General features: G+C 43.4%; 4 protein-coding genes across 8 annotated transcripts in view; 2 read left to right on the top strand and 2 right to left on the bottom strand.

The window, feature by feature from the left end:
• Positions 1 to 79339: 79339 nt before the first annotated feature.
• LOC311245104 (CUE domain-containing protein 1-like) lies at positions 79340 to 166304 on the bottom strand. The gene is given in 12 exon segments (XM_084334888.1): positions 79340 to 79449; positions 81072 to 81138; positions 81269 to 81327; positions 81958 to 82051; positions 84289 to 84369; positions 85236 to 85301; positions 90000 to 90270; positions 90818 to 90944; positions 102080 to 102207; positions 105308 to 105570; positions 105573 to 106044; positions 166165 to 166304. Coding segments are annotated over 11 exon segments (1233 nt in total). The 5' UTR covers positions 105649 to 106044; positions 166165 to 166304; the 3' UTR covers positions 79340 to 79448.
• Positions 166305 to 167933: 1629 nt separating this feature from the next.
• Positions 167934 to 204786, bottom strand: LOC311245493 (vascular endothelial zinc finger 1-like). Of its 4 annotated transcripts, XM_084335347.1 has the most exons (9): positions 204666 to 204786; positions 194387 to 195270; positions 193077 to 193166; positions 191517 to 191586; positions 180415 to 180583; positions 176286 to 176336; positions 174414 to 174455; positions 173862 to 173930; positions 167934 to 172049 (listed from the first exon to the last, which is right to left on the bottom strand). In XM_084335347.1, the coding sequence occupies exons 1-9, from the start codon at positions 204696 to 204698 to the stop codon at positions 171694 to 171696; spliced, it is 1764 nt and encodes a 587-aa protein (XP_084191473.1). In that variant the 5' UTR covers positions 204699 to 204786; the 3' UTR covers positions 167934 to 171693. The 4 variants fall into 4 exon arrangements, with proteins under 4 accessions (XP_084191473.1, XP_084191474.1, XP_084191475.1 ...); XM_084335348.1 differs by lacking the exon at positions 173862 to 173930; XM_084335349.1 differs by lacking the exon at positions 193077 to 193166.
• A 3332-nt stretch (positions 204787 to 208118) lies between these two features.
• LOC311229202 (gap junction delta-2 protein) lies at positions 208119 to 209228 on the top strand (the record flags this gene model as incomplete). The annotated part of the gene is made up of 1 exon (XM_084315272.1): positions 208119 to 209228. The coding sequence occupies one exon, from the start codon at positions 208119 to 208121 to the stop codon at positions 209226 to 209228; it is 1110 nt and encodes a 369-aa protein (XP_084171398.1).
• A 34299-nt stretch (positions 209229 to 243527) lies between these two features.
• nf1a (neurofibromin 1a) overlaps positions 243528 to 288358 on the top strand; it is a 255630-nt gene continuing 210799 nt past the window's right edge. For both annotated transcript variants that reach the window (XM_084328075.1, XM_084328074.1), the window contains exon 1: positions 243528 to 243677. In XM_084328075.1, coding sequence (XP_084184201.1) covers positions 243618 to 243677 — 60 coding nt within the window. In that variant the 5' untranslated portion in view covers positions 243528 to 243617. The remainder of the gene's footprint in view (positions 243678 to 288358) is intronic.

The raw sequence follows: 288358 nt of genomic DNA, 5'->3' as shown, positions 1-288358 counted from the left end.
GTATCTTACCAGTAACTGCATTCGCGATTTGTCAAAGCTGGACAACCCACAGGTAGTTTTTTACTGTACTGTACCCATTCTGCAATCTGTTAAATAAAGTTTAAATAAATGCATCGCGGATCTGCCCGCGGATCTGCAATGTACAGTGTACAGTAACAAGTACTGTAAGAGTAGGTATGGGACAACTATACAGATGTATATATAATATATACAGGTAAGTGAACAGGGATATATGCAGATATATCCAAACAGTTCATTATAGATAGATAGATAGATAGATAGATAGATAGATAGATAGATAGATAGATAGATAGATAGATAGATAGATAGATAGATAGATAGATATCGAGTATTGTAGTATTATTATATATACAGGTATGTAAACGGTAATGAGTAGACTATAGTTTGTAAGGCAGTTGTAGACAGTGAAGGCAGTAGATAGGTATACATTGAGTATAGACAACAGAGTTCATAGGTATGGGCAACAGAGCTTAGAGTATAGGCAGGGTTCAGACTTTATATGGTGTTGTGATTATGAGAGAGAGAGAGCAACACAGAGGGTGAGGGGGGGGACAGAGGTCAGAGGTCAGTCAGATGACAGCTGAGGGCAAGAACCTGTTCCTGAACCTGCTTGACTTGCGCCTCCAATTATGGCAAACAGTCCATAATTGGAAGGAGACGTGTCCTTCCTCAGACACAGTTTGTGATGAACAGTCTCAATTGCAGGGAGAGATGTGCCGGTGATGCGTTGGGCGGTTTTCACCGCCCTCTGCAGTGCTTTCCGGCCTGAGGCAGTGCAGTTGCCATACCAGACTGTGATGCAGCGGGTGAATATGCTTTCTATGGCGCACTGGTAAAAGACGCTGGTGGGCTTCCTTGACCAGTGTCGAGGTGTTGAGGGTCCAAGAGAGGTCCTCGGAGATGTGGACTCCCAGGACTTTGAAGCTTGCGCAATCATGCTCGGATTCGACCCCGGATGGCTAGTGAGAAAGCCCCCTAACACTCACTTTAGACACTTTAACACTACATTATATGTATCTATTTACTAAAGACATTTGCACTACATTCATACCTCATTTGCATCTTACCCTAACGTTTTGTACCTCATTGTCTGCATTTGTACCATCCTGCCAGGTGGAAAATTAATAAAAACCTTGTAGGCTACATATTAACAGAACGCATAGGCCATGGTTTTGGAAATGTTATCCGAATATAATAAATGTCCTCACATGCGGTCACAGATCCTATCACAGTGTGTCAGAGCTAGAGGACATCACAGTCTGTCAGAGAGGAGGACATCACAGTCTGTCAGAGCGGAGGACATCACAGTCTGTCAGAGAGGAGGACATCACAGTCTGTCAGCGGAGGACACCACAGTCTGTCAGAGAGGAGGACACCACAGTCTGTCAGAGAGGAGGACACCACAGTCTGTCAGAGAGGAGGACACCACAGTCTGTCAGAGAGGAGGACATCACAGTCTGTCAGAGAGGAGGACATCACAGTCTGTCAGCGGAGGACACCACAGTCTGTCAGAGAGGAGGACACCACAGTCTGTCAGAGAGGAGGACACCACAGTCTGTCAGAGAGGAGGACACCACAGTCTGTCAGAGAGGAGGACATCACAGTCTGTCAGAGAGGAGGACATCACAGTAGGTAAAGCTCCACTGCACCCATGTTCGCTGGGCAGGCTAGGCTATACGAATCTTTGTGACATTTAATTGAATACATCTTCATGCTACTGACCAGCAGAGCAGCCTACCAGAAGAGCAGCCTACCAGCAGAGCAGCCTACCAGCAGAGCAGGCCTACCAGCAGAGCAGCCTACCAGAAGAGCAGCCTACCAGAAGAGCAGCCTACCAGAAGAGCAGCCTACCAGCAGAGCAGCCTACCAGCAGAGCAGCCTACCAGAAGAGCAGTCTACCAGAAGAGCAGGCTACCAGAAGAGCAGGCTACCAGCAGAGCAGCCTACCAGAAGAGCAGTCTACCAGAAGAGCAGCCTACCAGAAGAGCAGTCTACCAGAAGAGCAGTCTACCAGCAGAGCAGCCTACCAGAAGAGCAGGCCACCAGAAGAGAGCTCACTCTTGCGTACGGTTAGTCATAAGCTCAATTTGATATATGAATGCATCTCGTTAGACAGCAGGAAACATCAAGCAAAAGTATGCAGGTCTCCTCATCAGTCCACAACACCAATTGTTATAATTGCATCTATTCTTACTATAGAAAAATTACCATCTAACGGACGCAAACCCGGATGGTGTGCGTTCGCTAGCTTTCACACTGACAAAAGCAGACGGCATTGTCCCAATGCGGATGCTTTCCACAGTGTGAATCGGGTATGAAATGCAACGACGAGTGGCGTATAAATTGAAACCCACCTAGAGAGGGCCACAAACTGGATATGCGATATGGATGAAATCCAAGTACCTTTCACTGAAAGAAGATGAAATCTTTAAACAAAGCTCAGCCTTGCCTCAAACCAAAGGGTAGACGTGGTGTGTGTACACCGAGGCCCGGCTCAGCTGGAACTAAAAGGCCATGATGTGTGTGGTCCAGGGAGGTGTTCGTACCTGACTGCACAGTCAATAGGCCCGCTCCCTCAGAGGCCTGCCAGTGCTTAACACTCAACACTGTCTCCTTGCACGCCGGTACCACTTAGTCCAGAGTTCAGCCCTGTGGAATGGACCGAGGTCGCCCGCAGATTCACGCGTGGCGGTCAGATTTGTAATTTCTCTCTATAATGTTTAAGGGTAATCTCCGGGGAGAAGGGAGTCAAGGCCGACTGCCAGAGCCGATGATCCGACTCGCCACTAGATGGAGCAACTGCAGCCACCTAGGGGATAACTGAGTGCAGTGTATGTTTACATGCATGACAGCAATCTCACTATTGACCTTGTTCCAAAACATATTCTGTTTAAGCTATTTACATGAGTTTCTTATGGAACTATCCAACTCTGTTCACATGCAAACTATACTATGTTTGTTTCTGACTCAAAGTGTGTGTGTGTGTGAGAGAGAGAGAGAGAGAGAGAGAGAGAGAGAGAGAGAGAGAGAGAGGGATGAGAGATGAGGAAGGGGCAAGAGAGAGAGAGAGCTGGTAGTGTGTGTGTGAGAGAGAGGGGGGGGCGGGGGTGTGAGTCCTCAGCCCTTGTGTGGGTGAATGTATACAACAAGTTCCTAACGTTTTCTTTCCCCTATTATTTCATGCACACTTTATTCATTGTTTTAAATTATTATTTTCTTTTAAGTTATTTTGTGCATCACTCTGTTTTGAATTTGATGCAAATTTGCAATGCATGAGGATCATCCTTTTGTGTTAAATGGCTGCATAAAGCAAGCATTTGTTGACTCATGTTGATAAGAGTATTAAAACGTGGAACTTGAAAAATATCTGTTTAAGGTAGATAAAAAAGAAAATGCGATTAATTGCGAGTTAACTATGGACAATCATGCGATTAATCAGATTAAATCTTTTTATCGATTGACAGCACTAGAAATGAGACATTACATCTTAAATTACAGCAAGTGATATGGTCATTTATGATTCAAGGCAGGTTTTCGGCTCAAAATGTGAATCAAACAAACGCTAATCTACCAGTAAACCAGCATCATGCATTATGGAGATGACATTTTTACAAATGTATGGCTGAACATTTACCAGGGCTGTGTACACATCTTGTGCTCGCCAATACTAAACACGTTTTCACATCAGCTATTTAAAGTGCTGTTGAGGAAACCAATTCGTATTTCCACAGAATAGCACACAACGTGAAAACACCCATAATTATGCAAATGATGCAGCTCGTCGTCATGCGACTCTCAAAACAGACCCTCCTTTCAGTTTATGAGTGATATAAAGAGGCCCGCCTTTTTGTTTAGAGTCAGTGAGCTCAAAAGAAGAAAGAGGAATCCGACGTTTGGGGCAACATCTACATCCAAGCTTAGAACATTCAGCACGTACCCAGGAACAGGTGAGCCTTCAAAAGTGTTTCTCAACTGGTGGGTCGCGACCCAAAAGTGGGTCGCGGGGCCATTTTGAGTGTGTCGCGGATGTGTGTGAAAAAAAAATGAGAATGACCTCAGAGTTGCTTTGTCTACCATCACCCCAGACTTTGAGACTCTTGTCAGGAGCAAACATCATCCCCAGTTATCCCATTAGTTCCCTGCATGTTAAGCTAAGAAGTCTGCTAAGAAGGATATATTATTTATTATTATTATTATTTTATTTCATTGTGTTTTTAGCCCTTAGTTGTACTTTTGTTGCAACCCCAGTTATCCCATTAGTTCCCCCAAACGTAGGTCTGTTATGTTAAGCTAAGAAATCTGCTAAGAAGCATATTATTTATTATTATTTTATTTCATTGGGTTTTTAGCCCTAGTTGCACTTTTATTGCAATCCCAGTTATCCCATTAGTTCCCCCAAACTTAGGTCTGTTATGTTAAGCTAAGAAGTCTGCTAAGAAGCATAATTATTTATTATTATTATTTAATTTCATTGGTGTTTTAGCCCTAGTTGCACTTTTGTTGCAACCCCAGTTATCCCATTAGTTCCCCCAAACTTAGGTCTGTTATGTTAAGCTAAGAAATCTGCTAAGAAGCATATTATTTATTATTATTTTATTTCATTGGGTTTTAGCCCTAGTTGCACTTTTGTTGCAAACTCAGTTATCCCATTAGTTCCCCCAAATTTAGGTCTGTTATGTTAAGCTAAGAAATCTGCTAAGAAGCATATATTATTTATTATTTTTTTAAACAAACACATAAACAAACATGACAACAATGACAACATGACAAAAATAATAAAAAAAAAAAATACAGAATATTATTTATTATTCTTTTATTTCATTGGGTTTTTAGCAATAGTTGCACTTTTGTTGCACTTTTTTGTGTTTATTTCATGTTTTGAAAGATTGCGTATTACTGCATTTTTTTTTACATAAATCATAGTGGTTCAAAATTTTGGGTCGCGACTTAATGACTAAGGAAAATGTTGGGTCCCGAGGCTAGACCAGTTGAGAACCACTTCTACACTACCTACTAAATATGTCTCTACTACTGTGCACTCAACACTGCAGGCGCACAAGTTTCAACACTGTTTGATGAACATTGTTACTCAGCTGAAAGAGTTGTACTGCTGACTTGTCGTACAGAACTTGTAAGTCGCTTTGGATAAAAGCATCAGCTAATTGACTAAATGTAAACATTTACATTCTATGCTTACTTCTATAATGATGTCTTGATTTATTAGCACTCATCCACTTCGCAAACGGACTCGAGGCAAGGACTTTAACAATCCCACGTGAGAGCTGCCGTTTCGCACAGGAAATGTAGGGCTGTCCTCGAGTGAACACGTTCGGAATCTAATAGTCGTGAAACGGCGTCAACTAATGGAGTTGATTTCAATCGACACACAAGTAGAATTGTGTTTCCCCCGTATGCAATCGTGCAGAGGGGCCTCTTTGAATCTTTCTAATTAAGATTTCTAATTAAGATATCGATGTGCTGCAAAAAGGTTTAGTGTTAGCGGGAGGCTACTCTCTTTGACTAACAGTGACAGTGTAAAGTTAAGGGGTAACAGTGAGTGTAAAGTTAAGGGGTGGCACTAAAGCCCCTGCTGCTGAAAACCCCAGAGAGAAACGTTTGTTCCTCTTGAACGAGATACACCTCCGTGTCCAGACAGAGAGAAACGCTTGTTCCTCTTGAACGAGGTAGACCTCTACGTCCAGACAGAGAGAAACGTTTGTTCCTCTTGAACGAGGTACACCTCCGCGTCCAGACGGAGATAAACGTTTGTTCCTCTTGAACGAGGTAGACCTCTGCGTCCAGACAGAGAGAAACGTTTGTTCCTCTTGAACGAGGTACACCGCTGCGTCCAGACAGAGAGAAAGCCCGAACACAACTCTTGGCTGTGAGATAATGAGCAGGTGACAAGGCAGTTTAGAGCTACAACAATCTACTACACTCAGACAACTTAAGGTTGATGGAAGCCTAATGAGCACGGCGTGTGTGTGTGTGTGTGTGTGTGTGTGTGTGTGTGTGTGTCTTTCTCCTCTCAGGTGGAAAAGCAAGTCACTATGTATCGTCAGTGCTGGACGGGACTCATGGCGGTGTTGCTGATCATGATGATAGCGCAGACGTCGGTCGTGGACGCCTGGACGCCTGGCTGCGGTTTCTCTTCGAGGAAAGACAATGGTGATTGGAGGAGCGGTGCTGCCTCTCCGGCGAGCTCCGGTGTCTGGCTGATGCAGCTGCTGATGGCGGCTTTAATCTGCGTGGCGGTTTAACACCTCACTCCTGTGACCATGGAGGGTCAAAGTTTAACACCAGTCCTGAACTGAACCTTTCCTGTGTGTCTGATGAGGGGTGTATATATATATATATATATATATATATATATATATATATATATATATATATATATATATATATATATATATATATATATATATATATATATATGCACACAACACACATTTCCTATTCAGGGTATCTGCAGGTTTAATTTAAATAGTAGGCTTTCCCTTTCAGAAAATAAAGGAAGTCAAATGCAGGGTATATCTGCAGGGTGTTAAAAAGTGTTCTTCAAAGTCTGTTCATCTTTTACTGTCACACTCTCCCTGTGTTTGAAATCAATAAAGCGTGTGAAAGCTACAAGGGAATCGCCTCACAAGTAATTTTTTTTTTTATCTACTTATTTTTCTCCCATCCCAATTTTGTATCGTCCAATTCTACCCTCCCCTGTCTCGAACGCTGTTAGGCCATGCCTCCCACAAGCCGGCTGCAATGTGGACGAAGCCTTACATCATGTGTCCCCTCCGGTACTCGAGGAAGCAGCCGTCGCATCTTTTCACCTGCACAGTGCGATCTCTCAGCGTCGGGGGTCTGCGTGGGAGGGCACGCCGCCCCCGTCGCTTCCTGATTCTGCTGCGCACAGACGTGATAATAATAATAATAATAGCTTCATTTTATATAGCGCCTTTCAAGAGACCCAAGGTCGCTTTACATAGATAGGGGGGGGGGGGGGGGGGTAACAAAGTAATAAACATAGTGGACAGAGACACAACATATAAATATGATGGGATTCAAGTTCGCGTTTTTATTGATCACATATGGCTACATGGCACGGTCCATCGTGATATTGTAGATGGATCGAGTAATAGACTGTTATTACTGTACCACCCATGTAGCTGTCAAAGCTCCATCACAAATGCAGTTATGTGAATAGAAAGGGATTCCAGTGTCGTTGCTGCCGGGAGGAAAGGCATGCTGCATGTTTTCAATTCATTAAATAAAACGGATACTTTTTGCAAGGGTTTATGACTCATACAAATAATCAACCAACTACATACTGTAACTTTTCAGTGCACGTTCTTATTTACATTGTGACAACAGCCTTGTGAGCTCCCGCACACAGACATGATGGAATTCAAGTTCATGTTTGTATTGATCACATATAGGCAGGCTACACATGGCGTATAGGCTACATCATACATGGCAGTGAGATTCATTGTTCTTGTATATGCTCTCGTATTATTGTTTATATAGGCTACCCAATACCGACATCAAAATAGATTGTATGCCTCTAGAAATCATATGCAGCAGGTAGAAAATTGACGGAAAATCCGTCACGATTTGGAATAAAATTGAGGAGAACTTTAATCCCTGGGTATTAATCGAACAAAACGGAAAAAGGCAGTCATATTCCAGCACGGTCTTTATTAGTTAATATGGTCTTTAAGTTAATAGATATCATATCCGACATCACCGTACGTGTACATTGTACACGTACGGTGATTTACTGTACATGTCTGTCAGCCTGTCACGTATTTCTCCATAACACGCTTCCCTCGGCTTAGTCCACTTTTCCACATTTCATGGGGGTGTTCCATTACCGTATAATATGGTTAATTACGGGGCGGTGCTATATGCAAATACGTAAAACCGTGCACGAGCTGCAGCGTAGGATCAAAGTGATATTTATCAAGACAGGTGTGTATACGACCTGTGTACGCATGTGTGATAAATCCAGTTTTTTTTTGTGCGTACACACATTCTAAATTATGTGCTTAAGAACAAAGATAGAACACTTTCTAAGAATTGTTGATAAATGAGGGCCCGGAGTGGATGCCAGGAGCAGGAAGGCAAGTAACGCTAACAGGCAACAGCATTTGAACAGCTTTAATTTTTTTTTAATATAGGCTTTTGTCCAGATTGACTAATCTAGGTTATTTGCCTGTTTTGTTTCTCTTGAAAATAATCGTGGTTCATGATGAGACATGACAAATGCGTGTTTACAGAGTCCATCAGACATCAAGACATAATCATGTTATTATTCAATGTGATTCACCGATTAATCTTGTACTGACAAAAATGCAGATATATGCTTCTGCTATCATAACAAGGCCAGCCAAAGAAAATTTTATTTGCCACGCGATCACATTGGAAGAATAATAATAAAATCAAAATACTAATTCAGTTTGTTTTTGTTTGTAATCTACTGTGTAGGCTATGCATGTGGTTGGAATATAGTGAATCAATGATTTAGAGTAGACCATTCATGCAAAACCATGAAAGCATGTGTAGTATATTCCTACAGAATCCTACAATAATCTAAGGTTATTGTAGTACAGTACAATGGGATTGCTTATCTGGAAGGAGGAGAAAGGGATCATACGTGATAGAATTGTTGGTCTCCTCATCTGACTTAAAGCAGATGAAGAATAAACGTGTAGCCAGACAAACCAGAACTATAGTTCAACTCAACATTTATTTGAGCCAGGGCCAAGAGTGAATAAGAGGATTATTATCAGAAAACATTAACATGGCTGCCGTGTACAGGAATCAACAAGGTTTGCATCTCAAACCCCAATATGTACAGAAAACAGTCACTAGTTAACATAATTTGAACATACATTGACAATACTGTAAGCCCTTTTTGTATATAAGTAAGCCTGGTTTCTAAGCTAAGTTTACATTCTATTCTAACCAAACATGGTGGTTCCATTCGGCTTACTTACTGTAACTGAGGGGTACAATTCCCTGACTGTATTGATAAGTATGGTATCATTAAACCACTACCGTCTTTATGTACATTCTACTGGCCATACAGTACATAGGTATCTTAATGATGAACACTTCCCCACAATGAAATCGGTTCCACACAAAGTTGTAATTAAGTATTTATTGCAGCAAAAGGTACATAATATACTTTCTTTACTTCACTTTGAATGCGCTTATAAGGCAAAGGAATGTGCGTAGGCAAATCAATAACGAATGTCCATTCTCTGGTTACGCAGGAGGTAATCATACAACCTGAATCTTAGGGAATTATATCTATGGTACACTAGTAATATAGCGGGAGATACTGGTAGGGTCCCCCCGGTTGTAAGCCAGCAAGGGTAGAGGATCTGTCGGTAATAGAGTCTGGGTCAACGATGATAAGGAGACTCCGAGTACGGGAGACGGTGCAATAAGATCTTGATCCACAGACGAATACAGCTGTTCTCCGTAGCCTGTAGCTCCACAGGGAAGAAAGCTAGCCTGCCTCAGGCTTCTGAGGGGCAGACTCGACGTGGCTCCTCACAGGGTAAATCCCACACACTTGTGGGCGTCGGCGATTCTCCGCTCCATTAATTACAGGACCAAAAGCAAATATAATCCAGCCGAAAAGGGCTATGCAGTCGTCGGGTAGATAATCCAGTGTACATGTCCACACGGTCCTCGTCTAGGGCTCCTCGGGTGAAAGCGCCATGAAAGCAGCCCTGCCTGGATAAGCACTCTAGCTGATACGAGGAAAACGTTGGTGATGCTGGTCACTGTAGAACTTTAGCCGCACGATACACTATACACAAATAGACTATTACTGACTTAATAGAATATGTCGCACTCGACGGTATAGCGCCAAACTCTGACACTTCAGTTATTAATTCGCACGCGGTCTCAATGCTCTATTTGGGGCCAAACAGGCCATACTTCACCGCACGTAGTATCGTGGGTGAGGCTTCAACTTTAGTTGCTAAGACTTCTGACTAAGTGCTTCTGTATTCACCTGCGCCGTATTTATACGCTTAGATGAATAAACTAGTACCAGCTTTATTCCTGTCTCATATCCTTGCGCAATACCGTTCATGTCCAGGCATGTCCCCGGCGGTGACTTTGAACCTGACTTTGGAGGCATGGCCTTGGCGCCTGTGGACCGCTGTCCAATAGGAGAATGAAATATTATGGTCTGTACTAGGCTAAAGGGATATTCCGTGTATATGTACAAGGAATATACAAGGGATATCAAACGATATACAAATATTATGCAATATATATCAATCAATAAATATATATATTCGGTTTAATCTGATCCTTTGTAACAGCCGCCTCCTAATTAGTCCCACCTAATTAGCTAAGCAGAGACAGATTAACCGCACTGTCCACTACTCAATGTCTGTTGTGAGGGGTAGGGCAGTTCACAAAGTCATGGGGTCATGGTCGTCATCAATAGTATCGGGGAGCCTTGGCAACTCTATTAGCCTCGCCACGGGTCGGGTGTAGATCCGCCCTTGGACGAGCACTTCGGCTGCTCGGACCTTTCCGTCGGCACCGGTGATCACTTTGCTTACGCGGCCAGCCGGCCACATAGCTCGGGGTAGTGACTGGTCGATAATCATGACGACTGTTCCTTCTGTCAAATTGTCTCTCTCTTTCACCCATTCCTGGCGGGTCTGTAGAGACGGTAGATAGTGGAGTAGGAAGCTGTTCCAAGACTTGTCAGCCAATACTTGACTGTACCTCCACATTCTTCGGCCGTTCGCTTCTTCAGGCCTGTACATTGTCTGTGGTAGCGCGGGGTCCAGCCGCCCCATCAAGAGTGTGTTGGGGGTGACTGGGTCGACATCTGCTACATCACTTGAGACGTAACCGAGGGGCTTTGAGTTCAATACTCCCTCGATCTCCGTGAGGACTGTCATTAGGACTTCTTCCGCCACGGTCTGGGCCCCAAGCACGGCGTACAGGGCTGTCTTTATTGAACGTACTTCTCGTTCCCAAGTTCCACCGAAGTGAGGTGCATTCGGGGGATTAAACTGGAAGTCAATCTGGGATGGAGCGAGGTGGGTCTTAAGTTCTGGGCCCATAGCTTGGAAGCTCTCTCTCAGCTCTCTTTCTCCGCCTTTGAAGTTTGTCCCGTGATCAGACAATAATATAGACGGTTTGCCTTTCCGCGATGTGAATCTTCGGAAGGCCATAAGGAATGAGTCTGTGCTCATGGTTGGAAGGAGTTCTATATGCATCGCTCGGGTGGTCATGCATTTGAATACAATACCCCACCGCTTCTCGGTTCCTCTTCCTTTCTTTACATACAGCGGGCCGAAACAGTCCATACCGGCAGTGGTGCGTTATTAAAATCATCGGAGGTTGCACGCACCACGTGCACGCGCGCTCCCGGCACGTGCGCGTGCGCTCCCGCGAATGCGCATTTAATGTCCCCTCGCTTGAGCGCAGACTGGAGACAGTGCCTGATTGCCTCTACGAATGGAATGTAACACATGTCTTCACAACAGGTTGGGTGTGACTGTATCTGAGAGCGTATTTAACACACCTGACGACCGGCGCTATTGATATGCAAATAGCGAGTACTTATCATGGGGTGGCACGGAGTGCAACCCCGTCCCATGAAGAACGCATGCCTGCATACCGGTGGAGTGAAAAGGCTTGTCGCCGAGTCGGAGGCGACAGGGAGGTAGGTCAGCCATCCGGGGTATACTGGGCGCTCGCCATTTACGACAGTCTAGACAGGTCCGCTGGAAACGCCACACTGCTTCTCTCCCTTGCAGTATCCAATAACGACGTCTGATCTCCGCGAAGACTCTCTCTGCCCCGGCGTGATGCACATCCTCGTCGTATTTCTTTATGATCAGCTCTGTGACCTTGTGTCGGCTGTTTAAGACTATCGGGTACTTGACGTCATCCGGTAAGTCTGGAGCTCTCCGCAGACGACCACCCACTCTGATGAGACCATGGGCGTCGCTCTCGGGGGCTAGGTGGAGCAATCTGCTGTCTGATGGGACGGGCTTTGCTCCCTGTAGACAGTCTAGCTCATCGGGAAACGAGTCTCTCTGGGCTCGTTGTAGGAGAAGAAGTTCTGCTTCTTCGTAGTCAGCTGCAGTAATGTCAGTAGTGAGCTGAACCTCTGGGTGGTGCCACAGGAATGTCTTTAGCTGCGCACTCTCTAGGGTGAGGCAATCGTCTATGTCGGGGTCTGTGGAGACGAGTGTGGTCAATCCACAGAACATAGATTTCTTGTTCTCGGCCTCCTCTTTACTCGCTTCCCGTGGGGTGGGTGTAGGCCACTCTTCTTCCGGGAGCTTGAGGAACTCTGGCCCGTCACTGTATAGATTGTGACGGGTGAGGTCATCCAGGGACATTCCCCGGGTGATGACGTCAGCTGGGTTGTGTTTTGTGTCCACATACCTCCAGCTTGCTACTTCTGTTAAATCTTGAATCTCTGTGACTCTGACTCCCACGAAGACCTTGTATCTGCACGAATCAGACCGGATCCATGTGAGTACTGTCGTGGAGTCTGACCACAAGATTGTTCTTTGCACCGGGATGGTGAGTTCACGTTGGATTAACGTGGCGAGTTGCGCTCCTGCTAGGGCTGCGCAGAGCTCTAGACGCGGGATAGATTGTTGCTTGTGTGGGGCTATTCTTGAGCGAGCCAGGATGAAAGCAGTATGTATTTCTCCTCCCTCCTCTCGGGCACGCAAGTAGGCCACCGAACCGTAGGCTACTTCGGAGGCGTCGCTGAAGACGTGCAGGTCCATCTGGCACGTCTCCGGCCTCACTGTGGGTGGGAAGTAGCTGTGGCGTATGTTGACACCTGGGAGTGAGCTGAGTTCTGTCTCCCACTCTCTCCATGTGGATGCAAGGTGTTCGGGTATGGGGTCATCCCAGCCCTGGTCCTTGTCCCATAACGCTCTTACTGTTGTAAATTCCCCATGATTTGTTATGCTGTGTATTGTCATTTCCAGTCAGGCACTTCTTTGATGGCCCAGGGGTCCTATTATTTATAGTCTGGCATCTCTCTGGACAGCCCAGGGGTCCTAATGGGTTTAAATACAGCGGCCATCTTGCCCCCATGTGTTCCATTGCTGTCTGCTTTCCCAGTAAGAGTGCGTTCATGAACTAAGTAAGTCACCAATAGCCTACAAATATAGTGCCTATGGTAATGATGGATACATGTCATATGTAGCCTGCCTTATGTGTTGAGATGCTGTGACATGCATGTGTGACTATGATTTGGTTTGCTACGTTGTGTTAATTCATGCTGCTAATTGAGCTATGCTAATGCCAATAATGCTATAGCATCTCTTCAGTTGTGTGTTCTGGATGCCATTGCATTCTGCCATTTATTTGTTATGTTGGTCCATGCGGCCGATGCTAATATGCTAGATAGCATCTTTTCAGTTGTGTGCATTATGTTTGGTCCATGCGGCCAATGCTAATATGCTAGATAGCATCTTTTTCAGTTGTGTGCATTATGTTTGGTCCATGCAGCCAATGCTAATATGCTAGATAGCATCCTTTCAGTTGTGTGCATTATGTTTGGTCCATGCAGCCAATGCTAATATGCTAGATAGCATCCTTTCAGTTGTGTGCATTATGTTTGGTCCATGCGGCCGATGCTAACATGCTAGATAGCATCCTTTCAGTTGTGCGCATTATGTTTGGTCCATGCAGCCAATGCTAATATGCTAGATAGCATATTTTGCTGTGTGTTCAGGTTATGATTAATAAGCATGTACCTCTGTTAATTATTGTGTGTTCTGCTTATCTGTTGCAGAACACCACTCACTCAATCTTTGATCGCTCCATCCAGCCCTACGACCTGGATGGAATCATATCGCTCAACAACAGAATCCTTAATAAATACGAAAGGACTGTTCTCTGTGTCTGCGTCCGCTCTCTGACCGGGGTGTGCCCTTCTGGATGAAGTGGCTCCAGCAAACTTTGCAAACAAGCATTATATCTTCAATACTTACAATCATCTTTGCCCTGGTGGTGTAAGGTAGAATACATCCCAACGGGTCATATTGTCTGGCGAGTGTTCTGTATACACTCCGTCTTGTGGTCGGTAGTGCAGTTGACCTTCCCTGCTCCTTGGTCAGGGGTGTGTGTTTATAATGGAGCGAGTCTGTTTTGAAGCGCCAGACTAGTCCTAATGTCATTTCTTGGGCTTCTCCTGGGATGGTCGCCATCCAGGTCTCGCTGCTTGCTGCCTTGTCCTCGGGGGAGAGGCTGCGCAATACTTGCGGGTCGCTGCTGGCCCACTGCCTGAGATCAAAGCCGCCTTTGATCAGGGAGGCGCGGAGCTTGAGTAGAAGGGCCTCGGCTTCTTCTGGCGTTGAGACGCTTTGCAGACAGTTGTCCACGTAGAAACTATTTCCTACACTTTGTCGGACCTCTTCATCGGCTGCTGGGTCCTCTGCGACGTGTTTTTGCAGTGCAAACGTAGCACAGCATGGGCTGCATGTGGTTCCGAAAGGGAGGACTTCTCATTGATAGATGGCTGGTTGCTCGTCCCCGATCCTCTCTCTCCATAGGAACCGCAGCAGGGGCTTGTCCTCCTCCACTAGTCTCACCTGCAGGAACATCCCTTTGATGTCGCCGCTGATGGCCACCTTGTCTTGGCGGAAACGTAGTAACACGCCTAGTAGAGAGGGGCCGAGTGTTGGGCCGGGCAAGAGCTCTTTATTCAGATTTTGTGATCCGATCTGGTAGCTGCAGTTGAACACAATACGATCCTTGCCGTTGTGGTGGACTTTGTGGTGCGGCACGTACCATGATTCGGTCGTCTGATCGGCCTCTTTAATGTCAATTTTCTTTATGTGTCCCGCTGTGATTAGCTTGTTAATCTCAGCGCGGTACACAGTCTCTTGAGCGGGGTCTCTGGCTAGGCGCCGCTCTGTGTTCAATAGATACCGCTCCGTCGCTTCTTTTGGGGCGTGGAAGGTAGGCATACCCTCTCGCCTCAGGAGTGGAGTTGCGTATCTCATCACTCCGTTGACTTTGACTCTCTTTGTCCCCTGCTCGAGGAGGGCTATAGCGTAAATGTCTTCCTTGGAACGAATGTCTTTCTTTTCGTTCTTAAAGGGCATTGTCTCTAGTGTCCATAGCCTCTCGACATGCTGTAGGAGGGTGGTGTCTTCTTCTGTCACTCTGGAGTGGAGGCAGCTAGTGGCTGCTGTTCGGTTAAGAGACCTAGCGAGGGGGCCTTGTAGTGTCCATCCTAGGCGGGTCTCGACTGCTGCAGGACAGCCTCTGGGCCCTGTGTGGACCCGGTCCATCGGGACGATGAGGTCTGCATGGTCGGAGCCTATCAGCAGGGTCGGGGTGGCACCGTCTATGAGCGGTATAGGTAGTTGACGCAGGTGCACATATTTATCCATCAGCTTGGCGATGGGGTAGGTGTACTGTACTACGACAGGCCTATTTCTTGGCTGGTGAAAGCGTTAGTAATCCTATACCGTCTCTCTGGCTGCCCGCTTGCTGCGATAGTGAAGGAGACATTCTCGCCCTTTATCGTCTTTAGATCTCTTCTTATTGTCCAAATCGTCATCTGGTTTTCGCTCCCCCGCAGCCCCAGCTGGGCCGCAGCGGACGCGAGGAGAAGGGTCTTCTCTGACCCGTCGTCAAGGACGGCGTAAGTGTCCATGACCTTGTCTTGGTAACTCAATGTTACGCGGACCACCTTTAAGAGCACCCGGGCGCCCCCGCTGCTGGCGGGGTCAATGTACATAACACTTGCCTTTGTGCTGCTTGAGGGTGCAGGCTTTCTTCTGTTACTGTCGTGTAGGACGTCTAAGTGGGCTCCGTCACACCGACTACACCTCTTCTTTAAGCGGCAATCGGCTGCCATGTGACTGCGCGCACATCGGTAACAGCGTCGGTTGGACTTTATCCATTGACTCACCTCGTCGGCGGTCATCTTCTTGAACGTGTCACATTGTGACAGCCAGTGTTCCTTTTCGCAGTACGGGCACACCATCTTCCACTTCTCTTTCATCGAGGGGGTACTGTGGTTCTTGCTGCTCGGTACTGATTCTGATTGGTGCATGACGGTCACCAATCTGCGGCCATCGTTTGCTCTCCTAGGTCCCTCTCTGGAGCTTGGTGTGCTCCGCATGAACGTATCCAACCGTAGGCTGTTGACTTCTCTCGCCAGGAAGTCGGCTAGGTCTAGGAGGGATGGCTCGGGACCGTTAGGATCACGGTGGTCTCTTTGCCGCCTGAAGCGCTCTTGTCGGGCGCGCGGAAGCTTCTCTAAAATCCTCTCGACATTAGAGTTTGCGTACAGTTCGTGCATACCCTTTTCTCTTTGCGCCCCCAGCATCCCTACCAGGGATTGTACCTTGATAGACAGGTCATCTAGTGAGCGATTGTCTGTGGCTGGGGGTAGGCGGTCAATATGCCTTATCTCTTGTATTACGTAGTCCCATATGCGTCCATATCTTTGGTCGAGTGCTGCTAGAGCCGCGGTGTATGGGGTAGTAGAGGTGGCATAGGCCAGCGCTATATTGTGCGCTCGGGGCACCTTCAGGTGCTTCAGTAGGATAGCATATTTGTACGGTTCATCAGCTACATCGGACATCATTGTCTCTAAGCACATTCGTAGCTCTGTGTACTGTGCTCTGTTCTCGTGTGTGAAGTCCGGGAACGTCGGTGTGCCAATGTATGATGCCATGGATGGCTGGCACATCGGTGAGCGTTGGAAGAGAGGCCTCCTAGGCGAGTCTCCTCTTACGCCTCTTGGTGGGCTGGTACCTGCTGGATACCATGGCCCGCGTATCCAGGTGCTGTTCCTCGGGGCTGGTCGTGCGTCAAGCTCACCCGTGAATTGAGTCGGGGGTCTGTAGCGCAGAGCCGCGGGGGTAAAGCCTGGGCTGTACTGGACCTCCTGGTCCTGTGGAGTACTGTGCTGCTGTTGGGCTTGACTCTCCTCCTCTCCCTCTTCTTCTTCCTCTGGCAGGTCATCTAGATCCTGTAGTCGTCTATTTAGCCTCTCCGCGGTGTAGACCGTTTCTTCCTTGTAGCTGGGTCTCACTTGGACCGGTCGGGGAAGGGGTTCGGAGGGGGGTATAGGCTCTCTCTGGTGGTCGGGCTTAGGGTCGCTTGATCGGGTAAGGGAGGGTGCCCTTGACCCTTGTCTTGACGAGGCCCTGGAGCCCCGTGCGGAGGGAGGGGGTGTTGCCCTGGTAATCAGCTGCTCCATTATCTGAGCTTGTAATCGGTCGCGCTCGGCTTCGCGCTTGGTGAGAGCGAGGTCGCGCTCTGCTTCTCTTTGGGCACCGGCAGCGGCGCGCTGGGCTTCGGCGGCGGCGCGCTGGGCTTCGGCCCGGTCTCTTCCCATATTCTCTTCCGTCTGAAGGCGTCTAATCTCTAGACGTATACGATCTTCGTCGCTCCGTTGCTGCGCTTGAAGGCGTTCTCTTTCCATGGAAGAATGTTCGCGCTCACTAAGCGTCTGTGCTTGGAGTCGATCGCGCTCTGTTGAGGCTGCCAGGCTGGCGAGGAAGGCCTGTGCCAGCATCTTGTCCGCCTCGCTGGGGGAAGACGCTGGTTGAGGTGATCCGCTCCTGGTAGTACTCGTTGGAGATCCGTTCTCCTGTGGCGAGTCGAGGAGATCCATCTCCGGGGTACTCGCCTCTTCTTGTATTGGGTCGAGTTCCATCCCTGGAGGGCTGTCTTTATCCTGGAGCTCTCCGGGGACTACTTCTTCGGTCTTGGCGGGGGGTAAAGTCATGTCGGGTCCCTCCTGGTCTCCACCGTGAGCTTGGTCAGTTACGTTAGAACCCACTAGGGCCTCTATTGGCGGGGTAGCCTGGTCGATAGGGTCGGACATAATTTTACTATCTACTTTTTCCGCGTTTACCGTCTGTAGAAAGCTAGGTAGTATATTGGCAACGTAATCCTCTAAGTACTGAGGTGTCTGCCGTCTACGCTGCGGGCGATCTATTTTAGGAGAACCGTTTTGTGGAGTGTTCATCATTGGCCATGTCAATATTAATACCACTATATTAATATTACACTAGTTACCCTCCGGCTTGAAGGACCAATTGTAACTGAGGGGTACAATTCCCTGACTGTATTGATAAGTATGGTATCATTAAACCACTACCGTCTTTATGTACATTCTACTGGCCATACAGTACATAGGTATCTTAATGATGAACACTTCCCCACAATGAAATCGGTTCCACACAAAGTTGTAATTAAGTATTTATTGCAGCAAAAGGTACATAATATACTTTCTTTACTTCACTTTGAATGCGCTTATAAGGCAAAGGAATGTGCGTAGGCAAATCAATAACGAATGTCCATTCTCTGGTTACGCAGGAGGTAATCATACAACCTGAATCTTAGGGAATTATATCTATGGTACACTAGTAATATAGCGGGAGATACTGGAAGGGTCCCCCCGGTTGTAAGCCAGCAAGGGTAGAGGATCTGTCGGTAATAGAGTCTGGGTCAACGATGATAAGGAGACTCCGAGTACGGGAGACGGTGCAATAAGATCTTGATCCACAGACGAATACAGCTGTTCTCCGTAGCCTGTAGCTCCACAGGGAAGAAAGCTAGCCTGCCTCAGGCTTCTGAGGGGCAGACTCGACGTGGCTCCTCACAGGGTAAATCCCACACACTTGTGGGCGTCGGCGATTCTCCACTCCATTAATTACAGGACCAAAAGCAAATATAATCCAGCCGAAAAGGGCTATGCAGTCGTCGGGTAGATAATCCAGTGTACATGTCCACACGGTCCTCGTCTAGGGCTCCTCGGGTGAAAGCGCCATGAAAGCAGCCCAGCCTGGATAAGCACTCTAGCTGATACGAGGAAAACGTTGGTGATGCTGGTCACTGTAGAACTTTAGCCGCACGATACACTATACACAAATAGACTATTACTGACTTAATAGAATATGTCGCACTCGACGGTATAGCGCCAAACTCTGACACTTCAGTTATTAATTTGCACGCGGTCTCAATGCTCTATTTGGGGCCAAACAGGCCATACTTCACAGCACGTAGTATCGTGGGTGAGGCTTCAACTTTAGTTGCTAAGACTTCTGACTAAGTGCTTCTGTATTCACCTGCGCCGTATTTATACGCTTAGATGAATAAACTAGTACCAGCTTTATTCCTGTCTCATATCCTTGCGCAATACCGTTCATGTCCAGGCATGTCCCCGGCGGTGACTTTGAACCTGACTTTGGAGGCATGGCCTTGGCGCCTGTGGACCGCTGTCCAATAGGAGAATGAAATATTATGGTCTGTACTAGGCTAAAGGGATATTCCGTGTATATGTACAAGGAATATACAAGGGATATCAAACGATATACAAATATTATGCAATATATATATCAATCAATAAATATATATATTCGGTTTAATCTGATCCTTTGTAACACTTACATTAAAACAGCTCAGCAGTAGTCTCTCGGTGGGGAGCGGTTGGAGCCGCAGACCTGGGGGGGGTCTGGGCTCCAGAATAACACTATGTCGGCCCTTATATCCTATAATTTCTAGCCAATAATAGCACATTTTACTAATATGGTTGGTCCAATCCCGCGTCTTCTTGTGGGGGGGGTTGGTTCTTGTCTCCAGGTGGGGTGGTGTGATGTCAATAGCCCCCTCCTTTGGGCTATGGCTTCTCATGTTTGGACAGAGAGGGGGCCTGCCTATGGCCCCCGTCGTTGTCGTCCTCCAGTGAACAGAAGGGGGGTCTTGGTGGCCCCCGTCGATGTGGTGGATCTTGACTTCCGTGAACAGAGGGGCCTATTACCGTACAGTACTACAGTCTCGTGTGGGGGTGGAGAATGGCTCTCTGTCACCCCTGTATCCATCCATATTTAGCACTGAAAACCCACTCTGCTTGTTGACAGAGTAGCTGTGATGACTTATACCAGAATTCTATAACAAGAGTGTAATCACCCTTCCTTTCATGTGACATTCTAAATGGTAGTATTCTTTGTAAGTTACCTACACCAACCTTTATTTACCAGATAATATAACTGTGATAAATATACCAGGATTTAGAGTGAGTCACCATTTCGTCTGTGGGGTGCAACTTATTTACATAGTCTTTGTTGTCCCCTGATTACATTAGCTTGAGGGGCTTTTTATGACCTGCAACGGTTCTCCTACATACCGTTTGGGTAAGCAGTCTTCTTATGAGAGGGGGTTGGTGTGGAATGTCTGTCTCTCCTACATTATGACTCTCTAATTATTCACACATATTAATTATGAAATTCAACGTCAATATTTACCACATTTCCCCACTTTGACAATTCTCATTGTCACATACTGTATATTGACTTGATTTTCTATACATACTAACCATACAATCTAATAATAAAAATCATTTTTTCAAATTTCTCAATTTTTCCTTTTTTCTCACATTTCTTTTTCCATTATTCTTTGGTACATATCATCAATTAGCTTTTTGCTCCTCAAGGCTCATAGCCAAAGGCCTACCTTTTAAACAACAACTTTTGGGTTTGTTGAAAACAATAAAACAATTCAATCTAATCATTATACCTTAAAATAAAACACAATTTTTAAAAACCCATTTTCTCAAGTTACAGAACGTTTTGGTTCCACATTCTTTTATAAGATCTGGGGGGGACACAACAATTAGTATTCATTTTTACATTCATTTGCTTTTTTCCCCTATTAATTCCTTTTCTAAGACAGCACAATCACATCTGCATAATCCTTCAGTTGGTCTTCTCATCTACCACCCCCCTTTATGACCATACCATGGTCATAAAATCTTACCACCTCGTCGTCACAGCAGTCGGGCAGGGAAGGCGGAGAATCACTCAAGGAGAAAAAAATAATTTCACCACCTCACTTTGGCCATAATCTACGCCTAATATTCTACCTATGTGAATGCGTCTAGTACCCCTGCGTTGTGTCATACTCCATATCAGTTGCTACCGTTCAGTTACCTCCCGTTCATCATACCAATCAAACACCAGATTCCACAGAGGCCCTCGCTCATCTTTCTTGCACAGTCTCCGACCGTTTTCGCCTCCCCCTTCACCCCATGCTGGCCAGCCTCAGCTGTAGCCACTGTTTGTAGGCCTGTGATCTCGTCACATTCTGACCCAGGACCGTTCTTCCTTGGATTTACAGACGACTCTCTCAGTCTGGACGTTTTTCCCAAACCTGCGTCTGTTTTGGCCACCGCCCTCGGGCTATGATGAAGGAGGGGCCAGCGCCCACAAGCGACCTCTTTCCACAATCCAATAATTTCCCACAGGAAATAACTGAACAGGTACACTCCACTGTGTCGTAATCTAATGAAATGTATACATACTCCTCTACACGTGACGGTCCGCCTCCCCCCTCGACTGAATCTGCGAGAGAACAAACACAAAACAAATCCTCTTTACATAACATGTCAAATATTTTCAAGAGAAGCCAAATGTTAATCATATGCAAATGTGACGGGGCCACTTAGCTTCTGTTGACATTCCGTCCTGACGCCACTTCCTTCAGCCTCCACCCAGACCATAAAAAATAGATGAGAAATAAGAAACAAAAGGCAAATAATTAAAAAAATATCCCAATAGACCCCACATCTTTTTTGTTCTGCATCGTCTACATGTGAAATTAAATCACCATTCATACCCAAAACAGCAAATCAATAAAAACAACAAGCTCCAAACCTAGACCACCGCAATGGTTATTCGAAAGAAAAGAAAAGAAATCTAAAAATTTACATTCAATATCTCATCACACCACTGTTCCATTCACACATGTCATTGTGACTTTGACACCTCTCAAGTCAGCACAGTCACCCCTACAGGCTCCCTTCAAACCCATTCAGGCCACACACTCAAAGATTCAAATAGACATATGTACTGAGTGACAACCCATCCTAAAAGAAACAATATCAAACGAAAGTAATAAAACAAAACTCCTACCCTCCAATATCTCTGGACATGGTAACTTAGGTGAATAAAATCACTTTAACTCTTATCGCTCTGCAAATGACTATGTGTATCTTTAATTCTAACCTGTCCTCCTATGTGTAAAAATATATCACTCGCTCACACCACAGTTTCAAGCATCCACTGAAATCAAAACATCCAGACATGCACTCACACGCCACTCAATTCATTCACAGATTCAAGCATCCTCACACACATCACTTATATCATAAACAAACACTTTCAACCCTGCTCCCACACTTGTCAATCAATCAACATCCCAACAAACAATGTTAGTTTTGTTCTCCCAACAAACAATGTTAGTTATGTTCCTCCCTCTTCTGCTCTCTCATCAGGCTACCACAGTCTATCCTCACATCTGCTCCTCTTCCCTCACTTCAAAGACGGACTGGAATCCATCTTTAATTCAGACCCATCCATGCCTTCCAGTGCACAGACAGACCCAAATATTCCCATACCAAAACAGTTTACATTCATAAGTCATAACCCCAAATGAATGCCTACTTTGATTTCCCACACTCACTCACCAACTGTTCCCTGACAAACCTTCCACAGTCTCACCTTTCTGCCACTTCCTGGCCCCCGGCCCCTTACAACCACTTCCTGTCCTCTGTTGTAAAAATAGCCGGTCATCTGTTATCACACTTCTCCAACTGTTCTCGCCTATCTTCACCTCTGACCTCTCTCCTGTTGCAAAGATAGACTAGGTCCCTTCTGTAAGTGTAACAGCGACCATAAACAACAGGTTTACCATCCCCCCTGGTCTAAAACCTATTCTACTCTCTGCTTCCCTGCAACGTCATAAACCGCATCTGTTTACCATCCCCCCTTGTGACCTATAATACAGTCTCCCCTGAGGCCCCGTCGGCCCTAGGGCATACAAAGCCCTATCATTTCCTGTAATCAACAAAGGGTTAATCATCGCACACAAATCACCTATAATAATTTCAAAAACACAATCTTACATCAAACAAGTCCCCTGTCACTAAATTATCCCATTGTGACCCCAGGACTTGCAATCAATCTTAATATAATACACCAGCCTATGTAATCCAATGGCATTAAAGAAAAACAATCTATCAAACATCTGTACTCACAATTATAACCATTACATCGCCATTGCATTAATAAAACTGTTTTCTAACACAGACAGCAAGCCTCTATCAATAAATTATAATCTCCTACAAATCGGAGGCTTGTGTCAACATATTAACAGTGTATTAAAGATTTACCTCATACAAGCATCTCAAATTAATTACCATTCTATACAGACTTTTTCTATACAGATCTTAAAATCACATTTGTACAACTCCAACCATGCCCAACACACACATAAGCATTTCTATCAACCACCACTCATTAGAAATTAAACATTATCATCAGTTAAGTTCCATTCATGCTAAGTCTCAAAACCGTAAACAGGATATTCTGGGAACGTCCAGCCCTGTATATAGGTGGCATGTGATTATAATGTAGATGTATTAATCAAAATATGACGCAAGCGATATGTCTTTTCCAGTGTAGAGTGCTTCCCCAACTCAGCCCTTAAACCCCACTTGGTCAAGACTCCCCTTGTGTAACATATTTATTGCCCATTGTTACAAGTACAATGTGTATCTGGTTTATGAATCCCAGTTTAGTTAAGGGCATGTATATTAAATCATCTACTCTTTGTTCAATAGGCTCATTGACTATACCCACGCCCAGAACATTGTTTACAACCCACAGAATGCACAATATACAAACACAACCATTTTACATAATGCAAAACATTCCCTTACCCGTCATCCATTCCCTGAGCGAATTAATATGAATGAATGCATTGCTCCACAATATACCGCGCCTGCGCAGTAGCGCAAACGGCGCACACAGAACGATGTATCGCGACAAAGCATAATTAATATCATAAAACACTCCGTTTCAACTCAACACACTGCCACGACATCCACCGCGTCCTTTAACCCTTCCCAAACATCATTTTCAAAACTCGAATCATACCATACGTCGCCCGCAAACTCACAAAACAACCGCACGCAAGCTAACTAGCCTAGCCAGCCCCGATGCGAGGTTCCATGCGTTCCCGGAAGCCCCAAGTTATGCGACGTTCGAGATCCGTACAATCATCCAATCCGCCCAGTACCAATCTAACAATAAACAACTCACACATGCTTAAATAACAAACTACTTTAAAAGAAAATAATTTTTAAAACATTCTCACCTACCAACGCCGCATACACAGTCCAACACGAATCATAAACCAATTCTCCTACCCTTTTCTTCGTCCGGCTCCACGCACAGTGGACGTTTCACACTCTCCATTCAACACCATGACGTCATCAAGCAGCGACTTCTTAATATCGTACACAATCGTTACCGCATCAATTATAACCCTCAAAACGGCCACAATCTCCCCAACTTACGCCTCGATTCGCTTCTTAACAACAATTACCGCCACAGTGTTTCAACAATTCTTCTCATATTGTCGCCGTAACGTCCCTAGTTTCACCGTAGCTCTTCCACAGAGCTAAGCTAGTTAGCCCCAATCTCCAATATGACTCGCCCCAGACCCATGGTTGTTGGTCATTAAAATATCATAATAATACAACAATAAGCTCTTACGTTTCGTCAATCATTCCTAACCATAGCCATCGTTCACACATACCTCGCGCGACTATTAAAAACGAGATTAAGTGCAACCGTTCGCTTTAATTTTACTGAATGTTCAAGTTTACCACCAGTTGTTTTGAACCGCATTGTTATTAAGTACTATCGTTCGCCCTTTATTACAGCGCACAAGTCTCATAATATGTCTGGTGTGTACGTATTAAAAAAGATCCTTCCGTGACTATGGGTTCTTGTAATCCATATCTCAATTTATAGACAACCCTTCGTCAACTCAATCTATTTGAAAAATATCCTAACGCGGGCATTAATTCTCCATTTAATTCGGTCGATAGTCACTGCAGATACCACGTCCCGTCGAATTGACGTTCTCCACGCTTATCCCAGAAAACCACGTTACAACCTCGTCTTTACCAGCTAGCCCTCGCTCATATTAATCGTGTCGTTTCCTTCCTGTAATCGCATAACGTCTCACCTCTTTAACACTGATCTATTTCGCTCTTAATCATTCTGATTTACACGATCCAAATGATGTTGAATTTGTGTGTTTAACGACCCCATACTTCGTCCGAGGGACCCGTCTCCACGCCGGCGCCCGTTTGAGTCACGGTTACCTAGCGCAGATCCTGTCCCACCCAACAGTATAGACACATAATCCCCACATCGCTCTGATATGTAAAAAAATAGCCAACCTTATCCGCGCCCGTTCTAGGTCATACTGAAATAGGTGTTTTCACTACCCAAAATGCGCCCAGTTAAATTGCCACTCTAGACCTACCGCAATCACGATTCAATAAATGTTTCAATCTACTGCAATTCAACGCTTTGATCATGCTGTTAAACAGTCGTTATGCTCCCCCCAACTCCCACATATTTAATACATATGAGGTTTCCAACTTCCTCATATATTCCTATATGAGGTTTTAACTTTCCACGAGGCTACCTCTGTTCTCACCGTGGAACCAGGATATCCTGTACTACAATCACGGTTCTCTCAATAAACTCTTTACCTTACCCTATAATCTTTTCTTTAAGATCTGACTACTCCGCATTACCCATTAATGTCCATAGCACTTCACAGTCCCGCTTCCTGCATATCTGTGACTATCCTCCGTTCTACCGCTCCACGCCTTTGCCTTCTAGTAAATTACCTATCCCTAACCTATCCCCCTAAGCTATTATAAACCTCAAACGAATAGGCTGGGAACGGCCTCCTGTGTCCGAATAAACGTCCAAACATCAAAAGCCCATGTTTGCATGTTTACTGCACAACAAGCGCGATCCCTATACCTTTGGATATTCTAACCTAAACTAACCTAACCACCGCTCCCCCATTCCTGTACGCAAAAGGCCATATTCACCGTGGGTCCCAACTAGTGGCGTACACAACCAGCCTTCATCCTGTCCTTCTGTCCTCCATCCAGACAACAAACCCCTGCCCTGCAACTATCCTTATTCAAACGCAACAACCCCCAGCTCTTTCCCTGCACGTCCCCAACATACACGCAAGGTCCCGGCACTGAGCAGCCAGCCACAGAGACCTCACCGCACATCTCCAGGGGGGGCACAACAGGGTGGGTAAGAACGGCACCATTTCTGTAGTATATTCCTACAGAATCCTACAATAATCTAAGGTTATTGTAGTACAGTACAATGGGATTGCTTATCTGGAAGGAGGAGAAAGGGATCATACGTGATAGAATTGTTGGTCTCCTCATCTGACTTAAAGCAGATGAAGAATAAACGTGTAGCCAGACAAACCAGAACTATAGTTCAACTCAACATTTATTTGAGCCAGGGCCAAGAGTGAATAAGAGGTTGCCTTTCACATACAAGGATTATCAGAAAACATTAACATGGCTGCCGTGTACAGGAATCAACAAGGTTTGCATCTCAAACCCCAATATGTACAGAAAACAGTCACTAGTTAACATAATTTGAACATACATTGACAATACTGTAAGCCCTTTTTGTATATAAGTAAGCCTGGTTTCTAAGCTAAGTTTACATTCTATTCTAACCAAACATGGTGGTTCCATTCGGCTTACTTACATTAAAACAGCTCAGCAGTAGTCTCTCGGTGGGGAGCGGTTGGAGCCGCAGACCTGGGGGGGGGTCTGGGCTCCAGAATAACACTATGTCGGCCCTTATATCCTATAATTTCTAGCCAATAATAGCACATTTTACTAATATGGTTGGTCCAATCCCGCGTCGTCTTCTGGGGGGGGTTGGTTCTTGTCTCCAGGTGGGGTGGTGTGATGTCAATAGCCCCCTCCTTTGGGCTATGGCTTCTCATGTTTGGACAGAGAGGGGGCCTGCCTATGGCCCCCGTCGTTGTCGTCCTCCAGTGAACAGAAGGGGGGTCTTGGTGGCCCCCGTCGATGTGGTGGATCTTGACTTCCGTGAACAGAGGGGCCTATTACCATACAGTACTACAGTCTCGTGTGGGGGTGGAGAATGGCTCTCTGTCACCCCTGTATCCATCCATATTTAGCACTGAAAACCCACTCTGCTTGTTGACAGAGTAGCTGTGATGACTTATACCAGAATTCTATAACAAGAGTGTAATCACCCTTCCTTTCATGTGACATTCTAAATGGTAGTATTCTTTGTAAGTTACCTACACCAACCTTTATTTACCAGATAATATAACTGTGATAAATATACCAGGATTTAGAGTGAGTCACCATTTCGTCTGTGGGGTGCAACTTATTTACATAGTCTTTGTTGTCCCCTGATTACATTAGCTTGAGGGGCTTTTTATGACCTGCAACGGTTCTCCTACATACCGTTTGGGTAAGCAGTCTTCTTATGAGAGGGGGTTGGTGTGGAATGTCTGTCTCTCCTACATTATGACTCTAATTATTCACACATATTAATTATGAAATTCAACGTCAATATTTACCACACATGCTTTGACATAGGCCTTGCTGTTCATAATAATCACATGCTGCACTGGAAATCCTGACACCAAAACTCAAACACATGGGGTCCCTTACTCCCAAAATGAAGAGAATGACACTGCTCTGTGTCTCCAAAAGCTAGCAACAGCCTCAAACCAGAGAGTTTACTTCCAGCATCCATCAAGCCTCATGTCTCATGTCTTCACATGTCTTTGCAGCCTTTGAAAACTATGCACCAAAGTTATGGAACACACTACCTATGGACATTAGGCAAGCTAGATCTCTTAATATTTTCAAAAATAAGCTAAAAACGTACCTCTTCACCATAGCCTTCTAATACACCCCGCTGTTGATTGTACTGTAGCACTATTTTACTCTGTCCATTCTATTGCATAATTTTACTATCTATTCTATTCTACTATTCTATTATTGCACTGTATTATTTTACTCTGTCTATTGCTTTTTATTACAGGTTCAAAACTGTCAGGTATTAAACCGTGTGCGTATCAAACAAGAGACTGTCAGGCTTTAAAACTGTGTAGGACCCAGGCCTAGAACTGCACCCTGAGAGAGGGAACTGCACCCTGAGAGGGCGGTTTGCCCTGGGTGGGAGGTTCAAAGGGTCAAAGTGGGTATAAAACAGGAGAGAAGACGGTCAAGTTTTAAACTGTGGATACCAAACAGAGAAGGTAAAGACGACTTTGAACTGTTGAACAGTAATCCAGAACTATTTTATTGCACTGTAAAATATATATATATTTTTAGGGCTGTCAGTTTATCGCGTTAATTAGATTAATTAATTACACAGCAAATTATCGTGTTATGAAAATTAATGCAAAATTAATGAAAAAAATATATATAAATCTTTTTTTAATTCTTAAAAAAATATATTGATTTCATTCATTCCATAAGAACGTAGAATAAACATTTACAGACTTTCTTTTTAAATGGCCATTTGCATGTTCTTGGTATCTGATTCTAGGGACATCTATGGATCTCAGGGAATGTATTCCCAGTGTCAGAAATACTGTGTCTGTTACTAGGCTTGAGTAAATTGTAATGAACCAAATGAGAATATCAATTCAATTTTCTTTAATTTTCTTTTTATCTTTGACTGTGAATAACACCATGCTAAAATTGACCAGACCTGAAAAATCTAAGCAAATGAATAAAGGGAAGATGATTAAACAGAAGGTTTTGTAGATACAGTACTGAATTCTGCCATCCGGACACATGCAATTTGAAATATGATTATAGAATATAGAATATCAGGCCTATAAATTACCTTATTATGGCCAAGTTGCACATCTATGGATCGGGCCAAATCCCCCCTTTCCAATGGCAGAGTTCAATCTGGATTTAGTATCACCAGGCGTGATTCACGAACCGTGAATGAAATCTACTGTAAGTACACTTTTTTATAATGTAAATTTCTCCACCATTTTTCATCAGATTTGCAACGCCGTTTTTAGCTAGACGTTCACAGAAAGGTAGAGAAACTAACTCCATTCTGTTTTATGGCAATAACGTTCAGGTTTGTGGGAGATAATCCCGAAAAATAAGAGAAATAAAAAAGTAAATCCAGAAGTCAGATGATTGACTGACAAGATTGTAGTAAACGAAATTGTTATGCAGGGCGGCTAAGTGGCGCAGTGGGCAAGGCGCTCGCCACTAACGCAGGAGATGCTGAGTTCGAGCCCAGCTCTCGGCGTTGCTGCCAGCTTGGCTGGTGGTTCATACTAACACAATTGGCAGTGTTAGGGGTGGGAAAGCTGGTGGGTGGGGATCGGACGTTGTGGACAGCGACTCCTACAAGTCGGTTGGTGCGCCTGTACAGCAGAATTAGGAAGCAACAGGGGCAGCGTGAGCCTCCCACGCATTACTTCTCGCCACTGAGAGATCGTGCTGTTCAGGTGAAAAGATGCGACAGCTGCCTCCTCGTGTACCGGAGGGGACACGTGATGCAAGGCTTGGTCCTCACTGCAGCCGACCAGTGGGAGGCATAGTCTAGCAACGTTCGAGACAGGGGAGGGGAGAATTGAAGGGAGAATTGGCGAGGCGAAATTGGGATGGGAGAAAAATTGAAAAATAAGGAGAAATAGTGGATAAAAAAAATGGTTATGCGATTAAAATGTGATTAATTCGATTAATTAATTTATTACAAATCCTGTAATTAATTAGATTACTTTTTTTAATCGCCTTGACAGCACTAATATTTTTTTATCTATTCTATTCTACAATTTTATTGCACTATTTTACTCTGTCTATTTTATCTTACTCTTTTTATTATTGTCTACTTAAAACTGAATCAAACCATAAACAAGGTGGCCTGTTGGGATGTTAGATCCTATTGTAAAAAACTGTGATTTTATATGTCTGCACTTTATGTGCTCATTTTATGCCTGTCTTTTTTCTGTTGTGAAGCACTTTGAGCTGCAGTTTCTGTATGAAAGGTGCTCTACAAATAAAGTGTATTATTATTATTATTATTATTCACCAATCTTGCATGGGACAATATGGATAGACTTGAGGAAAGGGCACATCACATAGAGTCAATGGCATAGTTGTACAGGCCAATGTCTATGGACCACAACTGCCAAGAGCTGAGCTTCCACACATTGAGAAACTGAAGCAGAGATCGGTCACCATGAGGACCAAGAACTGGGAGTATATGTACTGTAGCAGGTGCGAGTGTGGGCCCACAGCTTCTCCCAACCAGGGGAGGAAACCAAGGAAGCTGCTCTTCTTGCCTGCAAGAAGAACCTGGTGTGGGCACTTGCAAGGAAAACAGATACAGAGAATCAGACAATCCCAAGCTGGACTGGTTTTAATATCAGCACCAGGGACCAAGAACCAATCACACAAGATATAGTTGGGTATCTGTCAACCATCAATTCACCAGCCACACAGTTAACCACAGTGTTTGAAATCCTGAATCAATCAGAGATAATCAGGAAGGAACTTTACTGCATCTAGAAACAATTGTGGTAGTCATGGATAAAGCACTCTATGCGAAAGCCACTGAAATTGCCTGGAAGCACAAAGAGCGCTTCTCCAACATTCTTCTCAGAATGGGGACATTCCATACCATATGTAATGCCTTAGCCACCCTAGGAAAGCGATTTTGGGATGCTGGTCTAAAGGACATGCATAGAGGCTGGAATTGTCGCTGTCACTGGCGCACCGGCTGTTGTGGAGGGGGGGGGGGCAACCGCAGGGGGGCGGGGACGCTCTCTCATTGACGGAACACAGTGTGAGAAGAGCATTTATGCAGGTGAACACCAGAAAAGCTGCTGGCCCAGATGGTATAACAGGACGCATACTTAAGTCCTGTGCCAACCAGCTAGCCCCTGTGTTCACCGCCATATTTAATCAATCCCTGGCGGAGTCAGTGGTCCCTGCCTGCTTCAAGATGTCTACCATCATCCCTGTACCGAAGAAACCCTCCCCAACAAGTCTCAATGACTACAGCCTGCTCCTGAACATTGGTAAAACCAAGGAGCTGATCGTGGATTATAGGAGAGGACAGCAGGAGACACACACACCACTGAGGATAAACGGGGCTACCGTGGACAGGGTGAGCAGCTTTCAGTACCTGGGGGTCCACATCTCAGAGGATCTGACATGGACAACACACATAGACTCAGTCGTAAAAAAGGCGAAGCAGCGCCTCTACCACCTGAGACAGTTAAGGAAGTTCAGAGTATCTGGGAAGATACTCCAGTCCTTCTACTCCGGAGCTGTAGAGAGCATCTTCACTGGAAACATCACTGCCTGGTATGGAAACAGCACGGCACAGGACAAGAAGGCCCTACAGAGAGTGGTGCGCTCAGCCGAGCGTACCACGGGTATTGCACTACCACCCCTGCAGGTTCTATACAACAAGAGGTGCAAATCCAGAGCCTGCAGAATAATGAAAGACCCACACCACCCCAACAACAGCCTGTTCCAGCTGCTGAGGTCAGGCAGACGCCTGCGAACCCCAGCTACTAGGACAGAGAGACTTCGGCTCAGCTTCTTCCCCCAGGCCATCAGAGCCTTGAACACTGAACTCTCCACACACAAGCACACATGAGCACACACACGACACACACACTGTACACGCTCACACACTATAGCAGCCACTTTAACATGAGCAAGCACACACTCATGCTGCACACGCCCACACTTATGGCCACTAAGGAAAGGTCACTTTAAAAATAGAATAGTAACAGTAACAGTGTATTGCACTACCAAAGGACCTAGCATGTCCTCCATGCTCTGTAAATAACTTATGTACAAATACCGATATGCCCTACTATGTTACTTGTTTATTGCACAATGTTGTTTTATTTGGTTTATTGGATTCTATTATATGTTGTTACTACTGTATTACACATCGTTGCGGGCAAGACCACCCGCATTTCATTGTATACCTGTATGCCGTGACAAATAAAACTCTTGACTTGACTTGACTTGGGTTCTGTCAATGGAGTCCTTGATGGTAAACACTATAACCGTGCTGTCAGGGTCCACAAGTACTATCTATAATCTATGAAGCATTGATGAGACTTGCATGGGCAGAGTTCACATCGTGGGTTGAGGACAGTGTTCCAGAGAAGAGTGGGATGATCAAATCATTCTTGGACAATGTGAAAGATATGGCCAGTGACTTGAACCAACAGCCGGCAAACAATATGCTGCAAAGTCCACTCTTAGCTGAGCTGATAACCCTGTGGACAGACTTTCTGGAACACCTCCATCACAACAATGGAGAGCTCTCTGCATTCTGGATGTCATACATTGACATGGTAGAGGACGTAATACTTGGCCTTCTGCGTGCCTCTCGTGAGGGGGACTGGGAGTTGCAGCTCCATGCTATATTAAGAACCATGATCCCATGGTGCTTTGCCTATGATAAGATAAATTATGCCAGGTACCTGTCCCCTTACTTTGCTCAGATGACAAACCTCCTAGAGAAGCATCCTTCTGTGTATGAGGCCTTCAAGACAGGCCAATTCTCGGTGCAGCTGTCTTTGATTGATTGATTGATTGATTGATTGATTGATTGATTGATTGATTGATTGATTGAAAATTTTATTAACAGATTGCAGAATGGGTACAATACAGTACAGCTCCATACACACAATTGTTAAGGGGATGCAGACCAGAGAAAGACTTTCATCTTGTTTACATCAGGGTCCCCCATTTTCAATTCATCATATCATGTCCTTTGGACGGATCCCTGTGGACCAGACTACTGAAGTCACAGTTAACAAAGACACACAGACTCCTGGAAGACATGGAAGACATGGAAAATGATTGTGATTATTAGGTTATTAACATATGTAAAACAAAGTATGGTAGGTTTTGTATTATTATTATTATTATTATTATTATTATATTATTATTATTATTATTATTATTATTATGTTGCTGTTTTTTATGTCTGTACTAGTCTTGGCTCCCAGACAATTGGAAAGCGCCGCCAACAGCGCCACGGATAAAAACTGAGAACTGTCCGTACTGACGGAACTTATACAAAAAGTTATTAGTTATTTGAATTCCTGAATAAATTCTGTGATGTGATATGTGCCCTGGGTTTTGTATTGAGTTTTCCAAAATAAACAAATATGTTTCTGAAAACCAATAAGCAACATATCATTGTATAGGTCTAACTGAGCTGAAAATATTGATAGGTCACATGGCATGAAGCTCTGTGGCCCATATATGAATGTTGAATATGCATATTATTGATCAATATTCATTGTTTTTTATTCAATTCTATTTCAATGTTTTGGGGAGATTTATGTTTTTGTAACATGACTGTATGGAAAATAAATAAATAAATAAATAAATAGTGTTTTGGAGTCAAATTACCAGTAAACAGTCAACATGTAAAGGGTAACCATGGCCAAAACATTTACATCATCTGAGTATACCTTTTTAAACTGTATCATAAATGTTGTATTTTTAATGTATTGTCATCACATTTACAGTTACATTTGTAGTCAAGGAGTAGGGGAACACATTCAGTTGCATTATTATCCATGGGATATTGGTTATAATGGTCATATTGCCTTTTAAATTAAGATTATGTACCAGGCGAGGATAAAAAAAATTAAATCTTCATTGTGTCTCCATTTACTTTGGAATGGTAATAGATGTATGTTTACTTACACTGGATTCATTTGTCCTAGCTTGTTACCTATCAAAGGAGACCAGACACATGCATATAGGCCTTATGGTTCAGGAGCTATCATGATTCATTTATTTGGGGCATGTAATTTAGGACAGGAGGCCTGAGAAATATGCTTGGTAGTGATGAGACTTTGTCCCAGAGATTCCACTCAGAGATTTGTGTTGTGCTTTAGCTCAGAATTAGACTTCAGATAGACTTTAGGGCTACATTGATCCATTGTGTCTGTCCGTCAACGTTTGTTTCCATTTAGTCTTTTTGCTGTTGTCGCTGTTATTTCTACAATGACCTATTATAAAAACAAACCGACAGACAACCGTCAAATGTCTATCCCTTCAGTGGCGGATCAATGTTTGCCTAAATTAAATCAAAACCTGTTCACTAAGGAATCCCTCCACCACCATCTGACTTTGGAAACTACTGATCTATAACAGACTGGTGAAATATTGGCATAACAACAAAGTGAGAAACCACAGAGACAGACAAGTGGCCAACCCACTAAAAGTTCTAAAAACACAGGCCAAGTAGCTACAAAGTGCAAGGCAGACATGTCTGAAATTGTCTACTGTATGTTTATGTGTAGTAATAACGACAGTGTCTGCTTACATGTATCCTTGTAATACGTCTGTCTGGTTTTGTGTTCCTCCTCTGTTTCTATAAGCTCTGTTTCTAAGCTTTGTTCATTATAATCTCCAATTCAGTCTACTGAACATGGCAAATATAGTTAACTTGAAACTTGAAATGGCTTGCTTTGTGAAGCTCCCTGTCTCTGATTTCACTTAGAAATAGCTGGCTGAAAAAATATGTCTAATTCACATTTTGGGTTTGTGGTAGACATCGAATATGTGAATATCCAATATCAAACCAACTTTACCCCAGTGTTTGACCGGTGCGCGCGGTCAAAATATTATATAGATCTGTGTTGAGATATCATTTTACAGCTTGACTGTTTCAGTGTGACCAACTAGTGTAATGTGTGTGTGTCTCTTTAAGAGACTCCAAGGTACCAACATCTCCCCAGCCAGCCAAAGCAAGGTTATTATTATTACTTCCCGTAACTGGGAACCATTTTTATTTACTTTCATCATCATATCTGTTCTAATGTTACGTCTTGCAAGTGTGTATAAACTATGTTCTGCCCAGACCTCTTTGTCAGTTTATGGCCAGACGCTAGTGTGTGAACATGATGTATCTGTCTGTAAGCTGTCCTTTCATTGTGGCCACGGTGAAATAAACTTTTCTATTATTAATAATGACTCAGAATGATTTATAAAACGGCTCGTTCTCGTCGTTTTGACCTTTAATATTTCCCATTACAGTGTGTGTGTGTGTGTGTGTGTGTGTGTGTGTGTGTGTGTGTGTGTGTGTGTGTGTGTGTGTGTGTGTGTGTGTGTGTGTGTGTGTGTGTGTGTGTGTGTGTGTGTGTGTTTGTGGCATATTGTCTCATATAATTGTTATATAATAGATGGCTCAAATGACTGTAGGTCAGGTTTTGGAAAGTGAGGGCATGGCTGCCAACATTCCCCTTTCCTCACGAGTCTCCCTTACTTTTAGTTAATATTTGACTGGATTTTGATTGTTGTTCATTAGGTTTTAACTGGACAAAATTATGCAAATTAATTCTCCATTATTTTCACAGCTAACTGTGAATTCTCAAAGATAACATGCATGTAATTGAACATATTGAGATGAAGAACCATAAGTAATGATAAGATCAATTATTATTATTATTATTATTATTATTATTATTATTATTATTATTATTATTATTATTATTATTATTATTATTATTATTATTATAAAAAGTATACTCAACCTCTACTGTTTTGTACACAACACTCCTTTAGATAATTTGGTTTGAAAACATTGTGCATGTAAAAACTCTAAATGGACTTCATATGAAAGAGTTACTGCCTACGCTCAATCAAAATATGAAATATCCAAGAGCTGCGTATTTTGCTGACTTAATAATCCAAGGTTCCGGTTTAGTAGGCTACTATTAATCAGCTTGTGAATTCTGATCCTCCTGTTGTTTCCACCTCCTCCTCCTGTTGACTGTGAACATGTTTGGTCTTTCTTTGTTGACCAGATCAATGGTATCAGATAAAATTTCAACAGAGAGTAGCTCAGGAGGAAGAGTGGTTGTCTGGTAATCAGAAGGTTCCCAGTTCAATTCCAGCTCCTGCCGGATAGTGTGGCAAAGTGTCCTTGAGCAAAGACACAATCCCTAACTGCTCCTGATGAGCAGGTTGGCATCTCACATGGTTGCCTCCACCGCCGGTGAGTGAATGGGTGAATGTGAGGCATAAGTTGTAAAGCGATTTGGATAAAAGCGCTGTATACTGTAATTGCAGTCCATTTACCATTCAACCATGCATCCTTAGTTGTCGTATACGCACTGAGTTTCTCCCTATGTAACACAAAAAAACAAGGAATCTGGCGGCACAGTGGCACAGTGGTTCTATGTCGTTATGGCTTGCTCAGCACCTGTCTGCATATATCTCGCTTCAGCGTATATACACTGAATAAAAAATTCCACCATGTACCTTTACATGTCAGCATTCGTCTGACCACACCCCCATCCGCTTACCTACATAAGCAGGGGTGGGGCCACACACTCATCTCCTTCTCAAATTTCATCCACAGGAAGTGCCTGCTATATGCCCACTTGACGTGGAGAAAAATATTTAGTCTGAGGAAAGGAAAACAGAAGAACAAGGAGATACGTTGACATCATATCTTTATTTTCTCTCTCACTTTTTTCGAGAAAATACGGCGATATTGTCTTTGTTACTGGAGTGTCTGGATCATTCCGACCTTCAACGGCTTTTTCGTATTAGGAGCTCACGCCGCTGACATGCTTCCCAGCTACAGTTCTCCTTGCTGCGGCTGGATGGGGTTACCCTCCGGCAACACAGCTGGACTGTAGGACGCACCGACGTTGTGAGAGCGGTTGTTTCCAGGTTGGGTACGTACTGTTTTGCTTGCGAGCTCTGGTTGTTGTTGATGCTGTGGGGGTTAACTAACAATTTACGAAACGCCGACTCCAGGCTAGGGTCCTCTGCTCGGCTTAAACGGCGGTCGGAGGATCTTAGTCTGACGCCCATGATGGTTAATCTAGTGGGCCGTGACTAGATCCTGGTGATCCCAGGATTCTCGAGCGGATGCTTCTCTGTCCCGTGCAGGCCCCATTTTTCATATACAAATGAAAGTATACCCTAACGAGGAAATGTGGGCATAGGATCTTCTTTATCGGGAGTTCCATGCTCAAAGGGCCCCGCTGTATGTCTGGATCACCGTTGACAACTGTGTTCTGACTTTCTTTTTATTTTCCATGTTAGGGGAGGGATTGGGACAGAGGCCTGTCTGAAGTGTGGCTTGTTATGTCATTGTGTACAGTTCAGGTGATAGCTGCTTAGCTTGCATGCTAGTTTGTGGACTACTGTGTTAGCCAGTCAGCTGTTAGCTGCGGCGTTAGCTCGCTGTGTTTACCAGGCTAGTAAAACGTTAGCTTGTTGCTATCAGCCGAACGGCTGTTAGCTTAATGCTACACTGTTGAACGTTTTCTGTGACTATAACATGCCTTAAACACTCTGACTACGACGTCATCTTTGACAGAGGATGTTAGTCGAACCTCCCGGGAGCCCGGCCGGCGAGGACTGCGTCAACATGGAGAACCGTAGCGGCTGGGTGGCGCAGCGACGCTGCCCTCGTCGTCAACACAGGAATGCTGTGTTCAACGTCGGTGCCCCGTTAGCCAGATTGCAGTTCGCTTGGCCTGCGCTCAGGGTAGGAAGGTCCCGACCGGACCTTAAACACTTCTTCTTTCCTTCCCTTCTAAATGTTTTGTAATAACGATGTTTTCCAAAACGGGTGTTGCTGCAACACATTGAGGATACAACGCGTGTTGTGTGTGAATTGTCTTGTCACTGGTATAGCTTCTCTCTCCATAGAAATCGGGTTGTTGTTTTACATGTGTAAAAATCATCTGGTTAGTTGTGTTGAGAACATGTGTGTTCATGTACCGTGAACTCACAACTAAGGGGGTTAATTAACCTATAAAGCTATGCTTAGTGACATATGAGTGAAGAATGAATTCTTTTCTCAGCCTGTAATGACAATGAACAGTGTGTTCACATATTAACAGGGTTACCTGTTCAACTTGGCCGTATCAAGGGTAAGGTAGGAGGGGTGATCCCCCCGGTTCCCTGGGGCTTCCCCACCCTCCTCTCAGACATGTTGTTTACAATATATTGTGTCACTGTGTTTGTGGGGATACGATGTAACCCTTAGCTTAATTGCTGGGGTTGTGCTAATCGCTTGAGAAACTATATTTTCCTAAAGAAAAGATTGTTTGGTCGCTTATCGTGTGTGCTTAGCAAGGCCTGTGGCCAATACATAATCGAAGATTCTGTATTCTCTCGTTATGAAAAACGGCGTTCCTCTGTAGCAAGAGTGTACTTGCCATTTTTTGTTGTGATAAAGGGTTGTGTGTGTCTTGTGATCTACAACTGGGTTAGGTTTGGTACCGGGGCTCTTAAGGGGACCCTCTCTATTCTGTGTTTTTTCCTTAGTAAAAATCAGATAGCAGCTTAGCACATGAGCAGTGTGAAGCTGTTAGACACGTCATGTAGCTGACTATGACTGTGTCATGCTCTTTTTTTGTCATTACATCGTATCATGGGTGTGGGGTCGTAAAGGGGTGAACTGGTAATCCTTTCCTCCCCTTTTTGATTGGTCAGGGGTTAAAACCTCCTGTCCTTCAAGGTTCCTGTCACGTTGCTGTTCGGCACGTTACAGGGTAAGAGGGGGGGGGGGGGGGTTTCCTGGTCCCACGCCCTGGAAGATTGGGCGTGTGCACCGCAGAAATTCCCCCGCCATAGAGTACGTCTCTGTTGGTAAGACTTCCGTGAGTTGTTCAGGTCCATGTGATGGATCTGTTTCAGGGAGTTGTCAGAGCTCCTCCTCACGAAGCTCCTCCTCGGGCCTTCTGTGAGTTAGGACTCTCCTTCCCTGTGAGGGAGCCTCCTCAGAGTCAGAGCCTCCTCCTCAGATTGTCAAGGTGAGTAGAACTTCAAAAAGGAGTTCTGCTCTATTGTGTGTGTATTCGATTCAATTCGATTATTGAGTGTGTATTGGTTCAGTGCCTCCTCCTCGGAGAGCCCTACCCCAAATATTACATAGCTCAATGTTGCAATATATTCTTTTCAATCTATACAGCTCGCGTGGGAAGTCTCTCTGGGGATTTCTGTCTCCTCCCTATGGCGAGGATGGTGGGATCTAAAAATGTAAAAAATCTTTACCCTCAGCTGCGTCACGTGGGATTCATGTCAGTCTGTGTTTCTTTCTTTTTTGAATAAAAAGAGGAAGGTACATGAAGCACGACGGCTCTGTGTCGTTCTCCCAGGCGACTTGGAGGAACAATGTTTGGTGTTTTGCTAGACTATCCATTGATGTGTTTGGGTCTCGACGCATACATAGTGCTGGCTCGGTGTGTTTCTGTTAAAGAATCACACAGGAGCTAAGTGCGCCTTGGTTGCTTGTTAAAACAGCGTTTTTATAGGGCAACTGGGATGGAGTTTTGTCTCTTCCGAGCGCCAGTTTACTAGGTTGTCTCGATGAATTCTCGTTCATATCTGGGGGATGTTAACGGAATAGATCAGAACATAGGTAGCTATAGGTAACATAGGTAATCTCAAGCCATTACTTGTATGCTGCTGCTATAGACCACCCAATTCCGACGCTGCATATTTTGAAAAAATCTGTACAATGCTTCAAAATGTTTCGGACACTGACAGAGAAATTTATTTTGTAGGTGACCTAAACATAGACTGGCTATCTAATACCTGCTCTATGAGAAGAAAGCTTAATGACATAGCCACGGTATGCAACTTGTCCCAAATGGTAAACCTACCGACTAGAATAAACGTCAACAAATCAGGTGTATTATCCTCAACTTGTATAGATCATATTTTTACTAATTCAGCAGATAAATGTTCAAAAGTTGTTTCAGTGCCAATTGGATTCAGTGATCATAACATGATTGCTATGGCAAGAAAAGTCAAAGTCCCCAAAGCAGGTCCTAAAATCATACATAAAAGAATCTATAAACATTTCTGTGAGAATTTATTTATTCAAGACGTGCACAACATAAAGTGGGACAGTGTATTTGAGTGTATTCATACTGAAGAAGCCCTAGGAGAATTTATGAAGTTATTTTCCTCGGTCTGTGACAAGCATGTGCCCATAAAAAAACGTACTGTAAGATCTATCAAAGCACCTTGGCTAGACACTGACCTAAGGAGCAACATGAAAGAAAGAGATAGACTGAAAATAATCGCTCTAAATTCACGGAATTCAGAAGATTGGTTAGCATATCGCTCTTTAAGAAATAAAGCGACAAAATTAAATAAACTGAAAAAAAGGCTATACTACCAATCCAGAATTGAAGAAACAAAATATGATGGTAAAAAACTATGGAGTACTCTGAATCAAATCATGGGTAGAGACAAAATGGGTAAAATACCATCATTTATTGAATCAGGGGATGGTTTCATCACTAAGCCCTTGGATATTGCAAATTATTTCAATGACTATTTCACAAATAAAGTAAATACTATAAGAGACAACATGCCACCTGTAAAGGGTAACTTATCAGATTCAATTATAAAAAGTCAGATCATGAAGGACAAAGAATGTGAATTTGAATTTTTGGTCACAAATCTTTCAGAAATTGAAAAGTTATTGTCTGAATTGAAATGTGACAAACCCTCTGGTCACGACAATCTGGACAGTAGACTTGTGAAGCTATCAGCTGGAAGTATTGCTGGTCCGATATGTCATATATTCAATTTGAGTCTTAAGGAAGGAATTTATCCGCAAATATGGAAGGTAGCTAAGGTCACTCCTCTACCAAAAAATAGAAAAGAATCATTCACTGGACCAAATAGTAGGCCAATCAGTATTTTACCTGTTTTAGGTATACTTATGGAAAGAATTGCATTCAAACAAATTCAAAATTATTTCTCCCTTAATAACATAAATTCTGACTTTCAACATGCTTACAAACCAGGCTATTCAACATGCACAGCACTTACACAATTGGCTGATGATTGGCTAAGAAATATTGACTGTAAATTATTAGTTGGTACAGTACTGTTAGATTTTAGCGCAGCTTTTGATCTCATTGATCATGAACTGCTGCTTACAAAACTAGCTGATTATGGTTTCAAACACTCAGCTACTAACTGGATGAAAAGTTATTTATTCATGAGACAACAATGTGTCCTGTTTAATGGAACTTTATCAAGCTTTAAAACGCTACAATGTGGCATTCCTCAAGGAAGTTGCCTTGGACCATTATTATATTCAATATTTGTAAATGATATGCCACAAAGTTTAAGAAATGCAAGCAGTTCCATTTATGCAGATGACACTACAATATATGCTTCGGCAAGCAATGCCAAAGACCTCAGCAGTCTTCTTCAAAGCGAGTTAATGCAGATTTCTGAATGGGTCACGGTAAATAAGCTGAAACTAAATGCATCCAAAACAAAATGTCTAATTATTTGTTCAAAGCATGCTCAGAGAGAGAATCACAGATTAAATATTTCTTTGCAGGGTGCAGATATTGAGCAAGTTAAGGAGGCCAGATTGCTTGGAGTTATAATAGATGAAACACTCTCTTGGTCAACTCACATTAACAATATTGTAACAAAAATGAGCAGAAGTATTTCAATTATTAGACGGAATGCCTATTTTTTAACAGACACAGCTACCAAGCAAGTCATACAATCACTAGTTTTGTCACATCTGGACTACTGTCCAGCAATCTGGTCAAATGCATCCAAACAAGATTTAAATAAAATACAGCTTACTCAAAATAGAGCTGCAAGACTTGCATTGCATAGCTCAATTAGAAACAGTGTTGAGAAAATGCACAAGGAACTGTCATGGATGAGAGTCAATGAGAGACTAGTGTGTAGTCTTATTTTGTTTATGAGAAATATTTATACTTTGCATAAACCTGTGTGCCTCTTTTTGCAGCTGGTGCTTATTAGTGATGGTCATGGCTATGGCACTAGACAAGCCTTGAAGGGTCGGTTCGCCCTGCCGAGACCCAGAACTGAGGCCTTAAAGAAAACTGTAATGTACAGGGCAATGTCCTACTGGAATAGACTTCCACAATATTTGGTTTCAATTACCAGTAAGGTGGGATTCAAGAGGAGACTACGAGTGGCTGTAATGCAGAAAGAGGTTGATTTTGGTTAGGTCTAATCTGTGTCTAATGAATGGGTTCTTGTGTTGGGTTATGTGTTGTTTTGGAATGTGTTTGTCTAGTGGTTATGAGTATTAGAGTATGAGTGTATGGAATGTTGTGCTGTTTTTGAGCACATTTTAGTTTGCTCTGAGATGTCTTTGTTGTTTTATTGATATTTGTTGTTTTATTGATATTTGTTATTGTTGTCTTTGTTGTCTTTGTTGTTTTATTGATATTTGTTGTTTTATTGATATTTGTTTTTGTTCTATATTAGAAAATTTGGCATACATATTTGGTTGTATGTCTGATTTTAATTGGTTTAATGTTCTATAATTGTTTGTATATTTTATTGGTGTTTTATTGGTATTTGTTTTGTTTTTATGTTGTTTATTGATTATTCTTGTTTAATTTTATATGTTTGGATCCAGACCCCAGGAAGAATAGTCGCTGCTGAGGCAGTGACTAATGGGGATCTGAAATAAAGAAATAAAGAAATAAAGAAATAAATAGGTAGAGGGGTCTCACGCCCTTGGGGTGGGCCACTGAGCACGGTCCAAATGGGACCGTCTGGGTGGCGCCCTCTTTTCATGTTTTAGATCGACACGCATACCTACCCCCTCTTCTGGAGTGGGCATGTCGGCGTGGTTAGGACACGGGACTGGTCTGGTCGCGCTGGTCCAGGTCAGTTAACCCGTTGTCCGCCGGGGATGCAGATCTGCTGTTCTGGTACCCTGAGGGACTTGTGCTTTTTTCGGGGGGAAAAATGCCGGGTCGGTCCGGGTGTCACAGGGTTAGGCGCTATGGAGACCCTTTGTTGGGTACATGTTGTACTCTGCACTATCGTAATGGCTTACGGCCATACCAACCTGTACACGCCCGATCTCGTCCGAGATCGGGCGAGATCGGGTCCTGGTTAGTACTTGGTTGGGAGACCGCCTGGGAATACCAAGTGCGGTGTGCTTAGGGCTGGTTCTCCATTCTTTTCGCTCCTCTCTCACGCGTGGCAAAGAGGGGGCTGTTGGGGTGGTCTTGGACCTCCTCTGGTAACCCTGTGCTTCCCGTGCCGCCGGGCCCGGTCCGAAGTAAAGTTTCGTTGATACCGTAGGCCTGGGATAACCCTTTTTTGAAAACTGAAACACTTGTACTGCGGTATAGCCGGTGTATACCCGCAGGTGTGTTTTGGAGTTTTTTCTTGAGGGGTTATAGGAACAACCACCGTCTGTACAGAGAGGGTGGTTGATTCCCTGGTGTGTTGGAGCAGAGTCAACTCCCGGGTTACCCGGTTGAGTGTGCCCCTGCACGTTCATGACGTCTGCCAATCATGTCAGCCTTCTCTGCCTCGACCCCTCTGGGTGTTTTTTTTTTAATGGAGGCTTCGTCATGGTGATCAACAACGCCAGCATACGCCCCTTCCGCCGGGGGGGCTGTTTTCAGCTGACTACTTTGGCACCTGTCTCGTCCGCAGTGCTCCAGGCTCAGGTTACAGCCTGGTTTCCCCGGTGCGCTGCCTGCTTCCGTTGGTTAACCTTTTGAGTGCTTACGGCCATGCTGACTGCCTGTTCTGCAGGGTCAGTGTGCCAGGCGTGTGCTATTGGGGGGAAAGGGCCCGCTCTTGGAGGGGCCTTATCCGAATACGCTGGCGATGTGGGGGGCGGTGTCACTAAGTGACCACCTGGTGGGGTCTTGATGCCTGGCGTCATTGACCTCTCCGGGCCCCCTTTTTCCAGGGGATCCAGTCCCTTCAGTGGGTCTGGGTCTTCCTTCACGCTCCGCTGCTACGGCCTTGCCACGGGGTTGGGTTTGCTCTTGACCCCGTGATTTTGCGGGCAGTAACAAGGTTGTTCCTTCCGTTCGTTCCCGGGTGGCATGCGGGTTGTGCGTGTGTGTAATCATGGGGTCAAGCCACGGTCTGCTCACCCTGTGCGTTGAGTTGCTTGAGTGCCTCTTCGCATGGTCGGATCCGTCGCCCTCCCGTGAACCTCCAATAGGGGGGGTATCCTCCATTAGGGAGGGTCGGGGGGGGCTCGGTCCTCCCCGGTCTGATTGTGGTGGGGGGCCTCAGCGGGGTACATTTGTCGGGCTATGGCTCCCGCTCAGCCCCTGTCATGCAGACAGGTGCTGAGCAAGCCATAACGACATAGAACGAAGGGTTATGTATATAACCCAGTTCTATGAGTTATGGTGCGCTCAGCACCTGGACGCCGCTGCGGCCCTTGATTTTTCATTGTGGTGAAATTTGTTGGGAAGGAGATGAGTGTGTGGCCCCACCCCTGCTTATGTAGGTAAGCGGATGGGGGTGTGGTCAGACGAATGCTGGCATGTAAAGGTACATGGTGGAATTTTTTATTCAGTGTATATACGCTGAAGCGAGATATATGCAGACAGGTGCTGAGCGCACCATAACTCATAGAACTGGGTTATATACATAACCCTTCGTTATCACTGCTGCCTCACAGCAAGAAGGTTCTGGGTTTGAATCCCGGTGGGAGGCCTTTCTGTGTGGAGTTTGCATGTTCTCCCTGTGGGTTTCCTCCAGGTACTCCTGTTTCCTCCCAGACCAAAAGACATGCATGTTAAGGCCTCTGCATGCTACAGAAACTGCGAAGCAACTGCAACACAACATCGACAATGCAACAGTGTTGCAGACACTCTGCCTTTATGCTTCTGCAACATCGACGAGCAGCCTATGCAACATTGTACCCCGGATGTAGCTAGGTTCCCTAGATAGATGAAACTTCCCTTCTCAACCAATCCATTGATAACAAGCAGAAAAATAAGCATCATTTTTACTTCCGGGCGGGGGGTTTCAAAATAAAAGAGCGACGTCTAAAAGCACTGTAAATACGTTTATTTTGTACAATATCTAACGTTAACACGAACCTAAACTAATCTAAAGTTAGTTTAGGTTCGTGTTAACGTTAGATAATGTACAAAATAAACGTATTTCCGGTGCTTTTAGACGTCGCTCTTTTATTTTGAAATCCCCCGACAGGAAGTATTTGTGATGTATTCTGCTTGTGTAACCTCTGTGTTTGTTGATGTCTGTAGAATAGATCGTTGGTGAATGTTACATCCCAATGTATATATTCCCCAGTGTGTGTCTCCATGTGTGTGTGTTCTCCATTTTGTTTCCTCCCTCCAGCCATTGTTCCCTTCCCCATTGGTCCCTGCCAGGCCAATCCTTCCATTATTGCAACACAGCAGTGATTGGTGGTTGGCTTTCCAGACTCCAACACTCAATCCACACCCCCCAATCATGGATCACCCCACACCTGTTAAAACATGGCTTTCTCCCTTCAGTCTTTCTCTCTCTCTGGCATGAGGCTATGTTGTGATTTTGGTAAACCTGTACTTTGACAATATTGCATCTTGTTTATTGGCCTTTGGTGCTTGGCAGTAATTTCCTTGTGTGTGTGTGGCCACAGAGAGAGCATTGTTACCTATAGATTGTTTTGTTATGTTTCCATTTTGTTGTATGTATCATTAATGTGTTTTTCTCCTCCTTTCTCAGGAAGCACAGATGGGGTGAGCTGCCATTTCCTTTGGATATTGTTTTCTCCTGTTTTGGTTAGGTAAGAGTAGTTTAGGTAATGTAATTTCTTTTACCATAGATTAGATTGGGTTTATTTGGAGTATAGTGGTGTTTGTTTGTTGTTTTGGCCTGGGCTCACCCCTGAGCTACATGTGCTTCCTTTGCATTTACCAATAAATATCATTGTTGTTTACAAACGTGGTCCATCATTTCTATCAACCAACTGTTATGTTACAGCCCTTAGACTCACAGGGGTCGTAACATAAATGGGGGCTCGTCCGGGATTTTGTAACCCGTGTTCAATTGTTGGTTGATGGATTTGGTGAACTGTGTTTGTTTACACTTGTATAGTTATTAATTAATTTGTGTAAAAATGGCATTTGTGTAAAAAAAAAAATGGCAGTTAGTACTTTTGATCTGGGGAAATTCTTGAGCAATCCTACTTGGGAAGCGCTAGATAGCTGCCGCAAGGCAGACTTAGTGGAAATTACCACACATCTTGAACTCTCGGTTCAACAAAAGCATCTTAAGCAGGATATCAGGTGTCTTGTGGTAGATAAGCTGTTGGAGCAGGGGACGCTTGTTTTACCTGCGGTCTCTGATGAACATGCAAGTCCTCCTGGTGAACCTACAGAAGCACCGCCTTCTGAGGAGCAAGCCCAGGGTGCTGAAAAGGCAGGTGTGAACGTCACATTGCCACATTTTCACTTGACCTCTCCTGTGTCAACTGGGTCTCGAGAAGGGGCCCAGGTCAAGGTTAGAATAGCACGTCTCCAGATGGAGGCTCAGGAGAAGGCACAAGCACGTGAGGCGGAGTATCGGCTTCGTAGAATGGAGCTTGAGGCAGAAAATGAAAGGGCTGTTAACATTCGTAGGTTGGAGCTTGAGCATGAAGTGGAAAAAGAGCTCAGACTGCGGAGGTTGGAGCTGGAAGTCCTAAGGAGTGGATCCAACTCTGCTACACCGACTCCTCCACAAGGCCCGGGTATGTCCTCCTCCACAGCTTATTCATCACACACTTTTGATATAAGTAAACACATTGCTTTGGTGCCTCCGTTCCGAGAGACAGAAGTTGATACTTATTTTAATGTGTTTGAGCGTATTGCTGCTTCATTGCGCTGGCCAAGAGAGGTCTGGCCTTTGTTGCTTCAATGCAAATTGACTGGTAAAGCCCAAGAGGTTTGTTCAACACTTTCCCTAGAAGATAGTTTACTGTATGATACTGTGAAGGCTGCCATCCTTCGTGCATATGAGCTTGTGCCCGAAGCTTATAGGCAGAGGTTTCGCAGTCACAAGAGAGCTGTCAACCAGACCTTTGTAGAGTTTGCTAGAGAGAAGGGAACTCTCTTTGATAAATGGTGTGCAGCAAGCAAGGCCTCAGATCTTAACTCTCTCAGAGAACTCATTCTATTAGAAGAGTTTAAGAATCGTTTGCCAGAGCGTATTGTAATTTACCTGAGTGAGCAGAAAGTGTCCACTCTGCAGCAAGCTGCTGTATTAGCCGATGAGTTTGCGCTAACCCATAAAACTGTGTTTGTTGATAGGCGTGACTCGATTCCCCCCCATGATTTCTCTCAGAGACCTTCTGTCCCCAACCATTCAGAATTCACACACCCCCGACCAAGAATGTCACCTCCACGCTCAAAAGAGGAGCGGACATGTTACTACTGTCATAAATCTGGTCATGTTATTTCTGACTGTTGAAACGTAAGCAGCAACCGTCCTCTCAGAACTTTAGACAACCCAAAGGGGTTGGTCTGATTAAAATGGCACCTGATTCCGATCAACAGATGCACAATGATCAGGATGTTCTCGATCCTTGTTTCAGGCCATTTACTTCCAAGGGTTTAGTTTCCTTGACAGGGGATCCAAAAGATCAGTGTACAGTTCAGATCTTACGAGATACTGGAGCCTCACAATCCTTTATCCTCTCTGATGTACTACCTCTGTCTGAGAAATCTTCCTGTGGTTCTAGTGTCCTAGTTCAAGGTATTGAGATGGGTTTCGTGCCAGCCCCGTTACACTGTATTCATGTACAATCTGATTTGGTCACTGGTTTCTTTAAAATAGGGGTGAGACCTTCCTTGCCAGTTAAAGGCATTTCCTTTATCATGGGAAATGATTTAGCTGGAGGACAGGTGAACGCTGTGCTGGAAGTGTTGGATCACCCAGACACAGATTCTCTGCCTGATGACTTGTCACAGAACTTCCCTGAAGTTTTTTCTGCAAGTGTTGTCACTCGGGCTCAATTGAAAAAGAGAGGTGATGAAATTAATTTGTCTGACTCTGTTTTTGCTTCAGCCTTTGTCGGGGAGGAGTTGCTGGCTCCAACTTCTGATACCGCTGACAAACCACCGACTCATAGTAAGGTACCCCCACAGACAACTGTAACTAGTTCCGACGCATTGAAGTTACCCGTTACTCGTGAAATGCTAATTACTGCCCAGAAGGCTGACCCTTCTCTTGCAAAATGTTTCTCTTCTCTTGAAACAGAACAGAGGAGAGAGTTGCATTCTTATTTTGTGGATGAAGGAGTTTTGATGCGTACATGGAGGTCCCATGGTACTAGACTGGCAGAGCATGCACAATCGGAGATAGGGCTACCAGATCAGGTACCAGACTGGAGCACTGTTTATCAGATTGTTGTCCCTGCAGTTTATCGTCAGCATGTACTGTTCTTGGCCCATGACCACCCTTGGTCTGGACACTTGGGAGTCACTAAAACGTACAACAGAATACTTCAACATTTCTTTTGGCCCGGTTTGAAGTCCGATGTAGCACAGTACTGTCGTACCTGTAGCACTTGTCAGATCACCGGAAAGCCAAACCAGGTAATTCCACCTGCTCCCCTCTGTCCTATACCAGCGGTCGGTGAACCATTTGAACATGTCATAGTTGACTGTGTTGGTCCGTTGCCAAGGACCAAAGCCGGCAATCAGTTTTTGTTGACAATAATGTGTACCGCCACCCGTTTCCCTGAGGCTATCCCTCTTCGCAGAATTACAGCGCCTGTAATAATTAAGGCTTTGACGAAGTTCTTCTCCACGTTTGGACTGCCTAAGGTAGTACAAACGGACCAAGGCACCAACTTCCTGTCTAGGTTATTTGAGCAAGTGTTACAGTCCCTGGGTATCCGACATATAGTGTCCAGTGCCTACCACCCTGAAACTCAGGGGGCTCTAGAACGTTGGCATCAGACCTTAAAGTCCATGCTGCGTAAATATTGCTTAGACACAGAGAAAGATTGGGATGAGGGTGTCCCCCTTGTTCTATTTGCTGCGCGAGAGACCATACAGGAGTCTCTTGGTTTCAGTCCTGCTGAGCTCGTTTTTGGGCACACTGTTAGAGGGCCTCTGAAAGTTCTTAAAGAACGGTTCATGTCAAAGGGTGCCAGCACACCCACTAATGTGCTAGATTTTGTTAGCCAGTTTCGAGAGCGACTGCATCAGGCGTGCTCTCTCGCAAAAGAAGCGCTCTCTTCTTCCCAGAGAACTATGAAACGGCACTATGACGAGAAAGCTGTTTCTCGATCTTTCCAGCCAGGTGATAAGGTTCTAGTCCTGTTACCTATCCTTGGTTCTGCTCTTTCCGCTCGTTTTTCCGGACCGTATGCAATAGACAAGAAGATAAGTGATACAGACTATGTGGTTCGCACCCCTGATCGTAAACGTCACTCTCGTGTTTGCCACATCAATATGCTTAAACCATATTTTTCCAGAGATAGTGTGCAGGTGAAGACCTCAGACCAGACAGCCGGACTGGCCGTCTCTGCTGTTGCCTCAACTCCAATAGTTCCGGACTCTCCTGACGTTAGTGGTGAGGACGTAGATGGCTTGGAGTTGCGCAATGCAGCCCATCAGGGTGCTAGATTGTCCAACACTGAGATGTTATTGAACCTGCCCACTCACTTAGCACACTTACCTGAGGAGCAGCGAGAGGACATCACAAATTTGATTCAGGCCTACATGGCTCTGTTTGGTGATGTTCCCTCCTGTACTTCTGTATTGGCCCATGATATTAAAGTTAACAATGCTGTGCCTATCAAGCAGCATGCATACCGTGTTAACATCACCAAGAGGGCCATGATGCAACAGGAGGTTGACTATTTGTTAAAACATGGTTTAGCCAAGCCAAGTTGCAGTCCCTGGAGTTCACCTTGCTTGTTAGCTCCCAAATCGGATGGAACTCCTAGATTTTGTACTGATTTCCGAAAGGTAAATGCTGTCACCGTGCCTGATTCCTTCCCACTGCCCCGCATGGAAGATTGTATTGACAACCTTGGATCTGCCACCTATGTTAGCAAACTAGATTTGTTAAAGGGTTACTGGCAGGTCCCTTTGACCCCCCGTGCCTCGGAAATCTCTGCGTTTGTTACTCCTGACAATTTTTTGCAATATACTGTAATGCCTTTTGGAACTAACTTTAGGTTAGTTTTAACGTTAGCTAGCAGCAGGGATGGACGCCTTTGTGCAAATGCAGGCAGCTACAGGCACTCGAGGTCGAGGAAGAGCTGCTGAATTTAATCGGCAGGAGAGAGAGCTCGTCAAACCCGGATATATCCCTGTGGCTGTGGTTGTAGGCACGAAAATGCAGCCCGAACTACCTGTTATATTAAATTAATTGATTGCTGTTTAACTTGTCCATGTCCAGTCCTTTTGATTAGCCCTACCGTTCATTGTAAACAATGATGCATGTAATTATTAGGGATGCACGATAATTATCGGGCCGATAATTATCGGGCCGATATCAGCAATTATGACGTCATCCCGATAAACCCTATAACGTTATTAATAGCTCCGATAATATAATATATTTTTTGGTAAAAAAAAATGCGGTGTGGGTGAATTTGGATGAAGTGCGTTTGTTTTGACTGTCCGCTCCTCCCGTTTTGCCAGTACTGTGGTACCACTGATAGCGTGTGGTTTAGGATCAGGGCGTTTTACACAAATCCAGCGCTCCCTTTCTTGGCTGTGACATAGCCACGTACGTTTCTTGAAAGCAGCGCGGATGTAAACAAAGATGGCGACGCTAGTGGGGATTGTTTCAGAGGGGAAAAGTTCGCTTGCTATTTGTAATAAATGCAATGCAGAAGTTCCACGAGGAGGGAAAAGTGCAGCGGCTTGTGATACATCCAACCTAGCAGGTCACCTGCGGCATCACCACCGCTGCGATGGTGTGTTATTGTGTTAACTTAAAAGCCTGCGACGACGCGGGGAGCTAAGCAAAGCTAGCCCCTTTCATGGCTGTGATGCAACCCTTGGTTGAATACGCAGTCACTTATTGCTCCGTAGTAGCCAGGTTAATTTGCACCACCAAGGACTGCTTAAAAGCTAGCGGCTTGAGCCATTGGGTCATTTCTGTCAAACTTCTTTAATTTAGCAAATGACTCGTCAATAGGTACAAGCGTGCTTGCGCCGTCGTCGTAGGCTTCTAACACCATCGCAGCGGTGGTGATGCCGCAGGCGACCTGCTAGGCTATGTGTCCACTCAAAGCCTTTCTTTCAAGGCGGACAGCTTTGAAAAAAGAAGAAAAAAAAAAAGCTTCGAGCGTCTTAGGTTGGATGTATTATAAGTTGTTGACGGATTGTGAATTTTCATTTGGAAAAATAAATATGGTCACTTTATCAGTCAAAACTGTTGTCTTGGCTTTTGTTTCTGTTGTCTGGTTAGGTCAAAACTACAGGAATATACATTTAAGTTGGTGTTAAGTTATTGTCCTGGGAAGTCTTTTTATGTATTATTATTATTATTGTATTGTATTATTGTTTTGTTTCATGTTGGAAAAAAAAGAAAAAAATTATTGATAAAAAAATATATATACATTAACACTTTGATCGCCATGGTTAAATTCATAATTTACCATCCCTCGCCATCTCTATTTGTCTATGGAGAAGTTCCCCTTCTTTGCAGGGCTATAACTTTTTAAATTGTATTGCTAAATTGACATTATTATGGCCCATTCAATGTCCTATATCTATTGTTCAGGGTGTAGCAACGTTATACTTTTTCATTCACATATTCATACTAAAATACGGTCTAAAGTATAAGTATGTTTTTATCGTTTTCTGCAGCTTTCTCCAGAACGTGATTTATAGCTCCAAATGCATTATATTGATGATGAAATACAGTTTGATAGCAATCGGCGCGAGATAAAGAATTTCAACTGGACGTGGTTCTAGAAGTTACTACGTATCATCTGATGTTGACCGGATGGGCGGGGGGTCGTTTATAATTCCGTGGGCAACGTTATATCATTCATCTAGTGTGGGTGATATGATCATCAGAGCAGTAAAGTAAAGTAGTAGTAAAGTAGTAGTAAAGAACACGTTGGAAAATAACGCTGGATCTTACCGTATCTTCCTCGCGCCGTTGGGCGATGAGCGTAGAGCAGAGATATTCCTATTATGGGATGTATAAATACCCGATCCATTTCCAGGTTGTATAATAGTATATACGTCCAAATCATGTTGTTTGTCGAGTTATTTGCACCAATCGGTGTTCACTGTGTCAAGATGGAGTCCTGCTAATGATAGCGAGTGCCCGGACGAAATATGGGTGAGCACCATAGAGAGTTGAGTGGAGCTCAGCAGTATATCTCAGGTCCCCGGAGGAGAAATATGATTTCGATCACAGATTTTTCAAATATTGATATCAAAGACGTGTTACGGCGTCTTCGGCAGAATGAGCATGGCGGGCAATGACGAGTTTCGGCGTTTCCGGCGATTAAAGTTTTTTTTTTATACAATAAATATCGGTTATCGATATCGGTTATCGGCTTGAGGAGCATAAAGTTATCGGTATCGGTGTCAAAAAATCAATATCGTGCATCCCTAGTAATTATATTAACGTTACTGTGTGTTGTAGCTATGTTAATAAATTCTGAATGGCATTAACGTTAGTTGGGTATGATAGCATTGAATAGCATCAACGCTAGCTGGCTGGCTACAACAAATTATCACAAGCTGGCATCGTAAAATATCTACACCAGCCATGGGAACACTGTTTACTAAATTGTGGAGGCTTTTAATTGTCAAGGTAAGATGATTTGAAGGTGTATGCTATGGAAGTCCCCTGCGGCTCCACTTTGTTGAAATGTACATAACTAGGGCTATAGGATAACCACCGGTTAATTCGCGATTTTTTATTGGTTTGTCATGACAAACCAATTACATAATCCAACATATGTGTAAAGAAACAACATATTCCAGTTAACGGTATATATTTTTAATGATTAGTTACGGCGAAATCAATACTTCCATTTGTATAAATTCATTAACTCCAGGATGGTATTCCTCAAAGCTGTCAACCCTCCCGTTTTTCCCGGGATTGTACTGTATTTCAACCTTCTTCACACCCTGTTCACGTTTCACGGAATTGGCACGTTTTTTCAAACAAAAAAAGTAAAAGAAATAAAAATTTGGATTTTTTTTTCTTTTTATATATATAATTATTTTTTTTAAACTCATGAAATATATTGGGTCGCACCTAAATCGGCAGGGTCGGTCGGCAACCGGAAACAAACCATTATTTTTTTTAGGCCTAAGTGGTTGCCTAGTGGAGATTTAGGATTCACTGACTGTACACTGTAAGAAAGAAAACTGCAAGAAAACTAAATGTCTGGCCACCTGCATTTCACTATGTATGTGACAAATAAACCTCTTGATTATTCTTGAGTTGTAGTATTAATATGTAGCCTACAGTGATGAAGGTATAAAGACACTATGGTAATACATTGATTGATTGCTAACTTTAACAGATTGCAGAATGGGTACAATACAGTATGGCACAATACACAATTGTTAAGGGGATGCAGACTAGAGAAGGACTTCTTCCCCCATTTTCAATTCATCATAACATTTATGTATGAATTGTAAGATTTCAATAAATATGAACATGTTAATGCTACTACTACATAAACTGAATTTATACTGAATTTGTCTTACACTTAATGTTCACAGCATTTCACTTTCAACCAGGTATCTGATTAATTTAATGTAGCAACTAGTTCACCCAGTCCTTGTTGGACTGATAAGTGGTTGCCTAGTGGTGATTTAGGATTCACTGACTGTACACTGTAAGAAAAAAAGCTGCAAGAAAACTAAATGTCTGGCATCTATGGTTTCCAAATACTGTCAAATTACAGTAAAATCAAATACATTTACAGATTACAACCTTTATTTAATGGTTAATATTTTGATAAAGGTAATTTACTGTATTTTTATAGCATTTACACTTAGGAAAACAAAAGTAATCTGTAAAATAATAGTGAATTTCCTTAATACAGGTTTTGACCAGCAGATGGCAGCGACGAGGCAGCTCCATTGGGAGGGGGCGGGGCCGGGAGAAGGGGCGGGGCTAAAATGTGCACGTTTTTTCTCCTGCCAATGTTGACAGCTATGGTATTCCTCCCTGCGGGACCAATATTATTCTATGACAGCCCCGCCCCCATTCGCTAACCAACCAATCACTGCTACGCAACATCAACGCAAGGTTGTTCAGATTAGATTTTGGGGAGAGGTACGCAACATCCTCACAACACACTCTACAACACCCTCTGCAACATGTTGCGTTGAAGTCGTGCTGATGTTGTGTTGCAGTTGCGTTGCAGTTTCTGTAGCATGCAGAGGCCTTTAGACAGGGACCACAAAACTCATTAGCTAACTGTGATATATTTACATTGATATGGAAACTGAAAATGTTGTGTCCCTGGGTGAAAAATGTATAAATAAAAGGTAAAAAGCAACCAAAGCAATTTATAAATTGTGAACAACAAGTCACCAGGAGGGGTACATCTGGGTCAGTGGCATTGTTCGTCAAATAGTGTCAAACTTGAGTGTTACACTCTGAGTGCATAGTAGTATAGACATATTAGCAAAATAGGTAGTAGTAAAGAATAGTAGCAAAGAATAGTAGCATAGTAGTAACTAGTAAGGTACATAATAGTAAAAAGACAAGACAAGTTTTTAGTCGACGGCGGAGAATTGGCTGGGTTTCAGCTTTCCTGACTGCAGTGGGGAGTTCGTTCCACCATTGTGGAGTGAGGACTGAGAATAGCCTGTTTCACTTTGATGACCCCCCAGGAGCCCGGATAGGAGTGGGTCTGAGGTAGGCCTATGCCCTGCAATCTCCCTTCCACTCGTTCACACTGTAAGGAGCTCATACGCACCTTCAAGTGAAGGTGCGTCTTCAGCTCCGTACTCAACCATGGACAAGTGTCCAGCACACCAACAGTCCTTTTCAGGCCCACAATGGGCAAGATCTGCCGGTGCCCACCACTCCAGCAGAGAGGAGGACGTTCGCCGGTCAGGAGGAGAGCACAGATCCCGTCAAAAGATGCCCAGGTGCCATGACGTTGGATCTTCTCGCTCTCAGCTTGCTGCTGCCGTTCCTGAGACATCTTCAGAGAGAGGCATGAGAGTCAGTGGTCCCTGGGCGAATTTCAAGGGTGGCATTTCTGGCGGAAAACACATTGAGGGTCCACAGATTCCCACCATTCCATTCTGGGACACCTACAGATTGAGGATTTTCACGCCACTCTATTCCAGCACTATGTACCAGAGCTTGAAAATAGCATGGCAAGTGCTGAGGAAATGGATGAAGTTGAGTTTGAATACCACTCCTCTCCTGTCCCCTCTCTTCCATTCGTGACGATGGCTCGATTTGCCTTACCACCTCAGCCCTGGCATCGGATTCAGAGTTGGATGTGGATGAAGTCGTGCATTCCCTGGCTAGCTCCAGTAAACGAGATCCCTCCCGGGGGCCCCAGGATGTCTCTCAGGATGAGAGTCAAGTGTCCGCAAAAATGTCTCTTCTTTCCTAAGCTCATCACAGCTGCGGCCACGTCAGTCTCAAGCCTTTCTGTGTCCAAAGTTCTCCTCCATTGGTCCATACCTTGCTAGCACTAGAAGGACCTGGCTGGTACCTCACAAAGAATGACCTATCTTTCACACAGGTAGAGGGTTGTGTGAAGCAGCAGAAAGAAGGTCTGCCACGGGCTGGATAAACTGCTGGCTTCCCTACTCTGCCCGGATACCATTTGGCACCTTGAGAAGAAGCCAAGACCAAGAGACAGGCTTCTGTGTGAGATGGCCGACAAGGCATATTCCTCCGCTGAACAGAGCGTCACTGCAGGTAACAACATTGCTCTGCTGTCTACATTCCTCTCTGAGGCGTCAGTGGGAAAAAGTGGAGTTGAACCCAGAGGATACTGAAATCCTGGCTCAAGCCTCTGGCGCCACTCTTCACCTGGCCCAGGGGCAGGCTATCTCAGTAAGGAAGGTAATAGCTCTATCTACCCTTATGCAGAGGGATATTTGACTCTCCCGGTCAAACCTCAACGAGACCAGGAAGAAGCCGCTGATCTGCGCCCCCACTCTCTGTGAACGGCCTGTTTGGTTCTTCTGTAGAGGAGGTAATGGCGGCAGTCCATAGAGACAGAGAGGTCTCTCCTTTCCCACCACTTCTAAGGGCATCGTCCGCCAAAACCGACCGTTTGGCAGGCGGACACACCCACGGCAAACTCAGCCCAGCGTTCAAGTCCTGCCAAAAGAACTTAAGAGGCAAACGTAGTGTTATGGTTTTGTAAACAACCCCAACAGCACGACACAGACAGGTAGTTCAGAGTTAGCCAAAAACAACGGCCGTATTTATTTTCACAAAAAACAGAAATGTGCAACAAAACAGTAACTCCATTAGAGGGGAAAGTCTTCTAGTCAAGGTTGACTCTGCGGCTCTGCAGCCCTGTCCTTAGCAGAGTCTACTCTGCGGTTCTGCGGCTCTGCAGCGCTGTCCTTAGCAGAGTTTACTCTGCGGTTCTGCGGCTCTGCAGCGCTGCACTTAGCAGAGTCTACTCAGCGGTTCTGCGGCTCTGCAGCGCTGTCCTTAGCAGAGTTTACTCCCTGCGGTTCTGCGGCTCTGCAGTGCTGCAGCCTTAGGTTATCCCAACTTGCGGGGAAAAGGAAACGGGGAATCTCATTAGTCCTAGAACGCAGTAAATACAGGGCAGAGTCCAGTAACCAAACAAATCTACACTTCTTCAGTGTTGTAGGAAACACACAAAAAACGGAACCAAGGCGGAGAGTCCAGGACAGAACGAGGATTGCAGTTCATGGAAAAATAGTCCTCCAAATGAACTCACCAAAAGCAAAGTCGAAGTGGGTAACGAGGCAAGGTCCACGGGTCCACGGAGGCAGAGAGAGAAACACAGCAGCAACTTCCAAGGGGCGCACTGGAGAAACAACGAGAGGGAACAGCAGTAGAGCTGGTGGTGACAAAACGACCCGACACAGAATGATCAGAAAACGGAGTATAAGAGTGCCCCCACCGAGCTGATTGGAAACTCCTCTCAGGTGCGTGATGGTAATTGGCACTGAGAAGCGCGCAGTACTGTGAGATTGTGGTCTGGAACACAGCCCAATTGCTGAATACACAGGAGAGGAGATAGGAGCGGTTTCAAGGGTTTTAATGAAATGAGCAACACAGGAATTGGGGGGAATAGAACGGGGTTATGTTCTGTCTTGTGGCTGCCGTGGCGGCAGCGAGCGAGCAAGTGGTCCTTGTTCTTGTCTTGGGAGCTGCTGGGCTGCAGCGGGTGAGCAAGTGTTCCTCTTCGGGGACAGGAAACGTCCAGGCCGGGACGGCGGTCCTTTGGGGCACAGGAGAGAACAGGTTAGAGTAGGCAATACAAAGGATGGAATCCAGCAGAGCTTTAGGCAGAGACGTCGTACCTGGGTAGTGGTAATTAATACCACGACGGCTTCTGGTCAGCATCGAGGAGTAGAAGTAGGCATTCCATCAGGGGAGGATTGAGTGCAGCTGTGAAGAGTGAGGTGCCTGACCGCGTGTGAATTAGGGGGATGGAGTACAGCTGGGCTAGGTGGCGTGAAGTTAAGTGATGCTGGACGTATAAGGGTAAAGGGAGGGGTGGATGGAGAAGGAGAGGATGAGGAGGAGTGTGTAGTGGATGGAGAGGGGGATGAAGAGGAGCGTGTGGAGAACGTGAGGGGAAAAGGAGGGGGAGTGAAGTATGCCTGTGCTGTGATTATGACAAGTACTGGGCCAGCCCTCACACGTAGCGCTGCCGTAGCCCCAGCTACTCTGGGGGTGTCTGGCTGGCAGGGGTGTAAAGTACTTGAGTAATTGTACTTCGTTACAATACTTAAGTAGGCTACTGTTTTGGGGGATTTGTACTTTACTCAAGTATTATTAGGTTTGTATACTTGTACTTTTACTCAATTACATTTCAGAGAAAAAAAACATACTTTTTACTCCTTACATTTAAAATGCAGACCTACAAAGTAATAATCTCGCAGGTCCAATCATTTTAATAAGTATTTGTTATTCTGACCGGACTAACGTTAACATTATTAATCCTGCGGCCGCACTTGATTTGAAAACAGCCAATCAAATCCCCATTGTTGAGATCAGAGGCTCTGTGTAGGATTGTTAGTAACTGTCTAACTGTACATATGGCTGTTTACACTAGTAACTGTTTACCTGCATATATATAATTGTCTCCACCGGTGACTGTCTAGTTGCATATATCTCTGTTCCCACTGGAGGGCACTCTAGGCGGAGCCACCCAGGTACTCTACCTTATGGTGAGTATAAAAGCAAAGGTATCCACCCATTTCGTTCTCTCCCCCAATGTCTCTCAGTGAGAGAAGACTTGTGTTACTGCTGCTTACCATGTGAATAAAAGAAGTCACGCCAGTTCAGGCTCAAGATAGAAACCATGCCTCTTGACCACATTATTGTCGCCCTATAGTTGAATTCTGTTAACAGGTTATGGGCCCAGATAACGCCGGGGCGAAATAGCGTACTGTAGCAAGCTTAGCTGAAGTTATAGGCTAGGATAGCACCGGGAGCACCGCGTGGCTAGTCGCTAGGCCAACAAGAGCAAAAGCTAAGCATACCATTAACGAAGAGGATGGAAAACAAGAGAAGAGACAAATGGCCGACATTCAATGGAAAAGCAGAGAACTACGAGCTCTGGGAAGAGCGCATGCTGTGCTGCATGCACGGGGCGGGGCTGAAGGAGACGATCCTGGGGGCCCCCACCGGAGAACTGACAGCGGAAGAGCAAGCCCTGGATGACCAGCGGAACGCCAGCGCATACTGCGAGTTAGCGCCGATGCTCGACGACACCAGCCTGGGGCTGATATTCCGCGACACTAAAGACAGAGGCAGAGAAAGCCTGGCGGTATTGAGAGAGCATTTCATCGGGCGAGGGAGACCCAGAGTCGTGGCCCTCTACACAGCACTAACGGGCCTGAGGAAGGGGACCACCGAAACTGTGACCGAATACGTCAACAGAGCGGAGCAAATCACGACGCCATTGAGGAGTGCCGGAGAAGCACCGAGCGATGGGCTAATGATGGCGATGATAATGAGAGGACTACCGGAGATGTACAAACCGTTCACACTCCTGGTAACACACGGTTCAACGGACATTACGTTGGGACAACGGACAAGATAACGGCTGTGGACAGGATGACGACAGCGGACATGACGGCGGCGACTATCGACGTGAGATGAATCGAGACGACGCCCGGAGAATCGATGGCGGCGACTATCGACGTGAGATGAATCGAGACGGCGCCCGGAGAATGGATGGCGGCGACGATCGACGTGAGGCGAGTCGAGACGACGCTCGGAGGATAACGGGACAAGAAGACTGCGCTTTTGGAGCGCGGACGGCGGGCATCGCCGGACCGGCCCAGCTGCAGCGGGCCCAGAGAAGGGGACTGATCGTGGACACGGGCGCGTCGTCCCATGTCATCAACGACAGGAGTCGGTTCAAGAACTTTGACGACACTTTCCACCCAGAGAGGCACTGCATGGAGCTGGCGGACGGTAGACGCATCTACGGATTGGCACAAGAGAGGGGAGACGCACAGGTATGCCTCACGGACAGCAAGGGGCGCCGGCGTATGGTGACGCTAAAGAACGCTCTATACGTACCATCGTTCCCACAAGGACTATTCTCTAGCTGCTACTGCAAGCGGTGCTAAGGTATTCTTCGATAAAGGAAAAAAAATTCTTGTAGAACGTGACGTACCCGGTTTGACATAAAGATGTACCATAGAGTATTTTATCTGAAAACGGAGTGTAATGACAACGACCAGTGTAACGATAATGATGATGTGTGTAGCGGGACGGCCAGTCACGATATTCAGACATGGCACGAGATTATGGGTCATTGTAATTACGAGGATTTACTGAAACTGCAAGTAGTGTCGGAGGGCATGCACATTGAAGGGGAAAAGCGTAGACCTGACAAAAATTGTGCAATGTGAAAAACGGGGAAGTTTACCCAACCGAGATACAGAAATCCCACAGACAGAGTAAGGGTACCACTTGCACTAGTTGACATGGACCTAGCAGGCCCAGTAAGCAACGAGTCCATAGGAGGTTTTAGATATGTACAGTCTTTTACAGACGTGTGTACAGGGGCAGTGTTTGTTTACTTTATCAAAGAAAAGAGTGACACACTCCAGGTCACAGAAAAATTCCTGGCAGACGTAGCCCCTTATGGTACAGTAAGATGTTTGAGATCCGACCGCGAAACCGAGTTCGCAAATAGGGAGTTCCAATCACTATTGAGAAGGTATTAGATAAGACACGAGACGTCACGTCCATATCCCACACACCAGAGCGGGGCGGAAGAGAGGGAATGGCACACCCTTTTCGAAATGGCTAGGTGTAAGCTAGCAGATAGTAACTTACCAAAGAGCCTGTGGCATTATGCGGTGCAAGAAGCCGCTTACACCAGAAACAGGTGCTTTAATAAGCACTCGGGCACCACTCCGTATACAGCGCTGACAGGAAAGAAGTGTAATCTAGCCAGAATGCACCGATTTGGATCAGTGTGTTATGCGAACCTGCAGGACAGGGGAAAACCCAAGTCCAAGGATGTAAAAGGATTTTTCGTAGGACACGACAGAGGAAGTCCTGCTTTCCTAGTTTATCACCCCGGTAACGGGAGAGTGCAGAAACACATGCTAGTCAAGTTTGTCACAAAGACAACCTGTGAGAGCGAGACACAGACAGAGGAGCCAGAGCTGGACTCCAGAGCAAGGTGTGTAGAAATAGAAACACATCACCCCAGTCCAGGAAAAAACCCTCAGCTCAGAACTAGGCAAAATCTGCATATGGCTCGCTGATAACAAACACATGGGCAAAACAGAGTCCATTCTCTTCGGTTCAAATAACAAACTCAGCAAGACCGACGGCTTCTCAGTTACAGTGGGTGACAATATTGTCACAAGGAAAGAAGATATTACCTACCTGGGTTCCATCCTAGAGGCAAATCTTTCCTGTGACAAAATGGCATCCAATGTAATAAAAAAAGTCAACCAACGAACTCGATTCTTGTACCGGATCTCCTCACTGGTAAACAAGAATACCCTGAAGACTCTAGCAGGAGCACTCATTCAAGGGTACTACGACTATGCTTGCACCTCATGGTACCAAAGCACCTCAAAGGCGCTAAAAACAAAATTACAAACATCTCAAAACAAACTGGTCAGACTACTGCTTGACCTTACTCCTAGAACCCACCTCACCCCTGCCCACTTTGACAACCTAGGATGGCTTAGAGTAGACGACAGAGTACAGCAACTTGCAATGGGCCTGGTCTACAAGATACACTACACGACCAAGGTACCCATGTACATGACAAAATACTTCCCAAAGGTCAGTGAATACCACGATCACAACACCAGAGGGAGCTCCACAAATCATGTTAAACCCAGATTCGGCTCAAACAAGGGACTAAACACGTTTCGCAATTATGCCACATCAATGTGGAACGCCCTACCCAAAGCTGTAAAGGAATGTGAATCACTACCCACTTTCAAAAACACTCTCAAAAAACATCTAAGGGAGACTGCAACTCGAAACTGGCCCCTGTAAATGTCCGAACACAACCCCCTCCAATGTACAGTAAATTACCAAGTATGGTCTTGTCAATAATCCAATGTACAGTGTTTGTTTGTACAGGTGTACAGTGTCCCCCACCCACCCCTCCTACCCAACCCCCCACCCCCCACTCCTACCCAACCCCCCCCCCCCCCACCCACCCATCCACCTCCAATGTACAGTCCCCCCCCCACCCCCACCTACCCAATCCAATGTACAGTTTCTACGTCTAATGTATATACTCTTTTCTTTCTGGACTCTTTTTGTATCACAAACAGTACTGTAATTGCAAATCTGGTATGTCATAAATGTATAGATGTAGCAGTACTGTCTATCGGTATGTCATGTATGTCACATATGTTACGATGAATTGAAAATGGGGGACCCTGATGTAAACAAGACGAAAGTCTTTCTCTGGTCTGCATCCCCTTAACAATTGTATGTATTGAGCTGTACTGTACTGTACCCATTCTGCAATCTGTTAATAAAGTTTTCAATCAATCAATCAATCCTTAGTACAGTTGTGCATACAGACAGTCAGCAACCCCCAGAGGGCGATGACGAGAAGCACCTGAGGGTGACGTCAAGTGCCCCAAGCAGTGGGAGGTATCCCCCAAGGGAACACAAACCCCCAGAATATCTGCCAGACTATGCCAGAAAATGGGTGTATTCAGCCAGGTTACCAGAGGGCAGACAGACAGTGGGAGGGAAATGGTTGTATTCGATCCAGGAGGGTAAAGACCACGGTAAATACAAAGTATGGTTCATAGAAAATTTATTGAATGCTGAAGAATTTAGCCATATGTTTGGTCCCATGTTTAAGTACAGAGGTGGATGAGTTACCAGGTTTAAAATACTGAAATGGATCTTATGTTTAACCCCATGTTTAAGTACAAAGGTGGGTGGTTTACAATGTTAAAGTACAGAGGTGATTCAATGTTTAAATACAAAAGAGGATCTATGTTTAAAAATACAGAAGTGGAGGATTTGATCATCGTTCCAGACCACAAAAGAAAGACCTAGGCAGGTTAAACCATTTTATAGGTATGGACTTCGAACAGTCTGCCAACTGTGTAAAAATATCACAGATGAGATATGTGGGAAAAGGTCCTGAGATGTTTTTGACTGAAGTAAGAAATGTATAGATAAACTGTGGGTAGCTTCATTCAGTTGGACAACCTGTACTCGCCCTGACCTATGTTCTGTAGTGAGTAAGAGTGTCATAGTATGTTTGTTGACCCCACAGAGAATAATTGAACTACGTCAAAAATATTTTTTCGTTATCCCAGAGGTGCTGCAGACGGACAGCGGTGTTTCAGAAAAGACAACAAAGGTTTAAGGACTTAGAGCCTACAGGGATACTATCATCCTGTGAAGCTGAGTATATGTTTCTAGCTATGACAATGCAAAATGTGTTTATCTAGAGCAACTGCTCGAAGTGATGAAGATAAGGTTATGAATGTATTGTTCAAAATGCAGTAGGTAATTGAAATATATCCTCTATACCGAATATGGTGTTTTTGAAGAATGGGCGTTCTGTCAAAACCGTTTAAAATGATGAACATTGTGTATATATGGAGACTGTTGTTTATAAGGACAACCAGGGGACCATTGTGATTGCTAGGAACCCAATGTGTCAATATAGATGTAAACATGTCATTATAAATAATATCATCTCATCAGGTATGCCATCAGATAAGAAAGAATGACACCGGTTTACTGTCCAACGGACGACAGAGTAATAGATACTATGAGGGAGCCTGTTTTCAAATTAAAATTGAAGGGATTTGCAAAGGTCATGTTTAATGTGAAGATATTGACTGTCATACCCTATGGATGTTTTTGGGATTATATATTATTTCCTTTGTTAAATGTTTTTCCCAGAAGTCAGCCAGTATGCTAATGAAAACCTAAGTGGAAGTGTTGAGATCAGAGGCTCTGTGTAGGATTGTTAGTAACTGTCTAACTGTACATATGGCTGTTTACACTAGTAACTGTTTACCTGCATATATATAATTGTCTCCACCGCTGACTGTCTAGTTGCATATCTGTTCCCACTGGAGGGCACTCTAGGCGGAGCCACCCAGGTACTCTACCTTATGGCGAGTATAAAAGCAAAGGTATCCACCCATTTCGTTCTATCCCAAAATGTCTCTCAGTGAGAGAAGACTTGTGTTACTGCTGCTTACCATGTGAATAAAAGAAGTCACGCCAGTTCAGGCTCAAGATAGAAACCATGCCTCTTGACCACATTATTGTCGCCCTATAGTTGAATTCTGTTAACACCCATCAATGGAAAATTAACCCGCCCACAATTATAAAGCGCCTCTACAAATTAAATATATTATTATTATTATTATTATTATAACACATCTGGAATGCTTGGTTGAGCCTTTCATTGCCTCTGGTTCCTTGTTCTTCTCAACAATACTTGTGAGAATTCCCCCACTGTTTGTTCTGATGGTCATGTTACTATAAATCAATAATTTAGTTGTAATCTGGTTATAGTCTTAGAGGTGCACAAAGCCATCAAACGTTTAGACACTAGAAAACCGTGGGGTCCTGATGACTTGGAAGTCCTAATTTCTAAAGCTAGCGGTTGATTTAATCGCCACACCTTTGACACATCTTTTTAATCTCTCACTGGACTTCCTCTTATATGGAAATCAGCCTTTGTTCTTCCCCTGTTGAAAAGGGGAGACCCTGCAGTCAAACAATTATAGGCCCATCTCCACATTTCTTTTAACGTTCCCCTCCCCCCCATGGTTTGTTCTAGCCTTTGTATGAATGTAAATTAACCCACCGGTGCCAAGGGGGAATGTTAAGAGGGCTCTGGAATCCACTGTGAGTACTGAGAATCTGAAAGAGTTTTTATTTACTAACAACATTTGATCTGATTTTCAATGATGGTCATCTCCCGCCTCGACTACTGCAACACACTGCTTGCTGCATGGCCTTCTGGCCACTGCCACCAAGCCTCTTCAACTCATTCAGAACGCAGCGGCCCGCCTGATCTCAAACCTACCGAAGTCAGCCCATGTCACCCCACTTCTCAGGGACCTGCACTGGCTCCCCATTGCCGCACGAATCCGCTTCAAGGCCCTCGACCTGGAATATTGTGCGGCAAAGGGAACGGCTCCCGGCCTCCCGCCTACCACCGGTCAATGGTCTCTAACTACACACCCCCAAGACCCCTACACTCTGCATCTTCTGGCCGCCTCAGACCTACTCCGGGAGGGTTGATTGATTGATTGAAAAGTTTATTAACAGATTGCAGAATGGGTACAGTACAGTACAGCTCAATACATACAATTGTTAAGGGGATGCAGACCAGAGAAAGACTTTCGTCTTGTTTACATCAGGGTCCCCCATTTTCAATTCATCATAACATATATGACATACATGACATACAGATAGACAGTACTGCTACATCTATACATTTATGACATATCAGATTTGCAAATACAGTACTGTTTGTGACACAAAAAGTGTCCAGAAAGTGTCCAGAAAAAGAGTGTATATACATTTGGTCATCAAAGAGAAAGTCGCCTATGACAATTTTTCCCTATTGTTAGGTTTTAGTGAGTTTTTCCTTACCTTCGCGTGGGGTATGTCTGGAAGTGCTTGCATTCTTTCATTTATTTGCATTTATTTTAAATTTGTTGGACCTTATGGTGTTCTTGTTCTGTTCTTGACTTATTGTTATGTTTCTTCTTGACTTGTTTAAAGAAGACGTGTACGGCCCATGGGGACATTAACACTTTGGTTGCCTAAGGTTAAATTCATGATATACCATAGATTGCCAGCGCTATTTGTCTATGGAGAAAGTCCCCTTCTTTGCAGGGCTATAACTTTTTAAATTCTATTGCTACATTGCCATTATTAGGGCCCATTCAAAGTCCTATATGTATTGTTCATTGTGTAGCAACGTTAAACTTTTTCATTCACATATTCATAGTAAAGTATGGTCTAATGTATAAGTATGTTTTCATCTCTTTCTGCAGCTTTCTCCAGAACGTGATATATATCCCCAAATGCATTATATTGATGATGAAATACAGTTTGATGGGAATCAGCGCGATATAAAAAATTCCAACTAGACGTACTTCTAGAAGTTACTACACGTCATCTGATGTTGACCGGATGGGCGAGGGGGCGTTTATAATTCCGTGGGCAGCGTTATACCAATCATCTAATGTGGGTCAAATGTTGATAATAGCAGTTAGTATCTAAGACGGTAACGTTACACGCTGAAACTCACCCCAGTCTCCGCGCGCCGTTGGGCGATCATCGTCGAGTAGAAATTTTATCATTATGGGATATATTTTTACCCGGTCCATCTCCAGCTTGTATAATGGTATATACGTCCAAATCATGTTGTTTATCGAGTTATTGCCAATCGATCACCGTGTAGCGTGACGAGCCAGAGTCCCATGAACCATAGCGAGCGCCCGGAAGTACTACGGTCGTCATGACAACCTCTATTCAACATCCTGTTTTGGCGATTGCGCCGATCGGCCACCAGATGGCGCTCCTGAACCGCCAGAGAGCTCAGTGGGTCCTGCTGGTGGATCTCAGGCCAGCGGAGGGACATTATGAATCCGATCGCAGATTTTTGAAATATTGATATAAGGACGCTGTACAGCGTCCCCCGGCAACTTTAGCATGGCCAGCAAAGACGTGAAAAGACGTGTCCCGGCACTCAAAGTGTTAACGTGTGTTGTCGGGCCTTACAAATAAATTTGATTTGATTTGATTTTATTCTCTGTCCTTGCCCCACAATGGTGGAACGAACTTCCCACCACAGTTAGGACAGCCGAAACCCGTCCAATCTTTCACCGTCGACTAAAGACGCACTTCCTCAATCATTATCTGATTCTCCCTGAATGTTTTTATTTTATTTTAAAAAATCTAACCCTAACTAACCTTACTGTCATGCACTTGTCCTACAGTACACTGTAGCACTCAACACTTTGATGAACATTGTTACTCAGCTGATAGGGTTGTGCCCTTCCTACTGTCTTGTTGTACATAACTTGTAAGTCGCTTTGGATAAAAGCGTCAGCTAAATGACTAAATGTAAATGTAAATAAAAAAGAAAATCATGGTTTAATTGAATCTTTAAACTGGCAGTTCCAGGGCTCCAGGTTCGAGAGCCGGGAACCATCCACATTCTTCAGGGCAGTCTGGCTGCCGGAGCCATCCTTCAGCGCCCGATACACGGAATGACTGATGACTGGTAACACCCACGCTACCACCATTTGGTGATATTGTTGCTAGACATGTTGCTCCTTTATTTTCTGACCGAATGGCATAACATGTTCACTGAAAAGGTTTCCTACCAAACATGTCCCTGCCATCACTCAGCCAGTCATAAACTTCGACATGGTTTGGTTGCAACATGCCGGCATTATGGGCAAGCTGTGGCTTCTCTGAGTTATGTTGTCAGGGCCGCCTGACATACAGGTCCCAGCACGGCTTCAGCGCCTCCTGCTGTAGACTGATTGATTGATTAATTGAAAACTTTATTAACAGATTGCAGAATGGGTACAATACAGTACGGCTCAATACACACAATTGTTAAGGGGATGCAGACCAGAGAAAGACTTTCGTCTTGTTTACATCAGGGTCCCCCATTTTCAATTCATCATAACATTTATATTTTATTTATATTTATACATACACGACATACAGATAAACAGTACTGTTACATCCAGACATTTATGACATACAAGATATACAAATATAAAGTACTGTTTAAGAGACAGAGTTTCTAAAAGAGAGTATATACATTTGAGGGGGAAGAAACTGTACATTGGAGGGGGTTGGGTGGGGGGGGGGGGTTGGACATTTACAGGGGCCAGTTTCGAATTGCAGCCTCCCGTAGGTGCACTTTGAGAGCGGTTTTCTTTAGCTGTTCCTTTCCCTCTGGGGCTGCTTAGCTGTTCACCCAACACTGTCCGCATGCAGACAAAGCCCACAAGATCTCCCTCTCGCCAAACACAGTCGGTTGGCCTCCAGCAGGTCCTCATTCGCGCTGATGGCAGAAGTGTGCGAAATTCCAGCAGCTCGGTTGTTTTCACATTCCCTCAAGGCATCCTGAGTTTCCTTCAGACAATGAAGACGATGCCCTTCTAAGGAAAGAAGATTCCCGCCATTCTAAGCCAGCTGCTCTCAATTAAGGTCCTCGGTTTTGACAACTGTGGAGTGAGGAGCCCGGATGACCCTGGTCCCGATGTCACGTGACCCGACGTCACGTTAACAGTGATAGGCGGTGGTAGGCGAGTGCCTCTACGCTACCCATCCACACCCTCAGATGCAGTAGGTTGAGTGCCTGTGATTCTGGTGTCCCACCAGAAGCCTTGCACTGCAGTGGGGAAATGGCTAATGACTTCATGACTTGTGCTTTTTTGTCATTAGTTCTATTATTTTAAAATGTTCTTATATACTTTAGATACTATTGCTACTATGTATGTATGTGTATATGTGTTTATATTACATGTATATATACATACAAATTATTCACTTGTTCTATTCTCCATCCATCTATCATCCATAGCAACACCCTCACAGACTCCCTGATGGGGGGATCCCCTTTGAACAGCCCCTCTGAGGTTTCTCCCCCCGTTTCCCCCCCCCCCCCCCCCCCCCCCCCCCATTGCTAGATTTTACGGAGTTGTACCTTATCTTCATTGGGGATAGTCTGGTGGTGTTGCAAAATTGTGGATTATATGGTGGTTTTTGTTGTGGATCTATTGTGATGTTTCTTCTTGATCTGTGAAGCCCATGGGGGCAATTCATTGTGATTTCGGGCTATACAAATACATTTGATTTGATTTGATTTTATGAGGTGTTCATCGGTCACCCCTCACTGGGAAACACCATGCTCATCAAATCAATGATGGAGCTACATGCACTTCCCCAACCCAACTTCAGAATTTCAGGGTCCCACAGGGATTACACTCTCTGGACAGTCTGTCAGGCAGAATAACACTCTCTCTGGACAGTCTGTCAGGCAGAATAACACTCTCTCTGGACAGTCTGTCAGGCAGAATAACACTCTCTCTGGACAGTCTGTCAGGCAGAATAACACTCTCTCTGGAGGACAGTCTGTCAGGCAGAATAACACTCTCTCTGGAGGACAGTCTGTCAGGCAGAATAACACTCTCTCTGGAGGACAGTCTGTCAGGCAGAATAACACTCTCTCTGGAGGACAGTCTGTCAGGCAGAATAACACTCTCTCTGGACAGTCTGTCAGGCAGAATAACACTCTCTCTGGAGGACAGTCTGTCAGGCAGAATAACACTCTCTCTGGACAGTCTGTCAGGCAGAATAACACTCTCTCTGGAGGACAGTCTGTCAGGCAGAATAACACTCTCTGGACAGTCTGTCAGGCAGAATAACACTCTCTCTGGACAGTCTGTCAGGCAGAATAACACTCTCTCTCTGGACAGTCTGTCAGGCAGAATAACACTCTCTCTGGACAGTCTGTCAGGCAGAATAACACTCTCTCTCTGGACAGTCTGTCAGGCAGAATAACACTCTCTCTCTGGACAGTCTGTCAGGCAGAATAACACTCTCTCTGGACAGTCTGTCAGGCAGAATATCACTCTCTTTGGAGGACAGTCTGTCAGGCAGAATAACACTCTCTCTCTGGACAGTCTGTCAGGCAGAATAACACTCTCTCTCTCTGGACAGTCTGTCAGGCAGAATAACACTCTCTCTCTGGACAGTCTGTCAGGCAGAATAACACTCTCTCTCTGGACAGTCTGTCAGGCAGAATAACACTCTCTCTGGAGGACAGTCTGTCAGGCAGAATAACACATACGCAGGAGATGCTGGTAGCCCAGCTCTCTGCGTTGCTACCGGCTTGGCCGGTCGTTCATACTAATACAATTGGCAGTATTAGAGGTGGGAAAGCCGGTGGGTGGGGATTGGACGTTGTGGACAGCGACTCCTACAGGTCGATTGGTGCGCCTGTACAGCAGAATCAGGAAGTATCGGGGGCAGCGTGAGCCTCCCACGCATTACTCCTCGCCACTGAGAGATTGCGCTGTTCAGGTGAAAAGATGCGACAGCTGCCTCCTCGTGTACCGGAGGGGACACGTGATGCAAGGCTTGGTCCTCACTGCAGCCGACCAGTGGGAGGCATAGTCTAGCAACTTATAAGGGGACCTTTTGGCTTAACAGGTCAACAGCCTTCCCCGCTGACTCAGTACATTTTGGATGTATGGCTGCTGTGCTGGTGCGCACGATGCACCTTATGCACATGTGATGTCGCCCCCGGTGCGGGCAGGCGTGCGTTCCTCACGCACCTAATGGCGCCACGTGCGCGCGCTCCCGCAAATGCGCATAAATGTCCCCTCGCTTGAGCACAGACTACAGACAGTGCCTAATTGCCTCTACGAATGGAATGTAACACGTCATTCACAACAAGTTAGGTGTGAATGTATCTGAGAACGTATTTAACACACCTGACGACCGGCGCTATATTGATATGCAAAGTAGCCCAGGTGGGTACTTATAGCGAGTACTTATCTGACCCTGCACGGAGAGCAACCCCGTCCAATGACGAACGCATGCCTGGGTGCGGGAGACCGGGGTTCAACTCCCACTCAAGGCAATCCCTTAACAGGGGTCGAATCGAAACAAACACAACACAGTAAGATCACACCGGCTACACTAGCATCCCAATAGGCTCTCTGTTTACAGTTTTCAGTAATAAAATGATTCAGTTTAAAAAGTCAAACAAAATTAAAAATAGAACGGACATACAACAGGGTATTTAACATACAACAGCAGTGCATCAGTAAGAAGTAAAAAGTGTGATAAAATAGTTCTCTTAAAATTACAGTGCATACAGTAGGAGGTAGTGAGATAAAATTAGCATAGAACCGCATTAATTTGATAGGCAGTGTATAAAAGTAGGCAGGGTAAGAATAGTGCAGGTAAGTACAATTTGTGTCAGGATATCCCTGATGTTTCATTGAAATGCCTGAGCAAAGAGATAGGTTTTAAGCTGTCTTTTGAAGATGTCTAGCGAGTTGGCTTCCCTGATGTTTTGGGGTAGTTTGTTCCACAGTTTTGGGGCATAGTTGATAAAGGCTGCATTACCGATCCTCTTTTGACTGTTTCTGGGAGCCTCTAGTAGTCCAGCAGCTGATGATCGCAGTGTTCTTGCTGGCCTGTAATTTATTAGAGTGTTGGCGATGTAGCTAGGTCCCTGTCCATTTAGAGCTTTGTATGTAAGGAGAAGGACCTTAAAGTAAATTCTAAATGTTACAGGAAGCCAATGTAAAGCAGCTAAGACTCGACTAATGTGCTCTCTCCTTTTGGTTCTAGTTAGCAGTCGGGCTGCAGAGTTTTGGATTAGCTGAAGCCTCTCTGTGGTTTTCTTAGGGAGACCTGTGAAAAGTGCATTACAGTAGTCTAACCGGCTAGATATGAATGCATGAATTAGCTTCTCAGCATCGTTCTGATTAATAAATGGTCGTACTTTTGCTATATTTCTGAGATGGAAGAACGATGTTTTCGTCACTTTGCTAATATGAGAATTGAAGTTCAGTTCTGAATCTATGATAACCCCGAGACTAGTGACCTCAGATTTGATCCAAGGGGTTAGTCCTCCCAGGTTCTTTATTAACGTTTCTTTTTTAGTTTTGGGGCCGATAATTCGAATTTCAGTTTTGTTCTCGTTTAGTTTCAGGAAGTTCTTACTCATCCATTTATTTATTGCCAGTAAGCAGTCTGTACTGGCAAGCAGTCGTCAGAGTCGTCAGAGTTTAGCCTGAGGTCACTGATTATTTTGGTGAGGGCAGTTTCAGTGCTATATTTTCTGAATCCCGACTGAAATTCTTCTAAGATGTTGTTTTCTTCAAGAAAGGAATTTATTTGAACTGAAACTATATTTTCAAGTACTTTACTAATGAATGGTAGGTTGGATATTGGACGATAATTTTCCATTACATTACTATCCAAGTTAGGTTTTTTTAGTAATGGCTTTACAACTGCTGTTTTAAAGGCATCTGGGAACTAAAGACATGTCCTTATCTTATCTTTCTTATCTTTTTAAGACTTATCTTAAAAATAATGACGCTGTCCACAACAGCTTGTTGTTGACTCGGAATGAAACCAAAGGCCTTGATTCATAAGAATCACATGAGGAATCTGAGGATGTGGCAGGAAAGTGACGTGGAGCCAAACAAGCAACAATGGCTAGAGGCTGGATAGGAAGTTATGCAACTGACAGTTTCCATGTTGACCTGTAAACATAGTTGTTCCATGGAAATCTTTAAGTGGAAATGGGGAGAATTGTTCAAGTTACCGGACAGACAGCTGTCAATCATGAGTTCCCCCCCCCCCCCCCCACCGTCTTTTTATGCTCTTTATGATCTCCTTGTATTACTTTTTATCCATTTTATTATATAATCTTTATCTATTAGTATCTATTATATTATACAATATCTCTATATATATTTGTATCTATTTGATTATATCTTTCATATAACAATATTGCATTATATATTATTTATATAGAATTGTGAAAAATTCTCTATATATAAACTTACCTTGCTTTAACCCTGCATAACCCTCAGACAACTGGATATTTGCATAGGAGAAAAGTAAATACATTTTTCTTTTTTGAGAAAATATTGACTCAGTCACCAGATGTTGTTTCTCATGTAATGGGCCACCAAGAAAAAAGTTACTTTGGTCTCATTAACAGTTTGAGTGCCAGCCATTAACATGGGAAACATGGTTAAATGCCAGGACCCACTTCAATAATAGCGCTGTGAACACATAATCGCTCTCTTAAATTATGGCTATGTGTCTAATCTGCCTGTCGTTTATTAATGACTTGTTTGCAGTCAACATTGTCGAAACAGATCGTTTTTTTATCTGTTCATTTTCGTTTTATAGCATTTTGAAAAGCCCTAGTTTTTCAGGAAAATATATAGATTCCGTGATAAAAGGCATTTACTGGAATATTCTAGCACAGTGTTTCTCAACTGGTGGGTCGTGACCCAAAAGTGGGTCGCTGGGCCATTTTGAGTGGGTCGCGGATGTGTGTGTAAAAACCTATCTTTGTGAAAGTGGCTTCTCAGCTCTGGTCCAGCTGAAGACAAAGCAGAGGAACAGATTGGACATTGAGCATGACCTCAGAGTTGCTTTGTCTACCATCACCCCAGACTTTGAGACTCTTGTCAGGAGCAAACAACATCCCCAGTTATCCCATTAGTTCCCTGGGATGTTAAGCTAAGAAGGATATATTATTTATTATTATTATTTTATTTCATTGTGTTTTTAGCCCTAGTTGCACTTTTGTTGCAACCCCAGTTATCTCTTTAGTTCCTCCAAACTTACTGTAGGTCTGTTAAGCTAAGAAGTCTGCTAAGAAGCACATTATTTATTATTATTTAATTTAATTGGGTTTTAGCCCTAGTTGCACTTTTGTTGCAACCCCAGTTATCCCATTAGCTCCCCAAAACTTAGGTCTGTTATGTTAAGCTAAGAAATCTGCTAAGAAGCATATATTATATTTATTATTATTTTATTTCATTGGGTTTTTAGCCCTAGTTGCACTTTTTTGTGTTTATTTCATGTTTTTAACAGTGCATGAAAGATTGTGTATTACTGCAACAATTTTTTTTTAAATAAATCATAGTGGTTCAAAAATTTGGGTCCCGACTTAATGACTAAGGAAAATGTTGGGTCCCGAGGCTAGACCAGTTGAGAACCACTGTTCTAGCATACACAAAAACGTTGTAATTTTTCGGCCTATTTATGAATCGTTTTCAAATAAACCCTAGATTATCGATAGTATATGTGTACTTATGCACGCTATAGAGGCGGGCTGAAAAATCGATTCTCTCATTTCCTGATCGTGCACACACAGACACACACACACACACGCATGGGGCAAACGCTTACATCTCTGTGAAAACAGCTCTGATTATCCTAAGACTGGTCAAATAAATTCCTTACCTGAGATCAGATGTTATCCAAAAAGATTATTCCAATTCCTGATCGCCATTCCAAATATCGATCACGCTTATTGATTACAGTGTTGGGTCCTGTAAATACATAATCCACGCGTTTTCCGGGCCGGCGAGCACAATCAATCCTTCAGATGCCTTGACCAAAAAGTAAAATGAGGAAACTGGCCACCCCCCCTGCATCAGTGTAAAGTAATGGGGTGCAGTTACACAGGGAGAGACAATAGGGGGCGGTATCTTCCCAATTGAGCTCAGAGAGACTCTGCAGCACTAACCCGAGGCTCGATTGATGAAATATGAATTCAAATCGCCAATAAAAAAAAAAAACGACAAACAAACGCTATATAGCGTCGGAGGCACTCAAAGGTCGGCATGAACTAACGACAAAACGTGTCCGTGGCACTCAATGTGTTAATGCTTTGAAAATGTAATACTATACTATACTTTACTTAGGTGCTACCAAGGGGTGTGGCTAAAAACACTAAACATATTTGCAAACTACAAAGGAGTACATCAAATTTAATTCAGAATTAAGACCATAAACAACCATATACGAAATCCTGTTTATGTTTAAAACTAAAGGAAGAACATGGCATTTCACATTATAGGCATATGGGACTACTCTGCCACCTGGTGGCATCATTGTGCACAAAATGAATACTGTATTATATTCAGGAAAAGTCAGTTATTTAATTTTCAGCATGAGTATAATTAAATAAGTCCTACTTCAAGTGACTTTATAGAAAATAAAAACTTTAATTGCCATGTTAATGTATTTACAAATATAATTCTCAAACAAATCCAACAGGGTACAACACAATTTTATTATTTCAATGGCTAAGAAACTTCCTTAAGTATAAGAAAACGGCTCTGGAAATCAAAATACAACAACCACTTCAACAACCTTGACACATTTCTGGGGATAAATACTTTTTTTTTCATTTTTTCAGTCAACTCTTCTAATTTTTGACCTTCCATAAAAACGGAACAAACATACAATGTCGACTCGTACAAATTCTGGAGTTCCTCAAAAGTAATTTCAGTTGTGATGATATAACCCAACAATTCTTCCTGGTTGGCCTTCACGTGACTTGATGGCAACATACACACGGATCTTCACACTGGTGACCATCGGAATGGTCAATATGCATACATTCTTATGATAGGGTTATGAGCAAAAGAGGATTGGAGGCTCATATTGGTGCATTGTAAACAAGTAATTTCTGCCAGAAATGGCCTATATAACCTCAATTCATATACATTCATGACACTCATCTATCTGTGGCACACGCAAGAAAACCTGTACACAAGAAAAAAAAGAACATCTTAACAATTCCCCGTTCAGTCATTCTGAAACTTCTGCTGAATAAACCCATTTCCTTTTTATCTGTGAGAACAAATAGATCTTATGAGTCGACAAGACTGAGAAAACAGAGATGTGGCTGTCGGATCTGCTCAAAATGTTGCTAGTCAAAACAGCACACGTCGTTATATCTACTGTTAAAAAGTGTTTTCTTTCTGTCTCGGAAGACTACGTGTGAGGGACCTTGAGAGTGCAGAAACCGAGGAGAAAAGGATGCTATGTGCCGTTATCAGCTGAATGGTGCTTCTTTTATCTTAACAGCTGCATAGTGAGCCTTTATGAACGGCCTTATAAGCAACTACAAAAAGTGTTATCTTAATTTCCACAAGTCAAAAAGGTCACATCGACTCTGATCCATTGTCGTCTGTTGAGAATGTTTTAGCTTTTCGGGAAAGAATCTTCTTGCATGAATGGGAGCTTTTTTTCTTTTATCTTGTGCTTGTAAAAATGTCATAATGTCAAGACATATTCATAATGGAGCACTGGGGAGAGTCCCTGAGAGAATAACTTATCTACAAGTCTTTTATGAACATTGAACCCATTTGCCAAACCATGCAGATGCCCTGGAGTAAAACTCACGTGAAATGCACCTGCATTTGTTTTGGAGTTTTTTCAAAATAGAATCGACTTATTTGGGGCCAACGGGTGCACCGGTTGTAAGTTTGGAACAATGACAACAAAACAAACTGACCAGTCAGTGGGCGAAATGTTAACTCAATAGAAATATGTTTGTTTTTCTTTGTCCCGTGATGTATGACTCATGATCCGACTGTGGATGTCAGATTTTTTTCATGAGTGATGCATTTTTGACACGACTAAAAATAGTTTGATAAACCCCTCAAAATGTCAGATTGATCATGTCTTCAATGCACCATTTTTCGTGCACACACTATATTGTGGTAAGATCAATATATATGTATATGAAACTTAAATTCTAAATGCCTTTCTCAATACCAATTATCACAACAGGTAGTAACATTAAATAGAGAAACAAAAGCTCATGATTTCAGGAAGATGGCAGTATGGTTTTTCCATTTAAACACAATGGCGCCCCCTTGTGTGCCACTCGCATCATAAACACCCAAAGTCTTGTTTTTTTTGACATCACATTGTAAGCTTTTAAAAAAGCTACATTGTTAAAGCTTGATGCTTGTGAAAACTTAAAAACACACAAAAATCATACAATGAGACATTTGACGGTCAACAAGAGCAGAGGGACTGAATGGCACCCGTTTCCAACTAGACAGACGAAAACCTTTTGGAACCAGAAACGGAGAGGGTCTTGCGTTGAGAGATACAGATAAATCTAAGCTCCCTTCTCAGAATCGATGCCATTAACCAATGACCTCACTGCTTACAGACGCATGACCATCAGTTCACACAAGCTCTCCTGTCAATAACTGACAGGGGGGGGGACAGAGTGTTAAGTAATTAGCACCATCAAATTGAATTTATTCATATAAATATCAGTCTCAATCACAAATTAATTAATTTAACCCTTTAGTAATGTGGTAGTGAAAGAGTTTTAAAAAAATAGCGGGAAAGGCAAATTTTGAGGTGTACAAATGTCCCCCAAGCGTCGATCCAAAAAAAATCTTTAGTACAATACTAGAGGAAGGATCTTCTTCTGGTTTACAATCATCCGCATTCTGCAAGAGAGCTCGCTACTTAGATCCAAATCCATTTCCAGGCCATCGGCGTATGGAGTGCTCGCAATACAACTCTCTGAACACCTCGCATTCAGTCCGGATACATGGAAGTTTCACTATTGCCTAAATCCATGCAATACCTTCAGATCTACAGTATAGTACAATGAAGAAGGGGCCATTTCTGCACACAACATGGCTGGTGGATGATGATTTTTGTTTAACCAAACCCCCCAAAAAACGTTAATTGTCGATTAGAGGTCCGACTGGGTAGTGTAGATGTCTAAGCACTGGCCTAGCAGCACAGACAGAAACCCGGGTTCAATTCCCAGCAGCGATTCCTCCGGCTTAGTCAGTCGTCCCTACGACGGGTGGGAAGCCGGTGGGGTATGACTGTCCTGGTCGTTGCAAACAGCAACTCCTACTGGCCGGCCGGGGTGCCTGTTCAGCAGGAGGGGGGTCTGGGGGAGATAGCATGAACCTCTGCATGCCTTACGCTCTCCCAGTGAAACTGCTAGCCGTCAGGTCAAAATAAGCGGCTGGCGACGAGGAGGCATGTGGTAGTCTACACCCTCCCCAGACTGACAGTAGGGCAGCATGTAGTCTCTACACCCTCCCCAGACTGACAGTAGGGCAGCATGTAGTCTCTACACCCTCCCCAGACTGACAGTAGGGCAGCATGTGGTAGTCTACACCCTCCCCAGACTGACAGTAGGGCAGCATGTAGTCTCTACACCCTCCCCAGACTGACAGTAGGGCAGCATGTGGTAGTCTACACCCTCCCCAGACTGACAGTAGGGCAGCATGTAGTCTCTACACCCTCCCCAGACTGACAGTAGGGCAGCATGTAGTCTCTACACCCTCCCCAGACTGATAGTAGGGCAGCATGTGGTAGTCTACACCCACCGCAGACTGACAGTATGGCAGCATGTGGTAGTCTACACCCACCGCAGACTGACAGTAGGGCAGCATGTAGTCTCTACACCCTCCCCAGACTGACAGTAGGGCAACATGTGGTAGTCTACACCCTCCCCAGACCCACAGTAGGGCAACATGTGGTAGTCTACACCCTCCCCAGACCCACAGTAGGGCAACATGTGGTAGTCTACACCCTCCCAGACCCACAGTAGGGTAGCGTAACAACCAGGAGGGAATTGGAATAACTAAATAATAAAAAATAAAAAAAATAAAAAATAAACTTCAGTCTTCATTTTCATTCCAGTCAAGCTATACGTCCTCACAGAGGTATCAGCCAATCACATTCTGACTCCGCCTCCTCCCCCAGCCACACTCGCCGTCGCCGTTGTCGCCGTCATAAATAAACAAAAACGTCCCGTCACTGATGTTTAAATCACAGGCATTTTGTTTAGAAAACAAGTCTAATAGTAATAATTACAATATTGTTTACACGAATAACACTGGCATTTAGAAATATGCGTTCGTTCCCCTGTCGCTCGAGGAGATGAGCTCTGTATATAAATGTCCTATTGAAAAAGTACTTACAGAGACCGTTTGAGATGTGGCAGTGTAGTTGTGACGTGAGATCTTTCACTTCTAGAGTATATCTTGTCTATGAGGTTTGTGACAAAGGGTATCTCCCCCAGAACCATCAGCAAAGCACTGGCTGTGGTGGAAGAGCGAATGAAGCTCAGATGAGGACCAGATAACCCTGTAGGTATTTTGGCTATGGAGAGTCAGGGTTGGGGGTTCGGGGGGAGGGGGGTGCTGGCTTTTGAGCAGTACAACTTGAGCAACACCTCATATACTCGTGTACTTATATACAATCCCCTGTCACACTGATTCCCGACGGTTCCAATTTTCAAATGCAAATAGCTTGTGTTACCGTGGGAAGGGGGGCGTGGATGCAGACGGAATTTATCTCCTTGACGGCTCGACTCTCGCTTCAACGAGAGCTTCCAGGAGAAGCGTCTCCAGAGCTGTACGAGCGCCCAGGTCGGGCGGATATGTCCGTGTGTGTGGGGTGATGTTCAGAGACACCACACCACTGTCCATATAGAGCTGTGAGAAGCGGCTCCAGAGCTGTACGAGCGCCCAGGTCGGGCGGATGTGTCCGTGTGTGTGGGGTGATGTTCAGAGACACCACACCACTGTCCATATAGAGCTGTGGTTCTCAACCCTTTTTGATTTGTGAACCCTGAAAACGGACTAATGCCATTTCGTGACCCCCCAAACGCGGTCAAGAGAGCATAGAGAGACAGGGAATTTAGACGGCAAAGAATGATTAAGCCAATTCGTTTCCCTTATCCGTTGCAGGTCATTTCCTTTCAATTAATAACCGGGGGAGGCCTTTAAACTTAAAATATTCCTTATTTCACAAGAAGAAAAAAACATATGTAGCTACCAAATTTATCTATAATAAAACACAAGGTTTTTTTTTCGCGACCCTCCCCCAGGATCATCTGGCGACCCCCTGGGGGGCTCTCGAGCCCTAGGTTGAGAACCACTGGTTTGGTGAACGTGGCAGGGCCGGGCGTAAAGGGGCTTGTGCATACTTTGGCTTTGAAACGGCCAGCCTGGACGAACCCTAATCACAGACATACATGTGGTGCTGCTACCGTTTCTGTCTCCTAACACTACAGGGGAAGATCATCACTACGGCTGGCAAAACATCTCGCAGTGGAGATTTAAAGAAAGCAAATATAATATAAAAAAAAAAAAACATATATAAAATAAAATAAAAAATACTGGTAAGGACTAATGCATCTTTCCTTTACATATGAAATTATATATTAACAAAGTGTTATAATACAGAGATTATAATGCAGTTATGGACAATTATAAGCCTAGTGTATGGGGAGGAAGAGAGAGGAGGGGGTCAGTCTAGCTCCTCTCTCCCAGGGGTGGGAGGGCAGTCTCAAGTCACTGCTTGGCCTTGGATTGGCTGGTATGTGTTAGAGGGAGGTGGGAGGGGGGGGGGGGGGGGGGGGGGGAGAGCTGCAAGGCCACCAGCCACAGGTCATGCTGTAGTCGCCATGGTAACCCTGATGTAGAGCAGCTTTGGAGGATCTGTGAGACAGGAAGGAGGTTGATTAGGTTTCAGCGAAAAAGCTGGTCTAAAAATACCCCAGATGGCCCGATCAACACACGTGATCGCCTCCTCGCTACATGCAATCAGGTCAAAGGTTTTTCCAGAACATGAAATGAACACGCCAATATGCAAATTCACAAAATACAATCAAAAACATTTTGGCCCTCATCATTTTATGCATATTCACAGGCTCTTGAAAATGTTGACTTAAGCTATTGATTTATTTTTAATCACTGATCATAACTCAACATATAATAATATAATAATTCATTTTATTTATATAGCGCTTCTCAATGACCCGAAGTCTCTGATAGGGACCAATCGCTATGGAAACAAAGACAGTTGTGGGGCAACAATATTTCACCAGGAGGCGCTGCACTGCATTCATAGACAAGGCCTTTAGTTTTGTTTTATTCGTCACATACATTCTAGTAAAATGCTTGGTTCTGTATGGCCTCCTGCTTACACCAGAGTTTGTTTGTATTCATCCACATCTGTCTCATTATTCATTGATGTGACCCATGATGAGCAAGCCTGTTATTATGATGAGTCACTATTAACACATTGACCGCCAAAAACGGCTTACGACGGGTTTGCTGGTCATGCGAATTCTGCCAAACCACGCTGTACGACGTTATTGAGATCATATTTCATTTTTTCGCCATGGCATTCATAATTCCGCCACCCAGCCTCTGCTGATACAGTGGGACTCTGCACAACAGTGCAACGCCTCAATACCGCCGCCTGGTGGATGATCGGGCGAGTTACAACCGGAAGTGGATCTGGTGATCTCGGTGCATCTGGGAAATCCGTCCGGCAGTCACATATCGTTGCGGGACTATAGACACACACTGGCGTGCTATGGATCGCTGCCATAACTCAATAATCGATATGATTTGGGCGTTTATTGCGCCATACAAACCGGAAATGGATCTAGTCGATCGACGTCAAATAAGTGGGATATTTTTCCTCCAGTCTCATCGGCGAACGGTAAGAGGACAGTAACGTTACTTTCAGCTTGATTGTTTATTCTTTTCAATGCAAACAGCTCTGATCAATATATCACCCATACTACATAAAGCATTTACTGACGATCACGGAATTATAAACGACCCCCCCCCCCCCCCTTCATCCGCGCATGATGAATCATAACGTATACGATCATGTACAGTTGAAATTTTTAATATAGCCTGTATCGGCAATAAACGGCAGTTGATAATCTATATATGCGTTTATGCCTATAACTCACGTTCTATGAATTACTGCAGAAAACGATAAAAACATTTATATTCTAGAAGGTATTTTTGGAAGAATCTATGAATGAAAAAGTATAACGTTCCTACATCCTGAACGATAGATAATCGATGTTGAATGGGCCATAGTAATGTCAATTTAGCAATACAATTTAAAAAGTTATAGCCCTGCAAAGAAGGTGAACATCTCCATAGGCTTAGACTGGTGGCAGTGAGCCTACATTGATGGATAGAAGCGTGGCAGTTAATGTGTTAAGACGAGCTATGAAGGAAAATAATCTATAAAAATAAAATAAAATATAAAAAAGGCACAATACGCAAATGAGTCAAGGCAGAAACGGCCTCACCATGATACTGGCTCCTTGCATGGTTCATCCTCTCCCTGAGTGGCTGACCTTCTGGGCTGACCGTCTTCTTCTCGACCGACGCAGACAGACACACCGACACAGACACACAGACACAATTATATCTGAGCCACTACTAGTCACGTAGATAAAAGCCACACTGGGAGCTTGCGAGTCGTGATGATAGGAACCAGTCTCACCACAGGGGTTCCCCTCCACGTCGTCCAGCAGGTTGGCGGTGGAGTTGGCCGTGCCCATTCTGGAGCGTGTGGTTCAGAACAACAACACGAGGTCTTGGTTATTAAATCAAAGGCCTTGTGACCGGAGGACAACATGATCATAATCAAACCACTCCTGGGTTTTAACACACATATTATATCTACCCAACGCTACCAGCCATTCAAGCATAAATATCTAAACATCAAGTTAATAGTAATAATAAAACAATAATGTATTGGCCTTTTAATATATAATTTGATTGTTTCATTGTTTTTACCCTTTTTCTTATGCTTTTATTCTGTCTTTTATGCTCATATGTTCATCTTCACTGTATTTTATGTCTTTTTACTGTATTTTACATCTATTTTTACTGTATTCTATGTCTATTTCTACTGTATTATATGTGTATTTTTACTGTATTCTATGTCTATATTTTACTGTATTTCATGTACATTTTTACTGTATTTTATGTCTATTTTTATGTCTACTGTATTTTATGTCTATATTTACTGTATTTTACGTATATATTTATGTTTATTTCTACTACTGTGAAGCACTTTGGGCTGCAATTCATGTATACAATAAAGTGTATTATTATTATGATTATCAATAACCATAGAATATTCCCACCAGGGAAGAGGAAGCTCCACCATGACAACAAGAAGGATACGAGTGATGCTTCAGGAGGGTCCTCCTCTTCGACTTTCTCCTCTTCGTCTTCTCCGAGAATGTCCTGGCGATTTCAAACAGCTTCTTCCTCGTCGCTGAACGTGGAGGAAACACAGACGGGGGTTTATGTTTATGTTTATTAAAGGATCCCCATTAGAGACACATGAAGGAGCCTCTAGTCTTCCTGGGGTCCTGCACAAAACAAATACTGTTACAAAGGATCAGATTAAACCGAATATATATATTTATTGATTGATATATATTGCATAGTATTTGTATATCGTTTGATATCCCTTGTATATTCCTTGTACATATACACGGAATATCCCTTTAGCCTACTACAGACCATAATATTTCATTCTCCCATTGGACAGCGGTCCACAGGCGCCGGGGCCGCGCCTCCAGAGTCAGGTTCAAAGTCACCGTCAAGACATGTCTGTGCATGCCCGGCCTTGCCCAGGGATACGAGACAGAAATGTCGTTGGCACTAGTTTGTTCACCGTGCATATAAATACGGCGCAGGTGAATACAGAAGCACTTAGTCTTACTTAGCCAGAAGTCAAGAGTTACCCAATAAGTTGAAGCCTCACCCACGATACAACGTGCGGTGAAGTATGGCCTGTTTGGCCCCAGAATAGAGCATTGAGACCGCGTGCGAATTAATAACTGAATTGTCAGAGTTTGGCGCTATACCGTCGAGTGCGACATATTTCTATTAAGTCAGTAATAGTCTATTTGTGTATAGTGTATCGTGTGGCTAAAGTTCTACAGTGACCAGCATCACCAACGCTTCCTCGTATTAGCTAGAGTTCTTATCCAGGCTGGGCTGCTTTCATGGCGCTTTCACCCGAGGAGACCTAGACGAGAACCGTGTGGACATGTACACTGGATTAATCTACCCGACGACTACATAGCCCTTTGCGGCTGGATTATATTTGCTTTGGTCCTGTGATTTATGGAGCGGAGAATCGCCGACGCCTACGCGTGTTGGATTTACCCTGTGAGGAGACCAGTCGAGTCGGCGCCTCAGAGAGCCTGAGGCCGGCTAGCTTTCTTCACTGTGGAGCTACAGTCTACGGAGAACAGCTGTATTCGTCTGTGGATCAAGAGGCTATTGCACCGTCTCCTGTACTTGGAGTCTCCTTAGTCATCGTTGACCAGACTCTCTACTACCGACAGATCCTCTACCCCTGCTGGCTTACAACCAGGGGGACCCTTCCAGTATATCCCGCTATATATTACTAGTGTACCATAGATATAATTCCCTAAGATTCAGGTTGTATAATTACCTCCTGCGTAACCAGAGAATGGACATTCATTGTTGATTTGCCTACGCACATTCCTTTGCCTTACAAGTGCATTCAAAGTATAATAGAGATTATGTACCTTTTGCTGCAATAAATACTTAAAGACAACTTTGTGTAGAACCGGTTCATTGTGGGAAGTGTTCATTATATTTAGATATCATGTACTGTATGGCCAGTAATTAAAGTACATAAAGCGGTAGTGGTTTAATGATACCATACTTATCAATACAGTCAGGGAATTGTACCCCTCAGTTACAAATACAATACAAATGTACAACAAAAAAAAATAAAAACAAAACGCATAAATTAAAAATGAATACAAATATACAAATTCACATTATAAAATCTAACATTCCAGTCAAAAAAAAAAAAGATAAAATACACAGATAAAAGTTACATACTTGACATGTTTGCAAGATATCTCTTTTTGAAAGTAATTGTATTATGTATTGTGGATGAGATGTTTTTCGGCAGAGCATTCCAGAGTACTATTGACCTATATTATGCCAGTGAGTTTGAGAAAATGTGATTTTGGAGCTGTTTTTGTTCTGACAGGGGTCACTGACGCTCAGCAGCCGCTAACGCTCTTCCCTTGAGTCAATGTAGGACCAGTGTTGCGATGCTCATATCAACACTGGTTGCACGCACGCTAATGACGCCACGCGCGTGTGCGCGCTCCTGCGCATGCGCATAAATGTTCCCTCGCATAAGGACAGACTAAAAACAGTGCCTAATTGCTTCTACGAATGGATGTAACACCTGACGATCGGCGCTATTGATATGCAAAGTAGCCAGGTGGGTACTGCGAGTTGGCGCATCAGTCGAGTGCAGCGCATTCCTGTGTGCACACGCGTGCACATCCGTGCGTGTACGCGCTTCTGCTCACAAAACTTTGGTTGCACGGAGTGCAACCTCGTCCCATGAGCAACGCACCACTGTGTAGGACGACACTGTCCTCAAGTGTGTCGACACGTTCATTTACAAAAGAAAACACAAGTAGTAGTATTTGAATCCGGGAGCCTTACATTTGCCCATGTGTTTGAGTTTGTCTCGGAACAAGGCGTCGTCCGAGACGGTGTCCACAGAGCCGGAGGTGTAGTGCTCTCCTGGAGGCAGGGAGCAGGGTGGGAGAGGGAGAGACCAGGGTGGGAGAGGCAGGGAGCAGGGTGGGAGAGGGAGAGACCAGGGTGGGAGAGGCAGGGAGCAGGGTGGGAGAGGGAGAGACCAGGGTGGGAGAGGCAGGGAGCAGGGTGGGAGAGGGAGAGACCAGGGTGGGAGAGGCAGGGAGCAGGGTGGGAGAGGGAGGGAGCAGGGTGGGAGAGGCAGGGTGGGAGAGGGAGAGACCAGGGTGGGAGAGGCAGGGAGCAGGGTGGGAGAGGCAGGGAGCAGGGTGGGAGAGGGAGAGACCAGGGCGGGAGAGGGAGAGACCAGGGTGGGAGAGGCAGGGAGCAGGGTGGGAGAGGCAGGGAGCAGGGTGGGAGAGACCAGGGTGGGAGAGGGAGAGACCAGGGTGGGAGAGGCAGGGAGAGGCAGGGAGCAGGGTGGGAGAGGGAGAGACCAGGGTGGGAGAGGGAGAGACCAGGGTGGGAGAGGGAGAGAACACACACACACATGTAGAAATGACGCATAGGCACAGCGCATGTGAAAAGTGTACAAACATAACAAAGTACGCAAACGTAAATAAAACACACGCACGCACGCACATGCACAGGTATTTATAGCACCATGTCCGTAACACACAAATCCTTGACACGGCAAAAAAAAAAAAAAAACACAAACAAATGAATATCGTTATAATATTGTTTATTTGTTTATTATCAATAATAAACGAATATTGTTTAGTATTGAATATCACAGTGAATGTGCATAGACATACCCTCACACACACACAGACCCCCAATATTAGACAGAATTCATTGTGTAGCAGACAGAAAGTGAGCTTGGCAGAGGAAGCAGGATGAGTGATATCTACCTGTGGAACTCTCCATGCTAGATGAATGAGTGGACTTGGGTTTCTTTGACTCATACTTCAAGCGATCTAAAAACAGAGAGCAGATGTCGTGACCACTGTGAGGAGCAGCGAGGTGGTGAGGACGAGGATGGAGCTCATGGGGGGGGGGGGGGCGGATGAAGAACTCTGATATCGTTTCTGCATCCGTCCGACTTGAGCGGCCTACGCTCGACGCAAATAATAGAAGAGGCAGCTTGAGCATGAATGCACCGTCGGACTCGAAGTTAAGGCTTTTTAAAACCGGTTTGGTCTCGGCTGATTGTTGCACCACCAAACGGCTTGCTGTTCAGTGGGTGATGCTGGCAGATCCCAATCCGAGTTAACCAACCGTTTCTTTGGTACCTCACTGAATACAACAAGAGGTGCATTCAAAATGAAGAATTCTTGACAGAAAGAACTAAAGAACTTACCCCAGGTCTGTAGAGACCTCACCCTACCATTAATCTTTACCACAGGTCTGTAGAGACCTCACCCTACCACTCATGGCAGCATGCTGCTGACTATCAATTTGTAAAAAAAAAAAATTATTTTAATAGCACTTATTAGTAGGGGTGTAACAATGCAATGCATCGATCCTAAGGTCGAATCGAAGTCAGGAGATTTCATGATGCATTGAATCGTTGCCTGAAGAATCGTAATCGAATCGAAGTGGGGTAAAATATTTACACCCCTATTATTGACCTATAGTCCATTCATGCCGAGTGAATCAGTTCCCCCAGCCACATTTGTGTATTCAACATTTTTTGGGGAATTAACTGATAGAAAATGTATCTAATCACATCGAATCGTGGTCAAATGAAGAGATTTCATGATGCATTGAATCGTTGCCTGAAGAATCATAATCAAATCGAAGTGGGGTCAAATATTTACACCCCTACTTATTAGGAATCTCTAAAAGCATGGATGCAAGTCCCTCCAACATAAGCTGAGGGATGAGAGGCTGTGACAGACGGAGAGAGGGACAAGCATGGGGACCTTTGGCATTTAAACATACTATTGGCATCATGTATGGAACAGCACAGAACGAAGGAGCTTCATGAGACAAGGAGTGAGTGGTCTTCTCAGCGCTAGTCAACACAAATGATATAGATATGGGGGAAAAACTGGTACACAGGACAGTTTATGCCTATATTTCTGGTGTAAAATGTATTCATCTTCATCAGAGTCTTCTTCAGGGCTTCCTCATCACCCTCGACCCTCAGATGAAGCCCAGTCAGCATTGAAGCGTCATTTTAGCAGCAGAAACACAAGGCTGTCCATGTGCTCCTGTGAGCTTTTCTCTCCATCTGTTGCCTCACTGTGCTGTTCCTGAGAGGCACTGGGCTGACGCACAGTGGAATCCCTTCTATTACAAATCCTATAGTATTTCACCACATCAGGATGTAAATGTGCCTCATGTTAGAGAATATCCTATATGTTTGGATATAAAAACACACTATATTACAATGACAGTAAAGCCAAGGCAGCACACTGACCCAAGTGCTCACGTGTGTATGAATGTCAAACCCCTGTGCTGCTTGAATAATCAGTGTTTAAAAAGTGAAGACTGTACAATTCTCTCCTGCAGATAAGAATATTTATATCCGACTATACTGGGTTCATACACATTCTTCTGAATATATTCCATGACATTCCAGGATATACAGTATAGGTCAAACGTCTGTTTTAAATATCCATGGATATTATGGTATGTACGGCATAGAGAGTTTCCACGATTCGACACATTTGTGAATGCAACAGACCTTTGGGGCGGGGCGGGGGAGGGGGGTTGATTTGATTGGCGCTTTATTGACGTCCTAAGGTCCTCACACGTTGGAGGGCGGCGCAAAATCAATTGTGTGAATCGTTTGCCCTCAAGTACGGAGTGACGCAACTCACGGATTAGGCACTTTTTCCAGGAAGCTAAATCAATGGATTTCTTTAGATGAAAATAAAAGGCAAATTAATTTAGTGAATTCTTTGGCACATAGTGATAAATACACGGGGGAAATGGAGGGGACATTTAAAAAAAACTAAATTACTTTAATGTTTAATGAAAATATTTTGCTCTGCATGTCCCAGGTCTGGTTTCAACACGCTATAACCATCACCATAGGCTTCTGAAAACAGAGGTTCTGGTATTTGGGTTGTTATTCCATTAAAAGGTAACTAGGTCCATCTGTTATATTTAAAATCATTAAATATAAGACATTTCCATGACATCCAAAACATGCTGGTCCAATGTAATCAGAGAAAGTCCCTGACAAAAGCTATAGAGGTGCTTTGGATGCAAACATCTATTAATTATTTGCACAGCGACAAAAAACGACTAAGTAAGAGGAAAAGGGGAAGGTTCTGTCCTCAGACCATCATCAGCACTACTATGTTTTGCATGTCGGCTCTAAATAGACAGCCAATCTATTAGCGGTAGCCAATGGGAATGAGGCTGATGGGAGGCAAGGATCAATCAGCCATTGGACCTGTCTCAAAACCCTGCCCTCTTTTCTTGATCCTCCAATCACAGCTGTCGCTTACCTCTGACTTCCTCGTACAAACAAAGTTTGTACGAGGAAGTCCGAGGTAAGCGACAGCTGTGATTGGAGGATCAAGAAAAGGGGCAGGGTTTGAGATAGGTCTATTCCCAAGAGGCCTACAAGGAAATATACACAACCCATACAGAAATATACATAATTAACCATAGATTAGGAGTATATACAACATTGTTACACTATCTACTAAAGAAGAAGAATTAGAATGCCAGATACAATTCACATATTAGGACTAAATACAAAGGCAACTGCACAACTATACAAAACAACTATGACAAATCAGGGGGGCACAGCTACAGAGTAAGGCCTTCTATAAGACCGGTGAGACCGATGACATTAGACAACGTCTTACTGTACATGTACATCTGTTGGGATCATATACCTTCTATCATGTCCATGTGGGCTGCAATACACAGGAAAAACAAAAAGGCATGCATCATAGAACACAACAGTTCTATAAAAGGAGAAATTATGTTAAATCATCCGCTGCCAAATGTTTTCATGCCAAGCCAGTCATCCCGTCCCCAACACGTTCATTTTGTGTCACTGAACAGATTTCTAAAACCCGTAGAGGGGGTGACGTTGATCAGAGGTACTCAAATCTGAATGGAAATGGATTGAAGACAGATGTAGCTGTGATTTGTCATAGTCATTGTTGTTCTGACATTCAAATTCTTCTTCATAGTAGATAGTGTAACAATGTGGGATATATTCCTAATCTATGATTAAGTATGTATATACAGATAAAAGGTATATATATACAGATATGCTGGTCTCCTGCACCTGGCCCACTCCTTGGTAAGCCTAAAGTCATATATATATATCATATCCAAAACATGCATCATATTCCATAACCTTTCCAGGTCTGGAAAACACACATTTCAAATTCCATAACTCTTCTAGGTTTTCCATGACCGTATGAACACTTCTGCTTATGTTACCACCAGGAGAGAAGTGTGTGGTTCTCAGTAATTAATTTTCCTTCATTCTATTCCTATGAACTGATGACCTGCACCTTTCTGGGTGTGCGCTCTCTGTTTCACTCCTAGTCGTGTGGTCGTGTGCGACGTACCTCTTTCTAAGGCGATGAGGAACTAGTCGTGTGGTTGTGTGCGACGTACCTCTTTCTCAGGTGACATGGAGCTAGTTGTGTGGTTGTGTGCGACATACCTCTTTCTAAGGTGACATGGAGCTAGTTGTGTGGTCGTGTGCGACGTACCTCTTTCTAAGCGATGAGGAACTAGTTGTGTGGTCGTGTGTGATGTACCTCTTTCTAAGCGATGAGGAACTAGTTGTGTGGTTGTGTGTGATGTACCTCTTTCTAAGGTGACATGGAGCTAGTTGTGTGGTCGTGTGCGACGTACCTCTTTCTAAGCGATGAGGAACTAGTTGTGTGGTCGTGTGTGACGTACCTCTTTCTAAGCGATGAGGAACTAGTTGTGTGGTCGTGTGTGACGTACCTCTTTCTAAGCGATGAGGAGCTGGTCGTGTGTGATGTACCTCTTTCTAAGCGATGAGGAGCTAGTCGTGTGGTTGTGTGCGACATACCTCTTTCTCAGGTGACATGGAGCTAGTTGTGTGGTCGTGTGCGACATACCTCTTTCTAAGGTGACATGGAGCTAGTTGTGTGGTCGTGTGTGATGACGTACCTCTTTCTAAGCGATGAGGAGCTAGTCGTGTGGTCGTGTGTGATGTACCTCTTTCTAAGCGATGAGGAACTAGTCGTGTGGTTGTGTGTGATGTACCTCTTTCTAAGCGATGAGGAGCTAGTCGTGTGGTCGTGTGTGATGTACCTCTTTCTAAGCGATGAGGAACTAGTCGTGTGGTCGTGTGTGATGTACCTCTTTCTAAGCGATGAGGAGCTAGTCGTGTGGTCGTGTGTGATGTACCTCTTTCTAAGCGATGAGGAGCTAGTCGTGTGGTCGTGTGTGATGTACCTCTTTCTAAGCGATGAGGAACTAGTCGTGTGTGTGTGACGTACCTCTTTCTAAGCGATGAGGAGCTAGTCATGTGGTCGTGTGTGACGTAGCTCTTTCTAAGCGATGAGGAACTAGTCGTGTGGTCGTGTGTGACGTACCTCTTTCTAAGCGATGAGGAACTAGTCGTGTGTGACGTACCTCTTTCTAAGCGATGAGGAGCTAGTCGTGTGTGACGTACCTCTTTCTAAGCGATGAGGAACTAGTCGTGTGTGACATACCTCTTTCTAAGGCCACGAGGAACTCGCGGTTGCGCTGCAGCTCCCTCATGAACTCCTCGTTCTGCAGGAAGAGGGCGATGCGCTCGTCCTCCAGGTACTGCTTCAGCTTCCGCTCCTGCTCCGTGGCGCCTGCCGCCGCCGCCGCACCGGGCCCTCCGCTGGTGCCCGCGGCCCCCGACCTGGGACCGGCCTGGCCCGCCAGCTGGCTCATGGAGGAGAGGGAGGAGGAGGAGGAGGAGGAAGGCTGGGACAGGCTGCTCTGAGAGCTCTGCTGACCGAGATATGAGAGAGACAGATATGAGAGAGAGACAGAGATATGAGATAGAGAGAGTGAGCGACAGAGATATGAGAGAGAGAGAGAGAGAGAGTGAGAGACAGAGATATGAGAGAGAGAGAGAGTGAGAGCCAGAGATATGAGAGAGAAAGACAGAGATATGAGAGAGAGCCAGAGATATGAGAGAGAGAGAGACAGAGATATGAGAGAGAGACAGAGATATGCGAGATAGAGAGTGAGCGACAGAGATATAAGAGAGAGTGAGAGCCAGAGATATGAGAGAGTGAGAGACAGAGAGAGAGAGAGACAGAGATATGAGAGAGAGAAAGAGAGATCAGATCTTGTCCAACGCTTGGTAGCGCTTCGATCTGTGATAACATTAGCTAGTGTTAGTCGTAAGAAACACTCTCTCTAATGCCGTTAATGTTACCTCTAATGCTAGCTAACAAGCGGATTAAGAGTCTCACTTTCTTCAGAGACCTCAGAGAGTCGGAGCTCCCAAGAGACCTCCATATCTATATCCAGAGTGATCTCCTTTGCGTACCTTTATACTGTCCAACTGTTGAGGCAAGATTCGCAGGAAGTCGTCGGGAAGGTTGCCGAGCAACGGAGGGTTCCAGTTCCGGTAACTTCTGACCTGCCGGTGACCTGGAGGAGGCTGCGCTTCAAATCTAGGAGAGGGCACATACAAATGTTTTACGAGATTAGGACACGCATGACATCATCTGATGCACTAGCTAAATCAAACCAATTTGATGTTTGAAACCAGGCTCTATTTATTCACCACCTTTTCCCAATTTCATGCCCACCCCCTGAAAAGCATGGGAGGAGGGAGGAGTGGGGAGGAGAGGGGAGAGAGGAGAGGAGAGGAGAGGGGAGAAGGAGATAGGAGGAGAGGGGAGAGAAGAGGAGAGGATAGGAGAAGAGGGGTGGAGAGGAGACAGGAGGAGGAGTGGGGACGAGAGAGGAGGAGAGGGGAGGAGAGAGAGAGGAGAGGAGAGAAGAGAACAATACAAAACAGATAGCAAAACGATTTTAACTGAGACTCTGAAAGCCTTTATAGATTCAGTCCAACATTTCCTGGTGAAGGAATCTATGTTTTTCAATGTGTATATAATGTAAATATCTGGTGGATGACAGCATCTACTCATAGCCATCTCAGAGGAGGAGGACAACAGAGAGAGAGTGTGTGTTAGCAGCAGGTTAATAGCAGAGCCATGGGCTCCGAGGTCGTCGGCAGCTTGTTAACATAAACACTGATGGGCGGTCAGGTGGCGTAGCGGAGATTGTGCTCGTCACCAATGCAAGAGGCTGCGGTCTCGACTCCCGGAGAGTCAGCATTGCCTTGGCTTGGGCTGATCGCTATACTAACTCGTTTGGCTGAGTTAGGGGGAGGGAAGCCGTGGGTGGGTCCTGGGCGTTGTGGACAACGACCCCTACAGTTCGGTCGGGGCGCCTGCACAGCGAGGGTAGGATCTGGAGAGAGGTAGTACGACCTTCCACACGTTACACTCTCCCGGTGAGAATCTGCGCTGCCAGGCTGGCTGAACATGTGTCGGAGGAAAACATGTGACAGTCTCCGGAACAACCAGGAAGGGGGTTGGGAATTGGCATAACGACTAACAGTGGGATGGGAGAAAAAAATCGGAAAAAGGAGGGGGAAAAAGATTAAAAATAAAAAAAAAAAAAAAAAAAAAAAAAAAACACTGATAAGCACTGGTGGAGGCAGGTTTGGTCAGAGCTATGGGGAGAGTTCGACATCGATAGAAGAAGACGTTTAGTGTGTTAAAGGTGACCAGCCGTTGCCATGGTAGCGTGTCACGTAGTAACGAGAAGAGGGGACGGGGCCCCGTTGCTAGGGGGAGACGTTAAGTTTGATTAAGACCCGACGTGGAATCGAGCAGACGCGCTGATCAGATACTTTGAGATCCCTCCTCACCCTCGCTGGGTGGGGGAGGGGAAGTGCCAGATCATCGCTAGCTTCTGCTAACAGGGAATGGTTGTTGGCTACAACGAGGCCTCAAAACCATTGGACTAATGAGAGAAGAGACAGTGGAGAATAATGAATTTAGTTTTCCTTCAAAGACGGTTCAAGGACATTACAGAATGGGTTACATCTCGTACGAAGCTATGTTTATGAAAATAAACCTCAGGAAAGAGATCACGTTGCAGTGTCGTTTCTTCTGACTACAGATGTACTAACAGGGGTTGATACAGTGTGAGACAGCTAATGAGATATCCAAGTAAAATTACACAATGCAGAGGGCAGAGGCCAGTCACGGAGCAGCAGGTGACGAATGAGAGAAATGATTAAAGGCTAGAAACACTGTTATCTTACACTGGGGAAGACTGAAGCTACAGAGGTCCTCAGGGAAACCCACCATGAGGCTACAGAGGTCCTCAGGGTAACCCACCATGAGGCTACAGAGGTCCTCAGGGTAACCCACCATGAGGCTACAGAGGTCCTCAGGGAAACCCACCATGAGGCTACAGAGGTCCTCAGGGTAACCCACCATGAGGCTACAGAGGTCCTCAGGGTAACCCACCATGAGGCTACAGAGGTCCTCAGGGAAACCCACCATGAGGCTACAGAGGTCCTCAGGGTAACCCACCATGAGGCTACAGAGGTCCTCAGGGTAACCCACCATGAGGCTACAGAGGTCCTCAGGGTAACCCACCATGAGGCTACAGAGGTCCTCAAGGTAACCCACCATGAGCAAAGACGTGCTTTTGTCTATAGTTTCCTGTGGCCTCATGTTAATATCATGTATGATTTACTGTTCTCCCAAATCAGGTTGAATCAAATCCAAAACCAAAGTTGAGAAATATATAGTATAGAAACAGTTCTGATGCCAAGTTAACAGTGCTCAGTATAGGTAGGCTTGGAAGGCTGTGCGACATTTAAGCATACGTTTTCTATACATTTGAAAGCTGTAAAAGGATTACTGTGATATTTATAAGCACAGAAGCAAAAAGGGTAAACAAAGTATTAACTTCAAATCCAAAAGAATCTATAGGTTAATAGCCAAAATAAGAAAAAATATCTAATCTCAGGGGCTTTAGAATGATCAAATAGGATGGTAATTTGCAACATGCACAGTAATGATAATAACACTGACCCGAAATCAATCCGTCAATCAATTTCCAAAGATAACTAACAGTCCATTTTAAATCATGAGTAATTAGTGTTGTAAATCCAATTACACAAGGTTGTTGTGATCTCTGCCAAATGGTGTACATTTTTTTTTTTTTACTCCGAAACGACTGCAGAGAGACACACCAGCAGTTCTTACAGTGACCACCAGGTGGAGCATGTAATGACAATAACAACATAAGGGGTTCCAGCAGATCTAAGACGGTCCCTGTGATTCATATTCAGAGCATGTAAATCCACAGGGCACCATAGGAGCCCTTCCTCTGGGCTCAGGAGAGAGTTTATGTTGTGTAGAAGCGTTTGAACAAAGCTGTGCTGCAGTAGTATCTCCTGGGTGTAGGGACAGTATGTAGTATTATCTCCTGGGTGTAGAGACAGTATGCAGTAGGAGTATCTCCTGGGTGTAGAGACAGTATGCAGTAGGAGTATCTCCTGGGTGTAGAGACAGTATGCAGTAGTAGTATCTCCTGGGTGTAGAGACAGTATGTAGTAGTATCTCCTGGGTGTAGAGACAGTATGCAGTAGTAGTATCTCCTGGGTGTAGAGACAGTATGCAGTAGTATCTCCTGGGTGTAGAGACAGTATGTAGTAGTATCTCCTGGGTGTAGAGACACTGGAACCTGTATGTAGTAGTAGTATCTCCTGGGTGTAGGGACAGAACTGGGTTATGCCTAACCTATATCTGTACACGCCACACCGTCCGCTCCTGTACTCCAATCAGGCGGACAGAGAGGGATTAGCCGTAGCCTATGGTTTATGGGAATCATTCGGAGGTCAATCATGAAAATGAAACGTTTGGAACACCGACATGTATTAAAACTCGGGCCGAAGCCGGTCGGAAAGGAAAACGTACGTTGCATAATGACATGTACCGTTTAAATCTGGGGACTTGGACAGGTCCTGTATCCATTCATACATGAATCCTAAAGCCATTTTTTTTTTTTTTTTTTTTTTCATCCGTCGTTATGCCAATTCCCAATCCCCTTCCTGGTCGTTGCGCACTCTACCCCCTACCATCGGTCCGGGAGGGCGGAGACAATCTCATGCTACCTCCGACACATGTGTACCCAGCCCACCGCTTCTTTTCACCTGGACTCTCACTGGGAGAGTGTAACGTGTGGAAGGTCACACTACCTCTCTTAGATCCTTCCCTTTCTGTGCAGGCGCCCCGACCGAACTGTAGGAGTCGCTGTTTACAACGACCAGGACCCACCCACGCCGGGTTTCCCACCCTCTAACACTGCCAATTGTGTTAGTATGGACGGTCGGCCAACCCGGAAGCACCACAGCTGGATTCGATCCCACTGACTCTGTGGTGGTAGACAGACGCTTAGTCCGCTGCACTACCCGGCCGCCCCTCTGAAGCCAGTTCTAACCAGAATTTAAATGATATAATGTAACTGCAGGTTTCAATAAGTAAAATTTAAAACAATTTAAGCTAAATGTAATACCAATTTCATGACCATACTAGCAAAAAAAAATGTAAACATAGCAACACTGAACTGGCACTTGCGCACCAATACAAATTATTGCATGTTCCATACAAGCCCTCACCAGAAGTATACTCCCAACAGCCAGGCTGCCCCCTTAAAAATGTAATACCTGGGCAAATTATAGGCCTTAAATTGAGAATGATGAATTTAATACTTTTTAAGACTTTAAAAAGATACCCTGAATGTAACTTCGGGAGAAAGGCTAACACCTATAAAGCCCCCTGCTCCACCCAGACCTCCTCACACACACACTACAGGTACAGCCTTCCTCTCCCACTACGTGTCACTCCTGACCTCATCACTTTGTTTAGATTCACCCACAGCCGCTGCCTGTGCTCAACCATCCATGCAACAGTCACTCCCCGCTCCGTGTGTTTCTCCTTCTCAAAGCCTCTAGCTTTCAGTGTTTCATGGCACCCGACTCCTCTGCTTCTACCCTCCCCCCACCCAAGGTCAGAGGTCCTTCATCCCAGTCAACTCAGCTGAGGGATAACGGTTTTTCTTTTCCGCTTCCCTCTGGGAGCAGGGGGGGGGGGGGTCTACATCTCATCTGGCGCAGCGCTGGACTTCGCCCCCCAACAGAGCCTTCTCCCCTTCCTCGCACTACTGCAGACTAGAGGCTAGCTGCCTCTCCCCTTCCTCTCACTACTGCAGACTAGAGGCTAGCTGCCTCTCCCCTTCCTCTCACTACTGCAGACTAGAGGCTAGCTGCCTCTCCCCTTCCTCTCACTACTGCAGACTAGAGGCTAACTGCCTCTCCCCTTCCTCTCACTACTGCAGACTAGAGGCTAACAGCCTCACAGCTCTGTTCGCCTTCTCCCCTTCCTCTCACTACTGCATGCCTCTCTAGCGCCGACTAGAGGTTAGCTGCCTCGCGGAAAGCGTCGCATTCTCCCCTAATCCACCTTTCCCTGCGCACTCTCACACCTGCGGGCCACCTTGCCGAGCGGCGCCCTCTACAGGAGCTGAACTGTGCAAGAGTGCATCCACGCCAAACCGCCAAGTCAATTTTGTTTATATTACTAAATTAAATATATTAGTGTTGTAACAGGACTTTAGGACTGTTTTCTGTGTCACTGCTTACTGTGTTACTGCCAGTGTTGTAACAGGACTTGTACAACAACCTACTTCTGAAAGTCAGACGTGACATCAGTGATCGTTGACGGATAACATAATTATACATTAACAGGTACCCAGGTGGGGTATTTCCCGGGCCTTTCTGTGTGGAGTTTGCATGTTCTCCCCCCGTGCTCACAAGGGTTTCCCCTCCCGATAAGATAAACCCAATGGAAAAACATGCAGAACAGATGGCTAACGTCAGATTGGCTTGAAAGCTACATAAAAAACAGAGAACAAATTGTACAACTTGGAGATTGCAAATCTAGATGTATGAAAATAATGTGTGGAGTCCCTCAAGGCTTGGTTCTGGGACCCAAACTGTGTCAAATGTATTGAAGTGTGTAATATTTGCTGATGATACCAACATGTTCTGTACAGGGGAGGACATCCAGTAGCTTATGACGGTCTTAACAATAGAAATGAATAAATACAAACTCTGGTTTGATATAAATAAATTATCTTTAAATCTAAATAGAACAAACTGTATGGTGTTTGGAAACCGCCAGATAAAAACAGACATTCAGTTGATAATAGATAATAATAGAATAGAAAGAGTATATGAAAATAAATTCCTGGGAGTGATTTTAGACCATAAACTCTGGTGGAAACCCCATATAGAATATGTGAGCCCTAAGATGGCAAAGAGCATCTCAATTATTAGTAAGGTGAGACATGTACTCAATCCCAACTCATTGCACACTCTGTACTGTGCAATGATCTTGCCTTACCTGCATTACTGCACAGAGGTATGGGGTAACACATACAAAACAACCATAAATACATTGACTATCCTACAAAAAAGAGCAATAAGAGTAATTGTTACGAAGGATCAGATTAAACCGAATATATATATTTATTTATTGATATATATTGAATAGTATTTGTATATCGTTTGATATCCCTTGTATATTCCTTGTACATATACACGGAATATCCCTTTAGCCTACTATAGCCCATAATAGTTCATTCTCTTATTGGACAAAGGCCCAGGCGCCAGGGGACCAGCCCCTGGCGTCAAGTTCAAAGGTACCGACGAGACATGTCCGTACTAGCCCCGGCTCCGCTCAGGGATACGGCTACCGAAATGAGAGTGGCACTATTTGTTCACCGTGCATATAAATATGGCGCAAGTAAATGTAGAAATCCCTTAGTCCCTTATCCTTCTTCCCAACTTAGTAACCGAACGTGAAGCCTCACCCACGATACGACGTGCGGTGAAGTATGGCCTGTTTGGCCTTAGAATAGCATTGAGACCTCGTGCGAATTAATAGCTGAATTGTCAGAGTTTGGCACTGTACCGTCGAGTGCGACGTATTTCTATTAAGTAATAATAGTCTATCGTGTATGGTGCATCGTGCGGTTAGAGTTCTAAAGTGACCAGCATCTCCAACGCTTCCTCGTGTTATTTAGAGTCTTATCCAGGTTGGGCCGACCACATGGCGCTTTCATCCGAGGAGATCTAGGCGAGGACCGAGGGACATGTACACTGGATTACCTACCCGACGACTGCTGAGCCCTATGCGGCTGGAATATATATTTGCTTTGGTACTGTGATTTGTGGAGCGGATAATCGCCGACGCCTGTGAGTGTTGGATTTACCCCCGAGAGGAGTCAAGTTGAGTCGGCGCTCAGAGAGACTGAGGTCGCCTAGCTTCTTCTTCACTGTGGAGCTACAGCCTACAAGAGAACCAAGGTGTATTCATCTGCGGATCAAGAGTCTATCGCACTGTCTTCTGTACTTGAAGTCTCCCTAGATATCGTTGACCAGACGGTCTACTACCGACGGCTCTCCTACCCCCCCTACCGGCTTACAACCGGGAGGACCCCCTCCAGAATATCCCGCTATATCATTAAGTGTACCATAGATGTAATTCCCTAAGAGCCAGGTTGTATACTTGCTTCCTGCGTAACCAGAGATTGGACATTCAGTGTTGATTTGCCTACGAGTACTCATTTGCCTTACAAGTGCATTCAAATGATAAATGTAAGATAAATATTCTATGTACCTTTTGCTCCATTAAATATTTGATTATTACCTTTGACTGGAACCGATTTCATTGTGGAAAGTGTTCATCATATTTAGATATCGTGTACTGTATGGCCAGTAGTTAAAGTACATAACGCGGTAGTGGTTTAATGATACCATACTTATCAATACAGTCAGGGAATTGTACCCCTCAGTTACAGTAATAAACAATGCAGGATATCGGGACCACACACACACTGTTTCTACAATCACAGATCTTGAAGTTGATTGATATGGTAAACTCTGCAAGTTATGTACAAAGCAAGAAATAATCAATTACCGGTAAATGTAAGAAGCACATTTCTGGATAAAGAGGGGGGATACAACCTCAGAGGACCATTGAACTTAAAAAAAAAACTGATGAAAACCAACCTGAAAATAATGTGTATCTCCTCTTACGGAGCCACCCTGTGGAATGGGCTAGCTAGAGGATGAACTAAAATATTGTGAAAACATAAATCAATTCAAATCTAGACTAAAAAAAAAAAAAATTGATTAGGTACAGAAGGGAAGAAGAGCTTTAATTGCATATTAATAAAAAAGAAAATACGTATGATACTGTATTGTACGTTATATCATATTACATTATATAATCATATTATAATTAATTTGTATATTATATTAAACTATATTTGCAGTATATACTATTATATTATGGTACTATATTATATTGTATATATCATGTACTATATATCTCATATCACATTATATATGTGCTGTATACACTATTATGTACTATATACTATTATATATACTATTATATACTGCAGGTATACTATACTGGAATGTGTACTATATGTGTGTACTATATGTATGTACTATGTATGTATGTAAATTTAAAATAAAAAAAAATTAAACGTAAGTCTTCAGGGGTAGGGCCCGACAAGCCTGGTGCTTCTCCCTAGCCCTTTTCGGACAATTGGACAATGCTGCAATTCTCCACTTGCACAATCTAAAAGTAGCCACTTCCGGCTGACTTCCGGTTGCCAATGGCACTTCCTGTCCCATCCAAATACATTGGTTTTAGCTACTTTTCTCCCCTTATTTAAACAACTTTGTCGTCACAGAGAGGCAATGAAACGTTTGTATTATTATAGTATAGAATGTATTTAATAAGCAAACGTTTGTCAGCAGGGTTTTTGGGCTGTATTTCATGTAAAAACGTTTACTGTTAGTTTCCTTGCTCAGCCAGCATTAGCTAACAGAAGCTAGTGGTTAAACAGGCCGGATTAGCTTTGAGCTAACTATCTTTCCCGACCCATGTATTCATTCCATTCTAAACATAACGTTAGTTTACAAAACATGACCCGTCTATATAACGTTGAGGAACAAATTATATAGACGGGTAATGTTTTGAACAACTAACGTTACGTTTAGAATGGAATGCATCGGCAAAGATCCGTTAGCTCAAAGCTATTCCGGCCAGTTTATCAACTTCCTGTCATTTAGAAATATGATTTTATAGTGAAAATCATTACCAAAACGTCCGGAAAAACCTAACGGGAGCATTATAGACTGTCATACAAATGTACAAATGCTATAAGGTGGCAAGAAATGCACTATAAACAATACTTTGCGGCGTCGTTTCTTGCGCTAGCCTCTGTTAGCCAGCATTAGCCTTAATAGCTTTGAGCTAACTATCTTTGCCGATGCATAAAGTATTGTTTATAGTGCATTTCTTGCCACCTTATAGCATTTGTACATTTGTATGACAGTCTATAATGCTCCCGTGAGGTTTTTCCGGACGTTTTGGTAATGATTTTCACTATAAAATCATATTTCTAAATGACAGGAAGTTGATAAACTGGCCGGATTAGCTTTGAACTAACTATCTTTCCCGACCCATGTATTCATTCCATTCTAAACATAACGTTAGTTTACAAAACATGACCTGTCTATATAACGTTGAGGAACAAATTATAAGTGTGTGGGTGTGTGTTTTGGTGAACATTGGACTGCAAACAGAAAATGCATCACAGTTACAGACAGTAGCTACTGTTAGCTGCACTCAGGCTGGCTGCACTCAGGCGGCGCGATCAGCCTGTTGGACAGGGAATGAAGATCTCCAGCGAACACTTCATTGCCTCGGATTATGTTGTTGGGGGTGGAAGGTTTGTCCAGAAGACCACTAATCAGCTGAAGCCTGATGCGGTTCCCTCGGTCTTCGACAGACAGACCGGCGTCAGCTGCCGGGAGCGATGGCTAGCTAGTTAGCACCAGTCGGGGACCGGCGTCAGCTCCCGGGAGCGATGGCTAGCTAGTTAGCACCAGCCGGGGACCTGGAGCGATGGCTAGCTAGTTAGCACCAGTCGGGGACCGGCGTCAGCTCCCGGGAGCGATGGCTAGCTAGTTAGCACCAGCCGGGGACCTGGAGCGATGGCTAGCTAGTTAGCACCAGCCGGGGACCGGCGTCAGCTCCCGGGAGCGATGGCTAGCTAGTTAGCACCAGTCCGTTGGTCCCCGGCTGGTACTAACTAGCTAGCCATCGCTCCCGGCAGCTAACGCCGGTCCTCGGCTGGTGCTAACTAGCTAGCCATCGCTCCCGGGAGCCTGCGCCGGTCTGTCTGTCGAAGACCGAGGGAACCGCATCAGGCTTCAGCTGATTAGTGGTCTTCTGGACAAACCTTCCACCCCCAACAACATAATCCGAGGCAATGAAGTGTTCACTGGAGATCTTCATTTCCTGTCCAACAGGCTGATCGCGCCGCCTGAGTGCAGCCAGCCTGAGTGCAGCTAACAGTAGCTACTGTCTGTAACTGTGATGCATTTTCTGTTTGCAGTCCAATGTTCACCAAAACACACACCCACACACTTATAATTTGTTCCTCAACGTTATATAGACAGGTCATGTTTTGTAAACTAACGTTATGTTTAGAATGGAATGAATACATGGGTCGGGAAAGATAGTTAGCTCAAAGCTAATCCGGCCTGTTTAACCACTAGCTTCTGTTAGCTAATGCTGGCTGAGCAAGGAAACTAACAGTAAACGTTTTTACATGAAATACAGCCCAAAAACCCTGCTGACAAACGTTTGCTTATTAAATACATTCTATACTATAATAATACAAACGTTTCATTGCCTCTCTGTGACGACAAAGTTGTTTAAATAAGGGGAGAAAAGTAGCTAAAACCAATGTATTTGGATGGGACAGGAAGTGCCATTGGCAACCGGAAGTCAGCCGGAAGTGGCTACTTTCAGATTGTGCAAGTGGAGAATAGCAGCTGGTAAAACGTTGGTGATTTATGGAATGACCGATGTTATGTGTCCAAAGCCCGAAATAAAAAATAACTGAACTGAACTGAACGCCGTCACGTCCCTGACGAAAACGGACAGGAGCACTTGGATTGGTCCCCGGGCGCGTCCCCCCATGGGGGGGGGGACGACGACGGGGAGGGAAAAGTGCAGAGAGACATTTCATCAGCGACTCAGTGCATGTGTGTGTGTGTGTTTGTGTGTGTGTGTCCCTGTGGGTCGCCCATCTCTCTTGCGTGTGTTAATCTGCATGACAATTAAATACTTCTTCTTCTTTCCACTTGATGCAGCTCCTTCCATGGTGCTTCAAAGCCAACGAAGGCCACAGAGATTAAAGAGGGAGCACTTCCTGTCTACACAGTACAGCCAACGCGTTCCCGCTGCAGCCATCCCACGAGAGGCAAATTCAGAAAACTCCCACTTGTTTTCTATCCAGAAGACAACACTGCGTCCTCCTCATTTGAGATGCAGTAGTGGTTGGAACATTAGACATTCCACATCGCTGCCACGTAAGTGGAAAATGTGATGGGAATCAGTAACCTCCTTACAGAATAAATCAGAGCCTCTAGGTGGCGGTATACACATGAGAACAGTTCATTTCCCCTGCACATGAAGAAGATGATCATCCGACTCAACAGCGTCAGGCCACGAGGAACAGGATTTTTCAGTGGGCACCCTATACACCCCAAAAATCCAGTAGAGGTCGGGCTCTACTCTATACATCTCCACGATAAAGGCCCAAACCAGACCTCCCTGCTCACCTGGGTGGGGGTGTGGGCGGGGCCTCTGGGTACTTCCTGTCATAGATGTGCATGTCATACGTGGGCGGAGAGTAGACAGGCGGCGGCTCCTCGTCTGAACTGTCTGGTTCCAACGTCCGCTCCAGAATCTACAAGGGGTCCAGAGAACACCACACCAGTTTAAACAGCGTTTACTTACATCTTTCAAATCACGCTTTATTAGGACAACTCCACCCTCTGAATATATGAATGAATTGTTTTAGCTACAGTCCGACACTGCTGGGAGTGAAGTGCCTTGCTCATCAGTGCCTTTCTCATCTCAATTGCATGTCGGACTGTGTGTCAGTCTTAGGCTACGTTCACACTGCAGACCAAAAGTGGCCCAAATCTGACTTTCTTTTGTGTAAACAGCACAAATGACATGGAATCTGATCTATTAAATTCTGATTTGGGCCACTTTCACATGTGGTCCTAAATCATACAGGTTTGATTTTTTTTTTGTTGCAATGCGACCTCAGTCTGAACAGTCATGTGACTTTTATGTCACGCTAGAATTGACATTTGTCACAATTCTTTACGTCCATCTTCTTTACTGTTCATTTGCGCATGCTGATCAGTTCAGGAGCAGTGACCAGTTCACACTGGAATCTGATATTGGCAACATTTAAAAAGTAATCAATGTGAACAGCCTAACAAAAGAAATCTGATCTGAGCAGTAAATCAGAATTGAGTACCAAGGCTTTGCAGTGTGAACGCAGGCTTAGTGTGATGTGAAGACCAGATGTGGAGAGTTTTGAGCGTCTGCAATTTGTTCATGGCAGTGGTGCAAAGTAAGTAAGTATTTTTACTCAAGTACTGCACTCAAGTATAACTTGGAGATGCTTGTACTTTACCCTCATTTTAGGGAACTTTGTACTTTAATGCCACTACATTTCAGAGGAAATATTGTACCTTTTTACTACACTACATTTCAGAGAAAATATTGTACTTCTTACTCCAATACAATTCAAAGGAAATATTGTACTTTTTACTCCACTACATTTCAGAGAAAATACTGTACTTCTTTCTGTATATAAAACATGGCAAGAATTGATGAATGAATGAATGCATGTACTTTCAAGTTTGAAGCCTGCCAACTTCAAGAGGGCATACTGTAATCAGAGCAGCATAACTGGACCACATACCACTCTAACATTACCTAAACATGACCTTTGTTTAGAGGTCAATGGTTCAAGGACTGAACACTCCCAAGCATGGGAAAAGCCAAACACCCTGTAGAATGCATACTTTATACTTTTGATACTTAAGTACATGCAATATTTGACGTGGGAGGGCGTTGGGATTGGAATATGTGTTATTGTTATGTTGTTGTTGTCTGGTCTTGTTACAGTTTATAATTAGAAAAATAATTTATTTGCTAAAGAAAGTACACGCAATATCAAACACTTTTACTTAAGAAGAATTTTGAATGGAGGACTTTTACCAGAGTACTATATAATCTGGGTATTTCTACATTTACTAAGTAAAAGGAACTGTGTACTTCTTCCACCACTGGTTGACCGGTACGATCTCAGATCCACTGGAAGTGATGAATTGGCACCAAATACTGTATCTCTACAATGGAAAAGCATTATTGAACAAAGGTCTATGATACATGAACTCATATCAATAAGAACGGCATAGGATCCACATGTTAAAAATGGTGGACTTATCCTTTAAACCTGGCAAGATTACCATACAGAGAATTAAATTTAGCAAATGCAAACGTGCAAACAGACACTGGTAAATGTTTAGCCTGTATTAGTCCACTGCCACTGTCCACTGCAAGCATTTCACTGTCAGCTCAGAGCCCTTCGTATCCAGGTTGAGGCGATCGTGTCAGATAACAGAACTGGGACACATAAACAGATACTACTTTTAGACATTGCACTGTTTTTTTCTTTTTTCTATTCTAGAAGAGCGACTTGAGGTTATTCGATTCTGCAAAACGGTCTCTGGAGTAATGGGATCCAAAAAAGAAAAACTGCTTCCTGTCACTGATGCTAAATTTAACCGTTTGGACAAAGGCTGTGCTACAGACCATGAATAGGCACTACTTTAAATGAATTATACACAAGCATGAACGCCTGAAACAACGTAACAAAACTGGCGTCATATAGTGCGGACCCTTTAATGAACTTTGTGTCCTTGACTAAAACACTTAGTAACGCGAGGAAAGAGCGGTGGTGTGTGTGCGTGCATGCATGTCATGTACACGTGTACACGTGTGTGTGTGTGTGTGTGTGCGTGTACATGTGTGTGTGTGTGTGGGGGGGGGGAGGGGTGATGAGGTTGTGCTGATGGCCCACTAAGAGATGCACTATGGTTTCACGCTCGACTTGTGATCGAATTCAATCTGTGCTTGAGTCAGCAGCATCTCTAGCGGGTCGTGACGCTCCGGGCTAATGCACTGCGTCTGAATGGAGCAAGTCTGCATGCTAGGTGCGCTCTACCCCGCCTCGCTCCCCACGTAGAGCCCTGCAAATCAGGTCAGACGCAGGATAAATCCGCACGGTGCTATCCACACAGCTCCCGCAGCACCTGAGAGGTGTCTCGGTAAACACACACACACATTTCTGTTTTCAACCTTCAAGTAGAGTTCTGAATGAAGAGTTTAGTGACCTGAAAGGAGATGCGTTGGGAGTGCGCGGTCAATAGGACTCCTTCGATTCACTAAACACCAGCCAGTGGCTTCACAACAACAGACACCGTAGGTGGTTGTAATAAATGTTCGCCCAAGTTTTGCGGGAATTCTGTTGCTAGGGAACAGTTTTTGGACCCGATTGAATTTCCCGTCAGCTATTGCGTTAGCTAACATTGCAACAGGAAATAAATGTGGGGTCCTTTTAGAATGTTATTGTCGTCGAGATGAAACCGTCTTTAGGTAGCATTGGTAAGAAAGGATAGTTTAAAATGTGTTGTAAGGTGCAAGCTAGCATCGCAAGCACCCTATGGTGTATATGGTAATATTATTAACCTCAGGTAACTCGTTAATGAAGTTGGAATATAACCAGGTCCTACGTTCTCTTGTCTTTTGACTATTTATGTTTTTGATTGGATTGGACCAATGTGAATAGACCAAATGACCAAAAAGGAGAGAAAAAAAAGCCTGCACGCAATTTGACTCTTCTTGAACAAGTGTCGGAGCCCATTAAGGGCTTTGTTTTTAGATCTGCAGTGGAGTCTGTGCTCTCTGACCCTCCCACTGACCTCTGGCGGAATGCTGTCATCCGAGTCGGAGCTGTCATCGGAGCCCTGTCCGTCGATGCTCATCTGGAGCAGCTGGTCGATGGTGGCGTCCACCGCCCCGTTGTTGGAGCGCAGCACGCACTCGATCACCTCGTAGTCCATGGTGGGGAACATGGTCTTGAAGTCCTCCATGGCCTGGTTGAATTCCAGGCGGCGCACCTGCCGGTTGGGCCTGCTGTTGTTGAGCTCTCCCTGGGTCGAGCCACCCCCACCGCCCCCTCCCCTCCTCCTCCTCCTCCTCCTCCGCCGCTGCCGCCTCTGGAGCCTCCATTACTGCTGCTACGCCTGAACAGGCTGGTCATCCTCAGGGCCCCCGACTGGCACTGGCAACCGCCAACCTACAGATAGGATGGCAACCCTCGGGCTCCACCGCGACTCGTCTGTGACTCGACACTCTGGATCTCAGGCCCCCTCGATTTCCCCTCGGGTCAGTTTCTCATGCTACCGCGAACATGGCAGTCCTGCGAGGGAGGGAGGGAGGGAGGGAGGAGAGATGGACTCTTCACCTTGATTCCTGCTGCTTGCTATTCAGCCACATCCGAACATGGCTAGTAGTGGCCGCAGGGGCGGGAGAAGGAAGGAGGTGGACAGGAGGACATGGAACTTCGGGGGCCTCCGGGTTCTAGGTTCCTGTCACCAGGTGGAGGTCAGAGCCTGCGTCGACCAGAGCACCTGCATATCTGGGTCAAAGTCAGCGCCTGAAAGACACATAAAGAGAACGCGTCAGCGAGAGCTCACCGCCAATCCTACAGATGAAGAAGCAGCATATTATACGTTTCAGTGTTTTACATTCAGCTCTTAGAATGCATAAGTGTGTGAAGCATGTCGGCCTCCGAGACTCATGTCACTGTCCTCCCGGTCTATCCCACAATGCAACTGCACAATGCGCCCTACAGAAATATGAAATAAAAACAAACTATAAAAAGATTTATTGCCACTTTATAAAAAGGCACCGTCACAGTTTCCAAGGTGTCAAAGAAGGCCTTGGTGATGTTTGCTAATCGCTACAACTCCTGCATGAATTAAATCATCATTAACCTTGAGGAAACTAAGCAGGACTGGTGGACGAAAAGGTTACACTGGATATTTTTGGATACACTGGCCCATTCAAAAAAGCTACCGTCACTGAACAGAGAGGGGTGTAATGTACTGCAGCGTGCAACGTTGTGGGTTCAAATCCAACTTCCACCCCTTCTCTACCTCATTGTCACATGCCAGCCCTTCTCTTCCTCATTGTCACATGCCAGCCCTTCTCTTCCTCTACCTCATTGTCACACCTTCTCTTCCTCTACCTCATTGTCACATGCCAGCCCTTCTCTTCCTCATTGTCACATACCAGCCCTTATCTTCCTCTACCTCATTGTCACATGCCACCCTTCTATTCCTCATTGTCACATGCCACCCTTCTATTCCTCATTGTCACATGCCACCCTTCTCTTCCTCTACCTCATTGTCACATGCCACCCTTCTCTTCCTCTACCTCATTGTCACATGCCAACCCCTCTCTTCCTCATTGTCACCCCTTATCTTCCTCTACCTCATTGTTGTCATATCTTCTCTTCCTCATCGTCACATGCCACGCCTTATCTTCCTCTACCTCATTGTCACATCTTCTCTTCCTCATCGTCACATGCCACCCCTTATCTTCCTCTACCTCATCGTCACATGCCACACCTTCTCTTCCTCTACCTCATCGTCACATGCCACACCTTCTCTTCCTCTACCTGATTTATTCTGGTCACTCAACTATGCGTAAGCAATGGTTAAAAACAGTCCTTAAAGAGAGGAGAACCCTGTATCTCTGTGGCTTGGGGACATATATGGTTGTCATGTCCGATCATAATAATGGAGTCCCCTCTCCGTCCCTCTCTGTTCAGCCACCGTGGACCCCCACATTGCTATGGGAACCATTGTGAAAAGAAAAAGCCAAACACCCCTTGAATGCTAGAAGAAGAGAGCTGGAGACATCTGCTGCCAACGAGTGTAGTGGTGGTGGGGGGGGGGGGGGGGCTGCTACTCTTGTTGCCACGACTAGCAGATGAGATCTCATGTGTGCCCGTGGGGGAGGGGACCTGGGGAGTCAATGAAACTTGGAACAAAAATGAACAAACGTATTCTACATGGTTAAATTATATGGTAAGTTTACTGCAAAACATCTCAAAACAAGCTAGTCAGACTACTACTTGACCTGACTCCTAGAACCCACCTCACCCCTGCCCACTTTGACAACCTAGGATGGCTTAGAGTAGACGACAGAGTACAGCAACTTGCAATGGGCCTGGTCTACAAGATACACTACGCGACCAAGGTACCCATGTACATGTCAAAATACTTCCCAAAGGTCAGTGAATACCACGATCACAACACCAGAGGGAGCTCCACAAATCATGTAAAACCCAGATTCGGCTCAAACAAGGGACTAAACACGTTTCGCAATTATGCCACATCAATGTGGAACGCCCTGCCTAAAGCTGTAAAGGAATGTGAATCACTACCCACCTTCAAAAACACTCTCAAAAAACACCTACGTGAGACTGCAATTCGAAACTGGCCCCTACAAATGTCCTAACCTAGTTGTACAGTAAATGACCAAGTAAGGCTTTGTCAACATTCCAATGTACAGTGTAAAATGTGTGTGTGTCCCCTACCCAACCCCCCCCCCCCCCCCCCCACCTCCAATGTACAGCCCTCACCCAACCCACCCAACCCCACCCCACCAACCTCCTCCAATGTACAGTTTCTACGCCAAATGTATATACACTCCTTTTCTGGACACTTTTGTATCACAAACAGTACTGTATTTGCAAATCTGATATGTCATAAATGTATAGATGTAGCAGTACTGTCTATCTGTATGTCATGTATGTCATATATGTTATGATGAATTGAAAATGGGGGACCCTGGTGTAAACAAGACGAAAGTCTTTCTCTGGTCTGCATCCCCTTAACAATTGTATGTATTGAGATGTACTGTACTGTACCCATTCTGCAATCTGTTAATAAACTTTTCAATCAATCAATTCAATCAATCAAGCTACTCTTGTTGCCACGACTAGCAGATGAGATCTCATGTGTGCCCGTGGGGGACCTGGGGAGTCAATGAAACTTGGGACACAAATTAACAAACTTATTCTACATGGTTAAATTATATGGTAAAATCCACTGGGTCACATTATCTTTTGTTCAAGCCTGAACGGTTATTGTTCAAGCCTGCCATGATGAGGCATGCATACTGGACCTATAATAATAATAATAATAATAAACTTTATTTGTATAGCACCTTTCAGCTCAAAGTGCTTCACAGCAGTGATGTACACAAAATAAACATAGGCATAAAATGAGCATAAAGTTGGGATAATTATAGACACAAAAATAGCAGGGAATTCTTTTTTTTGTATTTTCTTTTTTTATTATTTTTTAAACAAACATAAACAAACATGACAACACAAGATTAGATATACAAGCATTAATTAACAGTGCACATCCAATGAAATCACCATTTAGATAAATGTCTTATACAAGATATACCCCTAATACCTGCTATTTATTACCCTACACACATATGCTCTTGCTCGCACCCCCCCCCCCCCCCCCCCCTGGACCCCCCAATGGATAATCCATCCATTATCATTCGCTCCTAACCAGACACTACCATTATATGCTAGCTTTTATTCTCTCCACCACTTCTAACCACATTGTCATTTTGGATTCATTGAGACCCAAAATTCTTGCTGTAGATATTTCTAGATAAATCACATCGAGATATGTAAGAATCCAGACCTTCCGGCACATTTTTTCCGGTTGAAACCATTGTGATGCTATCAGCTTTTTAGCCACTGTGATACCAGATAAAACCAATCTCTTTAGCTGTATAGGTACTGCACACTCAAAAACATGATTCAGCAGTAATACAGAGGGGTGTACAGGTATATTCAGAGTTAAGAGATTTGATAATTGCTGGGTCACTTCTTTCCAGAATATCTTAACTGGTGGGCAGTCCCAGTACATGTGCATAAATGTCCCCTCGTCCCCATTTGTACATAAGGAGCATTTGGAGTCTTGTTTAAGACCCATTCTGTTCAGTCTTATATAGGGATGGGTATCGTTAGGATTTTATCGATACTACTACTCTTATCGATACTGCTTAACGGTTCGGTACTTTATCGATACTCTTATCGGTTCTTTTTGATTATTTTTTTATGATTTTTATATTTGTAGTTGAGAGCATTGGTCATCTCCCTACAGTAAAGATTAGAAATGATTGAATTATTGTAAATTTGTGTGGAGTGGTGGGAATAGCTGCTTCAATAATAACTTATATTATAACAACAACAACAACAAACAAGTTAGACAACTATGTATACAAAAAAAACGATATACACTGAATGATTAGTTGTTACCTAAAGCCCTTGGACTCCACTGTAGAGAAGGGGTGCAGGCCTTTGACAACAAACTTTGTCACAGCCCTGTGACACTCGTTCACCCTATCCTCTGTCATCCTTCCTCTAGCTGCTAGGGTGAAAGGACTTTGGGTGGTGGAGGTAGAGGGAGGATGTGTGGTGGGCTCATTGGCCTGGGACACATTGGTGGCTGACGCCTCAGCTTGACGATCTATAAAAAGTTTTTAGATTGTAGTATTTGTAGCTAAACAATTATTTTGTTTATTAGCCTATTTGTAATAATTCGTTACTAGCCTAGGAAACTCCGTATCTTGGCTTACCGGCTGCAGTGGACGTGGATGCAGATGGACCACTGCGCGCAAGGCAGTCGAATACGGCGCATTTCTGCACGCTAATATCATGTTTTGCCAACAAATGTTTTGATAGGTTGCTCGTATTGCCACCCTTACTGGCAAATGTTTTGTTGCACTTGTGGCAACGTGCATTGTCGGCATTGACCCTTGTAAAGTATATCCATACTTTAGAACGCTTCGCTCTATCCGCCATGATCACGACTCAGTGCATGCAGAGCTGCTGTCTGTGTGCAGCGCGCTATAGCACGGGGCGTCGGGGAGCACTTTCATTAAGGAGTACCCGTATGTAGTACCCGTATGTCTATGTGTAGCACTAGCGAGCGACTCGCGAGGAGTGTGTGTAATAATTGACTCGCTGGCTGCGGCTCGCTTCTCGTGCAGAGACAGAGAGAGGATCGTTCGCAACTTTTATAATAATAATAATAATAATAATAATAATAATAATAATAATAATAATAATAATAATAATAATAATAATAATAATAATAATAATAATAATAATAATAATAATAATAATAATAATAATAATAATAATAATAATAATTTCTCTAGAGTATCGATAGCAGTACCGAGGACGTCGGAGCTTATAAATACTCCGGTATTTTCTAATATAGTACCGGTTCCCGTTCAAAACCGGGGTCCGGGGGGCATCCCTAGTCTTATAGGAGTCAAGTATGTCCTATGAATATAGTTAAGATTGATTTGTTGATGGTCCGGGTTCCTTGATGGAAGTCGAACATTTGCCCAGGCTTCTTGCCAATCAAAATCTTTTTCCAGGTCTGGTATATCCCTCCTCCAGACTGAGTCTAGGTGAAGGGTTTCATACGAGGAACGTTAGTAATTGATGATAAAAATCTGATACAAAACCTCTCGATGTCTCTCTTTCATAGAAGAATTTGTGGTATCTGTGGTGTACAATTGGTATCCTTTATGGAACACAGTGAGCCTTCAAACATAACAATAACTGTGCGTAAAAATAATATGTGGAACCGGTGAGATACATTTTTTTGTGTATATCATAACTACAAATATCCTTTTTGTTGAAAACATCTCCTAATGTATGTATGCCTTGCTTTTCCCATCTAGGGAATCTTAGGCCTTGTTTAGACGGAAACGCTAGCAGGTGAATCCGCAAAAATATTTTTTCGGATGTGCCTTTCGTTTATACGGAAACGGCGTTTTTACGGGGTGAAACCGCAAAAAAGTGAGACTACCTTCCAGGGTGGAATTCCTAGAAACGATAAACCTTTGCGCTATCATCTAAACTGTCAAACCGCATAAAACGATGACGAAAGGGTTGTCAAGGCTCTCGTCGTGCGTACTGCTTACATCACAGACATGCGCCAGTAGCCTAGAAGCGTAAACAAAGCATGTCTGATTCTATCCATGGCGATCACCTGAAGGCTACATTGGCAGTACTTATAAATACACAAGAATCTGTCCCGCGGCTATCACAACTAAGTGACTGGACCCACTGTCTGTGAGTGACTCTGCTTTGGTCCAATCACATTCCCCACCCACAGTCTGCGAATCAGAGGCAGAGTAGGGCGGGTCTTCACAGCACGTCTGGTTGTCTCAACAACCTGAGGCGATCTGATTGGCCACTGACGTTTCTGGTCATGTGACATCTGCGCCAATCGTGTGACAGCGGGGCTCCGTCGTCTCGAGCCTTTCAGTCTCGTCTGCACGCAGAATTCCATCCCAAAACACTAGTCTAAACGCAAAATTAAAAGTGAGACCGCAAGACGACTTTTGCGGTTTCTGTTCAGACTCATAGGTCGTTTTCCAATCAGGAGTGCATTGTTATTGAATTGAATTAGCAGAGAATTTACGTTAAAACCTCCCTGACATTTTTTTTATTTGTGTGTGATTTTTGTGATTAAAATCTATAGAAAAATGATTGTGATAGATTTCTGTGTTAAAAGGGCCAACCCCAATAGGGGTTGCTGCACAGGTCCCACCCACCTCCAGGGTCTGAGGCCCCACTATAACTTATCCCCAGATTACCATGGGAGCATCTAGTGGGTTAGGAGTCACACACACTCACAGACAGAATACCCAGTCCATACTGGTGCTCAGTTTACCGCCGACATTAGGCCATTGCAGATTAGTACTAATGGTGGTGTATAGAGACCCCTGGATAAGAGCATGCAACAGCGACCAGGGTCAAGCAGGCACAGCTGCCATAGGGAATACATGACCGACTAGGCCTAAAAGAACAAATTGTTTGGTTCCGGTTGCCGACCAACCCTGCCGATTTAGGTGCGACCCAATTAATTTTATGAGTAAAAAAAAAAAAAAAAAAAAAAAAAAAAAAAAAAAAATAATAATAATAATAATAATAATAATAATAATAATAATAATAATAATAATAATAATAATAATAATAATAATAATAATAATAATAATAATAATAATAATAATAATAATAAAGTTTCATAAAAATCTTAGTCAAACCTTTAGTATTATGGATATTAAACATGCTGGCAGAGTACATGCATCCATGTTGTTGTGAACATTTTAATTAAATAAAGAAATTCCCTATACATAGTCGCCGTGGGAAAAAATAAAATAAAAAATAAAATAAAATAAATTCCCTACCTACCCATGGGCTTAACTGACAACCAACAGGAACCAAACAATTTTTTCTTTTATGCCCTACCATAAAGCAGAGAGCCACAAAGACACGAATAAACCAGGAAGCAAAGCAAAGCTAGAGGCCAATGAGGTCAATGCACGTCAAGCTGAAAGCCTTGGCTATATACCTGCCCTCTGACACTCTCTATGAGAGCTGAAAGGCCTGGAAAGAGGCTGAATCCACACACTGTGACCATGTCATACAGAGGGTTTACAGATAAATAGGTGTGTGTGTGTGTGTGTGTGTGTTGGAGGTTGGAGGGATGAGGATGGTATTTAACCCTTTGACTTCATGGAACTAAACAATTAGTGGATTGGTTTTTCATAACAAGAAACCTTAACAGTGATGTTTGTCTATATGAATAGATTTTCCTTGATAGCCAATAAAAAGATATTGGAGGGAGAGAAAAATTGCCTTATGATTCCCCCCCCCCCCCCTTATTCAATAAAACCATTCTTCTTTTGTCTCAGCCTCACTACTAGCTAGCTAGCCATTTCTGTATGAAGAGAGTGAGGCCCAGTGTTTTGCTTTAACAAGATTCAGAACCGTTTCATAAATCGGGTGTATACAATTAATGGTGCCATTCCAATCTAAGTCTGGAGGTTCTGACTTCCTAGTTCCTATTAGTCGAAATTCCAAGTAGGGCATGATTTCTCAACGACGACTTTGCTGAGACGCAGTATCTGATGTCATGTCAACATATTCACACTATAAATAGTCAAAAAAATATCTTCTAATGAGCCCCAATGTTATGCACGGACATTTCATTTTTGGTAGGTAATATTTGCACCAATGCTAGCGAACAGCAGAAGAGGTGTGTTCAGATGCTTTGCTTTGTGGGGTAGATTAGGATGATTGAATGTCTATCCATTCTATGTCTGTCTATTCTATTCTGTCTATTCTATTTTACTCTTTTATTACAGGTTTAAAACTGTGTGGGTATCAAAACAGGAAGAAAAACTGTCAGGTTTTAAACTGTGTGGGGGACCCAGGCCTGGAACTGCGCCCTGAGAGGGAGGTTTGCCCTGAGAGGGAGGTTTGAAGGCTCAAAGTCGGCATCAAACAAGGTTTTAAATTATTATTGAATGACATCAAAGACAAAAGGCAGCCATACTAAATATGGTTGGATGGATACGAAAACATCACAGAGATTCGTTAAGCGCAATAGATCCAACATTAAAGTCTAATGCGCTGTGAGATTTGACCCCATAGAGAGTGCCCCTCCCATCAGCATCTGGCAGCTTTGTTGATGCCTGCTTTTCACCACAAATTGTGGTTATGTCGAGGTGTCCTCTTTATTTCATCACTAATAGAAAGACAGGCCCCACAATCTACACATTAACACACTATGTGTATTTTAAACAGCATAGTTTTCGGTTTACACTTTTACTGAATGTAACAAAAACACGATGCCTGTCCATATAGCTCTAGGTTAACCTCTTCTTGCGAGGAACTCACAACAGAGTCCACAGAGCAGCAGAACCGCTCTCTCCCTTCACATCTACATGTATGCATTTCCCTCCTCCCTGGGATCCATTACATGAAGCCTGGAGGGAGGGGAGAGAAAAACGGAATTCCAAATATGTAGGGGTCTAGAGAGAGCGAGAGAACGAATGAACGAACGAACGCAGTAGCATCCTTCTGATGTCCTCGCAGCACCTCCCTCCCTCTTTCTTCCTTACCACACACACACCCACCCCCCCCCCCCCCCCCCCCCCCCCCCCCCGGCTCTCCTCCCCTAGTGCTTGGAAGAGAAAGCGCTGTGCCGGGGGAACAATGCACTCTGTGGCAGCCCCGAGCCACATGGCAGTGCCAGGCCCCATCGACGGACCGAGTGGCATAGATAACGACCCTCCTGCTACTTCTCATTCACCGAGAGGCTCCAGCTCTGAAGCCCATGTCAACAAGACGCCTCGTATTGAGCCTGGCCTTCGTGTCACACGGAGGGTGTGTGTGTGTTAGGGCTGCACAATTCTTGCTAAAATGTGAATCACGCTTTTTCTCTCAGAATTGAGATCACGATTCTCTCACACGATTCTTATTTTTTTCGATTAATTGTGCAGCCCTAGTGTGTGTGTGCGTGCACTGCAAGAGTGGGGGGGACAGAGACAGAGTAAGAGAAAGACAAACAGACACAGATTAAGAGAGACAGACAGAGAAACACAGAGTAAGGGAAAGACAAACAGACACAGATTAAGAGAAAGACAGACAGAGAGTAAGAGAAAGAGAAACAGAGACAGAGTAAGAAAAAGACAGACAGAGAGTGAGTAAGAGAAAGACCGACAGAGGGTAAGAGAAAGACAGAGAGAGAGAGAGTAAGAGAGAGACAGACAGAGAGTGAGTAAGAGAAAGACAGACAGAGGGTAAGAGAAAGACAGAGAGAGAGAGAGTAAGAGAGAGACAGACAGATTAAGAAAAAGACAGACAGAGAGTGAGTAAGAGAAAGACAGACAGAGGGTAAGAGAAAGACAGAGAGAGAGAGTAAGAGAGAGACAGACAGAGGGTAAGAGAAAGACAGAGAGACAGAATAAGCGAAAGACAGAAAGAGAGAGACTCGACTTGTGTGACAAGACTGACAACAAGTGCATGTGAAAGTGAGTGAGCTCCATAGAGACGGGAGAGTGTCAAAGAAAGAGACGAGGGGTCTTGACAGTTTTGGGGGGACATTTGGATCTTAAGAAGATTTCCTCTGGGATGACACCCATCTTAATTGGCATTGTTCAAGGGCCGTATTGAATTCTGGGATTACACTCTGGGACCGGCTAGCTTCTGCATCTGATTAATAACTCTAAATGATTCACTCGAGCTTCAATTGGTAGCCAAGGGTTCAACCGCACACGTTCAAGCCATTAGACCTCATTTGTCATTATTTGACACCTGAAGTCAAAAGTCAACTTGTACCCGATCAAATGAAGATAACATATTTGCCATACAAGGATGTTAGCAGAATTAGCATCTAGAGGCCAATTAAAACCAGTGCGTTATGAATAAGTATGCATACACTATACCAGGGTAACGTTATGATACATACATTTTTCGTTTTGTGCATTTCATTTAGACATGATCTTTTATGTGAAGTAATAGCCTAATATGGTCTGTCCCTACGTTACCCAACAGATATCCTAGTTCAGTGGTCGGCAATAGGCGACTCGCAGGCTGATATAGGTCCGCCAGCAATAATATCTGCCCGTCAGATTATTTTGAGAATATGATTTTTGTGATGAAGATTTGCTTTATTGTATCGCAATCGGGAGACTTAGGTAAAGTTAGAAAGATATTCACAGATTCGAATGTCCGCGGTCAATAATTCTTGAATAACTAATTCTTGGTAACTGAACGTTACCCTGGTATAGATCTGTATGCATGTATTTATTCATAACGTTATACATATTCGTTAATGTTAGATCGTGCATGGCTTTTACATTGAAAAATGTACTTGTCACGTGGTTCCGTTCTCCATTCTTCACATCAAAAATGAAAAACGAACTATCAAAACGTACACGGCCCATTATTGACTCCTTTTTTTCATTTGATTCTGACACCAAAATACGAAAAACAGCTCTGTATTTCTGTTTTTCCCAGTTTTTTCGATTTCAGTTTTTTTTTTCGTTTAAAACGAAAAACGAACTATCAAAATGTACACGGACCCGAGTGCAACACCGTCTAACGTCCGTGCGAATCATTGGAGTAGGGTATATCTGCAGTGCCGCAGCCCCATACTCATTTATTAATGATACTAATACTAATCTATACAATCACCTGTTGTTGAATAAATACCATTACTTTCTAGTTATTACTAAAAAACAGTATATATAAAACAGTATCTGTAAAAAAGAAATATATATATATAATTTATATAATATTTTTATTGAATTTTTTATGTATGCACTGGTATCGGATCAGTATCGGTATCTGCCGATACCCAAGGCTTAGGTATCGGAATCAGATGGGGAAGGAAAAAATGGTATCGGAACATCTCTACTTGGAATCCCAAGTTGCACATGGCTCCTTTGTTTGTAAACAGGAATGTTTTTGTGGACACGAGTACCTTTCCGCTACAAGGGAACTCGAGCAGTTTATGAGGGAACTCATAATATTTGTATTTGGTTACCAACTAAGTATGTCACATGTTACGAAGTGCTTCCGTTTGTCACTGAAACAGAAATCTCGCTCAAACAGAAGACTCGCTCTGAAATCCTGTGAGGTGCGAGTTGTTGCAGGAAGATAACAGTAGAAGCGTGATAGTTGGACAGCAGCAACATTACCCAAAAGGTTTGTTGTGTTGGAATACAGCTAGCTTAGCATTATCTAAAAGGGTTAGGATATCCGGTTAACCAAAATATTTTCAATCGAATATTGATATGCCTTCAAATTCCCATCCGCCTGCAGTGGTCATACTTTTTGACTGGGATGACTAACGTTTCTGCTAGCCAAAGAAGAGAGGATATCCTATTCCTGTATTGATATACTGTATCGACTGTCCTTCCTGTCTTTTGTCATGTTGTATTGTCCTCTGTTCCACTGTGTGACTATGTCTATAGTTTTGGTCGGCTCTGAGCTTTTAAATGCGCTATATAAATAAATGACTTGAATTCCAAAATCCTTTTTTCTTAAGAAAACTGACATTCCATGAGTGGTGAGACCTGCTGCAGACAAAGTGGAGGTAATGTAGTTATTACAAATGGTAAGTAACGGACTGTTTTAATTAACAATAAGCATTTGTTTGGAAGAGGTAGAGAATCTGTCACAGTGGTGTCAGGAGAACTGCCTCTCCCTGAACGTCAGCAAAACAAAAGAGATGATTGTGGACTTCAGGAGGTCGGGGGTCAAGGACTACAGCCCCCTCAGCATCGACAGGGCACCGGTTGAGAGAGTGAACAGTTTCAAGTACCTCAGAGCCCACATATCCGAGGACTTGACATGGACCACACACATTGACAGTGTTGTGAAGAAGGCACTATCCCCAGGCCATCAGGCTGCTCAACGAACAATAAACACTATGCAACAACCATCAAATGCACACAGCACACACACCCACACGCACACACTCACTTTAAACAAACAACACACTGCAGCACCCACTCTCCACACTTTAGATCACCTAAACACACTTTATATTTATTGGTAAAGGATTTGCACTACAACTCGTACACCTTACTGTAAATTGTACCTAAATTGTACCTCATCCCATTTCTGCTTTGCACTATATAGTATTGTATATTAGTACATTGCATAGTATATTGTATATTGTATGGTAACTCAGTTACTTCTATTCTGCATCGAACATTGTACATATGTCTATACTGAACACTGTGACCTCTATTTTTACTTCTATTTTACATGCTATACTATTTTATTTCATACTTATCTTGTCTAGCACAGTCTCTGGAGCGTAACAGTAAGAAGCATTTTGTATAAAAGTATTCTGTACTTCTGTATGACAACTATTAAAGAAACTTGAACTTGAAGCATTAAGTATCGGGTATATTGCTGTACATCGTTATTGTTGCTGCTGTGCTTTTTAAGATGCGTAAAAATAGATTTCCCTCCACAAGTAATTGAACACTACTTGAGTATTTCATGCGCTCACTCAATCTGGGGAAACATTGCGCCCATCCCTAGTACTTGTACATGTATAAGCAGATGTTACTGAAAAGCAACCACCAATACATTACTTTTTTACTGTATGAGGCACAATCTCAGGGGGCTCATATGAACACTGTAATGTACATGTACCTTATGTGACAAATAAAACTAAACTGCTGTTGCCATTGCATTATGGAACGAGACTGACATGTTGATTGGTACATTTTGCTTCTACAGCATACTATTTCCTGATGCAGTATGACTTTTAAAACACAAGGGTTTCATTCAGGACCGAGTTTACATGTAGGCTACATTAATTATGGTACTAGCTTTGGATAACAACAGCACTAAGGGTAGGATCTTTTAACTGAATATACTGTCTACATCATTGTGAAGTGTGTAACTTTAGGAACTGTGTTCTGCAACTAACCTACACTGTAGCACTCAACACTTTGATGAACATTGTTACTCAGCTGATAGAGTGTCCCTTCCTGCTGTCTTGTTGTACAAAACTTGTAAGTCGCTTTGGATAAAAGCGTCAGCTAAATTACTAAATGTAAATGTACTAGCTGATTTGCTGGTCAGGCATGAGCAGCCGGAGACCAGCAAACATGGGATACGATATTTACATATTTTCAGATCCCTACAACCAATATGCCTGTATAGCCTTTTTAGTTTATTTATTTATTTATTTGCACAAACAAAAGAAAAATATCAAAGCAACAAATGAAACACAAATGTGCAGGTGAGATTAAAAAGGAAAAGAATAACCTAGATGTGTATGAAGGTATCTCACCTAATAAACAATACAAACAATAATGAAACAAACAACTGAAATGTATTATAAAATAAGCACCAGTAAATAAGGGCATAATATGTAAAAATATAAATACAGTGTTTCCCCTACCATTGCCTTGGCGGGGCGGCCCGCCCACCAACGGGACGCCCCGCCCCTCCAGAAAAAAATATAATAAAAAGAAAATGTATTTAAATATATATATTTTTTTATTAAAGTTTGCTTTAATCACAGTAACGTTGACGAGCTAGCTAAATTATACATAAATCGGTTTTCATATAAATCAATCTTCACTAAGACTTTAAAATGGTGGTGCGGCACGGTCTACGGAGACGCAGAAAAAAGCTACCAAATCCATTCCGAGACAACTCCGAGACTGACTAGCGTCGTGCGTAACAAGTCTCAGTGTCTCTCTCTCTCTCTCTCTCCTTCAAGTACACTTTAAAAACTGGATAGTTCATATAAGCCATTCTCCATTTCTGTGTGCGTGTGCGACTGTGCATGCGTGCGTGTGTGTGTATGTGTGCCCGTACCAAATCTGGTCTTTGGCAAGTTTGATAGTATTTACTATGTACTGAGGATGGCCAGATAATGTTGATATTTAAACTTAAAAAATTATTATACAGAGAAGCTTCAGCAAGTACAAAACGCTGCTGACCGACAAAAGAGAATCCCTCACTGAGGAAAACACAAAGGCCTAACCATCATGTATCACAATGGGATGGGGAGAAGCATGAACCTTTAAAGGACATCTCTTGGGAAAAAAATTACATTTTACAGTTTTTTTCTGATTTCTTTTAAACAAATTATTATTTTGTATTATTTAACTATTTAATAATTATTTAGTTATTGCACTGCACTGGCAGTTGAACTGCATTGAACTGAACTGGAAAAAAGAAACCTCACAACCTAACTGAAACTGAACATTGAACTACACTGGCAGTTAAATCCAAAGGAAAAAATATAAAATCAGAGAAATCCAAAAACGGGAACATAACACTTTCAGTGCCGGGCGTGTTTTCCTTTTTACCCTGTTGAATGACACCATCCACAGCCAATGTTAACGTTAATATCGCCTAATCTATGTTTTAAATTATGGCTATGTGTCTAATCTGCCCGTCGCTTATCAAAGAATCATTTTCCAGTAAACATTGTCAAGGCAGATTGTATTTTTATCGCTTCATTTCCGTTTGATAGCATTTTGAAAATCACCCGTTTTCGGGGAAAAAACAACCCATGCCTATGATAATCGCCTTTTACTGGAATATTCCAGAAAATTGTCATTTGTCTGCCTATTTATGAATAGTTTTCAAATAAACGCTAGATGATCGATAGTATATGTGTGCGCACGCACACTCGTGCCGTGCGCTGATAATCGCTGCTCTTATTTCCTCATGGCTTTTACAGTCAAAACAGCCATATCACATATACGCTTATATATCCGTGAAAACGAGTCTGATTATCCTAACACTGATAACATAGATTCCTTACCTGAGGTCAGATGGTATCCAAATGGTTTATTCCAATTTCCGATCGCCATTCGAAAAAATCGATAAATGTATTGATCAATCGTGTGTACAGTATAACCCATATTCGCCGTGGCTCAGAGGCTCCAGAATGAACTCTGGTAGACCCCGGCTGCATCAGTGAGAAGTAAAATGTGGAGTCAGAAATCCGTTCTCCCATTCACTTTCATTGAGTCCATTCCAAAAGGGTGATTTACCATGTGGGAGACGATAGGGGGCGCTTTTTTCACATCTGAGCGCCGGCGGTCCCTGGATCTCCAACGGTAGGCTCGCGTGATGCAATATGATTTCAGATTGCTAATAAAAAAAAAAAGAGAGAGAATACTCGTGACCGTGGCATTCAACGGTCGGAGTGTAAACCCGAGAATAGCCGTGAGTGGCATACAAAGTGTTAAAACAGAGAAATCCGAAAACAGGAAAATTCATATCCGAAAACAGGAAAAGATAAAAATGGATTTCATAGGGCCCCAGTTAAGGTGAGTTAATAAATTCACTCTGAAAATCTGCTCTGCTCTGATAAACTGACTCTTTGGTCAGAGCGTCCAGTGTGCACTCTGAGCCCTCAGAATTTCCTAACAACTTGAGTGCGCTCTCTCTGACACTGGTTGTAAATAGTTATGAGTGTTGTATGTGCCTCCCTGTATTGTAAATAGTTCATGTGTTATTATACTGTATGCATAATTGTAAATAAGTTAATTTATGTGTTGTAAATAAATATTTATTTACCTCATTTATGTGCAATGATAGTTTCATTTCAGCTCAGTGTAGAGAAATGCACCGATACTAACAACCGCCTTACTGCGCGCGTCTATGATGACACTGTTGACAACACATATCCGCGACATGCGCGCCCAGCGAAAATAGACTTATAAAATAAATTTAACAACAAAATAATATCACTATTTAAATGCAGTATGTACTACAACTGAATATTGTGACTATGGTCATGGAAACAGAGCCTACACAGCTCACAAAACCCCAAATGAGTGTTTGCATGCCTCAGTATCCAGTCTAATATCAGCAGCGATCATTTGGGGGATTCTGATAAGTGGTAATATGCTAGTATTATGGGCGTTCATTTAAAAACAGGATAGGGGTATGGCGCTTACAGGTGCCAACTCATAGATGGAATACTCAAGTACCCTGAGGAACACTCCAGCATCCTGAATAATATCAGAATATTAATGTCCATGTGAACTCACCCATTGAGGAAGAAGCAGGGCAGAAGACACCATGAAGGAGAAGACGTACTGAGCTGCACCTCTCTCCCCGGTACAACCTGGACGTACTGAGCTGCACCTCTCTCCCCAGTACAACCTGGACGTACTGAGCTGCACCTCTCTCCCCAGTACAACCTGGACGTACTGAGCTGCACCTCTCTCCCCAGTACAACCTGGACGTACTGAGCTGCACCTCTCTCCCCAGTACAACCTGGACGTACTGAGGTGCACCTCTCCCCGGTACAACCTGGACGTACTGAGGTGCACCTCTCTCCCCGGTACAACCTGGACGTACTGAGGTGCACCTCTCTCCTCAGTACAACCTGGACGTACTGAGGTGCACCTCTCTCCTCAGTACAACCTGGACGTACTGAGGTGCACCTCTCTCCCCAGTACAACCTGGACGTACTGAGGTGCACCTCTCTCCCCAGTACAACCTGGACGTACTGAGGTGCACCTCTCTCCTCAGTACAACCTGGACGTACTGTGGTGCACCTCTCCCCAGTACAACCTGGACGTACTGTGGTGCACCTCTCCCCGGTACAACCTGGACGTACTGTGGTGCACCTCTCCTCAGTACAACCTGGACGTACTGTGGTGCACATCTCCCCGGTACAACCTGGACGTACTGTGGTGCACCTCTCCCCGGTACAACCTGGACGTACTGCGGTGCACCTCTCCCCGGTACAACCTGGACGTACTGTGGTGCACCTCTCCCCAGTACAACCTGGACGTACTGTGGTGCACCTCTCTCCAGTACAACCTGGACGTACTGTGGTGCACCTCTCTCCCCAGTACAACCTGGACGTACTGCGGTGCACCTCTCTCCCCAGTACAACCTGGACGTACTGAGGTGCACCTCTCTCCCCAGTACAACCTGGACGTACTGCGGTGCACCTCTCTCCCCGGTACAACCTGGACGTACTGAGGTGCACCTCTCTCCCCGGTACAACCTGGACGTACTGCGGTGCACCTCTCTCCTCGGTACAACCTGGACGTACTGCGGTGCACCTCTCTCCTCGGTACAACCTGGACGTACTGTGGTGCACCTCTCTCCCCGGTACAACCTGGACGTACTGCGGTGCACCTCTCTCCTCGGTACAACCTGGACGTACTGTGGTGCACCTCTCTCCCCGGTACAACCTGGACGTACTGTGGTGCACCTCTCTCCCCAGTACAACCTGGACGTACTGTGGTGCACCTCTCTCCCCGGTACAACCTGGACGTACTGTGGTGCACCTCTCTCCTCAGTACAACCTGGACGTACTGTGGTGCACCTCTCTCCCCGGTACAACCTGGACGTACTGTGGTGCACCTCTCCCCGGTACAACCTGGACGTACTGTGGTGCACCTCTCTCCAGTACAACCTGGACGTACTGAGGTGCACCTCTCTCCCCGGTACAACCTGGACGTACTGTGGTGCACCTCTCCCCGGTACAACCTGGACGTACTGTGGTGCACCTCTCTCCAGTACAACCTGGACGTACTGCGGTGCACCTCTCTCCCCGGTACAACCTGGACGTACTGTGGTGCACCTCTCTCCCCGGTACAACCTGGACGTACTGTGGTGCACCTCTCCCCGGTACAACCTGGACGTACTGCGGTGCACCTCTCTCCCCGGTACAACCTGGACGTACTGTGGTGCACCTCTCCCCGGTACAACCTGGACGTACTGAGGTGCACCTCTCTCCCCGGTACAACCTGGACGTACTGAGGTGCACCTCTCCCCGGTACAACCTGGACGTACTGAGGTGCACCTCTCTCCCCGGTACAACCTGGACGTACTGCGGTGCACCTCTCTCCCCGGTACAACCTGGACGTACTGCGGTGCACCTCTCCCCGGTACAACCTGGACGTACTGCGGTGCACCTCTCCCCGGTACAACCTGGACGTACTGAGGTGCACCTCTCCCCGGTACAACCTGGACGTACTGCGGTGCACCTCTCCCCGGTACAACCTGGACGTCTGAGCTCCCGTCTGTAACCAAGTCATGAGCTCCACTTGTCAGAACAGCTGCGACTACCCCAACTCTGAATATCTTCCTCAAGCTTTCAAGTCAATTTGTGGAGCCAAAACCCTCCAGGTAGGGCCCACCATAGGGGCTTTGAAGTTCAATTCATCTGGCCCATAAAAAAACACCTTTCCCTATGCCCTAGAGGGCCTACCTTGGGCACGCAGCCAGCCCACACATACTACACCTGTCTGTGTTGGAAGTGGCATAATAAACTCCTCGCTGACGGACCTACACAGTGGATGGAAGCCGCTTCCCCAGGCTTTGATATAAGATACCGCTGCTCGTATGGAGGGAGATCTCTCGGCACCACCTTATGGCGTCCGTTCACCCGGTTCATTTGATCTAGAGTATACTAATTGGAGAGAGCCTGCTCGATATCCATCATCCAATCTACAGCTTGAGGAGTGAGATTGTTATTGGACTCGTGGCGAGGACAATGCAGACGGGTCATCTTCAGTTTAAGAACAGAACAGACTATGCAGAACGTTCTCACTAACAATGAAGGGGCCAGTGAATAGCCATATGCACTCCTTTCTGGACTGGATATCGTCTGAGAAGCACACATCCTAAGTATTATTAGGACCAGACGTCTGATCTGCAGAACGTTGTAATGCCAGTCTTCTGCCTTGCTATTAATAAACTGATGCCGCCAATCAGTGAGTTGTTTTGAGTTTTATTTAAGCCCAACGCAAAGCTGTGGCGAGAGACAGCAACGTGCTTACTGCTTGTACGTGTTGGGCTTAATGACGAGGATGATTGGCGACAACAGAAACATCCAATTTAAAAATGGCCTCCAGCCAAGGGACCGCATTTTAAACAAGCGTGATCCCTTCATCAGCGCCCATGTGTGTACATCTGTTGACGTTACCATCCAGTCGGCTTCCTGCCTCTATGGTGACATGCCGTGTGTCATCAATCGGCATGGACATGGACCCCAAGTTCGGCAGTCTCTGATTGGCCGGCCGGGAAACAGCATATTAGATAAGGATGAAATGTTGCGATAGAACACCCGCACATAACAGGCCACATATGAAGCGTGGCTTCCCCCCTACAGTAGCATGGCGCCAAAACTACTTCTGGCCAGCAAGAATGTTGCTCTTGCAGGTTTGAGGTTCTATTCTGTGTGTACACATCAATGTTTTATGAATATCTGCAATTTCTTCAGACGGTTTATAACCCTGACATAGCAAGCATGGGCATTTGTAAAAAAGATTAAACGATTTCTGATAATAAATCTCTCCATCTGAAACAGTGATCACTGAAATAGAAATCAGTGTTTGATGGTGTTGCTGCAGTTGAAAGCTCCAACCCCCGACTGCAATGAAACCAGACTTCTGCAGACTTCCCTTTTGCTGCTCACTTCCGAGATAAGAATGTAGTGCATCAGAAATAATACAATCTGCACTGTTCGCTGTATTTATTGCAATCAACGTTTCGATCAAAGGATCTTCGAAGGTGCGTTCAATAAAGCATTTTTGAATGTAAGCCAATTTCTTTTTTTACATAAAACATTTTTATGTTAGAGAACGTCATGTATACCGACAGGCTAGGGATGTATTGCAGGATCCACACAGGGTAAAGTTTCAACTAAAAACTTTATAGTTTAAACTTTTCCTCATATTTTAATATTTCAGATAAAAATTGTATTGCCTATATTTAAGTCTTTCAACTATTACCCTGCCCATATCTGTTCCTCTCCTCCCCTCCCCCGCCCCCATGCTGCTATGATGCCCGGATTTCCCCAAGGGGATCAATAAAGGAATATATTATCTTATATGGTCATAGTTCACAATGTTGTGCCGAGTTCTGCCACTCCAGTTAAACTATGTTGGAAGTATTTCCGTTACAAGACGTGGCCTGCATCTTTACAACGAGGTCAGCGGTAAACAACAGTGTCAAGATAATGCTCGTACACAGACCTCATCGAGGTCAGAGGTAAACAGTAGGGATGCACCGAAATTTCGGCCACCGAAAGTTTTCGGCCGAAAATGGCCAAAAATGGCCTTTCGGCTTTCGGCCGAAAGAGTTTTTTCACCGAAACAGAAACCACCAGCTGTAACCTAACGCGTGTTGTTGTGATGATGTCATCAAAATGCGGATTCAGTCATTACATGCGCAAACGTGAGCTCTTCATTCCTGCGTTCTGCAGCCTGTGTGATAACTCCTCTTGGGACTCGGGAGGCGCGCTGTAAACTCTGCGCGCAACGAGTCCTATAAATGCGTCTTTAACATGCTTTATAGTTTATATCCTTATTTACTATGCCCGTGGTTAATCACCGAGTGATCTAATATGCATATTATTCAGAGCGAGAGGGATTGTGTGATCTCTCTCTCTCTCTCTCTCTCTCTCTCTCTCTCTCTGATTGATTGATTGAAAACTTTATTAACAGATTGCAGAATGGGTACAATACAGTACAGCTCAATACACACAATTGTTAAGGGTATGCAGACCAGAGAAATACTTTTGTCTTGTTTACATCAGGGTCCCCCATTTTCAATTCATCAGGACATATATGACATACAGATAGACAGTACTGCTACATCTATACATTTATGACATACCAGATTTGCAAATACAGTACTGTTTGTGATACAAAAAGACCCATAATAGTGATTATTTAAGTAAAGTTTTGCCATAATCATATATTTTTCCATAATCAGGTAGCTGAACAACATTGGTAAAAAAAATTCTATTCTATGAATCATTTTCGGCCTTTCGGCATTCGGCCAACTGTTTCCTATTTTCGGTATCGGTTTCGGCCAAGAATTTCCCATTCGGTGCATCCCTAGTAAACAGTGTCAAGGTAATGCTCGTTCACAGACCCACCTCTTCACCAAATTTGTAAATGACTGCCTGATTTCCCTTTTTTCTTTCTTTCTTTCTTTCTTTCTTTCCTTTTGATTATGAATATTTTGTTGTTACGTTGTTCCCCGTTCCCCTCCCTTAGCTGCCCCTCCTGTTAAGCGTCTTGAAAGGCGCTATATACATTTAAGATATTATTATTATTATTAAGGTCATGCTCGTTCACAGACCTCATCGCATCATCCGTGCTTCACGTACCAGTCCAAACACAGCCCTGGCTTACTGTGATCCAGAGCACTCAATATTTAGGGAGCACTTATGGGCTTAGTCCAGTTCTGGTGTAGAATGAAAGAGTGCGTTTGTGTCTGTGCGTTTGTGGTTTATTTGAGAGAGTGTGTGTGTGTGTGTGTGTGCAGTTTCCTGATCATTCCGTGTCACATTACATGCATCATAATAATCCAGTTGTAGGTGAGGATATTTTTATTTACAATGTGCGGTTAAAGATAGGCTGCAGGGCCTACCAGCCAAGTATAACCTGGCTTTATGGTATCTTTAAAGCCATCACCCACATTGCATCTTTCACCCTTTATCTTTATTACGGATCCCCATTAGTCATCACCGCAGAAACAACTAGTCTTCCTGGGGTCCATATATTCCTACATATAAAAATGATTCCAAATAGCATTACAGTAAACAAACTAAATATCAGATCACAGAAAATACAATAAAAGGGATTAAACAAGATTAAACTCTCAGACAGTCATATCTTTACAGTGTACACTACAGTATCTGTGTTTTTCTTTAATGTAAACTTATTTCTTTTTCTCTCAATGCCGTTTTCTAATTATTTTTAAAACGTATCTTACTGGTTATCTGTGTAAGATGTACTGGCAGTTTGTTCCAATATGACATGGCTCTATATATGACACAGTTTTCTTTGCTGCATTGGTTTTTGGTAGTAGCAGTGTGAACGTTTCCCTACAGGCATGCCTAGTACCATACTTGTGTCGATCATGTGTACATGTTAGCTGTGAATACAAACAGATAGGTTCTCTTGAGATATATATATTCCTCATGAATAAGATCAGGCTGCAATCCAGTCTGTCTTCCACCTTCAACCACGACAGCTTGGTATGCATCCCCTCCACACTGTTTCTCATTGAGCAGTTCAGGGCCAGACGGGCCGCTCTGTTCTGAGGGAGCTGTATCTTATTGATCTCTTGTCTTGAGGCATTAGACCAGACAGCTGGACAGTAATCAAGGTGAGAAAGAACTAATGACTGCATCACTTGCGTCAATATCAGATCGGTTAGAAAATAACTACACCTTCTGATAATTGAAATAACTCTGCTCATTTTGGCAACCACATTGTTGGTGTGAGTTGACCATGAGAGTGTTCCATCAAGTGTGACACCCAATAGCTTTGCCTCTCTAACTTGCTCAATAGCTGTTCCGTCTAAAGATATACTTAGCTTCACGTCTTTTCTTAAAGCATGCTTGGATCCCAGTATTAGGCTCTTGGTTTTTGAGATGTTTTACTTCAGCCTGTTTTCAGACACCCAAGTGGACACTAACTTCAATTCTCTCTGGAGGACTTCGTTAAGCTCTTCTGTCTTGTCTGATGATGCATACATTGTAGTATCATCGGCGTACATAACCATACATGTATTTTATAATACCCATGGCAAATAATTTGTAAAAATGGCATAGAAGAGGGGCGCCACTCCCAGGCAGCTTCCCTGTGGAAGTGATTTAAAGTTGGACAGGGTACCATTAAACACAACACATTACATAGATAGATTTATGATTATGATTCATAGCACCCCCTAGAATCTGTTGCACATGTTGTGAACGGCTGTACTGCAAAGCTTGTATGCTGCCAGACATTTTATCGTGGTCTTGTTTGCAACAGCGAGTCAGAGAGGTGCTCCCGAAACTCTCACGAGTGACGCCCGATTGGTTACAAACTGGCCAAGTAGCAGCCCTTGGAACACAAATCAGAGCCCTTGGAACACAAATCGGAGCCCTTGGAACACGAATCAGAGCCCTTGGAACACGAATCAGAGGCCTTGGAACACGAATCAGAGCCCTTGGAACACAAATCAGAGCCCTTGGAACACAAATCAGAGGCCTTGGAACACAAATCAGAGCCCTTGGAACACGAATCAGAGCCCTTGGAACACAAATCGGAGCCCTTGGAACACGAATCAGAGCCCTTGGAACACGAATCAGAGCCCTTGGAACACAAATCAGAGCCATTGGAACACAAATCAGAGCCCTTGGAACACGAATCAGAGGCCTTGGAACACGAATCAGAGGCCTTGGAACACGAATCAGAGCCCTTGGCTAAAATTGTAGGCTGATCATTATGTTATTTGGTAGCCTACGTTAGTAAACTTGCTGTGGCCTGCGGATTGTAGGCCTGTCAAGGAGAAGGGCCAAACAGCTGGCCAGATTTAGTTCTATCTCAGCTCTAATAGGTAGCCAGACAGTGTGATTTAGTTCCATCTCCGCTCTGATAGGTAGCCAAACAGCTGGCCAGATTTAGTTATATCTCCGCTCTAATAGGTATCCAGACAGTGTGATTTAGTTCCATCTCCGCTGTAATAGGTAGCCAGACAGACAGTGTGATTTAGTAGATCTATGTTATAATAGGTACTGGTAGCCAGACAGTGTGATTTAGTTCCATCTAGGGCTGCAACGATTAGTCGACATAATCGACGACGTCGATCATAAAAACTCGTCGACGTAGAATTTTTGCGTCAATTAGTAAAAAAAAAAATAAAATAAAAATTATATACTTTTTTTTTTGCACTACCTATCTTTGTGAAAGTGGCTTCTCAGCTCTGGTCCAGCTGAAGACAAAGCAGAGGAACAGATTGGACATTGAGCATAGGGCTGGGCAATATGACCAAAAACGTTATCGCGATAAAATTATAAAATTATTTTCATATAATTCGATATCGATAATTATCGTCGATATAATGCCTGTCAAGTTTAATTAACTTCTTATGCTGCTGCGAATGTCTCGAGTCGAGTTGATGTCGTCATCAGTCCGCGCACGTTAGCAGTTAGCCGACAAGCGGAATATCTCATGACAATGTAGGGCTGGGCGATATAACGATAACGATAAATATCGCGATATATTTTAATAATCGATATCGAATATCGAAATAATTTTTATTTATTTTTTTACCTGCAACAGGGCAGTTTTAAAACCAGAGACAGTGGACAGACTTGTCTTTCTTGCCTGCAACTTAAAGTAATGGCTTTGCTTGTCCAAATGACAATACTGACCAAATTCAGATTTATTTTTCTCTTGTCCATTTATTTTGTTTGCTTTCTAATTTAAAATACATTTTGAAACCGTCTGTACACAGTAGGCTATGTGTGCTAGCAGAACTAGACTCCAGTCACAAGTCACAGTGCACATGTGCGGTGGTTTGTCCACCAAAAAAGCGCCAAAAGATCGAAAATAAACTAGCAGAGCCAGAACTGTTCAACTCCTCTGGAGCCACAGCCAGCAGAGAAGCCGGTTTACTTTAGCTTTTAAACCAGCTGCAGCCTGAGAACTGGAGTGTGAGGGGATGTAACACTAAAGATGGCGGCAATGACAAAGAATTGCTGCAAAATAAACATACATCTGTTGTTTAAAAAAAAAAAAATATGTTTTTTATTTAATTTTTTTTATACTTATAACAATTCGATAATTATCGATATCGAGAAATAAAATAAAATTATCATATCGTTATCGCGATATGATTTTTTTCCATATCGCCCAGCCCTATGACAATGTAATAAATATGACACTAAAATACTCTCTTCCGCCACAATATATTGAAACGACGTCCACTGTATACCCCACACTACTATAAACGTGGCCTCAGAATTCACGCCACACACATACTCGCCACGTAAATATATAAAACATCGCCATGCAAGCTAGTTATCCAGGGTTGTACAGTGCGATATATATGTCGCATGTGCGACACTGACGTCAGTCTGTGCGATGAAAGGATTGACTTCAATAGCACTGGTGCGATGGCCCGCGATGGCCCGCTATCCACTTGGTACTTGTAGTCTTGTGCGATTAAATACAATGTCCCTTCTGCGTAAGACTCCATATATCAAACACCAAATCCCATAATCCCTAGCGAACAATATCCCCGCGAGTTGCGAGCTCAATGTGACTCATATCCGCTCGGCTCAGCTCACAACACAGCAGGACTCGTCTCAGCAGCAGTAGCGTTTGGAACGCGGACATTGAAACAGAATCCCTGCTGTTTTATTCGGCAACGGGTCAAATGCATATAACATGCTTTGCAATCCTCGCGTCATAAAGTCCGAAATGAACGTTACATTAGCATGAGCTAACAACAAGCTGTTCATAGCCATATAGAGAGAACAGCAGACGGGCAGAGTGAGGAGGAGGGGGCAGACATTCTCCCTTCTCTGTGTGTGTGTGTGTGTGTGTGTGTGTGTGTGTGTGTGTGTGTGTGTGTGTGTGTGTGTGTGTGTGTGTGTGTGTGTGTGTGCGCGTTTGGAAAGATCAGATGAAGTCAGACGAGCATATTATATTGATAGTAAATGTACTGAGGGTGGACAGATAATGTTGATATTTAAACATAAAAAATACAATACAAAATAAATGTATTCATGATCATGCAACATAAAACGGTTGCGTGTTGTGAGTTCCAAAACATTTAACTTAAAGTTTAAAGCTCAATATATCAAAACGTGGCACTTTACAGTGAACAGGAGGTCTATGTGTATTAAAAACAATAGGTTGTTTTTCCTTTAAAAGTCTGGAAGAGGTCAAAAATAAAAATGTCAAATGATATTTCCGTTGCCTTTTTTGAGTTGATCTAAATGTTACTGATTGTGTTAAATGGGCTTATGTTATGATATCGTCTCATATCGATTGCAGGCACCTGCATCGTATCATATCATGGCATATATCAGCAAATATCGTATTGTTGTCCAAAGAATCTATATCGTATCGTGATGAAACTTGTGATTCCCACCCCTAGTAGAGTCCATACACCCAACACCAAATCCCATAATTCCTTACACGTAACGTGTCTGGCTGTGTGACGTCAACTTGTCAGCATGAAAATGACAGCCAAACATCAACTAAATAACACAAATACAATAGACACATTTGTGACTGTTACAAATATAACACGTTTTATACTTGTGCTACAAGATTTTGGCCTGTGCTACAAAACCATCAACCTCTGTAGCACCAGTGCTATGTGCAAAAAAAGTTAACGTACAGCCCTGTAGTTATCCTAGCCAGCCTGTTGCTTCTAAGCGGTGTATTCCATGACAATGTGCTAAATATGACACTAAAATACTCTCTTCCGCCACAATATATTGAAACGACGTCCACTGTATACCCCACACTACTATAAACGTGGCCTCAGAATTCACGCCACACACATACTCGGCACGTAAATATATAAAACATCGCCGTGCAAGCTAATTAGCCTAGCAAGCCTTGTTGTTGAGTGAGTCCTACCTCTGGGTCTCCTTCCGGGTCTCCTTCGCTCTTGGCCATCTCCTTCACTGATTGGTTGTTAGTGCGTGCTCATATCCAAGCTTGGAAAATCGATATATCGAAACTTTGCGACCACGTTTCATGTTTATTTCGAGGAAATAATTTATCGCGATAGTTATCGTTTTATTGCCCAGCCCTAATTGAGCATGACCTCAGAGTTGCTTTGTCTACCATCACCCCAGACTTTGAGACTCTTGTCAGGAGCAAACAACATCCCCAGTTATCCCATTAGTTCCCTGGGATGTTAAGCTAAGAAGTCTGCTATATATTTTTTTTTGTTATTTAAACACTTCCACTTTAATTTGTATTATTTAATTTATTTATCTTGTTATGAGTGATTGTTGTATTGTTAAAATACATTTTGATTTAAAGTTGCTTAAGATCCAAATTCAAATGTTTCATGAGTCATTATTTTAATTTGCTATGGGATCATCATGTTATGTTAAGTTAACTGTTAAGGCAGAGGGACTGGACAACAGGGTGACATTCACAGGTGTGCAGACTTGAGCATGTGAGGTAAAACATGCATTGGAGAAGGAGCCATGCCCACAGGAAGCAGAGATTGAGGGTGTGACAAAAATAATCGTTAGATTAGTCGACTAATCGAATGACAAAAATAATCATTAGATTAGTCAACTAATCGAAAAAATAATCGACAGATTAGTCGATTACCAAAATAATCGTTAGTTGCAGCCCTACATCTATGTTATAATAGGTAGCCAGACAGTGTGATTTAGTTCCATCTCCGCTGTAAATAAGTAGCCAGACAGTGTGATGGAGAAGATGAAGATGCTTTTTGTATCTGTAGGTGTTCTGAACGTTGAACCCAATGGGCAATGTGATTTAATCTGCGGATTCAACAAAGTATGTAAAATGTGTGTGTGTTTGGTGAGTAAGAGTCGCTAAGCTTTTTCACTAGGGGCACACTTGCCCCTAAATGAGAAATTTAGGGGCAAAGAATATTTTTTAGGGGCACATTTTTTAATAACTATTTTACCATTATAGTAGGGCTGGGCGATATGGCCTCTAAATGATATTGCGATATTTTTTGGCCATATCACGATACACGATATATATCGCGATATTTTGACATTTCCTCTAAAGCACTTAATTGATTTAACCCTTTGATGCATACAGTCACGCCAATATATGATGATTATAATAAGTCCCTGCAACATATGTTTGCATTATTAAACCATGAAGATGCTTTAAAAAATAATTTAATGAAAATGTACTAAGAGTAGTCTACTGACACACTAATAAAAAAAATTATTTACATCTAAGACCATTTATATAAAAACTCTTGGGTGCCTTTTTTTTGCACAGTACTGTGTTTTCTATCCACTTTAGCCAAACACACACACACATATATATATATATACTACTGTGAGAAAATAATAATCACACACAAAGGGATAATGGCTTATAGCAGACTTAATGATTTTAGAATATTTCAGATAATGAAATTAAATGTTTATATCATCAACTATCCAGTTAGTATTTATACTGTCTGTAGCGTTTGGCTACTTTAAATCATTATGTAGAGAGAGAGGGGGCGAGAACGAACGAGAGAGCCACCCCCCCCCCCTCGGGTTTTGTTCTAGGTTCGCGTTTTGATCGTCTAAGCTGCCGTAGGTGATGACGTCACACTTGAATGTAAACAGGAAGAGTTTTCACACGGAGATGGAAAGTGGATGATATACAGAAACGAATAACCAATAAATATGAAGTTATGTTTAAACTTCTGTTGTCAAGCGTTGTCAATATAACCCACCCCCTTTCCTCACGATGGAACTAGTGTTGTGGAGTCCGCTTTGACCGTTTTCCAGGGTTAGCAGCAGCTAACGCTAGTTAGCTTAGCATAGTCCTAATGGATACCTTGGTTACCAGCCAACGTTAGCCCATTGCTCGTGTCAATTAAATTACATGTTTTTAAAGGTCCGCGCTGGTCTGTCTAATGAAATTACAACCGCAACATTATATCGCACTGTACAGCCCTGGTTGTAGGCTAATGTTTTACTATTTTTTGTATCCAATTTGTATGGATTAATTTAGGAGTGAAATGCGAATGAAGGGTTGAAATCACTACTCGCAAGCTTGCCCCCAGATATTATTTTCCACTCGCACCGGCCAAATTAGGGGGCAATTTGCGATCATCTCGTCGCAGTGTACAGCCCTGTATGTGTGTGGGGCGCCAGGGTGGCACACCACGTAACGCACTGTGGTGCAATGCGGCCGTCCCGGGTTCGACTCCCGGACCCGGCGACCTTTGCCACATGTCTTCCCCCATATCTCCTCTCGTTCTTCCTCTCTGCCGGACATTTGTCCAATAAAGCCAATAAAAATCTACCAAAAACATTTAAAGGGGACATGCATTGCTATTCCTTGCACTATTTGGGCAACTTTACACAATTCCTGTGAGTCTATTGAACACATCTGTAAGTTTTTTTTCAAAGAAATTCATTGTTTTATATTTCTAATCAAGTACTCAAAAGCATAATTTTTCAGCCTCAGGATTTGAGGCTGTTATTGGATGGGCTCCGGCCATAAGCGATTTGAGTGAAAGTCACCCACACAGCGTGATACATGCGCGAGCGAGCGAGCGAGCGAGCGAGCGAGAGAGAGAGAGAGAGAGAGAGAGAGAGAGAGAGAGAGAGAGAGAGAAGTGATGCGTTCCCGACACACACGCAGTCAAGTTTGTGTGTAAATGCTCCGACGACACACACGCAGTCAAGTTTGTGTGTAAATGCTCCGACGAGGGAGAGAGAGAGGAGAGATGCGTCCCCGACACACACGCAGTCAAGTTTGTGTGTAAATGCTCCGACGAGGGAGAGAGACGGCGCACACACATTTACACACACTCCTGCACGCGGTCCCACCGGTCCCTCTCTCTCTCTGCCTCTCTATCTCTCTCTCCCGCTTGTTCTCTGCCTCTCTGTCAAAACCCGTTTGAGGAAGTGTCGGGTTACACTATGCGCTACAACCATAGAGGGGGCATTAGTTATGCAGATCAGTGCCCTATTCACATCAGCAATAGTTGAGTGAGGGAAGATCTCATGAACTCGAGACTAGACTGATGAGTCAATATGATGATAATTAACGGGGGGCGGCTGGGTGGCGTAGCGGAGATTGCGATCGTCACCAATGCAAGAGGCTGCGGTCTCGACTCCCAGAGTCAGCATTGGCTGCGGCTTGGGCCAGTCGTCATACTATCTCAATTGGCAGAGGTAGCGTGGAAAGTCGATGGATGGGGATTGGACGTTGTGGACAGCGACTCTACAGGTCGGTTGGGTGGCGCCTGTACAGCAGAGACAGGAAGTATCGGGGGCAGCGTGAGCCTCCAACGCGTTACTCCTCGCCACTGAGAGGCCGTGATGTCTGGTGAAAAGTTGCGACAGGCTGCCTCCTCGTGTACCGAAGGGGACACGTGATGCAAGGCATCTATCCTCACTACAGCCGACCAGTGGGAGGCATAGTCTAGCAACGTTCAAGATAGGGGAGGGGAGAATTGAAGGGAAAAGAATTGGCGATACGAAATTGGGATGGGAGAAAAATAGAAAATAAGGAGAAAAAGTGGATCAAAAAAATATATATATGATAATTAACGACACAGACCACATTGATATAATCCCACATTGCTAGGAAACCATGCTAAACACTGGAAAAGGCCATTTATAATGCATGGGACCTTTGTAAAAAAAGAAATTGTGTATGTGTGTGTGCATGTCTTACTTAAGTTTTCTGTTTCAGTGGCAAACATATATTTCATATGTTTTTGAATGTATATATTTCATATGTTTTTGAGTATATGTTACACGTTGAACCAATGTTATTTTAATCCTATGTGATTTGATCTGCGGATTCAACAAAGTATGTAAAATGTGTGTGCATGTGTGCGTGTGTATGTGCATGTGTGTCTGTGTGTGCATGTGTGTGCATGTGCGTCTAACTGTGCCCAGGCCACAGACTCCTTCCCAACAACATCATATTAATCTGCACCTAAGAACCAGGCTATATATAGCACAGAATACAGGCCTCTCTGCCGTGTGTGTGTGTGTGTGTGTGTGTGTGTGTGTGTGTGTGTGTGTGTGTGTGTGTGTGTGTGTGTGTGTGTGTGTGTGTGTGTGTGTGTGTGTGTGTGTGTGTGTGTGTGTGTGTGTGTGTGTGTGTGTGTGTGTGTGTGTGTGTGTGTGTGTGTGTGTGTGTGTGTGTGTGTGTGTGTGTGTGTGTGTGTGTGTGTGTGTGTGTGTGTGTGTGTGTGTGTGTGTGTGTGTGTGTGTGTGTGTGTGTGTGTGTGTGTGTGTGTGTGTGTGTGTGTGTGTGTGTGTGTGTGTGTGTGTGTGTGTGTGTGTGTGTGTGTGTGTGTGTGTGTGTGTGTGTGTGTGTGTGTGTGTGTGTGTGTGTGTGTGTGTGTGTGTGTGTGTGTGTGTGTGTGTGTGTGTGTGTGTGTGTGTGTGTGTGTGTGTGTGTGTGTGTGTGTGTGTGTGTGTGTGTGTGTGTGTGTGTGTGTGTGTGTGTGTGTGTGTGTGTGTGTGTGTGTGTGTGTGTGTGTGTGTGTGTGTGTGTGTGTGTGTGTGTGTGTGTGTGTGTGTGTGTGTGTGTGTGTGTGTGTGTGTGTGTGTGTGTGTGTGTGTGTGTGTGTGTGTGTGTGTGTGTGTGTGTGTGTGTGTGTGTGTGTGTGTGTGTGTGTGTGTGTGTGTGTGTGTTGCCGCCTGCTTACCGACACAGGCAACAAAGGGAGCCCGTGCCGATCTTTGTCAATAGAGTTAAGCTCTCCTTTCAGCAGTTACGTCTGCACAAGAATAGGCAACAAATGCATTGACCTCAATGCAGCGCAGAGGAGAACACAGGTATCTCAGGGGGATTGTTGTCTAGTAAACGGAGGTCATGAACGACACGCGCCTGTGTGTGCAATGCACCGTGCTGTGGTTCACATGTGTGGCATTCTAAGGTGGCTAATATGTACAGCTTAAAATGGTAAATGGTGCATTTATAGTGCTTTTATTCAAAGGGCTTTACAATTTTATGTTCCTCACATTCAAACCATTTATCCACACACCGACGGTGGAGGTGACCATGCAAGGTGCCGACAGGTCTGCTCATCGGGAGCAGTTAGGGGTTAAGTGTCTTGCTCAAGGACACTTCGACCCCCCCCCCCCCGGGAGAAGCGGGAATCGAACCAGGAACCTTCCGATTACCAGACGACCGCTCTACTAGAGCCATATGAAATCCGTTTTATTATTTTCCAAATTCCATTTTATTTTTTCCCAAATTCCATTTTTTCCGTTTTAATATTTCAGAATTCTGTATTTTGCCTTTTATGCTCATTTTACCATCAGAAATAGTGTCTAATAAGTGGGAATGAATAAATGTCCACAATTGAATAAGATATAACAGTCCATTTAATGTTTTTAAGTGCTGCAACTCAGAAATACAGTTCAATTTTACACAATATTTTTCAATTAATATTGTGACAAAATAAAAATACATATTTCAAGTGTAAACAATAGATACAGCTAGCTACTACTGACATTATCACAATGACAATGTCAGTAACCTAACTATATCTATTATATTGTGATGAAATATAGTAATGCATAATTTAGGCACCTTTAGTTTAGTTTATTTCGTTTATAAAGGACAGTGTATAATGGCAATCGTTTGCATTAAACAAATGGATGGGTGCACTAGATTTAGCAAGAAGCTATCATTTCCATCTATAGTCCTATGTACTGTAACGTTTCATAGCTATTTAAGTTTATTTAGATTATAAAGGGCAGTGTATAATGACAATAGTTTGCATTAAACAAATGGATGGGTGCACCAGATTTAGCTAGAACTTCTAGAAGCTATCATTTCCATATAGTCCTATAACGTTACATAGCTATTTAAGTGTATTTAGTTTATAAAGGGCAGTGTATAATGACAATCGTTTGCATTAAACAACAAATGGATGGGTGCACTAGATTTAGCTAGAAGCTAAACGTCCTAACGTTATAGCTATTTAATCACAATAGTGTCGCAAGTGTTTTTGCGGGTCCAGTCCACGGAACGTTGACAGAATTAGCAAAACACCTTATCACCGGAGGCATAAAAGTCATTAGGATACTGTTCTGCTCTGAATTGAGGGCTTATTGTGGAATTGTTTAGCTTCTTGACGATGTTAACACTGAAGCAGCCAGACGCTTGAGCACCGCGGCTGTGTTGTGTGTAACACGCTGTAGAGTCCCCGCCTCCCCGGTCGCGTGTGCACCAAACGTTCCACCCAAAAACGAAATTTCAGTCCAGATTAGGCCAAATTCTGCAATATTCCACGTTTTGCAGTTGATTCCATTTTTATTGGTTAATTCCGCGATTCCGTCCGCGATTCCGTGAACGCGGATTTCATATGGCTCTACGCTCTACCTCCTGAGCCACTGTCGCTTAAATCACCTGTACATTGTATATAATATTATTATATTATTGCACTCTGACTCTGGTTGGACGCCAGACTTCTTTGTACATTGTACTGTACTTGTGCTGCATAATGACAATACATTTTTTATCTAATATGATCTAAAGTCAATAAAAAAATAAAACAGGAGATGCCAGTCACACTGTAGGCTAAAATAATCCTAGAACACAGGCCTGGACCCTACAAGACAGATAGGTACGACTACTGGTTTCAATTCCTCTGCCCTGCTTGTAAATCTCCTCTTCTCGTTAGGGTTGGCTCGATGCTTTCTGGTGGAGAGTCCCCATCTCCCAGGCGCAATTCGGATTCCGCTCGTCTGTCCCCATGGCAACCGGGCTCCAGCATTCCATTCGGGGCCATCACAGGTGTGACACGGTAATCTCCTGGGTTGACCTCTGCTACATCACATTATTCAGAGATCCAGAGAGTCTCTCCTCTTGCTCGCCAGGCGAACCTTCAGGAGACGCCCGTTCAGCCGGCACTAATCCTCCAAATGGGATTAGGGAAGCAGGGGAAGAGGACGGGTGAAACACCAAACTGGAGGACGGGTGAAACATCAAACTGGAGAGGACGGGTGAAACACCAAACTGGAGAGGACGGGTGAAACACCAAACTGGAGAGGACGGGTGAAACACCAAACTGGAGAGGATGGGTGAAACACCAAACTGGAAGACGGGTGAAACACCAAACTGGAGAGGACGGGTGAAACACCAAACTGGAGAGGACGGGTGAAACACCAAACTGGAGGACGGGTGAAACATCAAACTGGAGAGGACGGGTGAAACACCAAACTGGAGAGGACGGGTGAAACACCAAACTGGAGAGGACGGGTGAAAAACAAAACTGGAGGACGGGTGAAACACCAAACTGGAGGACGGGTGAAACACCAAACTGGAGAGGACGGGTGAAACATCAAACTGGAGAGGACGGGTGAAACACCAAACTGGAGAGGACGGGTGAAACACCAAACTGGAGAGGACGGGTGAAAAACAAAACTGGAGGACGGGTGAAACACCAAACTGGAGGACGGGTGAAACACCAAACTGAAGAGGACGGGTGAAACACCAAACTGGAGAGTTTCAGAGTCTGTTTCCTCGTCCATTTACTACGGACTGTTGGTTTCACACCCCTTGGTTTTAATGGACTTGTTTAGAGCTGCTCGATTATGGCAAAAATCATAATCGCGATCATTCTGATTGATATTGAAATCACGATTATTAAACATGATTACTCATTGATTTGAGAAAATGATATGAGGAATTCATATTGCATATGATCAAGTGAATACTAGCAAGCTAAAAGTCACCAAAAGAAAGAGGTGCAGAGCTCTCTGGCAGCGTTCACACTGCAGGCCTTAGTGCTCAATTCTGATTTATTGCCAAGATCAGATTTTCTTTGTTTGGTTGTTCACATTATTTTTTAAATGTGGCCAAGATCAGATTCCAGTGGGAACTGGGCACACTCTTGAACCGACTCCCATGCGCAAATGAACAATAAAGAAGATGGACATAAAAAAAAAAAAGTTTAATGTGAAAGTGGCCCAAATCAGAATTGAAAAGATCAGATTCCATGTGATTTGTGCTGCTCAGAGAAAAAAAAACAGACCTGAGTCACATATGAGCAAAGGAATCAGATTCGGGACACTTTCGTCTGCACGCAGGCTTTGTCAACTGCAACTCATCCTATAGACCAGTGGTTCCCAAACTGTGGTGCGCGCCCTCTAGGTGGTGCGTGACATGAAAGTAAAAAAAATAAAAAAAAATAAAAAATAAAAATTACAATAAAATTTCATAAGAATCTTAGTCAAACCTTTAGTATTATGGATATTAAACATGCTGGCAGAGTACATACATCCATATTGTCGTGAACATTTTAATTAAATAAAGAAATTCCCTATCCATAGTCGCCGTGGGAAGAGATAAAATAAAAAATAAAATCTGTGCACGGAGACCAGCAACAATTTTTTCGAACAGAAACCCATTGGGGGGTGCGTCAGCTAGGTCGGGAGGTGACAGGGGGTGAACGGCCAAAAAAGTTTGGGAACTGCTGCTATAGACTAATACTTATACGCTCTTCTCTCAGTCCGTCGAGGGCTGGTCGAGGGGGCGCGTTCATTTCTGCCACACGACCCAAGCCGCTTGGCAGTGCGGTCCTGTCTGCACTTCTGCTACACAGCCATGTGGAGTGAGAGAGGCCCCTTCAGCCCTTTGAGGGGCAGGAAGACCAGGTCCTTCAGTCTGCCCCCCCCCCCCCCCTCTTGGTCCGATTGTTTACAATATAATAAACATCAGGACTTCCGGTTTAGCGTTAGAATGGAGTAGGTCGCATGTGACACAGCTGCTCACCCGTATTTTTTTTTTTTCGTTTTAAAAACATATTTATAAACCATTAATGCGTTTAAAACTTGACGCATATATCAACTGAGACTATCAACTAACTATATTGACCAAAATAATCGAGATGTCACCAAAGAAAGCCACAACGAGTCCAAAAACAGTCGTAGAGGTCCCGCCGCAGGAATCAGGATTCGTACAGCGGACAGCAGGAAATATAGACTTGACAGTGGCCGCTTCAAGTCCAACCCCATCAAACACCTCCGCAGATACCGAACATATCATCCGGAAAATGGAGGAAATGGGGAAGACAATAACTAGCATAATAACTCAAAAAGTAGATGATATTAAAGAATCTATTGAAGGCAAAATTGATGCGCTGAGAGCGGACGCCGACGCACAGATTAAACGCACCGAGGCTCTGGAAAAAGTAATGGAAGCCCACGAAAACAATTTCACTCGCATCTACAATGAAGTAGAGGTTAACAATGTTAACCTAACTGCTGAGATGAAGGGGAATTACAAAGAAATCAAGACGGAGCTCAGCGAAATAACGTTGGAGCTTAAGCGAATCAATAAAGAACAGAAAGCCAAAATATTCGAGATGGAATATCAAAAACGCAAGCTGAATATTCGTATTGTCGGTCTGGACGAATCAGTGAGATGTGCAAACCCTGAAGAGTTTGCCACAGAATTACAGAAAATCTTGGGAACAGAGATCCTTCCTAATGTACCAGAGGTGGAACAGTGCTTCAGATTGGGGACCCGCTCCATTGGCAATAACGCTAAGCCCAGAGTGATATTGGTTATACTGCGCCAAGTCAGAATAAAAGAAATGATTATTCGTGAAACTCGCAGGATGAAAGGCAATCTGAAATACATGGAGGTACCAATACACTGCTTTGAAGATTATTGTCGTGATGTAGTGGAACTGCGTGCCAAGTTCAAGACGGTGATGTCTCAACTATACCTGGAGAAATACAGACCCCTACTAATATACCCTGCAATACTTCGCATTGTCGATAAACAAGGAGCAAGGGTTCTCCTCAACTCGCCTGAAGATGCAGCCAAATTCTTGTCTGCACAACACGCAGAATAGTGTATAAATGGCCTTTTAATCTCAGTTATGCAAGGTCACCATATAGTACAATCTTTAATAACCGAGGATTTGGGACAGAGAGACCTACGTGCTCAGAGTTTTTGAATGCTTTCCCCGACGTGTTTATATTATTGTGGACATATTGGATTCAAGATTGGAACACTCCAGAACATACTGGAACATTCAAACAATGTAAAAATGACATATTGGAATAATCTAGAACATCGAAGCATTCTTTGATATTTGGAACATTCTGGAATATCAGCAATACGTGGTCATTCACTCTACCAGAAGCCCCTCGGGGGAATAATCAACAGCTATCTAGATGCAGAACCACAGAGCCATCATAGCCGGCCGGCAGAAATATCACTCTACACAACGATCATCGCCCACCCCGGTCAGGGGAAATGCTGCATATACGTATTTAAAAACTGTTTTTTATTAATGGGAAATAATTCCACTACTTCTCCAATTTATACTTTAGATGTTTAAGCATAGCAATGCTCTTTTAAGATCCAAGTTAATGTTCTCTTCCTTTTACTTGTTTTTTTCTTTTTCATCCGCTCTCTCTGATTTATTGAGGCTCTCTCTTCAGTTCAATACCTTCATATTATTCATGGGTTACTATAAATTACACAAGTTCATATAAAATGTAAGTGATTAGGGCATGACAATTGAAGCTTATTTTTGGTCTTTATTTTTAGTTTTATCTCATTTAAATTTTTATTTATTTATTTTTTACGGGAAAGTGGCCAAGCCACAGTCGACATTCTACTTATGGTAGAATTTAGAGTGTTAGATCCTATGGTATACATAGGAATGTTAAGGATAATTGGATCATTCTGGGATATCCGGTGGTGCAAGGGAGGGAGTCATACGCAAAGGTTGTGTTCATGGAACACAATCCTGTACGACTCTCGGTGGGAGGGAAGGGTAGGGGATTTTTATTTGTATATATGTATGTTTTTAAGCTCGGCTCTCAACGGGACCTCACTAGTGGGATGTATATCTATTATTGCCTCGCACTCTAGAAGCATTACCAAAAATTACAATGCAACATGTATAGACTATGGCTAGTTTGAATATAATGATATGGAACACCGGGGGAATAAATAACCAACTCAAACGCAAAAGCGTGCTCACACTGATGAAAAAAGAACATGTGGACATTGCTCTGCTAAGCGAAACGCACATTCTAGGGAAAGACAGATAAATTAGCGGACAACATATACCATAATATCAGTCACTCCTCTATTGGTACGAGAACTCGGGGTGTAGCAATAGTCGTTAAACGTAAGTTGAATATTGTACTAAAGGGAGTATGGTCTGATGTAGAAGGTCGGATAACTATAGCTAAGATTGAACATAAGAACAGGAAAATAGCGTTGATAGCGGTATATACGCCCCAAATTTGTACGAAGAAGATTTCTTCACTACATTAACCAATGCAATGTTAGACATTCCCGATTACTCATTTATAATAGGAGCGGATTTTAATGCCATCTGGAACCCAAGGATGGACAAATCTTACCTCGCCTTTTCCAGCGAACAAAAGAATTCATCGAAGGCATTAAAGGATTGGTCAAAGATTACAGGTGTAAATGACTTATGGCGGTTACTTAATCCCACGACCCGAAAGTACTCTTGTCGATCTGCGAGACATAATACACTATCCAGAATAGATTATGTCTTTGCATCACAGAGACTATTTGATAATTATGAAGTGGAAATGATACCCAACGCACTCAGATCACTGTTATTTACTCCTTAAAGGTACATTTGGTATACTATCCTCCCGAGCCCCAAGATGGCGATTTAACTCGTTGCTGCTTAATAACAAGGAATTCATTACACAACTCAAAGAAGCTCTTATAGTATTCCAACGGGAGAATGCAAACTCGGTGCAAGACCCCAGAATAATATGGATGTCGGTAAAGGGAATGATCAAAGACTTCACGGATAGCTTTTCCTCCAAAATGCGCAAGAATCAAAGCACAAAACTGGCTGAGCTGGAAACGCTTTACTCAACGTTATTTAATTCTCTGAAATACAACAACTCAACTCGACTAGAAAATCAAGTTAACGTACTAAAAATAGAGATCAATGCCATATACAGACAACAATCGGAAATACAAATACGCAGCACAAGACAACAGCAGTACTCCCATGGTTCCAAACCCAGCCACCTATTAGCCATGCGATTAAGAATTAATGCAACATTTGCAGATATAACTACCATTAGAGCACAACAAGTACTTGTAACAGATCCTGTAAAAATAAACGATACATTCAAAGTATTCTACTCCGACTTATATAAATCAGAAATGACCTTCGATCAAAACAAAATGGACACATTTCTTAATCAAATTATTCTCCCTAAACTTTCAGAGGATGACGCTAAACAGTTAGAAACACCGATCACACTAGAGGAACTCAAGAAGGCCATAACCGCAATGAAAAGTGGTAAGGCTCCTGGAAGAGACGGTTTCCCATCAGAAATGTACCTTTCTTGTTGGGACATAATTGGCCCCTTATTACTAAATATGATCTTATACTCAGTCAAGGAGGGGAACTTCCACAAAAATGACAATATTGCACTCATAACAGTCCTCCTTAAAAAAGACAAAGACCCCAACGAGTGCGGTAGTTATAGACCTGTAAGCCTCCTCGGAACAGATATCAAACTGTACTCTAAGGTATTAGCCATCAGATTACAAAAGCATATGACGTCTTTAGTTCACCCGGACCAAACTGGCTTCATAGGAGGCCGCCTGATCACTGAGAACATAAGACGTATACTGCACGTACTTGATGCCGACAAGGAGGACACCATACCTAAGGCGATGCTGTCCCTGGATGCTATGAAGGCCTTTGACAGGCTGGAATGGTCGTATCTGTGGGCAGTGCTAGAAAGGATGGGGTTAGGAAAAGGATTCATCGATATGATTAAAGTATTATACAAAGACCCATCGGCCATGATTACAACAGGCACAATCATCTCCCAAATATTTCCGGTATCACGCTCTGCCAGACAGGGTTGCCCTCTTAGTCCCGGACTGTTCAATCTATCATTAGAGCCTTTAGCACAATATATAAGACAATCCCAATCCATAGAACCAATCGTAATCAAGGGCACACAACAAAAAATTTGTTTATATGCGGACGATGTAATATTGTTCATGCAAAACCCCAACACCACATTGCCTCATCTGCTCAAGTTGATTGAGGACTTTGGTGATTTATCGGGATTTAAGATAAATTGGCCGAAGTCGGCTTTCCTTCCACTTAACACCCCTGCAAAAAAAGATACAACCCTCCCAGGACAGATACCGATGGTAAAACATTTCAGATGCTTGGGAGTGGAAATATTCCCTACCATAAGACAAACGGTGAAGCACAACTACACAAAAATCCAAAACAAAATCAAAGACGACCTTGATAGATGGGCAAAACTTAAAAACACAGTACAAGTATAAAAAGATCCACCACACAGAGAAATAAAGCAGATGGTGGCATGGCATTTCCAGATTTTTTCCTATATTTTAAGGCGTACACATTAAGTCCATTGACAACATGGTTTGACTCCCAAGCATTAGCATCCTGGAGAAAAATAGAAGAAAACATAGTAGCCCCACATAGACTGAAGGACATAGCATACACTAAACTACCAATCAAGCACTGTGAACGAAAATTTGGCCCCATAATTACTCATGCGATCCGGATATGGCGTGAATCACAAAAAAGAAAATCCTAACCCACAAAAATGGCACAATCATACTCCCTTATTCAATAACAATGCACTCTTAATTGGAAAACGACCTATAAGATTCCCTATATGGGAAGAGCAAGGCATACACTCATTAGGGGATGTTTTTAACAAACAGGGTTTTTGTAGTGATAAAGAAATACGCAAAAAATTTAATCTCACCAAGTCCACATGGCTTTTTCACAAACAGTTAGAGCTATGTTTGAAGTCTCACGGACCGTGTTCCATTAGACAGACCAATTGAACACCACAGATACCACAAATTCTTCTACGCAAGAGAGACATCGAGAGGTTTTGTTTCAGAATTTTATCATCAATTACTAACGTCCTCGTATGAAACCCTCCAACTTGACTCTGTCTGGAGGAGGGATATACCAGACCTGGAAAATGACTTTGATTGGCAAGGAGCCTGGGCAAATGTCCGACTTACATCAAGGAACCCGGATCATCAACAAATCAATCTTAACTATATTCACAGGACATACTTGACTCCTATAAGACTGTGCCGAATGGGGCTTAAACAAGATTCCAAATGCACCCAATGTGCAAATGGGGACGAAGGGACATTTATGCACATGTATTGGGACTGCTCACCAGTTAAGGCATTCTGGAAAGATGTGACCCAACAAATATCAAAACTCGTATCTTGGAATATACCTGTACACCCCTCGGTATTATTATTGAATGATGTTTTTGAGTTTGCAGTGAATCCACAGCTAAAGAGATTGGTTTTATCGGGTATCACAGTAGCCAAAAAGCTGATCGCATCACGCTGGTTTCAACCGGAAAAAATGTGCCGTAAAGTTTGGTTTCTTACATATCTCGATGTAATTTACCATGAAATATCTACAGCAAGAATTCTGGGTCTCAATGAATCCAAAATGTCAATGTGGTTAGACTTAGAAGTGGTGGAGAGAATAAAAGCTAGCTTATAATGGTAGTGTCTGGTTAGGTGCGAGGGATAGTGGAGGTAGTTCTCAAGGTGGGGTCCGGGAGGGGGGGGTTCGAGCTGAGCATATGTGTGTAGGTTTTTTTAGATAACAGGTATTAGGGGTATATCTTATATAAGACAACTAACTAAAATGTGATCTCATTGGATGTGCCCTGACAATTAATGCTTGTATATCTTATCGTGTGTTGTCATGTTTGTTTATATGTTTGTTTAAAAAATAATAAAAAAATAAAATACAAAAAAAATATAATAAACATCAGCAATACTAACAACAACAACAACAACAACAACAACAACAACAACAACAACAAGGGAGAGGAAGCAAAGGAGCCATCAGAGCCTGGGAGCCGGAGCGCCAACCTGGGGCCGTGTTTCTACGTCGCAGGACCAAGTTGTCAGCGTATAGTATACTAGCGCCCGACACACACACTGTACACAACGCAGGCACGTCACACAGCTGCACGGAAACAGATGGGTTTACACAGGTCCGTTCTCACGCGCGCACGCAGAGACACTCCTCAGATCCTGCTGCTGCTGCACATGATGTGAATTAAAAAGAGGGATCATATCCTGCTCGCATGCTGGCAGGCCGTAGGCCGGGCAGGACGGCCAGATGTCGAGAGGCTCTTAAAAAACACCATTTTGAAAGAGCAGGGCTCTGGATCTGGAGCATGTGGGCCACACTGGCGTTCTCAGAGCTGCTCACACGAAACGAGACTGGAGTCTGTAGTGGCTGAAAACTGTAAGAATAGAGTCACATCATCGGGCGCGCTCGCTCATCGCTCCAGCGACTGTGATAAAAGGTTAATCGTCGTATCTTTTAACATGAAAAGGCTGATGTAGAGACGCTCACGTAGGTTCTTTGTCTGCGGTGTTTACGGGGATTTGAGCGTTTATAGTCTGTGTGACCTTTTCGCTCATCTCTCCTCCACACGAGAGCAAGGTAAACGCTAGAGGTGCAATCTTGTTCTCACATTCCAATGCACGATTTTCTTTTTTAAGTCGGACCTGCCTATTCTGATTTTCTTTCTTATAACTCTAATTGACAGCATACGCAAAAAAAATTTATGGAAAATTCAATTGTTCATAAAACAGTGACCATTAATAAATAACTTCTGCAAAACGGCACAAGGTTACAGGAAGTTCTCTCACTCAAACAAGTCTCAAAATAAAAAAAGTGCACCAGGTCATTATATCAAAACATTAGGATGTTTCATTCATTTTTTATATATACACATAAACATAACAGCCAATATAACCATGGTGCCTCAAACCTGGCCGGTTTAAGAGATTAGTCCCCCCCCCCCCCCCCCCCCCCCCCCCCTCCTCCAATGACTTTTGATCGACGGCCTAGTGTGTCACTAGACCCATTCTGCCATGCTGCCTTTTCTGCACCGTTTACTGGACTAATCAAGGAGAAAATGGATCTTAGCAGCTCCTGGAGGAGTTGGTGAGCCACACAGCGGTCATTGCAGCTATGTCCAACAGTTAGCTTTGTTAGATAGTTAGCTAACAAGCCAATGTTGTTAGCGACTCAAGAGCATGGAGAGACACAGCAGCTGACGAGACACACCAGGGAGGAGGGGAGAGACTGACTAAACCTTCAACCAATAATTCTGCTCATAGCTGCTTTTTGATTTTGTCCTCAGATTGAAAGCTTCCTGTCTTGTTCACTCATGGTGAAGACCTACAAAAACAACAACACCACCACCATGTTGTGTAATGTCAGATCTGACCGGCACAGAATCACTGGGCTTCACCGAGACCACTCGGCCGGTGCCCGGTCACTGCCCAACAAGCTCCATGGCCCCGATCCACCTGCTTACCGGTCCATCGGTGCCGCTTCTAGTAAATGCACCGGGTTACCTCTCGGACCTGCTGGAACCTTATGTTCCTCCAAGGTCCCTGACCAGCTCCTCTTGGCTGTTCCAAAGTCCAGGCTGAAGCTTAGGGGGGACCGTGCTTTCGCTGTGGCAGCCCCAAAGCTCTGGAATGAGCTGCCACTGCATGTTAGGCAGGCCCCCACTCTACAGGTGTTCAAATCACGCCTCAAGACACATCTATTTGCTCTGGCTTTCGGTCTTTTAAACAGTTTTTGAGAGACCTGCCTTTTTATGTGACATATTGTACTTGTTTTTATTGTGTGCTTTTATAAAATGTTTATGTTTTTATGTTTTATCTTATGTTGTGGACTTGTACAGCACTTTGGTCAACTTTGTTGTTTTTAAATGTGCTTTATAAATAAAGTGGATTGGATTGAAAATGCGTGGCTCAAGGCAAGTGGGCCAATCACAGCGCTTGCGTGTGATGAGTGAGGAGCCTTATTGTACGATGCAAAATTAAAAGCATCACGCATGAACCAACCAACCAGCCAACCATGTCTGTTGCCTCTCGGCGTAATTCTACCGAGCTTAGCGGGAGAAGAGCCCGTATGAAGCCCATCCAAATGTGCATTTCAGATACTTCGAGTGAAGAACTGGACGCATGCTGCATTATTTGTACCATTTCCACACTGCTCTCTTGACCTCTTACTCCAGGGAGGGTCCAGACTAGGGATGGGTACGGTTAGCAGAATATTCTACTATTCATTATAAGACGTAGGTATAGGGCGGTTAGGTGGCCGAGCGGAGATTGCGTTCGTCACCAACCCCGGAGCTGTGAGCTGGATTCGCCTGTTCGAATCCAGCTCACAGCTCCGGGGTTGTCACCAGCTTGGCTGGCCGTCTGCACTAATACAATTGGCTGTATTAGAGTTAGAGGGTGGGAGAAGCTGGCGGGGTGGGTCCGGGTCGTTGTAAACAGCGACTCCTACAGTTCGGTCGGGGCGCCTGCTAAGCGCGGATAGGACTTGAGGGGGATAGTGTGATCCTCCCACACGCTACGCCCTCTCGATGAGAATCCGCGCTGCCAGGTGAAAAGAAGCGGTGATTGGCTGGACGTGTGTCGGAGGAAGCACGTGGTAGCCTCCACTCTCCCAGATGATCTGACTGTGGGGGGTAAGTGCGCAGCGACCAGGAAGGGACTGGGAATTGGCATACGACTAACATTGGGATGGGAGAAAAATCGGAGGAAAATGGAGGGGGAAAAAGATAAAAAAAAAAAAAAAATAAGACGTAGGTATTCTGACTACAGCTGATGTTTGTGTCGACTGCACTGATTCAACATACAGATTTTATTTTTTCTTTCTTTCTTAATAAATTGAACAAATTGGATTTGGTTTCTTTCTTTCTATCCACAGAGGTTCTCAACCTTTTTTGGGTCAATGCCCCCCCTATCGGACGTCCATTATCCATAACGCAAGTTGCAATTATGATTAATTGTTCAGTGAATGTGAGGATGACAGAAGCCCTTCAAGCTATATTATGAGTTTGCTTGCACAGTTTTCATTTTGAGGTAGTTCAAAGCTTTGTTTCCACAAAAACGCCAAGACACATTTTCTTTGACATAGTACTAATGTATTAAAAAATTATTCACATGTAGGTAATGCGACTCATATACAAGTTATTTATAATTGTATTTCAATTTGGCAGTCTGCTTTTTTTGTTTGTTTGTGTAAAAAAAGACAGTTTTTATAAAATATGATTACAACCGATTAACCACAAATGTTTAACCGAATATTCGAATATTGGTATGCCTTCCAATTCCCACCCGTACTCCCGACCAGGGGGTCGGCCCCATGGGAGGAGGAGGCCAGCGCTCTGCCGCTCTAGATACAAACAGGCCTCTCTGTCCCTCTCACCTTGTTTTGACAGCTGGTAAAGGCAACAAGGAGCTCAGAAACACAGCGCTTCAGCCGGGGCTCGAGTGGAGCATCATCTGTCACCGTCTGCACCAACAACAGTAGCAGCACAAAGGGGGCAGACGGGCAGAACCCCGGACTGGACTGAAGAGCGGGCTAATCCAGAAACACAACATTTATTTAGCCGCCTTGCTTTGAAGTACAGGCTGAAAGAAAGCCCCCCCCACCCCACCCGCCCTTCAATAATCAGATTTCCACTGATCTTTGGCTGAGGCGTGTTATTTAACCCTGCATGGGGTGCTGACCCACCCGCGGCTATTAATTAAGCTACGGTCTAATTCCGACGTTCCATAACTTGTCATTGAATGTGGTCAATGCAAAAGAAAAAACGTCCCCTTCTCAAAATAATAAAATCTGATAAAAAACCAATCACCGTGGGAAACAATTGATTTTATGGAGTCCATCTATGTTGCCATTGGCGAGACCCTCAATCACAGAACAGGAAATAGGAATCGGGTCACGTAACAGGAAGATGGGCCCAACCCTTCCTCAGCGAGAGCAGAACCGAGAGGGACCGGCGCTGTCGTCCATTCAGAGGTGACCTATGGTGACCCATTTGTATACTGCGTCTCTTCACAAGAGGTCTAATCTAAAATAGTATACACCGCCATTTCATAAAACTATGGCTCCGGATCCAAAATGAGCCAAGGCCCATCTCCGGTGGGTCCTTGCATGACAATGTTTCCCCCCCCCCCCCCCCCAATGTCCCGAGACAGGGAGACTTTTCATGTTGGGTCACGTGCTCAGCTGAACCCATACACCGGTTGGAACGTCACAGAATACGCAGAGATGTTTCGTGTGCCGTGCAAGGCCACTGGTTCCTTTGACGATTTAACGCGATCAAACTAAAAAATATCTGAAGTCGCAAAAACATATCGGAATATCTAAAACCGAGGAAAGTCCGATTGTGAGTTCCAGACAATGAGACTGTTCCGTGAGCTGTACATTTTTCAAGTTAATGACATGAAATACGGGCAAACAGGATGTAAAAAACATTACAGAGTTGTGGAATGTGAACACTGTTTGGTTACACTTGCTAGGTAATACTAACAGACCATATGTCATCTGTACGTCTGTTAGTATTTAAAGCATTCATTAACCCCTCTGGTATCTTGTGTAGTGTTCAAGGTGATCCCCCCCCCTGCAAGCATTTAGCTAGACGAAAAAGCAGTTTCACTGTGTCGAGAGGCAGCTAATGCTAGCTGTGTCGACAGTTATCTTCAGGAACTGTCTCTGGCGATGTGCAGTTCAGTGAATATACCGACCTTTGCACCCGATGAGCAGGTCGGCACCTTGCATGGTCACCTCCACCGTCTGTGAATGTGTGAGTGAATGGGTGAATTTGAGGAACAGAAAATTGCAAAGCCCTTTGAATAAAAGCACTATATAAATGCACCATTTAAGCTGTACATTGTACATATTAGCCACCTTAGAATGCCACACATCCACCCCCCAGCTGCAGTGTTTTTCAGCAGCTGGGGGGGGGGGGGGGGGGGGCTCTCGCCTTGTTAATATCTCTTGCGGTTGAAGGCCGGATAAAGTCAATAATGCCTACAGAGGTGATGACGGGGAGATGCAGAGGAAGGCGTTGCCTACATGAGAGGTTCTCAACCTTTTCTGGGTCAGCGCCCCCCTATCCGACATCCATTCCATGTTCCATAACACCCCCCTCAACCAATAGAAATTTTTTTTCCGGCTATTTTCTCTGGTTATTATGATAATTTTCTGTTTATCATGGGACTGTCTGTCTGTTAATGTCTCACCAAACGACCAAATCCAATTCCTTGTATGTGTAAAATACTCTGCAATAAACACCTTTCTGAGAAAACTCTGGGAGCAGCGTGCGTCCTCGTTGACGGACGGACGGGCCGACACATATACCAGCTAGCCACTCGGTCGCAGCTAATAAACAATGTTCCGTTTACTGAGGCGGCATAATTGACACGTTGTTGGCGGTGCGTCTCCGGCAGCAGCGGCACCTTGGCAGGGGGGGTGACAGGCGCACGAGAGGGACGTGGAGCCAGGAGGGTGATAGAGGGGTAATAAATCACACCGTCTGTCACGTCTGGGCGTCTCTCTCCGCTCCAGAGACCAGGCTTGGCATGGAGGCTCCTCGCCGCCATATGGAGGGACGGCAGAAATATGGAAACAAGAGTGAGACGCGAGAACACACAGAGACGTCAGAGCTCTCTAGTCGTGCTGGAAGTGACACGAGGACACAGAGACGTCAGAGCTCTCTAGTCGTGCTGGAAGTGACATGAGGACACAGAGACGTCAGAGCTCTCTAGTCGTGCTGGAAGTGACACGAGGACAGACGTCAGAGCTCTCTAGTCGTGCTGGAAGTGACACGAGGACAGACGTCAGAGCTCTCTAGTCGTGCTGGAAGTGACACGAGGACAGACGTCAGAGCTCTCTAGTCGTGCTGGAAGTGACACGAGGACACAGAGACGTCAGAGCTCTCTAGTTGTGCTGGAAGTGACACGAGGACAGACGTCAGAGCTCTCTAGTTGTGTTGGAAGTGACACGAGGACAGACGTCAGAGCTCTCTAGTCGTGCTGGAAGTGACACGAGGACAGACGTCAGAGCTCTCTAGTCGTGCTGGAAGTGACACGAGGACACAGACGTTAGAGCTCTCTAGTCGTGCTGGAAGTGACACGAGGACACAGACGTTAGAGCTCTCTAGTCGTGCTGGAAGTGACACGAGGACACGGAGACGTCAGAGCTCTAGTCGTGCTGGAAGTGACATGAGGACACAGAGACGTCAGAGCTCTAGTCGTGCTGGAAGTGACATCACCGTCTTAAGCTTTCTTGTACTTGTCCGTCGCCAAGGACGTTCGTCACGTGTCCACTTAGCGGCCTGTATAGTATTGATCCTCCTCGCTACTTCTAAGGACTCTATCGCAGAGTTGTTTACACGCCTGCAACTGTCAACCCAGCCTTTCAACTGTAATGTGTCTGTTCTGCTTCATGTATTACATTTTATTTTGTTGTTTGTTTGATGTGTGTTTTAATAATTTCCCTTATGTATCTTCCGTCTACATTTTCTTGTCCCATTTCCCCGTTAGCCTTTGAGAGGCCATTTTGTTCTCTCTCTCGCCAGGCCATCATTGTAAATAAGAATTTGTTAAATAAAAGGTAAGATATTTAAATATAGGGCAACTAACAACCATTTCGATAATCGATTAATCTGTCGATTCATTGGATGAAAAGAAAAACTTGATTCCTCGTCTTGTACAAAGCTCTTTCAAACTACTTGCAAACTGGCGGTTATAAAACAAAAAAGCAAATGTAAATGGATGCTATACACCAAGAACGCAATTTATTTCTTTTTTAAACAAAACCCTGCACCTATTTTTATAATCGATAGTTGTTGCAGCCCTGCCTGTATATATATATATATATATATAATCTCTTTTTATTTTGTCCAATGACCACAAACGAATGGTCTCAAGTCTATAAATGGCTTCAATTTGTATCAGTACTCAATCTACACTTAAGATACCCAACGTTTAGGACTCAGAGCTGGTACCAGCAGTAGAAGTAGTAGTAACCGGTGGTGGTGCGTCCGTCCCTCCCTAGTGCGTTAACTCTTGAGAACCCAGCTCTGAGCTGGCATACAACCTCAGTGTGTGTCAGAGGGGTAAACTCTGATCAAACACTACGGCGCCACAAGCGCTGCAGAATGTCAATGGCTTCCCCGTGGGACCTTTTCCCACCCTGGTTACAGACACTTGGCGGTGGACGCACAGAGCAAATCACATTGATCTCACGTCACACAGCAAAGGGTCTGTATGTGTGTTATAGCAGATGGATGGGTGAGGGCTTGCTGTTAGGATATATATAGCCTACCAGCAGGCCACCGACCATCCATCTGCTAATCAATTAGCATAATCATAACAGCTAATTACTAATACACAAACCATGTAAGATATGTTTCTCTATGATGATAGCGCAGTGAAGAGCATCAAAATACACTGAACCATTATAGTGTGAGCCAATGCTACAAGCCAAGGTCATTAGAGGTCAAACAGCTCAGAGAAAGCCGTTTAATGAACATGCCTTGAGGAGAGAACGGGCCATCCTTTTGGACTGGGATGATCTGCTGCACTCAGAACATGGTACCCAGTTCGGGCTGCTGCATAGCATCAACACCTATATAACCAGCATCACACTGCTGCCACATGACTGACCTCATACCTCCAATTTTTACATTTTAGCCCCATGCGCGTGAAATTCGCTGTGCACATTCATGATCCCAAGAGGAAGACACCTATTGATTCCGGTGACCACGTGACCTTTCATCTAGTAGTGCCAATATCAGGCCACACTTTCAATTTATTTTCAAATGGAGTGGGTCTCCCGAGATGTACAGTCACAACATTTGCTATGAACATTCTAGACCACTACAGGAAGAATTGCTTTTGGTGAATGGTGACCCTGTGACCTTTTGCTCTAGCTCCATCATCAGGCCAAGATCTCCACGTGAACGGTTCTCCTGACCCGTCAGCCGTACAGTCACAACATTTTGATGCGAACAATGATGACCCCGGGGGAAATATCGCTTTATGAAAAGAGATGCAAGAACGCTAGTGAGAACAGGAGGCTCTAAAGATGCATCCATCTCCCTCCACACGTTCTCCCTGCTGGCGCTGACAGCCACACGCTGGCCCTATATGAGAAACCTGCCTCAGGGATTTGACAGTGTATCAGGCTATATTCTTTGACCTACCGCTCTGGCCAACTAAAAATACAGCCTACATGCATTACCAAACAGGAAGTCCCTCCTACATCCTCATTCTATATGCTATATTGGTTGGACTATTTCCTGTGAGTGAGGAAATTGGACGTGATCTTTCTATGATCATGTCAGCGGTTTGGACTTGGCGTATAACAACACGTAGTGAGCAGCTGTGGCCGGTCACTCCGGCTCTCATCTCGCAGGCAAGAGTCAAACAGGCAACGGGCAGAGCGGCTCGAGGGAGTCGTTACTCTTCCTGTGAACCAATTACAGCGGATGTTTGTGAGCCATAAGTACGGGACGAGGCGAGCCATAACAAACGAGAACCCAAGAAAGACTGAGACGACACGACTTCCAACGGGCCATAATCCTTTAGTACAATGACCTGGTTCTGAGTAGAGCAGGAGAACGAGAAGGGGAACAGGGAGAGAGAGAGGGAGAGAGACAGCGCAAATCAGTGTCTTGAGTGTTACTGGAAACCATTAAAGCATCTCTCTCTCCTCAATCGCCCCTCCCCTTCCCCTCATCTCTCTGTCTCTCTCCTCCTCCTCCTCCTTCCTGCCTTCCTGGAAGCACAATGTGTGTGCATGCTGCCTCTGTCAGAACTCAGAACACACTATAAAACTAATAATGAGACAATAATGTTTGTAGCAGGTCCGTGCCGGGCCATCTGCCACACGTGGGGAGGGCGGGGGGGTAAGCTAGTGGGATTCAGCAGCATCCCGTCAGTGACAGACAGCTACAGTACACACCAGGGCTGTCCCCGACTAAGGATTTGGATGGTCGACTATGATTGGCCAAAATTTGCCGTTAGTCGACTATTGGTCGATACAAATTTAAAATAATAAAAATAAAAATAAATATTAAAAATATACTTTTTTTTTTTCTTTTTTTTTTTCCATTCCATTTGGGCTGTGGGATGCTTAAAGTCTGAAGGAGTCGACTGAAGGCTTCTTGTCCTCTGCAAAAGCATGCAATTGGTCCACTGATGGATACATCTTGATATTTGTCTAGTCTAGTGTGTTCATTAGATGGGTGAAATCCTCTTTCAGTGCCTCTGTGCCTGTTTTCGTAGGCAGTTAGCCTCTGGTATGCGTGCCATTAGCATTAGCCACGCTTCTATGCCTCTTTTCTTTTGGAAAGAATGATTAATTTTTTTTTAATTATAAATTTATATATATATATATATATATATATATATATATATATATATATATATATTTATATTCGACTAAGAGGTTGGCCAGTCGACTATGGCTCCTTTCGACCGATTAGTCGACTAATCGACTAATTGGGGTCAGCCCTAGTACACACACAACAACAACACACCAGGAAGTACACACACTACAACACACACACTACAACACACCAGGCAGTACACCCACAACAACACACCAGGGCCCTGTTCCCCGTACCTGGCTAACTGAGTTAGCCGGATAATTTCCAGCATACCTTGACTTAAGTCAGACCTTTCTGTTCCCCGAAGTCGGATTTTCTAAATCACCATGGTAACAGATCAGAAAGTTTGAACCTGGTCGGGAGCAGGGTTAAGTTCAGTTAGCTGGATGAACCATGGCCACGCCCCCGCAAAGAAATGCCAGCTCGCTTCCTGAAATATTTCTCACAGTCTAGATCCCATTATACCATTCTGAATTATGTTTTTGTGCTTCGTTTTCCTAGAGGGGGCTTTTGAAATGTATAATAATAGAACTAAATGCTGATAATAAATCATATTCAGCCTATAGATTTACTTTGTCCTAAATAAAATAATGCACGTCATTAGGGATGGGTACCGAATTCGGTACTTTTGAGGCAAAAATTTTACCTTTTTTCTTTTCATGTCAACGTTCACACGCACAATATATGCTTACCTAGGATTTGACTTGATTCAACAACAAAGCAGTCGGAGCAATGACAAGCCGAAAACTGTCGAAATTGTAGTTATTTGAAGTTTGGATTTTTTTTTTACGACAGGTAGGTAAATTAAATTTCTTGTACCGAAAAAAGGTACCGTTGGGTACCGGTATCGATTCACAGGTACCGGTACCGGTATCGGTTCAAATGTGAAAGGTACCCATCCCTACACGTCATATACGGCGCTCGGAGTCGCGATACACGCTGCATGTGGTTATTTTAATAACGGCGCATTGCAAATGTGAATCCCGCAGGGATATTTTTAATGAATGAAACCTATCGGCCGTTTGGCTCCGATTAGTTTCATATCAGGGTATCTGCAGGTTTAGCCCAGTCATATTTAATGCTTTTTAAGACTTTTTAATGCCACTCAGAATTAAATTTAATACCAATTTCACAATAACAAAATGACAAATCATGCAACGACACCAATTAGTTTAAGTTTAGGGACACATTGTTCCAAAGATGTTTATTAAAACATAACTTAAAAATCTTGAACTTAAAGGAGTAACTGGATTGGATGAATTTCAACAAAGGGGTGACCAAACATAAATAGCAAATATAACTAAATATACCAGGGGCCAAGCAGCAAGTGCAACAGCCACTGTCAGAACACATAACTATTACCACCCTCCCCAGGGTATCAAAAAAGTCAACCAACAAACAAGATTCTTGTGCCGGATCTCCTCTCTGGTAAACAAGAATACCCTGAAGACTCTAACAGGAGCACTCATTCAAGGGTACTACGACTATGCTTGCACCTCATGGTACCAAAGCACCTCAAAGGCCCTAAAAACAAGATTACAAACATCACAAAACAAACTGGTCAGACTACTGCTTAACCTCACTCCTAAAACCCACTTTACCCCTGCCCACATTCAAAACCGCTCTTAAAGAGCACCTACGGGAGGCTGCAATTAGAAACTGGGCACCGTAAATGTCCAAACCCCCCCTCCTAATGTACAGTCTCCTCCCCATCATATGTATATATTTTCTGTTAGGATCTCTGGGTAACAGTACTGTATATTTGCATATTGTATATGTCACAATTGTAACACTACAGTACTATATAGTATACCTGTATGTCATGCATGTCCCTATGCCATAAATGTCATGATGTCATGTATGTTGAGTAAATGTCATGTCACTATAATTGAAAATGGGGGACCCTGATGTAAACAAGACACACGTCTTTCTCTGGTCTGCATCCCCTTAACAATTGTGTGTATTGAGCCGTACTGTATTGTACCCATTCTGCAATCTGTTAAATAAAGTTTTCATTCATTCATCCAGTTGTTTTGTTTTTGTGGTTTTGGTTGAATGAATACTTTGTTTAACAGATTCCAGAATGGGTACAATACAGTACGGCTCAATACACACAATTGTTAAGGGGATGCAGACCAGAGAAAGACGTTTGTCTTGTTTACATCAGGGTCCCCCATTTTCAATTCATAGTGACATTTATGACATACATACATGACATTTATGGCATAGGGACATACAGGTATATAGTACTGTACCGTTACATTTGTGACATATAAGATATGCAAATATACAGTACTGTTACCCATAGATCCTAACATACATGGGAGGATACTGTACGTCATTAGGAGGGGGTGGGTGGGAGGAAGAAATACAGTGGGTGAAGATCTCATCGAACATAAACACAAACGTGTCCTTGTTTACATCCGTGAATAGATTATTTTCAAGTTAAGACCTCAGCTTCAAGCTTTGGCATGGAGCCGAATGTTATCCAGACTTCTGTTGGTGCAGATGTTATAGTCCTACCTGAGATGGCGCAGCTGGTGTGGAGGCAGGGGCCGAAAATAAATGCGAAATAGTAGTTTACAGGCGGTTTTTTGCAGAACGCTCAGCATGTGCGACGCGACTGCTCTTTTTTTTTTTGCAGCGGGGCTTGGTCTTTGACTGGGACCAACCATCGCGCAAACAGTGGATTGTCGAGCCAGTTCTCGTTAAATTGGCACTTAGTTTCCCATATTAACGAGTGCAAATGCTAAACTAAACGTAACGTTAGCGTTATCGCTTCGCCTTGCTAACGTTAGCTAGACTCCGTTGCTGAAATGGTTCCCCGGCCAACACATTACACAAGGAGTTGTGTTGGTTCCGCCCCATTCCGGTCTGCGTGATTCTACAATGAAAAGTCAAACTTTATCTCCCGTTAACAGTTTTCCCCCAGATTTCATAATAAAACATAAGATGACATGGCATTTTATCTTTCCTTTCTATGGCATTTTTAAGACCTCTGAAAATGGATTTAAGACATTTTAAGACAAACTAAGGCCTTAATAATTGATAAACTAATTTAAGACCTTTTAAGACTTTTTAAGGATCCGCGGACACCCTGCATATATTCTCCGCTGTAGATTTGCTTAACGGAGCGCCCGGATTGTGTTTCATTCAAGCATAACATTGAAGTGTCTATGCGTGGATTGTGGTTTTTGTGGATTATGAATTACGAGGAATCTGAGGATTGTTGAATTGTATCATCACTCACACGTTATTGTGATATTGTAACTGGGATTAAAATGTCTGATGAGATGCGCTGTTTGACGGATTTGAGCAATTGAATGAGCCGTTGACGTCACATTAATGCATTTGAGAATAAAGAGATAAAACTTCATTCAAAAGAAAAATATTCTAAACACGGGTCTCTTGTCCATTGATGGATACTAGGGATTAGGGGTGGGACGATACATCGATCCAGATCGATACATCGATGTAATTATCAACAATCGAATCGGATCGATGCGATGTAATAAGATGGATTCATATCGATACTCTTATTTTGAAAATCCTGTGGCGAGTCTCATATCCGCCCAAGAACAACAGCAGTAGCTCCGTGTGTGTAGATGTTACAGCATAGCATTCTCCCTTTCTGTGTGTGTGTGTGTGCGCGCGTCTTTGGAAAGACCAGATGAGGTCAGAGGAGTTTGATGTTTAAATGTTATTTAAACATAAACAATATAATACATAATAAATGTAGGCCTATACATGATCATGCAACATCAACAAATTGTTGTAGGAACGGTTTGGGAGAGGGAGGTTGTGAGTTTTGAGTTCCAAAAAATGTAGCTTAAAGTTTAAAGCTCAATATATAAAAACGTGGCACTTTACAGTGAACAGGAGGTCTATTTGTATTAAAAACAATAGATTGATTTTCCTTTAAATGTCTGGAAGAGCTCAAAAATACAAATGTCAAATGATATTTTCATTACCTTTTTTTTGTTGATCTAAATGTTACTGATTGTGTTAAATGGGCATATGATATCATCTCATATCGATCGCAGGCACCTGAATCTAATCGTATCGTATTGTATCGTGAGAGACTTTGTGATATCGGCAAATATCGTATCGTTGTCCAAAGAATCGATATCGTATCGTATCATGATGAAACTGGTGATTCCCACCCCTACTAGGGATGCACCGAAATTTCGGCTACCGAAAGTTTTCGGCCGAAAATGGCAAAAAATTGCCTTTCGGCTTTTGGCCGAAAGAGTTTTTTCACCGAAAATATAATACCGAAACAGAAACAACCTGTAACCTAACGCGTGTTGTTGTGATGATGTCGCGCTGTCGGGAGTCGCGCTGTTTCTATGTAAACTGTGCGCGCAACGCGTCCAATAAATGCGTCTTTAACATCCTTATTTACTATATGCCCATCGCGGTTAATCACTGAGTGATCTAATATGCATATTATTCAGAGCGAGAGGGGGGGGGGGGGGGTAGTGTTTCTCACATTGACGCTGTCTGTCGTTGATAATATAATCTTTCTCGAGCATACACGTCGCGCGTCTACTGTGCCGAGTAGGGATGGGTACCTTTCACATTTGAACCGGTACCGGTACCTGTGAATCGATACCGGTACCCAACGGTACCGTTTTTCGGTACTTTAGTCTCAAGAAATGTAATTTACCTACCTCAGTCGTAAAAAAAATCCAAACTTCAAATAACTACAATTTCGACAGTTTTCGGCTTGTCATTGCTCCGACTGCTTTGTTGTTGAATCAAGTCAAATCCTAGGTAAGCATATATTGTGCGTGTGAACGTTTTTTCTTCTGTATCTCACTTGATTCGATACTCGGTAGTACCGACGTGTTTTGGTTCGGTACCTCAAAAGTACCGAATTCGGTACCCATCCCTAGTGCCGAGTCAAGAGAGCACATTCAACTGGGGACTAGAAATGTGCGCTCAGTAGAGAACAGATGTCCGCCGCGGCAGCCAGAGAAAAGATGGAATTAATGTGCTGTATGACTATGCATTCAGAAGTGCTATGGACCCATAATAGTGATTATTTAAGTTAAGTTTTGCCATAATCATATATTTTTCCATAATCATAATGTTCCACAACATTGGTAAAAAAGAATTCTATTCTATGAATCATTTTCGGCCTTTCGGCATTCGGTTTTCGGCCAACTGTTTTCTATTTTCGGTTTCGGCCAAGAATTTCCCATTCGGTGCATCCCTAATGGATACACAATGAATATATCCCATCTGGCACAGTGGTGCAACGGCTAGTGCTCACTCCTGTCAACCGGACGACCCGAGTTCGAAACCCCGCGTTTCCAATATAATTTTTTGGAATATAATATTAATGAATATACGCAAAAGTAGCCTAGTTTTAAGTTAAAATATTATAAATCTACATGCATTGAGGATGTCATTCTTTATATAGCTCTCAACGTGCACCAAATTGAAATATTTACATTGCAAAAAGAAAAAGAAAACTAGAAGGGGATTCGAACGCGGGTCATCCGCGTGAAAGGCAAAATGACCTACCATCACACCACGGTGCCAGACAAATGAAACATCAACCATACATCCATCAATGGATAAGAGAGCCGTATCCTTATTCTGAAACTGTTGAACTAATTATTTTCGCTAGCAAGATCTCATTTGATTATCCATTCCATAAACCTACTGCCAGCAGGCAAGTTTAAAGAAATATAATCTGATTGATTGGGGTAATGAGGGACTTAAAATTAGCCTATAGATTATGCATTTAACTTGTCGGCGAGGCTATTGAGCCGTACTGCAATCGGTTAATAAAGTTTTAAATCAATTAATCAATCAATGCCGTTAGAAAATCAGGATTTCTGCTATCGATACTTGCTGTCTTTTCAGCTGAGGCGGGCGCGCGCAATTATCCTGGGTCTCAAGGCTGGTTCAAATGAACGAGACTGAATCCACCTTCGAGGAACAGGAAAATCCCGGATTCAAACATCGGGTTAATTGAATCTGGATAATGGGACTCTTGATCGACACCAGGCAGTACACACAACAACACACCAGGCAGGCATGCACCAACTCTGAGTGCTAAACTTTAGGTAGGCCTATCTAAATTGCATTGAGTACTGATTCAAAGTAAAGCCACATGTGTTACTTAACAGTATAGACTTCGTGGAATTATTGGACAAAATACATATTCAAAATTAAATTATTAATAATTCTACAGATCTAACATGCCAAAGATGTGCCAAAACAGGCAGAAAATCGAATTGCTTTGATTTCAAATAGTTCTTGGCATCAGATTTTTTGCATTGGGGAAATTAGCCGTGTATCAGATCATCCGATTAGTTATTAGATTATCTGAGTATCAGTAATGGGCATTTGCACAATTCATGGATCTAGTTCCAAACAGCAAAGGGTTCAAGCGAGTTGCTCTTTCGCCCTCAACAGAGTGCCAAACTGGCTTCAACCTGAGGCTCCCATCTGAATATTCATTCAACAGCAGAACCATTTTGCAAATACTAGCCTAATCCTTATCAAACTCTTGTGAACTGGGCTCTGAGCCGGGCGTACAGGTTCAGTGAGCGTCAGGGGGATAAACCCTTGTCAAACACTGTCACCACAGCACTGCAGAATGTCAATGACCGGCTTCCCCCTGTGGGATGTTTTCCCAGTCCCACCCTGGTTACAGACCCTTACCGGGGGCTTTGTGGTGGATGCACAGAGCAAATTACATTGTATGGTGAAAAAGCCCTATAGATTGAGAGTAGAGGGAGACTGTGAAAGAGGAGAGCCTGGCACCAACCCCCCCCCCCCCCCCCCCTATTCAATCCTGTATAAACACCCACGAGGAAAACACTGGGACAAGGAACAACTCTCCCATGAGGCAGCAGATGAGCACCGACTACTGTGCTGGGTGACATGGGACTAGTGTGAGTTAGAACTGTGTAAATGATTGTGTGTTGCATCCACATAAGTGTGTGTGTGTGTGTGTGTGTGTGTGTGTGTGTGTGTGTGTGTGTGTATGCGTGTGTGTGTGTGTGTGTGTGCATGGAGGAGGGTTGGCGGTCCAGATGGGCCTCACTCTGGGCCGTCTGCCTTTTGTCCCAGAATCCCCCAGGAGGGGCCAAACAGCGGGTCGGGAGCCATATGCAAACTGGGGAAACCCATAACGGGGAAGGGAGTGGGAGTGGCACCAGCTGGCAGGGACAGTGTCACTGAAAGGAGATGAGGAGACCGGGGTGTCTCCAACACGCCCCCTCCATCATTAGCAGCTTTGTCCCGCATCTATGGATGATTGACGAGGCTTTCATCCAATAGACGGCCAGGTCACCGGACAAGGATGCAGTGTTAATGAGATCAAGGAAAGATGCCTCATCCGGAGCAACACACGCACAGAGCCCTGACACGCTTTACAGAGAAAATAAACATAGAGATCTACATCTCTGACCTACGGCAAAACATTTAGAGTGAATTTTTTTTTAAACAATGTGACATGCACGCCCACAATCAAAGTGACAGATGGTGCTCACTCACTCAGGTTCCTCCTAGTGAATAAGTAGGAACCCAGCGAGCGTGCGCTCCTGTGTTGGATGACGTGCAGTGAGCTCTGCAAAACTTTCATGTGATTTGACACAATCTAGTGAGACTAGGTTGGCAGGAAATAGGTACTGAGGTGCCACTAGGAGATCGGCTGGGTACACGATGCACTCTCTTGGCTTCAGATTTAAAAGGAACACTCCAACATTTTGAGAAATTATCTTACCATCTTCTCCAGAGAGAGACAAGAAGATAGATGCCAGTTTCCTCTCTGCGTGTTCAGTAGAAAGCTATCTGGCTGCACGTTAGTCTAGCTTAGCACAATGATTGGTGTCCAACTAACACCTCTCCCGAAGGCTAGCCGGCACTGTCCGGTTATACAGTAATAAGCTAATTTCCCAAAATGTTGGCGTGTTCCTTTAACCATGTCATGTTTTCAAGATGGATGTTGGACCAGATTTATCCAGCTTGATGGTGGCTTTCCATACCTTTAATGAGCAGTTCCTGAATTGTTTTCCAAAACGCCATTCCGAATTATGTTCCCTGTCTGTCACTAAACAGTAGCGCAGTTTGCAGTTGGCAAAACTTGGATTACAGTCAAAGATTTTCCATTTCATTCATCACCTTGTACCGTTGTCTCGCGAGCCTTTAGCTCCTGCCTGGTCTCCAGTCAGTATCTGTGCGTTTAGCTTGTGCCTGGTCTCCAGTCCGCGTGTAGTCTTTTACCAACGGAGTTGCAGTTCCGCGTTCGGATTCCGCCATCTGATTGGCCACTGACGTTTCTCTCTGCGCCAATCGTGTTACGCCTATTTCTGCCTCTAACAGCCTGCTAGCTAGCTAACGCCTAGTTCTATAGCTGGTTAAGCATGGCGACTCTTTCGAAGTTGGTTAAGGTTAGAGTTTGGAATCAGGGCTGGTGGTCTATCGCCCTGCTCTAAACCAAACTTTAACCTTAACCAACTTCGAAAGAGTCGCCAAACTTAACCAGTGATAGAACTAGGCGTCACGCGATTGGCGCTGAGAGAAACCAATCAGATCCCGGCTCGCGAGTCTTTATCTCCTGCCTGGTCTCCAGTCAGTATCTGTACCGCCGTCTCGCGAGCCTTTAGCTCCTGCCTGGTCTCCAGTCTTTCTGTACCTCAGTCTCACGAGCCTTTAGCTCCTGCCTGGTCTCCAGTCCAGTATCTGTACCTCCGGCTCGTGAGCCTTTAGCTCCTGCCTGGTCTCCAGTCCAGTATCTGTGCCTTTAGCTCCTGCCTCGTCTCCCAGTCTAGTATCTGTACCTCCGGCTCGCGAGCCTTTAGCTCCTGCCTGGTCTCCAGTCCAGTATCTGTACCTCCGGCTCGCGAGCCTTTAGCTCCTGCCTGGTCTCCAGTCCAGTATCTGTACCTCCGGCTTGCGAGCCTTTAGCTCCTGCCTCGTCTCCCAGTCCAGATCTGTACCTCCGGCTCGCGAGCCTTTAGCTCCTGCCTGGTCTCCCAGTCCAGATCTGTACCTCCGGCTTGCGAGCCTTTAGCTCCTGCCTCGTCTCCCAGTCCAGATCTGTACCTCCGGCTTGCGAGCCTTTAGCTCCTGCCTGGTCTCCAGTCCAGATCTGTACCTCCGGCTTGCGAGCCTTTAGCTCCTGCCTCGTCTCCCAGTCCAGATCTGTACCTCCGGCTCGCGAGCCTTTAGCACCTGCCTGGTCTCCAGTCAGTATCTGTACCTCCGGCTCGCGAGCCTTTAGCTCCAGTCAGAGCCAAGACAAGGTGCAAAGCTCTGGACAGTGTGCGTTGAATATTGTCAAACAGAAGGCCTCGGTCAGTGATTCACAACCACAACATTCCACCAAAACACGGGACAAATCTTCCGAGGGTCCCGGATCACCAAGCTCCCAGAACAGGCGATATGATTATTATTTTTTTATTATTATTATTTTTTTACAATAACGATAAGGCGAAGCAAGACTTTCCAGTCGTTGCGGTGAGGTTCACCAAGAATAGTTAACGTTACAGCCAAAATCTCCACACGGTTGTGATATTTGCTAAACATTTCCTTTCAAGCTGAGGAAAAAACAATGGAAAGGTGTTAACGTTACTTACTTATAACGGAACAAAGGGTGCTACTTCCGAGGTGTCCGCGGCTCGACGAGTGCACCGGAGAGACGGCGTTTTATATCCCGATTGCAATTTATTGCAATTTGAGCCACAGTCGAGAGACGAGCAGCACGGTTCCCTTTCTACTAGACCAGGGGCCAATGCAATGGAAATGTTGTCACTCGGTCCTCCTCGGTCGGAGAGGCCTGCCTCCATCGACGAAGTTCCCAAAAACGCAGAACAACACGGCTTCCTAGTGGGCAAAGTGGTGAAATACACCGCGCTGCCTCTGACTGTAAACACCGACCCGTCTCACCTCTAGGGAGAAAGACGCATGGCCGTGGCCCCAGGAGCCTTTTCACATCAGATTGCTTCAGAATGGGGAAGGTCCCACGGTGAATAGGTCATGGGTGCGCCTGTGTGCACGTTATGGGCCCCACGTGCCTGTGTGCATAATTTAATGACCTACAGGTCGACTGTCCAGTTGTCGGTGCGGCGCCCTTCACTGAGGACATTATTGGACATCAGTGAAGGGCACCGACAACTGGACCCCCACCCCGAGTTCCATATATAAGACCTCATTAAATGATGTCCATATTATGTCCTCACTCAGTGAAGGGCACCGACAACTGGACTGGACCCACACTCTGTGTTCCATATAAGACCTCATTAAATTATGTCCTCAGTGAAGGGCAGACAACTGGACCCCCATCCCCCACCCAGAGTTCCAGATAAGACCTCATTAAATGATGTCCATATTATGTCCTCAGTGAAGGGCACAGACAACTGACCCCCCCCCCCCACACACAGAGTTCCAGATAAGACCTCATTAAATGATGTCCATATTGTCCTCAGTGAAGGGCACAGACAACTGACCCCCCCCCCCCCGAGTTCCAGATAAGACCTCATTAAATGATGTCCATATTATGTCCTCAGTGAAGGAAACAGACAACTGGACCCCCACTCAGAGTTCCAGATAAGACCTCATTAAATGATGTCCATATTATGTCCTCAGTGAAGGGCACAGACAACTGGACCCACTCAGAGTTCCAGATAAGACCTCATTAAATGATGTCCGTATTGTCCTCAGTGAAGGGCACAGACTACTGGACCCACACTCCATGGGACCTTCCTTATAAGAACTCGTTAAACTTTGACATAACAGTGAGGACGAGCGATCAGACCTCACCCGCTGTCTGTGTAATAATTAGGTAGTGACATGGACTCTTGAGATGATTAATATGCTCCATTAACATAACCTTTACGCTGGACTTCGTGACAAGGTGGTTTTTGCCGTTTGGCATACAACAGAGTTCTCAGACATTGCAAAATGAAATTCAAGGATTTTCAAGTACTTTCCTAAGCACTATTTTTCATTTTAAAAGGGAATTTAAAAGGATACAATTCACTTTTATATTCAGTTTTTTTATAGAAAAAAAAATCTGATCCAATGTGTATGGCTTAAAACCAATTTCTGACAATTAGTTACATTTCAAATAAAAAAAAAACGTATTTCTTGATTCAGAAATTTTTTATCATGGATAAAACCTTGATTTGAATTTCAAGGACTTTTTAAGCACCTCGTTAAAAATGGGCTGTTTAAGGAATTCCAGACATTGACTTTGTCAAAAATCAAGCACTTTAAGGACTTCAAGGACCTTGTGCGAACCCTGATACAACCTCCCCCATGTCCACCCAAAGACATTTAGGTGTTGCAGAGGGCACTGGGAAACCATTATGTTTATGTAAAAGAAAAGAAAAAAACACGCAGGCCATCAGTTTCCAAGTTTAATAGTTAAAAATAAAAGGAGAATGAAAAAACACCCAAATATTTTTTGTTGTCACATACAGAGCATGATTTGGCACAATACACCCCACAACCCTCCTCAGTATGCAAACAGTCACAGAGGCACTTCTTGTTCTACCAATAGCATGCCAACTGTGAGCCAGCAAGCCAGTGAAGACATTGAAACACTGAATGAATTCCACCCTTTTTCTCTCTCTCTCTCCCTCTCTCTCGAGCCTGTAGATCAGAAATCAGCAAGACGGCCGCCAGAAACTCTGTGCCGGCTCTAGCGAACGCATCGCATCGTAAAGGTTTCCAAAAAGAAAAACGAAGTCACCTAATGTGAGGTTACCTCGAAAACGAATCTACTGAAGCCCAATGCGAGCGGCGATCGCATCCTTTCCTGATCTACGGGTGCCTAGGGTGCAGGGGGTCAATTTGGAGACTTTTCAGGAAGTGTTGAGTGAGGCATATTTACTCTCCCCCGAAAACTGGGACTCAGCATGGACAGTCCACAATCATGTTTTATCCTTTTCTTTTATTTAGACAAAACCAAATAAAAGGCACATAAAACATTGCGCATATGTTTACATAATATTATTCTTGACAGACGTACATTTAAAAAAAAATGTAGGAATGTTTTACCTTTCTGCTAATCAGAAAGCCTAGTCTTTGTATATACAAAAGAATTACCATTGTTAATGTTCTAATACAAAGATTTTTATAAAAGGTTATCTTGTTTTTTTTTCCTTGCATGTGTCTATCATAACTAACACGTCCTCTGAACTAAATGGTTTGTACAAAGATATACATTCATTTGCCTTCACAATATCCGCCAATTCATCATGAAAAACACAAGGAAGATTGTTAAAAGTTCTCTTCCCAAAAAAGAAAATTCATAATTTGGGGGAAATGCTGTTTTTTCCCACATATTAGGTCGCAATCAAATTAAAGCACATGGTTAAATGAAACTGATGTTTATAAGACCTTAAAAAAAAAAAAAAAAAAATAGCAATTTATGTTTCATGGTGATCATAATACCAAGTTTGAATGTTGACTAAAATCAATTCAAGACCATCGGATTCAAAAAAAATTAAATATTAATAAGCAATTTGGTTGACATGGCCTGTCTGGCCCCATGGCCGTTTTGAATCGATGAAGGCTTCCTTCACAAAACAACTCCATCACACATCACGTCTAGAAGAGGAAGCATTGAAGTGTGGAAAAGTCTTACAAAGTAGTTCAGGCACACTTGTTCACGGCCACTGTAGAAGGACAAATGACACCACACACGCATTCTTCCAACCTAATTTTTTTAGTGTTTTCTTTCAATAAAAAAAAAGAAAAAGAGTCACTAGCCTCCTAATGACAGTTTTTGAACTCAATCCTATACCGGGCGAGCTCAAGTCGTCCACATGCAACATCGACAAACTGACTGGGAAGGGGATCCATTGCAGAGATCATAATGCCATTCCACATTCCAGCAGTTCCCCTGGGAGGACAGTGTTGGCATGCATGCAATACTATCAAAGGCCTCAAACACCTCGCTGCCAAAACGCAGGCGTCGGCAGGTGAACCACAAGGACAGACATCTTCAAACACCCGTCATTGCCTTTTCCACACGCACCGAAACTGAAATGCCCTGCCATGTATATATCGCCCCTAGTTGTGCACATCCTACAGTTTTGCTACAAGTGCTTCAACGCGTTCCTGCACAGAGAAAGGCCTTTTTTTTTCTTTTTCTTTTTTCGAACTGAAAGCGGCCTTCAGAGGCAGAAGCCCATCTTTATATCTAGAACCTATGGCTGTCCTGTGTGCACCTTGGGAGAATGCCCCCTAACGCTCACGTTTCCTTGGGAGGATGCCCCCTAGCGCTCACGTTTCCCTCCTCGTTCGGTCCCTTTTCCCCAAGGCACAGGTAGCGAGTGAACTCCCACACCACCGTGGCTTTGAAGAAACAAAACCCCGGGGCGAGGAGAACGGTTTATAGTTCTCCGGTAATGAGGAACCTCCCGGGATGGAAACACCTAGAGCTATTACTAGTAAGATGGACAGAGCCAACTCTCGTTTTTTTTTATATAAAGTATCTCTTCTCAGGAATGGACGGCCAATAATGGGTAATTGGCCCGCCTCCAACCCCGCCCTCTTCTCTTGATCCTCCAATCACAAATGTCTCTTCCCTCGGACAAACGAAGCGACAGTCGTGATTGGAGGATCAAGAGAAGAGGGTGGGGTTGGAGGCGGGTCCATTGCGTTGCCGACCTGTGGTGGACAGCCACGTTTCAGGTGTCCCTCCCCCACAGGCGAAAGGCAAAAGAATAGCGTTTCATATTTACAAAGAAAAAAAGGGGTCAAATTGTGTAAAATCGGTGAACTTTCACAGGACTACTCTCAGTACGGTTCCTGAGTCGAGATATGAAGCGATGGGATGCTAGACTTGTAATGAGAGACCATGGGGGGGGGGGGGGATAAATTATTCTAACAAAAAGTCTATAACGAACAAGGTCAAATATCACAATAAAATAAAATAAAAAGTGAACTTTGGGACCGCTTTTATAGCATAGTGTCTTCTAAGCCACTAGGTGGCTCTGGTGACCTCTACTATAAAAAATAAAAATAAAAAAAAGGCTTCAATTAATCAATACTTTAACAATTATTTGATCTTTGATAATACTGCCTATTTCAGGGCATTAGCCAGGGGGAACATCTTTTCAGTGCCAGACATTTCCACCTTTGTTTTTTCTGTTTTCCTGTACCTTTATATCTGTTCATGTCCTATACATAAATTCATCTAAAATACATCCAACAATTCCTAAACAAAAAAAATAACTCACAGAAAGAAAGAAATCAAACATACAGTAATACAGTATCCAGCAGTGAGGAGTGACCATTTTTTTTCTTCCAGCAATGTAAAACGGAGACAAGACACAGGGAGGGTTTTAACCATGACTCCGATCAAAAGCTTTTGTTTTCATTTTTTGTTTACAATATATACCGAGCCGCCTCCTTGTCTTCCCCCGTCGATGCAATATTGTATTTCTGAAAGTATCCCTCACCCTCCCCGCAAAATGGAAGCCTTTGTCCCTTTTGATGTACGTGTAGTCTTGCAAGATGCATAAAACTATTAAATACTGATAAGCCAGCTAAAATAACAATACAAAAAATAAAATAAAGAATATAAAACCAAATCTGCTCTGTAAGAGAGCGTTTTTTTTTTGTTTTAGTTTTTTTTACAAATACCAGCAACACACTTCTGCTTTAGACTTTGTTTCTAATGCCAAAGAAGGTACAGTTAAAGTTCTGATGCGTTGCACCCCCATCGTGTTCTGAGGTCAGACGTCCAGTTGATCAATAGGTGAACAGGTCAGCTCCTAACGAGACTCCTTGCGAGACTGTCCCTCGTCTTGACGGCTAAGAAGAAAGAAAAAATAAACGAAAGTGTCTGAGAAACACCTACGAGGGGCTCTTCACTCCACATCACACGCTGTGTTCGCCGGTGGCGGCGGCGCCACCTCTGCGTACAGGCTCAGCCGCCGGCCCGCCCCGTGCTATTTGTATTTCACTACAACAGAAACTATTGAAGTCAGTGGGGGGGGGGGGGAGAGGGAGGGCGTAGAGGGAGCTCTAAGGTAGGAGGAAGATTCAAAAGAATAAACAGCTGTGGGAGGAGTGAGTTGATGGTACAAAATAGACCAGGGGTATGAGAGGGGGGGGTAATTGAATGGACTAGGGGGGGGGGGGGGGGGGCTCTACCAAGGTGGGGAGGAAGGCAGGACTTGGGATAGAAAAGGCATGCTATCCATCGGCCTCATGGCGATGTTGAGCGGACCGGTGATATTCATGGACATGGGCGAGGTGAGGGCCAACGGGTGGGCGATATTCATGTGCGCCGTGGGGATGTTGACCGAGGCCAGGTTGACGGGCCCGGTAATGGTGACCGGGTGCTGCAGGTTGAGGGGCGAGGTGATGTTGACGGTGCTGGTGGTGATGTTCATCTGGGCGGCGATGGTCACCGGGTTGCTGGCGATCCCGACGCGGTGCATCGCAGAGGTGATGGACGCCGAGTTGGTGACGGGCGACGCCGAGTTGTGCACATGGTTGGCGTCTGCATTTCGGGCGAGAAAGAGGGGGAGGGGAGGGAGAAGAGGCAGAGTTTAATGTCAAAACATTCAGAGAAGTCAGGGACACAGTATTAATGTTGAGTGGTGCGTCTATGTCTTACACTGTCCTACGGTGCGTCTATGTCTTACACTGTCCTACGGTGCGTCTATGTCTTACACTGTCCTACGGTGCGTCTATGTCTTACACTGTCCTACGGTGCGTCTATGCGTCTTACACTGTCCCATAGGGGACTGTCCTACAGTGCGTCTATGTCTTACACTGTCCCGCGGGGGACTACTGTCCTACGGTGCGTCTGTCTTACACTGTCCCGCGGGGGACTAATGTCCTACGGTGCGTCTGTCTTACACTGTCCCACGGGGGACTACTGTCCTACGGTGCGTCTGTCTTACTGCCCAGCAAGGGACTACTGTCCTATGGTGCGTCTATGTCTTACACTGTCCCGTGGGGGACTACTGTCCTACAGTGCGTCTATGTCTTACTGTCCCGTGGGGGACTACTGTCCTACAGTGCGTCTATGTCTTACACTGTCCCATGGGGGACTACTGTCCTACAGTGCGTCTATGTCTTACACTGTCCCATGGGGGACTGTCCTACGGTGCGTCTGTCTTACACTGTCCTGCGGTGCGTCTATGTCTTACACGTCTTGCGGGGGACTACTGTCCTACGGTACGTCTATGTGCTGCGATAAACTGAGTTGTCATGTAGCTGCACGACTGTCGCCGAGACAAAACCCCTCCGCACTTGGCAACCAAAGTGTTTCTGACTTTTGAGCAGTGTTAACTTCATCAGCTATTTTTTTATTTAGTCTTAGTCATGTGTCAAATGCTCTTTTTCGTTTATCATATTTAGGCACCTTCATTTATTTTTAGTTGAGTCAGTTTTAGTCAACTACAGGTCTGAGCATTTTAGTCTTCGTTTAGTCTCGATTTTGTCTCGCCACTCAGTTACAGCCTCATAAATTGCTGTGAGCAAAAAAAGCTAACGTTAGTGCTAGCTGGTTAGACTTATGTAAGCTATTTAATTTGTTCTATTGTGGTGGATCAACATAATGTAGCGATCCGTCATGCAGTAATGTAGGGAAGAAAGGAGTTTCCTTTTCTGTATGGTACTTTATTTGCAGCTCAATATGGGGTTTTACAGGTTGATAATTCCCTTCTCATACACAACACAGCAACCTGCTAATACGCTAGCTTCACAACAACATAACATGCGGTCCGTCCTCCCATATCTCCCGGGGGGAAACAACACCCCCAGCATAACAGTGGTGCCCCTAAGACCATATAACTAGAGCGACACACACCCACATAACGATGTGTTGGGGATAAGGGTTCCGCACGGACAATTATTTCCTGTCGGCAAACGAGTTCCTGTTAGGTAGCAAGTAGCAAGTAAAATTTAAGTTGATGTTGAATAAACTTTTAGCAATATTTTATTTTGCAAACTACATTTTGTGGCGTCGTTTTTAGTCAACGACATTGCATGAATAATTTCGTCACGTTAGTGTCACATGATCTCCATTAAAGTGACGTCTCGTCTCGTTTTCGTCGGGGGGAAAAGCTTAGCTGACGACCATATTTAGTCATCATTTTCGTTGACTAAATTAACACTGCTCTTGAGTCGACTGGCCTGGATCATCATTAATCAATGCAACACCCCTCCCCATCACAGATAGCCAACACCACCCCCACACCCTGCTCCACTGGCTTCACGTTGCTTAGCTGAGTCAAACTGGCATTAACACACGGCATTTATGTTTTCCACTGTGGTAGGACTGGTAACAAAAGGACAAACCTACCTTGACAGCGAGAGATGTCAATTAGGACTTGGAACGAGTTATTTAAGATCTCTCCTACAGTCAACTCACCTGAGGGGTAAATTCAAAAAGCAGGATCAATATGCTAACAAGCTAACTTTCCTGAATTACTTCACATTTCAAAAACACGTACTTCTATCATTACAACAGGCATGTATGATTTAACCGTTACTTGGGCCTACTGTATGTGTTTTGGATTGTGGCTTTATGGAACATAATGGAACAGCTGTACATGCTCATTACCTGGTTAGCTAATTGATCCTGCTTTATGAAACCCTTTACAACCCTTACAACTATGCATTATTACAAAAAAAAATTAAAAATAAAAAACAGTAAATACAAAAGCTGAACTGAGGCACCGGTCTTTTCATTTAGTTGAAGGAGGCTAATGCAACTGAATACAATGACATGATGTGGTGAATAATGGGGCCACTTGTGCTTTATGTGAATCGGAGGGTTTGAGGGACGGGGACGGACAGGGGGGGGGGGGGGGGGGGGGGGGGGGGGGGGTTCTGCTACCATCTACTGGATTACCTTTTCGTGGCCCTGAGTTGTTCCACTGCCAGTCACCTATGCCTAGTCAGAAATACAGACACAGGGGGGTTACAAGAGTTACAGGGCAGCGCTGCCATCTGGCCATCAGGTTCAAAAACTGGGGGGTGAGGGGTGAGGGGGGTGAGAGTCTTGCATCACATATCGGCATTCTTGGATAAACATGTTCTTTTTGTTTAGCAGGGTTCACGACACCCCGATGGTATATTAATCGACGGAAACGAAATTGAGCTTTTTGTTTTCACAACTGGACTCTTTTAAAAAAGGCCCAGAAATGCTGAGGCGGAGACGGCTCACTGGCTTGACTAATGACAGACTGGGGGGAACACAAAGGAGCACCGGCGTCTCGCTGCTTTTAGGCCAGAAACAGACATATTTCTGCACTTGGCCTCGATGGGGAAAACGCAGATTAAGGTCTACAGCAAAAATATATTCCCCTTTGACCGCCGCTTAAAAAAAAAAAAAAGGGACACTACACTCGTTTTAACCCTTTCACTACCATATGGTTAACCCTTTTACTACCACGCTACAGAAGGTTAACCCTTTACTATCACACTACCGTCTGTAGTGTGGTAGTGAAAGTGTTAAGAAGCCTCTCTTATGGACGATTTCAATGGCAGGGAACAGCTTGGACCAGAGTTTATTTCCTGTGGCAGACCAGTGTTTGTCAAGATCACTAACGGAAATTAAATATAGTCCCTTTAGAATGTTTATGTTGTCGAGTTGAAACGGTCTATATATGTCACAATAGATATTATTTAGATATTAGAAGCATATAGATTATCATCCGTTAGTAATGGTTGTGGAAGTCAACGGGGGGAGTCACACTGCGTCTCTGAAAAACCATATTCATTCTTTCTATAGATTATTTCAAACGTGTTTTCAGTCGCTAGGTAACGACAGAGTCAAAAGCATAATACACCTCCAGCTTATCCCAGAGTCTGTGTTTCATCCACATTCTCGCCTTATCGTACCAGATGTCTCCCAGCCACGCATACATTCAGATGAAACATATGCAAAGGTCTACAGGGTTTACCGTGTTGTGTAACCGTTTGGCAGCTGTCCGGAATGTGTAACGTGATCTTTCAGAGACACGGTTTGAGTCCCCATTGACTTCCAACTATAAGAGCTGTACATTCCAGCGCCTCGTATCTCAACAAACCAAAACACTGATGGAAGTACTTTCTGGATGAAAATAAAAAAATATATATTAAAAAAGAAAAAAAATGGTTTGTGCGGAATCAAGAGACTTCTCACAACGGGTGTAATATCCCTTTAAAACGTGGCGCATCGGCACAGGGCATTAATTTGTATTACTTAAACAAGACCTATCGGCACAATCAATGAGTGGATATTATTGGTTATTCTACAGTGGGGTCACGTGATGCCTCCGGGGTGGGTGGGGGAGGCTCGTATAGCTGTGCTAGTTTGCCGTGTGCGTCAAATGGATTCAACGTGCAAAGCCCTTTAAATTTAGAGCAGAATGTCTCATAACAGATCTCCCGCTATAGGCTACGTATCCGTTTCTGTCAGCAGAAATACTCATCACCCACACAAGTGGGAAAGAAAAAACAGAAAGGCTAAGAGCAGAGAGCCACAGTGAGGCCCTCCGCCGCTGCAGCGCTGCGCGTCGATACGACGCACTGAACCCATAGAGTGGGAACAAGCGCTCGCGGAGAAACGTGCATTCGGTTATCCAATTACACAGGTCTCTCAAATCCACCGCACGCTCGCCTCCATCATCTACTTCAAATAATCGTTAAGCAAGAACAACAAGATGAATCATCACAGAAATCATGAGAGAAACGTAAAGCGTTGAGACTTGGCAACAGTGCGACGTGGTGTTTTTTTTACCTTGCACTTCTCTCTTTACAGGCACCAGGGTTGGATTCAGTTCATGAGTGCCTGGGGATTAAGATGGAGACAGACTGTCATGAAGGAGATCTGCTGAATAAAGGGCTTCCCGCCAGGAGCGGGGCCTAATAATAAAGACCAATCACGTCGTTGTCACTCTGAACTAAAGCGATCCCTTCTGAGGGAGCCCACGTCTCTGTGGCCGACGCTGACGGCGAGTCATTTCCTGTGACTAAGTCGGTGAGTGAGAGGGTAAAAAAAAAAAAAAAAAAAAAATTAAATAGTTTGTGTAAACTACTCAGACCATGAAAGCAGTAGGAGCAGGGGAGGAAACTAACTTTTTGGCTTACCAGCCAACTGGCGAGTATCTGATTTTTTTTACCAGCCAAACAGATTTTTTACCAGACAAAAAAAATCGCTAATTGTGATAATTACTTCTTTGTATGTCAAGCCGCGTCAATGTTGTGTATGCATCTGGGTAGGCACACTGTGCCTTTTAAGACAGCACGGTGGTCTTACGACAGTGCTGTGAAGTACCGTCAAGTGTTGTGGTAACGTCAGTTGGGTTGGTGTGCTGTTGACGTTGTGCACATAGATATCTATGGTTGTGCACACAGTGCACTGGTTGAGCTAGCCCCTTTCGTGACTGCGATGTGCAAGCCAGGGGCTTTTGAGCATGAAATAAAATGTCTAACCTTACGTCGTAGTCCGGTGCTTTTTCGGAAACATTATAGTCATAACAGATACACCTAGCTGGCTGCTTTGAGCACACGGGGCTAACGTTAGCTAGCAAGCAGCTATATAACGCTAACTAGAAGCTAACCACTGTATACAGTTCTAGTAGACAACATTACACCTCTGATTTAAATGTGTCCTTAGTAACTTATACTCGATGGCAGGGCTCCAGACTAACTTTTTTCACCACCGTCCCAGAACCGTCCCGAAATACAATTTTAACCGTCCCAAAGTGAATGTAACCGTCCCAAAAATACCAGTGCATACATTTATTTTTCTTATTTTTTTTAATTAAATTATATAAATTATACTTTTTTTTTATTTATATTTTTATACAGCTACTGTTTTATATATACTGTTTTAAGTAATAACTAGAAAGTAATGGTATTTATTCAACAACAGGTGATTGATTATGATACTAATACAAATCTATACGGGGCTGCAGCACTGCAGATATACCCTACTCCAACGATCCACACGGACATTACACGGTGTTGCACTCGTTACCAAGTGGCTCTGCAGATATACCCTACTCGGCTACAAGGCTCCGTTGGAGAGGATGTTGTGATTTTTGCACAATAAATATTCAACATTCTCTTTTGAGACTCCGCCTCAGACTCTTATCATTTGGCACTAAAAGCTAAACATTGTCACCGATATGGCTGTCCGCAACATGTCATTAATTGTGTACGCGAGGTGGTTCAGTGACGACGCTATCTAACGTTATCTGTTTGCGAGTGCTCCTGATGGCTAGCCTAGTAGTACCGCGGGACTTTTATTATTATATGTCCGCGGGTTGGCCAGTACTGCGCAAACGTTTATTAAACATTATTATGTCCGCGGGTGGTCTTGTGCAGTGCTCTCGTGGCACTGTCTGTCAACTAAAGCGAACACTCAGAAGACGCGCACCATTTGCCAGTGCAGTGATTGCAGAATGTTTTATTTTTTTGTATACTCGCCAGACTGGCGAGTGGTCTTCATGAATCACTCGCCAAACGTAAAAAATACTCGCATTTGGCGAGTAAAGTGGCCTAATTTCCTCCCCTGAGTAGGAGGATGACACACTGGGAGATTATACGCCCCTGACTGAACCCTACAGCTAGATGCCTGGTGATCTGTTGTGTGTGTATAGTAAGATGTAACCAGGGCTGGGTAATATATCAATATAGTAAGATGTAACCAGGGCTGGGTAATATATACATATAGTAAGATGTAACCAGGGCTGGGTAATATATACATATAGTAAGATGTAACCAGGGCTGGGTAATATATACATATAGTAAGATGTAACCAGGGCTGGGTAATATATCAATATAGTAAGATGTAACCAGGGCTGGGTAATATATACATATAGTAAGATGTAACCAGGGCTGGGTAATATATACATATAGTAAGATGTAACCAGGGCTGGGTAATATATACATATAGTAAGATGTAACCAGGGCTGGGTAATATATACATATAGTAAGATGCAACCAGGGCTGGGTAATATATACATATAGTAAGATGTAACCAGGGCTGGGTAATATATACATATAGTAAGATGTAACCAGGGCTGGGTAATATATCAATATAGTAAGATGTAACCAGGGCTGGGTAATATATACATATAGTAAGATGTAACCAGGGCTGGGTAATATATCAATATAGTAAGATGTAACCAGGGCTGGGTAATATATACATATAGTAAGATGTAACCAGGGCTGGGTAATATATACATATAGTAAGATGTAACCAGGGCTGGGTAATATATACATATAGTAAGATGTAACCAGGGCTGGGTAATATATACATATAGTAAGATGCAACCAGGGCTGGGTAATATATACATATAGTAAGATGTAACCAGGGCTGGGTAATATATACATATAGTAAGATGTAACCAGGGCTGGGTAATATATACATATAGTAAGATGCAACCAGGGCTGGGTAATATATACATATAGTAAGATGTAACCAGGGCTGGGTAATATATACATATAGTAAGATGTAACCAGGGCTGGGTAATATATACATATAGTAAGATGTAACCAGGGCTGGGTAATATATACATATAGTAAGATGTAACCAGGGCTGGGTATAAGCAGGGCTGGGTTTTGATTGATTGAAAAGTTTATTAACAGATTGCAGAATGGGTACAGTACAGTACAGCTCAATACATACAATTGTTAAGGGGATGCAGACCAGAGAAAGACTTTCGTCTTGTTTAGATCAGGGTCCCCCATTTTCAATTCATCATAACATATATGACATACATGACATACAGATAGACAGTACTGCTACATCTATACATTTATGACATATCAGATTTGCAAATACAGTACTGTTTGTGATACAAAAGTGTCCAGAAAAAGAGTGTATATACATTTGGCGTAGAAACTGTACATTGGAGGTGGGGGGGGGGGGGGGGGGGGGGGTGGGTAGGGGACACACACATTTTACACTGTACATTGGAATACTGACAAAGCCTTACTTGGTCATTTACTGTACAACTAGGTTAGGACATTTGTAGGGGCCAGTTTCGAATTGCAGTCTCACGTAGGTGTTTTTTGAGAGTGTTTTTGAAAGTGGGTAGTGATTCACATTTCTTTACAGCTTTGGGTAGGGCGTTCCACATTGATGTGGCATAATTGCAAAACGTGTTTAGTCCCTTGTTTGAGCCGAATCTGGGTTTTACATGATTTGTGGAGCTCCCTCTGGTGTTGTGATCGTGGTATTCACTGACCTTTGGGAAGTATTTTGACATGTACATGGGTACCTTGGTCGCGTAGTGTATCTTGTAGACCAGGCCCATTGCATGTTGCTGTACTCTGTCGTCTACTCTAAGCCATCCTAGGTTGTCAAAGTGGGCAGGGGTGAGGTGGGTTCTAGGTGTCAGGTCAAGCAGTAGTCTGACTAGCTTGTTTTGAGATGTTTGTAATTTGTTTTTTAGTGCCTTTGAGGTGCTTTGGTACCATGAGGTGATATAGTAATATTGTAAGATGTAACCAGGGCTGGGTAATATATAAATATAGTAAGCTGTAAAAAGGACTGGGTAATATAGCAATATAGTAAGAACCAGGTATTTTTCTTTGATACATGTGAATCATGTTAAGTTTCAGTTTGATCACCCCTCCAATTACAATGCAATCCAATAAGATGACCATTAACTGGACTATAACACATGAATTCCCACACCTAAGTATATATATATATATATATATATATAGATATCATTATTGCAGAAAAAACCCTTCCTGATCATCACAGCATTTATTTTCCACCATATTGCCCAGCCCGAGATATAACCGCTGTGTGGTTATGCCAGGGCGGGAGGCAGAGGGGAGTTTGAAAAGGAGGAGAAAGGGAGAGGAGTATAAACACGTGGAGGAGGGGAGGTGCGGGAGGAGCCTACCTTTATTATTACATGGGTTGCTGAAGCTGGCCTGCCCGTGCGTCTTGAGGTGGCTGGTGATGTAGGCGGCGCTCAGCATCTTGCCACAGATGTTGCAGGTGACCTTGCCCTCGTGTCTGATCATGTGGGAACGCAGACGGTCTTTGGTGGCGAAGGCCGAGGTACAGGCCTGGGGAGGGAGTGGAGGAGACGTTTATTCAACCAGGCAGGTCACTTAAAAACGAATTCTCATTTACAATGACGGCTTGGCGAGAGGACAAAAAGAGCCTCTCGAAGGGTAACGGGGAAAGGAGACAAATTAAATAAAATATGAAAGAGACAGATATACACCACAGAGGTAAGGGGAATAATTAAAACACACATCAAACAACCAAATAGAATTACAAGATATGTAATACATGAAGCAGAACAGTCAAATTACAGTTAAAAGGCTGGGTGACCATTGCAGGTGTAAACAACTCTGTGATAAAACAACTGTCATAGTGAGGGGATCAATTTGTCCATTTTAAAAGTCGCATCTCGTTCCAACAGCTGGGAGCAGCAAATTGGAAGGAGGGTTGACCGAAGGAAGTGTTAGCGAGATATGGTGAGCAGTGTATCAAATAAGGAGGGGTCAGGCCAAGGAGGGTTTTGAGAATGAGTGTAAGCCAATGCATTTATTGTCAGAGTCGGAGAGTGTAATGATTTATAAGTCGCAGTGACCATTCCTTCATCTATTTACTCACTGGGGGTGACCTGAATGCTTCCAAGCTTCAAATCAGTGGCCATGATAATGGATGTCAATTGTTCCAAGTTGTTTTTAGTTTTTACCACTGTGAAACTTGGCCTACATCAGCATAAGAAATAGTGATCCAACATTCTACACCAGAGCTCTCATTTACCCGCTACATTGAAACTTTACGTGTGAAAAAGAAATTCAAGTTTCCGATTATTCACTGAAAATCCAGCCCTGTTGTTCACTTTACCTTCCTCCACAGCTGGAATGTTTAATGTTACATACACATTAATGTATCTACTACTAGATACATGTAGAAAAGTCCTACATACAACATAGTAGCAGCTTCAAATTGACCTTTTCCCTTGTTAACGCCACAAAGAGTTAACAAATCAAAGAAAATTATGTTCCTTCTGAAAGATAAGAGCCCGATCCCTGTACGTTTCAACTAAAACTCTATTTAAATATCCTCACATTGAGCATTGAGCTAGAAGCTTGATGTCATTGGAGCTTGGGGTATGTGAGCTATTTGACTGTTAAATTATTTCATCACAAAGGGAAAAACAAGATCAGATAACATTTAATGTAAAACATTCATGTTAGTGAATATTTGATGGTTGCAATCTAAAAACAATCACAAAGATGACGGCGTACGTCCATGGCGCTCAAGGAACGCGGTAAAGGCCGACTCTGCGTCAGTGTGCCATCGGCGCTTTAGAGTTTTGTAGCCTGTGTGGTCTGAACACCCCATTAACGTGTGTGATCCTCCGGTCCCTGTAATGAGAGTTCCTGCGGTCATTGTACCATGTGTGAACTTTGTAAATTATTTATGCGTCTGCCCCATTGTCAGGACCGATTACTGTACATTCATTGTATTTAGTAAATAAATTATTCCCCCTCACACATAATATATCACAGTAAATCACCCTCACACGCAATATATCACAGTAAATCACCCTCGCACACAATATATCACAGTAAATCACCCTCACAAACACATAATATATCACAGTAAATCACCCTCACACACAATATATCACAGTACATCACCCTCACACACCCTCACTCCCCCCTCCAGCACGCATACGAGTTAGCTGCCATCACTAACGTGAGGCGCTGGGCCATACACGTAGGAGGGGGGGTGGGGGGGGCCACATCACAGTACATCACCCTCACAGGTAATATATCACAGTACATCACCCTCACACACAATATATGACCGTAGAGCGCATTGCCGCCTCCCAACTCCACTCCCATATCCAGTCCAACAACCTCTATGAAACCCTTCAGTCTGGCTTCCGTCCATCTCACAGCACCAAAACCGCCCTAGTCAAAGTTAATGATGTCTCCTCATCTCCGCTGATTCTGGTGCCCTCAACATCCTGATCCTACTCGACCTTAGTGCAGCCTTTGATGCAGTGCGTCACTCCATCCTCCTCCAAAGGCTGTACCAACTGGGTGTTGAGGGCACAGCACTCGATTGGTTAACTTCCTACCTCACCGACAGACATCAGTTAATCTCCCTCTCCAGTCACACCTCTCCCCCCTCCTCAGTCACACAAGGGGTCCCTCAAGGCCAGGGAACAAAATTAACTTTTTGACTTACCAGCCATTTGGCTGGTAGATTTTAAAAACTACCAGCCAGGCAGATTTTTTACCAGCCAAAAATTAAAAATTGCTTTTTAGTATATCGCCATGTGTTATTATTACTATATAATACTCTCATATGCTATTTTCAATTAATATCATAAACAACATAAGGAATATTAGCATAATTTTGAGTGGACTGAAGGAATGAGTCAGCGTTAATAGTTTTAAATGCAAATAATTTATTTAAACATAGAAGTGGGGTCGGGGACACACACACTGTTTCAACTCACCACCCCCGCATCATATTGTAGTCTAGTCTGTCTTCAAACGTCCACTCCTCTCGAAACCTTTTTATATTTGAATATCAACATTATCTGTGCATCCTCAGTAATCCTCAGTTTACTACAATATACTCCTCTCCTGAGTCCTGACTAGTGACTTCATCGTCTTTCCAAACGCACGCACACACACAGAGAAAGGGAGAGTGCCCCCCCCCCCCCAATTTCCCTTTCCCCAGTCCACACTGTCTGCTGTTCTCTATGGCTCTGCCGCTGATCAGGATTAGCTTGTTAGCTTACGCTAACATAACGTTCATTTCGAGCGATGTGGGCATAAAGGAATGGCGACGATGCAATGCATGTTAGATGCATTTGACCCGTTGTGAGAAGAAGAAAAAACCACAGACTTATTTCGGCTCGCAAAATAGGCGCACTGCTGTGTAGCTCTGCTCTCAGGGAACAAACTTAACTTTTTGACTTACCAGCCATTTGGCTGGTAGATTTTAAAAACTACCAGCCAGGCAGATTTTTTACCAGCCATTGGCGGTTGGCTGGTACTTATTTTGTTCCCTGCTCAAGGCTCAGTCCTCAGACCTCTGCATCATCCTGGACCGCACCCTCTCATTTGACCCCCATGTCCGCTCCATCATCAAAACCTCATACTTTCACCTCCGCAACATCGCCAAAATCAGACACTGCCTCTCCCCCCCTGCTGCTGAATCCCTCATCCCGCCTTCATTTCCTCCCGCCTAGACTACTGCAATCTTTCGCCGTCGACTAAAGACGCACTTCTTCAACCATTATCTGAAATGGGGAAAAAAAATAAAAAATCAAACCCTAACTAACCTTACGGTCATGCACTTGTCCTAATAAACTAACCTACACAACCTAACGCAACACTTTGATGAACATTGTTACTCAGCTGATAGAGTTGTACCCTTCCTGATGACCTGTCATACATTGGATAAAAGCGTCAGCTAAATGGCTAAATGTAAATGTAAACTCCCTCCTCACTGGCATCACCTCCCGCTCCGTCCATAGACTCCAGATGGTCCAGAACTCTGCTGCTCGCCTGCTCACCAACACCTGGTCCTGTGACCACATCACTCCTGTCCTCCACTCTCTCCACTTGCTAAGGCCACTGTGAACTTCAAATTACTACTCCTCACCTTTAAAGCCCTCCATAGCCTGCCCCCCGCCCACCACCTACCTGACTGACCCTCCTTCTCCTGTACCGCCCCACCGGTCCTCTTCCACTGCTTCCCTCACCGTCCCATCATCCAAACTAAAAGGTTTTGGTGATCGGGCCTTCTCACGTGCTGCACCCTGACTCTGGAACACCCTCCCTCAGACCATCAGAGACTCTCCCTCACTCTCCACCTTCAAATCCCGACTCAAAACCTACCTGTTCTTCCTAGCATTCAACCTTCCCTACTCATAACCACCCTCCTCCATCCTACCAACCCCCTTTCCCCCCCCCCCCCCCCCGGTTTCCCTTACTTACTTCCCGACTGCCTCCCCTACTGACTACTGTATTTGTTGTCGGTTACTCGTGGTTTTATGTTCTTGTGTATTCATATTGTGCCCCGTTTCCCTGTTGTTTTTGTTTTTGTCTATTGTCAGCGACTTTGAGTCATTGAAAAGCGCTATACAAAATAAATGAATTATTATTATTATTATATCACAGTACATCAACCTCACACACAATATATCTCAGTATATTACCCTCACACACACAATATATCACAGTACGAGTCCTAGACCAGCAGGGGTACTTGTGGTTTGAAGGAGACGGGGGTCTTTAACACAGCGAGAACGAGCACCTGACCGGTAGGGCTGGATCCATGCAAAGGTAGGATTTTTTTTATGGTATAATCATTTATGATATACACATATGCAATTATATACATACCATTAAAAAAATATATATTTCTTGCAGCAGTATTAAAGAGACCATTCTGAACTGTGATGAAGATAAAGACAAAGAAAATATATTGTATCACATTGTAATTTGTACTGGAAAACAAAATTAAATTTAAATACTTTATTTGTCCCTCAAGGGGCAATTCAAAGCAAACAGGTTTGCAAACAAGAGACCACAACAGACAATATCAATCATACCCCATAAAACCGGAGACAATAGATAAAGAAAAATAATAAGAAAGAGAGAGAAAATATATATACATACACCAGGGTTCGAAATTAACATTGTATTATTCATTATTATTTGTATTTTGTTACAGGGCTTTTTTGATTTTCTGGGGCATTTTCTTTTGCATTTCGGGGGAACTAAGATGTTTCTCCTCTCACACTGGCTGTTTGTGCTGCCAGCGTCTCAAGGCAAACTTTACAATAATATTATGATCTGATCACCTTCATCCTCAATTGGTCCAAACCACTCCATCGCTCTTCCTCCACGTCCAGATGGTGGGAGGGACTTGTCAGCGTTTGATCACACAAGGATTAATAAACCAAACCTTATCAGTTAAATTCATAGTATTATTTAAAATATTATATGATTATAATAGAATAAAATAATATTATTACAATAGTATTTGATTATTTGATATGAATACCTCCAGATAATTTCATAACAAACTAAGAAAGTGAGGGGGGAATCGATAAAAATAAATTGTGAAACTAAGAGCATTTCTTTTACCTCTTAACCGATTTTCAAGGACATATGATGCATTTTCAAGGGCATTTTTGCCCCAAGCTCCCGTTACCCTGATATACATAAATAAATCAGTTTACTAAGAACATGTTTGCACATTACTAGGCTCCCCTAGTAGTATTACTAGTTCTGTGCAATTCTGTTGCAAAAAGGTCACATCTAATTCACCATATTCACACTGCGACCATTTCGCTCTTAAGTCATGCTCAGGTTGAGATTCCTAAGCACCCTGGAAAGGAATCCCAACCCGAGCATGCCATAAGTATCCCCCTTAATTGGATGATATCAATCCCCGTCTCCTGAGCCTTCCGGCCATTGTGTAATGCGATGTGTGGCCGGTGCCAGTGTGTAAGGCAGCCATCGAGCCCGCATAGCCCGAGGTTGGGTGCCACACATTAGTGGTGAAGGAGGCAATTTCCACCCTGCGTTGTAAAGCGCTTTGAGTGTCTAGAAAAGCGATATACAGATGCAACGATTCATTCATTTATTCATTCATACGTTTGCTGTCCACAAGCCGTATGGCTTCTGGAGTAAAACCAATCGTTCTTCCGTTTGTGTTACATGCGGGGGCTTCTGAAACACATCCCCCGAAGGCATCAGTACAAAGGACTCATGAAGAACATGTGTAGGATCATCGACAGTACCATACGTCTTCTCTTTAGCCGCGCGAGGGATCTCCGGGTTGCGCCAATCGTTTTACAGCTAAGATTAACAACACCCTGTGCAGTCGGTTCTTCTCGTTTAAGCCGCATTTCCACCAGAATCACCCGCAACTTTTAGTCCCATGAACTACGTTTCATTGTACTTTTTTTTTTTTTTTGCCCATTGTTGTCTGCGTTTCCACCACGGTGCAAAGACCCGCGAAGATTAGGCAAATGAGTCTAGGCATTCCAGTCTCTCACTAGAACACGGATGGACACTTTTCTGTGATCAGATCTCCGTGATCACGGTTAAATGAACAGACCGATGTTCCCTGCATGTTGGTCCTCACTCCTCCCACTGAACAGGAACCTGCAACAGACCACTCAGTGCGTCCAGAGGGGCCGCATTTCCAAACGAGGCTTGTATTTAAAACTGTTGATCTTCTTTGCGCTCGAATTGCCTAGTAATAGGCAATAGTGATTTTTAAATACTTAACCAAACATTTCCCCCGTTTATTTTATACAATCTTATACAAAAGATTTTGCTAAAAATATCAATCTTTTTTGTGCATAGATCACTAGATTTATGTTTGCATTTCCTGGTTGGAAGCAGATGACAATGGCAAAATATACATTAAATGTCTCATTTAATACTTAAGCTAGAAACTTAGGACTGTTCTGACAGCACAAAATTAGTCAGTAAAAGATTATAAAATGGGTAAAAATAATGTCCCAGAACCCCCCCCAAAAGGTCCCTATAGTAACTGGGGAATGTTCCGGCAGTGGAAAAGGGGCTTAAGGCAGTGGTTCTATTTTTATTGTGTTTTTATCCTCTGTGATTTTTGATGCATGTAATGACAGCAGTGTTATGATTATATGATTTTTAACCATCTACATAGTTTTTTCTTCTACTAGTCTCTTTTCATTAAAACATTACACTTGAAGTTCCTCTTAACACATTCAGCGCCAGACCCGAGATATCCCGGGTTAACTCGCCAGTGGTTGAGCGCCAGACCCGAGATTTCTCAGGTTTTGGTCGTTTTTTCTTTTATTCGATATTTTCATTCATTACAGGTTCACGGACCTCTGTGTTATCATAGGAAATCATTCCGAGATCCCCAAAGTGCAATACCGGCCACATCCTGCTAGGTGGCAGTATCGCCCACCCTTTGAAGCCAAGTAAATCGCTTCATCCGACCACTTCGAAAGGCATCTAGCACACTCTATCCATAAATTGTGCCAAATTATGTCCGGGACCAGATGGACATCAATACTCAAAATCACGATCAGACAATTGAAATATTCTTTTTTTTTTTTTATCCACTTTTTCTCCCATTTTTCTATATTTTCTCCCATCCCAATTTTCGTATCATCCAATTCAACCCTCCCCTGTCACAAACGCTGTTTCTTGCCTCCCACAAGCCGGCTGCAATGTGGACTAAGTCATACATAGCACAAGTCCCCTCCGGTACTTGAGGTAACAGCAGTCGCATCTTTTCACCTGCGCAGCTCGATCTCTCAGTGTCGAGGAGTAACGCGTGGGAGGCTCACGCTGCCCACGACACTTCCTGATTCTACTGCGCAGGCGCACCAACCGACTTGTAGGAGTCGCTTGTTCACAGCGTTCGATCCCCACCCTTCAGTTTTCCCTCCCCGTAATACGGCCAATGTGTATTACTGCGGACGACCAGCTAAACTGAAAACAATGTGGAGAGCTGGATTCGAACACGCGAATCCTAGCGTCTCCACACTGGTGGCGAGTGCCTTGCCCACTACACCACCTAGCCGCCCACAATTGAAATATTCTTTTTGGAATAACCACGATCAAAGGTAAGGACTATCTGACGTCAATTCCACCTTGATCCTACAATGATTTTATATCGATCCAGCTGATCAGCGTGTGTGGTGTTCAAAACTAATGTTACTGGCGATCAAAGCATCAAAAAATTACCCCCCCCCCCTTTCATGCATTCATGATGAAACATAATACCCATTATATACATTTGATTTGGAAATAGTAGCATGTCCAGGCGAGAAACGCCAACGCTTATAGCAGAATTCACGTAGCGCCATATAACTCAGCTTTTCAGGAATTTTCTTGTTCCTGTTCCTTTCGGCCATGGAATTTAGTGGATCATATTAAGTGAACTATATGTACTGAAGACACTAACAATTCCATGTACGAATAAATAATATGAAATGAAAATGTGGTGGTTTGTTTGATGTGTTTTAATTATTTCCATTACCTCTGTGTAAGGCTGTCCCCGAACCCTGTTTTTAGGGTTCGAACTTCGAACGTTCGCCAGAACTTTTTTTTTTATTAATTAATTTTATTATTATAGATTTTACGGGGGGCGGCATTGCATAGTCTATCGGTGAACAATTTTTTGTTTACAGTGGTGGCTGTTCATGTAAACAAAGCACTCAGAAGAAAATAAAGGGAAAAGACAGCAGTCAAACATACCGGTAATATCATATAACGCACTCACTTTTTGTTGGGTATGCCATACGTGCCAGCCACTTCACCCAGGCGTTGCGCGATGTTTACTCCAGAATATTTTATCTCCAGTTATTTTGTTTCTCTTTCTTTCTCCCGCACGGCCCCGTACTTCAGAGTTAGGTTGTTGGAAACGGTGGATCTTTTGGGCATTCATTAAAATCCGAATGCCAGCGTAACGAACGAACGTTGGAACGTTCGGGCTCAGCCTTACCTCTGTGATGTATGTATTGTCCGTCTCCATTTTATTTAATTCGTTTTGTCCCCTTTCCCTGTTACTCTTTGAGGTTATTTTGTCCTCTTGTCAGACCGCCATTGTAAATAAAGATTTGTTCTCAATTGACCTGCCTGGTTAAATAAAAGGTCAGATAAAAATAAAAAAGACGTGAAGCCAAGGGAGAGGTGTGCCAGTCAGCTAATCTTTTAGTTCCTGACTATGTCAAAAACGTTTCCATTTTGCTTTCCGATATCTTCTCTCCCTGCCAGCTAGCTAGCTCGCTCGCTACCATAGGTTATATAACAGATTTTGTGCGACGGTAACCTAGCAACGGTGTTTGTCTACACCTCTCGCGTGCAACACATTGTATTTGAATCTGAAAATATTTCATTCCACTCCGATTTTTTGTTCCACTGGATAGCCAGACCGCTCTCCACTGTGTTAGCGCCGCGCCAGCATTCCACCAGACAAGTGGAATAACCACAGAACTATATGAAGGAACAGCATCTCTTTTTCCCTCCCTCCATCCATCCCCCAAAACCAGCAAATAAATGAAAAGGTCAAATGCTTTCAACAAAAGTATAAAAAGTTGTCAGTATTCCACGGTCAACCCCAAAGGAGTTTGCGTAGACTAAGACAATACTGGGCTTTTTGTTTTGTTTTACGATGACATCTGTGTGTCATCAAATACAGTTCCCACATATTTGTATATCTCTGGACGACTTCAACACTTTTACTGTGAATAATTGTTGGAAGACGATCAATATGTTTTGGTATTGAAAATTGGCATCGTTTGTCTCGACATATTTCAATACTGGGGTGATATTGATTTTGTTCCATCGACTGTCAGATGTGTTGGCCGGCGGGCCGCGGTGTTGATTTTCAATACCCAGCTCGTCTCTCGGCTGCAAACACCGTCAGAGGGAAGCCAGGGTTGTGATTAGAGGATCGAGGAGTAAAGGGCGGAGCTTGAGAGGTCAATTGCCGTCTCTCTTGAGTATGATAACCTTTGTGTACATCTACAATAAAGCTTGTTATTTCTCATTCCAATACTACACTGTGGGTGCGTGAGCATTTTGATTTTCATTCATCCGACCTCGATTGTACCACGGCAGCACTGGCATTAAAACCACTCCTGTATTTTGATCCGAGAGAGGGGCACAGTTGCCGTGCCACTGTTACCTACTAAACCTGTGGCTCTCAACCCGTCTGGGCCCAGGGCACAAGTCAAACCATGATCTTAAGGCTAGTGATGCACGATATATCGGCCGCCGATATAATATCGGCTGATATGGCCGTTTTTTTACACATCGGTATCGGTCCGATATCAAGATAGGGCCGATAAAAAAACTATTTTTTATACATGTTTTGGCCTTAAATAGTTTCAAAATATCAGTCATTTCTGAAAATAAGTTACAAAAGTAAAAAAAAGTATGCGTTTTGGAAAATAGCTCTTTATTTGATTATCATAAAAAAGTGTTTTCTATACAGAGATATCGACATCGGTAAATATCGGTATCGACCAGAACAGCAATATTAATATCGGTTATCGGTATCGGCCACAATTTTCACATTGGTGCATCACTACTTAAGGCACACCAACTTGTCACGTATAATCGTCTCGAGTGTCATGATAGTATTGTCATAAGAGATACTTACCCTACATGGCAGACTGACAAAAGATATCAGGTCAATCTGTCACTCATCAAAACCCATTTATATTAATCAAAACAAGACAAGAGCTTGCGAGGAGAGCTTGCGAGGAGAGTGTCCAAGACATTATTGTTCAGATTGAATAAGACAATAATGATAAGCCAGTGTAGGCTATGTTATAGTGTTGGGGGTGATATCAAGGCCTATCAAACATATGCCTTGTTGATGTGCAATCAGAGATTATAGACAGATACAAGAAGAAACGGTGCAATGTCAGGAACATCACAAGCAGCACGTCCGTGTGGAGGGAGGGAGGAGTAGAGAATGTACAACTCTATCGTTACAAAACAGCCCGGGTAATCTGACACAGCCCTAATCCTTCATGGCTTTAGGGTAGAATTTAACTTCCAGTTTACAAAAAGAAAAAGAGAGAAAAATCTAACCGAGAATGTGAATCAAGGGCACATTCAGATGAAGAAATGTGTGCAACTAGTTATGAATATGTGACTGCTGACACAAATATTATGTGGCATTGAACTGCGTGTAATTTAGAAAACTACATTTTATGAGGCCTCATAAAACATTAATTGATGATCTCAAAATTCCGCAGCACACTGGATACGGCTTCAAGGCACGCAGTGTGCCGTGGCATACCAGCCGGGAACCGCCGACCGAAACGCCGCCCAAAAGGAGGATCCCAGATCAAGGTTTTCGCCCCACATGAGGTATTCTCACCACGTTTTCTGCGCCGACGGAAGCAGCGTGCGGCCCAGTGAAACCGTTAGGCGAGATCTGAGGCGAGAGATTGAGCGTGCAGCGAGAGGCATGTGCCCTTACCGTTACTTGGCATTTGAAGGGCCTCTCTGAAGAATGAACGTGCTTGACGTGACAGCTGAGGTGGTCGGGCCTGCAGGGTGGCAGAAGAAGAGGGGGGACACAAAGAGAACGTGCAAAATTCATAACTTTGGATAAGCAGCACGCGATCAAAGCAGAATTACAGTTTCACACACGTCTCGTTACAGGTCAAAACCATGTGATTTATTTTGCAAGCTCAAAGACAGGGTTGTGGAGGGAAAAATTAAAAGGGGGAACAGATCCGTCTCAAGCCCCACCCTCTTTTCTCGATCCTCCAATCACAATTGCGATTGGAGGATCGGGAAAAGAGGACGGGGTTCGAGATAGGTCACTTTTATAGGTTTCCCAGTTACAATACTCTAACTCAATTGTGATACTCTGATTAACAGCTGGGGGATGTTAAATGCAATCGCGATTATATATTTATTTGAGCGGGCCGAGTGTTAATTCTCATTCATATTAAAAAAAAAAACGTGAATGGAAACTGTATTGAGAATGCACAAGAGACACAGTCCCACTATAACAGGGTCGGTCTGTATATGTAATCTCTAAATGAAACGGGCTACTTGAGGCCAGTCAGATCGGGCCTTTCGCGTGTAATTCAATATTGGCATGTGCTATAGAACCTGACCCTCTTTGTAATAAACAACAGCTAAAGCCCAACCTTATCCCTAAAGTTGCATTTGATACCATGACAAAGAAAGCAGCCAAATAAAGACACTTAAATGCATCCCCAGAGATGGTACGAGCTGGTCATGTGAAATCAGCCATTTCTAGCGACTACCTTTAAACTAGCAAATATTTGCCACATATTTTGGGCAGCAAACAATCTCAGTTATTACCGATTTAGTACCTGTGTAGACTTTGCCTATCTGACTCAACGAAGACAAACTCTATTGTATCATATTAATAAATAAAAAAGGAAGATCCTATGGCTGCTCTCCATGGGAACACCTCTTGGGCGACGGTCCGACTGGACAAACTATTCCACGAGATCTCTCCCTCTACCAGAAAGAGGAGTGTGTGGCGCAGGGATATCTCTAAGAAAGGCTGTTTCACACTGGCAGGGCTTTTCACGACGGCGAGCAGGCGTCCTGTCCCATCTTCTCAGGAGTGCAGTGGAGCTGAAAAGCTTCCCCCCCCCCCAACCCCGCAGCCCCCCCTTCCAGGTTCCTTCTTTCGTTTAAGAGGGAGGCAAAAGGGATAGCCTCTTTCAACACTACCAAGCCTGGATATGAAAGCTGCACTCCCTGGGACACAAGAGACAGAGTGGCGTTCTCTACGAAATCACTATGCTATGAACCGGATCTCTTAAAAACCCTTTCCTAGGAATATATCCTTGTATCATTATCCGGATTGAATATGCCCAATGGATAACACTGTTATCAAATCAATATCGTCTGGTTAACTTAATAACAACTTGACAAAATTATGGGTTTCTGTGGAGGGGTGGGGAAATCGCACTAAACAAAGGGGGCAAAAAAGGGGAGGGGCTTCAGTCCATGGAGTAGGTAAATCAGACCAGTCAGTCAAAAACACTACCATTGCGAGCAGGACTGCCACTGGAGACCCATCTCTTCTGGTGCAGTCGGGCCCCTGCAGCAGCACTCCCCCTGTCCCGTGCCGTTCTCCCTGGGAGGGGGCGACACGAGGGACCACTATGTGACGTACGCAAAAGGTCTAGAGAGATATTACAAGGGCCACTGCTTGCATGTCATGAGCCAGTACTGAAACTGCATGGCATCTGGTGAGGTGGGGCCTGCTTGACATGTATTGAGAAAGAGACATTTAATACGTCTCCTTGTGGGGAGTTTGCATGTGAACCAATACAGATGCTACGTAAAATATATTATTAAATATTTACATGTGTAATAAATTATATATTAATGTATTGCTTGAGCGCCGGTATAGTTTGACAAGTTTTAAGTCCTACTTGAAAGTGCAACCTGGTTCTGTTCATATTAAAGCTTGAAAATCAGAGGCCTATTTCATAATCTCGTATGAATCACTTGAACAACAATCAGCACCTTGGCTGGTTTATTTTAAAGATGCAAGTTACATGCTTGTTTTCAAATTGGCTGGTGCAGCACCAACATTGTCCATGATTTGTTCCATCTCTCTCTCTTTAGCCAAACCACTAGCTCTACAGAAATGTAAAGTTTGGCGTTCAATTTATATTTTCTTGTCATTGAATTTTATTTAGAATTTTATTTCCCCACCTTTAAAATGCTCTTGGTTAAAGTCAAATTGTGGGCAGAATTGTGCCCTACTGCCCTTATATAAAACCTTGCTTTTTCAAGGCTGCAGACCGATCTAGTGTCATAAATTACATAAATTACAAATTACATCGTTAAATATCCAAGGATGATCATGATATCAATATATATATTTGGTAGCTGCACTTGCAAACGAAACATTAGCAAAAGAATAACCTGAGGTTGTAACTTCCACCAAAATAAAACGCGTCTAAAATGCTCTAAAAATCGAGTTGCCAGCAAAGCTTTAGAAAAGCAGAGAGCACTCTCGGTGTGCTGGAGTAGGAATATGCAGCATAGTTGGTTCACAAACTCATCTGGTTTCTTTTCTATTATGAACGACAATTTTGGGGCCCTTTGAGATGAAAGCAGTGATAAGAAGCCACTACTTTTCAATGCAGTGCCCTTTAAAAACTCACGGAAGAAAATACAAAAAGGAAACTCACCTTACATGCTAGAAAATATATTAGGCCAATTGACAAGACACTTATCTATATAATAGAGTAACGTTTAACTTGGTTGAAAATGTAATATTATTGGAAAACAGTAGGCTTGAGATATCCGTGTACAACAGGGTGATAAATAATGTCCCCATACCTGGAGAAGCCCTTCCCACAGACGGAGCAGATGTAAGGCTTGTGTACGCCGCCGTCGTGCGAGCGCACGTGGTACGTCATGCGGTCCTTCCTCTTGAACCTCTGCTGGCAGATCGGGCACTCGAAGGGCTTCTCGTCGGAGTGCGAGAGCTTGTGGCGGTTGAGGTGGTAGACGTCGCGGAAGGCCTTGCCGCACATGTCGCAGCCGTGGTTCTTCTTCACAGGCTTGGGGGGCTTCTTGGGGATGCTCTGCTGCTGCTGCTGTTGTTGCTGTTGCTGCTGCTGTTGTTGTTGTTGTTGCTGTTGCTGCTGCTGTTGTTGTTGTTGTTGTTGCTGCTGCTGCTGCTGTTGTTGCTGCTGGTGGTGCTGGTGCTGGTGGTGGTGCTGCATGGGGGTCATGATGCTGGTGCCCGTGGAAGTGGAGGTGGTGGCCGTGGTGAGGATGCCGGCCACGGTGGAGATGTACGAGGGATTGCCGCTGTTCTCCCGCGGCACGCTGGAGATGAGCGGCACCATGGTCGGCGCCGACTGAGTCTTCTTGGGCCGCGACACCATCTTGATGCCGGTGTGGCAGGACTCGTGCCGCCGCAGGTGGTAGCTGTCCCGGAAGGCCTTGTTGCAGTAGCCGCAGATGAAGGGAGTCTTGGACTTGGGCTCCTTCTTGACCACGGCGAGGGGCGGACCTCCGCTGCCACCGCCGCCGTCTCTCCCGGTCCCGCTGGCCACATTGTCCTTGAGGAGTTCGGCGGCGCTGACCGGGGGCTTCTGGTCCAGAGGGATGGGCAGCACCGGCTTCTGGTCCGGGGGCTCCGTGCCGGAGTTGAGGAGTGGCAGGAGGCTGTTCGCGGCCACTTGGTGCTGGTGATGCAGAGCCTCGTTGGCCTGCTGTGGGGACGACAACAGACATCAGTACAGACAAACACGAGAAGATACCAAGAAAGTAGAGCCATATGAAAGCCGTGATCACGGAATCGCGGACGGAATCACGGAATTGAGCAATAAAAATGGAATCAACTGTAAAGCGTGGAATATTGCAGAATTTGCCATAATTTGGACTGAAATTCCGTTTATCGGGAGAACGATGGAACGTTTGGTGCAAAGCAAACATGACCGGGACGCTAAAGCGTGTTACAACGCGCACGTCACTTCCACACTGCTTCACAACAACACAGCAATGTCCAAGCGTGTAGCTGCTTCGGTATTAACATCATCTAAAAAGCTACGAAATACCACACTAAACCCTCAATTCAGAGCAGAGCAGAGCAGTATCCGAAAGATTTGTATGCCTCCGGCGATAAGTTGTTTTGTAAATATTGTCAACATACTGTGGATTGGGGGCGGTCAGGTGGCGTAGCGGAGATTGCGCTCGTCACCAATGCAAGAGGCTGCGGTCTCGACTCCCGGAGTCAGCATTGCCTTGGCTTGGGCTGATCGCTATACTAACTAATAGAATACCGGTATATACTATAGCTAGGCTACTGACATTGTGATAATGTCAGTAGCTGTATCTATTGTTTAAACTTGAAATGTGTATTTTTATTTTGTGTGTAGTAGTAGTAGTAGTTTATTCAGTCATCATCTCACACCATCATTTAACAATATTTGATTTTACAGTGAAAGGTACAGACTGAAGCATTTTTTTTTGTCACGATATTATTTGGCTTAAATATAATATTTTTTTGCTTGTGTTATCAGTTTACAGTTATTGTGTTTACAGTTATTGTATCGAGTGTTTTGTTTACAGTTATTTATCTTTTTTACTTTAGGCACAGAGAGAAAAGTTTGCTTAAAATGTGTTAAAGGGGAACTATTTTACTATTTCTTTCACTATTTGGGCACTTTTACACAATTCCTGTGAGTTTATGGAACACCTCTGTAATTTTTTATTTTTTTAAATTCATTGTTTTGTATTTCTAATCCAAGTCCTCAAAAACAGCATTTTTCTACCTCAAGATCTTAAGCCGTTTTGAGCCTGGGCTCCAACCACGGTGGGAACTGTGTGGAGTGTGTGTGAGTCTCAACATGCAGCTGAGTCTCTCTGACATCACAAATCAGCACATTTTCAGATGACTCAGTTCAGTGAGGGTGAATATTGTGAGAGGAGAATTGGAAGAATGCGCCAATATGAGAATTAGAGACATAGATCATATTAATATAAGTCCACATAGCTAGGAAACAATGCTAAACACTGAAAAAGGCCATTTATAAGATAGTTCCCCTTTAACTCAGAAGCCAGAAGCCAAGGAAATGTTTTGTTTACAGTTTTTTCTTTACTTGAAGCTTATAAGCACTTTACAATTGAACTGCAGCACTTAAACATTAAAGACTGTTATATCTTATTAAATTGTGGACTTTTATTCATTCCCACTTATTAGACACAATTTCTGATGGTAAAATGAGCGTAAAGAGCAAAATACAGAATTCTGAAATATTCAAACGGAAAAATCGGAATTTGGGAAAAAATAAAATGGAATTTGGAAAATAATAAAACATATTTCATATGGCTCTACAAGAAAGAGAGGGACGACAACAGAGCCGGGCAAACACACATCAGTACAGACAAACACGAGAAGATACCAGAAAGAGAGGGACGACAACAGACCCAGGCAAACACATCAGTACAGACAAACACGAGAAGATACCAGAAAGAGAGGGTCAGGGAGAGTTTCTGCTCCAGAAAGCTGTAATGGGCTGCCTTGTCAGCAGAACCGCTGCATCAGAGATGTGCTTACAAGTGTAATTTGGCAAAGGGAATGAAAGTAGAACGGTATCAAAGGGGCTCTCCCCACTAACCCCCCCCCCCCTTCTCTTCAAAGGACCAAGAGGAGAGAGAACATCAGAACTTCAGTTCCGTTACATTTTCTGAGAGACTATTTGGTCGCCTGGCGGTTGTGCTTTTCAAGTGATGGCAAAGAATCTTGTGGATTACCTAACTAGGCCATCCTTCATCGCGACAACAAAAGCTTATTTTTATCTGCCAGACACATGGTTTAAACTCCCCAACATCACACTGGATTGGAAGCAGCATGGTTTTTCCACGTCACATTTTAATTCGGTATTTGTATTTTAATTAAGGCCGTCCAAAATAGTTGCGCTCATACACTGAAGAACACGTTTTTATATCACGTCTAGTATTTTGGATTCATACATTTCACAGATCCTCCTCCTCAAAACCCACAATCAAGCCATCAACCCCTTCAGAAATCTTCTGCCCGCGCCGTTGGCACAGAGCGGATTATGTACCAAGGAGGCGGCCCCGGGTTTTTAACACAGAAAGAAAGCCTTTAATTTATCTGAAATAGAAAGTGACTCATTTCCTGGGCATCCGAGTGACTCGGAAAACAAGAGCAGCCACGAACGCAACTCTCGCAATGGGATTTTAGTAGGCAGCTGTTCAGCAAGGTGCCGAATGACTAATAAGACACAGGAGACGGACAGAGAGACAGGAGTCATGCTCTGAATGGGAGCTGGGCAAGATGATGTAAGGTCAACGGTGCAGAGCACCAGAATGTGATATGAACAAAATACCACACACACCGACAGTCTCCCTTTCTCCTCCATCCATCGCTACCATTGGTTTGTTGTTTATTTTGAGTATTTTTTTCTTATTTTTTTACCCAATTAAAAAAAATGGGCTGTAAGTGGTATTTTCTTTGTTAAAATAAGTAGTCTGTTAAATGTTAAAATAATAGCTCTACATTCCGACGGCCATCACTGGTAATAGTGTTTGTTCCGCTCTGCAGTAAACAGAAAAAAAAATTCCTGGTATCCCGTTCTTACTTTATCCAATCAGGAGAGAGATCTCCACACACTGCAAAAATGGTGTGACAAAAACAAAAAATATAAACAAATGTGTAAAACAACAAGTTAGGCTTGACAAGATTTCTTGAAATACCGGTAATAATATTTAGGGTTCTCTTTCCTGGTGGGAAGAACATGCATTTTGTGTTTACTGCAGTGCAAAGTGGAGGGACTGGGACCAAACACTGACCAAACACTCTATATCAGTGATGGCTGTCGGAATGTAGAGCTACTTGACACTTATTTTAACAATAAAATACCACTCACAGCACATTAAAGGTTGTTGTGCCTCACGACGACTATGTGTTAGAGGGGGGGGTTTACGATGGGTCCACACACCTAGGCCTCAACGCTTCTCTGGCACTGTGAAATAAATATCTGGTACCGTGCTTATATTCAAGTGGAACTCGCACGCGGGTCCAGAACACGGCTCTTTGCTGCCACTCAAGAATCTAAATCTGTTGCATGTAAGGTGATCTCCTGCAGTGATGGAGCCCATTTTTTCATGTGACCAGCAGCCATCGTCTGGCACAGTGTGTTCTAATTTAGGTAAGCGAGCTGCACAACCTGTGCATTACTTTTATCTGGCCATTTCAAACCCAACACAGGTCAAGGTGCGTGTGGTGCGGCTACATCGTTCCAAAACAAGACCAGAATGACAGTAGCCCTTTGGCGACGGTAGTTTTGAATAAAGCCTTGGCAGCGGAGCAAACTGACCCTTCTCAAACCCTGCCCTCTTTTCTCGATCGTCCAATCACAAGTGTTGCTTCCGAGAAGGAAAAAAAAATATGGTGTTCCCCTTATATAGTTCTATTGTTGTTATGCTAGCCTGGTGGAATGCTGGTGCTGCGCTAACACAGTATGGAGAGAGAGGGGTGTCTGGCTGGAAATTAACTAAATGTATTCCGATTTAAATACAATGTGTTGCACACAGGAGCTGTAAATAAACAGTAAACACGGTTGCTACTAGGTTACTGTCATACAAAATCAGTTGTATCGCCCGTGATAGCAAGCTAGCTACCAGAGAGTGAAAAAGAAAAATCTGACTAAATTAAAATGTTTGACACCGGATCAAAGTTGATTGTAATTTTTAATTAGCAGGTTATTAAGAATTTAATAGTTTTACAATTTCAGTGGCGTCATTAACTTGGGCTTTGAGCACTGTTCCCGCCTGGCCTCTAGCCTGCATGTACTGTTGTTGTTCTTTTTTGGCTCAGTAACTGGTTACAACGTAAGCCCTGTGACAAACTTCCAAGAGAATTAAATGTAGCTCTCCACGAGGTAAACTCATGAAAAAAACCATCTGTTCATGCAACAAGTGAGGATGAACCAAACTAATCAATATAGCCTACTAGCATGACGAGCGTAAGCTCTACAGACGAGTGCCAGATGCTGCTGTGAGAATAATTTTCTTTTTTACCGATCATCTCTTCTAGCCTGCCTTTGTGAATGTGGACACACACCGAATATTGAGTTATTCGTTCAGACCACCCACCAACTAACAGACCATGGAGAAAACGTGAACTTGTGCACATCCCTAGTTCAAGGGAACGTTAACATTGTTCACGTTACAAAGCTAAAAACAAGAAAGTATGAAGAGAGGCATACATTTCCCTGTTTTACGTCCACTGCAGTTGGGTGATGTTTATGTCATTTTCAACATTTTCAACCGGTTATCCAACTATGAGACCCAATAAATGCACATCCGAACACGAAGAGGAACCTCAAGTCTGTTTGAATGAAAAGAGACCAGTAGAAAAAATACAAAACAGATGGTGTAGTATTTTTTTATATATATATATATATATATAAATGCTTTCCTCCTGACTACACTAATACATTTGGCCATGTTCAAAGCTCTGTAAAAAAAATACTATATATATATATCTGTGGTGGGGTTTGTTTGGGAAATAAAACTCCTGTGTACTGTAGAACGGTGTAGGTCGACTTGTAAGCCACTAGCGCCACTATTGCTATAGCACTCAATTGGGTGCTATTTATATCCCGTTTGCCGCTATTTCACACCACCTTCATGTGGCTTGGGGCAAGTTGAGGTGTCACGGTTTCACACTTCTGTCATCTCTCCAACCACATTAAACAACACTGATTTCCGCACACTTGGTCTCATTGAGAGCAGCACGTGGTATTGGTAGAGGACCGAAACGGGCGGGTTTAAAGAGCTGGAAGAGATTGTGTTATTTTATTGCCCAACAACACACTTTATTTGTCGTCTGGATTATACCGTCATCATAGATTCCTCGTAGCTCACACAGGTTATATAAATATCCCAACACCACAGTCATCCTATGAAGCCAAAGATGGGACTGCCGTCTTCTCACCAATAACCTGGTGGAAACGTAGGCTAGATCTGGTCTTACTCCATACTTGTTGGGGGGAGGTAGATGCAGATGTGTCCGACGACGGTTCAACAGAACTACAAATCCCATCCTTTGAAAGTATATCTAAAGAGTTTCTCCAAAACGCCACGACCGAATAATGCACACAATGGAGGGTTGAAAATCGCACTAATTTTAAATACACAGGAGCGACGACAAGCTCACAAAAAGCGACGCAACGGCCGTAATAAAGCAATGCCGCGGAGGACATCTTAAGTCTGCAGCTGCCCGCATTGTCCAATTGGTCATGGCATATCCCCAAAGGCACAGGATGAAGGGAGGGGGGGGGGGAGGAGGGGGTTTATGAATATTTTGGCCAGGGGGGTGAACAGAGGTTCACATTGTAACCGACAACCTTACAACAGGTCGGCCCAAAGACACGCCGATTGAGACGGTCTTGTTCTTTTCTGTAATCACCACCGGGCAGGGTTAAAGACCTGACCCCTCGGCTTTTCAGGTTCAGCCAAGCATCCCGCCCGGGCCAGGCAGGCAGGGGGACGTCGTGGTCTGGGGAGTTCCAGAGATCCACAAATTGTGTTCCCTGTTCCCCCCTTTTTTTTTCTCCTTTCGCTTTTTTTTGGTGTGTGCAGCGTGCTCTTTTGTGGACGACACAAATCCGGGGCGGCTGATGCTCTTACGGGACTCGGGGGGGGGGGGGGGGGGGGGTCTGCTCAGCTGCCGGCCGCAGCGTCCCTTCTTAGCGCCCGGCGGCCGCACTGTGTAACTCTTGTTTGAGGACGGTGGAAAAAGCCAGGGGTCGTCACAGGTTGTCGAGTCCCCTTTATATCCTCCACACTGTAGTGGGACTCAGACTGGACTTGTTACTGCCATTAGCATTTCTTCTAGTGTGTGTGTGTGTGTGTGTGTGTGTGTGCGTGCAGAGGCCAGGCCTGTAGCCTGCGTGTGTGTGTGTGTGTGACAGCCAAGCAGCACACACATACACACAGACAAGGGGAGCGTAGGGAGAGCAGCCCGCTGTGCCTTCACGCTGCTCTGATGATTTTGATACAAATCCGCTCTGAAGGCTGAGGTCATTCCAAGATAAATAGTGCTGAAACAGAGTAGGGGCGTGGAAAATAACAAGAAACACGGCACAAATAAAAGCAGCCCCTCTGTTCTTCATTCACGGCGAGGCGGGCCAACGACGCGCCGCGGCAGGAGAGAGCTTCATTCAATCGGACGTTAATCTGTTTACATCTGCGCGGCCCCCTAAGCGAGGAGGCGACTGGCTTGGCCTTCAATTGTACTGTATACATTTGGCCGATATTAGCGTATACACTACATCAAATACGTCACACTTCATGGGACAAGAAGAGTTCTGGACTGGTTGAAAAGCAAAGTAGGCTTGGGAGAAGAAGAACAAAAAACAGGTCCCCCGTCTTCCATCCACCTTACAATCGTAGTATCTGAACACTTTCCAGTCATATGATATGAATATCCTGGGTTGATTCCAGGCTAGTAGTTTAATAACAGTCTATTAATGATCACAGAGTCCACCAGGACTGAGTGTTTATATGCCAATGTCAAGACTCGTGCAAATATGGGACAAGTTAAGCTTTATGCAAGGTCCGTTTTGTTGTGTGGCTCTCATTCACCATGTAATATAGTCTTTGTGCCTTCATTTAAGAGATACTTTACAATATTAAGGAATCATACATACAGCAATGATATCATCCGTCTCCTCTGTAGTATGATGCAAAGCTCACAGAATTATTTTAATCTGGACGGGAGCGAGACTACATTACAACCCCGGATACGAACAGAATACTAAAGGGAAGCATGGCTGGACAGCACCCCCCCCCCCTCGAGCTACCATCAAAACAACGCTAACAGAACAATAACAAGTGACGCACACTAGAGTCCAGCCTCATTAGATGCCACATCACATGTGATCAATCCACTGGGCCCTGAATAACATGTCGCCCCCCCGCTCCCTCACACCAGCTCCAGGTATTTCAGCCATGTTCACCATGAAATAAAACCATCATAATGGCTCCCTGGCTCTAGCCAATTAACCACAAACAGCTGTACCTCTTCAGCCAGGGAATGGAGCTAGTGTAGCATATAACAGAGCCCCTTCAGCCAGGGAATGGAGCTAGTGTAGCCTATAACAGAACCTCTTCAGCCAGGGAATGGAGATAGTGTAGCCTATAACTGTGCCTGCGAGAAGGGGGGGGGGGGGCAATACAGGACAATTATGACTATGTCACCATTACCAGGGCACGGTGCATCATCTTAGCCCCCCTACTAATGGTTTAAGGCCAAACTCGGGTGGGCATGGCCATGTTTACAGATTTAGAACCTGTATTATAGTCAATGGTCCTGACATGGCAAAGTGTGGACTCCTCCGGAGCATATGAAGGTGCTCTGAGATTATAAAGATTTAGCTTTTAAACTTTTCAGAATCATTGGCGACAGGAACATGCGCAGCCAACAGTTTGCATGTCTGCAGTTGCTCAGCAATCTGACACGGTTTCACGATTTACCCCCCTGGGGCCGGGCCCAGGAGTTCAAAACTTTTAATCCCCATCTGATTGGATCAGATTTGTATTCATTCATTTCAACTCATTATGAATAGAAAATGGGGGACCCTGATGTAAACAAGACGAAAGTCTTTCTCTGGTCTGCATCCCCTTAACAATTGTGTGTATTGAGCTGTACTGTACCCATTCTGCAATCTGTTAATACACATGTTCAATCAATCAATAGGGATTCAATGTTTTGAACTCCTGGGCCTGGTGAGCAAGAGTTGCATCAAGTTGAATAAACTATTTTATTAGTTAATAATGCACATCACTAATACACCTGAAATATGCTTAATAATTCCACCAGGTAGGCAAACCCGTTTTAATATTAAGAATGTTTATAATCTCGTGTTCATGTTCATCATGAATGTCTGTCATACAATAAGTTAACTCATAGCCTAATCAAATAGTAAAACATGCATTTTACGAGGTTAGCCATTTTTTTTACGAATGGACAAAAAGCCCGGACGCCTCTCGGAATGAGCCAGATCTACAGATCAGCACTGGTGATTGATTGATTGAAAACTTTATTAACAGATTGCAGAATGGGTACAGTACAGCTCAATACATACAACTGTTAAGGGGGATGCAGACCAGAGAAAGACTTTAGTCTTGTTTACATCAGGGTCCCCCATTTTTTTCAATCATAACATACAGGTAGACAATACTGCTACATCTATACATTTATGACATACCAGATCTATAAATACAGTACTGTTTGTGATACAAAAAGAGTCCAGAAAAGAGAGTATACATTTGACGTAGAAACTGTACATTGGTGCATTAGGGATCCTAACGTTACACTCTGCGAGGATTAGTTGGCACTGAGCAGTTTGACGACCTGACCGCGGCTTAATGCAACATAGTTTGCATTCTTCCTCCTCTCCGTCCGCGGTTCCATATTTCGGGACAACATGGAAAAGGGGGGAAAGTTTGGAAGAATCGGAAGTGCGGCTCAGATCCCCTCCTCTCCGCGTGTGTTCGTCAGTCTACATTCGACCATGTTCCTTGTAAAAGCAACGGACGCCATTCATTCATTGTGTTCCAACGAATCGGTTTGGAAAACCACACTAAATAAAATCGCCAATTAAAACACGAGTCACTGTCCGGATCACGCCACCTCTCTCCCGGAGCAGAAGAGCGGCTACAGGGGCTAACTCGTCAGCTAGCTCGCCGAGGAGCTAACAGGCTAATCTCACTAGCAGCGCTGCATGAACGCCAGCTAGCGATCTGCCACAATACCGCACGTTTAGCACGGGGATTCTCGTGTTTACTTATACAAACACCGCGATGCGGCGTGATATGCTGCAGAAACCACGGAAAGAACGAGCGGAAAAGCCCACCCTGAGGTCGCCATAGCGCTCACCCAGCTGGGGGTCTCAGGCTGATAGAGCCAAGTAGCTAAAGCTAAGCTAACGAGCTAACGCTACCACCATTGTTTTGCTTGGATAGCTCGAGTTGAATTCAGTGCGTAAATTCTCGTCGGGGCAACGATGCATGGGCTATTTTGACAACGTTAATAGAGTTGATCGTGTTTCTCCCGAAGCGTGCCACTTACCTGGAATAAAAACGTACTCCAGCTCGGTTCCATTGCAACACTTAAAATCTGCAGGAAACCTACAAGGAATCTACACAAAGCAGCTAAACATGGCAGCTCCACAACTTCCTGTCACCCTCGGGCTGCTGAACCACAGCCAATGGACTGGTGCGGGACAGTGTCTGGGATTCACAATAAATCACATTTCCCCCAATCTCTCTCTCTCTTACAGACATCCCTTTGTATAGAACTTTATTTGACGAAGTAAACAAAAAAAAGTGACAACACTCTTACACAGAGACAAACAGACCATGCTATTTTGGTATAGTCATTTAATAATAATAATAATTTAATGTTTAGCCCTTTAAACTAATAATAAAATCAAATGGAAAGTCACAATCTACTTTTAATTATGCACGTCATTTTTATTTATTATTTGGGTTATTTCATTCTGTCACCATAAATAGATGAATAGGTTATAGATTTTAGGCTATAGCAAAACAGCCACATTACTTTTGTTGTGAAGACCACCATGCTGCCAGTGGCTCTCAGAGGGTTCTTGAGGAGCTTCCAGGGGATCCCCAGGAAAAGTTGGGTTTCACTATTATTTCACTGACTAGAAATCAGCCTGATGAGAGAATGTATATTTATTACAGTCACTATTCAAGTTTCACTCTCTCCACTGTTACCTCCTTAAGTGCACTATAGTTATGGAACTCTGGACTAAATCACATCTAACAACAAAATCTTCGTAGGGTCTGCTGCGAAATGCGTATACTATACATTTGGGAGTCCTTGACACAAAAAAAGACGAGGACCATCACAGTGTAATCATAGTTAGCGTCAGCAGAAAAAGTTTCAACAAGAGAGCTTTTCTCAGTGCTTGGCAGTGTGAATCTAAAATAATCATAACCTGTTGAGACACAGCAGAAATTCCGGGTTTCAAGCTTGCAAAGTTTTTTGACATCAAGTGTCATAGCGATAACGTTTTCCAATGAGATTGTGAGTGACCAGAGGCTGTATCATCACCAGGCTCTCACAACTTTGTGGTCTGAAATTAAAATGTTGCTATTAAAAGGTTTCTTGAAGAATTCCTAATCTAATTAAAAGGACTTTAATCTTTGCTTTATTTTGAAATTGAACACACTGCTTGCAGTGGCTTTTGGACTGCACAGATGCCTCTGTGAAAACCCACACCGCTTATCTATCCATTGTCAGAGCAGATTTCTGTTCTCTTGAAAAAAGAAAGAACGTATTCACCCTGTACGCCTATTCTAAACATTAGGGTAACACAAGCAACATGATTTTCATGCATTTAAAATATTTGGGTCACAGGATTCCGGGACCTCTGGAAAAAAAGATTTAGAACCTCTGATCTATTCTTCTCCACATTAAAGGTGCTGTAAGTGGTATTTCTTCTGTTAAAATAAGTGTTAAATAGCTCTACATTTTGTCACTGATATAGAGTGTTTGGTCAGTAACATGGGTCTCCCAGTCCCTCCGCTCTGCACTCAACAGCAAAAATAATTCTGGTATCCCGTTCCCACTTTATCCGATCAGGAGAGAGAACCCTAGATATTTTTACTTATTTCAAGAAATCTTGCCAAGCCAAATTTGCTTACTGCACTGGTAGATTATCTTACTTGTTTCAAGGACACAATTGCTTAAAACTCGTTTTTATTTCTTATTTTTGTCAGACCATTTTGGCAGCGTGGAGTTCTCTCTCCTGATTAGATAAAGTGGGAACGGGATACCAGAAAATAAATGTTCTGTTAACTGCAGAGTGGAGGGTTACTGACCAGAGAGGGCTGTCGGAATGTAGAGTTATTATTTTAACATGTAAACCACCTATTTTAACAAAGAAAAAAAAAACTTACAGCACCTTTAATGTGTTGACATCCCATGGAGTCAAGAGACATGGTCACTAAAGAGGCACATCTGTAATGGAGAAATTTGGACAAGAATTCCCCAGTGAAAGAACATTTATTCATAGCCCCTAATTGACAGTTACAGTGTGACTTTCAAATTAGCCAAATTGCTCCTCCATCTTCTCGTTTTAGATCCGGCTACGACTGTTGGGTATTTCGGGTACACGTCTGCCCCGTGTTGTTTACTTATTATGACACGCACACTGAAACTAATCCAGTCTTTCACCCCATCGACACAGAGTGACAATTGAATTCCAGCCCCTAACAAACTGCAGGGGAACGGTCCACTGTAGCAGTGTCCCCTATTCTAATGGTGGAACGGACAGACCACAGATGCAACAGTGGGACAGATGAACCGGCACAGAAGATACTACACATTTCCAACATGACGATCATTCTTGGGGATTAATACACTCAGAAGAGCCCGATAACATCGTCTTTTGACAACGTTTTTTTTGAGGGGGACATACACACAGTGACTCTGGACTTGGATTCTTGGATATCTGAAATCTAACGACGCCGAATGTCTATGGAAGACAATGTTTATGTATTTTGAATGTGCAGTGTGATATACTGTACCAGAGACCCGGATAACACTTTGTGTGGAGGAAACTACACGAAAGCAAAGTTGTTCCCCCGTTGGGCCCACTGTATGTATACTGGACCAAGGAGTGCAGAGAAAGGCCAGAGAGAGAGCTACTACGCCACAGTGCTGTCACGTGATATGACATTTCATTCATAAGATTTTCTGAGACGTTGCCCAGGGAGGGGGGGGAGAGGGGGAAGAAAAAAAAGATTGAATGTTTTTATTTCTCTCCCAAGTTGTACTTTTCAACCAGGCCAGGTACAGGACCTAAACGCACACCTGTATTGTGTCCCTTTTCCAGCTCGTTCCCTGGCGTTTCTGTCGTGACTATTCCCGGCTGTTCAGAAAAGGTGCCCCCGCCATTGTGTTCTCAAATCTTTGTTGCACTGACTGTACATTGCCTCCCTTTGTAAACCGCCACACCACAATGCCAGCTTCGGATCGACTGGCCGAATATGTATGCTCAGCCGGTTCTCCCCAGCCACGTTCAGCAGGGTTCATTTCATCCGTCAAGCTGCAGCCACATTAAAAAATAGCCATGCAGATTGCATGGCAAAGTATTTCTCCAGATTTGCATAGGAAAGAAGCAAGTTATAAAGGGGTGAGTTGACCTTTCGTTCTCTTACTGTGTAATAAGTTGCACAACGCTGTAGTTTGACGTGCTATGAATACCTATAAATGGTACACGTATTTTACGCATACATATTTTGTGTACCTGTGAGTGTCTTGGGAGTTCCCTGAAGATGTTACGTGATGTATTATCTGTGGGATGAAATTAGTCGAATGTGGATTGCACATGAGGGACAAAGAGCTTGTGATACTCCTTGAGGAAGTTTTAAACTTGTTTTGCTTTTTCCTAGCAGAATTAAACCAGGAACACACAATCCAATACCAAGTCATTCTTACTCACAAACCTCCTTAATTTTTGTTGTTGTCCCGCCCCCCAACCCAGGCTGCGCCATGGGAGACTGGTCCATTCTTGGACGTTTCCTGTCCGAGGTGCAGAACCACTCCACTGTGATCGGCAAGATCTGGCTGACCATGCTGCTCATCTTCCGCATCCTGTTGGTGACCCTGGTGGGCGACGCCGTCTACAGCGACGAGCAGTCCAAGTTCACCTGCAACACCTTGCAGCCGGGGTGCAACAACGTCTGCTACGACACCTTCGCCCCCGTCTCGCACCTGCGCTTCTGGGTCTTCCAGATAGTGCTGGTCTCCACGCCCTCTATCTTCTACATCGTCTATGTCCTGCACAAGATTGCCAAGGATGAGAAGCTGGAGGTCCAGAGGGGGCAGGTGCTGGCCCAGAGGGCGCCCCCCGGCAAGGGCTTCGGACGGATGGGGAGGGACGGGGTGGAAGCCCTCGAGGTCGGAATGCCCAGCTACTGCCCTCGATACGGGGACGAATGGGGCGCCCAGGAGGCGCAAGGGGTGGAACAAAACATCCTGGAGGAGGACTACGGCGAGGTAGGGGAGGACCCTACCCAGTTGTCCAGCCAGGTCCTGCTCATCTATATCTTGCATGTGTTGCTACGCTCCATCATGGAGATCACCTTCCTGGTGGGCCAGTACTACTTGTTTGGCTTTGAAGTGCCCCACCTGTACCGCTGCGAGACCTACCCGTGCCCCACTCGCACCGACTGCTTCGTCTCGCGCGCCACGGAGAAGACCATCTTCCTCAACTTCATGTTCAGCATCAGCCTGGGCTGCTTCGTGCTCAACATCGCCGAGCTCCACTACCTGGGCTGGGTGTACATCTTCCGCGTCCTCTGTTCTGCCTGCTCCACCTGCTGCAGGCCCGAGAGGGAAACGGTGGGACTCTACGCTGACCACAACCCCTTACTGCTCCAGCTGAAGCACTCCCTGAGGGGCAGGCTGGTCTTGCAGACGCCGGCGCCCATGGCCCAGGAGAAGGCCGGAGGTCTGCTCACCCATGCCCCCGCCATCTCCTTCGAGACGGACTCCACGGTGGAGTGCACTTCTAAGAGGAACCCGGAGGAGCGGGACAAGATGAAGGTCAAGCTGGCCAACATGGCCAAGTCGGGACGGACTAAGAAATCTTGGCTATGAGGAAAAAGCCACTTTTCCAGTGAAAATACTAAGTATTTTCGTAAGGAGAAACTGAGAAAGTGAATAAATGGTAAATGGTGCATTTATAGTGCTTTTATCCCAAAGTGCTTTACAATTTTGTTCCTCACATTCACCCATTCACTCACACATTCACACACAGACGGCGGAGGCAACCATGCAAGGTGCCACCCTGCTCATTGGGAGCAATTAGGGGTTAAGTGTCTTGCTCAAGGACACTTTCGACACACTGCCCGGGAGGAGCGGGAATCGAACCGGGAATCGAACCGGGAACCTTACGATTACCAGATGACCGCTCTACCTCTAATAGGCCAAGTGACATTATGTGCAAATAATTCTTTTTTAAATCTCTCATTCTCCACCATTCAACCTCATATGAAACTGTGGCATCGCCATTTTGCCCTCTACGTTGTGAAGAAATGTCGCCTCGCTCGCTGGGTCAAAGTTCAAATTTGTTCAACTTCTACCTGTACGACCCGACCAATGTGGGAGCGGCCGAGAGAGGATCTCGGCTGATGAGCGGTACATGTGATTGATCTCGGCTGATGAGCGGTACATGTAATTGATCTCGGCTGATGAGCGGTACATGTGATTGATCTCGCTGATGAGCGGTACATGTGATTGATCTCGGCTGATGAGCGGTACATGTGATTGGCTGATGAGCGGTACATGTGATTGATCTCGGCTGATGAGCGGTACATGTGATTGGCTGATGAGCGGTACAGGTGATTGATCTCGGCTGATGAGCGGTACATGTGATTGGCTGATGAGCGGTACATGTGATTGATTGAACCCCAGGTGGTGGCGTATCCGGTACAGCCTGTACTTCGCCCCCGGCATGCGGGGAAACTTGGCGGTCAAACACTAGCGCTTCCCTGCCCTTAGATGGAGTATTTTCTCATTTGTGGTGCATGAATTTCATGACGTTTTCATCTCCTCTAACTGCACTAAGTAAAAAAAACAAAAAAAAACACTTCATCTTCCAGAAAAGCAGAACGTTTTATGGATTTAACTTTATGGCCATGATGGTATATTTGAAATACCACACCAGATTCTAGTTCAGACTGTTGGTGCGTTATAGAGGAAGATTTTAGTTTTTCTTTTGCTGTGAAAATATGTATGGTCAATTTTACTGCCATTTTCTTTTTTGTTGGATGTATGGGAAATCTTTGTTCATAGGTAAAAATGGAATACACAGACTTTTCACCCTGTACATTTAGAAGTTCCAGGTGCTCTCCGAACAGATCTTTTAATATCCAACTGATATTAATATTTCCCACTCTAAAACTGCACAACGTAATAAAAAAAGAAGAAGAAAACGTAATGTTTCGTACTTTGATGGATCTGATGTTTTGTCCATTCAAAACATGGATTTGATGTTTTGTATTTTGATGGGTCTATGAAGCTGTACCAAATAGGTGTTTGTTGTGTATATTTTATACTGTCAGAATGATTTATTTTTATTTTTATGGAGAATTCCATATTTTACACATGGACATTTGGTCATTATTAATTTGATTGTATCTCATTCCTCAAAGCTGTTCTCGGGTATCTTGTTCTATTATTGAGATATAGCCATTATTTCCCATCTCATTAACAACGATGTTCATTAGCCCTCTTACTGTATTAAAAGCTGAACGTAAAAAAAATAAAAAATAAAAAAATCTGAACAAAATGTAATTAGTAAATTAGATAATATTTTATGAATGAGATTTTTTTTTTTTTTTTAAGTTGTATTCATTTTCAAGGTGATCACAATGTGTTCTGGGAAACGGAATCTGACACGTATGTTCCACAAGCCTGGATTGATAACGATACCCAGATACTTGGCAGCTGAGTGGTCCACCACATGGGACCCCCTGAATAAAGCTATTGGGGTGAGCTGCCAATTACTTTCCCCCTTCTTTTCAGAAAGATTGGCTTGGATTCCTTTTGGTTGATGGGGACATACAGTCTTTTGGAAGAAGAAAAAAAAGTTACTGGCATTTCCAGTTACCCATGTACTGTATTTGAATGATTCAAGTTGCAAGGTTGAAATATGACCACACGAGGTCCCCCTAATACCAAGTGACTGAACGATGATGAGACTCATGGGGTAAAAGGAAGGAAGGAATAGAAGATGTTATTTAGTTTACAATGAATGTACAGTCAACAATAAACTGACTTAAAATGTTGAGAGGCTCGTTGATTCTACGAATTAGAGTATTTTTTTGGACACTGATGAATGTTGTACACTAATAACGACTGGACTCCTCTAGGGTGTAAGAATAGTATATCTCAAAGCCGAAATCCAGTAGCGTTCAATTCCCACCCTGGTCAAACCAAATAGCATGTGATCAATTGTAGTAATGCTATGATTGGCTAAAAGTGATTGATTGATTGATTGATTGAAAACTTTATTAACAGATTGCAGAATGGGTACAGTACAGTACAGCTCAATACATACAATTGTTAAGGGGATGCAGACCAGAGAAAGACTTTCGTCTTGTTTACATCAGGGTCCCCCATTTTCAATTCATCATAACATATATATATGACACACATGACATACAGATAGACAGTAGGCCTACTGCTACATCTATACATTTATGACATACCAGATTTGCAAATACAGTACTGTTTGTGATACAAAAAGTGTCCAGAAAAGAGTGTAGCCTATATACATTTGATGTAGAAACTGTACATTGGAGGAGGTTGGGTAGGTTTGGTGGGGTTGGGGGGGGGGGGGGGCGGGGGGGGGGGGGGGGTTGGTTGGGTAGGGGGGGGGGGGGGGCACTGTACACTGTACATTGGAATACTGACAAAGCCATACTTGCTCATTTACTGTACAACTGGGTTAGGACATTTGTGGGGGCCAGTTTCGAATTGCAGTCTCCCGTATAGTTGTTCTTTGAGAGTGTTTTTGAAAGTGGGTAGTGATTCACATTCCTTTACAGCTTTAGGCAGGGCGTTCCACATTGATGTGGCATAATTGCTAAACGTGTTTAGTCCCTTGTTTGAGCCAAATCTGGGTTTAACATGATTCGTGGAGCTCCCTCTGGTGTTGTGATCGTGGTATTCACTGACCTTTGGGATTTGATTTGATTTTTTATTTAGTACATACAATTTATACAATAGTATAAAAACAAGGGGTACAATGCATGTGAAAGTCTGTCGACTTGTTTCCAACATGGTCCCAAGAAGAATACAATATTTTGACATGTACATGGATAGCTTGGTCGTGTAGTGTATCTTGTAGACCAAGCCCATTGCAAGTTGCTGTACTCTGTCGTCTACTCTAAGCCATCCTAGGTTGTCAAAGTTGGCAGGGGTGAGGTGGGTTCTAGGAGTCAGGTCAAGCAGTAGTCTGACTAGTTTGTTTTGAGATGTTTGTAATTTGGTTTTTAGTGCCTTTGAGGTGCTTTGGTACCATGAGGTGCAAGCATAGTCGTAGTACCCTTGAATGATCTGTTTAAAAGGATGATTGTTAGTGCACATTGATGATGTACGGTAGTTTGAGAGACCTGAAGCCAACGGCTGAAACAGACTTTCTCAATCAGGCCCAATCAGTGATCATGTAAACAAATGAGAAGCCCCAGCACTAACAAGAAGAAGAAGTAGAAATGAAGACAAATCTTTCATTATCTGGTTGATTGGCTGAGCTCTTGATAAAATTACTAAGACTAGACAACTAGTCCAATATGAGCTTTTAATTTGATTGGCTCTATTTTGTGGCTGAAAAGGGTTTCTTTACACAGTTAATGTTTGTAAACATTGGAGTAAAATAGACTTGTAATCTTTATAATTAGTTAGTTAAACCAACAAGCTCATTTTCCATCTACAGATCAAACTATTCCAGAGTGCATGTGAATATACCCCACACTGATGTCAAATCATCACAGACTGTGGCTTTGAACTGATCTGGAGATGCAGAGTGAATGAATGAATGAAAACTTTATTTAACAGATTGCAGAATGGGTACATACATTTACATTTACATTTAGTCATTTAGCTGACGCTTTTATCCAAAGCGACTTACAAGTTCTGTACGACAGGTCATCAGGAAGGGTACAACTATATCAGCTGAGTAACAATATTCATCAAAGTGTTGCGTGTTACAGTGTAGGTTAGTTTATTAGGACAAGTGCATGACAGTAAGGTTAGTTAGGGTTAGATTTTTTATTTTTTTATTTTTTATTATTACATCAGATAATGGTTGAAGAAGTGCGTCTTTAGTCGACGGCGAAAGATTGGATGGGATTCGGCTGTCCTAACTGGGGTGGGTAGGTAGTTCATTCCACCATTGTGGGGCAAGGACTGAGAATAGGCGGCTTCTCTTTGATGACCCTCCCGGAGCTTGGATAGGAGTAGGTCTGAGGCGGCCAGAAGATGCAGAGCGTAGGGGTCTTGAGGGTGTGTAGTTAGAGACCATTGACCGGAGGTAGGCGGGAGCAGTTCCCTTTGCCGCACGGTATGCTAGGTCGAGGGCCTTGAAGCGGATACGTGCAGCAATGGGGAGCCAGTGCAGGTCCCTAAAAAGTGGGGTGACATGGGCCGACTTCGGTAGGTTTGAGATCAGGCGGGCCGCTGCGTTTTGAATGAGTTGAAGAGGCTTGGTGGCAGTGGCCGGGAGGCCAGTTAGCAGTGCGTTGCAGTAGTCGAGGTGGGAGATGACTGTTGATTGGACGAGGAGTTTGGTGGCTTCTTTTGTCAGGAAGGGGCGGATCCTTCTGACGTTGCTCAGGAGGAATCTGCAGGTTCTGGTTGTCGCTGCGATGTGAGCAGAGAAGTTCAACTGGTCGTCGAGGACAACACCAAGGTTCTTGGCGGTCGGGGACGCGGTCACAGCTGCATTCTCGACTGTGATGGAGAGGTCGGTCAGGGGGGAGGATTTGGCCGGCAGGTGGAGCAATTCTGTTTAGCTTAGGTTCAGTTTGAGGTGGTTGGTCGTCATCCAGGCGGAGATGTCGGACAGACAGGCCGAGATCCGCTCAGAGACGTGGATATCTGAGGGAGGGAAGGAGAGGAAGAGTTGAGTATCATCGGCATAACAATGATATGAGAAGCCATGAGACGTGATAATGTTGATTAATGTGATTTAGTGTAGAGGGAGAAGAGAAGGGGTCCTAAAACCGAGCCCTGGGGGACACCCGTCCGCAGGGGGCGGGTGGCCGACAGGGTCCCTCTCCATGACACTTGGTAGGAGCGGTCATTGAGGTATGATGTCAGCCATGTCAGTGCAGATCCAGCCATTCCTGCGAGGGCCGCAAGGTTGATGGTTGACTGTGTCGAAGGCTGCAGATAGATCTAGGAGAATCAGGACAGAGGAGAGGCCTTTCGCTTTTGCTAAGTGAAGTGCCTCTGTGACCGCAATGAGGGCCGTTTCTGTGGAGTGGCCAGTCCGGAAGCCAGACTGATTAGGGTCTAGGAGGTCATTCTGTAAGAGATAAGCAGTAAGTTGGTTGGATACAGCACGTTCAAGTGTTTTAGAAAGGAAGGAGAGAAGAGAGACAGGACGATAGTTGCCTATGACGGTGGGGTTCAGGTTTTTTTTTTTATGAGGGGCGTGACTCTGGCTTGTTTTAGGGAGGTGGGGACCACCCCCGAGTTGAGTGAGGAGTTGATGGTTGCAGTTAGGAATGGGAAGATGTCCGGTGCTATGGTCTGGAGGAGTGGGGAGGGTAGGCGGTCCAGCTGGCATGTAGTCGGACGGTTCGACGTTACCAGTGTCAGGGTCTCGGCTTCTGTAATGGGAGAGAAAGATGACAGAGTGAAGGATGAGGTTCTCGATTCAGTGTTTGGAATGGGTGGGGGTTGGGAGAAGGAGCTGCGGATGTTCTCCACTTTTTCCTCAAAGAAGATCGCAAAGTCTTCGGCAGAAAAAGATGAGGGAGGAGGGGGTGGGGGGGGGGGAGTGAGGAGGGAGGACATGGTAGCATGCAGTTTGTGTACAATACAGTACGGCTCAATACACACAATTGTTAAGGGGATGCAGACCAGAGAAAGACGTTTGTCTTGTTTACATCAGGGTCCCCCATTTTCAATTCATAGTGGAAAAAAAGTGGTGTTTGACAATGTAGAGGACATGTTTGAGAGGAGGAAGAGATGGCAGATTCGATTAGATTAGGTCAGAAAACCGATCAATGAGTCATATATTATGAGTTGCAGAAGAGTACATGAACACATAAGAGCATACAGCAACATAATAAATAATGATAATAATCAATACAACAGCAATGACATGGGCATCACCATGAAGAACTTCAACATATTGAAGAGGTTGCAGAGGATGAATCTTTAAAAGATGGTTTTATCTGTATTTCTATTTGAAGCAATACTATGGGTTTTCACAGCATCGGCATTTGGCCTTTATCTGTCTGACAATGTTTTACAGCCAGATCTCAATAAAGCTTTGATTGTTACGTGATAAGCAACATCCACACTACCAAACGTCACATTTTGCCCAATAATTTGACAAAAAACAAGTGTACCAAACTTTATGACATGAGATCAATCCAAAATGGAGATACAAATAATTGCGTTTATACTGCCCCCATTGGTTGATTGCAAAATGACTAGTTGACACATGGGCTGTAGAACTCCTTGGCTACAACCTGTATATAATATATATAAGCTTCATGATGATTATTACTTTGACAGGAACTAAAGATAATTAGAAGGTTAATGCACAGTATAGGTTACAGTAGTATAATAGCTTGGAGGCTTACGGATGATAAAGAATGATTCTCAAATAAACATTCATAGTTATTAATGTCAATGCAAACTATGTTGTTCCTGCAGAGTGTATTAATTAAAAATCTCACTGTAAGTTAAAGGGGAACTGAAATTCGAATGTGTTATTTCCATGGCCTATAAGACAGTTATGTGAACCATATTATGTGAACATGAGCTGCTCTCTCCCAAAGCCAGAAACCACAGAAGTAAGAATCTAACTTGTGATGTCATCAAGTATAAAGTCTGGAGCTACTCTGTTGACAATGCATGAGTGATTTTGTGGAACCCACAGAACATTTGTTTTATTTGTTATATCCAAATGAGCTTTATTCTATTATAGTGTTCTCGGTTGTGTACCTATGAACTAAGAACATCCTCTATAAAAGTCTTCCCCATTGTCTATGGAGCAGCTTCAGACTTTGAAGTTTTAGCGCTCTCGTTTTTTGGATTTGGGAGAGTGTTGCTAATTTTCACAAATAATTTTGTACTGAGGAATACAATTTATGAATTCTGAAATTGGGCGCAGTTCCCATTTCATATATGACCTATAGAACAGGGAAGTTAATGGTTATTTCTTTAATGTGGACCCTGAATAACAAGGATGTGTGGTAGATGTGGCCATTCTCAGTTTATCTTGTTCATTAAACACCTTTGAATGAAAACGCATTTATCACCTGTCCTGCAGATTTCCCATCCATTCTCCCTCTATGGACACAAGTACATGGGAAAAGCATTAGGAGTAGAGTTAGAAGTAAAATTCAAAGTGATGTATTTGGGGGAAATAGATTTTGATATAACAGATAATGATGACAAGTATATGTTCAACATATTAAGGTTGGCAACCAAAAAGGCTCTCACAAGGAAGTGGATGAGCCAGGTGGTGCTGACAGAGGGAGGATGGATGGACGCGGTCCGTGAGATCTATGTGATGGAAAGGTTGACGTATGTATTGAGACAACAGAGGGAGGATGGATGGACGTGATCCATGAGATCTATGTGATGGAAAGGTTGACGTATGCGTTGAGACAACAAAGGGAGAGGTTTGAGGAGAGGTGGAGCAGGAGATGGTGGGAGTTGGTGAGGCAGACTTTATGTGAATGGAAAAGCTTGAATGGAAAAGAATGATGCACCTTTTAGTTTGTTATTTTTATTTATTTGGTTTTCTTTTTCACAAGTGTTGTTTTTGCTTGTATGTTTGTCTTGCAAAAATGAAAAATAAATGTTACCATGACAACAGCATGTACACCATGTGCCGTTCCAACCTGTTAAACAAGGACAGAAGAAAACTAAAGGATTGATCAGTCAGAGGGAATCAATGTGATACATCTTTAGATTCACATGGGATCTCTTCCATGTGCCTCTGTTCCTTACTGACTTAAATGGTAATGTCACCAAATCTTGAGAATTCACACTTTATTCCACTGCCACGGGACAGGTGTGATCAATAGATCTGAGAACGTCTCTCTCCTACAGCTAGAAATTAGAGAGAGAACCCTGGCATTTGTGATGTCACCCGGATGAAAAATCTGGGGCTGCTCCATAGACAATGACCGTTTGCTCTGACTTTGTGGAGCCGTGAAATGTTTGTGTCAGCTCTTACACTCATGTGAGGTTTAGATTCTGGTTCACGCCTGTTTGCAACACTAGAATATAAACCTTGTGTATGTGTGAGGAGAACTTGAATGAACATGTTATGGATCCACAAAGTCAGTGCCCCATTCTTTGTTTCTGGACGCAGCCCATGTTTTTACACACGGGAACATCACAAATCCATAAAGATAAAAATGTATTCTATTTATTTTTGGGCTTTTCTGTATTTTTCACCCATCCCAATTTAATCGTTATGCCAATTCCCTTCCTGGTCGTTGCGTGCATTGCCCCACTGTCGGCCTGGGGAGGGTGTAGAACTACCACATGCCTCCTCCGATACATGTGGAGTCGCCAGCCGCTTCTTTTCACCTGACAGCGAGGAGTTTCACTGGGGGAACATAACGTGTGCAGAGGTTCATGCTATTTCCCCCAGATATCCCCTCCCTGCTGAACAGGCGCCCCGACCGACGAGTAGGAGTCGCAGTTTACAACGACCAGGACACATACGCCCTACCCACAGCCGTAAAATAATGTGAATCCCTACCCACCTTCAAAACCGCCCTCAAAGAGCACCTATGGGAGGCTGCAATTCGAAACTGGCCCCCGTAAATGTCCAAACCCCCTACCCACCTACCCAACCAACCCCCTCCTAATGTACAGTTTCTTCCCCCTCGAATGTATATATTTTCTTTTAGGCACTCTGTCTCTTAAACAGTACTGTATATTTGTATAGTCATAAATGTCTGGATGTAACAGTACTGTATATCTGTATGTCATGATGAATTGAAAATGGGGGACCCTGATGTAAACAAGAGGAAAGTCTTTCTCTGGTCTGCATCCCCTTAACAATTGTGTGTATTGAGCCGTACTGTATTGTACCAATTCTGCAATCTGTTAATAAAATGTTCAATCAATCAATCAATACCCCACGGCTTCCCACCCGCTAACACTGCCAATTGTGTTAGTAGGGACGACTGACCAAGCCGGAGGTACTGTTGACAGCTGGATTCGATCCCAGAGTCTCTGTGGTGCCATTCATTGTTTCTGGACAGCCCATGTTTTTACACACCGGTACATCACAAATCCAAGGATTCTGTCTCATGAAGCTAGTTTTAGGAGAGACATGCTTACAAATACTGACTGAATATTGACTAAATTGGGGCACAGGATTAACATGTACACTTGACTTCACCAAAAAACAATGCTGATTTATTTTACACATCATTTCACACATATTCCATGACAGTTTTGCGCATGTTCATTTAGTTTGACAGTTACTGAGAGTGCGTCCTTTGAATATGTCCCCCAGTTATGTCATCGAAAGACACTAAATTCTTGTATTGTGTTCATTGCAGCTCAATGAAATAATGTGGATGAAGAAATGAGCGATGAGGATTACAATAGGAGTCACCTATCATTTCACTGAGCTGTAATTAACGCACCACAAGGATTCAGTGTCCTTTTTAGGTGAAGTCCTCCTTTAAAATATAAACCCCTTTAAAAAGGCAAGGCCTCAAACTGAGTACAATTAGATATTGCTTTATTGATCCCCTTGGGGAAAATCCGGGCATCATAGCAGCATGGGGGAGGGGGAGGGGTGCAGGTATGGGCAGGGTAATAGTAGAAAGACATAAATATAGGCAATAAAATGTTATCCGAATATAGATATATGAGAAAAAGAAACAGTGTAAACAATATAAGTAATTCTGAATATAGAAATATGAGAATAAATGATAATTTGTGTATTATTATTTTCTTTATTTATCTAATGAGAAAAATAAACATTGTAAACAAAGGTGCAGATGAGGGTCTGTATGCCCTATCAGTTATATATAAGTTATGTTACAATAAATATGGCAATAACTAATTTGAATCTGAATGTATACTGTGAGTAAGAGTAAAAGTAAACAGTATACACAAGGTGCAGTATACACAAGGTATATAACTGGCATGATATATACGTCATAAGTTGTAGTCCGTGCAGGTCTTGGTGGTTAAGATTCAGACACAGTAGGTGTATGATGCTTAATAGAAACTGTAGTCAAGGTCAAATTGTATCTCAGCAGGGCTGGATTGTTAGGCCGTCTTCTTCTTCTTCATTCCCTTCCCGATCCCTGGCTCTGGTTGAGGGGGGGAATCCCCTCAGATGAGCAAATGGACAGCAAATGAGCCTGTAGTGTACATCCCCTTGATCCCACACTATTCTCCCCGCTGCAAAACATGCCGTGATGTAACATACCAGCGTGAAGAAAATCCCACAATCCAGCGCTGGATGTCATGTGACGTGCCGTCCTGCTGATCAAAGGAAAGGAGTAGAGTGACCAATGACGATGACTTGGAATTATCAGGGTCAAAGGTCACGTCATACTGAACTGTATTTGATTCATTTAATGTTGTTGGCTTGTTGAGAATTGTCTATAATAAATAAATATAATAAAAATTGTACAGTAGGAAAATGCTAGGATGTTATAGGCTACTGTTTTCCGCATTTCTATAGAATTAGTATGGGTCAAATTGTTCATTCAACAGTCAAGCGCTATCCCTCCTGACAGTGTTGTGTATGATAAGGACTGTGTGAAAAACATATATTTGTATATATTTTATATATCCTACATGACCATTTCAACATTCTACCATCTTATTACATGAAGTCCGAAAGCTGAAATGTGCCTGTAGTGTCTCACTGTTGTCTGCTGCTACTCCCTTATTTCAACATTACTCAGTATCACTCAAAAGATTTTGGGCATGTTTTTAATTTATTTTGGTTAGTTGTTCTTATGCTCAATATAACAAGGAACACATTAGAACATTTAGTAATTTACAGTTTTCTGACATTGAAGAGAAAAAATAAAGGCTTTTTGAATTTTCCTATGAATCCTATCTTAGAATTCTACCACTCTATAGCTGCGATTAACACCGGAAAGGGTTAAACCTTTTGAAATGTATCATTATCCTGAAATATTTACACGCTTTTATCCAAAGCAACTTACAAATAGTCAAATAGTGTCGAACTTGAGTGTTACACTCTGAGTGCATAGTAGTTAGTATAGACATATTAGTATGATAGGTAGTAGTATAAGTATAGTAACATAGTAGTATAGACATATTAGTATGATAGGTAGGTAGTAGTATAGGTATAGTAGCATAGTAGTATAGACATATTAGTATGATAGGTAGTAGTATAGGTATAGTAACATAGTAGTATAGACATATTAGCATGATAGGTAGTAGTATAAGTATAGTAACATAGTACGGTAGTATAGACATATTAGCATGATAGGTAGTAGTATAAGTATAGTAGCATAGTAGTATAGACATATTAGCATGATAGGTAGTAGTATAAGTATAGTAGCATAGTAGTATCTGTATGTCATGTTTGTCATAAATGTCATGATATATGTCTGTATATCTGTATGTTGCGTGTGTCATAAATGTCATTATGAATTGAAAATGGGGGTCCCTGATGTAAACAAGACGAAAGTCTTTCTCTGGTCAGCATCCCCTTAACAATTGTGTGTATTGAGCTGTACTGTATTGTACCATTCTGCAATCTGTTAATAAAGTTTTCAATCAATCAATTCAATCAATCAATCAATCAATCAATCAATCAGTATAGACTTAGTATGATAGGTAGTAGTATAAGTATAGTAACATAGTAGTATAGACATATTAGCATGATAGGTAGTAGTATAAGTATAGTAGTATAGACATATTAGCATGATAGGTAGTAGTATAAGTATAGTAGCATAGTAGTATAGACATATTAGCATGATAGGTAGTAGTATAAGTATAGTAGCATAGTAGTAAGGTACATAAAATACAATAACCTGGGCATCAGCAGGTATTACACCATCAATAACACCCTGGCATTTTGAACGTAACATCACCCCAACATAACACCACCCCTAACGTAACATCACCCCAACATAACACCACCCCAATGTAACATCACCTCCAACGTAACATCACCCCAATGTAACATCACCTCCAACGTAACATCACCTCCAATGTAACATCACCCTAATGTAATATCACCTCCAACGTAACATCACCCTAATGTAACATCACCTCCAACGTAACATCACCTCCAACGTAACATCACCTCCAACGTAACATCACCTCAACATAACATCACCTCCAACGTAACATCACCCCAACGTAACATCACCTCCAACGTAACATCACCCTAATGTAACATCACCTCCAATGTAACATCACCTCCAACGTAACATCACCTCCAACGTAACATCACCCTAATGTAACATCACCTCCAACGTAACATCACCCCAATGTAACATCACCCTAACGTAACATCACCTCCAACGTAACATCACCTCAACGTAACATCACCTCAATGTAACATCACCCTAATGTAACATCACCTCCAACGTAACATCACCCTAACGTAACATCACCTCAACGTAACATCACCTCCAACGTAACATCAACCTAACGTAACATCACCTCCAACGTAACATCACCTCCAACGTAACATCACCTCCAACGTAACATCACCCTAATGTAACATCACCTCCAACGTAACATCACCCCAATGTAACATCACCTCCAACGTAACATCACCTCCAATGTAACATCACCCTAATGTAACATCACCTCCAACGTAACATCACCCTAATGTAACATCACCTCCAACGTAACATCACCTCCAACGTAACATCACCTCCAACATAACATCACCTCAACATAACATCACCCTAATGTAACATCACCTCCAACATAACATCACCTCCAACGTAACATCACCCTAACGTAACATCACCTCAACGTAACATCACCTCCAACGTAACATCACCTCCAACGTAACATCACCTCCAACGTAACATCACCCTAACGTAACATCACCCTAATGTAACATCACCCTAATGTAACATCACCCTAACGTAACATCACCTCCAACGTAACATCACCTCCAACGTAACATCACCCCAATGTAACATCACCTCCAATGTAACATCACCCCAACGTAACATCACCTCCAACATAACATCACCCTAATGTAACATCACCTCCAATGTAACATCACCCTAATGTAACATCACCTCCAACGTAACATCACCCTAATGTAACATCACCTCCAACGTAACATCACCCCAATGTAACATCACTGTAACTGAGGGGTACAATTCCCTGACTGTATTAATAAGTATGGTATCATTAAACCACTACCGTCTTATGTACATTACTACTGGCCATACTGTACACGAGTATATGATGAGAACTCCTCCACAATGATACGGTTTCCACACAAATCTGGATTTAAGTATTTATTAGCAGCAAGAATACATAATATACTTCACTCTAGATGCGCTTATAAGGCAAAGGAATGTGCGTAGGTAAATCAATAACGAATGTCCATTCTCATATTACGCAGGAGATGATAATACAATACTGAATCTTAGGAATTATATCTATGGTACTCAGGGGAGGCAGCGGGAGATTCTGGTAGGGGGTTCCCACCGGTTGTAAGCCAGCAGGGGGAGGAAATGTTCGAATGCAAAGTCTGGATCAGCGGGGACTCAATAAGCTCCTGCTATGGGAGGCGGTATATTACTCCCTGATCGGCAGACGAAAAGCAGCAGCTGTAATCCCAGTATGCGTGCAGCACAGGTGAAAGCCGGCCAGCCTCTCCAATAGAGACGGGCTCGAATGATGTTCCTCACGGGTAGATCCCACAGTAGTGGGTGTAGACGATTCTTCTCCGCTCCAACAGCCTGGTCCAAAGCAATAATAATAATAATCCAGCCGGAAAAGGGCTCTGCATTCACCGTTGTAGATACTCCGGTGCGCGGTACTTCATATTAACTAGGTTGAACTTGACGTTATTCAACTAAGCTCTGCCACTTTACTATCCTATTCGCACGCGGCTATAAGTGCTCTATTTAGACACACGGCTGCTCACTTCACTTGGTCTTTGACTCGTGATGAAGGCTTTACTAGTAAGGAGCGAACGATACGTTGAACAAACGTATTAGGATAAGACAAGACTCTATCTTGGGGCAAAACGGGCCCTACTTCACCGCACGTTGTATCGTGGTGAGGCTTCACTTGGGTTACTCGAACTCGAACTCGAACTACTTCTGTATTCACCTGCGCCATATTTATATGTACGGTGAATAATCTAGTGCCAACCTTATTTCTGTCTCGTATTCCTGGGCAAAGCCGGGCATGTTCAGACAAGCCTTGACGGTGGCTTTGAACTCGGCTCTGAGGGTATGGCACTGGCGCTGGTGGAACGCTATCCAATAAGAGAATGAAATATTATGGTCTGTACTAGGTTAAAGGGATATTCCGTGTATATGTACAAAGAATACACAAGGGATATCAAACGATATACAAATATTATGCAATATATATCAATCAATAAATACATATATTCGGTTTAATCTGACCCTTTGTAACAATCACCCTAACGTAACATCACCTCCAACGTAACATCACCTCAACGTAACATCACCTCAACGTAACATCACCCTAATGTAACATCACCTCCAACGTAACATCACCCTAACGTAACATCACCTCAACGTAACATCACCTCCAACGTAACATCACCCTAACGTAACATCACCTCCAACGTAACATCACCTCCAACGTAACATCACCTCCAACGTAACATCACCCTAATGTAACATCACCTCCAACGTAACATCACCTCCAACGTAACATCATCCTAATGTAACATCACCTCAACGTAACATCACCCTAACGTAACATCACCCTAACGTAACATCACCTCCAACGTAACATCACCTCAACGTAACATCACCTCCAACGTAACATCACCCTAACGTAACATCACCTCAATGTAACATCACCTCCAACGTAACATCACCCTAATGTAACATCACCTCAACGTAACATCACCCTAACGTAACATCACCCTAACGTAACATCACCGCCAACGTAACATCACCCTAATGTAACATCACCCTAACGTAACATCACCCTAACGTAACATCACCTCCAACGTAACATCACCCTAACGTAACATCACCTCAACGTAACATCACCTCCAACATAACACCACCCCAATGTAACATCACCTCCAACGTAACATCACCTCCAACGTAACATCACCTCAACGTAACATCACCCTAACGTAACATCACCCTAACGTAACATCACCCCAACGTAACATCACCCCAACGTAACATCACCTCCAACGTAACATCACCTCAACGTAACATCACCTCCAACGTAACATCACCCTAACGTAACATCACCTCAACGTAACATCACCTCCAACGTAACATCACCCTAATGTAACATCACCTCAACGTAACATCACCCTAACGTAACATCACCCTAACGTAACATCACCTCCAACGTAACATCACCCTAATGTAACATCACCCTAACGTAACATCACCCTAACGTAACATCACCTCCAACGTAACATCACCCTAACGTAACATCACCTCAACGTAACATCACCTCCAACGTAACATCACCCTAACGTAACATCACCTCCAACGTAACATCACCCTAATGTAACATCACCCCAACGTAACATTACCTCCAACGTAACATCACCTCCAACATAACATCACCCTAATGTAACATCACCTCAACGTAACATCACCCTAACGTAACATCACCCTAACGTAACATCACCTCCAACGTAACATCACCCTAACGTAACATCACCTCAACGTAACATCACCTCCAACGTAACATCACCCTAACGTAACATCACCTCCAACGTAACATCACCCTAACGTAACATCACCCTAACGTAACATCACCCTAACGTAACATCACCTCCAACGTAACATCACCTCCAACGTAACATCACCCTAACGTAACATCACCCTAACGTAACATCACCTCCAACGTAACATCACCTCCAACGTAACATCACCTCAACGTAACATCACCTCCAACGTAACATCACCCTAACGTAACATCACCTCCAACGTAACATCACCCTAATGTAACATCACCCCAACGTAACATCACCTCAACCTAACATCACCTCAACGTAACATCACCCTAACGTAACATCACCTCCAACGTAACATCACCCTAATGTAACATCACCCTAATGTAACATCACCCTAACGTAACATCACCCTAATGTAACATCACCCTAACGTAACATCACCTCCAACGTAACATCACCTCCAACGTAACATCACCCTAACGTAACATCACCCTAATGTAACATCACCCTAATGTAACATCACCCTAACGTAACATCACCTCCAACGTAACATCACCCTAATGTAACATCACCCTAATGTAACATCACCCTAACGTAACATCACCTCCAATGTAACATCACCCTAACGTAACATCACCCTAACGTAACATCACCTCCAACTGAGAGAGTGAACAGTTTCAAGTACCTCGGAGCCCACATATCCGAGGACTTGACATGGACCACACACATTGACAGTGTTGTGAAGAAGGCACGACAACGCCTCTACTTCCTCAGGCGCCTAAGGAAGTTCCAAGTCAGTCAGAAGATCCTTAGGAACTTCTACTCATGTACAATAGAGAGCATCCTGACCGGCAACATCACCTCCTGGTTTGGGAATAGCACTGCACAAGACCGTAGCAGACTACAAAGAGTGACACGTTCAGCCGAACGCACAATTAGAGGGGGGCTTCCCACCCTCCAGAACATTTACAACAAGCGGTGCAAGGGGAAGGCTAAGAGAATTATTAAGGACTCGAGCCACCCGAACAACTGCCTCTTTGAACTGCTGCCGTCAGGCAAGCGATACCGGAGTCTTATGGCGAGCACAGAAAGACTCAGAAGGAGCTTCTATCCCCAGGCCATCAGGCTGCTAAACGAACAATAATCGCTAAACGAACAATAATCACTATGCAACAACCATCAAATGCACACAGCACACACACCCACACGCACACACTCACTCAAACAAACAACACACTGCAGCACCCACTCTCCACACTTTAGATCACACAAACACACTTACACTTTATATTTATTGATAAAGGATTTGCACTACAACTCGTACACCTACTGTGAATTGTACCTAAACTGCACCTCGTCCATTTATGCCTTGCACTATATAGTATTGTATATTAGTACACTGCACAGTATTGTATATTGTATGGTAACTACGTCTACGAACATTGTACATATGTCTAAACTGAACACTGTGACCTCTTTTTTTACTTCTAATTTTTACTATGTTTTTATTTCATACTTATCTTGTCATGCACAGTCTCTGGAGCGCAACAGTAAGAAGCATTTTGTACAAAAGTATTCTGTACTTCTGTATGACAACTATTAAAGAAACTTGAACGTAACATCACCTCCAACGTGACATCACCCTAACGTAACATCACACCAACGCTTTGCACTCCTTGTGCACTCTCTCACTACATCATTCTGCTGCCTCTCCATGGGCTGTTGTATTGCACAGAAAACATTGTTCCCTCTATCTCTGTTTGTGTCTCTGTTTTGTTTGTGTATAGTGTGAACTACATCCTAAATTGTTGTACGTGTACCTGTCCTCCACTTGTACTTCTGTACCACTCATACCCCCCCCCCCCCCCCCCCCCGACACTCCACTAAGCGCCTCGGCCAGTCCTTCATGCCAGCGGCCATCAGGCTCCACAACCCGGGGCATGGACTACTGCCAGAGCTGGAGAACTAATGGCAGCAGAACTTGAAAACTATTAAGAATGTCTGACCACTAACCACTAAGTGTGTCTGACTCTTAAACACCTGCACGGACTATAATGTATTGTATAATATGACCGATAGGGCATACAGCTTGCTGTACCTTTGTGTATATTGTTTGCTTTTATTCATAGTATATATTCAGGTAAATCTTTTTAGCCTATATTTATTGTAACTTATATCATGACTGATGGGGCATAATTCTCTCATATTTCATATTTGATTTGATTGCCTATATTTACAGTATGTCTTTCTTCTATTACCCTGCCCATATCTGTACCTCCCCTCCCCCCTCCCCCCATGCTTGATGCCTGAAATTCCCCAAGGAGATCAATAAAGGAATATCTTCTCTTATCTTCATGCACTGTGTGTGTAAGGAAGACTTCGGTCGTATAGAAGATTTATTTTATTGTCAATTTATAAGCGGTAATGGTAATTCATATTTCTGCACATCCCTCCTAGTTACACGTACACACAGTCCCCCACGCATGCATTTCAGAGGTCAGAGCACAGCCACAGAGTCACCTATAGTGCAGCTTTTGGTGTTCAGTGCCTTGCTCAAGGACACTTTGGCAGAGAGGTAGTGCATCATATTATATATGAATGATATGTGATCAAACTCTCTACTTCTCTACGCCATCCTACCACATAGTCTTTACAAATACGTTTTAGCATTTCTTTTAACCTGCTGCTTGGAGAGTGCCAGATTCGTGCTAAAACAAATTCTGAGAACTAATTTGTAATTTCATGTACTTTTGTACTCAAATCGGATGTCCTGTGTGATATGTAAAACGAAAAGCATGGAAACACTCAGTCAATTCCTCGTGGGCGCAATGTAGTCGGACAATAAAGGCGATTGTGACTCTGATTCGGTTCTTTATGATTTTAGACGGGGGTGGTGGCTGAGTCACTTCAGTCGGGACACCGTGTCGCCAGTAACCTAAACACGATTAGCCCAACACTGACTCATACATTTCGTATCGAAAAAGGAAACAAGACAAGGATCCCGGGTTCAGCTGGACCTGTCTGAGATCAGCGCTGAAGCCAACTCGCTGTGTGACTGAGTGACAATCACTGATCTATGCTGGTCCCTCCAGGGTCCAGGGGGGAAAAGAGAGGAGATACTGGACCATGATCACTGGCGCTAGAACAGTCGCTGGCTGGACACCAAATGTAATGTGGCTGATCTACAGTCTTGGTGTGATGAAGAAACAGAGAATAGTTAATCTGCACGATGAAGATGATTTACACAAGGCAGTTGAATTGTGTCTTTCCTCATATCCCTCCTAGCTACACATACACACAGTCCTCATATCCCACCTAGTTACATACACACACAGTCCTCATATCCCTCCTAGTTACACACACACACACACACACACACACACACACACACACACACACACACACACACACACACACACACACACACACACACACACACACACACACACACACACACACACACACAGTCCTCATATCCCTCCTAGTTACACATACACACAGTCCTCATATCCCTCCTAGTTACACATACACACAGTCCTCATATCCCTCCTAGTTACATACACACACAGTCCTCATATCCCTCCTAGTTACACACACACACACACACACACACACACACACACACACACACACACACACACACACACACACACACACACACACACACACACACAGTCCTCATATCCCTCCTAGTTACACATACACACAGTCCTCATGTCCCTCCTAGTTACACATACACACAGTCCTCATGTCCCTCCTAGTTACACATACACACAGTCCTCATGTCCCTCCTAGTTACACATACACACAGTCCTCATATCCCTCCTAGTTACACATACACAGTCTTCATATCCCTCCTAGTTACACATACACACAGTCCTCATATCCCTCCTAGTTACACATACACAGTCTTCATATCCCTCCTAGTTACACATACACACAGTCCTCATATCCCTCCTAGTTACACATACACACAGTCCTCATATCCTTCTTAGTTACACATACACACAGTCCTCATATCCCTCCTAGTTACACACACACACATTCCCCCACCTCCACATGTTCTTCAGAGAGGAGTATTTTCGGGGGTTCAGTGCCTTGCCCAAGGGTACTTTGGCAGAGATGGTGGGCACTGTCACTATCACCCATGCTCCGGAATACACCTTTCTGTCAGCACCAGGGTTAGAACTAGGGACCTTTAGATTATTAGTTTACCTCTATAGGTCATCCCTCCACCAACCGACCATGGCTTACCGATGTTAAAGGAATACATAGGCATTTGGAATTTTAGTCTTATATTTTCCCTCAACTTGTCACATTGTGGCGGGTTTTTCGAGCTAAAAACATTTCCTTCGCATTTCTCACAAAAAAAAAAAAAAACCCATTGCATTGGATTCAATGTGGAATGCTATCAATGCAAAACAAGCTAATTTTGAGAAACCAAAGACCTTAATGTAGAAACCCTGTTCCCCCACAATGTAAGAAAATTAAAGGCATCCCTTCAACTCCTCTTCAGTCTGGTTTCATTGAGGACATCTACTAGATTGTCTGTATGCTGGTATGTGTTTGAAACTAAAGCCAATCATTCAAATGGTACCAGCTTCACATCTGGCTGCTTGGTCCATAATGAGTCACACAACCGTTGGTTGCTGGGGCCCATTGAGCTGCAATATGGGCCAGGTTTACTCGACTTTGCAAACAAGAAACCCCCAAACAACTAGATATACATTTGGCCAGGGACTTGCGTGTAATAAAATGAAAGAAGGAGAACCCTCCTCGGACACAGTTTTGGTTTGGAATATTTTATTTAGAGCAGGTTGTTATGCTCTCTTGCTGCAGAGGGACAACAGTGGGGAATGTGAGGGCTCTTATCGGAACACCTCTCAGTGCAGTAGCCTATGTACTTTCCCTGATTGATGTAAGTATGTCGGCAACAGGACAGTATTGCCCCCTGGAGCACGGCTCTGCTACAGGACAGTTTCTTTTTGCATTAATTTACACACCACTCCCCCAAACAGAGACTGTACTTACATCACCACCTTCTCATTGGCCCCCACTGATTGAAAACCTAGTTAGGCCTATTCATTTTGGGGACATTTAAAGGACATGGTGTGGTATTGTTATTTCTCAAGAGAGGAATGTAACACTTATAACAGGGCCTAGTACTATACTTCTGCAATATATAATGTGTTTGACACTGAACAATCAATGGTTTATGTGTATTTGGTATGAATTTCAGTTTCTGAAGGCTTGGCATAGTATATGAGGTCCCACAGGGGTCAAGTCTTGGGCTCTTGTTGTTCATGCTCTAGTGGTCACCAACCCGTCGATCTTGATCGACTGGTCGATCTTTGAGACCTTCCCTGTAGATCTTTCCCTGAAAAAAAATGTAAAGAAATTAATAAATAAAAAAAATTATTAAATCTTTCCCTGAGAGTCCACATTACAGTTCTACTTTTGTTTTGATGTGAAAAGTGATGCTACATAAGATTACTGCACTTAGCACTGACTGAGAAAGTACATATTACAGTTCTACTTTGACAAACATATTACAATTAGCATTTTCTAATGTTAATAATATGAGAGTCCACATTACAGTTCTACTTTTGTTTTGATGTGAGAAGTGATGCTGCTTAAGAGGACTGCACTTAGCACTGACTGAGAAAGTACACATTACAGTTCTACTTTATAAAATGCTAATTGTAAATATGTTTGGCAATGTTAATTAATAGGAGACGGTCCACATTACAGTTCTACTTTTGTTTTGATGTGAAAAGTGATGCTGCATAAGATGACTGCACTTAGCACTGACTGAGAAAGTACACATTACAGTTCTACTTTATAAAATGCTAATTGTAAATATGTTTGTCAATGTTAATAATATGAGAGTCCACATTACAGTTCTACTTTTGTTTTGATGTGAGAAGTGATGCTGCATAAGAGGACTGCACTTAGCACTGACTGAGAAAGTACACATTACAGTTCTACTTTATAAAATGCTAATTGTAAATATGTTTGGCAATGTTAATTATTAGGAGAAGGTCCACATTACAGTTCTACTTTTGTTTTGATGTGAAAAGTGATGCTGCATAAGATGACTGCACTTAGCACTGACTGAGAAAGTACACATTACAGTTCTACTTTATAAAATGCTAATTGTAAATATGTTTGTCAATGTTAATAATGTGAGAAAGTCCACATTACAGTTCTACTTTTGTTTTGATGAGAAAAGTGATGCTGCATAAGATGACTGCACTTAGCACTGATTGAGAAAGTACATATTACAGTTCTACTTTGACGTTTTAATGTTGGACCAAAGCATTGCATGTAATTAGAATACAGGCAAATAATAATAATAATAATAATAATAAATCAAATTTATATAGCGCCTTTCATAGAACCCAAGGTCGCTTTACAATCAGGACAAAAAATAGGGCAAGGAAAGTAGGGGGGAGGGGGAAGAGGGGATGAGGGAAAGTAGGGGATAATGGACCTAATTTAATCTAAAACTAACTGATGGGGAAAGCCTTGGTGAAGAGGTGTGTTTTTAGAGCGGATTTGAAGGTGTCCAGGGTTGGGGCGTTGCGGATTTCGGGGGGGAGAGAGTTCCAGAGGGTAGGGGACGCCACGCTGAAGGCTCTGTCCCCAAAAGTCCGTAACCTGGTGCGAGGGATGGAGAGGAGACCTAGATCAGAGGATCGTAGGTTCCGGGATGGAGTGTACTGGTGGAGGAGATCAGACAGGTACTAAAAGTCATTTAGTTTAAAGTACAATCTTGGCTGTCTTTTTCTCTCAACGCTTCAATAGGTAGATCTTGCCTTCACCAAAAAAGTGATCTTGGGCTTAAAAAGGTTGTTGACCACTACATGCTCCCTCTTGGTTATGTTACTAGAAAACATCATGTAAGTGATCATAATTATGCTGATGATACACAACTTTACATCTCTTTGTCCCCTGGTGATTTGCGTCCTGTTAACTCCTGTTAACAATATAGGATACACGCCTATATGCAGTGCTGTCTGGGAGAAATGCGAGGCCCTGTGTGAGTTCCAAAAACTCACCCTAACGCAGAGTCAGGTCCAAGAGGAAGGAGACGACCATGGAGAAAGTTCACCAGTCCCATCATGATATTGTCCCCCCCGTTGGGATGAACCCGGGAGTCCGCTCCCAGTCCATCCGCCACACGTTAGCACCCGACAACGTAGCCAACGCTAGCTACTGCTTGACCTGACTCCTAGAACCCACCTCACCCCTGCCCACTTTGACAACCTAGGATGGCTTAGAGTAGACGACAGAGTACAGCAACTTGCAATGGGCCTGGTCTACAAGATACACTACACGACCAAGGTACCCATGTACATGTCAAAATACTTCCCAAAGGTCAGTGAATACCACGATCACAACACCAGAGGGAGCTCCACAAATCATGTTAAACCCAGATTCGGCTCAAACAAGGGACTAAACACGTTTCGCAATTATGCCACATCAATGTGGAACGCCCTACCCAAAGCTGTAAAGGAATGTGAATCACTACCCACTTTCAAAAACACTCTCAAAGAACACCTACGGGAGACTGCAATTCGAAACTGGCCCCTACAAATGTCCTAACCCAGTTGTACAGTAAATGACCAAGTATGGCTTTGTCAGTATTCCAATGTACAGTGTACAGTGTCCCCCCCCCCTACCCCCGCCCCACCTCCAATGTACAGCCCTAACTGTAATGTAATGTAACTTTCATCCTCAGTCCATCCGCCGAACGTCCTCCCCGTCCCGGCACAACCCAATCACCACACCCGGTACCGACAAGCCCACGGCACGCAGCACCATCTCCTCCGCTCCAATGCTGCACATCTGGTTCTCTTGGCCAAGACATCCACTAGCTCCAGTGGACAGCGCCGAATAGACCCTGTACCTGGCTGTACCCCCTCCCCTCGTGGATAATACCGGTCTCCTTCACATCTCTCTACCGACTATACCAGACCGACGCCAACCAGCTCCCCTTAGTGTTAGTCCTCCCACCCCACGATGCTTTGCATAAAAGTAATTGAATGAAACCAATAGTGTATCTGCAGAGCCGCAGAGCCCGGAACACTATTCTACAAACGTGTCTAATGTGAAATATATAAGCATGTAAGCAAAACTAGATTTTAGGTCTGTGATGGAAAGTGATTGTTAACATTATATATATATTTTTTTTTTTATTTAAAAAAAAAAAAAAAATTGCGGGCCCCCCTTCCCGCGAGGCCCTGTGCGACCGCACTGCTCGCACACCCCCTGAGGCGGCCCTGCCTATATGCATGACCCTTCATTTTCGTCATCTTAACAAGGTTGAGACTGATTTTCTGTCTTTGTAGAGCAGTGATAAGCAACTTTGGTGTGATTATGAATGCTGATTTGACATTCAAAAGTCATATAAACAAGAACAACATTATAAAACTAAAAGAAAACATATAAATACCTCTATTACAAGTACAGTGCCTTTGAGAAGTATTGGCATTCTAGGTTAAAGGAGCAATAGGCGGCTGTTGAATTTGGGCAGAACTTGAAAATATTTTCAAATCCTTAAACTGAATTCGACAATGCCCTTCCCAATCAGAATGCTAGGTAGCTGACTTCCGGTTTGACCGCGGAAGAACATGGCAGCCTAACTCGCGAGCTCCCCGACAGCAAAATGATATAGCCCCGGAAAACATTTATTAACAACACCAGGATATATATTTAATAGGGATGAAAGAAGGGGCTATCACAAGACTATAGGGCGAACACGATTACAACTGAAAAGGACGACGGAATGGCAGAGAATGGCGACGCAACGGGAGGAAAAGATGGCGACGATGACTCTGAACGAGAGGCCACGCTGTTGAACATATACAAGGAGCTCAAAGAATTCAGAAGAGACAATGAACGTCAATTTCGGGAAATAAAGAATGATATGAACAGAATGAACGACAGGCTCGGTGAAACTGAGGGAAGAATCGGAGAAAATTAAAATGTGCTTGATGCGGCGACGGTTTTAATCAAGAAACTGTTACAGAGGCAGGCCGACATGGGGGCTAAACTGCTCGACCAGGAGGGCAGAACGAGGAGAGAGAACCTGCGGGTGTATGGTATCCCAGAGGAGAAAGAGGGAAAAGACATGCATGGATTTCTAGACGGCCTGTTTAAGGACGCACTCGGCCTGCCTCATGACATGGACCTTCGTATCGAACGAGCACACCGGGCATTGGCCCCAAGGCCTAACAACCCGCAGCTGAAACCACGGTCAATCGTGGTTAAGTTTGGGAGCTACAAAATGAAGGAAGAGATAATACGCCGAACATGGCAGAAGAAAAACGTCTCATGTGACAATGAACGCTTCTATGTCGACCATGATTTCCCCACTGAAATACTGAATAAGCGAGGAGAATATGCCGAGGCCAAGAGAATAATGAAGGAGAAGAATCTCAAGTTCCAGACACCATATCCAGCGAAGATGAGGGTATTCTATGAGGATGGCACCCGCCTGTACCAGAACGCAGCGGAGGCGACGGCGGATATGGCAAGACGTGGATACAAGATCACCGTGGTGAACCCGACTACCGACCCAGATCGAGAGGAGATACTGCGGCTGTCTACCTGGCAGACGGTGGGAAGAAAACGGGGACCGGGGGACGACATACAGGCGACGGGGAATGAAGGCCCCGCGCAGCAGGGCAATGGACATCACGGATACCGGGAGAAACTACAGGGATTCAGACGGGGACAGTCGGAGGCGGACAATTAAGATAGCGTTCAAGAAGCGCGTGGATACAGATAAGTCACAGGGGCATCGTCATAGAATAACAAACATCACAAAGTGCCAATATGTATATAAAAAAAAAAAAAAAAGTAATGAAAAAAAAGAAAGACTTGAAATGTGAATAGAGGGCAATGTATAGGATAATATGCTAAAAGTGTGGGAGGGGAAATATCATAAAAAAAAAAAAAAAAAAAAAGGATAACGAAATGAACCACAGTCCATTATGGATATGTCATAGAAGTTACAATGTACCAATATATATCTAAGAGATATACAAATGTTAATTGTTGGAAGAGAAAAAACGTTACCGTTTTGACAAGTTCAGTTGAATTGATCGCACTGTATATAGATTACAGTGTGAGCCATACGTTACATCAGGGTATACAAAATAGTAGGGACACGGTTTTGGGCAACCTGCCTTGTGCCAAATGCACTCCTCTGTTAGTCGAGGGGGACCAAGGTGCACGGGTGAGTATCGATCTCACCCTCGGTACAATTGTTCTATCTGGGGTCCTATCGAATGTAGCTTGGGTAAATGTGGGGGGGGGGGATTTATCTATGTTTTTATATGTTCCTTTTTATTTCATTATATGCTATGCTATTGTATATATATCATCACAATCTCAGGTTCTAGATATAGAAGTATGGGAGATGGCGCCCCAGACATAGAGGCACTACGTCCTGGATTGCACAGGGGAGATACATTACGAGGAATATGGGGCTGATTAAAATAGTATCGTGGAATATAGACGGATGTCATCATCCCATTAAGAGAAAAAAGATACTGACGTTCTTGAAACAAAAAAAGACGGATATTGCACTAATTCAGGAATCGCACCTGAATGAGGAGGAGTCGGCCAAGCTTAAGAGGGATTGGGTGGGACAAATATTCTATAGTACGTTCTCTTCTAGGAAGAGGGGGGTGGCAATATTGGTGAGAAAAAACATAGACGTTAAGGTGCACAATAGTTTCTCACATGATGAGGGAAGATGGGTTATACTGGATGCTGATTTGGAGGGGCAGAGGACTACCTTAGCTAATATATATGCGCCCAACGGGTCGTCCTCAGACTTTTTCCATGAAGTATGTGAGGTGATCAGGAAAATAGGGAATAGCAACGTAATCATAGGGGGGGACTTCAACCTGGTTGGAAACACCTTGCTGGACAAATCATATCAACCCAGGACCGCTGACAACGCAGGGAGACTGGCGGTTGGTGTACTGGTAGAGGAATTGGGTCTAGTGGATATTTGGAGGGTTATGAACCCACAGGAAAGAGACTACACGTTTTACTCTCACCCGCATTCCTCATACTCTAGAATAGACTATTTCCTGATCTCTAGCGCACTGGTAGAACAAGTAGCAGATACTGGGATAGGGAGCATTGTAATATCTGACCATGCTCCGGTTGATTTAGTGATCACATCCATGGAGGAAGGGCAACGATCTCTGAGATGGCGATTCAATAACCTGATGTTAAATGATGAAGGGTCGTGTGCATACATTAGAACTATATTTAAGGAATTCTGGGAACTTAATGAAGGGTCAATAGATGATAGTGGCATAATGTGGGACACATGTAAAGCTTACATGAGAGGGCGACTCATACAATACAGTGCAATACTAAAAAGGGCAGAGAAACAAAAAATGACAGCATTGGACGAGGAAATTAAAACACTCTCGAAACAGCACAGTCAGAGACCAGACCCAGAAACGTGGAGAAACCTAAACAAATCCAAATATGAATTGAACAACATATATCAAAAGAAGGCTGAATATGCGTTATTTAGGACCAACCAAATATACTATGAACAAGGGGAGAGAGCGGGTAAAATACTAGCGAATCGGGTTAAACAAATGCAAAATCAAAATATTATATCCTCAATTCGTAATAAGGATGACAAAATTATTACAGACAAAAAGGAAATTAATAATGTTTTCAGGTGCTTTTACCAGGATTTATATACCCCACAGACGGCGGTGGATCAGGTAAAACTGGACGCGTTCTTCGACAAAATTGAATTACCGTCGTTATCGAAACAACAAGTAAAATCAATGGAGGGGGGGGGTCTCGATAGAGGAAATACACGCGGCAATCAACAGCCTTAAATTGGGTAAAGCACCAGGAGACGATGGGTTTACTCCCGATTTCTACAAACAATTCAGTGATATAATCGCTCCGAGACTATTGAAAGTATATCACGATTCACTGTTAAAAGGGGGATTGCCCACTAGCTTGAGACCGGCCACTATTACGTTACTGCAGAAAAAGGGCAAAGACCCTCAATACTGTGGAAACTATAGGCCTATATCCCTGAGCAATTTGGAAGAAAAAGTATTGGCAAAGATACTAGCGAATAGAATAGAAGATGTACTACCAACTTTGGTGCACTCAGATCAAGTGGGTTTTGTGAAGGGGAGAAACTCAGCTGATAATATCCGCAGACTCCTACACATAATGTGGAAGGTTAGGGATGATACAGAACCTACAGTGGCCTTCTCATTGGACGCCGAAAAGGCCTTTGATAAGGTGGAATTTGCATTCTTATTTCACACGCTAGAGCTCTTCGGGTTCGGACCATCGTTTACTGGGTGGGTAAAGTTGTTATACACAAATCCGATGGCCTCAGTCTTGACCAACGGGATCGTATCCTCGCCCTTTAATCTAGGGCGGGGGACGAGGCAAGGTTCTCCGATTTCTCCCCAAATGTTTGCGCTCTTCTAATCAAGACATCAAACGGGTAATAGCGGGGCAGGTGGAACATAAATTATTTTTATATGTGGACGATATCTTATTGGTATCCAGCAATCCCCAAACAGCAGCTGGGGTCATTGGAACTATTATCGAGTCCTTCTCCAAAATATCTGGATACACAATCAACTGGAGCAAGTCAGAAGCAATGCCTCTCTCTAAATGTTGTCCCCCTGCTATCAGGAGGGGCTGGCAGTACAGATGGATGCCGTCAGGGTTGATATACCTAGGAATAAAGCTGATTCCAGGTCTGAAAGAGATAGTGCAAGCCAATATTGCCCCTATAATCGAACACATTAGTGCTCTGACCCAGAATTGGGCCAAGATGAATATGTCCCTCCTGGGGAAGATAAACTTAGTAAAAATGATATTGGCTCCCAAATTAAATTATATCCTATAGTATATATGCTGCCGCTGACTCTCCCGACCCAGTTACTCAAACAGTATGACAAAGTCATTAATGTATATCTGTGGGGGGGGCAAAAGGCCGCTATTTGGACGAGCCAAAATGTATTCAGCAAAGGAAAATGGTGGCTTATCCCTGCCTAAACTAGACTGGTATCACTATGCGTTCTCGCTCTCCCAGCTCTCCAAATTGAATCACTCGACTGAGGAGGCACCTGCTTGGGTCAAGATGGAGGAGGAAATGTTATATCCCTCATCTCTGGAATCCTTCCTGACACAATCAGACAGACCTATACCTTTTAAGAACCCTCTAATGGTATTTGTCAGGGAAACTTGGAATCAGTCGCACAGGCTGACTGGTGATAGCCCATATTTAACTACAAGAGCCTCTATATGGTATAATAAAAAACTAAAGATTGGTAAGAAATCAGTCATATGGGACGACTGGATTAAAAGGGGGATACATGTACTAGGTGATATAGCCGGGGAAGATGGGGTTTTACCTTTTGAGGATATTAAAGAGGATTTTGGTATAGATAATAAAAACTTCTATAAATTCCTACAGATTAGACATTGTATATCGTCATCAATGGGAGGGCCAAAGTGTGGCCCGATTACTGCAATTCAAGAAATATTTTATAAAGGATGGCGTAGGAAAGGCGGTGCGTCAAGATTCTATGATGTTATAAGAGAATACAATGCACCCAAGTTGGCGGGTCTGAGGCTGAGCTGGGAGAACGATGTACGTGAGGATATTACTGAGGAAATGTGGGAGAAGCTGGTGTCCAAATGGGGTAAATTCTCTCGGGAGGCACAATCACAACTTATCTTTTACAAAGTGTTGAACAGAAGCTATTGGACGCCTAGTAAACTGGCCAGACTAAAATTAAGGGACAGTGACATCTGCTGGAGATGTGAGAAGGAGACAGGCACTTTACTACATATGCTATACGAATGTGAGAAGGTCCGGAAAATGTGGGATCAAATTGTGATATTCCTAAGTAAGGTTCTGAATGTGAAGATAAATAACTCCCCAATGGCATGTGTTTTGGGTATAGTACCGAAAGGGATTAAACTGCCTAAATACCGGGGAATGTGGTATAGAATGGCCATGATATCAGGATGTAGAATTGCATTACGACATTGGAAATCACCCGTTGATATTACTTTTAAAGAATGGATGGAACTAATGTTCCGGACAGCATCATATGAAAGGGTGACATATAGAGTCGCAGGGAGAGAGGATATCTTCGCTGAGGTATGGGACAGTTTTCTACACCTGACTGAACGGTCTGGGGACAAATGATTAAGGTGGGATTACAATGGTATCAAGGATGAATGTGAAAAAGGGGATCTGATCTGATGGTACTTGTACTTTATATTGTATTATGTATGTATATGCATAGATTTTATGTCCGGATGGTGTATCTATGGAATGGCCACCGTCTCTATCACACTCTCATATGCGCATGTTTAGCCGCATACACGTATCTAGGATACACATATTCGTATGTGTACATAATAGATTTACACACACTCATATGCACAAGGCTGAGATATACATGCCAGGGGCACACATACATGCTCATTTATAGGAAATAGGCATACACACACGTACATATACACATAGTTGAAGCATAGGCTCTCACTTACACATATGGGGGATATACACATACATAGGGGACACACACATACGTAGCTGAGACGCACATACATATACATACCTGAGATACACACTCACATAGGGGGCAGAGGCACACATGGATACGAGACACACACAAGAGGTAGGAGTACAGTCACACACCAGAAAGATGCACACACACACACGTATGAGGCATGCACACATACTTACGTGATACACGTACCCACGTACATATATCTGAGACACACATGCATGCATGCTCTCATGCACACCTACATATATCTGAGACGCATTCTCTCACATGCAATATGGAGAAGGATGGCATCCCGATAGAAGATGCAGCACATACCTGCTCGCAGGTAGATCGGTCTACATGTAAAGTATGTGCATCAGGGATATATATGCACAATGTATAGTATTTTTTTTTCCTAAGTCTTTTTTTCTATTTCCATGTCAGTTTTTAATGTATTTGTATGAGTCTTTTACATGTTTTGTATGTTCTTACAAAAAAAGAAAAAGGCAAATCTTGGACGTTGCATATTGTGATGTGGAAAGATATGTGTTGAATATTGGAGAGATTTGTGCAAAAAATATAAAAAAAAAAAAAAATGCTAGGTAGCTAGCAGGCAGCTATGTGTTAGCAGCAGGCCTTTGTGTATGCACACAACTGTTATGCACATAACAAGCACATGTGTCACTAGAAGGTTTGATTCCAATGATTTGACTTGGTCATTCGTTTGGTTGGATGTCATTATTTTAGCTCCTGCTCCTTACCGGAACGACAAATTTTTTTCATTTCGGTGTCAAATGTCTTGTTTTTTTTTAGTACTATCAATTACTGTTGAGTTATAATAAGAAATCTAAAATGTTGCCAGAAATCTGCGGCTGCCTATATTGATCCTTTAAATACGAAAAAAAATGCTCTGAGAAAATGCCATTGTTTATCAGCTTGATCTTACACTAACCTTTAGTTGTACCTCTTAGCATGCAACGTCCCACATATGGGACGTTTTTCTGACTTTTTGCAACCGGCACTTTGGCGACCCCTAGTGGCTCGGTTGTGCATATTTTGTAATACAATATATATATGGAATTGAAGGCTTATTTGTTGCCTGTCGATAGCGATAAAATCCGACAAAATCCATTCAGCGGTTCTCGAGTTACATGCCTGTATTTGAGGCTTGTGCAAAGTACACGGTATTGCGCAAAATACCACTCCCGACTTTTGGCGCAGTAGTTCCGTCAATCTAGATCTCGAAAATTATTGTGGATCGTTGTAGCCAATGAGTGTGGGACACCACATGGGGATGTATGAATCAGGGATCTAGGTGACAAACTAAATTATTTAACAGGAAGAGAAAAACAGCCAAATGAATTGAAGTCTATGAGAAAACTGAGTTTTTCTTTGTACACAGTTTACCAAAATCACTCCTAATCACTCATTTCTGAATGTATCTTTATGACATTTGGATATGTACTACATAAGGCTTCAGGCTATGGCTCTGTCTGGATTTGTAAGCCATACCACCTTTTGGGGAAATACTACCTTGCCTGGACTACTAACTACTACAGAAAAACTTGAGTAACAAGTTTTTCTACAACTCAAGTTCAGACCTATGTTACTCTATTACGTACTAAAAGTGAATTTTCAGAAACTTCAGAATGTCATCTTTCAAAAGGGACCAGGCTCATGCATGTGCTATAAGTATAAAGTATGTTGTTTTGGTTTGCAAAAAAAGTATGCAGGCCTCAAGTTCACGTTAAAAAATTGCCACTTTTCTGCTCGCTTGATAAGGCGTTGTCTCCGGCTTGGGTCGGCCGTCATACTAACTCAATTGGCAGAGTTAGCGGGTGGGAAGTCGAAGGGTGGTAGTCTGGTCGTTGTGAACAGTGACTCCTACAGGTCGGTTGGGGCGCCTGCACAGCAAAGTCAGGAAAATGGCGGGGGCAGTGTGAGCCTCATACACGTTACTCCTCGCCAAATGAGAGTCCGCGCTGGCAGGTGAAAAGATGTGACAGGCTGCCTCCACATGTATCGGAGGGGACATGTGATGCAAGGCTTCTATCCTCCCTACAACCGGCCAGATTGATTGATTGATTGATTTTTATTGTGGAGTAAAAGACAGCATCCAAGGGATAAAAACATGAGAAAGTGCAAGCACTTATTTCCATCATGGTCCCTGATTTTGGACATGGACAGACATCATAAAACATAGAGCATCATAATAAAACATACTAAAACAGAGCATCATAATAAAACATAGAGCATCATAATAAAACATAGAGCATCATGTGCACCAGTGGGGGGCATATGCGAGCAACGATCAGGACAGGGGAGGGAGAATTGGCATGAGAGGAAATTGGGATGTGGAGAAAAATCACAGAAAAAAGGAGGAGAAAAAGTAGATAAAAAAAAAGATATACATTATATTATAGTATGATGTGTAAAAAATATTATATGTAGGTAAGGTATGTACAGACAGATGTGGATAAATATGGTAAGAATAAATATATATATGGTACATATACAGCATTATTGTACATGCTTTCATAGAGTTATATGTGTTATATGCAGGTGTATTTAGGTATATAGAATGATTATATGCAGGTATATTCAGGATGTATATGCAAGGTAGACAATGTCATTAATTTGACCACGACTAGAACACATTATTGACTGTACGACGTGTAATATTTCATAATTTCATGTCGAAAACCACGGACTGTCTTTTGTTGTGTGCTCGTCGGTATCTTGTGGCCCCTTTAACTCCAGGCCTGCTGCGCTGCCTCCATTCATGCTCTCTAGTCTGTACTCATCATCACAGCCATGGCATTCATTAGCCCCTTTCGTGACTGTGATGCACCGAGTGAATCCACAGACACTTGCTCCTCAATAGGAAACCAACCTAGATTTACCATGAAGGACTGGTTCTAACCGAACCGTTCGTTATACAAGTATCACAGAGACATTTCATAGGTACTCACAGTTGCACGAGGGTTTCGGACAGAGATACGGGATCGTTTTAAAGCTCGGCGTTGCTAATAAATATTTTAAATATTTTTTCTAAACTGGTCAACACTGCATTATTTCCGGCGTTGGGGGCATGATGCGCATGCGCTGTGATCACAACCAGGCAGCCAACGCCGGAAATAATGCCGTTTGAGCAGTTTATAAAAAATATTTAAAATGTTTATTAGCAACGCCGAGCCTTCAAACCATCCCGTATCTCTGTCCGAAACCCTCGTGCAACTTTGAGTACCTTTGAAATGTATCTGTGATTCTTGTATAACGAACGGTTCGTCCAGAACCAGTCCTTCAGGGTAATTCTAGGTTGGTTTCCTATTGAGGAGCAAGTGACTGTGGATTCACTCGGTGCATCACAGTCACGAAAGGGGCTAGGGCATTCATTACTGTACGGGGAGAGAACACTATTCACAATTGACAATGCAGAAATAACAACATTTGAGAGATTTCGAGAGCATGACATTCTGGAAATTTAGTATCTTTCAATGGACTTCAGACAGAGAAACAGAACTATGTATGTTGAGGCCTGAGAGCTGAGTTGACGCACGCGCTCCGAACGTCTCCCATCAATTTCGCCGAGGAGGAAGACTTCCGGTGGTGTGTGTCATGGCGGTGGCATGGTGAAGCTCGCAGTGAAAGGGAAAAACAACTCGCCCCTTATCGTCCCTTTTTCGTCGGGTTTGGGGACACATTCCACGCCTATCTAAAATCGCGAGGTACTACTATCGCACACCTTGGCTTTGCAAAAGCAGAGCGTCCGCGGTCGCCACCCGCCCGGCCATGGCGGCACACAAACCCGTGGAGTGGGTCCAGGCCGTGATCACTCGATTTGATGAGCAGGTAAGAAAGATGAGCAAAAAATAATAATGATATTCCGTGACAACAACAGGGTGTAGTAGCGAGCTTTTTTGCTAGTCGGCAGGCCTATCAACTTGGCTACGTGTTTGTGTGGCGGTGTTAGTAAGCAAAACCCGCACGTTTTGGGGGAATTCTTCTCGATATCGTTTGCACGGTCGCTCGTGCTGTTAGCTAGAAAACACTGGAGACGAGGACTTGCTGCTAGCGTCGCGCTGTTTCCATAATCAATCACCAGATCTATCCGAGATATGGCTTTGCCTGGCTAGCTAGCTAGCTAAACGACACCACAGTGTGTACTGTACACCACACTGAACACGGGGATATCTGTCATGTTTGTTGGCTAGCAGGCTAACGTTACCTTTCATCATATCAGCTAGGCAGCTAACATTAAGCTAGCTAGCTAATGTAAACAAATGAGGTGTGATTCGATTACCACACACACTGGATTGACTTGGAGGAAATTGCACCATTCTGGCACTTGAGGAGACTGCAGCGTTGTTATTTTTATGCTGCGTGTTACTTATTATGTACCTGCTAGCTTGCTGATTTCTTTTCTCTCACTGGCAAGTTGTTGCTCCTCTGTTGTGTGCATGTGTAACCTAAGTCAGGCATTGATATATCTCGTGGATCATTTGTGTGGTGGGAGTGCACAAGGGTGAAACAATAACATAGGGACTGAAATATGCTTTACTATGCATAACACATGTGTGTCATCCATATCTACAGTGTTTTTGTGTGTGTATTGCACCTCTTACCAGTATGCAGGCATTGGAATGCTTGGCACCACTGACATGTATAAGATTCAGATTGCTTGAGAGTGCGTTATGTTGACTTGCAAAATGGGATATCAGCTAAACGGACAAAGTGATTCATCTTCTGTCATCGTTAAATGCAATGCAACGGTGGATTAATATCCAATGTTATGCCATGACAGATAAATCCTCTTTTAATTTGTCAGCATAACCGTTCCACAATTTGTAACACTGTAGCGTTTATGTCTCACCACTTTGCACCGTTAAGTAAAACCTCTCTTGTTGTCTCTCGGAATAATACTTGTCTCTGTCTCCAGCAGTATTTGCCTCAGGTGTCAGTGGCCACTGGCCAGAGACTGTGGATTGTAGTTGGGCTTACTGGCTGAGCTGGGATCATTACAGTTTGAGCAAAGTGTAATTAGGGATTAAGTCCACTTCTTGTTTATTGTTAGCCTAAGCTTGTGGTGGTGATGCCTTTCAAATAGTCGGATTGCATTTCTTAGCCTCATTAATTTGCGGTTTGTGACCTAAAGTCAACATTTCATGCTCCCGTCCATTCTTTATTAAGGTGTACAGGTGGGTTGTTTTTGTAATTCCTTTTATTTATATTTTTTTAATATGAATAATGGTGTCTACAATAGATGTCATGTGATATATCATGTAGAAAGACCAGTGTATAATATGCGCCTATGTTATTATTGGAAAGAAGAAACGCAGCGATGTCATTCTGCACCCTCAAACCATGACTGTGCATGGAAAATGAACCCCCTCTACACAGTACACACGCATACAAACAAACATGTGCACATTAATCGGGCGATTAATCAAGTTTCAATTTCAATGGCGATTTTGTCTTTCCGATCATGAAAACAAGATAATCGAGATAAAATGATTTTGTGCCATATGCCGTGTTGCTCCCATTTTTTGTCTTGTGTTGTGTAAATGCAGCGCACCCTTCCTTCACAGCGGCTGCTTGGTCCATAATGCGTCACACACCCGTTGGTTGCTGGGGCCCATTGAGCTGCAATATGGGCCAGGTTTACTCGACTTTGCAAACACACAGTCCCCCTCCCCAAGCCCAAACAGTAGTTTCAGCTCATGTTGAGAGGGAGGAGGGAGCCACAGTGCGTTTCTCCAGTTATTTTGAAATGTCTTTGGTAACTTGTAGACGATGACAGAAAGGCAGCCTTTGATCGAGAAGGAAGGTAATACAAATTCAGTCATATGATGTTCTCAAATCAATGAGTAATCATGTTTTAATAACCGGGATTTCTATATCAATCTAAATAATTGTGATTAGGATAATTGAGCAGCCCTAACATACACACACACACACTGCATACAAATCAGTCCACATCAAACTTCCACGTACCGCTCCTAAAATATATATATTTATCTATTCTTTGTATCCCCCCTCCAGCAATTATCAGCTGTTAGTTACAGAAACAGACAAGTTTGCATAGAGTTTCCTCCATCAGGTTAGAAATACTGCAACAGGGGCAGTAGTATTCCTTATCGATTAACATGTACATTGACGCAAGCACGCGTTTCCTGTGGCAGAGCTTCCCAGATGATCTTTCTCCGTTTTAGAACACATCATCCGCACAAAGTGACTGTACATCCCATGTTGAGCCACAGTGCGGAATAAGGGAAAAGATGGCTCTCTGCGTGACCTTTGAGGAATGATGCCCAACCCTGCTCTCTGTGAAACAAAGAGGCTACTGACCACAGCTCCCAGTCACTGCGCCGGAGACCAAACAGGGGCTGGGCTTGTTTTATATATTGTGTATTATGTGTGTGTGACTGTATGTGTGTGTGTTTGTCAAGCGTATGCTTCAGCCACACACAGGGCTGTGATGAGTTCCCGTCTTTAGATTATTTCTCAGGCTTGCACGCATCTCCCTTGGACTCCCTGAAGCGGCCTAATGGAGGAGACAATCCCGCCCGAGGCCCTCCTCTCCCTCGCGGGCAGACAGACGTCCGGCTATAGAAACAGACGGACTCGGGCCGCTTCCCCACCCTTCTCCCATCGCCAGCCCGAGTCACCACCATGCATATCGTTTTGTTGTTCCTAGCTATGTCCCAGAGTCTCGTCTCTCTCCCCCCTGCGCAACTTTCTTCTCGACGCGAATCATTCCTCTGACCATATGTATGAATGAATAACTCGGTTATAATGGAGGAGTTGATTCTCCCATTCAGGCTGAACATTATTGCGCCGTGAAGGAATTTCAGTTTTTGTTTTCATGAGTTGCTCCTCGCAGAGGGCTCGACTCTTTCAGTGCGGTCAAATCAAAATGTAAACGGAAGATTGCAAATTAAATCATTCTCAAATATCTCAATAGTTTGGATCATACTAGGAGAACCTTCTTATACGCCACATTTATTTTTGAAAAAAATCAAACTACTTAGTAATACTGAATTGAGAGACAACAACCCTTGGTGACATGTTAAAATGTCTGGACTGGTGTGTTCCACATATGCACAAGCTACACACCCAGTAAACACACAGGGATTCTCCCTGCCAATAGTGTGTGTGTGTGTGTGTCAGTGCAGATGTAGACTCTACAGGTGTAGGATGAGTTGTGGGATGAGGGTGTGGTGTAAGGCGAGGTCTCAAGACAGGGCTTCTTTGTCCTTCACACTTCACGTTTCTCTTTCTCTCTCACTCACGCACACACCCACGCACGCACGCACGCACGCACACACACACACACACACATGCACACACAGCCACACACACATGCACACACACTAGAGCTGTGAATCTTCACTGGCCTCACGATTAGATTACGATTCAGCTGTCCACATTTCGATTCTACGATGCATCTTGATAATATATTACATCCTCAATTTTAGAATCACTGCACATGGCTACTTTTTCATCAATTAATACAAACAGTCAGATAAATTTACTTTTATATTTAGAAAGTTCTTGAATCAGAATGTCAAAATAAATGTCTTTACTAGTTTTGCCTGATACACAGATACTAGAAAGGTATCTGGTTACCCAGCTGTTAAAAACGGTTCAATACTCTATTTTATTAGTATCAATACTTTTAGAATAGCCTGATGCTGTATTTTCGATGAGTTGAGTGGATGCATGACCGTAGCACTAGCTTTGCGTAGTGGGTGTGTCAACAGTGTCAGCTGAACACAGACCAAGGCATAGGATTAGGAATATTCACAGATATCGCAGAATGTCTTATTTCATAATACAAAGTTTCTGAATGGACGTTTGGATTAAACCAAGTTGCATGCAGTGATGAACGGTCTTTCCCAGTGGACGCAAGTTAATTAACGTTACACAGGTCGCGCTATGCATGTTTAGCTTGCTAACATTAAGATAGCAGGAGCCGTCTGCCAACAAAGATGTTGTTTCAACAAATGGATTCACAAAATGGATTAGCATCCAAACGTTATTGAAGACTCCTGTGACCAGTAAGTATGTACGTACGTCTAACTTTTACTAACCATTTTTCACTGCAGCAATTTTATGCAAATTGTTCTACGCTATATGCGTAAATGTGCGCTATCTCCCTAACACATCAACAGTAACACATCAACGTTAGTAGGCTATAATAATCAATTATGTTCCGTCACTGCAGAATCGTGCACGTCCGCATCGCGATGCATCTTAGAATCGAGAAATCTCCACACCCCTAACATGCACACACATTACAAGCATCCTGTCAAGTGATGGGATATGCCCCACTGTGACACATACAGTAGCAAGGGTATGGCTTAACACATCTAAATGCCTAAATCCCAAGGCATTAGAATGTGCAACACTTCTGGGCCCATATTCAACAACACCAGCAAACAAGACATCAAGGGACACAATAGCAATAAATAATAATAACAACAACAATAACGACAATGACAAGACCTTCAATCATATTAGACCACCTGAGCACCCATCATCTCCAGCACCGACCACCAAGGTCCCCAACCCATGAGGAGTCGGACCCCGAATCCGGAGCCCCAGCGACCCAGAGCATCATGCCTCTTTGACACTCCAACTCACGAGACCCCGAATCAGGGGCCCCCATCCGTCTGGGCCGCAAACCACAAAAACCACCTCAAGGGGCCCAAACATATATACGTGGACAGTTGACGTTCGCTCGCTCTCCCCCCCCCCCCCCAACCCACCCCAGGACCTTAACAGGAGTTCCATACATAACATGGTAATCCGTAATCAGCTATATGCGCTCTTTTAACTTAGCAGCAGCAGCCACCCAGATCGCAATGTTAGGCTATGGTTAGACTAGTGTATTCCTGGCGTTTTTTTATACGTTTTTGACGACGTTTGATGTCCTATCTACACAGAAATGCGTTTTTTTGTGGATACGGCTGAAACGCAAAATTGTGTTTGCGTTTGGAGATACGCAAAAAAAACGAGTCGACAACAGCGTGTAGTCAGCACGGAGCAGTTGTTGCGAAAACGCCCATGCGCAGTAGATACCATCTGCGTGCCCTTCCGGTGACAACAGTGTGTGTGTTTGGGACAGAGCTCCGTGTCCCAAATAGCTTCAGCTACCATGTGTTGTCAAGTTATTGTTATAAGGACCCCAGTTCAAGCTACAACAGTCTGCATTCCCTTAACAATTGTTTGTATTGAGCCGTATTGTATTGTACCCATATGCAATATGTTAAATAAAGTTTACATCCATTCATTCTGCTAGCATTACCGATTGCATGAGCAGCTGGCTAACGTGAGCTATCAGGATTCAGACCCTGTTAGCTCAGAGTTCCTCTTTCAACTTAACAAGCATTAAACAAAATGGCCCAGTCATCTATTCACCTTTGTTTAATACACACAGCGTTGTCTCTAATGTTATCTAACTACTGATAGCTCGCGATATCATCAGTTTTGGTGCTGGCTAAGTAGCGTGAGCTAACGTTAGCTTCTAGCCACAATGCTATATTGTTATAATGGCATACTCCATTGACGTTAGCATGCAGCTAACAATGCTACCGATCGTTTTTTAGACTAAACTATCCGCTCTTGGTGGTCACTTGTGTTGAGTTAGTTTTGTTTCATCAACAAATGACAGGCAGAACACACAGTGAATGTATCCGTTTTGTTTATTGCACTTTTATTAGGCTTTGCTGAAAAAAGAATTGCTGCATTGAGTAAATAGGCAAGATGGTGGCGCGGCATAGGCGCCTGCCTTATTGACATTTTCTTTGCTGGAGCTTCCAGGAAGTGTATTGGCACATTCGTTCTGATTGGTTGAAATTGCCTTCATGTTTGCCACCTACTGCCACCTACTGCTTTGGCAGTGTACTACATCAGTGTGCTCTGGTGACAAAAACGGAAAAAAAAACGAAAGTGTGACTCGAGGCGCATGACGTCGCGGCGATACGCGGCGATACATATAAGAAAACAATACGAAGATGATACGAAAGGTGTAACCGCAGCCTTAGACTTGTTTACCCCTATAACACGTGCCGTGGATATCTCCAGGTAGATCACATCGAGATAAGTAAGAATCCATACCTTCGGGCAGAGTTTGTCTGGGTGTATCCAACGTGAGGCAATAAATTTTTTGGCGGCTGTGAGGCCGGCTAGAATGAGTCTTTTCACATGTGTAGAGGTCTGTAATTGAGAAACGTCATTCAATAACGATACAGAAGGAGAAACCGGTATGGTCAGAGAAAATATCTGAGAGCTGAGGGGTAACATTTTCCCAAAAGAGCTCAACAGGAGGACATTCCCATACATATGCATAAATGTTCCGGTGGCACCGTTTGGACATAAGGTACATCGAGAGTCAGGTCTGAGACCCATTAGATTCAATCGTCTAGGGGTCAAAATAAGTCCTGTGAACAAAATTTAGATTAATCTGTTGATGATCTGGGTTGCGTGAGGATAGCTGAACATTTTCCCAGACTGCATCCCAATCAAAATCTACATCCAACTCCGGGACATCTTTTCTCCAAATCGTATCCAGGGGGAGGTCTTTTATTTTTCTGGGCCCATATTCATAAAGTTTCCCCAAGTAGGAGCGCTGATACATTTGTCCTTGTGACTGTGAGTGATCTTAAGCTAACTGACTGTAGCTGACTCTGAATCAGTGACGCGGAACATTTGTCCTTGAGTGATCTTAAACTAACAGACTGTAGCTGACTCTGGATCAGTGACGAGGAACATTTGTCCTTGAGTGATCTTAAAATAACGGACTGTAGCTGACTCTGGGTCAGTGACCAGGAACATTTGTCCTTGAGTGATCTTAAACTAACGGACTGTAGCTGACTCTGGATCAGTGACGAGGAACATTTGTCCTTGTGAGTGATCTTAAAATAACGGACTGTAGCTGACTTCTGGGTCAGTGACCAGGAACATTTGTCCTTGAGTGATCTTAAACTAACGGACTGTAGCTGACTCTGGATCAGTGACCAGGAACATTTGTCCTTGTGAGTGATCTTAAACTAACGGACTGTAGCTGACTCTGGATCAGTGACCAGGAACATTTGTCCTTATGAGTGATTTTAAACTAACGGACTGTAGCTGACTCTGGGTCAGTGACCAGGAACATTTGGTCCCAACTTTGAGAAGGTTTGTGTTTCATTTAATTTCTTGGACTGGAAAGGCAACTGAGGTTTCCCTCATTTACAGTCGCATCGAGTGTACATACAGAAATAAGCAAAAAAAAAAGCACATACAATCACACAGCATAAAAGTAAGGATAACAAATGAATAAAACACGTACAACTTGATTGACAAAGGTTGGATATCAAGGTTTTAAATCCCAAGCTTTAAGGACTGTTCATTCCATGAGCTAGAATGCAGATTTACCTTGTTCAGAGCAAACTCTGGGGACCTACTGTATGGACCCTGACACTTGAATTCCCATTCATAATGGCTTACCAACAACAACAATATGTAGGCTAAGTCTAGCAAGACACATGATTTTTGGGCCTTTAGTTGAGCTTCGCAAAGTTAAAACCTTTTGCTTCCAATATCTGTTTCTTTGGAAACATCTGTGGGTTAGATGAATACTAACTCCCTGTCCCAGGCTCCCATATTAGATAATTATCATTACTGATGGGCATTTCAATTCTATTTGCACACATCAGTTAATGACATGCATCTCAGAATGCAGTCGAGTCCTCAAACGTGACCTTGTCCACGATGATACCAGTAGTGCATTCATCTAGGGCTGAACTGAATTGACCATATTTCACACAGTGGTCATTTCGCCAGGGCTGTACGTTAACCTTTTTTGCACATAGCACTGGTGCTACAGAGGTTGATAGTTTTGTAGCACAGGCTAAAATCTTGTAGCACAAGTATAAAACGTGTTATATTTGTAACAGTCACAAATGTGCCTATTGTATTTGTGTTATTTAGTTGCAGTGCCATGTTTGGCTGTCATTTAGTATATCGCCATGTGTTATTATTACTATAATACTCTCATATGCTATTTTCAATTAATATCATAAACAACATAAGGAATATTAGCATAATTTTGAGTGGACTGAAGGAATGAGTCAGCGTTAATAGTTTTAAATGCAAATAATTTATTGAAACATAGAAGTGGGGTCGGTTGGGGGACACACACAATGGGGGACCCTGATGTAAACAAGACAAACATCTTTCACTGGTCTGCATCCCCTTAACAATTGTGTGTATTGAGCCGTACTGTACTGTACCCATTCTGCAATCTGTTAAATAAAGTTTTCATTCATTCATTCACACACACTGTTTCAACTCACCACCCCTGCATCATATTGTAGTCTAGTCTGTCTTCAAACTTCCACTCCTCTCGAAATTTTTTATATTTGAATATCAACATTATCTGTCCATCCTCAGTAATCCTCAGTTTACTATAATATACTCCTGTCCTGAGTCCTCCTGACTAGTGACTTCATCGTCTTTCCAAACGCACGCAGGGACCGAAACTAAAGCCCGCCGCCCGCCAGGGGCGGTCTGTTTTTACCTTTGGCGCATGACACTTAGAGGGCTGCCCGCCGTGTGGCGTGTAGACGTGTAGTTCATAAGCAGGCCCCTAAAAATATTTGTATGCGAACGGTAAAAATCAATTACGCGCACGCTGTGCGAATACAGATTATAGCCTCTCTCGTCTTTTTTTTCCTCCGCTGCGAGATCGTTAAAAAACTACAAGTCCCACATTGCACTCAAGCCAACGGTCCAATCACAGTAGAGTGAAGTGACTGGTTTCATGGGAAATAAAGCAAATGACCAATCGGAAGCTCTAATTTTTCTTGTTTACTTCCTGAAACTCCGCGATCAGGGCTCTCGTTTTCCGAGACACCAACTTATTATAGTCTCTCTTACCAATAGCAATAGATTTTAGAACACCTAGATTTATCGATAGCAATAGTAATATAACGTTAATGCAACAAAACGAATGCCTTGCTTTGTTAATCATAACGTTGATGCAGTAGCGTATGTCGGTGTGTTGGCTGTAACGGACATGACAATAACATAACGTGTACACATTAAAATTGCGATAATCTATTCTAACATTTTCAAATCGATGCAGTTGAATTTCCCCCTTAGGATCGATGCATTGTTACACCCCTACACCAAAGTCACTGGCCCACTGTGTATCTGTGTGTATAATAACTTGGCTAGCGTTATCAACAGCAGAGGTGGGCAATGGGTCCAGCTGCAGCACCGGAGTGCAAGCGATGTGATGTAATTGGCAGACTCGACTGTCAATCAATGGTCTACCTGACACGCAAACTCAAACAATGTTTCTGTACTGGAGGTGTGATTGATTGATTGAAAACTTTATTAACAGATTGCAGAATGGGTACAATACAGTACAGCTCAATACACACAATTGTTAAGGGGATGCAGACCAGAGAAAGACTTTCGTCTTGTTTACATCAGGGTCCCCCATTTCAATTAATCAGGAAAGTGTACAGTAGGAAAGTGTACAGTATTTCAATAGGCAACCCTGAAAGGATTATTTTTCTAGAAGAGCAACACAGCCAAAACAGACAGTGGAGCTGTTTGCAGATAGCAAGCATTTTGACTTATTGCGTGGTGGCGATGTCTCGCAGATAATACAACTACAAGTATGATTATATAATATATATTTTATTTAAAAAAAAATTGTATATATAAAATATATATTGGCAGGTAAGAAATATGCTTGGCGGGTAGACTCTTCCCATCTACCCGCCACTGGCCGGTGAGTCAAAAAGTTAATTTCGCTCCCTGCACGCACGCACACACACAGGGAAGGGGAGAGAGTGCCCCCCCCATTTCCCTTTCCCCAGTCCACACTGTGTCTGCTGGCTCTGCGCCTCTGCCTCTGATCAGGATTAGCTTGCTAACGTTGTAGTGATTGTAATGGTACATAAACGTTAATTTCGGGCGATGTGCGCATAAAGGAATGGCGACGGTGCAAAGCATGTAGATGCATTTGACCTGTTGCGAGAAAAAAAAAAACACCACAGACTTATTTCGGGACGTGTAGGCGCACTGCTGTGTTAACGCAGCAGTGCGCACCAACGCGCTGCTCTGCTTGCAGAAGCACGGATAGGGCGGATATGACTCGTCGAGTTGTCACGGAGTTTTTTTTAAATAAAGAGTCATATGCAGTGCACCTGAACGTTGCTAGCTGTCGAGCCTAGTTATTATAGCTGGAGCTGCGCGTGGGCAGAAATGAGACCCGCTACACGATTTTCAAAATAAGAGTATCTATCTATATGAACCGAATCCCTATCGCACCAGTGCTACTGAAGTAAATCCATTCATCGCACAGACCGCTGTTGCTGTAGCACGTGCGATACAGGGCTCTACGCTAACCTTTTTCACTAGGGGCACAGGTGCTCCTAAATGAAAAAATTTAGGAGCACACAAAGAAATTTAGGAGCACCCAAAAATATTTAGGAGCACAGTGAAAATATGTCAAGTAACAGAGTTTAATTTTTTTTTCAAAAATAAATGTATATTTGTACTGTGCGTGCATGTGCAAACGGGACACATCTGTGCAATAGCACATACCACCAAAGTCACTGGCCCACTGTGTGCGTGTGTGTGTATCATCTGCGTGTGCAAACGGGAATGGGACAGACATTTGAACTATTAATTAAGTGATTAATGCCTACTATGGCAAAGTTGTAGCCAACAACTAGGCCTAATAAGAAAGGCAGTGATATTGAACAAAAAGGAGACACTGGCTTTACAACCAGGGCCATCAGTAGAGGGGGGAGCTAGTGTTGCTCTTTTAGAAAAATAATCCTTTCAGGGTTGCCTATTGAAATACTGTACACCTCCAGTACAGTAGTTTGCGTGTCAGGTAGACCATTGATTGACAGTCGATTCTGCCAATTACGACGTCACACCGTTGCACTCTGGCCGTCCGGCGCTGCAGCTGGACCCTATTGCCACACCGCTTGCACTCTGGCCGTCCGGCGCTACAGCTGGACCCATTGCCCACCTCTGCGGTTGATAACGCTAGCCAAGTTAGCTGTACACACATACACAGTGGGCCAGTTGTAGGGGTGTAACAATGCATCGCAATGCATCGATCCTACTTTGCAATATTTACAAAACATGACTGTTTTCGAACTCTAGCCATGGGGAAATGTTTAGCCAATTCACGTTAAATTTGTATGTCTTCCCTCCGGCTCCAGTGGGTGTAGCTTCGCTAGCTACAGTGGCTACATTGGGTGCTACAGTGGGTGTAGCCTCGCTAGCTTGGCCAACTTCGCTAGCATGCTGGCTAGCGTCAGTATCTTGGTTAACGTTAACGTTAACCATCACCTCTGTAACATGAGCTGCCTCGCCTGACTTCTCATTCTCCGGTATCTTTCGCGCAAAATAAAAATTAATGGGCTTCGACATGGCTGTATTATTGTTTGACTCAGACAGTGACGCAGCCGCTGATCATTACTTTCGGTTTCCAGTCGCGTGACCACAGGAAACTACTGTGATTGGAACATTTATGCGGCTGTGAACTGTGGGACTTGTAGTTTTTTAACGATTCTCGCAGCGGAGAAAAAAAAGGACGAATGAGAGGCTGTACTCTGCACTCGCTGGCCCCACTCGCATGCCGTACGAGTACTTGATTTTGCATGTTCGCACGCACATATTTTTAGGGGCATATGCGAGCAATATGGTCGCACTGTAGAGCCCTGCGATATATATGTCGCACTGTACAGCCCTGCATTTCGCTCTTATGTCATACTCGGGTTGAGATTCCTTTCCACCCTATACCAACCTGAGCGAGCACGACATAAGAGTAAAATCGACAGTGTGAATATGGTCAAAACGTCTGAGTAAAAATTTCCACCATGTTGTTAATGGATGCTAAATGGATGCTTTTTTGTTTTTCATTACTCCAAAAATAGCCTTCATCGGCACAAGAAATATCTTATAGAAATAACAGGGTATCTGCGGGGTATTAAGTCTTAAAAGGTATTCAATTCATAATTCTCAATTTAAGGTATTTCATTTGCACATGTATTGCATTTTTTGGGGGACAGCCCGGCTGAAATATGAATATGAAATAATATTAAATATATGAAATGTTTTTGTATTCATTGTTTTTTGAGCTTTGTGCGTCTGGCGAGAGCTTGTATGGAACGCGCAATAATTTAAATTGGTGCGCAAGTGCAGCTGCCAGTTAAGTGTTGCTATGTGTTTTTTTTGTTTGCTAGTATAGTAGTAGTATAGTAGAATAGTAGTGAAATTGGTATAACATTTAGCTCTAAGTGGTATTCTTAAATTGAACTTGTTGAAACCTGCAGATACCCTGAATAATAATCCTACATTAATTTTGAAAATCGGTTCTTCTGAGATGAGTATGGTTTAGTCATGAGAATGTTTAGAAAACGTGTATCTACCCCATAGCTCTCATCCTCTGCATGGAAGCCTAGTGCCTGAGAAGCATGAGGCAGTGTGGTGCTGGGCACATCACTGTGATTGATAGGTTTAGGCTACAGCTGGGTTAGATTTGATATTTATTATATCTGTGTTGTGCTCTTTTTGTAACTATTGTGTTGTTTCTCACTGCGCCCTGTCCTAGGGCTGGGCGATAAAATGATAACGATAAATATCGCGATAAATTATTTCCTCGAAATAAACATGAAACGTGGTCGCAAAGTTTCGATATATCGATTTTCCAAGTTTGGCTCCGCTCAGCCTCGGCTCAACACACTCACTAACAACAACCAACGTTACGTGATGACGTGCTTACGCACCACAGCTCCAGATGCACTACTGTTTTGGTTTAGGACTCAAGGCTGGCTAGGATAGTTAGCTTGCACGGCGCTATTTTATATATTTACGTGCTGAGTATGTATGTGGCGTGAATTCTGATGCCACGGTTATAGTAGTGTGTGGTATACGGTGGACGTCGTTGCAATGTATTGTGGCGGAACAGAGTATTTTAGGGATATTTAGGACATTTGGATACATGGGTAGCTAGGATAATTAGCTTGCACGGCGCAATGGTATAGTTTGGCTAGCTAGGATAATTAGCTTGCACGGCGCTATTTTATATATTTACGTGCCGAGTATGTATGTGGCGTGAATTCTGATGCCACGGTTATAGTAGTGTGTGGTATACAGTGGACGTCGTTGCAATGTATTGGGGCGGAACAGAGTATTTTAGGGATATTTACTAGTACATTGTCATGGGATACACTGCTCGCTCTGGCTAACTGCTAACGTGTGCGGACTGATGACGACATCAACTCGAGACATTCGCAGCAGAAAAACAAGTCTATTAATAGCCCGTCCATCGGCGCCGGGCATAATAAGTTAATTAAACTTGACAGACATTATATCGATGATAATTATCGATATAGAGTTATATGAAAATAATTTTATAATTTTATCGCAATAACGTTTTTGGCCATATCGCCCAGCCCTACCCTGTCCCCACAGTATTACCCCCCACTGGCCCCCAGTTACTAGGGATGCACAGAAATTTCGGCCACCGAAAGTTTTCGGTCGGAAATGACCAAAAATGGCCTTTCGGCTTTTGGCCGATAGAGTTTTTTCACCGAAAATATATCACCGAAACAGAAACAACCTGTAACCTAACGCGTGATGATGTCATCAAAACGTGGCTTCAGTCATTACATGCGCGCTGTTTCTATGTGTCGCGCTGTTTCTATGTAAACTCAGCGCGCAACGCGTCCAATAAATGCGTCTTTAACATGCTTTATATCCTTATTTACTATATGCCCGTCGCGGTTAACTTAAGAGGGGGGGGGGTTGTGTTTCTCACATTGATGCTGTCTGTCGTTGATAATATAATCTGAAGAGCATTATTATTATTATCATTCTCGAGAATACACGTCGCGCGTCTACTGTGCCAAAGTCAAGAGAGCACATTCATCTGCGGACTAGAAAGGTGCGCTCAGTAGAGCACAGATGTCCGCCACTTGACTTGGAATTAATGTACTGTATGCATTCAGACGTGCTGAATACATGTTTTATGGACCCATAATAGTGATTATTTATTATTTAAGTTAAGTTTTGCCATAATCATATATTTTTCCATAATCAGGTAGCTGAACAACATTGGTAAAAAAATATTCTATTCTATGAATCATTTTCGGCCTTTCGGCATTCGGTTTTCGGCTAACTGTTTCCTATTTTCGGTATCTGTTTCGGCCAAGAATTTCCCATTCGGTGCATCCCTATTTGTTACATTTAGTTTCACTAAGTTAGGAAAGTCATGTTTTTAAGTCAAGCCTGATGTTGCCTTGCACAAAAGAATGATCCCAGTCTCTTCCACACAGTGACAGTGAGGAATACAGTTTATTAATTGAATGAATGAAGTTGCAGCGTGAGCCTCCCACGCGTTACTCCTCGCCACTGAGAGATCGAGCTGCGCAGGTGAAAAGATGCGACTGCTGTTACCTCAAGTACCGGAGGGGACTTGTGCTATGTATGACTTAGTCCACATTGCAGCCGGCTTGTGGGAGGCAAGAAACAGCGTTCGTGACAGGGGAGGGTTGAATTGGATGATACGAAATTGGGATGGGAGAAAATATAGAAAATGGGAGAAAAAGTGGATAAAAAAAAAACGATATATATATGTGGATTACATTTTTTTTAAATTTTTTGGAAAATTGTGGACAATGGGTATCGGATCGGTATCAGTATTGGCCGATACCCAAGACACTTTGGAGGTTCTGTAGCCAAAATACGGAGATGCACGGTGACCATATCGGTATTGGCAGATGATAGAGATTTTCTTTTTCTTATATCTGCATCAGTCTTATGAGCAAACACTTGGCTGATATTGGGGCCGGGCAATTAATCAAGTTTCAATTTCAATTATGGTTTTGTCTTCCCACGATCATGAAAACAAGATAATCGAGATAAAACAATTATTGTGCCGCATTTTGTCTTGTGTTGTAATTGCAGCACACTCTTCCTTCACAGTGGTGCCCCCCCCCCCCCAAGCCCAAACAGTAGTTTCAGCTGGTGTTTGAAAACGTTTTTGGTAACTTGTAGAAAATGACAGAAAGGCAACCTTTGATCGAGAAGAAAGGTAAAACAAATTCAGTCGTTGTCAGATGATGTTCTCAAATCAATTAGTAATCTCATTTTAATAATCGTGATTGGAATATCAATCAAAAATAATCGTGACTATGATTTTTGCCATAATCGAGCAATAGCAGATCACATATATCAGCAAACGTATATTGGCTGCTGCTGATAGTGACCTTTCTTTCGTAATTTGTACGATGAGCAAAACTGGGCCGATGTGAACAATTGATGATTATTTCTCTGTCTAGCTGCTGTGTGTGTGTGTTATTTGTTTGGTCATGGAGTTTGTTTGGGTAACGTTACTTGCATATGACAATGACGCAGCACAGGATTGTGGGCTAACATCGTTTCAGTATGTATACAAATATTGTGCAGTCACTGCAGTGTAGGGCTGGGCGATACGGCCTCTAAATGATATAACGATATTTTTTGGCTCTACGCGATATATATCGCAATATTTTGACATTTCCTCTAAAAGCACTTAAAAATGCTTGATTTAACCCTTTGATGGATACGTTCACGCAAATATGATGATTATAATAGTCCCTGCAACATATGTCTGCATTAAACTAGGGATGCACCGATATGAAAATTGGCCACCGATACCGACACCGATTGTTCAACTAACACAATCGGCCGATACCGATACCGATATTTGTATATTTGTATTTTTATTTTTATTTATTTTGTAATGAAACTACTGTATATTTGTATGTTTGTATTTGTAGGCCTCTTTACTTACTTAAAAAAAGGAAACATCAAGAAATATGTTTATGGTAGGGATGCACCGAATGGGAAATTCTTGGCCGAAACAGATACCGAAAATAGGAAACAGTTGGCCGAAAACCGAAAGCCGAAAGGCCGAAAACAGGGGAGGAAATTAGGCCACTTTACTCGCCAATTGCGAGTATTTTTTACGTTTGGCGAGTAATTCATGAAGAGCACTCGCCAGTCTGGCGAGTATTAGTAATTACAAAACAAAACAAAAAAATCTTTCTGCAATCTGCTGATTCGCTCACTGGCACAAACCGAACTCTGACTCCCCCCTTGATTCCTCCCATTTGCGCCACATAATAATCAGACCATAACCAATGAACATCATCGTTGTAACTGAGGGGTACAATTCCCTGACTGTATTGTTAGATATGATATTTAATACCACTACCTCATGTACTTTAACTTCTGGCCACCCAGTACAAGATATAAGTATGATGAACACTTTCCCACCTGATGAAACGAATCCACACAAATGTACCAAATCGAAGGTTTAATACAGCAAAAGGTGTATACAACGATCACTTAATTACATTTATGATTTGAAATATGAAATATGCACTTTTATGGCAAATGAGTATTCGTAGGTAAATCAACATTGAATGTCCAATCTCTGGTTACGCAGGGAGTAAGTATACAACCTGGAATATTTAGGAAAACGATAGCGATGGTACTTAAATGATTATAGCTGGATACACTAAGGGGAGGGGGGGGTCCCGCTGGTTGTAAGACAGTAGGAGGGGGGGGTTAGAGAAGCCGCTGGCGGTATCCCATCTGGCCGACGGTGTCTTGGGAGAATCCAAAGTCTTGGACACGGTGCCCACAGAACCTCGGGCCGCAGACGAATACAGCTGGACCCTCTGTGGACGGTAGCTGCCGGTCCACAACGGAGAGACGTGAGGCGACCTCACTGGTGTCGAGCGCCGTCTCACCTGGAGTCCTCTCCGGGGGGTAGTTCCAACACTCCGCAGTGTTGGCCTTTATCCATGGAATAATCAAAGCACACAAAGCATAATCCAAGCCGTGGAAGGCTCGCCGTCGTCCGGGTAGAGTAATCCAATATACAGGTCCAGTCGCTCTTGGCCCGGAGCTCCTCGGATGCAATCACCACTAGGGGTCTGCTCAGCCTGGTTAAGCGTCCAGATAACGTCAGGAACGATGGGGGTACTGATAACTTTAGAACTCTAACCGAACGATGCACCATACATAAATAGACTATTATTAGCTTAATAGAATACGTCCAACTCGACGGTATAGTGCCAAACTATGACTATTCAACTATTAATCTACACGATATCTCAATGCCTATTCTGGGCCAAGTAGACCTTACTACACCACACGTGCGTCGTGGGGAGGCTTTGCGTCTGTCACTCTGTTGGAGGGTAAAGAACTGGACTAAAAGAAAGTTCTACTTTACTTGCGCCATATATATATGCGCTATGAACAAATAGTACCATTCGTATTTCGCCCGACATATTCCTGCGCGGAACCGGGGCTTGCCACGACATGTTAGGCGGCACGATTGAACTTGGACCTAGGGGTATGGCAACCTGGCGCCAGGTTCTCGTCCAATGGTAGAATGAAACTATTATGGGCTGTTTAGTAGACTAAAGGGATATTCAATGCATATTGTACAAGGAATATACAGGGGATATCAAACGATATACAAATACAATTAAATATATATATATAAATAAATATACATATTCGGTTTAATCTGATCCTTCACAACAATCGTTGTACAGATGCGCTCTAAGCTCCTCCAATGAACACTCATTTTCTAGAAGATGCCGCCCATCTAGGGGAAGTGGACAGACCACTGCGCGCAGACCTACAAACTCCTGCCACCGGCAGCCGGCTTGACAACGTAGACAAACTTACAAAAACACATCAGTGGATGAAAATAATTGCATGTAGAGTCGTCGCTTTCGGATATCAGTGCGGTCTGACATGGGGGCGAACAACAGCACGCGACGCGTCTCCTTCGAGTCGGATGAGAATGACAAGTCAACCAGCATTAGCCGGCTAGCTACCTAGCATGTAACAAGCTACCATAACGCGCATTCAACATAGTGGACGACTATACTGAGCGTCTTTGCTTAAATGCAGCCGAGTGACATTTTATTATTACCGGGGTTCCCCCCATATCACCACTCGCCCATATGCCCTTCACAACGGTGACGTTGTCATACTTGGCATTCAGAATACACCTGCTGAACCCCTAGCGTTGTCGATTCGGTTCCAATGTATTGTCATCTTACAGCTAGAGCTGCCGCGATAACCGCATTACCGCGGTATCGCTGTTGCATCACGCTCACCGCAGAGTTAGGCTCAATACCGCGTCACCGCTGTTTTTTATCATAATAATAAAGTTGGCTTGCGGCTCTGCAGATATACCCTACTCGGTTCCAAGCGACCCTATTGGTCCAGCCTGGCTCTGCGGCTCTGCAGATACCCCCTACTCGACGCGTCACACTTTGTAGCCTCTGAACGAAAACAGAATGCCGCGCCGCCATCTTTACTGCCTCGCTAAGGATGCATTTCATTCAGGATTTGTTTGCGACAGAACCAAGTGCAATAAACAAAAAAGAATGGATTCACTGTGTATTCTGCATTATTTATTGATGAAACAAAACCGACATCAACCCAATTTACCACCGAGCGGAGAGTTTAGTGTCACAACAAGATCGCTGATGTGTTAAGTTTGTTGTTGTGATTAGCCTAATACTACAGTCAGCCGATATACACGAGAGGTAACAACGTTAAACCCGGGTTTGCTTGGTAGAATACACAATGAGAGGTAACGTTAGCTTTGGCAGAATAGACGCAACGAGAGTCTGGTTAATGTTGTTATTGATTGATTGATTGAAACTGTGTTAAACTCTGGCTTGCTGCAAGCCCTCGGACATCTATGCCCACGGAGCTTTCAGTGTACACAAGCGAGCGGCGGCGGCCCCGCCTGCATCCCCATTCCCCAAACGGAGTAGTACCTGGCTGCAGTGGAAAAGGAACGAAGTACCAGGTGCCTAAAGCGGGTCGAGTCGAGTAGGTAATATGCAGTGGAAAAGCGCCATTAGACTAGAGGCAGGCTATAAGAGTAGACTACTAAAAAAAAAAAAAAAATCATTCAAACTTTTTTTTTTTTTTGTGCGCACTGTGCGGTAATTACCGCGGCGGTAGGAAATATTGCGCAAATTCGTGCGGTAAGGAAAATATCAATACCGCGGCAGCTCTACTTACAGCACAAGTACAGTACAACCAGAATACATTTGGCATACAACCAGAGTGCAAATGTAACAAGTCAAGTTCAAGTTGTTTTATTTAGCTATTACATTACAGTGAAATGCTTGGTTCTTTCACTGCCCAACTCAGTCCAACCTAAACCACAAACAGTACTGTAATTGCAAATCTGGTATGTCATAAATGTATAGATGTAGCAGTACTGTCTATCTGTATGTCATGTATGTCATATATGTTACGATGAATTGAAAATGGGGGACCCTGATGTAAACAAGACGAAAGTCTTTCTCTGGTCTGCATCCCCTTAACAATTGTATGTATTGAGCTGTACTGTACTGTACCCATTCTGCAATCTGTTAATAAAGTTTTCATTCATTCATTCAGCCCAACCCAGTATTGATTGATTGATTGATTGAAAACTTTATTAACAGATTGCAGAATGGGTACAATACAGTACAGCTCAATACACACAATTGTTAAGGGGATGCAGACCAGAGAAGGACTTTCGTCTTGTTTACATCAGGGTCCCCCATTTCAGTCCTGTTTGCTTAATGCCTTGTCCACTTCCTCCACACTCCAATATGCCCTTCAACCCTGCTCCTGTCAAACCTGCTCTTTCCATTCCCTCCATCATGTCCCCCCTTTCTGATGAATATTTCCTGCACTTAAGAGTCAGACACACATTCCTAGTAGTTGAGCTGTGATGAATGAATGAATGAAAACTTTATTTAACAGATTGCAGAATGGGTACAGTACAGTACGGCTCAATACATGCAATTGTTAAGGGGATGCAGACCAGAGAAAGACTTTCGTCTTGTTTACATCAGGGTCCCCCATTTTCAATTCATTTTCAATTCATCATTCAGTATAACCTAGACCAGCCCAACCCAGCATCTTTCACTGCCCAGTTCAGCCCAACCCAGTCCAGAATAGTTCCCTCTTTCATGTTAATATGTGATTTAATGATGTAATATTTTGAAGAGTAGAGACAGTGTGATTAATTTACTATGATTGAAAATCAATTTAGACGAAGACGTACAAAGAAGTAATTATCACAATTAGCGATTTTTTTTGTCTGGTAAAAAATCTGTTTGGCTGGTAAAAAAAATCAGATACTCGCCAGTTGGCTGGTAAGCCAAAAAGTTAGTTTCCTCCCCTGGCCGAAAATGATTCATAGAATAGATTTTTTTTTACCAATGTTGTTCAGCTACCTGATTATGGAAAAATATATGATTATGGCTAAACTTAACTTAAATAATTAATAATCACTATTATGGGTCTTTTTGTATCACAAACAGTACTGTATTTGCAAATCTGGTATGTCATAAATGTATAGATGTAGCAGTACTGTCTATCTGTATGTCATGTATGTCATATATGTCCTGATGAATTGAAAATGGGGGACCCTGATGTAAACGAGATGAAAGTCTTTCTCTGGTCTGCATCCCCTTAACAATTGTGTGTATTGAGCTGTACTGTATTGTACCCATTCTGCAATCTGTTAATAAAGTTTTCAATCAATCAATCAATCAGAGAGAGAAAGAGAGAGAGAGAGAGAGAGAGGCGGACATCTGTGCTCTACTGAGCACACCTTTCTAGTCCCCAGATGACTTTGGCACAGTAGACAGCGTCAATGTGAGAGAAACAATCCCTCCCCCTCTCGCTCTGAATAATATGCATATTAGATCACTAGACGCATTTATTGGACTCGTTGCGCGCGGAGTTTACATACTGTAGAAACAGCGCGACTCCCGAGGAGATGCATTGCTCCCGAGTCCCAAGAGGAGTATCACGCAGGACAGACAGCGTAGGGCTGGGCGATATAACGATAACGATAAATATCGCGATATATTTTAATAATCGATATCGAATATCGAAATAAAAAAAAAATCGTTTTTTTTTTTTTTTTTTTATATTTTTTTTACCTGCAATAGGGCAGTTTTAAAACCAGAGACAGTGGACAGACTTGTCTTTCTTGCCTGCAACTTAAAGTAATGGCTTTGCTTGTCCAAATGACAATACTGACCAAATTCAGATTTCTTTTTCTCTTGTCCATTTATTTTGTTTGCTTTCTCATTTAAAATACATTTTGAAACCGTCTGTACACAGTAGGCTATGTGTGCTAGCAGAACTAGACTCCAGTCACGAGTCACAGTGCACATGTGCGGTGGTTTGTCCACCAAAAAAGCGCCAAAAGATCGAAAATAAACTAGCAGAGCCAGAACTGTTCAACTCCTCTGGAGCCACAGCCAGCAGAGAAGCCGGTTTACTTTAGCTTTTAAACCAGCTGCAGCCTGAGAACTGGAGTGTGAGGGGATGTAACACTAAAGATGGCGGCAATGACAAAGAATTGCTGCAAAATAAACATACATCTGTTGTTAAAAAAAAAAAAAAAAAAAAAAATTTTTTTTTTTTTTTTATATTATATATACTTATAACAATTCGATAATTATCGATATCGAGAAATAAAATAAAATTATCATATCGTTATCGCAATATGATTTTTTTCCATATCGCCCAGCCCTGAGACAGCGTCAATGTGAGAGAAACAATCCCTCCCCCTCTCGCTCTGAATAATATGCATATTAGATCACTCAAGTGATATATATAGTAAATAAGGATAAAGTATGTTAAAGACGCATGTATTGGACTTGTTGCGCGCAGAGTTTACATACTGTAGAAACAGCGCGACTCCCGAGGAGATGCATTGCTCCCGAGTCCCAAGAGGAGTATCACGCAGGACTGAAGAGCTCACAGCGCGCATGTAATGAATCCGCGTTTTGATGACATCATCACAACAACACGCGTTAGGTTGCTTCTGTTTCGGTGATATATTTTCAGTGAAAAAACTCTTTCGGCCGAAAGCCGAAAGGCCATTTTTGGCCATTTTCGGCCGAAAACTTTCGGTGGCCGAATTTTCGGTGCACCCCTAGTTTATGGTATTAATTCCACCATGCCATGTAGCACTATTTCTCTCCCAGTATCGTCTGGCGGCCTGCAGATGGATACTATTCTCTCAACCAGAGCTCTCAGCCAATGCAATAGAACCATTTTGATTGACAGTCGATTCGGCCAATTACGCCACACCGCTAGCACCCACCTCCTGCTGTTCTTACCACCAATCGGCAAGCGTTTATTAATTTTCTACTTTCGGGCATGCCGCCATTGATCTGCTTGCGACTCGAGAGCACAACAAACTTAACGTAGCTAATACCTTAGCTGCCCGGCCCGCCGACCAAATGAGACATAATGATTTTACTGCAACAAATGTTATAATAAAACAAAGGCTTTCTATACATTTGTCTGGTTGAAAACTTTATTAACATATTGCAGAATGGGTAGTTGGGTACGGAATGAGCAACGGAATGGAACTGAGCTATGAACGGAATAATGCCTTGCTTACTTGCTGTGTTCGGGTAAATAATATGCTGATGTTATATTGAACATGTAACACTAACTATATAACGTTATTAACTAACTAGCTACCGTACCGGGAGCTCACGTTGATGCCTGGATGGTGCTAACTAACTAGCTACCGTACCGGGAGCTCACGTTGATGCCTGGATGGTGCTAACTAACTAGCTACCGTACCGGGAGCTCACGTTGATGCCTGGATGGTGCTAACTAACTAGCTACCGTACCGGGAGCTCACGTTGATGCCTGGATGGTGCTAACTAACTAGCTACCGTACCGGTAGCTCACGTTGATGCCTGGATGGTGCTAACTAACTAGCTACCGTACCGGGAGCTCACGTTGATGCCTGGATGGTGCTAACTAACTAGCTACCGTACCGGGAGCTCACGTTGATACCTGGATGGTGCTAACTAACTAGCTACCGTACCGGGAGCTCACGTTGATGCCTGGATGGTGCTAACTAACTAGCTACCGTACCGGGAGCTCACGTTGATACCTGGATGGTGCTAACTAACTAGCTACCGTACCGGGAGCTCACGTTGATACCTGGATGGTGCTAGCTAACTAGCTACCGTCCCGGAGCTCACGTTGATGCCTGGATGGTGCTAGCTAACTAGCTACCATCCCGGGAGCTCACGTTGATACCTACTAACTGGCTACCGTTCTGTGATTTGTTTACTTCGAGGTTGAAGAAAGTGCACTTTTAGGTTGAAAGAACGGGAGCCGGGGGCGGCGTTGTGCAGGTCGCGACGCGTTTTGCCTTTTGACGCGACACAAATTGATGGATATTTATCGGCTACTGCCATCGGCACATTTGAGCTTATCGGCCGATAGGGCGATTGCAGTCAACAAGGCACTTATCGGCCGATACCGATACCCGACCGATACATCGGTGCACCCCTACATTAAACCTAGGGCTGGGCGATAAAACGATAATTATCACGATATATTTTAATAATCGATATCGATTGATAAAAGAAAATATCTAAAAAAAAAACTCCAACAGGGCAGTTTTAAAACCAGAGACAGTGGACAGACTTGTCTTTCTTTCCTGCAACTTAAAGTAATGGCTTTGCTTGTCCAAATGACAATACTGACCAAATTGAGATTTCTTTTTCTCTTGTCCATTTATTTTGTTTGCTTTCTAATTTAAAATACAGTTTGAAACCGTCTGTACAGTACACAGTAGGCTATGTGTGCTAGCAGAGCTAGTCTCCAGTCGCGAGTCACGGTGCAGGTGGTTTGTCCACCAAAAAAGCGCCAAAAGATAGAAAAGAAACTAGCAGAGCCAGAACTATTCAACTCCCCTGGAGCCACAGCCAGCAGAGAAGCTTGTTTACTTTCGCTTTCAAACCAGGGCCCTATTCCCCGTACCTGGTTCAACTAAGTCGATCAAGAGTCCCATTATCCAGATTCAATTAACCCGATGTTTGAATCCGGGATTTTCCTGTTCCTCGAACGCTGATTCAGTCTCGTTCATTCGAACCAGACTTGAGACTCAGGATAATTGCGCGCGGCCGCTTCAGTTGAAAAGACAGCAGGTGTCGATAGCAGAAATCCTGATTTCCTAACGGCATTGATTGATTGATTGATTGATTTAAAACTTTATTAACAGATTGCAGAATGGGTACAATACAGTACGGCTCAATAGCCTCGCCGACAAGTTAAATGCATAATCTATAGGCCAATTTTAAGTCCCTCATTACCCCAATCAATCAGATTATATTTATTTAAATGTGCCTGCTGGCAGTAGGTTTATGGATTGAATAATCAAATGAGATCTTGCTAGCGAAAATAATTAGTTCAACTCTTTCAGAACTAGGATACGGCTCTCTTATGCATTGATGGATGTATGGTGGATGTTTTTTTTGTCTGGCACCATGGTGTGATGTAGGCCTGCCACGATAACACATTTTGCTGGGCGATTAATTGCCCCCGAAAATATCGCGATAAGCGATATTATTGCGACCGGTTAGAGAATTTTTTTTTGAGAAATTTATTTCCCAAAACTTTTATTTTGAAGCCCACCGCTCCGTCTTTTCCTGTGTTTTAGACTTTTATTTTGAAGCCCACCGACTGGACCGGAAGTATTGTTGTGATTATCAGGTACTTTCGGTACCAGAAAAGTCACGTGAAACACTGCAGACCACTGATTGGTCAGAATAGAGACGCGTCTCTAGGATTTCATAATCATTATGTTTGCAGCAGGCACAAGTGCAATAAACAAAGGATACAGTCACTGTGTATTCTGCCTCATTTATTGATTAAACAAAACCGACATCAACACAATTTGCCACCGAGCGGAGAGTTTAGTCTCGCAAAAAGATCGCTGACTTGTTAAGGCTTGTTGTTAGGCTAGGTGCTAATGTTGTGCTAGCGTTTTAGCATGGCTATCGTACATAGCGTGATCAATATAACTCGCTATTGATTGTTTGTATGAGTAACGTTAATGCTAGTAGAATAGACACAACGTGAGGTAATCACCATCCATTTTAAACCGGTTATTACCTAATGCTAACGTTAGCAAATAGACGCGACTGGTAACGTTACAGCTTGTTAGCCTAATGCTAACGTTAACGTTAGCATAGACAGCCTAGCTAACGTTAACGCTTGTAGAATAGACACAATGAGAGGTAACGTTAGCGTTAGCAGAATAGACGCAACGAGGGTCTCGTTAATGTTGTTATTGATTGATTGATTGAAAACTGTGTTTACTCTGTTTGTATGAGTAACGTTAATGCTAGTAGAATAGACACAATGAGGGGTAACGTTAGCCCCACGGAGCTCCTGTGCTGTGCTCTGTAGTAAAGCCAGCGGCCCGCCTCCCAACACGGACAGTGACTGACAAGGGGCACTGGGTCCGCCTCATTAAAACAAACGCGCAAATAGCAATTAATCGCGCCCGTCAAAATCATTGCATTCATTTTAATTATTGCGGCAATTAATCGATTTATTGCTTATCGCGGCAGGCCTAGTGTGATGGATGGTCCTTTTGTCTCTCACGCGGACGACCCGCGTTCGAATCCCCGTCTTTTCTAATTTATTTTCTTCTTTTTGCAATATAAATGCTTCAATTTGGTGCACTTTGAGAGCTATATAAAGAATGACATCCTCAATGCATGTAGATTTATAATATTTTAACTTAAAACTAGGCTACTTTTGCGTATAGTCTTAATATTATATTCCAAAAAAATTATATTGGAAACGCGGGGTTTCGAACTAGGGTCGTCCGCTTGACAGGAGTGAGCACTAGCCGTTGCACCACTGTGCCAGACGGGATATATCCATTGTCTATCCATCAATACAAGAGACCGGTGTTTCGAATATTTTTCTTTTGAATGAAGTTTTATCTCTTTATTCTCAAATGCATTAATGTGACGTCAACGGCTCATTCAATTGCTCAAATCCGTCAAACAGCGCATCTCATTCTCATCAGACATTTTAATCCCAGTTAGTTACAATATCACAATAACGTGTGAGTGATGATACAATTCAACAATCCTCAGATTCCTCGTAATTCATAATCCACAAAGACCACAATCCACGCATAGACACTTCAATTTTATGCTTGAATGAAACACAATCCGGGCGCTCCGTTAAGCAAATCTACAGCGGAGAATATATGAAACTAATCGGAGCCAAACGGCCGATAGGTTTCATTCATTAAAAATATCACTGCGGGATTCACATTTGCAATGCGCCGTTATTAAAATAACCACATGCAGCGTGTATCGCGACTCCGAGCGCCGTATATGACGTGCATTATTTTATTTAGGACAAAGTAAATCTATAGGCTGAATATGATTTATTATCAGCATTTAGTTCTATTATTATACATTTCAAAAGCCCCCTCTAGGAAAACGAAGCACAAAAACATAATTCAGAATGGTATAATGGGATCTAGACTGTGAGAAATATTTCAGGAAGCGAGCTGGCATTTCTTTGCGAGGGCGTGGCCATGCAGGTTATCCAGCTAACTGAACTTAACCCTGCTCCGGACCAGGTTCAAACTTTCTGATCTGTTACCATGGTGATTTAGAAAATCCGACTTTGGGGAACAGAAAGGTCTGGCTTAAGTCAAGCTATGCTGGAAATTATCCGGCTAACTCAGTTAGCCAGGTACGGGGAACGGGGCCCAGCTGCAGCCTGAGAACTGGAGTGTGAGGGGCTGTAACACTCAAGATGGCGGCAACGACAAAGAATTGCTGCAAAATAAACATGCATATGTTGTTAAAAAAAATTTAATAAAAAAAGTTATTAAATATATATATATATATTTTAAATACTTATAACAATATCGATAATTATCGATATCGAGTGATATGATAACATTATCATATCGTTATCGTGATATCATTTTTGGCCATATCGCCCAGCCCTAATTAAACCATGAAGATGCTTTCAAAAATAACTTTAAAAGAGTAGTCTACTGACACACTAATACAGAAAGAAATGTATTAACATCTAAGACAATTTATATAAAAACTCTTGGGTGCACAGTACTGTGTTTTCTATCCACTTTAGCCAAAAATACATACACACACATACTGTATGGATGAGGGTTTGTGCAAAACATCACAATGTCCACCATACATTTAAAAATTGTATCGTTAATGAACTGTACCCGATATTTATTCAATATCGTCATATTGCCCACCCCTAGTTCTATCTGCCTTCAGTGGGACCGGATGCGGAGGCTCGCTGGTGAAGAGAGGAGACACTCGTCTGTGTCCTTGATGTGCGTCTCCTCGCCTGCACTCACAGCCAGCACTGAGACTTCAGCAGGATGAAAACAAGCAGGAAACTGGGGGAATGTTTAGATTCTGTTTGCTAATCATGTCAATAAAGAGGGAATAACACTCCTACTCTCTCACCCAGATGCGTACTTGCATCAAGCGGTAAACTAGGAGGGTTAGGAATATTGTCAATATTTATTTGACTTCACAACACGGCATTACGACAGCAAGTAGGGCTGCCGCGGTATTGATTTTTTTCTTACCGCACAAATGAGTGAAGCCATTGAAATCGCAGCGGTAACCGCACATTTTTTTTTAATAATTTTTTCCTAAATAAACTTTTCGAATGCATTTATTTCTGTGGTAGTCTATTCTTTATAGCCTCTAGTCTAACGTTAAATGTCTATCTTTATTCCAGTGTTGTCATTAACACTTTGAGTGCCACTCACACAGCTTTTCTCGGGTTTACGCCCCGACCGTTGAATGCCACGGTCACGAGCCGGTGATGCGGTAATCAGCTTGACTCTGCGGTGGGCGTGACGTGATGGCGATATCGCGATAATGCGGTAACCGCGGCAGCCCTAACAGCAAGCGGAGACAAGGGGATATAAAGAAGCAGTAAGAAAATACATTTTCCAAAGGTTTTATAAGGTTATGCCAATAAACTAACCTTCTTACTGTCTTTTACTAGGGGTGGACGGTATGGTCTAAAATTTATATCACGGTATAATTTGAAGCATAGACGGTAACGGTATATATCACGGTATCATCGTTTTTGATAAAAAAATTATAATTTTATTTTATATAATTTTTTTTTTATTTTTTTTATAAAATATATATATTATATAATTAGACTTGTACTTGTATTATCTGCGAGACATCGCCACCACGCAACAAGCTCCACTGTCTGTGTGTACTCTAGTAGCCTCCAGCTACGGCCAGGATTCTCCGGAGCTGCACCTGGACCTATACTCGAGTAGCCTCGAGCAGAGCTACGGCCAGGATTCCCCGGCGCTGCACCTGGACCCTATTGTATTGGTATAACGTTACTTAACTGTGCTCAGCAAGCCCTCAGCTCGAATACGCATCGAATCAGTGTTATAAGACATTTATATCAGGAGCTATCTGTAGCTACTGCTAGCCGGATATATAACGTTAATACAACGCCTCAGTGAATTATTTAGTTCAATGGGACATTTCGTTTTGAACGGTGAACTAATTTGCGTTAACGTGAGCTAACAGGTAGCACACACGTCTCTACTAGACTTTGTGGAGCGTTTGTTGATGTCAGGAGCTATCGGTAGCTGGCCGACTAGATACCGTTCGGTTAGACAATGCCTCATCATGTATTAAACTAAAAGTGAATAGTTGACTGGGTCATTTTGTAACGGGAGACGCCGCCGTCCTCCCGTGTCGCGTCCCACTAGACTACTAGACCCGTGTTTACATGCGTGCGGTAGGGGCTGGCACGCCCACTGCGCGAAGCCTCCTAAATAACTTTTTCCAGTTCGCACATATCTTATCTATGACTAATTCTATCAATTTTTAGGGGCAAATGCGAGTGAAATAGTCGCGCTGTGGTTACATGACGTCATTGCTATTTTAGAGCTGCACTACCGGTTACACGGTATAGTCAAAATCCATACCGTAGAGCAAATTCATACCGTTTATACCGTATACTGTTTATACCGTCCACCCCTATCTTTTACTATTATGTACCTTACTACTATGATACTATACTTATACTACTACATATATCATGCTAATATCTCTATTAGGGATGTTAACAATCGAAGATCGATTGATTGATCGTTAAGGATTTACTCGAACACATTTACTCGATCAAACAATGATGTGTTACAATGTTGTCTGTCTCTTATTACATTGTAGCAGTCAGTAGAATGGTGTATTTTCAAAGCATGTTTCAATGGACAGATAGAGGGCGCAATATAACTATGACGAGGAGGCGACTACCTCTGTGTATGAAAAATAAGCGAGGGGAAAAACATGAGCGACGGCAACTTGCCAAAGTTAAGCAGGCTAAGGGAAGCGTTGATTTTGAAAAAAGAACCCAAGCCAGTCAAAAACGGCATGATCGATATGGTTGACGGTAGGGCTGACCTTCGAATTTTTTTTTGGCAATCGAAGCTTCGGGGCCGAGCTTCGATTTTAATTCAAAGCTTCGAATAATAATAAAAAAAAAAATCGTTAATTTTTATTTTTTTTTGTGCTTTTTTTTTTCTTATGTTGTGGGACTTGTACAGCACTTTGGTAAACTTTGTTGTTTTTAAATGTGCTCTATAAATAAAGTGGATTGGATTAATGAATTAAGTAGCCCCTTTCGTGACTGTGACGCAGCCAACACGGCTGTGTGATTTAATTCAAGGTGGATCGCTGTTGTCGTTTGAACAACTTCAGATTTCATGGGAACTACCAATCCCCCAAATCAAGAATGTTTAAGATGAATGAAGTACGATTTTGATTATTTGAAATATGGCCTGTGTAGACTAAACTATGCACAGAATTATGTCAGTCTACAAGGTCCGGATTCTACATGGTCCGGCAATGTAGACCTTGTAGACTCCACTACAGACCAATTATCAGTGAATGTTCATGCATTTTTAAGAAGGGCTACTTCCACAAAAAAACAAAGAACTCACCAAAACATCTCAGTAGCACCTTATTAGGGGTGCACCGATATGAAAATTGGCCACCGATACCGATACCGATTGTTCAACTAACACAATCGGCCGATACCGATACCGATACTTGTGGCAAAAAATAAGTATTTGTAATTTTTTTTAATGTTTAATTTTTTTAATTTTTTTTAATGAAACTACTGTATATTTGTATGTGTATGTTTGTATTTGTAGGCCTCTTTACTTACTTAAAAAAAGGAAACATCAAGAAATATGTTTATGGTATCTCCCAGTATCGTCTGGCGGCCTGCAGAGGGATACTATTTTCTCAACCAGAGCTTTCAACCAATGCAATGGAACCATTCTGGCGGCCTGCAGCGGGATACTATTCTCTCAACCAGAGCTTTCAACCAATGCAATGGAACCATTTTGATTGACAGTCGATTCGGCCAATTACGCCACACCGCTAGCACCCACCTCCTGCTGTTCTTACCACCAATCGGCAAGCGTTTAATCATTTTCTACTTCGGGGCATGCCGTCATTGATCTGCTTGCGAGAATGCGAGTCAAACTCAGAACCACAACAAGCTAATACGTTAGCTGCCCGGCAGTGCCCGCCGACCAGCGCGCTCCACAGGATGGCCAAACGAGACACAATGATTTTACTGCAACAAATGTTATAATAAAACAAAGCCTTTCTATACATTTGTCTGGTTGAAAACTTTATTAACAGATTGCAGAATGGGTAGTTGGGTACGGAATGGAACCGAGCTATGAACGGCTTGCTTGCTATCTTCGGGTAAATACTATGCTGATGTAATTGAACGTGTAACTAACTCAGGGGAGGAAATTAGGCCACTTTACTCGCCAAATGCGAGTATTTTTTACGTTTGGCAAGTGATTCATGAAGACCACTCGCCAGTCTGGCGAGTATACAAAAAAATAAAACATTCTGCAATCACTGCACTGGCAAACGGTGCGCGTAGGGATGCCCCCCGGACCCCGGTTTTAAACGGGAACCGGTACTATATTAGAAAATACCGGAGTATTTATAAGCTCTGACGTCCTCGGTACTGCTATCGATACTCTAGAGAAATTATTATTATTATTATTATTATTTAAAAGTTGCGAACGATCCTCTCTGTCTCTGCACGAGAAGCGAGCCGCAGCCAGCGAGTCAATTATTACACACACTCCTCGCGAGTCGCTCGCTAGTGCTACACATAGACATCCGGGTACTACATACGGGTACTCCTTAATGAAAGTCCCCGACGCCCCGTGCTATAGCGCTCTGCACACAGACAGCAGCTCTGCATGCACTGAGTCGTGATCATGGCGGATAGAGCGAAGCGTTCTAAAGTATGGATATACTTTACAAGGGTCAATGCCGACAATGCACGTTGCCACAAGTGCAACAAAACATTTGCCAGTAAGGGTGGCAATACGAGCAAATCAATTTATCAAAACATCTGTTGGCAAAACATGATATTAGTGTGCAGAAATGCGCGTATTCGACTGCCTTGCGCGCAGTGTTCCATCTGCATCCACTGCAGCCGTAACCGTAAGCCAAGATACGGAGTTGCCTAGGCTAATAACGAATTATTACAAATAGGCTAATAAACAAAACAATTGTTTAGCTACAAATACTACAATCTAAACTTTGTATAGATCGTCAAGCTGAGGCGTCAGCCACTATGTCCCAGGCCAGTGAGCCCAGGGCCACCACACATGCATCCTCCCTCTACCTCCCTCCACCACCCAAAGTCCTTTATCCCTAGCAGCTAGAGAAAGGATGACAGAGGATAGGGTGAACCAGTGTCACAGTTCTGTTAGCCTTTTGCATTTGTTGTTTATTATAAAAAGTCTATAATTCAGAGTCAGACACATTTAAAACATTGTTGCTGCTGTTGCTGAAGAAATTATATTAATTTATTATATTTATTTATAAAGTTATATAAAAGAACATTGCTGCTGCTGTTGCTGAAGAAATTATATTTATTTATAATACTTATTTATAAAGTTGTATTTATAAATAATAAAGCAATGTTGATTCTGTTCTTAATTAATTGTCTTTTTCTCTTGCAAAAAAAGAACCAAAAAGAACCGATAAGAGTATCGATAAAGTACCGAACCGTTAAGCAGTATCGATAAGAGTAGTAGTATCGATAAAATCCTAACGATACCCATCCCTAGGTGCGCGTCTTCTGAGTGTTCGCTTTAGTTGACAGTGCCACAAGAGCACTGCACAAGACCACCCGCGGACATATAATGTTTAATAAACGTTTGCGCAGTACTTAATCCGCGGACATATAATAATAAAAGTCCCGCGGTACTACTAGGCTAGCCATCAGGAGCACTCGCAAACGGATAACGTTAAACACAGCAGAATATGGAAAACAGACAGACTGACCAACGGGGAACTGCATCCAACCCTAGTACAACCATCGAGTATAAGTTACTAAGGACACATTTAAATCACAGAGGTGTAATGTTGTCTACTGGAACTGTATACAGTGGTTAGCTTCTAGTTAGCGTTTTAGATATAGCTGCTTGCTAGCTAACGTTAGCCCCGTGTGCTCAAAGCAGCCAGCTATGTGTATCTGTTATGACTATAATGTTTCCAAAAAAGCACCGGACTACGACGTAAGGTTAGACATTTTATTTCATGCTCAAAAGCCCCTGGCTTGCACATCGCAGTCACGAAAGGGGCTAGCTCAACCAGTGCACTGTGCACAACGTCAACAGCACACCAACCCAACTGACGTTACCACAACACTTGACGGTACTTCACAGCACTGTCGTAAGACCACCGTGCTGTCTTTTTTTTTTTTTTTTTTTTTAACTTTGACCAGTCAGCTGGTTCTTTTTAGCGTTTATCGCTTTTTCTTCGCATTCATACTTGGTCAAGTTCGACCGACAGAAGCAGGCTGAAAGGGTTCAGATGGGGGGAAAGACACTCTGGGAAAGGCACGGCTGCCGTCCGGGATTCGATCGCGCTCAGCCCCAGATCCGCGCGAGCGCGGTTGTCCACGGCGCTGAAATAGCACTCGCGGTACGTGGTGAGCTACTGGAGCTCCCCCACCGTGCTGTCTTAAAGTCACAGTGTGCCTACCCAGATGCATACACAACATTGACGCGGCTTGACATACAAAGAAGTAATTATCACAATTAGCGATTTTTTTTGTCTGGTAAAAAATCTGTTTGGCTGGTAAAAAAAATCAGATACTCGCCAGTTGGCTGGTAAGCCAAAAAGTTAGTTTCCTCCCCTGTAACCAGGGAGCGAAATTAACTTTTTGACTCACCTGCCAGTGGCGGGTAGATGGGAAGAGTCTACCCGCCAAGCATATTTCTTACCTGCCAATTTTTTTGATAAAAAAATATATATATATATATTTTATATATAAAAAAAAAATTAAATAAAATATATATTATATAATCATACTTGTAGTTGTATTATCTGCGAGACATCGCCACCACGCAATAAGTCAAAATGCTTGCTATCTGCAAACAGCTCCACTGTCTGTGTGTATACTTGAGTAGCCTCCAGCTCCAGCAAGGATTCTCCGGCCCTGCAGCTAGACCCTATATTCAGCTAGACCCTACATTCAGCATGCAAGGATTCTCCGGCGATGCAGCTGGACCCTATTTATAACGTTACGGTTCATTTGTCAAATCACATTCAACATGCCCTCAGCTAGAATACGCATTCAATCAATGTTATAAGACATTGATATCAGGAGCTATCTGTAGCTACTGCTAGCCCGGTAGATAACGTTAAGACAATTTAGTTTACTGGGACAGATCGATCTAACGTGAGCTAGCTAACGCGAGCTAGCTAACGAGGGAACGGAGGTATTATGCACTCGAGTCGACTATTGCTGGAGCATTTGTTGATATCAGTAGCTAGCCAGCTAGATACCGTTAGACAATGCCTCGTCATATATTAAACTAAAAGTGAATAGTTGACTGGGTCATTGTTTAAACAGTAACGGTAGCTCATGGAGGTCCGGTCTAGACTAGAGCAGACTGCCTGTGTTGACATGAGCACTGCGAGCAGAAGCCCTTAGCCAATAGTATCCCGCTGCAGGGCTGGGCGGATATGACTCGTTGCCACGGTTTTCTTCAAAATAAGAGTATCATACGAACCCAATTGTTGCTAACTGACGGAGCCATCGATATTATGACTGGAGATGCGCTTGGGGCGGAAATGAGACCCGCACAAATTTTCAAAATAAGAGTATCGTTATGAACTTGATTGATTACACGCCACAAGGCGGGCAGCCCTCTAAGTGTCAAGCGCCAAAGGTAAAAACTGATCGCCCCTGGCGGGCGGCGGGCTTTAGTTTCGGTCCCTGCCTGTAACTAACTATATAACGTTAATGCCACAAAACGAATGTTTGTGTCATTTTAACAGCAGATACTTTCTTAAATGCCATCCTCCCGACAGAGCGGTGTTGATGGGGAGCTCTGATGGGTTCGCTTGGTTGTGTTATTAGCATTGAACAGCTAACCGAAAGCTAGCGTTAACTAATGTTAAAGGTTTAGCCATAACGTTACGTTGGCTAAAGTTGGGGCTATTCATAATCCAGCAATAATGGCTGCAGACCTGCAAGCAAAGTACAGCAAGTTGGCAAAGGAGTATTCCAACGTAAATCACATTTTCACCAGTAACGTTAGTCTTCTGCCTCCCGGTAGCTCATGCTGCAACGGAATGGAACTGAGCTATGAACGGACTCGGAGTAATGCCTTGCTGCTATGGGTAATAATAATATGCTGATGTTATTGTCCGTGTAACACTAACTATATAACGTTAATGCCACAAAACGAATGCCTTGTTAATCATAAGTAGTAACTTTGATGCAGTAGCTTGTGTGTGTGTGTGGGGGACGGCGGGCGTTGTGCAGGTAGGTCGCGAGTGAACTTTTTTTTTGCCTTTTGACGCTACACAAATTGATGGTTATTTATCGGCGACTGCTATCGGCACATTTGAGCTTATAGGCCGATAGCAGTCAACAAGGCACTTATCAACCGATACCCGACCGATATATCGGTGCACCCCTACACCTTATCTAAATGTTCTATTTCATATATGGAGATTCATATTTATTTATGTATTGCATGCATTTCTACATTTTATTTCCTATTTTGTTTATTCATCCCAGTATCTTTCTTTCTTTCTTATGTGTGGAATTCTACAAGGCATTTACATTCACATTTACATTTAGTCATTTAGCTGACGCTTTTATCCAAAGCTACTTACAAGTTCTGTACGACAGGTCATCAGGAAGGATACAACTCTATCAGCTGAGTAACAATATTCATCAAAGTGTTGCGTGTTACAGTGTAGGTTAGTTTATTAGGACAAGTGCATGACAGTAAGGTTAGTTAGGGTTAATTTTTTTTAATTTAATTTTAGATAATTGTTGAAGTGCGTCTTTAGTCGACGGCGAAAGATTGGACGGGATTCGGCTGTCCTAACTGTAGGGGTGGGAATCACCAGTTTAATCACGATACGATACGATATCGATTCTTTGGACAACGATACGATATTATCCGATATCACAGTCTGCCACGATACGATTCGATTCGATTCAGGTGCCTGCGATCGATATGAGACGATATTATGTGCCCATTTAATACAATCAGTAACATTTAAATCAACAAAAAAAAGGCAATGGAAATATCATGACATTTTTATTTTTGAGCTCTTCCAGACATTTAAATGAAAAACAATCTATTGTTTTTAATACAAATAGACCTCCTGTTCACTGTTTTTGGTTCATTTTTTTTTCTCGATATTAATATCCTATTCACTGTCACAGAGCTGTATTTTGGCTGGAAAAGCATATTGGGAGTCCCAAGGTGCAGTACCGGCCAGATCCTGTTAGTGGGGCTATCCCCTAGAATGCACCCTCCCAGTCCCCACTTCTCTCTGCCTATGGCTCTGGGTTAGCTTGTTAGCTCACGCTAAAGTAACGTTATCTTCGATCTTTAACGCGACGTGGGCATGATAATGGAGTGACGAGGATTGCAAAGCAGGTTAGATGCATTGGACCCGTTGTGGAATAAAACAGCAGGGACATGTTTTGGGTCACAGAATAGGCACACTAGTCTTGCTCTAGTGACGCTCTAGACGCTACTGGTGTTGATGTTAAACGGAGTTTGAGTTTCACAACACTGGGCGCGGGGCGATGACGTCGCCGGATTTTCAAAATAAGAGTATCGCAATATGAATCGATCTTTTTACGTGGCATCGATCCTATTTGATTATTGATAATAGATCGATATATCGATCTGGATCGATGTATCGTCCCACCCCTACCTAACTGGGGTGGGTAGTTCATTCCACCAATAGTGATGATATAATTTGGGCAGTGCTGAGCTGGGTTACTTTCCTCCAGTGTATTTGTCCCCCGGCCCCACCCAATGGCCCCATGCACACACACGCACGTACCCACGATTTTTTTTAAATGTTCGAAGCTTGTGCCATCGAACGAAGCTTCGAAGTATTTAAGACAGCCCTAGTTGACGGCGAACGATTTCGGCAAATGATACACGGTACATCTGCTTGAGCCAGCGTACCATATCCCATCCTGAGGCACAACCACCTTGCCAGGGCTCTACGCTAACCTTTTTCACTAGGGGCACAGGTGCTCCTAAATGAAAAAATTTAGGAGCACACAAAGAAATTTAGGAGCACCCAAAAATATTTAGGAGCACAGTGAAGATATTTCAAGTAACAGTTTTTTTTTAAATAAATGTATATTGTTGTGTATGTGCAAACGGGAACGGGACACACATCTGTGCAATAGCACATACCACCAAAGTCACTGGCCCACTGTGTGCGTGTGTGTGTATCATCTGCGTGTGCAAACGGGAATGGGACACAGACATTTGAACTATTAATTAAGTGATTAATGCCTACTGTGGCAAAGTTGTAGCCAACAACTAGGCCTAATAAGAAAGGCAGTGACATTGAACAAAAAGGAGACACTGGCTTTACAACCAGGGCCATCAGTAGAGGGGGGAGCTAGTGTTGCTCTTCTAGAAAAAGAATCCTTTCAGGGTTGCCTATTGAAATACTGTACACCTCCAGTACAGAAACATTGTTTATGAGTTTGCGTGTCAGGTCGATTCTGCCAATTACGACGTCACACCGCTTGCACTCTGGCCGTCCGGCGCTGCAGCTGGACCCTATTGCCACACCGCTTGCACTCTGGCCGTCCGGCGCTGCAGCTGGACCATATTGCCCACCTCTGCGGTTGATAACGCTAGCCAAGTTAGCTGTACACACATACACAGTAGGGCTGGGCGATATCACGATATTATATAAACATCGGGTACAGTTCATTAACAATACCCTTTTTCAACGTATCGTGGATATCGTGATGTTTTGCCCAAGAGGATTGTGTCGCGTCAATCTGTCCACACGTTACTCGTTCATATCTCAGCCCGTGCTGAGATATGCCCATTCCGCGGTCTGTTAATAAAGTTTTCAATCAGACAGATGTATGGAAAGGCTTTTATTATAACATTCGTTGTAGTAAAATCATTATGCCTCATTTAGTCATCCTGTGGAGCACTGGTCTCCTACTCGACGGCCGCGGGGAGCTAACGTTAGTAGCTTTGTTGTTGTTCAGCACACAGGACATTCAGGAAGTCAAACTAATAGCGCTTGCCGATTGGTGCTAAGAACAGCAGGGCGGGTGCAAGCGGTGTGACGTCATTGGCAGACTCGACTGTCAATCAAAATGATTATGTTTCCGTCAGAATGAATGAATGAAAACTTTATTAAAAGGTTGCAGAATGGGTACAATACAGTACAGGAGGATGAAGACCAGAAAAAGACTTTCGGCTTTTTTACATAAGGGTCCTCCATTTTCAATTCATCAAAACATTTAGAGACATACATATATACAGTAGTTTCATAAAAATGCTAAAATGCTATTGATTGATTGATTTAAAACTTTATTAACATATTGCAGAATGGGTACAGTACAGCTCAATACATACAATTGTTAAAGGGATGCAGACCAGAGAAAGACTTTAGTCTTGTTTACATCAGGGTCCCCCATTTTCAATTCATCATATTTCATATCTAAATCATATAATATCTCATATGCAATATATAATCTAATAATCTAAATCTAATATATAATATAAAAATGCTAAATGCATGGGTATTTTATTTTGTCTTTAATGTTAGCTTGCAAACTCAAATACTGTCTTGGTAAGCCTCATAATGAATTGTTTGGGGTAAAAAAGAAAAACATCGGCGCACTGTAGAGCCCTGCTTGCGCATTGAGGAGAGCTACACCAATGCAAAGTGCGGAGTTGCTCATGCAGCTAGCTAACGTTGCTCGCAAGGTTGCATCGACGACAGACAGCTGGACTGCCCTGACGACTGTCACTTGCTACTACTGTACATCACGAGGACTGGTGGCGAGTCCCCACTGCTGTGTTGCTAACTAGAAGTTCACCGGGTCAGCATCGGCACAATGCAGACCACAGTTAAAAGAAGCCATTCCCCATCCCTGGATAAAAATCCGACTGGTGGAAAGTCAATGCGGGGGGTTTCCCCAGGCTGGAATCGGGACCATGCATGCGAGTCAGTCTGAGACAGGCTATTTATGTTCTATGTAGGCTATCTTGTTGCAAACTAATAATAATAATAATAATAATAATAATAATAATAGCCTCATTAAAAATACTAGTATTGTTACTTCGTTAGGTTGTTTTCAGCGTTTTATACGTGTAATCTGTTATTTAGTTAGGCCTATTGGAAATGTTCCTCGACATAAGTCGATTTTTTATTTTTGTTTATTTATTAAGTTAATATAAAACCGTGTTTAGAACATTGTTGAGTTTGTTAAACCATTTCTTTAACCACTTAACACTTTGAGTGCCAGCGACAAGAGATCTCGTATTTTTCTCGTTTTCTTTTATTTATTATCGATTTCCATGAATTTTTCATCAATCTAGCCTCACGTTACCAGTGGGGATCTGTCTGAACTCTAACAGGGAAAATACCGCCCCTATCGTCTCTCCGGATGGTACTGCACCCCATTGGATTGAATGAAACGCATGGAGAGAAAAGTCCTGCTTCCACATTTTACTTGTCAGATAAGTAACCGGAGACGATCCAAGTAATCGCCCCACCACCAGAACAGCGGAGAATGTGCGTTTCCAGTATCCAGCGTTGGATCAATAAACACGATCGATATTTGGAATGGCGATCAGGAATTGGAATAATCTTTTTGGAGAACATCTGATCTGAGGTAAGGAATCTATTTGACCAGTCTTGGGATAATCAGAGCTAATTTCACATATCAGCATGTGCCGTATGTGTGTCTGTGTGTGTGTGCGATCAGGAAATAAGATAATCGATTTTTCAGCCCGCTTCTATAGCGTGCATATGCTATCGATAATTTAGCGTTTATTTGAAAACGATTCATAAATAGGCCGAAAAATGACAACGTGTTTTGTGTATTCCAGTGTATTCCAGTAAAGGGCGTTTATCACAGAATCTTTATTTTGTTCTGGAACTTTAAAAAAAACGAGCGTTTTTCAAAATGGTATCAAACGAAAATGAACCGATAAAAAAAAAAAAAAAATCCGTTTCGACAATGTTGACTGCAAACAAGTCATTGATAAGCAACGGCCATATTAGACACATAGCCATAATTTAAGATATAGTTTATGCGTTCGCAAATATCAGAGCTCTGTCATTGAAGTGGGTGGTGGCACGCAACGGGGTTCCGGGCCACCGGACCCGTGGCACTCAAGTGTTAACGTTCCGACGGCCCGCCCTTACGACGGTGTCCCGTTCTTCGTTAGTACAGTTGGTTGTTTTCAGCATTTTATGCACGTAATCTGTTATTTAGTTAGGCCTATTGGACATAAGTAGATTTTTTATTTGTTTATTTAATATAAACTATATAATATATAAATATTTAATATTTATAAATACATTTTTGAATTTGTTAAACATGCTTTAGATATTTTTAAGTGGCGACTGATGTCATGCAATGTTGCGAGAATGCAATATGTCGCTGCTGCGGTAATAAAGCTTTTGATTGAGGAAAGAAATACATTTGTTATTGTTTGGTCAATTGTGTATTTTAGTTACAATTAATCGATTGATTGATCGTTAACGTTATCAATGATCGAGTAAGGAACGCGCAACCCTAAAGTCTATACTGGTCTACTATACTATACTGTACACTCAATCACCGTTCGGGGCATTTTTATTTTTAAATCAAATAAATAGGAATGATGTAAATTTGATATTTAGGCCCAATATTCACTCTCACCTGTTGAACAACAGAATCCAGTGTAAAATAGGTTACTTGAAAATATAAGTTGAGACAACTTATTTAAGTTTTTTTTTTTTTTTTTTTTATATTATACAGTGCACCCTTTCCCCCCTGCTTCTCCTGGTTCTCATGAAACCTGCTGTATGGCATCTTTACATGCGTTTGACTTCCAGATCTAATTAACCCATCTCAAACTCCGCCCTCTTTTCAATCAATTGAATTTCGGAAAAACGCATGTTAACAGGAAGTGAATAGAATAGAATAGAATAGAATCTTTATTGTCACAATGTTGGTACAACGAAATTTTGTTTGGAGCATCACCACTGGCATACAAACATAAAATATAGCATGTGCAAAATAATAATGTCAATAATATAATAATATAGTATCAATGTCCCAATGTCCTCAATAATAATAATATACCATCAATGTCCCAAGTGCAATAGTGCAAATAAATAAATATTACAGTGACAGTCCAGTTGAGTTAATGGATGGAGGGGGGGGGGGGGGGGGGGGGGGGGGCGTTGACTTGCAATGGATGAAATGGATGATTTGATTGGATCTGCGGGTCATACAGTTTGGCTCACCAACTATCTAAATAAAATACATATTGATACCATCAGTTGGATATCACAAAAGGATGAGATATTTCAAATGTCATGATTGGACAAGGTGTTGAGTTCATGATTTTTTTTGTTTTGTGATTATCAAATTTCAGGAAGAATTCATAGTAAACAGGAAGTGTTGTGTTACTCGTGTTTGCTTTACACCGAACGTGACAGATATGTTTGTTGTATGACATGTGAATTAAATTAGTACAGGGCTCGACAGTGCGAGCATTTAACTCGCATTTGCAACTAAAAATAGATGTGTGCCAACGGGAGGAATAATTTAGGAGCACATGTGCGAGTAAAGAGCACATCCTACAAGCTGACAGTTCAATGATCTTCTTTCATATACTAGGTCAGTGGCTGCATTAAGAAAAACTAAATCAGATACTCAACTACAAAGACCTGTTTCTTGGACCAACGTCATTTCGCTGGTTACGTGGTTTGCGTCCGCAAAGCATGTGAGCAGAGGCTCTTGTTAACTTTGCTGGACCGTGGCTTTTGTAAAGTTGGAAAGCGCTTTGGATAAAAGAGATATATAAATGCACCATTTAACAGTAGTTGGTGGCTAACAGCAGCAAACGCTTGAACGTTTGGCTGAGCTCCACAAAAAAAGTTGAAATACAACAAAACACAATACCTGCAGCAAGAGTATTTTGTGCCGCAAGGAAACTCCTCCAATATGACAGCATTTGTTTCAACCCTCCGTCCAACATATTCAATGTGTTGCGGTCTTCCACGGTAGCAACATTAGCGCTTAACACTGGTATTATATCTCTTGTGCTGCACTAACGTAGCGTGGATGGGAAAGAGGTCTGGCTATGAGAGACACTCGAGTGTAACATAACAGCTGATATTCATCTTTTATAGTGTTAATTTTGGCAGCTATTTTCATTTTAGTTTTAGTCTTAGTCATGTGTCAAGTGCTCTTTTTTCGTTTTCATCATATTTAGTCATCTTCATTTATTTTTCGTTTAGTCAGTTTTAGTCAACTAAATGTCTGAGCATTTTAGTCTTAGTCAGTTTTTCTCTAAATTTTGTCTTTTTTGTTTTAGTCTAGATTTAGTCGACGAAAACGTATGTCATTTTTGTCTATTTTTAGTTAATGGAAAAAAACTTGTCAGAAATAGTCAACATGGAACATTTTCTGATTTAAATTGCGTATTTATTTTTTAAATCTGAGTCGGCGGCACAAGTGATACACAGGAAGTATATATAATGTTGGTGTAGACATGGTCCAATGTATTGTTGCTCCTACAGTATATGTTGGTGTAGACATGGTCCAATGTATTGTTGCTCCTACAGTATATGTTGGTGTAGACATGGTCCAATGTATTGTTGCTCCTACAGTATATGTTGGTGTAGACATGGTCCAATGTATTGTTGTTCCTACAGTATATGTTGGTGTAGACATGGTCCAATGTATTGTTGCTCCTACAGTATATGTTGGTGTAGACATGGTCCAATGTATGCATCAAAGAGAGCATTACAGATGTGGTGACGTTGTTTCTGACCAGAGAGACGACGCTGAACTCTGTCTGTCTTCTGTTTGCTGTGTCTTTCCTTTCTCTCTGCCATGTCTGTCCTCTCTCTGCTGTGTCTGTGTCTGTCCTCTCTCTTATCCTTATTATTCTATAACAGGATACTGTAAACTAAGTAAACAGAACACACAGTAGTACTAGTAGTAGTACACACTGATTGCAATCTGCTTGCATAAAAACATTATATAAAATCACATTCTGAGGTCAGTGTTAAAGTGCCACATGGAAGAGGTCTGGTTAGTGGTTAGAGTTAGAGGTGGTCTAGGTCTGGTTAGGGTAGCTTAGGGGTAGTTAAGCATTCATTATAATTTATTATTATTATTTAGATAGAGGGCTAGACCAACTCTGAACCCCTATCCGGACCTAGACCACCTCTAAGTCACAACCCTAACTTAGGGATTAAAGTTAGAGGTGGTCTAGGTCTGGTTAGGGGTTAGAGTTAGAGGTGGTCTAGGTCTGGTTATACTGATCCGATACCAGTGCATACGTTAAAAAAAAAAAAAAAAAAATTATATTATATAAATTATAAAACTTATTTTTTTCTTTTTTACAGCTACTGTTTTATATATACTGTTTTTTAGTAATAACTAGAAAGTAATGGTATTTATTCAACAACAGGTGATTGTATAGATTAGTATTAGTATCATTAATTGACAACTAAGCTCAATGAGTTCACCCACGGAATGGTTGTTGGCACATTGGTTCCGCACGGACGTTACACGTTGTTGCGCACTTCCTATCCAGGCTGCTCCGTTTAGGTCAGCTAGTAGCAGAGGCTCTGTTGTGATTTTTAATGCAAAATAAATATTCAACATTCTCTTTTGAGACTCCGCCTCAGACTCTTATCATTTGGCACTAAAAGCTAAACATTGTCACCGGTATGGCTGTCTGCATTATGTCATTAATTGTGTGCGAGAGGTCGATCAGTTAGCCACATTAGCGTGAGCTAGGTTAGCCACTAGCTAACGCGAGCTAGATGGAAATACAAACAATGTAACGTTACTGGTGAAAAAGTGATTTACCTTGGAATACTCCTTTGCCAACTTGCTGTACTTTGCTTGCAGGTCTGCAGCTGGATTATGAATAGTCCCAACTTTAGCCACTGTAACGTTAAGCTAAAACTAGCTTTTCAAATAGCTCTTCAGCTCATGCTAATAACAGAGCTCCCCGTCACACTGCTCAACTCGGGACGAGGGCATTAAGAAAAGTTATAATTATTTTGTCTCGTCTTGTTTTAGTCAACAATATCAACATACATGAAGAGAAATTTCGTCCTGGTTTTTGTAAATTACATTTTTGTGTCCTCAGTTGTGGTCAACGATATTTAATAAACTATTTAGTCTCGTTAGCGTGACATGGTCTTCAATAACGTGACGTCACGTCTCGTCGTCATGAAAAAAACCTTCGTTGACGAACATCTTTCGTCATCAATTTAGTCAACAAAATTAACAATTTTTTTTTAAATCACTAGCTATGAAAGGGAAGATGAGCGCAGAAAGAGTGGATGAATGTCACTGAGCAGTGATTTCAGTTGAAGGTAAATTTACATTCCTTGGCAACAGTTGTCTCTTTCCTTAGGTAATAGATAAGCAAAATTAATCATCAACCACAGCAATGTTAATTAATTTCATAAGCCTCCTTTGATATATAACATAACGCTTCAGAAACGGATGACAAAAACTAAAGGCTAAGTTACAGCATGTCATGGTTCACAATTGACTGATTATAGCCTAAATCTGCCAAGAATGAAGGTAGAATAGTTTTGGTTCAGATTTTCTATGACTGGCTTGTTGACTCCCGTTAACTTTGGACGCAATTTGGATTTTGTGTATAGGAATCCTACCACATTAAAATAATATTTGGAACACACTGCAACTATTATTGACCCCTCCTTGGGTTTCGCTACCAAAACCGGGGAAATCATAGACACTTGATAGCACTAAGCTAGCATATAACATCAGCTTGCTGGATCGTAGCTGGGAATAGGAGGAGAAAGCTACTCTCCTGCCACTCTATGACTAAAGAGTAGTCATCTAGCTAGGCTATAACTAGACTCTTCTCTAGACAATGTAGTGACATTTTCACAATCATTGCATGAGAATTAGGGATGGGCATGATTAGATAAGTACTCGAAATGGACATTGAAATG

The sequence above is a fragment of the Notolepis coatsorum genome (genome assembly GCF_963971535.1).
Source record: "Notolepis coatsorum genome assembly, chromosome: 1".
In the NCBI taxonomy this organism is placed as follows: domain Eukaryota; kingdom Metazoa; phylum Chordata; class Actinopteri; order Aulopiformes; family Paralepididae; genus Notolepis; species Notolepis coatsorum.
Note: the sequence above shows the minus strand (reverse complement) of the source record. Positions and strands in the feature narration are given on the sequence as shown.

What these genes read in the sequence shown, in the direction of transcription:
- LOC311245493 (XM_084335347.1), bottom strand. Translation starts at nt 204,698, where the DNA reads ATGGAACCGAGCTGGAGTACGTTTTTATTCCAG. An exon ending in TGTGGGAAGGGCTTCTCCAG is followed by an intron (nt 193,167 to 194,386) that starts GTATGGGGACAT and finishes GCCCCCTCCCAG; the next exon opens with GGAGAACGGCACGGGACAGG. An exon ending in CAACTCAGGGCCACGAAAAG is followed by an intron (nt 173,931 to 174,413) that starts GTAATCCAGTAG and finishes TTTACCCCTCAG; the next exon opens with GTGAGTTGACTGTAGGAGAG.